General features: G+C 61.8%; 7 protein-coding genes, 1 long non-coding RNA gene, 1 other non-coding gene and 1 pseudogene across 9 annotated transcripts; 8 read left to right on the forward strand and 2 right to left on the reverse strand.

Annotated features, from left to right (window-relative positions):
* The first annotated feature begins 271 nt into the window (after positions 1-271).
* On the forward strand, positions 272-2,028 carry LOC141978867 (solute carrier family 35 member G3-like). The gene has a single exon (XM_074941202.1). It carries the CDS (start codon positions 287-289, stop codon positions 1,217-1,219), a length of 933 nt encoding a protein of 310 aa, XP_074797303.1. The 5' UTR covers positions 272-286; the 3' UTR covers positions 1,220-2,028.
* A 3,763-nt stretch (positions 2,029-5,791) lies between these two features.
* LOC141979005 (DNA-directed RNA polymerase II subunit RPB1-like) lies at positions 5,792-27,625 on the forward strand. Its single transcript, XM_074941453.1, is given in 32 exon segments — positions 5,792-5,941; positions 9,587-9,719; positions 10,049-10,185; positions 11,032-11,205; positions 12,351-12,632; positions 12,802-12,963; positions 13,403-13,623; positions 13,739-13,871; positions 14,341-14,465; positions 14,724-14,934; positions 15,043-15,252; positions 16,391-16,559; positions 17,135-17,229; positions 18,034-18,237; positions 19,045-19,212; positions 19,214-19,274; positions 19,801-19,984; positions 20,457-20,628; positions 20,942-21,047; positions 21,833-21,856; positions 21,859-22,022; positions 22,024-22,038; positions 22,185-22,409; positions 22,497-22,743; positions 23,114-23,214; positions 23,326-23,430; positions 23,954-24,136; positions 24,590-24,793; positions 25,458-25,644; positions 25,996-26,109; positions 26,236-26,385; positions 26,469-27,625. Coding segments are annotated over 32 exon segments (5,913 nt in total). The 5' UTR covers positions 5,792-5,851.
* Positions 27,626-31,392: 3,767 nt separating this feature from the next.
* TRNAL-UAG (transfer RNA leucine (anticodon UAG)) lies at positions 31,393-31,474 on the forward strand. Its single transcript has one exon. It is a non-coding gene; the product is annotated as a tRNA-Leu (tRNA).
* Positions 31,475-34,677: 3,203 nt separating this feature from the next.
* Positions 34,678-54,670, forward strand: LOC141978780 (uncharacterized). Its single transcript, XM_074941098.1, has 14 exons — positions 34,678-34,803; positions 40,353-40,388; positions 44,064-44,148; positions 44,407-44,460; positions 44,688-44,723; positions 45,363-45,487; positions 46,011-46,253; positions 48,770-48,817; positions 50,333-50,428; positions 51,710-51,827; positions 52,550-52,597; positions 52,918-53,036; positions 53,237-53,378; positions 53,567-54,670. Exons 1-14 carry the CDS (start codon positions 34,678-34,680, stop codon positions 53,674-53,676), a joined length of 1,386 nt encoding a protein of 461 aa, XP_074797199.1. The 3' UTR covers positions 53,677-54,670.
* Positions 54,671-55,712: 1,042 nt separating this feature from the next.
* WRAP53 (WD repeat containing antisense to TP53) lies at positions 55,713-62,238 on the forward strand. Its single transcript, XM_074941140.1, has 11 exons — positions 55,713-55,804; positions 56,482-56,847; positions 57,232-57,330; positions 57,831-57,939; positions 58,572-58,660; positions 58,882-58,972; positions 59,294-59,426; positions 60,374-60,582; positions 60,695-60,798; positions 61,218-61,361; positions 62,031-62,238. The coding sequence occupies exons 2-11, from the start codon at positions 56,600-56,602 to the stop codon at positions 62,221-62,223; spliced, it is 1,419 nt and encodes a 472-aa protein (XP_074797241.1). The 5' UTR covers positions 55,713-55,804; positions 56,482-56,599; the 3' UTR covers positions 62,224-62,238.
* A 4,176-nt stretch (positions 62,239-66,414) lies between these two features.
* On the forward strand, positions 66,415-81,855 carry EFNB3 (ephrin B3). The gene is made up of 5 exons (XM_074941216.1): positions 66,415-67,589; positions 72,206-72,498; positions 77,731-77,823; positions 79,098-79,205; positions 80,554-81,855. The coding sequence occupies exons 1-5, from the start codon at positions 67,471-67,473 to the stop codon at positions 80,949-80,951; spliced, it is 1,011 nt and encodes a 336-aa protein (XP_074797317.1). The 5' UTR covers positions 66,415-67,470; the 3' UTR covers positions 80,952-81,855.
* Positions 81,856-94,604: 12,749 nt separating this feature from the next.
* LOC141978868 (T-complex protein 1 subunit theta pseudogene) lies at positions 94,605-97,128 on the reverse strand (annotated as a pseudogene).
* A 3,659-nt stretch (positions 97,129-100,787) lies between these two features.
* Positions 100,788-210,797, forward strand: DNAH2 (dynein axonemal heavy chain 2). The gene is made up of 88 exons (XM_074941231.1): positions 100,788-100,815; positions 102,824-102,959; positions 110,185-110,276; positions 111,501-111,671; positions 112,323-112,551; positions 113,238-113,348; positions 118,156-118,394; positions 118,826-119,017; positions 119,459-119,616; positions 120,759-120,846; positions 122,557-122,762; positions 123,409-123,538; positions 123,993-124,175; positions 126,311-126,525; positions 126,646-126,792; positions 128,644-128,800; positions 130,008-130,247; positions 131,413-131,601; positions 132,693-132,840; positions 133,490-133,682; positions 137,615-137,815; positions 138,711-138,867; positions 140,155-140,329; positions 141,243-141,406; positions 141,692-141,853; positions 142,282-142,385; positions 144,293-144,449; positions 144,897-144,979; positions 147,363-147,543; positions 147,923-148,061; positions 150,034-150,251; positions 150,748-150,846; positions 151,628-151,753; positions 152,470-152,580; positions 152,946-153,134; positions 157,265-157,368; positions 157,764-157,953; positions 158,218-158,398; positions 158,626-158,753; positions 159,541-159,693; positions 159,887-160,012; positions 160,692-160,910; positions 161,199-161,316; positions 162,851-162,987; positions 163,074-163,211; positions 163,626-163,784; positions 164,635-164,787; positions 165,101-165,192; positions 172,483-172,681; positions 173,339-173,563; positions 174,430-174,534; positions 175,008-175,196; positions 175,769-175,854; positions 176,387-176,517; positions 176,791-176,940; positions 177,448-177,615; positions 177,692-177,852; positions 178,254-178,393; positions 178,721-178,853; positions 179,620-179,759; positions 180,741-180,951; positions 181,168-181,284; positions 181,414-181,555; positions 181,983-182,152; positions 186,675-186,791; positions 186,893-187,057; positions 187,486-187,611; positions 187,841-187,989; positions 189,866-189,932; positions 190,193-190,343; positions 190,643-190,791; positions 190,970-191,103; positions 191,605-191,749; positions 192,022-192,221; positions 193,796-193,922; positions 194,721-194,907; positions 195,451-195,599; positions 196,084-196,267; positions 197,392-197,582; positions 197,698-197,889; positions 199,643-199,827; positions 206,165-206,393; positions 206,727-206,878; positions 207,497-207,611; positions 208,039-208,215; positions 208,835-208,909; positions 209,282-209,432; positions 210,603-210,797. Exons 2-88 carry the CDS (start codon positions 102,839-102,841, stop codon positions 210,755-210,757), a joined length of 13,512 nt encoding a protein of 4,503 aa, XP_074797332.1. The 5' UTR covers positions 100,788-100,815; positions 102,824-102,838; the 3' UTR covers positions 210,758-210,797.
* Positions 201,756-229,828, reverse strand: LOC141978884 (uncharacterized). Its single transcript, XR_012636438.1, has 2 exons — positions 229,431-229,828; positions 201,756-202,376 (listed from the first exon to the last, which is right to left on the reverse strand). It is a non-coding gene; the product is annotated as an uncharacterized LOC141978884 (long non-coding RNA).
* An 8,769-nt stretch (positions 229,829-238,597) lies between these two features.
* Positions 238,598-274,709, forward strand: KDM6B (lysine demethylase 6B). The gene is given in 24 exon segments (XM_074941100.1): positions 238,598-238,647; positions 249,323-249,414; positions 250,782-250,914; positions 251,512-251,638; positions 251,919-252,017; positions 252,583-252,811; positions 254,103-254,160; positions 254,163-254,194; positions 255,194-255,361; positions 255,469-255,602; positions 256,283-256,367; positions 256,994-258,573; positions 259,433-259,559; positions 259,987-260,092; positions 260,788-260,993; positions 261,444-261,508; positions 261,993-262,064; positions 262,319-262,467; positions 262,796-262,910; positions 263,129-263,316; positions 266,771-266,912; positions 267,196-267,322; positions 273,018-273,188; positions 274,144-274,709. Coding segments are annotated over 21 exon segments (3,999 nt in total). The 5' UTR covers positions 238,598-238,647; positions 249,323-249,414; positions 250,782-250,914; positions 251,512-251,516; the 3' UTR covers positions 274,168-274,709.
* Positions 274,710-274,719: the final 10 nt, after the last annotated feature.

The raw sequence follows: 274,719 nt of genomic DNA on the forward strand, positions 1-274,719 counted from the left end.
GGTAGATGGGGACGGACAGACGGGGGTAGGTGGGGGGATGCCGTAGACGGTCACGGGGGCGGGGGGCGTGTCCTGCCGGTGCCCCCTTCACCTGCCCCCCCCTCTCTCCCCTAGGCTGCGGTGTGAGCGCTGCCCCCCGCCTGCCCTGACGCCATGCGGCCCCCCAGCGCCCGCCCACGCCGTCCTGGCCCCTGGCCGCCCTGCTGCGCTCCTCCCGCCCTGCTCCCCGGCCCCGGCCGCCCCGGCCCGCTGGGCCCCCTGGCGCCGGTACCGCGTCTCGGAGAGCATGAAGGGGCTGCTGGTGGCCCTGCTGGGGGGCGGGGTGCCGGCCGGCTTCGTGGCCCCCTTCACCCGCATGGCCCACGAGGCCTCTGCCATCCCCTCGCTGGAGATCCTGCTGGTCCGTTGCCTCTTCCACCTGGCCTTCGCCTGCCGGCTCCGCTGCGGCCGGGCCCCGCTGCTGGGGCCCGCCCCGGGCCGCCACCGCCTGCTCCTGCACGCCGCCGCCAACGTCCTCTCCGTGGCCTGCGCCTACAGCTCCTTTGTGGCCGTGCCCAGCGCCAACGCCGCCACCGTCCGCAAGGGCTCCTCCACCCTGGGCTCGGCCCTGCTGGCACTGTGCGTGGAGAGCCGGCCCCTGACCGGCTACGACTGGTTCGGCCTCCTGGGCAGCACCCTGGGCCTGCTCATCATGGTGGTGCCGGATCTGCTCAGCCTGGACCCCAGCACCCGGCTGGCCGACGCCTTCGGCTACGCCTTGGCCTGCCTGGGTGGCGTGGCCTTGGCCTTGGGCTTGGCCATCTTCCGGGCCTTGGATTTCCCGGCCAAGCTGCCCACGGCCGCCTTCGGGGCGCTGGGGGGCCTGGTGTGCGCCCCGGCCATGTTCCTGCTGCAGGAGCCGGTGCTGCCGGCCGAGCCGCTCACCTGGAGCTGCACCGTGGCCATCGGGGTGCTGGCCGTGGTCTCCTTCCTGTGCGCCAGCCACGCCGTCACCCTGGCGCACCCGGCCCTGGTGTGCGCGGTGCTGCACTCCGAGGTGGTGGTGACGCTGGCCGTGCAGCACTACGTCCTGCGGGAGACCGTGACGCCCTTCGACGTCATGGGGGCGGGCGTCATCCTGGGCAGCATCTCCATCATCGCGGCCCAGAACGTCAGCTGCCACCCGCGGGAGGAGGAGGAGGAAGAGGAGGAGGAGGACGAGAAGGAGGAGGAAGGGTGACAGCCCGGACGGGCAGCTGGCGTAGGGACGCTCTGCTGAGGGACGTCTACACGCCAGGGACTCCTCCACCCCGTGGACACACCTGGAGGAGACCCCCACATACCAGGCTGGGCTAGGACCTCCCGCCTCATGGACACACCCGGAGGAGACCCCCGTGTACCAGGCCCGGCTGGGACCTTCCGCCCCATGATACACCTGGAGGGGACCCCCACGTACCAGGCTGGGCTAGGACCTTCCGCCCCATGGACACACCCGGAGGAGACCCCCATGTACCAGGCCCAGCTGGGACCTTCCGCCCCATGATACACCTGAAGGAGATCCCCATGTACCAGGCCCAGCTGGGACCCACCACCCCGTAGACACACCTGGAGGAGATCCCCATGTAACAGGCCCGGCTGGGACCCGCTGCCCCATGGACACACCTGGAGCAGATCTCCATGTACCAGGCCCAGCTGGGACCTTCCACCCCATGATACACCTGGAGGAAACCCCCATGTACCAGGCCCGGCTGGGACCCTCCGCCCCATAGACACACCTGGAGGAGACCCCCATGTACCAGGCCCTGGAATCTTCTGCCCCATGATACACCTGGAGATCCCCATGTACCAGGCCGAGCTGGGACCCTCTGCCCCATAGACACACCTGGAGGAGACCCCCATGCACCAGGCCCGGCAGGGACTCTCTGGCCTATAGACACACCTGGAGGAGATCCCCATGTACCAGGCCCGGCTGGGATCTTCTACCCCATAGACACACCTGGAGGAGATCCCCATGTACCGGGCTCAGCTGGGACCCTCCACGCCATGGACACACCCGGAGGAGATCCCCATGTACCAGGTCGAGCTGGGACTGGCACAGCACCCACCTCCTGGTGTGGACACGCACGCCAGGTGCAGACCCTTCCCCTGCAGCGCGGACGGGAGGGACCAGCCCCACCCGCCCCGGGGCCCGCTGGACATGCCAGGCTTTGGCTTCCCAGAGCTCTTCCCCGACAGTTTCTTGCCCAGAGTCAGAAATAAAACGTGGATGTCTGAGGATGAGCATGGAGGGCCGCTCGGTTCAGGTGTTCCCCGGGGCGGGTAGGGCTGTCTTGGCCACCCTAAATAGCCCCCCTTGAAGCTGTAAATGCCCCACCGGCGGATAACTGTCCCGCCCCTTGGATCCCTTCCTGACCCTTGGCCGTTGCAGCCCTGAAGCATGAGGTTTAGGTGGGGCATGGGCCAAAAGGGAGCAGGGGACCCCCGCGTGGGCTCGGGTGTTTTCAGCGTGGTACCTTCGAGGCCGCCCCGCCCCTGCGTTTCCAGCCACGGTGATTGGGGGGGGGGAGTGGGAAAACCGGGGGGGAGAATGGGGGGGGTCACACAGAGCCAAGCCCCTCTCTGAGCAGCTGTACTTGGCTGGGGGCAGAAGTTGACGCCTGGCAGCAGAACTGCCCCGTGGGTGTAACATAGCGACTCCCTGAATGGCCCCGATCTCCGTCGGGGGGGGGGGGGGGGGGTCTGGGCAGCACCTGGCGCGAAGGGGACCCGATCTCCGTCAGGAGGGTCTGGGCAGCCCTCCCGCCATGCTCATCATAAACTCTTCTCATTTGGGGCGGGAGGAGGAGCATGTCAGGACTCCTGGGTTCTCTCTCGGGCTCTGGGAGGGGAGTGGGGGCTGGTGGTTAGAGCAGAGGGAGCTGGGAGCCAGGACTCCTGGGTTCTCTCCCCGGCTCTGGGAGGGGAGTTGGGGCTGGTGGTTAGAGCAGGGGGGGCTGGGAGCCAGGACTCCTGGGTTCTCTCCCCAGCTCCGGGAGGGGAGTCAGAGCCAGGGATCTTACCAGAGACGCAGAAAGGCCAGGCGGACGAGGGAGGGGGGGTGATTCCGGCTTTATTTAATCTCCGCTCATCAGGACACTTCCATTCCTTCGTTACCCCAGCTTGGGGGGGGGGGGTTATTAGCAGGCAGGAGGCCTTAGAGCGACCCCCATCCAGACCCGCTGGGGCCCCCCCCTCCGGCCCAGCTCAAGCTCCTCATTCGAATGCTAATAGAGTCACCCAGATACACGCACCCACCAGCCGGGCTTTGTACGGACCCCCTCGGGCCCGTCACTCAAGGGACACAGAGCCGGACTGGCTGGCTCCGGGGGGCAGGGGAATGGGGCACGGGGCCTGTCCCCTCTAGGGGGCGCCGGCTCCCCTCCAGCCCCCGGGGGGGGGGACTGGCTGGCTCGGAGGGGGTGGGGAATGGGGCTGGTCCCCTCTAGGGGGCACCAGCTCCCCTCTGGCCCCAGGGCAGGGACTGGCTGGCGCAGGGGGGCGAGGAATGGGGCACAGGGGTTATGGGCCCAATGGATTTCAACACGCGCTGGTGCCATCTAGTGCCCAACGGCAGGAGCTGAAGGCACAGCCAGGCTCTGAACCGGGGACCCTCCAGCGGAGGGGCTCTGACTTGGGGGTCCTGGATCGTACCCTCCCCCTACTCGAGATGCCCGCTGGGGGGGACCCAGCTGGCACCTGTCCTGGCATCTGCGCCTCCCTGCCGCTCACTGTACTTCCCCCGTGACCGTGCCAAATTCCCCCTGCTGGGGTGCGGAACCGTCTGTCCTCTTTCTCGGAAGCCCCGGCGTGCCTCAGTTTCCCCCGGGGAGGGGACGAGGCTTTCGGGGACGGGCTGAAAGTGACCTGGATCTGCGAGGCGGCCGGAGAGAGACACCCGCGACCCGCAGCTCCACGCTGGGCCCAGGGACGCTGAGCCGGCGCGATCGCCCCCAGATTCCCCGGCCCCTAACCGGGCAGCGCCCCCCCCGCCCCCCAGATCCGCCCCGGCCCCTAACCGGGCAGCGCCCCCCCAGATCCCCCCCAGCCCCTAACCGGGCAGCGCCCCCCCCGGCACCTCCAGATCCCCCCCGGCCCCTAACCGGGCAGCGCCCCCCCCCGCCCCCCAGATCCGCCCCGGCCCCTAACCGGGCAGCGCCCCCCCAGATCCCCCCCAGCCCCTAACCGGGCAGCGCCCCCCCCGGCACCTCCAGATCCCCCCCGGCCCCTAACCGGGCAGCGCCCCCCCCTGCCCCGCAGATCCCCCCCAGCCCCTAACCGGGCAGCGCCCCCCCCGGCACCTCCAGATCCCCCCCAGCCCCTAACCGGGCAGCGCCCCCCCCCGCCCCCCAGATCCGCCCCGGCCCCTAACCGGGCAGCGCCCCCCGCAGATCCCCCCCAGCCCCTAACCGGGCAGCGCCCCCCCCGGCACCTCCAGATCCCCCCCGGCCCCTAACCGGGCAGCGCCCCCCCCGCCCCCCAGATCCGCCCCGGCCCCTAACCGGGCAGCGCCCCCCCCGGCACCTCCAGATCCCCCGGCCCCTAACCGGGGACCGCCCCCCCCGGCTCCTAACCGGGCAGCGCCCCCCCCCCGGCACCCCCAGATCCCCCCCGGCCCCTAACCGGGCAGCGCCCCCCCCCGCCCCCCAGATCCCCCCCCGGCCCCTAACCGGGCAGGGCCCCCTCCGGCGCCCCCAGATCCCCCCCGGCCCCTAACCGGGCAGCGCCCCCCCCGGCGCCCCCAGATCCCCCCCGGCCCCTAACCGGGCAGGGCCCCCTCCGGCGCCCCCAGATCCCCCCCGGCCCCTAACCGGGCAGCGCCCCCCCCGGCGCCCCCAGATCCCCCCCCGGCCCCTAACCGGGCAGCGCCCCCAGATCCCCCCGGGGCCCGCGCTGGGATTTGGCTCCGGGCGCAGGCCCAAGCCGCGGCCTTTCCCAGCCCGCGCGTCCGGGCCACGGGGCGCCTGCCCCGGCCGGCGGCTCACGCGAGGCCCCTGGCTCCGCAGGGCCGCGCACGGAGCGTTCGAACCCCTCCCCCCGCGCCGCCGCCCTCCGAGCCTCGACTTCGCTCCCATGCCGGGCGGGCGGGCTCCCCGGCTGGCGCAGCGCTCGGCCATCTCCGGCCTTTTCCGGCCGGCCCCGCCTTTTGACTCATACATATTCACTTGCCCTCATGAATCATTCATAGAAGCGGTTAATTAGTCATGAGCACGTACCATTACAACCGGAGAGGGGGAGATTTGTTTTGGTTTGTTATTTTAGTTAAAAGACGGGGCTGATGGGTCATTCCGGGACGTACCAAGCCCTTCCTTTACGAGTAAACGGGGGGGAAAAAAATCCCCTCCTCAAAGTTCACATGGAGGGTCTCACACAACAGCGGGCTTTGCCCCCCCTCCCCGCTTTTGCACTTGGTTCAGTCCTCTTTCCTCCCTCCCGCCCGCCACCGCTTCCGTCTCAGGCGTGACCACGCCCCCTCCAGTGCGTGACCACGCCTCCTCCCGTGCGTGCTCACCCCTGCCGCCTGGCCCTGGCCTCCCCGCGGCGGGGGGAGGGAGGGGGCGAGGCTATATAAGGCGGCTCCCGGGCGCTCGCGGCTCAGTCGCGCTGAGGAGCGCGCCGGGGACGGATCGGAGGGAGGGGTCTGGCGGCCGAACGGGGTCGCGCGTGCGGGTCCCGCGGGGGGGCGGGGGTGTGTGTCGAGTGGGAGGGGCCCCCCTACCGGTTAAGCGAGGGGGCAAGCGGTCCGGTCCCGCGAAGCGGAGGGGGCGGCGCGGGGAGACGGTTCCTGCCGCCGGAGGAGGCCGCCGCGGCGCGCGGCCGCGTCACGTGATCCGCCATGCACGGGGGGCCGCCCTCCGGGGACAGCGCGTGCCCGCTGCGCACCATCAAGCGCGTGCAGTTCGGTATCCTCAGCCCCGATGAGATGGTGGGTGCCCGGGGGCAAAGGGGGGGGGGGTGCATGGCACAGCGTGGGTGCATGGGGGGTGCATTGCACTAGGGGGTGCGTTTGACAGTGTTTGTGTCTGGGGGTGTATTGCACAGCTTAGTGCTCTCTGGGGGTGCACTGGGGTTGTGCATTGCACTAGAGAGTGCATTGCACATTAGAGTGCTGTTTGGGGGTGCACTGGGGTTGTGCATTGCACTAGAGAGTGCATTGCACATTAGAGTGCTGTTTGGGGGTGCACTGGGGTTGTGCATTGCACTAGAGAGTGCATTGCACATTGGAGTGTTGTTTGGGGGTGCCTGGGTGGTTGGGGGCTGTGCATTGCATGAGAGAATGCATTTGACAGTGGAGTGTCTGGGGGTGCCTTGGGATTGGGGGCTGTGTGTTGCACTAGAGAGTGTATTGCACAGCTTAGTGCTCTCTGGGGGTGTGCTGGGGTTGTGCATTGCACTAGAGAGTGCATTTCAGTGCTATTTGGGGGTGTATGGGAGGTTGGGGGCATATGACAGTGGAGTATCTGGGGGTGCATTGTGCATTGCACTAGAGAGTGCATTTGAGGGTGCATGGGTTGGGGGCTGTGCATGGTACTGGGGTGCATTGCGCAGCATAGTGATGTCTGGGGGGTCACTGGAGGTTTGGGGGAGCTGTGCACTAGGGGTTCCATTGCGCAGCGTAGTGGTATCTGGGAGCGCATTGGAGTGCGGGAAGCAGTTCATTGCACTGGAGGGTGCGTTGCACAGTGTGAAGGTGTGCAAGGGCTGTGCAAAATGTAATGTTTGGGGGTGCATTGGAGGGGGGATGCTGTGCATTGCACTGAGGGGTGCATTACACAATGTAGTGCTGCTGGGGGACTTGCTGGATTGTGGGAACTGCAGTGCACCTGGGGTACAGAGAGTGAGGGGCTGTGCAGTGAAATAGGGGTACACTGCAGAGCATAGTGTTATTTGGGGGCCTGCATTGCACAGTGATGCTGTTGGGGGGGGTGCATTGGAGTGAGCGACCATGGGGGGGTGCTATGCACAGTGAGGGGGCGTGTGGGGCCCTTGCAGTGTGCAAGGGGGGTGTATGTAACAAGATCACAGAGACCCGAGGCCTCTTTGGTAGTGTCTGCATTATAAATAGGGCATATGCAATACATTTGGGGTGACAAGCTTTAGGGGGGTGTGCCATGCGTGTGGGGGAGTTGGGTTACACGGGGAGCGGATGAATGTGAGTTTGCAGGGAAAGGAGCAGGTTTGGGGAGTGGAAGTGGATTTGATTTAAATTAGTAGTCAGGAAGACTCGATTTAATCACGGTTTTCTGCATAAAAGCGCATTCTTGGTTGTTATAACCTTAATACATATTCTTCACAACGCAGAGATAGATGTGGTTTCATTTTTAGAAGGGTTACACGGTACATTTTTAAACAGTGATTTATTTGGAAAACTTTTCAGAGGAGTTTTACGGCTATATCAGTAAATGAATAATTGGTTATTTCATTTATCAAAGGTAATTGAAGGAGATATTTATGAAGTCACTGGGAGGTGAACTATCTCCAATACAGCAGGTTAATCATTAATATTTGGAGGATTTTCTTGCCAGGCTGTATTAGGAGGAGAACATCACCAGACAGACATTTCAGTTGTTTTAGTTAACTAAAACAACGACCTTAAGTAGTCTGGATTTTTTTCTTCAACAGCAGACAGATAATATTTTAACAAAACAAGCCTATGTCCCTCGCTTCTCACATTGATCTCCAGACTTCTTGTCCAAATCTATTCCGCCCCAAACAACCTTGAACTTTTTAAAACTTTGCACTTTTAGAGAGAGGTAAGGGATTGACTCGGTCTACACAAACTTGCAGAGGGACAGTAGGGTTGAGGTCTGTTATTTCTCACCTTTTATATATTTATTTGTTTAAAACAATTTTTGCTGTTAACAAGCATGTTACCTCTGGAGACACAAATCCACAGTCTGAGAACTTCAAAACTAAGCATCGCTGATGGTATCTTCTAGACTGAGCACTGAGTCCAATTGGGTAGATAGGAAGATTAACGTCAACAATCGGTACAGAAGCCCCTGGAACCCCATAAGATTGGGTCCCTAATCCATGAATTATTGGAAATCATTTACAAAATGTTTCTTAAACATGATTTGAATATATTGTTTCCTACTATAGAATTAGGATTTATAATCCCTATTTCATGATGAGATGTCTTTGAGCTATAATATATCTTAATTCAAACTTTTTATCAAACAAGTTTGATTTAAATTTTAAAAAAATCTGATTTTTTTTTTTACTTTTTATCCACCCTGGCGTGCATACACTGGACTTGGGGTACACAGAACAGCTATGGGGTATGGGAAATTGACAGGGTGCATGACATGACTGGGGTGTGGAGGTGAAGGATACTTGTGGCTAGTAACCTAATTGAGGGTGTGGAAAAGTGGGGCCAAGTTTTGGGGTGTACAAACGGGGATACTTGCGACTGAGATAATGGGGGGGTGCTGTGGAATACAGGCGGGGACAGACAGATGTACGGCGGTCGGGGCGAAATCGGGTGTTTTGTGCAGTTTGTTCCCAGGCTTTGGGAGCAACGTAGATCTTTGTGACACTGTTGTGGTGTTATTTGGGGGCGGGGGGATATTTCACGCAGGTTGCATTGGTGCGCAGAGATTAATACACGGGGGATGGAGCTGAAGGTAGACAGGGAATCATGGTGCTAATATTTCTGGTTCAATTCCTTCGAAACATTTTTGGATGTGGTTTGCACAATGTCGTATTAACGCTCAGTTGAAAGTGATGCTACCAATTGATTTTAAAAATCAATTCCAAGTAATTTTAAGTGCTGTATCTCTCCTCAAATCCTGCCAAATTTTGTCATCTTCCTGCCACATTTCAACATTTTGTACTGGTTTTTCTCGGCGCGGTTGCTAGTGTCATTGGCCATGTGAAAAGCCAACCGGCTCAAAAATCAGAAATGGTTTGATCACCCGTTTTCCCGGTGCAGTAATTTTTAAGCGCGGTTTGCAAGCGAAGGCAAGTCGAAAAATCGTAACCAAAAGAACTAGTCAGAAACCCAGAGTTGAGTTTTTGAAGTTTGTACACAGCTTCATTTTTAGGTTCATTTTTAGGACTTACCAGGAGCCACTAGATTTAGCTTTCTGAAGATCCTGACCTGATTTAGTTTGAAAGCCCTGGCAGGTTTAAAGCCTGGAGTTAATTATAGGTTGGTGCGGGGCGTGGGAGGCTTAACAATGCAAATTAACCTGTGGAACTCCATGCCACATGAAATGGAGGCAGTCTTTACAAACTGCTAGGTGTTGACAGGAATCCTAGCCCGGGTTTCATAAGGATGCAAACCAAAGGGGTAAAATGTCCTGCTCTCGGGCATTGCTGGAGGTTAAGAAATTTAGCCCCAGGGCAAAATCCAGCATTTAGCTCTGGAGACAGGATGTTGGGATAGAGGTCGGACCCATCATGAAACATCCTGGGCTTCTGATAATCCAGAAGCCCCCCACATGCAGCGTCACCCAGGCTGACAGCCCACCCTGCTGCCATTCCGGCACCTGCCTCAGTTTCCCCTGTGTGTGGTGCCACTTCCTGCACAAGCCTGACCCTCCGTTTCCATTTTGCACCCTCCCAGAAACGGATGTCAGTGACGGAGGGGGGGATCAAGTACCCCGAGACGACGGAGGGGGGCCGCCCCAAGCTGGGGGGTTTGATGGATCCCCGGCAAGGAGTGATCGAGAAGACGGGCCGGTGCCAGACGTGTGCGGGTAAGACCGAAAGACCTCTCTCCTGACTGCGGTGTGGGGGAGATGCCAGCCTGGTGTCCCCTGGGGGCTGAGATCCCTGCCCCCCTGAACCAGCCAGTCCCTGCCCTGGGGCCGGATGGGAGCTGGCGACCCCTAGAGGGGGCAGGCCCCATTCCGTGCCCCCCTGAACTGTACACCCCAAAACCCAAACGTTCCCAGGCAGGCACCTGCTGCGTTGGTTGACCAGTGCTGTTGGCTGCCCGCCAGCCCGTGGCGCGGGGGTGCCCCCAGCATCGGTGTTTCTGGGGTGCCATGGCCGCGGCGCTCACCGGGGGCCGCTCTCCCTGCAGGGAACATGACCGAGTGCCCGGGCCACTTTGGCCACATCGAGTTGGCCAAGCCCGTCTTCCACGTGGGCTTCTTGGGGAAGACCATGAAGGTGCTGCGTTGTGTCTGCTTCTTCTGCTCCAAGCTGCTGGTGGACTCGGTGAGCCGATCCGACTCCCCACGGAGGCCAGGCCTCCCCCTTGTAGGCCTCCCTCTGATCTCCAGCCACCCTTGATCCCTGCCCGGCTGGATCGATTTCTTTACACAGACTTTTGGGGCAGAGTGGGGGGGGGGGGGTTCGCTGCGCTCGGGGCCCCAGGACAATTGTCCCCGCTTTGATTGCACCCCCCCAACGGAAATCATCCCCTCCCCACCCTGAAATGAGTCCCTCATCCGTTCCCACTTCCTCTATAAGACCATACACTGGCGGTCCCCAAACGTTTGAGGGTCACGCCCCCCGTTACCTCTGTCCATGCCTGGCAGGGAGCGGTGATGCAGATAGTTAAGGGGGCTGAGGCTGCAGCTGGGACTGGGAGGCTCTGGGGTGGGGTGGGGATGTGCACAGGAGTAAGGGGGCCGAGGCTGAGGGTCGGGCCGGGGCTGGGAGTAGATTTGCCGCTCTGGGTTAGGGTAAGGACTTGGACGGGGTAAGGGGGCTGGGGCGAAGCCTCGCAAGGGGCAGGAATGTGGCTCGGAGATGGGATGGGGGAATGAGGATGAGGTAAGGGGGCTGGAGCTGCAGCTGGGGGTGGGGCTGAGGCCAGGAGCGGGAATGCAGCGGTGGGGTGGGGGACATGGACAGGAGTAAGGGGGCTGGGGCTGCACCAAAGTTGGGGGCAGGGAGGGGCTAGATGGCACTCCCTCCCCGCCATCCCCTGGACGTTTCTCCATGCCCCCCACACTTTGGGGACCTCTGCCATAGACCCATCCCCACCCACCTTGCCACACCCTTCACTGTGCATCTGCGGGTCCCTGGGTCACCCCCCGGTGCGTCTCCCCCATGCAGAACAACCCGAAGATCAAGGACATCCTGGGCAAGTCGAAGGGGCAGCCCAAGAAGCGCCTGACCCACGTCTATGACCTCTGCAAAGGCAAGAACATCTGCGAGGGCGGGGAGGAGATGGACAACAAGTTCGGGGTGGAGCAGACAGATGGCGACGAGGACCTGACCAAGGAGAAGGTAGAGAGGGGGTGACGGGTTGGGTCATAGAAACCCCCTTGGGAACTACCACCTGATGTGCTGGAATTACCTCTGAGCCCGTTTTCCCTGCCAGCTTGGGACTCCAGAACCCTGCCTTGTTCAGCCAGACACACCAGCCTGCTACAAACCCAGACCCAGGTCTGGTCCATGTCCCCCAAAAGCTGCAGGCTTAACTAAAAACAGCTTAAGAAGTGTTCCTGTCTCCAACACCCAGATACCCGGCTCCCTATGGGATCCAAACCCCAAATAATTCCGTTTTACCCTGTATAAAGCTTATACATCTTAAACTCATAGAATCCTAGAATATCAGGGTTGGAAGAGACCTCCGGAGGTGTCTAATCCAACCCCCAGCTCAAAGCAGGACCAATCCCCAACTAAATCGTCATAAATTGTCCACGTTCTATAACGCTGGTAGAGAGAGATGCACAGCTGTTTGCTCCCCCAGGAATTAATTGCTTGCTCTGGGTTAATTAATAAGCAAAAGTGATTTTATGAAGTATAAGAAGTAGGATGTCAGTGGTTCCAAGTAAAAACAGACAGAACAAAGTAAATTACCAATCAAAATAAAACAAAGCCGCGGAAGTGTAAGCCTAATATAGTAGGAAATTGAATACAGGTAAATCTCACTCTCAGAGATGTTTTAATAAGCTTATTTCACAGACTAGACTCCTTCCTAGTCTGGGCCCAGTCCTTCCCCTGGTACTGTCCTTGTTCCAGCTCAGGTGGTAGCTAGGGGATTTCTCATGACTGCAGCCCCCTTGGTTCTGTTCCACCTCCTTATATAGCTTTGGCACGAGGCGGGAATCCTTTGTCCCTCTCTGGGTCCCCACCCCCTCCTTCTAAATGGAAAAGCACCTGGTTAAAGATGGATTCCAGTACCAGGTGATGTGATCACATGTCAGGACGACTTACAAGTAAGCAGCTGTCTACAGTCAATTGCCCTGGTTAATGGGAGCCATCAAGATTCCAAACGGCCATTAATGGCCCCCACTTTGCATAATTACAATAGGACGTCAGAGTTATATTTTATATTCCTAGGTTCAGATACAAGAGTGATACATTCATACAAATAGGATGACCACACTCATCCTGACCGGGACTCCCTCCCTCCCTCCCCCCTGCAGGGTCATGGCGGCTGCGGGCGGTACCAGCCCCGCATCCGGCGCACCGGGCTGGAGCTCTACGCTGAGTGGAAACACGTCAACGAGGACTCGCAGGAGAAGAAAATCTTGCTCAGCCCGGAGCGGGTGCACGAGATCTTCAAGCGCATCTCGGACGAGGAGTGTTTCATCCTGGGCATGGAGCCCAAGTACGCCCGGCCCGAATGGATGATCTGCACCGTCCTGCCCGTGCCCCCGCTCTCCGTCCGGCCTGCTGTGGTCATGCAGGGCTCAGCCAGGAACCAGGTTGGCCCCGGGCGGGAGTCGGGACTCCTGGGTTCTCTCCCTGGCGCTGGGAGGGGAGTGGGGGCTGGTGGGTTAGAGCGGGGGGGGGGGGGGGCTGGGAGCCTGGACTCCGGGGTTCTCTCCCAGTGCTGGGCCGCTCCCTGACTCCCACCGTCTCCCCCGCTCTCAGGACGATCTGACCCACAAGCTGGCGGATGTGGTGAAGATCAACAACCAGCTGCGGCGCAATGAGCAGAATGGGGCGGCCGCCCACGTCATCGCCGAGGACGTCAAGCTGCTGCAGTTCCACGTGGCCACCATGGTGGACAACGAGCTGCCCGGCCTGCCCCGGGTGAGCCCGGCTCTCCTAGCTGTGTTGGGAGCCGTGCAGTGCATGCTGGGACTTTTGTAGTCTGTGCCCCTGCCTGGTGCATGCTGGGGTTTGTCGTCTTCATAGTCCTGCTCCTCTGCTCAGCCAATGAGAAAGCATTGCGTGCTGGGGCTTTTACACCATATGTCTGGGCATCGTTGGCATGGCTTGTAATGAAAAGCTGCCTGCAGAGCGGTGTCCCTGCCGGGCCACTTGGACCAAGGTGCAGGAGTGCATGCTGGGATTCATAGTCTCTGGCTTGGCTTGAGGGCCAGCGTTGCATGCTGGGACTTGTAGTCTTGGTGGGCGGCACCGCCACGTTAATGATGAGGGTGGTCCCTGCATGCCCTGCTTTACCCATTGCTCAAGCCCTTGGGGAGCGTCCGAGCCCAGTTTAACCCCCTCCTTTCTCCCCCGGCAGGCTATGCAGAAATCGGGGCGTCCCCTCAAGTCCCTGAAGCAGCGGCTGAAAGGGAAAGAGGGGCGCGTGCGGGGGAACCTCATGGGGAAGCGGGTGGATTTCTCCGCCCGGACGGTCATCACCCCGGACCCCAACCTCTCCATCGACCAGGTGGGGGTACCCCGCTCCATCGCGGCCAACATGACCTTCGCTGAGATCGTCACGCCCTTCAACATAGACAGGTGGGGCAGCCAGCGAGCCCGGGGGGGTGGCGGGGCTGGGGGAGAGGGGGGACCAGCACCCCCCCCCCCCCCCCGTTAACATCTCTGCCTCTCCTCCTCCCCCCCCTCCCCATAGGCTCCAGGAGCTGGTACGCAGAGGTAACAGCCAGTACCCGGGGGCCAAGTACATCATCCGAGACAACAGCGACCGCATCGACCTGCGCTTCCACCCCAAGCCCAGTGACCTCCACCTGCAGATCGGCTACAAGGTGGGAGCGGCTGGGGCCCAGGGGGTGGCCTGGCCCAGGGGGGACTCGAGTGCCCCCGGATGGGGGCAATGCCTGGCTCTCGGGGCAATCACTTCCCTGGTCTGTCAGAGAACCTGCCCATGACCCTGGTGGGGAGGGGGTCTCAATACCTTAAAATGGGGGCGATGGAGAGGGTTCAGATTGGGGGAGGGGATTTTGGGGGCGGTGGTTGGGGGAAGGGTGTTGGGAGGTGGGTCTCTGGGGCGGGGGGGGGGGGTTGAGGGATGGGGTCTCTGGGGCAGGAGTGTGTTGGGCAGGTGGGATGGGGATGGGGGAGGAGTCTCGGGAGTTTGACTGGGGAAGGGTGTGGGGATGGGATTTCTGGGGACAGGAGGCTGGGGGGGAGGGGCGGCGTCTGCGGGGCGGGGGTCACTTGGCTGCCTGGGGTGACCCGCCCCACTCACACCCTTCCCCCCCGTCCCCCCCCCAGGTGGAGCGGCACATGTGTGACGGAGACATCGTGATCTTCAACCGGCAGCCCACGCTGCACAAGATGTCCATGATGGGGCACCGGGTGCGAATCCTGCCCTGGTCCACTTTCCGCCTCAACCTCAGGTGTGGGGGCCGCGGGCTGTACCCCTCCCCTCCCCGCCTGAGCTTTCAATCCCCCTGATCCGGGTGGCCCTGTGCCCCCCATGTGTGTGGGAGCCCCCCCAAGCTGGTGGGTGCAGGTGCAGTGTTGCGGGTCTGTTAACCCAGCCCTGATGTGACCCCGGCTGCCGTGAGGGGCTGATCTGCCAGGCAGAGCCCCCCACCCCCGTAGCATTCGGTGCCATTCCCCACCCTCATGGGCTCCGTTCCCCTCCCCCACAGCGTGACCACCCCCTACAACGCTGACTTTGACGGGGACGAGATGAACCTGCACCTGCCCCAGTCGCTGGAGACGCGGGCGGAGATCCAGGAGTTGGCCATGGTGCCCCGCATGATCGTCACCCCCCAGTCCAACCGGCCTGTCATGGGCATCGTGCAGGACACCCTCACGGCCGTCCGCAAGTTCACCAAGCGAGACGTCTTCCTGGAGCGGGTGAGCGGGCGGCCGTGCGCGAATCCCGGGGTTGGGGGGTGCTGGGCCAGGGGAGGGCTGGGCCAGCTTCCCCCCCTGACACTCCCCTCCTCCCCCCCGTCTCGCCAGGGCGAGGTGATGAACCTGCTGATGTTCCTGTCCACCTGGGACGGCAAGGTGCCCCAGCCGGCCATCCTCAAACCCCGCCCGCTCTGGACGGGCAAACAGATCTTCTCCCTCATCATCCCGGGCCACATCAACTGCATCCGCACGCACAGCACCCACCCCGATGACGAGGACAGCGGGCCCTACAAGCACATCTCGCCCGGTGACACCAAGGTACCTGCCCGGGACAGGGTGATGGGTTCCCCCCGGGGTGCCACTGAGCCCTCCCTTCACTGTGCCAGGCTCTCAAGCCCCTTCTCAGCAGATCCCCAGCTGTCGAATCACACAGAGTCTCCAATTGGCTCTCTGTGGAAGAACTCAGGTAGGGGATGCGCAGCGCTCCTGTGCGTGTGAACCCCAAATTATATTGGCTTGCGCTGTATAGCCCTATCTGCACTGCGCAAGCTGAGAAAATGCGCCCCCTCCCTCATGTGTCGGCGATGTACACCGCTTTTTATATGAATTGCTGTCATGAAGTGGGAATGTTCTTAATGTTTTCTCTGACTACTGGGGGGGTGCCTCAGTTTCCCCTATGTTTTTCTTACATTTCTAGGTGGTGGGATAAGGGTGTGTGATTGTTGTAGAGCCCTAGAGGGCAGGTGCGATGGTGTCTGCACAGAGAATGGTTGACACCCTGTCTCCTGGTAACTGATAGCCTGGCCCCCTCCTCTGCAGGGTGCCAACTGAAGGGGTTGGAGAACAAAGAGATCAGGTGGACCCCTGGTCCCAGAAAGAGACAAAGGCCAGAGGAGGCACTGGAGGGGGTTTCAGTTTGGAGCTGGCTGGGGAAACGCACTGGGGTCTGGGCTCTCTACCCCCCAAGATGGACCTGACTGAGGGGTCCTGTTTTCTGTATCCACAAGCTCTGTTTTGAACTGGGTTCCTGTCTAATAAACCTTCTGTTTTACTGGCTGTCTGAGAGTCACAGTGAATTGCAGGGAGTGGGGAGTGCACGGCTCTGACTCCCCCACACTCCATGACACCTGTGACCCCAAATTATATTAGCTTGCGCTGTATAAGACCATCTGCATCGCGCAAGTTCAGAAAATGCACCCCCCCTCACGTGGCAGGAGATATACACTGCTTTTGAAACGAACGAAAAATAACTGGATTGAACTACGAGAGGTGGATTTTAAATGATGATCGGAGATAGCGAACAGATCAAAGCAGATTCCCTTAGTAAATCAACAGTTCCCATTGCATAGGGCTGTCTCTTGCGAGGTTTCTATTCCACCCGGTTCCTCGGCCTAGCCAAGCTTCACAACGTCCCATGCGTGGACGAGATCTGACTGTCCCGCTCCGCTCCTGCCAGGTGATCGTGGAGAACGGGGAGCTGATCATGGGCATCCTGTGTAAGAAATCGCTCGGCACCTCGGCAGGCTCCCTGGTGCACATCTCCTATCTGGAGATGGGGCACGACACCACCCGCCTCTTTTATAGCAACATCCAGACTGTCATCAACAACTGGCTGCTCATCGAGGGTGAGTCTGGGGGGAGCCCCCCTGCCTTGTGCCCCAGGAGGCAGCTTTCCACCCCCGAGCAGGTGCCGTGCTCCGGCTCCTTGTCGACAGGGCTCCTGCAGAAAGGAACTGGCCGCTGCCAGGTGCTGCGGGGGTGACCAGGGATCCCCCATTGGGTGGGGGGACTGCACAGACCCCTCCCAGACAGAGATCGGGGCCCCGTCAGGCACAGAGATAGTCCACGCACTGGACGCCTTCCGGTCTCCGAGACAAAGGGGGATCGCTCGATGTCAGGAAGGACCCTGATTTCCAGCCCCCCCGGCTCTAACCACTAATACCCACTCCCCTTCCAGAGCTGGGGGGAGAACCCAGGAGTCCCAGCTCCCAGCCCCCCTGCTCTAACCACCTGTCCCCACTCCCCTCCCAGAGCTGGGGAAAGAACCCAGGTGTCCTGGCTCCCAGCGCTATCCTAACGGCTGCTTCCTGGAGGTGGGTCATGAGCCTTGGGAGACCAGACCCCCCCCACGGGTGGATCCGGGGGGTGGGGGACCGGGTCTGACTCTGTCTCTCTCTCCCCCTTCCCCCCCCGCCCCCAGGTCACACCATCGGCATTGGGGACTCCATCGCTGACGCAAAGACATACCAGGATATTCAGAACACCATCAAGAAAGCCAAGCAGGATGTCATAGAGGTGCCAGGGATGGGGGGGCGGGATTGGGGAAGGGGGAGCCAGCCTGGCCCCTTTGTGCTGGGGTGAGGGGGGGAGCAGTGGGGGTCTGGGGTTGGGGCACGGTGGATGGGTTGTGGGGGGTCTGCGATTTGGGAGGCTGGGTTTTGGGGTGAGGGTTGGGGAGGTGGTGGAGCTGGGTTGTGTGGGGCTGTTTTTTGGGGGGTTGTGGGGGACGGAGGAGGATGGGTGCGGTGGGCTAGGTATGGGGGTTGGCAGAGGGGTTTTGAGGATGGACTGGGGGGGCTGGGTTGGGGGGGCTGGGTTTGGCGGTAGTGGAGGGACGTGGAGACTGGGTTTTGGTGGCTGTGGGGGCTGGGTTTCAGGGGGGCTAGGGTTGGGGGCAGTGGAGGGATGTGGGGACTGGGTTTGGGGGCAGTGGAAGGGTGTGGAGGCTGGGTTTTGGCGGCTGTGGGGGGCTGGGGTTTGGGGGCGGGGGGGCTGGGTTTGGGCATAGTAGAGGGACGCGGAGACAGGGTTCCGGGGCTGTGGGCATCGGGGTTTCCGGGGGGCTGGGTTTGGGGGCAGTGGAGGGGGGTGGAGGATGGGTTTCAGGGGGGCTGGGTTTGGGCATAGTAGAGGGACGCGGAGACTGGGTTTCCGGGGCTGTGGGCATCGGGGTTTCCGGGGGGCTGGGTTTGGGGGCAGTGGAGGGACACGGAGACTGGGTTTCGGGGGCTGGGATCAGCCCACCAGAGGCCCCTGTGGGGAGCAGGGCTGGCGGTGGGTTTTGGGGGCCCCCGCCTCTCACCCCGTGCCGCTCCCCAGGTGATTGAGAAGGCTCACAACAACGAGCTGGAGCCCACGCCGGGCAACACGCTGCGGCAGACCTTCGAGAACCAGGTGAACCGCATCCTGAACGATGCCCGCGACAAGACCGGCTCCTCCGCCCAGAAGTCCCTGTCCGAGTACAACAACTTCAAATCCATGGTGGTGTCGGGGGCCAAGGGCTCCAAGATCAACATTTCGCAGGTGGGTGCTGCCGGCCTGGCTGGGGCTAGAACCCACGGAGTGGGAGGGGCCTTCTCCCAGCCTTGCCCCTGGCTTGGGCCTTCTTCCAGCCCCGCCTCCTGGGTTGGGAAGGTGAGAGTGGGCAGGGTCTTCTCTGAGCCCTGCCCCCTGCGTTGGGATGGTGGGAGGGGCCTTCTCCCAGCCCCGCCCCTGGGTTGGAAAGGTGGGAGGGGTCCTGGCTTGGGAAGGTGGGAGTGGGCAGGGCCTTCTCCTAGCTCTGCCCTTGTTTGAGAAGGTGGGAGGGGCCTTCTCCCAGCCCCACCCCCTGGGTTGAGGGCGGGGCTCTGGGACAGCCCCTCCACCCAGTGGTAGGTTATCACCATGTCCCCAGTCTCTTTTAGGATCTATAGGGCTGGGTGTGCGGGAAAAGCATCATGGAAGCTCCCAGACAGATTTGGGGAACCATGTGTGCAGAACTGGGGGAACCCCTCTGTCCGGACCTGGTGAACCCCAGAATGGGATTTGTTCAGGCCCCTCGGTCCCAGCTGTGGATAAGTCGGCAGGGACCTGTGAAGTCCCCTGGCACAATGGGGGGAGCCTGATCTCGGTGTGCGGGGGATCCATCCCACGGGGCCAATGGGTGAGAGCTGAGACTTGGGGAGGCTGGGTGAAGGGGGGAGACCCAGGCCTGGCTTGGCCAGGGGGTATCACCTCAAGTGAAATGGGGGGGGCCCCAAGAGACAGGCTGGGGAAGCCCCAGCTCTTGGGGGCGCTGGGACCAGGGTTGGCACTGGGGTCACTTTTCCCGCCCCTCCCTTCCCCCCCCAGGTCATTGCCGTGGTGGGCCAGCAGAACGTGGAGGGGAAGCGCATCCCATTCGGGTTCAAGCACCGGACGCTGCCCCACTTCATCAAGGACGACTACGGCCCCGAGAGCCGGGGCTTCGTGGAGAACTCTTACCTGGCCGGCCTGACGCCCACCGAGTTCTTCTTCCACGCCATGCGCCATGGGTGGGCGCGAGGGCCTCATCGACACAGCTGTCAAGACAGCAGAGACTGGTGAGCGGCTGCCGCCGCGGGGGGGGGGGGGGGGGAGTGCTCTCCCCTGGCAGGCAGGGCTGGCCCCCGGGTGGCCCCTCTCTCACTGAGATACTGCGACAAGCTGCAAAACCCCTCCAGGTCCTGCGCTCACACAAATGTTCACACCCGGCTGAGTTTACACTAGGGCTTTTCACCAGCCACTCGATGGTGAGGCTCCAGCCAATTCCCGCCCTGCCCAGCCAAGGACCCCGTCCTGTCCCGGTCAGAGGCCCGACCCAGAAATCCCTCCGGCTGGGACCCACCTCCCCGGTTCAGTCTTTGTTCCCCAGACGGGTGTCGAGTTGTGGGGGGAGCTTCCCCGTTTTTTTACAGCTTCTTCCCGCTTACTGGGAAGACCCTTTGCCGGAGTCAGTGTTCCTTGTGTATTGAGAACTTGTGGCTGGTGAAGATGGGGGTGCCAGGGTGCCGCTTGCGGGTATCTAGCTGGCAGTGCCCGTGCCGTTGGGCGCCCCCCCACGCTGATGCCCACTTTCCCCGTCCCCAGGGTACATCCAGCGGCGGCTGATCAAATCCATGGAGTCGGTGATGGTGAAATACGATGCCACCGTACGCAACTCCATCAACCAGGTGGTGCAGCTGCGGTACGGGGAGGACGGGCTGGCCGGGGAGAGCGTCGAGTTCCAGAACCTGGCCACCCTCAAGCCCTCCAACAAGGCCTTCGAGAAGAAGTGAGCGAACCTCGCCGTGTGTGTGGGGTGCCATTCCCCGCCTCCCCTCTGCCCCAGAGGTGGCTGCATCTTAGTGTCAGGCGAGGGGTCCCGTGTCACCAGCCGCTCCGCCCCAGAGGTGGCTGCGTCTTGGTGCGGGGTGAGGGGTCCCCGTGTCACCAACCGCGCCCCCCCCCCCCAGAGGTGGCTGCCTCTCTGCCAGGCGAGGGGTCCCTGTGTCACCAGCCGCTGCGCCCCAGAGGTGGCTGCATCTTAGTGCCAGGCGAGGGGTCCCTGTGTCACCAGCCACCCCACCCCAGAGGTGGCCGCATTATGGTGCAGAAGTGTACATTTGGGAGTACGGGTGGGGAAAGGTTACAGAGGGAGGGTGTGGGGGTGCAGGGAGCAGCTCCGATGGGTGGGTGGCAGTGTGGGGCAGAGGACCCCCCTCCCCCGCAGCTCTCACTCCTGGCCCTTCTCCCCCCTCCCTCAGGTTCAAGTTTGATTACACCAACGAGCGGGCGCTGCGGCGCACCCTGCAGGAGGAGATGGTGAAGGACATCCTGAGCAATGCGCACATCCAGAACGAGCTGGAGAGGGAGTTCGAGAAGATGCGCGAGGACCGCGAGGTGCTACGGGTCATCTTCCCCACCGGCGACAGCAAGGTGAGTGGGTCAGCGCGGGACCCAGGAGTCCCAGCCCCCCTCCTCTGACCCACCAGCCCCCATCCCGCTCCCAGAGCCGGGGAGAGAACCCAGGAGTCCTGGCTCCCAGCCCCCGCTCTAACCACTAGCCCCCACTCCCCTCCCAGAGCGGGGGAGAGAACCCAGGTGTCCGGGCTCCCAGCCCCCCTGCTCTTAACCCGGCAGTGTGGGGCTAGGCTCTGGATTGTACCATGTGCTGAGCCCCCAGCAGTGGGGTACGGGGGGGCTGGATCTGGACTGGACCATGTGCTGAGCTGCTGTCCCGTCCCCCCAGGTGGTCTTGCCCTGCAACTTGCTTCGCATGATCTGGAACGCCCAGAAGATCTTCCACATCAACGCGCGCCTGCCCTCCGACCTGCACCCCATCAAGGTGGTGGAAGGTGGGTCCTCCCCCTGGCCCCGTCGAGGGGCCAGCCGGACCCATGGCATACTGGGACAGCCTGGGGAGTGGGGGGGTTCCTCTGTGGGGACCCTGAAACTGACCTGGGGGGTGTTGCAGGACCAATGGGTCTGACCTTTGGGGGTGTAGGAATACCCACCTGGAGGGGGCCTCTTCCAGGTGGGGGGAGGATAGAGGCATCGGGGGCCCGTGGTCTGATCTGGTGCTGGGGGGGGAGAGTCTGCCAGCCCTGGAGGAGCCTCTGGTCCAATCCAGTGCCAGGGCTGGGGGCCTACCGGACTGGGAGGGGCCAGTGGTCTGGTCTGATCTGTGGGTGGGAGAGGATACCAGCCTCGGGGACTTGTGGGCTGATGTGGGGCTCCGGGGGAGTGCCAGCCTGGAGGGACCCAGGCTTCAATCCGGGGGTGCTGGCCTAGGGGGCCCAAGGTCCAGTCCAGGGGGTCTGCTGGCTTGGGGAGGGCCTGGGGTCTGGTCCAATCGGGGGGAGGAAGGGTATCTGGTCTGCTCTGATCTTATCCGGGTGAGGGGAGTATGCAGGCTGGGGGGCCCATGGGCGGATTCCGGGGATGGGGGAAGGGTACCGGCCTGGGGGGCCCTTGGGCGGATCCGGGGGGCAGGGGAGAGTGTACTGGCCCGGGGCGGATACAGGGGGCAGTGTATCAGCTGTGGGTGGAGCTGGAGGGCAGGGGGGAGTGTACCGGCCTGGGGCGGTTCCGGGGGTGTTGGGGCGACCCTGGGGTGTGTCTGAATGCTGCCCCCCCCCAGGCGTGAAGGAGCTGAGCAAGAAGCTGGGATCGTGAACGGGGACGACCCGCTGAGCCGGCAGGCCCAGGAAAACGCCACCCTCCTCTTCAACATCCACCTGCGCTCCACCCTCTGCAGCCGGCGCATGGTGGAGGAGTTCCGGCTCAGCGGGGAGGCCTTCGACTGGCTGCTGGGCGAGATCGAGTCCAAGTTTCAACCAGGCCATCGTAAGCGCCGGGGGCGGGCGGGGGAGGCGGGGCCGGGTGGGCAGACATGGGGGGCGGGACGCCCGAGGGAACGGGGGACGATGACGGCGGGGCCAGGGCCGGTTCCTCCCTCTCTCCGGTTCTGACGCTGTCTCCCCCTCCCGCAGGCTCACCCGGGCGAGATGGTGGGCGCCCTGGCGGCCCAGTCGCTGGGCGAGCCCGCCACCCAGATGACCCTGAACACCTTCCACTACGCCGGCGTCTCGGCCAAAAACGTCACGCTGGGCGTGCCCCGCCTCAAGGAGCTCATCAACATCTCCAAGAAACCCAAGACGCCCTCCCTCACCGTCTTCCTGCTGGGGCAGTCCGCCCGGGACGCCGAGCGGGCCAAGGTAACGCCGCGGGGCTCTGGCGTTGCTCGGGGGGCCATCGGGGGGAGGCTGTGTGGGGTCCCCCTCACCCGTCTCCCTCCCCCGCAGGATATCCTGTGCCGGCTGGAGCACACGACACTGCGCAAGGTGACGGCCAACACGGCCATCTACTACGACCCCAACCCGCAGAGCACGGTGGTGGCGGAAGACCAGGAGTGGGTCAACGTCTACTACGAGATGCCCGACTTCGACGTGAGCCGCATCTCGCCCTGGCTGCTGCGCGTCGAGCTCGACCGCAAGCACATGACCGACCGCAAGCTCACCATGGAGCAGATCGCCGAGAAGATCAACGCCGGTGAGGGGGCCGGGGGGCGATGTGCGGGGCCCATCTTCCCCCACACACACACACACACCTCTGAGGTGGCAGGAGCCTTCATGCTATCCCAGCCAGGGGGGCAGAGATGTGTTCCTCACTCCCCAAGCTCGGATTTGAGGCAGACTCCAGTCCACTCTTATGCTTCAAGGCTGCAACCTACAGGGGTCAGGAAGCATTTATGGGAAATCAGGCAACCGTGTGGGGTTTCTTTCCCCCACCTACCTCTGAAGAATCGGCGCTCACCCCACAGTGGTAGATGGGTTATGGGGTGGGGAGGCTCTCTGGGGAAAGGGGGTCTGACCCACGGCGGGAAGCGGGCTGCGGCTGACGGCTCCCCTCTCCGCCGCAGGCTTCGGGGATGACTTGAACTGCATCTTCAATGACGACAACGCGGAGAAGCTGGTGCTGCGGATCCGCATCATGAACAGCGACGAGAACAAGATGCAGGAGGTGGGTGCCCGGGGCGGGGGGGCATCCAGCCTCTCCCGGCTGCGAGGGGGGAGCACCGGGGGGGGGGCCGCTGGCTGAAGCTAACCCGGCCCCTCTCCCCGTGTGGCGCAGGAGGAGGAGGTGGTGGACAAGATGGACGACGACGTTTTCCTTCGCTGCATCGAGTCCAACATGCTGACGGACATGACGCTGCAGGGCATCGAGCAGATCAGCAAGGTGAGGGGCCTCCGCCGGCCCCGGGGCACCCTGGGTAACTGGGCCACAGCCGGGGAGTTACAGAGCCGGGCTAGGCCGGCCCCGGTGCACTCTGCGGCAGGAGCCGGGCAAAGGGCTCGGTAGGCGGCGCTCTCACGGTTCCCACCACCACGGATGTGAAACCAGGGTCAGCATCAGTGAACCCCACTGGACCCCCCCCCAGGGCCTGTCACATCAATCCCGGTGTCCTGGCCCCCCCCCCCCCCCCCCGGTCTCGGGGGAATCCCGTTGGGTCACTCCCTGTCCTCCCCTGCAGCTTCAGTCGCACCATGTCCTTCACTTCCTGTCCTAAATTACTGGTACCATGTCTGTGCGGCTGTTCAACCCACGCCCCACCCCAGAAGCAGCTTCATTTCAACAAAGGGATCCCCGGATTAACAGCCCCGGCACCCCAGAGGTGGCCGCATCTCGGCGCCGGGCGAGGGGTCCCTGCCTGGCCCCCGGGGGCGCACCGTTGACCTCCCCTGCGCCCCCACCCCCCCAGGTGTACATGCACCTGCCCCAGACGGACAACAAGAAGAAGATCATTATCACGGAGGACGGGGAGTTCAAGGCCCTGCAGGAGTGGATCCTGGAGACGGACGGGGTCAGCCTCATGAGGGTGCTGAGCGAGAAGGATGTGGACCCCGTGCGCACCACGTCCAATGACATCGTCGAGATCTTCACCGTGAGTCCGGACGCCTGGGTTCTCTCCCTGGCGCTGGCAGGGGAGTGGGGGCTGGTGGGTTAGACGGGGGGGGGGGCTGGGAGCCAGAACTCCTGGGTTCCATCTCCAGCAGAGGAGTGGGATCTAATGGTTACAGCAAGGGGGTCTGGGAGCCAGGACTCCTGGGTTCCATCTCTAGCAGGGGAGTGGGATCTAATGGTTACAGCAAGGGGGGCTGGGAGCCAGGACTCCTGGGTTCTCTCCCTGGCTCTGGCAGGGGAGTGGGGGCGAGCAGGGGGGGGCTGGGAGCTGGGACTCCTGGGTTCTCCCCCCAGCTCTGGAACGGGAGTGGGGGCTGGTGGGTTACAGCAGGGAGGGCTGGGGGGAGATCCTGCAGTATCTGGGCCCGTTGCCCGCCCCTGCAGAGGGGGCACGACGCTCGGCGGGCTCTGGTGACCCTCACCCCCCCCCCAGGTGCTGGGCATCGAGGCGGTGCGCAAGGCCCTGGAGCGGGAGCTTTACCACGTCATCTCCTTCGACGGCTCCTACGTCAACTACCGCCACCTGGCGCTGCTGTGCGACACCATGACCTGCCGCGGGCACCTCATGGCCATCACCCGGCACGGGGTCAACCGCCAGGACACCGGCCCCCTCATGAAGTGCTCCTTCGAGGAGACGGTGAGCCGGGGCCCTCCCGCAGGGGGCGCTGTGCGGGGGGAGCGCCTGGCTCTTCCAGCCCCGGCCTCTCCCGGCAGGGGGGCTGGCTATGGGGAGGTCTCCTGGCTACCCCAGTCCCAGCCCCTTTCAGCAGGGGGCCCTGTGGGGCAGGAGGGCTGGTTGTGGGGGAGGTCCTGGCTATTCCAGCCCCAGCCTCTCCTGGCAGGGGGTGCTGTGGGGCAGGAGGCTGGCTATGGGGGGGGGGCTCCTGGCTACCCCAGTCCCAGCCCCTTTCGGCAGGGGCACTGTGGGGCAGGAGGGCTGGCTGTGCGGGAGCTCCTGGCTATTCCAGCCTTGGGCTGTCCCAGCAGGGGGTGCTGTGGGGGGAGCTTGCGGCTCCTCCAGTCCCGGCCTCTCCCAGCAGGGGACGCTGTGGGGCAGGAGCTCTGGCTGTGGGGGATGCTCCCAGCTTCTCCAGTCCCAACCCCTCCCAGCAGGGGGTGCTGTGGGGAGTGGGGCAGGATGCTGGCTGGGGTGGGGGGGCTCCCGGCTACCCCAGTCCCAGCCGGGGGTGCTGTGGGGGGAGCTTCTGGCTGTTCCAGCCCTGGCCTCTCCCAGCAGGGGGCGCTGTGGGGGGCGCTCCTGGCTCCACCCCTGACCCCCGGCTCCCTGCCACCCCCTGCAGGTGGACGTGCTGATGGAGGCGGCGGCCCATGGGGAGAGCGACCCCATGAAGGGGGTGTCGGAGAACATCATGCTGGGGCAGCTGGCGCCCGCCGGCACCGGCTGCTTCGACCTGCTGCTGGACGCCGAGAAGTGCAAATACGGCATGGAGATCCCCACCAACATCCCCGGGCTGGGCGTGGGCGTCCGTGAGTACCCGCCGGGGGCCGGGGGCCTGGGTTCTCTCCCCGGTGCTGGGAGCGGGCTGGGGGCTGGTGGGATAGAGAAGGGGGGCTGGGAGGCAGGACGCCTGGGTTCTCTCCCCGGCTCTGGGGGCTGGTGGGATAGAGAAGGGGGGCTGGGAGGCAGGACGCCTGGGTTCTCTCCCCGGCTCTGGGAGGGGAGTGGGGGCTGGTGGTTAGAGGAGGGGGGCTGGGAGCCAGGATGGCTTTTGGGGGGCAGTGGGGGGGGGTCACTTCCTGCCCAGCTGGGGGGCTGGCCTCTCTCCCTCCGTTACCCTGCTCCTGTCGGCTCTAACATTTTGCTCTCTTTCCCCACAGCCACCGGCATGTTCTTCGGCTCGGCCCCCAGCCCCATGGGGGGGATGTCGCCTGCCATGACCCCCTGGAACCTGGGGGCCACCCCGGCCTATGGAGCCTGGTCCCCGAGTGTCGGTGCGTGGAGGGGGGGTGGAGTTATCCCTTTGTGGGCAGTGGATCGGTTCTGCTGTCCCCCCCCTTACTCCCAGTCGGGGGTGCAATTGACTCTGGTAACCCGCCCCTCTTTGTCGCCCCCCACAGGCAGCGGCATGACCCCCGGCGCTGCCGGTTTCTCCCCCAGCGCCGCCTCCGATGCCAGTGGTTTCAGCCCGGGCTATTCCCCGGCATGGTCCCCCACCCCTGGCTCGCCCGGCTCCCCGGGGCCCTCCAGCCCCTACGTCCCATCGCCAGGTGAGTGTCGGGGCTTGGCCCGTGTTCCCCGCCCCCCGGCGTGCTCCCCCGCCTCTAACGGCGCCTCTTCCTCTGCCCCACAGGTGGGGCCATGTCTCCCAGCTACTCCCCGACGTCGCCGGCCTACGAGCCCCGCTCGCCCGGAGGGTACACGCCCCAGAGCCCCAGCTACAGCCCCACGTCCCCCTCGTACAGCCCCACGTCCCCCTCCTACTCTCCCACCAGCCCCAACTACAGCCCGACCAGCCCCAGCTACAGCCCCACGTCACCCAGCTACAGCCCGACCAGCCCTAGCTACAGCCCCACGTCGCCCAGCTACAGTCCAACCAGCCCCAGTTACAGCCCCACTAGCCCTAGCTACAGCCCGACCAGCCCCAGCTACAGCCCCACGTCCCCTAGCTACAGCCCAACAAGCCCCAGTTACAGCCCGACGTCGCCTAGCTACAGCCCCACTAGCCCTAGCTACAGCCCGACGTCGCCTAGCTACAGCCCCACTAGTCCAAGCTACAGCCCGACGTCCCCCAGCTACAGTCCCACCTCGCCCAGCTACAGTCCGACCAGCCCCAATTACAGCCCGACGTCCCCCAACTACACCCCCACCAGCCCCAGCTACAGCCCGACGTCGCCCAGCTACAGCCCCACCAGCCCCAACTATACCCCCACCTCGCCAAACTACAGCCCCACCTCTCCCAGCTACAGCCCGACGAGTCCCAGCTACAGCCCGACATCACCGAGCTACTCGCCCTCCAGTCCCCGCTACACCCCGCAATCGCCAACCTACACCCCCAGTTCGCCCAGCTACAGCCCCAGCAGCCCCAGCTACAGCCCGACCAGCCCCAAGTACACCCCGACCAGCCCCTCCTACAGCCCCAGCTCGCCTGAGTACACCCCGACTTCTCCCAAGTACAGCCCCACCTCCCCCAAGTACAGCCCCACCTCCCCCAAGTACAGCCCCACGTCGCCGACCTACAGCCCAACAACCCCCAAGTACAGCCCCACCTCGCCAACTTACTCCCCGACCTCCCCCGTCTACACCCCAACCTCCCCCAAGTACTCCCCGACCTCGCCCACCTACAGCCCCACCTCGCCCAAGTACAGCCCCACCTCCCCCACCTACAGCCCCACCTCGCCCAAGGGCTCGACCTACTCCCCGACTTCGCCCGGCTACAGCCCCACCTCGCCGACCTACAGCCTCACCAGCCCGGCCATCAGCCCCGACGACAGCGACGAAGACAACTGAGGGGGCGGCGTGCCTGCGTCCTTGCAGCGCGGGGGCGCGTGAGCCAATTAAATGGGGGGGGGGTGGGCGGGCAGGGAGGAGACCTGTTGCAATCAGGAGTGTCTGATCTTTTTTGGGGGGGTGGTCACCCCGGGAAATACGAGGGGCCAGGAGTGTCTGATCTCCATTGGGGTAGACTGGGGGGATGACCCCCCCCTTAAATTCCTTACTGGGCAATCCAAGGGGGGCAGGAATATGGGGGGGCATGGATTCATGACCCCCCAAAAAACAGGGCAAGATTGTGCTTCCTGTTTTAATTCTCTTTGTAGATGCATTTAGACTACCTAGCCAGCGGGGTGGCGTGATACAGCCAGGGCTGCGAGCGGCGTTTCGTTACCTTAGTTTAAGCCTTTTCTCCCGGCGCTCGGAGCTGTTTGTTTTGTTAGGTGTCGGTTCATATCCCCCCCACCCCCGCCCCGGCGACGTGAGAGCCGATTTTAACCAGCGTAGAAAGTCTCGGGGGACGGTTACGGGGGACGCCTGATTGCTCTGGACTTTTAATCAAACTTCCCTCTAGCGCTGTTTGTGTGTGTGTGGCGGGGGTGTCTCGGTTGCTCCCCCCTTCCACCCACCCATGCCGGGGGGTGAATAACCGATTGTAAATGACCCCCCCGCAGCTTCTATGATTTTTTTTTGTCTTAAGTTTGACTTCCCTGTGTGGAGGGAGAAATAACTGTACCTTTGTGAGGGAAATAAACGTTTTAGTAATTTTGATCAAGGTGCGTTTGTGTCTGTAAGCAGGGGGTGGGGTGGGCAAACCGAGCGGGTGCTAGAACCCAGGAGTCCTGGCCCACTAGACACCCCCCTGTGCTCTAACCACTAGCCCCCATGCCCGTCCCAGAGCTGGGGAGAGAACCCAGGAGTCCTGGCTCCCAGCCCCACCCCTAGCCCCCCAGACCCTACTCCCTTCCCAGATCTGAGCAGAGAACCCAGGAGTCCTGGTTCCCAGACTCCCCCTGCTCTAACCCACCAGCCCCCACTCCCCTCCCAGAGCTGGCGAGAGAACCCAGGTGTCCTGGCTCTCAGCGACCCCCCTGTGTGTCAGGAATGAGTTCTGTGCTTATAGCGCCTCGTGCCTGCTCTTACTGCCTCAGTTTCCCCAGGGGTAACAGCAGGAGCCTCCCCCTCCAGCCTTCTGCAGCAGGGCTGAAAGGGGCCTTGGACTGGAGCTGTCTCAGGCGGGCTGGGAATCGAACCCAGGACAACTGCTCGGAAGGCAGCTGCGCTCCCCACTATCCCGTGCCCATGGGCTGGCAGGCGGTGGGCACCGGCCTGGCCTGGCACCAGTGAGGCTGGGCACCGTGCAAGGAGCCGTTCCCCTCACCTGGCTGCGGGCAAAGGCTGAATCCCCAGGGGCAGGGGGGCAAGCCGGCTCCTGGCAGGGGTTGGATTTGAACCCCTGTCCCTGGAGGGACCAGGGCTGCGCCTTAAACTGCTCGGCCTTGCTCCCATAGGGGGCTGGCTTCATAGAAGGGGGATGTGTGGGGCGGAGAGATTGTGCAGAGTGGGGGGCAGGGGAAAAGGGGGGGGTCGTTCCAGACACCAAAAAATCTCAGGACTCCTGGGTTCTGTCCCTGGTTCTGGGAGGAGAGTGGGGGCTGGGTTAGAGGAGGGGTGCTGGGAGTCAGGACTCCTGGGTTCTCTTCCCAGCTCAGGGAGGGGAGTGAGGTTCAGTGGTTTGGGGGGGGGGGGGAGTGGTGAGCCAGGACAGAACCCAGGAGTCCTGGCTCTGGGAGGGGAGTGAGATTAGAGCCAGGGGGCTGGGAGCCAGGACTCTTGGGTTCTCTCCTCAGCTCTGGGAGGGGAGTGGGGTCCAGCGGTTAGAGTGGGGGGGCAGGACTCCTGGGTTCTGCCCCTAGTGCACGGTGGGGAGTGGGTTGGAACTCAGACTCCTGGGTTTTGTGCCTACCTTGGAGGCTTTGGGGGAAGTGCTGGGCTCATTGTGCCTCAGTTTCCCCATCTGGAAACTGAAACGGTGCTGGAGGCAGAGTTCGGGCACGGCGCGGTTCCGGTCGAACCCTCTGGGATCCCCCATGTCCTTGACCGATCTTGGGGGGCAGGAAGAGACGATTCCCCGCGGATTTCACCCCAACACACAGCCTGTTCGTCACCCAGCTCTGGGAGGGGAGTGGGGGCTGGTGGGTGAGAGCAGCGGGGGCTGGGCGCCAGGACTCCTGGGTTCTCTCTCTGGCTCTGGGAGTGGAGTGGGGGCTGGGTTCGGGCTAATCCTCTTCATTAGCGTTGCTGCCTCCCACCCCCCCCAGCCCCCGGCTGTTTCACGGTCGTGTGGAAGGGGTTTGCCCCTTGTCTCTGGCTCAACCACTTGGCCGCGGGCCTGGGGCCGAGCGAGACTTCGGTGCCTGGATGGGAGCTTCTGCAGACCCCCTGTCTGTGCTTAAAGTGTAGCTGCGCCCCGCCCCAGAGGTGGCCGCATCACAGCGCTGGGCAAGGGGTCCCCGGGTCACCAGCTGCCCCGCCCCAGAAGTGGCTGCATCTCGGGGCTGGGCAAGGGGTCCATAGGTCACCATAGCCGCCCTGCCCCAGAGGTGGCCATATCTCAGCAAGGAGTCCCTGTGTCACCAGTTATGCCCCCCCAGATGTGGTTGCATCTCAGGGGAGGGGTCCTTGTCACCAGCCGCCCTGCCCCTGAGGTGGCCGCATCTCAGGTCTGGGCGAGGGGTCCCCGCGTTACAACCAGCTGCCCCGCCCCAGAGGTGGCCGCATCTTGGGGCTGGGCGAGGGGTCCTTGGGTCACAACCAGCTGCCCCGCATCAGAGGTGGCCGCATCTCGGGTGAGGGGTCCCCGGGTCACAACCAGCCGCCCCACCCTAGACGTGGCTGCATCTCAGGGGAGGGGTCCTTGTGTCACCAGCTGCCCTGCCCCAGAGGTGGCTGCATCTCAGCGAGGGGTCCCCGGGTCACCAGCCACCCCGCCCCAGAGGTGGCTGCATCTCGGGGCTGGGCGAGGGGTCCCTGGGTCACAACCAGCTGCCCCACCCCAGACATGGCTGCATCTCAGGGGAGGGGTCCTTGTGTCACCAGCCGCCCTGCCCCAGAGGTGGCTGCATCTCAGCAAGGGGTCCCTGTGTCACCAGCTGCCCCGCCCCAGAGGTGGCCGCATCTCGGGGCTGGGCAAGGGGTCCCCGGGTCACAACCAGCTGCTCTGCCCCAGAGGTGGCTGCATTTTGGGGGAGGGGTCCCCGGGTCACCAGCCGCCCCGCCCCAGAGGTGGCCGCAGATTAGCTTTGCCCTGCCTTAGCAGGAAGCGGAGGCGAGATGGGTTTGTACCAGTGGGGGGTACCTGCGCCCTGGGGGTACGCCGAGGTCTTCCGTGGTGGGGGGGGCGACATCCTTTCGAGATACTTGCCTCGATTTCCAACAGGTGGGCGAAGCCAGGCCAAGTTCAAATTTCGGACCGTGCTCTGTTTACACTGCTCCGGATCCTCCCCACTGCCGGGTCCGGCCCAGGTTTACTGGGGACCGAATTGGTCACGCCTGGGTGGTTGTCTGGTTTGGGGTGTAATTTGGGGGGCGGGGCCGGAAGCCCAATCAGCCCCCCGCCAGGGGGACAGGCCGATCGTGGCTGGTTTACACGGCAGGCAGGAAACCGGGCAGAAGCGGACGCGGCTCTGGATCCGGTGGCTTCGCACCTTCTAATCTGGTTTCAGGCTTTTTTGAGCCTCTTCCCGCCCCATTGCCAGCCCCCGACAGGGGAGGCAGCCGCCGGTGGTAGCGTGGCCGAGCGGTCTAAGGCGCTGGATTTAGGCTCCAGTCTCTCCGGGGGCGTGGGTTCGAATCCCACCGCTGCCAGAAGAAGTTTTTTTTGCGGGGGGTGCGTTTATAGCGCCACCCCCAACAGGAAGCGCCCGCTTGGTTTGGGGAGGGGGGGGGGAGCCAGTCGTTCCTTCCAGGGAAGGGATTTTAGCTCCGCTCCGTTGGTGGGGTAGCGGGGAGCGGAGCCGGCTTCCAACCCGTGGGACCTGGTTCGATTCCCAGCCAAGACAAGTTGGCTTTTACCCTCTGATTATTTTAACCCCTTCACCACCATAAAATCCTTCCCCCCCCATGGCTCAATCCCGGCCCCTTGCTAGCCCAGCTCTGTCCCCCCCCCACAGCTTTGCCGGTGCCCCTCACTCCCGACCTGCAGCCCCCTGGGCTCCCCCACCAGCTCTGCCGGTGCCCCTCACTCCCGACCCGCAGCCCCCCGGATGTGGCAGACTGAGGCCCTGTGGGGCGATTGTTCCTGGCAGGAGCCAAATTCCAGGAGGTCTCCGGCCGGAGGCATCCGGAGCGGACCCGGCCGAGGAGCCTCCCCCAGTCCCCCGGGGGACGCCTGGCCAGAGGCCCTGGGCCGCCAGATGTTGCGGGGGAGAGAAGTGGGGCGGGCGCTCGGTGCAGATGCAGGAGTCTCCGGGGGACTTGGCATGTGGGGGGCAGGGAGGGGGCGGGGAGGTGGGGGGGTCAAGCAGCTGCCGAGCTGGGGCCGGATCTGGGTCCTGGAGCTGTTCCACGCACCGGCCACCAGGGGGCAACAGAGACCAGCTGGTGGGCTAGTGCAGTGGGGGCTGGGAGCCAGGACTCCTGGGTTCTCTCCCCAGCTCGGGGAGGGGAGTGGGGGCTGGTGGGTTAGAGCAGTGGGGGTTGGGAGCCAGGACTCCTGGGTTCTCTTCCCAGCTCGGGGAGGGGAGTGGGGGCTGGTGGGTTAGAGCAGGGCAGGCTGGGAGCCAGGACTCCTGGGTTCTCTCCCCGGTTCTGGGAGGGGAGTGGGGGGCTGGGTTAGGGGAATTGCCAGCCCCCTGCCACTCGCAGGATTTCGTTGTCGGGGCCAGGCCTGCGCGGGAGCCGCCGGAGTCACCCGGCTGCTGTGTGTGTCGGGGGCAGAGCGACCCACCTGGGCCGGCTCCTCCGTCCGCTTGTTACACACACACTGACGCCTTGCTCGCACACCCAGCGAGACACTCACAGTGGCGCACTACTGACTCCCACATGCACACAGTGCAACAGACGCTGACACGCAGCCAGTCACAGAGACACCCTGTGTGATGCTCTCAGCGTTGCCCACCCTGACCCACAGAACGTGAGACACAAACGGCCCTACACCCACACACTCCCACACTGACACTCCCACAGACACTGACACGGTCACACACAGAGAGTGCTACACTGACCGACACACTCCCACACACTGACACCCACCCACACTGACACTGAGACACACTCACACACACAGACACACCCCAACACACTCTCTCACGCACACACACACTGAGTGACACACTCTCTCTCTCCACGCACAGGAATACACACACTGACACACAGAAACACACACACACTCACTCTCACACACGCATTGGCACTGACACACTCACACACTGAAACACATTCACACACACTGAGTGACACACACACACTGACTGACTCTCACACACAGACACACCCCAACACACTGACACACACACAGAGAAACACATTCACACACACCCACTGATTGATACACACACACACACACAGAAACACACACAGACACACACTTTCTCACACACACACTGACTGACACATACACACTCACACACTGACATATACATTCTCACACACACTGACACACACTGACACACACACACTGACTGACACACACACTGACTTGCACACAGTGACACAGACACAAACTGACACACACTCAGACACCTACACACACACTGACACACACACACAGACACAGACACACACTGACTGACACACTCACACTGACACACTCCCACTCCCACACACTCTCACACACACTGACTCACGCACACTGACTGACACACACACTGACTGACACACACACACACTGACTGACATACACACACTGACACATACACCTACACACACTGACACCTACACACACACTGACACACTCACACACACTGACTCGCACACACAGTGACACAGACACAAACTGACACACACTCAGACACCTACACACACACTAACACACACACACTGACTCACACACTGACAGACTGACAGACACACACACTGACTGACACACACAGACTGACTCGCACACAGACACTGACTGACACACACTCACACTCACACACACTGACTCACACACACTGAGTGACACACACTCACACTGACTGACACACACACACACACTGACTCGCACACAGACACTGACTGACACACACACACACAGTGACTGACTGACACACACTCACACACACTGACTCACACACACTGAGTGACCCACTCACACACACACTGACTAGCACACAGACACTGACTGACACACACACACAGTGACTGACTGACACACACTCACACTCACACACACTGACTCACACACACTGAGTGACACACACTCACACTGACTGACACACACACTCTCTCACACTGACTGACACACTCACACACACACACTGACTCGCACACAGACACTGACTGACACACACTCACACACACACAGTGACTGACACACACTCACACTCACACACACTGACTCACACACACTGAGTGATACACACTCACACTGACTGACACACACACACACACTGACTCGCACACAGACACTGACTGACACACACACACACACAGTGACTGACTGACACACACTCACACACACTGACTCACACACACTGAGTGACACACACTCACACTGACTGACACACTCACACACACACACTGACTAGCACACAGACACTGACTGACACACACACACACAGTGACTGACTGACACACACTGACTCACACACACTGAGTGACACACACTCACACTGACTGACACACACACACACTCACACTGACTGACACACTCACACACACACACTGACTCGCACACAGACACTGACTGACACACACTCACACACACACAGTGACTGACTGACACACACTCACACTCTCTCTCTCGGGCTCCCCACCCGGCCTGTTTCCTGTCACTCGCGCTCCGCGCTCCCGGCCCCCGCCCGGCCCCGCACGGACCCGCCCCGATGCCCCGGCCCGGCCCGGGCGGAGCGAGGGGCGGCGGGTCCATGGGGCGCAGGCGGCGGCGGGCGCGGGCCGGGCGGGCGCTGGGGCTGGCGGCGGGGGCCGCGCTCGGGCTGGCCGGGCTGGGGCTGGTGCTGGCGGCCTGGGCCTGGGCCCGGAGCACCCCGAGGGTGAGTGACCGGGACCCCCCCCGCGCCCCCCGCCGGGGACCCCCCCAGGGCCCCCCGCGCCCCCAGCCTGGGACCCCCCCAGCCAGGAACCCCCCAAGCGGCCCCCCGCGCCCCCAGCCTCGGATCCCCCCAGCCAGGAACCCCCCCAGCGGCCCCCCAGCGCCCCTAGCCGGGGACCCCGCCAGCGGCCCCCCGCGCCCCCAGCCTGGGACCCCCCAGCCAGGAACCCCCCAAGCGGCCCCCCGCGCCCCCAGGCGGGGACCCCCCCCAGAGGCCCCCCAGCGCCCCCAGCCAGGGACCCCCCAGCGCCCCCTCCCCGCGCCCCCAGCCTGGGACCCCCCAGCCGGGGACCCCGCCAGCGGCCCCCCGCGCCCGCAGCCGGGGACCCCCCCAGCCAGGAACCCCGCCAGCGGCCCCCCGCACCCCCAGCCGGGGACCCCGCCAGCGGCCCCCCAGCGCCCCCAGCCGGGGACCCCGCCAGCAGTCCCCCGCGCCCCCAGCCTGGGACCCCCCCAGCCACGAACCCCCCCCAGCGGCCCCCCGCGCCCCCAGCCGGGGAGCCCCCCAGCGGCCCCCCAGCGCCCCCTGACTGGGACCCCCCCAGCGGCGCCCCGCGGCCCCAGAGGCTCCCCCAGCGCCCCCCAGCCTGGGACCCCCCCAGCGGCCCCCGCGCCCCCATCCGGGGATCCCCCCAGCCAGGAACCCCCCAAGCGGCCCCCCGCGCCCCCAGCCTGGGACCCCCCAGCCAGGAACCCCCCCAGCAGCCCCCCGCGCCCCCAGGCGGGGACCCCCCCAGAGGCCCCCCAGCGCCCCCAGCCAGGGACCCCCCAGCGGCCCCCCAGCGCCCCCTGACTGGGACCCCCCCAGCGGCGCCCCGCGGCCCCAGAGGCTCCCCCAGCGCCCCCCAGCCTGGGACCCCCCCAGCGGCCCCCGCGCCCCCAGCCGGGGATCCCCCCAGCCAGGAACCCCCCAAGCGGCCCCCCGCGCCCCCTGACTGGGACCCCCCCAGCGGCGCCCCGCGGCCCCAGAGGCTCCCCCAGCGCCCCCCAGCCTGGGACCCCCCCAGCGGCCCCCGCGCCCCCAGCCGGGGATCCCCCCAGCCAGGAACCCCCCAAGCGGCCCCCCGCGCCCCCAGCCTGGGACCCCCCAGCCAGGAACCCCCCCAGCAGCCCCCCGCGCCCCCAGGCGGGGACCCCCCCAGAGGCCCCCCAGCGCCCCCAGCCAGGGACCCCCCAGCGCCCCCTCCCCGCGCCCCCAGCCTGGGACCCCCCAGCCGGGGACCCCTCCAGCGGCCCCCCGCACCCCCAGCCGGGGACCCCGCCAGCGGCCCCCCAGCGCCCCCAGCCGGGGACCCCGCCAGCGGCCCCCCGCGCCCCCAGCCTGGGACCCCCCAGCCGGGGACCCCCCCAGTCAGGAACCCCCCCCAGCGGCCCCCCAGCGCCCCCAGCCGGGGAGCCCCGCAGCGGCCCCCCAGCGCCCCCTGACTGGGACCCCCCCCCAGCGGCCCCCCGCGGCCCCAGAGGCTCCCCCAGCGCCCCCCAGCCTGGGACCCCCTAGCGGCCCCTTCCCGCGCCCCCAACCTGGGACCCCCGCCCCACCTGGCACCCCCAGCCTGGGACCCCCTAGCGGCCCCCCAGACGCTCCCCCCCGCGCCTCCTCCTTGCGCCCCCAGCCAGAGAACGCCCCTAGTAGCCCCCCCAGAGCTCCTCTCCTCCACCCCCCCGCGCCCTTCCAGCGCCCTCCACGCCTCGAGCCCCCCCCCAGCACCCCCCGGGTTCCCCGCCCCCACGGGTTGAGTGACCAGGACCCCCACGTTCCCCCCCCCCCCCGCCCCGCAGGCGCAGGGGGGAGGGGCTGGGCCCCAGGCTACGGGAGAGGGCGCCGGGAGGACGTGGTGGGGGAGGGGAAACCCACAGGGCTACCCCCCCACACACACACACCACAAAACAACCGCCCCCTGCTACACACACACACACCACACCACTACACAACCCCCCACACACCACAAAACAACCGCCCCCCCGCTACACACACACACACCACACCACTACACAACCCCCAACACACACAGCCAAACAACCACCCCCCGCTACACACACACACAGCACACAGCTACACAACCCCCACACACACCACAAAACAACCGCCCCCGCTACACACACACACACCACACCACTACACAACCCCCAACACACACAGCCAAACAACCACCCCCCGCTACACACACACACAACACACAGCTACACAACCCCCACACACACCACAAAACAACCACCCCCCGCTACACACACACACAGCACACAGCTACACAACCCCCACACACACCACAAAACAACCGCCCCCGCTACACACACACACACCACACCACTACACAACCCCCAACACACACAGCCAAACAACCACCCCCCGCTACACACACACACAGCACACAGCTACACAACCCCCACACACACCACAAAACAACCGCCCCCGCTACACACACACACACCACACCACTACACAACCCCCCACACACCACAAAACAACCGCCCCCCCGCTACACACACACACACCACACCACTACACAACCCCAACACAGACAGCCAAACAACCGCCCCCCGCTACACACACACACAGCACACAGCTACACAACCCCCACACACACCACAAAACAACCGCCCCCGCTACACACACACACACCACACCACTACACAACCCCCAACACACACAGCCAAACAACCGCCCCCCGCTACACACACGCACACCACACCACTACACAACCCCCAACACACACAGCCAAACAGCCGCCCCCCCGCTACACACACACACACCACACAGCTACACAACCCCCGCAACACAAACAGTCAAGCAACCGCCCCCCACTACGCACACCACACGGCTACACAACCCCCCCAACACACGCAGCCAAACAACCGCCCCCCCACCGCTACACACACACTCACCACACCACTATACAACCCCCCCCACATGGCTACACAAATTCCCCATGGCTACACACCGCCAAACAGCCACCACAGCGCTACACACACGACACAACCCCCACACACACTACCAATCACCCCCCACTGCTACACACACACACTCACACACACACCACTACACAACCCCCTCGGCTACACAACCTCCCCACGGCTACACATCGCCAAACAGCCACCACACTGCTACACACCACACAACCCCCCCCACACTGCCAAAGAACCACCCCCCACTGCTACACAACCCCCCCCCACAGCTACACACACAGCTACATAACCCCCCCGCTACACACACCGTGCCGTTACACAACCCCCCCACTACCTCCCCCTCAACTGCCAAAGAACTGCCCCCCCCCAGCCACACACACACACCCCGCTACAAAAACACAGCCCCCTCCATGGCTACACAACCCCCCCCCCACACTGCCAAACAACAGTACACACACACAGCCTCCCCCCGCGGCTACACAATCCCCCCCCCACTGCCAAAGTACTGCCCCCGCCAAACCGCTACACACAGCCCCCCTCTTCCACAGCTACACACCCTGCTTTGCAAACACACCCTGCTACACACACACAGTCCCCCACATGACTACACAGCCCCCGCACACCCACACACACAGCCCCACCCCCCCACTGCTACACACACACACACCCCGCACCACTACACACATGCTGCCAAACTTCTACCCCCCCGCTGCACACACCCTCCCACACTGCTACACACACACACCCCCTGCTAAAGACAAGCCCCACACCACTACACACACCCCCGCTGCACACACACACACGCACACTGCTCTGCAAACACACACCCACTGTGCACACACACACACTGCTCTGCAAAAAATCACCTGCTACACACACACACAGAGCTCTGCAAACACACACCCGCTATGCACCCACACACACTGCTGTGCAAACATACACCCCACTACACACACACAGACACACACTGCTCTGCAAACACACACCTCGCTCCACAAACACACAGGGTGCAACACACACACACGTTCACATACACACACACAGCTCTGCACACACCTGCTACACACACACACACACACACACAGAGCTCTGCACACACCCAGCTACAAACACACACACAGCTCTGCAAACACACTCCTGCTACACATAGACACACGGCTACAGAATCCCCGCACACCGCCAAACAACAGGCCCCCCCCCACAGCTACACACACACACTGCTACACACACAACCCCCCCAGACTGCCGAACAACCGCTGCCCCCACACCACTACACAGCCCCACACCACACTGCTACACACACACACAGCCCCACACCACTACACATAAAGCCCCCCCCACTGCTACACACACACACACACACACAGTGTCCTGCAAGCACCCCCCAGCCACACATACACCCCGCTACAAACACACACCCCCACTCTGCAAACACACACCCAGCTACACTCTCACACTGCTCTGCAGACACCAAGCACGCACGCACACACACACACACACACAGCCTGCAACACACACACACACACACAGCCTGCAACACACACACACGCTGCTCCTCAAACACACACCTCGCTAAACTCTCACACTGCTCTGCATACACCTGCTACACGCACACACACACACACAGGTCTGCGAACGCACCCCCCTCAACACACACTCCTCTGCAAACACACATCCAGCTACACACACCCTACTGCACACACACCCTGCTACACACACAGAGCTGTGCAAACACACACCCTGCTACACACACACACTGCTCTACAAACAACCCCCCCGCTATACACACACTGCTCTGCACACACACACTCCACTACACACACTCACTGCTATACAAACACACACCCTGCCCCCCCCACAGTTTTGCCAACACATCCCCCTACACACACACACTTATTCTGCAAACACATAACACTCTAACATACAACACTGTCCAAACACACCCACACAAACCCACATACACACACACAACCTTCCGTGCCTTGATCTGATCTGTGATCCCCCCCCGCACCCACTGGCTGCAGCCGTGGGGGCTCCCAACTCCAGATGTCCCCCCAACCCCACCCTGTGCCTCAGTTTCCCCATGTGTTGGGTAGGGGGAGGCTGTTGCCTTTCTGACATGGGGACAGGGTGGGGTGGCAGCGGGTACAGACACTGAGATCCCCAGGGGACACTGCTCTGAATCTGGGCTGGGTTATAGGGCAATGGGGCCAGCCCCGCCTGCCAGGGGAGAGCGCCCCCTGCCGAGCCCCCCGCCTCGCTCCTTGCCCCCTAGCTCCACCCTGGGGCCAGCCCTGCCTGCCAGGGGAGAGCGCCCCCTGCCGAGCCCCTGCCTCGCTCCCTGCCCCCTAGCTCCACCCTGGGGCCAGCCCTGCCTGCCAGGGGAGAGCGCCTCCTGCTGAGCCCCCTGCCCCCGCTCCCTGCAGCAGAGGGGCTGTGGGTCTGGAGTGAGGGGCACCGGCAGAGCTGGGGGGAGCCCAGGGCCGGGCGGGCGGGGGGCTGCGGGTTGGGATTCGGGGTCTCAGGGGCTGAGCGCCCCCTCCTGGTGCTGTTGGTCCGACTCCATCTGTGTCTTTCTGTCGCCAGGAGCTGCCGGAGGAGATGCCGGGCGCGCTGGAGCTGGTATGTCTGGGGCGCCAGTTCCCCCCCCCCCACACATCCCGCCTGCCCCCCGCCACCCGCCCCACACCGGCTCCCTTCCCTCTGGGGTGGTTGTCTCCTTTCACGGACACTCTCAGTCCTTTTCTTTCCCTTTTGCTTTTTCCTTCAGTCTTTCGGCTCCTTCTCTCTCTTCATTTCTCCCGCTCTTTTCCTTTCATCCTTGAGTTATTCGCTCCTCCTTTCCTTCCCATCTTCCTCTCTCCATCCTTCCTTCCGCTCATCCCTTTGCTCTCTGGTTTTCTCTCCCGTCTTCAGTTCCTCTTTGCCCTCAGCCCGGGTGGCGTTCCTTCTCCTCTCCCTGGACTTTCCTTCCTCCTTCTCCACTTTCTGCCTTTCTCTCGTTCATCCCTTCAGCCGCTTTCCTCTCCTTCACTCCTTTGTCTGTTCAGTTCACATTCATCCCTTTCTCCCTCCTTCTCTTTCAGGATCCATTCCCTTGCTTCTCTTTTCTTCTTTGTTTTTCTGTTTCTTCCTTCACCCTTTTCATTCTGCTTTTTATGCCTCCTCTCGTCTCTTTTCGTTCATCTTTCCACCGATTCTGTGGTTTGCTTTCCTCCATCATAGACTTTTTCGTTCTTCCTTTCTCTTCCGTCTTTCTTCTCTCGGTTTTCTCCGTTCCGCCTACATTCCTTCGCTCTTCCTTGCACTCACTCTTTGTGCGTTCGCTCGTTTTGCTGTTTGCGCCTTTCTCGTTCATTCTTCTGCTTTTCTCCTTCCCGTCTTTCACTCATTCCTCCATTCGTCCCGCATTCAGCCTTTCCCCCTCTCTCTTCACTTGGCCTTTTCTTTCCCATTCTCTTCTTCTTCCATTTCTTCGCTTTCTCTTAGTTTTGGTCTTTCTTCCTTCCTCCATCTTTTCCTGCCATTTCTTTCTTTCTTTTTCTCATTCATCCCCTTTACTTTTTTCTTTCCTTCTTTCTTTCTTTCTTTCTTTCTCATTCATCCCATTTTCTTTCTTTCTTTCTTTCTTTCTTTCTCATTCATCCCATTTTCTTTCTTTCTTTCTTTCTTTCATCCCTTTTTCTTTCTTTCTTTCTTTCTTTCTTTCTTTCTTTCTTTCTTTCTCATTCATCCCCTTTTCTTTCTTTCTTTCTTTCTTTCTTTCTTTCTTTTTCTTTCTCATTCATCCCCTTTTCTTTCTTTCTTTCTTTCTTTCTCATTCATCCCCTTTTCTTTCTCTGTTTATTCTTTCTCATTCATCCCCTTTTCTTTTTCTTTCTTTCTTTCTCTCTCATTCATCCCCTTTTCTTTCTCTCCTTCTCTCTTTCTTTCTTTCTTTCTTTCTTTCTTTCTTTCTCATTCATCCCTTTTCTTTCTTTCTTTCTTTCTTTCTTTCTTTCTTTCTTTCTCATTCATCCCCTTTTCTCTCTTTCTCTCTTTCTTTCTTTCTCATTCATCCCCTTTTCTCTCTTTCTCTCTTTCTTTCTTTCTTTCTCATTCATTCCCTTTTCTTTCTCTTTTTCTTTCTTTCTCATTCATCCCCTTTCCTTTTCTTTCTTTCTTTCTTTCTTTCTCATTCATCCCCTTTTCTTTCTCTCTTTATTCTTTCTCATTCATCCCCTTTTCTTTCTCTCTTTCTCTTTCTTTCTTTCTTTCTCATTCATCCCCTTTTCTTTCTTTCTTTCTTTCTTTCTTTCTTTCTTTCTCATTCATCCCCTTTTCTTTCTTTCTTTCTTTCTTTCTTTCTTTCTTTCTTTCTTTCTCATTCATCCCCTTTTCTTTCTTTCTTTCTTTCTTTCTCATTCATCCCCTTTTCTTTCTCTCTTTCTCTTTCTTTCTTTCTTTCTCATTCATCCCCTTTTCTCTCTTTCTTTCTTTTTTTCTTTCTCATTCATCCCCTTTTCTCTCTTTCTCTCTTTCTTTCTTTCTTTCTTTCTTTCTCATTCATCCCCTTTTCTTTCTTTCTTTCTTTCTTTCTTTCTTTCTTTCTTTCTTTCTTTCTCATTCATCCCCTTTTCTCTCTTTCTCTCTTTCTTTCTTTCTCATTCATCCCCTTTTCTCTCTTTCTTTCTTTCTTTCTTTCTTTCTTTCTTTCTTTCTCATTCATCCCCTTTTCTTTCTCTCTTTATTCTTTCTCATTCATCCCCTTTTCTTTCTTTCTTTCTTTCTCTCTCATTCATCCCCTTTTCTTTCTCTCTTTCTCTCTCATTCATCCCCTTTTCTTTCTCTCTTTCTTTCTTTCTCATTCATCCCCCTTTCTTTCTCTTTCTCTTTCTCTTTCTTTCTTTCTCATTCATCCCCCTTTCTTTCTCTTTTTCTTTCTTTCTCATTCATCCCCCTTTCTTTCTCTTTCTCTTTCTTTCTTTCTCATTCATCCCCCTTTCTTTCTCTTTCTCTTTCTCTTTCTCTTTCTTTCTTTCCTTCTTTCTTTCTTTCTTTCTTTCTTTCTCATTCATCCCCTTTTCTTTCTTTCTTTCTTTCTTTCTTTCTCATTCATCCCCTTTTCTTTCTCTCTTTCTCTTTCTTTCTTTCTTTCTCATTCATCCCCTTTTCTCTCTTTCTTTCTTTTTTTCTTTCTCATTCATCCCCTTTTCTCTCTTTCTCTCTTTCTTTCTTTCTTTCTCATTCATCCCCTTTTCTTTCTTTCTTTCTTTCTTTCTTTCTTTCTTTCTCATTCATCCCCTTTTCTCTCTTTCTCTCTTTCTTTCTTTCTCATTCATCCCCTTTTCTCTCTTTCTTTCTTTCTTTCTTTCTTTCTTTCTTTCTTTCTCATTCATCCCCTTTTCTTTCTCTCTTTATTCTTTCTCATTCATCCCCTTTTCTTTCTTTCTTTCTTTCTCTCTCATTCATCCCCTTTTCTTTCTCTCTTTCTCTCTCATTCATCCCCTTTTCTTTCTCTCTTTCTTTCTTTCTCATTCATCCCCCTTTCTTTCTCTTTCTCTTTCTCTTTCTTTCTTTCTCATTCATCCCCCTTTCTTTCTCTTTCTCTTTCTTTCTTTCTCATTCATCCCCCTTTCTTTCTCTTTCTCTTTCTCTTTCTTTCTTTCCTTCTTTCTTTCTTTCTTTCTTTCTCATTCATCCCTCTTTCTTTCTTTCTTTCTTTCTCATTCATCCCCTTTTCTGTCTCTCTTTCTCTCTTTCTCATTCATCCCCTTTTCTGTCTCTCTTTCTCTCTTTTTTCTTTCTCATTCATCCCCTTTTCTGTCTCTCTTTCTCTCTTTCTCATTCATCCCCTTTTCTTTCTTTCTTTCTTTCTTTCTTTCTTTCTTTCTTTCTTTCTTTCTTTCTTTCTCTTTCATCCCCTTTTCTGTCTGTCTGTCTTTCTCTTTCATCCCCTTTTCTGTCTGTCTTTCTTTCTTTCTTTCTTTCTTTCTTTCTTCATGGACTTTCTCATTCTTTCCTTCTCTCTTTCACTCATTCTCTGGAGGGGCCCAGGACCCGGGAGGGAGGTGGGGGAGACTGGCTCATCCCCCCCCCCGAAGGATCAGGGCCATGAACAGAGATGGGATAACTTCCTAACCCCTGCTACTCCCCACTCAGAACTGGCTCCCATCCCCCAAGACGGTGTATTATTTAGGAGGGGTGGGGTCCTGTGGTACAGAGATGGGAGGGTGCAGGGGGGGGCTGCATGTGTGTGTGTGTCACTTAGACCCCCCCCCATTAACCCCTTTCCTCACTGCACTGTCCCCCACCCAGCTGGCGCCCCCTGTTGGCCGCAACTCCCGGGGCTGGTTCCTGCAGCACCTGGACCAAGGGGACGTGCCACGGGAGAGGAGATCAGGTGAGTGAACCCCCAGTCACATCCCCAGCCCAGCACAGGGTGGGCTGGGAGCCCGGACTCCTGGGTTCTCTCCCCGGCTCTGGGAGGAGGGTGGGGGTGAGTGGGTCAGAGCAAGGGTGGGTGGATTCTGCGGTTGTCTGCGTATGCATCTCCATGTAATGCTGCCCCCTAGCGGCAGCTCACCGTATGGCGCCCATGTGTGTCATGAGACCCGTACGGCCAAAGCTGAGTGCGAATCTCCCTGCTTGTATTTGGCAGTGTCAAAGGGGAAGAAGCCTCGGGCCCGGAAACCGGCTGCTGCACACTATAAAGGTGAGAGAGACTTGGGACATATCCGGTCGGGTCGGGATGGGGAGGTGGTGGATTTAAAAATAGATACATATTTGGAGGTTGCTTGTTGCTGGTTAAATCATCGTGGTTCCAAGCCTCCATCCTGCTCTAACCACCAGCCCCTCCTCTCAGAGCCGGGGAGAGAACCCAGGAGTCCTGCCTCCCAGCCCCCCCAGTGTAATAATGGCTCATGTCGGTCTCTGTTTCAGTGAGATTTCCAGAGAACCCAGCTGGGATCTACTCAGGTAATTCCAGGAGGGGCTGTGTGAAGGGGAGTTGGGGACTGGTGGGTTAGAGCAGGGGGGGCTGGGAGCCAGGACTCCTGGGTTCCCTCCCCAGCTCTGGGAGGCGAGGGGGGGGCTGGTGGGTTAGAGCAGGTGGGGCTGGGAGCCAGGACGCCTGGGTTCTCTTTCTGGCTCTGGGAGGGGAGTGGGGACTGGTGGTTAGAGCGGGGGGGCTGGGAGCCAGGACTCCTGGGTTCTCTCCCCAGCTCTGGGAGGGGAGTGGGCTATGGTGGTTAGAGTGGGGAAGGGTGGGGGTGCTGGGAGCTTTCGGTCTAGCTTGGCTTCCCCCACACTCTCTCTCCCGGCCGCCCTTTTAGGAGCGGGAGGCCTGGTACCCAGACAAACGTTCCCTCCCCGCTCTTGGGTGCCCTGCAGTTCCGAGGGGAGCCAGCAGGGGGCAGCCCTGGGCCCTGAGGATAATACATTTGGGGCAGCTTATGATAAACTAGGGGTGTGGGCAGAGAAGGTGGGAGTGGGGCTTGGGGGAGCCGAGCAGAGGGGTGGGCCAGGGCAGCTCTCGGTCTTGAGGGTGGCGGGGGGGAATCTAATGTGTAATACACCTGCCCTCCCCCTCCCCCTCCCCCTCCCCCACCACGCCAGGGCCTGACGGGACCATCGGGGGCTGGGAGGAGACGCCGCTCAATGCCACGAGCCCCTTGCGCTACAGTTTGGCCAGAGGGGAATTCGCCGTCCTCCGGAGGGGCTTGTACTACCTGTACTGCCAGGTGAGTGGCGGCCGGACACCTGGGTTCTCTGGGGGTGGGGGCTGGGAGCCGGGACTCCTGGGTTCTCTGCCCAGCTCTGGGAGGGGAGTGGGGGCTGGTGGGTTAGAGCAGAGGGGGCTGGGAGCCAGGACTCCTGGGTTCTCTTCCCGGCTCTGGGAGGGGAGTGGGGGCTGGTGGGTTAGAGCAGAGGGGACTGGGAGCCAGGACTCCTGGGTTCTCTTCCCGGCTCTGGGAGGGGAGTGGGGGCTGGTGGGTTAGAGCAGAGGGGGCTGGGAGCCAGGACTCCTGGGTTCTCTCCCCGGCTCTGGGAGGGGAGTGGGGGCTGGTGGGTTAGAGCAGAGGGGGCTGGGAGCCAGGACTCCTGGGTTCTCTTCCCGGCTCTGGGAGGGGAGTGGGGGCTAGTGGGTTAGAGCAGAGGGGGCTGGGAGCCAGGATTCCTGGGTTCTCTTCCTGGCTCTGGGAGGGGAGTGGGGGCAGGGGCCCGAACTCCTGGGTTCTACTGCCCCCCCTCTGCCCCCGGCAGGTGCATTTCAATGAGGGCCGGACGGTGTACATGAAGCTAGATGTGGTGGTGGACGGGGTGCTGGCCCTGCGGTGCCTGGAGCAGTTCCCCCCCACCAGCGCCGGCCCCCAGGACCCCGAACTGCGTGTCTGCCAGGTCTCCGGGCTCCTGCTCCTCCAGCCGCCCTCCGCCCTGCGCATCCGCACCATCCCCGGCGTGAGGCTCAAGGCTGAGCACTACCTCACCTTCTTCGGGCTCTTCCAGGTGCACTGAGCCCGGGAGTGGTGGGGCAGGACTCCTGGGTTCCCCAGGAGAGCAGTGGTGTTGAGTGGCCAGAGCAGAGGGGCCTGGGAGCCAGGACTCCTGGGTTCTATCCCCGGCTCCGGAAGGGGAGTGGGGCTGGTGGGATAGAGCAGGAGGGGCTGGGAGCCAGGACTCCTGGGTTCTCTCCCCAGCTCTGGGAAGGAAGCAGGGTCCCGTGTTCTTGATCACACCAGTGGGCCCAGTTTGGCTCCCGGTTGCTTCATATCGGATCCCAGTGGACCGCGCCCTCCTGCCCACCCCGTCCCCTCAGCTTCTCCTAGACCCCGGCGTCTTGTGGGGCGGGGGGGCCGGTGCACACAACCCACGCAGCATTGTGTGGGCGTGGTTCTGATCCATGCCACTCCCCGCTTCTGGATGATGGCCAGTGCCTCCCCCTGAACGCTGGCGAGATCCCTGCCCATCCAGCCGGAGACCCCCCCAAATTCTTTTACTGCAGCTCCACTGTGGGGGTGGGGGTGCATTTAAAGTCTGGGTAGCCCCCCACCCCACAAGGTGAGGAGCCAGGACTCCTGGGTTCTCTCTCTGGCTCTGAGAGGGGAGTGGGGGCTGGTGGTTAGAGCAGCAGGGGGCTGGGAGCCAGGACTCCTGGGTTCTCTCCCCGGCTCTTCCTGTCCCCAACGCTCAGGGCGGGGATAAAACACCCACTCCAGCCAAAGCCCTTCCCCCCGCAGCAGGGGAAAGTGGCACTGGGGGGGCGCAGTGCCCCTTGCAGCCACCAGGGGGTGCACGGACATATCCTCCCCCTGGCTGGGGGCACAGGGCCCCTGGCTGCCACCAGGGGGCGCACGGACACATCCTCCCACTGGCTGGGGGCGCAGTGCCCTGGCTGCCACCAGGGGGCGCACGGATGCCCTCAGCTGGCCGGCCTGCCCACCTCGCCTGCCACCCGACTGCCCGGGCGGCCAATAGCACACCAGGACCACCGCTGCCTGACAGGCTGTGCTGTGGGTGGGCGGGGCCTTGCGGCGGGCCAATGAACTTGTCCCAGTGGCGGTGACGCCCGCCCATGGAGGGGACACACACCCACACACACCCCGGTGGGGGGGCGGGGGGGTTTGGGACACAGAGTATTTTATAGCAGAAATGGTTATTAAAGATAATTAAAATACCGTGGCCTCGTCTGTGGTGAATCACTGGACTTGGGTTCTCTGGGAGGGAAGCAGGGGCTAGTGGTTAGAGCAGGGCAGGGGGCCTGGGAGCCAGGACTCCTGGGTTCTCTCCCCAGGTCTATATCGGGGCAGGGGTGTTTCGTGTAGAAGAAATGGATGATCTGACTCAGGTTTGTTCTTCGGTACCAACCCATTTATTTTACCACAAACGGCCAACACCGGCCCACCTCCCTGGCCATAGTGGAGACCGACGGCCACAGCTAGCTTCCTGGCTCAGAAATCCCCAGGCCCACTTCTCTGGCTGGTCCTGTGCCCCAAGGATCTCTGCCTCTTGACTTCCTCTCCGGGTGACTCTCCCCGCCTGCCTCCCTCGCTTTCTGTCTCTCACATGCGCGCAGACAGTGGCGACCTGTCGTCCCTGAGCCCATGCCCTTAGCCATCACTCCCAGGGAAATGCCTCCATCTGCAGGGCTTAGCACCTTGGGCGGTGGCTTTCCACAGTTTCAGCTCTCACTGCACTCGCTGTGCACTTAGTTGCTCCTTCTGTTGAGCTGGATCAGTTAGCACAGCCGGGGCCGTCGGTCAAGCAAAACAGCTGAAAACAGCCATGAACCGGTTTGTCACAGGGTGCGAGAAGGGAGGCCGAGCCCTGGGCAGCTAGACTCATTACCAGCTGCCCAAATGGGCGGCTTATAAAGGCGGAGACGGGTGCCAGCAGACGGTGCCCAGAGGAAGCCAGGAGCCATGGGAAGAGGCCACTGGGCCCAGAGAACCAGGTATGAGTTTTCTTTCAAAAGGCTTCGTGCAGAGCTTAATAGGCCAGAAGGAGAGGGAGGGGGGCTTTGTTTTGGGGAAACTGAGGCAGGCCTCAATAGCATCCCGCTGAGCCAGCAGTAGGTGCTATGGGGCAGGTGCCTGAGCGAACGCTGCTCATACATTGGCTCACATGATATCATGAGGAGAAAGGGGGGTTACATCTTATCCGTCTACCTCCACCCCCCAACCTTGAGCCGGCCAGCCCTCCTCAAGGACCCCTCCATCCATCCACCCAGGGACATACACCTCCGAGCTCCCCAGGCCTCAGCTCCGCACCCCCTCTCTGTCCTGACCCGCAGGCCCCCCACCAGCCCAGCCCCACCAGGGCCCCTCGATCCTGACCCGTGGGGTGAAGGCCGCTAAGCCCCGGATCGATGGCTTTCCCAGACCTGGCACCTACGTGGGTGGCTGGGTCAGGTCTGCGGTAGCTTATCTTGTGTTCTCACTCACCAGAACAAACTGATTATCACACACTTCCATTCCTGAGAAAGCCCGAACGTGGGTGATCACAACCACCACCCCGCCCCAGAGGTGGCCGCATCTCAGCGCCGGGCGAGGGGTCCCTGTGTACCCAACCTGGTGAGTGCTTTAGGCTCAAAAGGCCCAGGGGAATATTGGTTGGGAGGGGGCTGCAGACAGATGTGGAGTAGGCAGCAGCCCAGTGCGGGCACAGCATGGGGGGGCTGGGAGCCAGGACTCCTGGGTTCTGGCTCGGGGAGGGGAGTGGGGGCTGGTGGTTAGAGCAGGGTGGCTGGGAGCCAGGACTCCTGGGTTCTCGCCCCGGATCTGGGAGGGGAGTGGGGGCTGGTGGTTAGAGCAGGGTGGCTGGGAGCCAGGACTCCTGGGTTCTAATCTCTTCGGAGGGGGCGGGGAGGTTTCCCAGCTGTTGCCAATACCCTGGGACCTCAGCGCATTCATCCTTCCTATGCAAATATGAATAATTTGGGGGGGGGGTCATAGAAATCAGGGGGTGACTTTGAGTTCTGGAGGCCTGTGGCAAGAGGGGGGCCTGGATATTTGGGGATGGATTTGGGGGGTCCCTGGAAAATTCAGGGTGAGCTCAGAGGGGGCAGAGACTTGGGGGTGACCGCCACAGAGGGGTAAAGGTTGCGGGGAGAGATTTCAGGGGGCAGAGACTTGCGGGTGACCTCCCCACGGGAGGAAGGTTTTGGGGGCAGAGATTTGGGGGCACCTCAATTGAGGGATTTAAGGGGGGATTTCACAGGGTGGAGTAAAGATTCAGAGGGGGACCTCAGGGGAACCCACAGGGATCTGAAGTGGGGGCATCCCCCCACCCATTGGCCGTTGGGGGGTCTAACGGTCCCTGCCAGCTGGCAGACGGATACAGCTGGCAAGGCCCCGGGCACCCGTCGGTTTCCTGCCCCACGCCCTCTTCCCCACGTCCCCTTACGCAAGAACCAGACGCCAGCACCCGCCACTAGCCGGCCACAGCCCGGGGCTCACCGGCTGCTCACCGGCCACCCCCTGGACCCTGCAAAGCACCCCCAGATCCCAGCTGCACCCCCCTTGGCCATCCCAGGCCTTGCTGACCCTGCCAGGGAGGGGCAGGTTTGGGGCAGGGCTCCGGAGAGGTTGGGGGGCGGGTGGGCAAGGGGATTTGGGGGGGGTGGCTTTGAGAACAGGCAGGGGGAGATTTTGGAGGTGTCCAGGCAGGATTTTGGGGGAGCAGCTAGCAAGGGGGAGGGGGGCTCCGGGAATGGGAGTTTTGGGGGTTTTCGAGGAGGGATTTGAACAGGATTTGGGGGAGCAGCTAGGGAGGGGGAAGGGGGCTCTGGGAGTGAGATTTTTGGGGGTGTAGAGGAGTGATTTGTGGATGTGGCTAAGGAGGGAGTGAGGGGCTGTGGAAGGGGGATTTGGGGCCATCTGGGTAAGGATTTGGGGGAGCAGCTAGCAAGGGGGGGGCTCTGGGAGTGGGCTTGGGGGGATCAGGTGAGGGGGCAAAGTGCGGGGAGGTGACTCTCCCCAGCCCTCATGGCCGGGGCCCCGGGGCACCAGGCACTGGGGGCGCTGTGGCTAGGGGGGGGTGCAGCCCTGGGGGTGCTAGCCTGTCTTATAACCCTCATGGCCCAGCAGGCCCACCTGGGAGCCCTGCGCCGGGAACTGGTCCAGCTCCGGGGGGAGCTGGTGGCCGCCAGGACGGGAGAGACCAGGCCCCCTGGAGAGACGCAGGTGAGACCCCTCAACACTGATCCAAATGAGAGGGCAGTGAGGGCTAGTGGTTAGAGCAGGGGGGCTGGGAGCCAGGACTCCTGGGTTCTCTCCTTGGCTCTGGGAGGGGAGTAGGGTCTGGTGGTTGGGGGGGAGCCAGGACTCCTGGGTTCTCTTCCCGGCTCTGGGAGGGGAGGTCGGGGGTGAAACTTACCGGGGCTCTGCTCTGCTCTCGCTTCCCCCTTCTCCTCCATGGGGCAGCAGCCGGGGGAGACCCCTAAAGGGTTAAAGATTAAGCTGCCCCCTCCCCCCCATCGGCGCGGCGGGGGGTAGGAGCGGGGCTGGGGGGAGCCGCAAACACAAACCCGGCACCGACCTTTAGCGCTCGGCGGGGAGGCGGAAACAACCCGCCTCCCTGGGAAAGCCCCGCATGGCGGAAAGGAATGGAGAGAATCCCACCCCCCCCCCAACCCACCAGCCCCTACTCCCCTCCCAGGGCCCTGGAGAGAACCCAGGAGTCCTGGCTCCCAGCCCCCCTTGTTTTAACCCACCAGCCCCCACTCCCCTCCCAGGGCCCCCGAGAGAACCCAGGAGTCCCGGCTCCCAGCCCCCCTTGTTCTAACCCACCAGCCCCCACTCCCCTCGCAGAGCCGGGGAGAGAACCCAGGAGTCCGGGCTCCCGGCCCCACCCCCGGTCACTTCCCTGTAACTCCGCAGGGAAGTCTGGATGATCTTTGAATGAACTTCACTTCCTGGGCGCCATGAAGCAACCCAATTAATCCTGCCTCCGGGAGGGGAGCGGGGGCTGGTGGTTAGAGCAGGGGGGGCTGGGAGCCAGGACTCCTGGGTTCTCTTCCCGATTTTGGGAGGGCAGTGGGGGCTGCGGGAGGGGGGACTGGGAGCCAGGACTCCTGGGTTCTCTCCCCAGCTCTGGGAGGGGAGTGGGGGCTGGTGGTTAGAGCAGGGGGGCTGGGAGCCAGGACTCCTGGGTTCTCTCCCCGGCTCTGGGAGGGGAGTGGGGTCTAGCGGTTAGAGCAGGGGTGCTGGGAGTCCGGACTCCTGGGTTCTCTCCCAGCTCTGGGAGGGGAGTGGGGGCTGGTGGGTTAGAGCAGAGGGGTCTGGGAGCCAGGACTCCTGGGTTCTCTCCCGGGCTCTGGGAGGGGTGTGGGGGCTGGTGGGTTAGAGCAGGGGTGGCTGAGAGCCAGGACTCCTGGGTTCTCTCCCGGCTCTGGGAGGGGAGTGGGGTTTGGTGCCAAGGGAATTTTTGCAGGGTTAACCCTCTCCTGTCTGCTCCCGGTTCAGGCGCCCGGGGAGCTGGAGCCCCCTCAGGCTGCGGGGGTCCAAGCCCCCCCGGTTTGGCGAAGAGGGAAAAGAGGGTCCGAGGGGAGCTCCAGGGAACAGGACCAGCGACAGCAACACAGTGAGTGGCTGGGGATGAAGCGAGAGTGAGAAGTGGCTGCAGCTGTTAACGGGTGTCCCCCCGGGGCGGGGCGGGGGGTGAGGAATGGGGCCTGTCCCCTCTGTGTGTGTGTGCGTGTGGTGCGTGTGTGTGTGCACACACGTGTGTGTGTGTGCGTGCGATGTGGGGAACGGGACATTGGGAAGTGAAAGTAGAAAGTGACAAACTCAGCAGGGGAAAGGCCAGATGCAAATCTCAGCTCCCTCCCTGGGTCAATCCAGAGTCACTCCTGCTTACAATGCAGTCAGGCCTAGATTCTGTTCCCAATTTTTACCCCCAGGTCAGTTTCTGGTACGAGCTGTTGCCCCCGCGCCCCTCCCCCACAGTGGATCACCAAATTGAGCTGGTGTCAGCGGTGGGATCGAACGCTGATTATCTCCATTAACCCACATGTCTTTTGCTGTGTGGCGTGAGATGCTCTGGGGTTGGCACCTGGGGTAGAGACTTCAGGCTTTGACCCATGGTGCAGGCAGCGGATCTGGGGCGATCAGACACGCCCTTAGGGTCACACCGCTTGGTGTGAGGGGTGGGATCCCAGTGCCACTTGGTAGGGCTGTTTAAGTTCCCAGTGGATCCGGGCTCCAGCAGCCGTGGGGCAAAGGGGTGCAGGGGTGAGAGGAGGGGCAGGTTGTGGGGAGGGGAGCTGGCAAGTCACCATCTCTGTCTCTCCACCTCACTCCTAGGGAAACGCTCGGTTCTCCACCTGGCCCCGAGCCATCGCTCCACCAACAGTGAGTTGTCGTCCCCCCCCCACACCCCACCCCAACATCCCCCTTCCCTGGGTGACCCATGCTGACCATCAGGACTCCTGGGTTCTCTCCCCGGCTCTGGGAAGTGAGTGGGGGCTGGTGGGTCAGAGCAGGGGGACTGGGAGCCAGGACTCCTGGGTTCTCTCCCCGGCTCTGGGAGGGGAGTGGAGGCTGGTGGGTTAGAGCAGGGGGACTGGGAGCCAGGACTCCTGAGTTCTCTCCCCCGCTCTGGGAGGGCAGTGGGGGCTGGTGGTTAGAGCAGGGGGGCTGGGAGCGCTAACAGCCCCCCATCTCCCCCACAGACGAGGGGGACATGACTGAGATCTGGTGGCAGCCTTTCCTGCAGCAGGGCCGGGCGCTGGACGTGACTGGCCCAGACGTCACCGTGAAGCAGACGGGATTGTACCTCGTCTACAGCCAGGTAAGGGCCAGTCCCCGCCCTGGGGTGGGGGTGGGGAGCCAGCACCCCCTAGAGGGGACAGGCCCCTGCCCCATTCCCCGCCCCCCCGAGCCAGGCAGTCCCCGGCCTGGGGCTGGAGGGGAGCCAGCGCCCCCTAGGCCTGCCCCATTCCCTGCAACACCCGGCCCAATCCTCACCCCCTCTTCCCTGCTGCCCCCCAGGTGCTGTTCCATGACCCCACGTTCACCATGGGGCAGGTGCTGTGGCGGGCGTCGGCCGGGGGGCCGGGGCAGATCCTCCTGCGGTGTGTTCAGAGCATGCCCCGCGAGCCGGAGCAGGCCTACAACAGCTGCTACAGCGGAGGTGAAGGGGGGGATCCAGGCATGGGGGGGGGATGTTGCAGCTAGTGGGGGTGCCGGGGGGGGAGACCACCCAGGGAGGAGGGATTTGCAGCCACTGGGGGGGCAGATAGAGGGAACGGGGGGGGCTGTCCGGCAGAAGGAGGGGGATGGGCTCGCCGGGGCTCCCCCCAATGATGACCCCCCCCCCAGGTGTTTTCCAGCTGCAGCGCGGGGACCAGCTGAGTCTCCGTGTGCCCCGGGCCAACGCGTCCCTCGACCTCAGCCCGCACGGGACCTTCCTGGGCCTGGTCCGCCTCTAGCAGAGCCGGCCACCCCCACTCCCCCAGGCGAGGACGGAACCCAGGCGTCCGGGGAGCTGCAGAGGGACCAGATCAGAAGGGACCCAGGCATCCGGGGAGCTGCACAGAGACCAGGCTGGAAGGGACCCAGGCATCTGGCCAGACGGGACTCAGGCATCCGGGGAGCTGCACAGGGACCAGGCCGGAAGGGACCCAAGCGTCCGGGGAGCTGCAAAGGAGGGACCAGGCCGGAAGGGACCCAGGCGTCCGGAAAGTCTGGAGCAATCCCAGGGCTGTGATTTTGGGGTACATCCTGGAAGGGTCTCATCACTGGGGAGAATGTAGGACTCTGCCCCAGCCACCAGGGGGCGCCCCCCGAGGACAGCCTGAAACAAACCAACCCCCGCAAAAAAACCGAAGGAAATTCCAGCCAAAAAAGTTTGTGAAGGTCGTGAATGGGGCCCTCTGAACAAACATGCCCAGGAGCACGGTGGCTGGGAGCCCGGATGCCTGGGTTCTCTCTTCAGCTCTGAGTGGGATCTAGTGGCTTGGAGCAGGGGCGGGGGAGGAGTGGGGCTCGGAGCCAGGACTCCTGGGTTCTTGTTTGACTTTGTAAGAAGTCCGAGGCTAGGCAGACGCCACACGGACACAGAGCAAACGGCCCCAGCCCAGACAACTCTGCCGGTCTGGAAGGAAGGGACCCAGGCATCCAGGGAGTTGCCGAGGAACTCAGCTGGCCTGGGAGAAAGGGACCCAGGAGTCCAGAAAGCTGCAGAGGGCTTCAGCCAGCATGGAAGGAAGGGACCCAGGCATCCGAGGAGCCGCAGAGGGCCTCGGCTGGGCTGGGAGAAAGGGACCCTGGCGTCCGGGGAGCCGCAGTGGGGCGTTAGAGGACACCCCCTGTTTGTTACGACACCCCCTGTTTGTTACAGTCCCGGGTCGGAGCAGGGGGGTGGCGGGGTTCTCCCGGGTGCTCTGCTGTGGGTTTCTTACCTGCTAATAAAGTATTCCACGAGCCAAAGTATTCCCGGACCCCCCTCTTCTCGGGAGCTCAGCGACGTGGGGGGGTGGGTGAGCCATGCAGGGAACCCCCTGGGTGCACAGGGCTCCCCCCACACCAGCAGGTCCCTCATAGATACCGTCCGGCTTTGTCCTGCCGTAGACCGGGCTGGGCCCCCCCCAGCCCCTGTGTCCCATTCCTGCCCCCCCCGGCCAGGATCCCCGCCCCGCTGGGCCCCCTTAACCCCCCCGCAGCTCCCCCCTTCAGCCCCCCGCAGCTCCCCCATCGCCTCACCCACCAGCCTCCCCTCCTCCCCAGCTCCCCCCTCCAGCCTCCACTCCCTGCCAGGCCCCCCCCCCAGCTCCCCCCTCCAGCCTCCACTCCCCGCTGGGCCCCTTCAGCCCCCTGCGGCTCCCCCATCGCCTCACCCACCAGCCTCCCCTCCTCCCCAGCTCCCCCCTCCAGCCTCCACTCCCCGCTGGGCCCCCTCACCCCCCAGCTCCCCCCTCCAACCCCCAGAACCCACCTCACGAGACTCGCCCCCCACCCTGCCCCCCCGACTCCTGCCAGCCCCCCCAGACAGGTTCCCATCATCCCTGGGGGGGGGTTGATGCACCCAGAGGTTCCAACCCCCCCCATGGCCTCCCTGGGGGGGGGCACCTGGGTGCTGTCACCGGGGGGGGGGCGGGGGGGCGAGCGGGTCACAGAATCCTAGAAGATCAGGGTTGGAAGGGGCCTCAGGAGGTGTCTAGTCCAACCCCCTGCTCAAAGCAGGACCAATCCCCAATTTTTGCCCCAGATCCCTAAATGGCCCCCTCAAGGATTGAACTCGCAACCCTGGGTTTAGCAGGCCAGTGCTCAAACCACTGAGCTATCCCTCCCCGCCCAACATCTCGCGAGATGCGCGGAGGAGAGCGGCCAGGGGCTGAGATCTCGCGGGATTTGCGGAGGAGTGTGGCGAGGGGCTGAGATCTCGCGGGATGGGGGGGAAGCTGGGGTGGGCGGGGGCGAAGTGAGAGCGAGGGTTTCTGATCTCGCGGAGTTTCCAGCCACGTCTCGCGAGATCTCGCCGAGTGGGCGGAGCCTGGTGCTGTCATGGCCGCCTCCAGCCCTTGAGCGGCTTGTGCTGTCGGAGCGAGAACCCGGGAGGTAACGGGGCCCGTCCATATAACACCTTCCCCGGGAGAGAGTGGGCCCGTTCCTCTGTTCCCCCCCCCCCGGGAGAGAGTGGGCTCGTCCATCCTCCTCCAGAGGAGAGAGTGGGCCCGTCCATCTATTCCCCCCCCCCGGGAGAGAATGGGCCTGTCCATATAACACCCCCCCCTCGGCAGAGAGTGGGCCCGTCCTATTCCCCCCCGGGAGAGAATGGGCTCGTCCATCCCCCTTCTCCAGGGGAGAGAGTGGGCTCGTCCATATACCACCCCCCAGGAGAGAGTGGGTCCGTCCATCCACACCCCAACACCCTTCTCTCCACCTGCCCTGGGTAAGAGCCCGGATTGCAGCTGGGAAGAGAGGACACGTGGTCTGGGGGGGCGGGTCTTGGAGCCAGGACTCTTGGGTTCTCTCCCCAGCTCTGGGAGGGGAGCAGGGGCTGGTGGTTAGAGCAGGGGGGGCTGGGAGGCAGGACTCCTGGGTTCTCTCCCCAGCTCTGGGAGGGGAGCAGGGGCTGGTGGGTTAGAGCAGGGGGGGCTGGGAGGCAGGACTCCTGGGTTCTCTCCCCAGCTCTGGGAGGGGAGCAGGGGCTGGTGGGTTAGAGCAGGGGGGGCTGGGAGGCAGGACTCCTGGGTTCTCTCGTGCCGTTAACCCTTTGTCTCCTGCCTCGGCAGGCGCCCGCGCTCTGGGGATGCCCGACTCACCGGGGCTCGTCGGCCGCTGCAGCACCCGCAGGAGCAGAGTCGGCCCCCCCCGCGCTCCCCGCCACCCGCCCAGCTGAGCCCCCGGGCAATGGAGCCAGGGACGCTCGCTGACGGTACCTGGGCGGAAGATCCAGCCGGGGGAGACCCCGGGTCCCCGGAGCCCCCCGCCAAGCTGGCCCGGCAGAACGGCTCCCCCGGGGGCCAGGCGCCGGGGGCGGGATCCAGGCCGGAGGAGGACCCCGGCGGGGAGCCGGCTGGGGGACAGGAGCTGGCGGAAGCAGGGAGCGAAGTGGCGGAGGACGGAGGACAGGAACCGGAGTGGGAAGAGGAGTACTAGTAAGGGACGGGGTGACGAGCCGGGTCTCCCCTTGTGCCGGGCGTTGGCTTGGGCCCCACACATGGAGCCTCCGATCTCCGGGGCGCGGGGAGCGCCCGTTTTGATCGCTGGCGCCAAGCAGGGGCTGGGTCGGGGTGTCCCGATCCACCGGGGTGGTTAGAGGCCGGGGCCTAATGGTTAGAATGGCTGGCAGGGGTGGGGAGCCAGGACTCCTGGGTTCCGGGAGGGAAGTGGGGGCTGGTGGGTCAGAGCGGGGGGGGGCTGGGAGCCAGGACTCCTGGGTTCTCTCCCCAGCTCTGGGAGGGGAGTGGGGTCCAGTGGTTAGAGCCGGGGGGCTGGGTGACCTCTGTACCAATGTCTCCCCTCCTCTCTCTCTCCCCTAGCCTGCCGGGCTACGAGTTCCTGGGGCCCCCCAAATTGCTGACAGGGGCCTGGGGCGAATACAGCAGCATGGTGGAGAACTTCCTCAAGGGCTGCAAGTGGTAGGATGCTGGGCCGGGCCCTGGTGTCAGGGGCTGGGGGGGGGGGGGGAGGGGTGGATATTTAGGGTCACATCTCGGGGCTCTGATCAGGGATCTGCTCCCCCCCCCGCTCCCCCCCGGGGAGCTGAGTGTCACACACAGCCCCCTTGAGGAGATCGGGGACCCCCTGGTGGTGCACAGAGCCCCAGGAGCAGGTCCCAGACACACCAGATCTGGGGACTCCTTGAGAGTGGGGGCTGCTGGGATTGATGGGACCCCGAATTGGGATCGGGGGGGGTCCCCCGTAATGGGCTGGGTGCTCAGGGCAGTTGTTTCCCCACAGGGCCTTTAGCCTAAATACACACGGATGGGAGGGGAAACTGAGGCTCTGGGAGGGCAGTGGAGTCTAGTGGTTAAAAGGGGGGGGGCGTGGGCTGGGAGCAGGACACCTGGGTTCTCTCCCCCGTTCTGGGCAGGGATGGGGGCGCCCTGACGGCCTGGCTGTGCCCCCCTCTCCGCAGGGCCCCCGACGGCTCCTGTCTCCTGACCAACAGCGCCGACAACACCTTGCGCATTTACAACCTGCCCCCCGAGCTCTACGGCCAGGAGTGGGGGGCCGTGGCCGAGATGGTAGGGGGGAGGGGTGGTGGGGAGGGGCTCTTAAAGGGACAGTCTCTCACACACACACACACCCCCCCATGTGGTGTGGAACTGTGCTGGTGCAAATGGGTGGGTGGGGGGCCGGTTTTCCCCAATAGCCCCCACTCCCCTCCCAGAGCCAGGGAGAGAACCCAGGAGTTCTGGCTCCCAGTCCCCCCTGCCCTGGCTCCCAGTCCCCCCTGCTCTAACCACCAGCCCCCACTCCCCTTCCGGAGCCAGCAAGAGAACCCAGGAGTCCTGGCTCCCAGCCCCCCCTGCTCTAACCCACCAGCCCCCACTCCCCTCCTGGAGCTGGGGAGAGAACCCAGGAGTCCTGGCTCCCAGTCCCTCTGCTCTAACTCAGTAGCCCCCACTCTCCTCCCAGAGCCGGGGAGAGAACCCAGGAGTCCTGGCTCCTAGCCCCTGCTGCTCTAACCACCAGCCACCACTCCCCTCCCAGAGCTGGGGAGAGAACCCAGGAGTCCTGGCTCCCAGCCCGCTCTGCTTTAACCACTAGGCACCACTCCCCTCCTGGAGCGAGGGAAAGAACCCAGGAGTCCTGCCCCCGCCCTGTGGCTCCGGGGGGCGGCGGCCTGACTGTCCGTGGGTCTGTCTCCCCACAGAGCCCCGTGCTGCGAATGGCCGAGGGAGACACTGTCTACGACTACTGCTGGTTCCCGCTGATGAGCTCCGCGGACCCGCCCACCTGCTTGTAAATGCTGCGGCCACGAGGGCGCCCCCTGCTGCCCCACGGGGAAGGGGGTGGAGCCCTTTCCCATCCGGCCCAGGGACTGGCTGGCTCCGGGGGGCAGGGAATGGGGCAGGGGCCTGTCCCCTCTAGGGGTGCTTGTTCCCCCCCCCCCGTCATACACTCCCCAGTTGTTGTCCTCTGACCCCCCCACTCACGTTTCTGCCTCTCTTGTGGTCCCGCAGCTTTGCCAGCAGCAGCCGTGACAACCCCGTCCACGTGTGGGACGCTTTTCACGGGGACCTGCGGGCCACTTTCCGCAGCTACAATCACCTGGTGGGTACAGAGCCTGGCGCCCAGCCCCCCTGCGCCCACCCCTGGGGAGAGAACCCAGGAGTCCGGGCTCCCAGACCCCCCTGCTCTAACCCCACCCGCCCCCACTCCCCTCCCAGAGCCAGGGAGAGAACCCAGGCGTCCTGGCTCCCAGCCCCACCCTGCTGTAACCCACCAGGCCCCATTCCCCTCCCAGAGCTGGGAGAGAACCCAGGCGTCCTGGCTCCCAGCCCCCACTGCTCTAACCCGCCAGATCCCACTCCCCTCCCAGAGTCGGGAAGGGAACCCAGGAGTCCTGACGCTCCTCTCTGTGTCTGTCCCCAGGATGAGCTGACGGCCGCTCACTCCCTTTGCTTCACCCCCGACGGCTCCCAGCTGTTCTGCGGATTCGATAAGACCGTGCGGGTGTTCGACACGGAGCGCCCGGGCCGGGTGTGCGAGAGCCGTCCCACGTTTGGTGAGAGCGCCCCCTGGCACCACCGTGGCGGATGGCACCACGACGCTGGCTTTGTAAAATGCCATTAGGTTTCAGAGTTAACGCTTCCACGGCAGGGAAAGGAAGGGGGTCAGGGAAGGCGGATTTGGGGTGACGCTTGGGCTTCTGGAGAAAAATAGGGAATTATTCTTTGTCACCATTGTTCTTTGTTGCCGCAACAATCCGGATGTTTACATAGGGGGAGTGCGGATGGTGGATCTAATTGAGCTGTCTGCTGTAGTGAACGAAATCAGGTCGTTTGCCATCATTAGGTTCCAGTGTTAACGACCCACTCGGGTTTGCGTGGGGGGTGAAATGTGTGTGTCAGCCCCAGCTGCTCGCCTTCTGCCAGTGAAATAGGCACTAGGCATCTCACTGCCATCATTAGACTCCACGGTTAATATGCCCCCAAGATTTGAAGTTGCCGTTTGTGACGCAGTGGGGGTCCAGAGCAAGTGGACTCCCTGAGGGGGCCCATGGCGAGAGATTCAGAGAGGTGCGATTCCAGTTGACCCCCCCGGAAGAGAGTGGACCCCTGAGAAGGGCTGTCACTGAAGGGGGTTGCCCCCCAGGGACCGTATGGGGCCAAGAGTGGGGACGACCTGTGAGCCCATGACAACGTTCAGCTCAGGGGAGGCTGTGGGGGGTGGAGGAACGACCCCTCCTCCTCTTTGCGGTGAAATGGAGCCGGCAGTTTACTGCCATCATTAGGGTCCAGAGTTAATACCCCGCCCAGGTTTGGAGGGGTGGGGGGGGCAGGCAGGGTCAAACCTAAACCAGGTGATTAGGTTTCGGTGGTGTCACTTTTTTCCACCCTGCCACCATTAGGTTCCAGAGTTAACGGAATGGCGCTGAGTGGAGTGGGTGGGAGGGCTGTTCCGGGGGGATTGGTTGGGGGTTTTTTAACCTGTCCCCCTGCCCCGACGCAGTGAAGAAACAGGGGCAGAGCGGCATCATCTCCTGCATCGCCTTCAGCCCGCTCCAGCCCCTCTACGCCTGCGCCTCCTACTCCCGGACGGTGGGGCTGTACTCGCGGGCCGAGGGGGCGCCCCTGGCCATGCTGCAGGGCCACCAGGGCGGCGTCACCCACGCCCTCTTCGCCCCCGACGGCACCCGGCTCTACACCGGCGGGCGCAAGGTAGGCGGAGCTTACAGAGGGGCAGGGCCTGAGACGCGGCTGCTGTCGGCGGTGGAGTCCGGGGGGGTCTAGCGGGATCTGCTGGGCTCACTCCCTTCCCCCCCCTCCCCAGGACCCCGAGATCCTGTGCTGGGACCTGCGGCGGCCGGGCCAGGTTCTGTTCTCCATGCGCCGCACCGTGGCCACCAACCAACGCCTTTACTTCGACCTCGAGCCGTGAGTGACCTTTCCCTCCTTCCTCAGCACCCCCGGGGGCCAGGACTCCTGGGTTCTCTTCCCCAGCTCCGGCACCCGCTCTCGGTACGAGCCAAGGCACGTCGCTTTGTGGCTGCCTGCCTCAGTTTCCCCACCTGCCTCAGTTTCCCCACATGTAGAAGAGGAGTAAGGCGCCTTCCTTCGCCTGGGGGGCGGGAAGGGGTGCTCGCGGTGGGGCTGAGTGGGGCAACGCTGCTACCGTAACGCCCCTAATGAGGCCCCTTCAGATAATTATCGGGGTCTGGGGATGGAACCCAGGCGTCCTGACACCCAGCCGCTGTCGGCGAGGAGCCCAAGGAACCTTGTGAGCCATAAACCCCCCCAGCTGCAGCCTCTAAGTGCCGGATTGGGTATGTGTCGTTCCCCCCCCACCCCCCCAGGAGCGGCCGGTTCCTGCTGAGCGGTACCACGGAGGGGCTGGTCTCGGTGTGGGACACGGATCAGCCCCCGACCGGAGACACAGAGCCGGTGCTGGAACCCGCGCTGCAGTTCCAGGCCCTGCGGGACTGCGTTAACGGGATCAGGTACCGTGGGGTGGGGGGCCCGGACGCCTGGGTTCTCTCCCCGGCTCTGGGAGGGGAGTGGGGGCCTGTGGTTAGAGCAGTGGGGGTTGGGAGCCAGGACTCCTGGGTTCGCTCCCCAGATCCGTGAGGGGAGTGGTGTCTACTAGTTAGGGCATGTGGGGCTGGGACCCAGGACTCCTGGGTTCGCTCCCCAGATCTGGGAGGGGAGTGGGGTCTGAAGAGTTAAAACAGGGGGGCTTTGAGCCAGGACTCCCCGGGAGAGGACCCAGGTCTGGGAGGGGAGTGGAGGCTGGTGGGTGAGTGGGGGGCTGGGAGCCAGGACTCCTGGGTTCGCTCCCCAGATCCGTGAGGGGAGTGGTGTCTACTAGTTAGGGCATGTGGGGCTGGGACCCAGGACTCCTGGGTTCGCTCCCCAGATCTGGGAGGGGAGTGGGGTCTGAAGAGTTAAAACAGGGGGGCTTTGAGCCAGGACTCCCCGGGAGAGGACCCAGGTCTGGGAGGGGAGTGGAGGCTGGTGGGTGAGTGGGGGGCTGGGAGCCAGGACTCCTGGGTTCTTTCCCTGGCTGTGGGAGGGGAGTGGGGCTTCACGTTAGAGCCAGGGTGGGGGGGGGCTGTGGGTCGGGGGGAGGAGCCGGTGGCCCCTCTTGACCCTGTCTCCCCTCTGTCCAGCTTGCACCCCAGCCTGCCCCTGCTGGCCAGCGCGTCCGGCCAGCGCGAATTCCCGGAGCCGTGGGACAGCGGCGAGGAGGACGTGGAAGGGGGGCCCGGGCCCCCCCAGCGCCCGGCCCGTGGCCAGAACTGCCTGCAGCTCTGGTGGTGTGGGGAGAGCCGGGGGCACGACCCGGCCCCTCCTGCCCCGTGATGCGGCCTCCGGATGGGTCGGGGAAAGTGGGGGGCTGAGCTGTGGGGAGCGATGGGGGGGGCCACTGTTTGGCGCAGGGGATTTGTACATAACACACTCAGCTTTGTCTCTATTCGCTGGCTCGTTTGGAGCCATAAAACTTTTTTTATCATCCCCCCCCGTATGTTTTTGGGGAGCGGGTGACGGTGGGGAGCTGGGGCCGACACCCCGACCTGGGGCTCTTCGACCCCGGCCTGCTCGAACCACGTGGAAAAAGAAAAGAAGGAAGACGGAGGAGGGGACACGATCTGCCCGCCCCCCCTGCCTGCTCTACATCCCTCCCCAGTCGTCCCAGTACCGGGGGGCAAGCAGGTCTGACCCCCCCCCTTCCCTCGCCCCCAGGCGTGTGAAACCCACCCCAGAGACGCTGTCTGGGGCCAGGTGGCCCAGCGGAGGGTTGGTTTGTCTTGGCAGCGGCTGTCCAAACACAGCTGGAGATGGGTAAATAGCTCTGCCCCACGGGAGGGAAGGGTGCCAGCCGGCCAGCAGTTGGCATGAGTGTCCGTTGAAAGGTTGCGGGCGGGGGTGGGGGGAGCGTGAGTCAGGACTCCTGGGTTCGGCCGCAGGGAGGGGAGTGGCAGGGGAGGAGGGATCCTTGTATAGACAGCTGACCCCGCCCCAGAAGTTGCTGCATCGCCAGGCCAGGGGTCCCCGGGTCACCAGCCGCCCCGCCCCAGAGCTGGCCGCATCTCGGCGCCGGGCCGGGGTCCCCGGGTCACCAGCCGCCCCGCCCCAGAGCTGGCTGCATCTCGGCACTGGGCCAGGGGTCCCTGGATAACCAGCTGCCCCGCCCCAGAGCTGGCCGCATCTCGGCACCAGGTGAGGGGTCCCTGTGTCACCGGCCCCCCCCCGCCTGGCCCTTCTGCGGGTCAGGGTCCCTTTAAGAGCTCACCTTCCGGCCTCCTTCCCTCCCCACCTGAGTCTCCTGTTTCCAGCAGCATCCCGTTGCCACAGCAACCTCTTGTGATGTCACAAAAATGGGATTAGGCGCAACCAAGCGGGACCAGGAGCCCCCCCTTAAACGGACCCGGACTCCTGGGTTCCCTTCCCAGCCTGGGAGCCAGGACTCCTGGGCTCTGTCCCAGCTCTGGGAGGGGGCCCCCTGGTCTAACCACCAGCCCCCACTCCCCTCCCGGAGCCGGGGAGAGAACCCAGGAGTCCTGGCTCCCAGCCCCCCCTGCTCTAACCCACCAGCCCCCACTCCCTTCCCAGAGGCGGGGAGAGAACCCAGGAGTCCTGGCTCCCAGTCCCCCCTGCTCTAACCCACCAGCCCCCGCTCCCCTCCCAGAGCGGGGGAGAGAACCCAGGAGTCCTGGCTCCCAGCCCCCCGCTGCTCTAACCCACCAGCCCCCGCTCCCCTCCCAGAGGCATTGAGGGCAGGGGTGAGAGACCTGGCCAGCGGGGCCCCTCAGCCTGATCTGGGCCAGCGGGGAGGGGGCAGGTACTGGCCTAGATCGGCTGCTGGGTCTGATCCTGGCAGGGGGCAAGATGCTGCGGTAGATGGGCCCGTGGGGCTGCTGCTATGGGGGGACAGGGGTGGCCCCCTGTGCTCCCGGGAGACCCTACAATAACAAAGTGACACTCGGGCCCAGTGTTCCCAGAAGCCCCGACAATAACCAAGTGACCGCTGCCACCCGTGCTCCAAAGACCCTACAATAACAAAGAGAGGCAAGTATGCAGGGTGCTCAAAACATCTTAATGATTTATTATTGTAGGGTCTTCCTCAGCCAACAGGTTCTGGTTTTTGTGCTAAACTAATTACCCTTGTGGGGGGCAGATCTCAGCATGGGTTGTGTGTGGATCGGACTTGAGGAATCTCCCGGGTCTCTTAGCACTATAGGGGCTATGACACGCACTAGTCTGGGCTCTTCCCATCCATAATGGGATTTAATTCCCCCTTTGTCTCTGTCATGTTCGCTCCCGGTGCCTGTCCCTGCTTGTCTCGATATCCCACCTTCCCCTGCCGGATCCATCCGGCACTGGACCTGCCCGGCTCTCCTGGCGGGGGGGGGGGGTGTGGATGTGGGGTTCGGGGGCAAAGCAGCCTCTTCCCTGGCTAGCGGGCGATAAGATCGGGGTGGGAGCCATGTCCCCAGTTGGTGTGGGGCGGAGGTGGGGAGGGGGAGCTCCTGGCTACTCCTGCCCTGGGCCCTGCCAGCAGGGGGTGCTGTGGGGGGGATGGGGGGCAGCTCCTGGCTACCCCAGTCCCTGCTGCTGGTGCAGACTCGCTGCACTAACACATTGAGCCACCAGATGGCGCCAGCAGCCTCTGTTTGCATTGGGCAAATATTTCCCCCCTACCCCCCTTGTGGGCTCCAGCCCCCCCCACCCTGCCAGGGGAGAGCGCCCCCTACTGAGCCCCCCGCTCGCTGTCCCACAGCGCCCCCTGGGGCCAGCCCTGCCTGCCGGGGGAGAGCGCCCCCTGCTGAGCCCCCGCCCCTTTCGCTGCCCCACAGCACCCCCTGGGGCCAGCCCTGCCTGCCGGGGGAGAGCGCCCCCTGCTGAGCCCCCCGCTCGCTGACCCAGAGCGCCCCCTGGGGCCAGCCCCACCTGCCGGGGGAGAGCGCTCCCTGCCCCACAGCGCCCCCTGGGGCCAGCCCTGCCTGCCAGGGGAGAGCGCCCCCTGCTGAGCCCCCCACCCTGCTCCCCAATCTCCCCTCCAAATCCTGTACTGGCCCAGCCCTGCTTAGCAAGACATCAGTGGGGCCAGGGACTCTGTTACACATGAAGTGCCACCAGCCGCTCCTGGCCCGTGGGGGGTGCTGGACAGCACAATGGGGGGGCAGGCGGCTTCACGCTGTGAATATTTGCCTCCAAATTACAGGATCCTTCCCAAAGCAAATTCAGGTATACGTGGCTACGGCCTAGCCTGTGGGGCGCCAGGACTCCTGGGTTCTCTCCCCGGCTCTGGGAGGGGAGTGGAGGCTGGTGGGTTAGAGCAGGGGGGGCTGGGAGCCAGGACTCCTGGGTTCCCTCCCCGGCTCTGGGAGGGGAGTGGGGGCTGGTGGGTTAGAGCAGGGGGGGCTGGGAGCCAGGACTCCTGGGTTCCCTCCCCGGCTCTGGGAGGGGAGTGGGGGCTGGTGGGTTAGAGCAGGGAGGGCTGGGAGCCAGGACTCCTGGGTTCTCTCCCCAGCTCTGCCCCTCGCTCCTTGGGCGACTCTAACCACTAGACCCCTCTCTCCTCCCCCATGCCGGGGGCCGAACCAGGCTCGCCTCTGCCCGTCCTCCCGTGATCGCTCCTTTCCCTCTGTCAGTGGCACCTGCCCAGCTCCCCAAACTCCGTCTCAAGCGCTGGGGTTCGGGGGGGGGGGGCATTGGTCCAATCCTTCACAGCCTTGTTTGGTTTCGTTTCGGGGTGTCACTGGGTTTCAACTTCCCTCAAGTCAAAAATCCCCCTCCCCGCTCCTGAGGCTAAAATCACACCCCACTTTGCCCCAGGCCCATCTGGGAACCTCCAACAACGCCTGCCGCTCCCGCTTCGCTTCCCGCTTCGGCCTCCGGTTCCCGCCTGGCCCATTCGACCCCCGACCCCGAACATCAAAACCCTGGAAGCCCGACGGGCCAAGAAATCCCAGCGGGCCGCGGTCAAAGATCCCAGTCCGGGCAAGTCCTGTCTCGGGGAAGACCCACAGCCAGGAGGATCCGCCACTGCCCTTAAAACGAGCGGATCCCGGGATGAATTTTTCACGAAAGGGTTTCCCGGCCGGTTTAGCATCTGCAAGTTGTTCTCGGAGAAGACGAAACGCTCCGGCCGGCGTTCAATGGGACCAGTGGGTTGGAAACGGCCTTCAAATCCACGCAGGGTTTCGCAAGCTGCTGGATTCCTCTCCAGCCAGATTTGGCCAGCGAGTGGGGTTATTGTTTGTTTAATCGATCCCCCACCCCGCCACCCCCCGATTCTTACAGAGAAATCCCACTTCCCAGGCCCCAAACGCTGCCGGACTGCCCGGCCTCGGGGCCTCGAGGAAAACCCAGCCGGCCTGGTCCGAGGGGCGAAATCGCCAGCGTTGGGGCTCAAGTCCCTTTCCCACCCCAAACCGATTTCCAATGCATCGGATGAAGTGAGCCGTAGCTCACGAAAGCTTACGCTCAAATAAACTGGTTAGTCTCTAAGGTGCCACAAGTCCTCTCCTGTTCTTTTTGCGGATACAGACTAACATCTCTGAAACATTTCTAACCCAAATCCACCTTGCCCTACACGCAGGCACACAAGGAACCCGGCTGGGCATTTGACAAATCAATCGCAGCTTGGAGACATTGCTCGCTTTCCTCGCGGCGCAAAGCGGCTCGGGAAAAGGACCCTGATTTCTCTCTCTTTTTTTTTTTTCCCCTCGAGAAGCGAACTGTGTCTCTGATCAGTCCTGACAGGGAAGCGGAGAGGCCTGCAAAATATTCCTGTCTTCAAGCAACCCTTGCCGGCTGGCTCTGCGGATTTATTTGTGTGCACGCTACTCATTGGGGAAGATTTTAGACCTGAATCCTGACTCCACATCTTCTTTAAAGTCCAGGCTCCAGATCCTAGCCTGTGTGTGTGTGTCTGTGTGTGTCTGTGTGTGTGCGCGCCCCTGTCTCTCTTTCTCTTCTCCAGTATTTCCCATTCACCACTTCTCTTCTCCTGCTCCTCCTCCTTTCCGCTTACTCCCATTCTCTGTCCTCATCTCTGGAGTTACTCAATGCTGAACCTTCAAAAAAAAAGAGAAAGAAAAGAAGAAGAAGAAAAAAAATCTCACCAAAGACCAGGAGTCCAGGGGGGGCTTTCAAATGAATTCCTTCCCCCTCCCTCCTTTCCTTGTGTCTTACAACAGTGTGTCCTCCCGGCTCAGGAGATCAGACCAGAAAGACACACACAAGAGACGGGGAGGCAATCTCTCTGTGTGTGTGTGTGTGTCTAGATGTATTTTTCGCCAAGGCTGCAGATGGCATTAGGATCTTGAAGGAAAAACAACACACACACACACACACACACACAAAACCGCCCCCCTCCCCAAACTTTCCAGTTCTGGCATGAAAAATCCAGGCGGGTGGGGGAAAAAAAAATCCATAAAACTTTACCCAGCCTACGGCTTGCAGAGGGGGGCAAAGTCTAAGAGTTTGGGAGCCTCTTGATTTGTGTGTGTGTGTGTGTGTGTGTGTGTGTGTGTGAAAGAGAGACTCTCAAGAAGAAAACACAGAGGAGGGGTAAAAAAAAATTCCCTTTCCTTTGCAATCATGGCATTGAGGACTTCATTGCTTGGAATCTATGTAGGGTTACTGTTTTCCTTGCTGGAACTGTGGATTATTTCGGGAGTTAGCTTGGAGCCTATATACTGGAATACAGCAAACAAAAAGTAAGTGGGGAAAGGGGTGAAATCCCTCAGGTTTTTGCTGCTTTGTCTGTTATAAAGCGGGGATGGGTTTGGGGCGGGGGGCAGAGAGAAAGAACCCCCAAGTTTTAAATCGCTGGATGTGGTTTGGGATTCATTTTGGGGCTGCAAATCCCAGAGGGAAGGGTGTGTGTTGGGGGGAGAAATTGCAAGTTCTTTTGTTTTCCCCTAATCTAGTCAATTTCAAGTGTAACTGACTCGGGTTTTATAAGGACCTGGGTCAATTTCATCCTCAAAAGTCTGCCATTTAATCCTCTTGTCAAACTTTTCTTTCTTTCCCTTTCGCCCTCTTCAGTCAACCCATGTTTTGGAAAGTGTGTTGGGGGTGGGACTTGGTAATCCTCCCCTCCCCCCCCCCCCCCCCAAATCAAGGACAATGTTTTATTTAACAAAATCAGCCTCTAAAAGTGCCGGGGGATTGTCGGTTTTGCTCTTTATAACAATTCTATATTTTTTTAAAGTCTGGAAAAATCGGTGTTTTCAGTGTAAAGGTGAGATGTGTTTGTTTCGGGGGGGCGGAATTTTGGTGGCTTTTTGACGCTGGACAGCGCGCAAAAGCAAGTGTGTATGTGAGAGAGATTGTGGTGTTTTGGTGAAGTTTGTGCAGGCGAGCCAGAGATGGGTGTGAATTTGGGGTAGGCCTCTTGAAGGTCGTATTTTGGGTTGTGGTTGGCTTTTTTTTGGAAAAGAGCGGTGCTCTCCACGGGTGCGGTATATAAATGTGTGTCTCTTCCCAGTTGTGGGTGTTGGTTTTGGTGCCTTCAGTGTGTAGATCAAGTGTGTGTGTGTGTATCGAAAGGGGAAGAGGGATTCCCTTGAAATTATTCTGTGTGTGTGTGTGTGTGTGTGTGTTTATTTAGCTTTATATTGGCAGCTTCTTAAAGTTGTGTGTAGTTTGATGTCCCCTTGAAATGACTGACTGGGTGTGTGTATATCATAGGGTTGGAAGGGACCTCAGAAGGTATCTAGTCCAATCCCCGGCTCAAAGCAGAATATATGGATTGATCCCGCTCGAGACTGATGGCTTCTTGAGACTGATCTTTGGGTCTTGGGTTGTGTTGTGAGCCTCTGTGGATCCTTTTCATTTTTGATCACCGCACACGGGGGCCTCTGTTTGCTGATCTATGCTTTATGGGGGCCAAGCGAGTTTCCAGACCATGGTGTTAATAGGTCAACGCAGGCATTTCTCTCTGCCCCTATATATCGGTAAGTTACATTTTCCTCCCTGCTGGCTATATTATTCCAGACACAAGATCCATCTAAACCACCCAAGTGTGGGATCTGCTCCGGGCTCAATCAAAACCCCCTTTCTCCATCCGGTGACAACGACAAAGTTTTAGGGGGTTCAATGGGCTGGCGAGCCTGGCCAGGGACAGAGCCTGGCTGCCAGAAAGATGAAGCATAACCGTGATTCACAGATTCTACAATTACTCCCATCGTCGTGTGTCAGCGCTTCCTAGCAACAAATACAGATTCTAGCGAATGGAGCTATTTGTCTAAATCATTTCCACCCCCACCCCCACGCCTGAAAAGGGGGTTCGCCATCTCCCTTGCAGATCTAGGGAGAAGGGTGGTTTTCGGCGTCTTTCCGGGTGGTTTTTCCCTCCCCCCCCATCCCCAAAGGATCTTAAAACGCGGGGGGACGCTGCTTAAAGAGGGGAAAAAAGCAAAGCCACTTTCTTTATAAAACATATTTCTTTTATGGCGCAAAATATCAGACCAGATCAGCCTCTGGCTACATTTACGTGCGGGGACCAATTTCGCTGTCTCTTGGGGGGCTGGCAGTGTGTGTCTGGGAAGAAATCTTGCCATTTTTTGAAGCCATCTTCTTTTTAAAGCAAACCGTTGGATTGCTTAGGCGTTGATTTTGGACACACGCACGAGCTTAGATCGCTCACACACGCGCGTGCGTGTGCAGATCGCCCGGCCGGCCTAGGGCGAGCAAATTGTTGAAAGGCTTTAAAAATCTGCCCCGAACGCCAAGTCCCATTGTCAAAGGTCACTTGGGCCCAGCACTTCATTTGGGACAGGGCTTGGCAGGACAGGGCCCCGGCACCTCTGGGCTCGCTGCGTCAGTCATGAATGTAAATAAATTACTTCCGCCTCTTTCGTGACAAATTAAGCACCGCTTAGGCCATTTGGATAAATCAATGGGGACGAGGTGCCTAAACCCCTTTGGGGGAACTGGAACCTAGCAGCTTGAGACTCAGTAGAAGGCTTCTAAATCTCCTAGGCCCATTTCGGCCATGCTCTGCACTGAGCTGTTTCTGTCTGTGTGTGTGTGGTAGGGGACTGGGACACTCGAGATCTGGCCGTTCCTGAGATTGGAGGGACCGGGCTCCTGGCAAACCGGTTTCTCCCTTGCATTTCCCCGGGCACCGGTTTCTTCCTCTCTTGCACGCAGGCCTGTGAGTGTCTGCAGCCCAGCCAAACCCTTGATCTGTTATCTCTCACGGGACGTTCAAAGTGTCCCATTTTCGGGGGCGTTCAATGAAGTTTTTCGGCGTCAAATCCGTCGACCGATTTTTGGAATGATCTTCAAACCGGACGGTTTCCAAAGCGGAAAAATCTGGGAGTCCCTTTCGCGGCCAGAGCTCAGATTGATCCCGCAAACTCCTGCCCCTGAATCCTGGTTTTGAAGCTGCTCGGACAATTTCTAGCTGCCCGGGCAGGAAGGAACAGGAAATATTCCTGCGGCTATTCTTGGTCATCGCTGTCGGTTTTTATGAAGCCGTCCAGAAGTTTGTAACAGTCCTTCCAACGCAGGTGGAGTTATTCCTCATGAATGCTTAAAATTAGGAAGGCACGTGTACTGCCCGACGGATGCGCCAGGCCGCTGAAAATGAGTGTCTCTTATTAAATAGAGGGGTGCCCCATCCGTTTGATCTGCTCTGATCGCAATGATATGTGGTGAATATTTTAACGTCCAGGAACTACACGGATCAGAGTTTTGCGGCCAGGAATTGACGCCGATCCGTGTGACTTCCGATAAAAGCTTTAACGCTCCCCCCGTCCCCCCAGCGGGCTCACCCAGGGCTCAGATGCAGCTGGCTCTGAGGTGGGGAGAAGCGACTGGGTAATTTTCAAAGCGACCTCCGCTTGCGTTCGATAGGGCGGCCTTGTTTTTAAGCACGTCGGCCTCAGAAATGCATAGTAAAGCACTGAAAAATCAAGCCCTCTGACCAAATCCCTAAGCCACAAACCGTCCACCCCCTCTGCGCGATACAGCCGTGGATCGTCTTAAACAGCAAATATTTTCATGGCCAGCATCCTTGCAACGCCGTGCGTCAGTATCCTTTCAAATCACTTGCCCGTATTCAAGATGGACGTGCCAGTGGGAAATCAGTGCGTCTCGTGTGAAAATACGATTCACCAGGATTTGCCCCAAGAGTCGAGAGAGATCCTTGGGCCTCTGCGGGGCTCGCAGATCGGTGCCTCTGGACACCGGCTGCGTGCCAGACAGGGCCGGCACCGAGAGATCAGAGGCCGCCGGCTGCGTCGGGATATTTTCGGCTCTTGCTTTTCGGTGGCAGGGTGTGGGGGGGAGGGCGTGAGGGGTGGTGTTGCGGGGCCTCCGGAGCCCGGGGTGGCCGAGGAAACGCAGGGGGAATTCTCTGGAACCGCAAAATCAGGCCACCAGTTCTAGAGAGAGAAAACGCACTGGGTTGGCTCTTGGGCTGAAGGCCTGTGGCCGTCAGGACTCCTGGGTTCTAGCCCTGACTCTGGCATGGATAAGGAAGAGAACCCAGGAGTCCTGGCTCCCACCCCCGGCTCTAACCACTCGACCCCACTCCCCTCCCAGAGCCGGGAGAGAACCCAGGAGTCCTGGCTCTCAGCCCCCCGCCCCGCACTCTAACCACTAGACCCCAGTCCCCTCCCAGAGCTGGGGAGAGAACCCAGGAGTCCTGGCTCCCAGCCTGCCCTGCTCTCACCCCCCAGCCCCCACTCCGCACCCAGAGCCGGGGAGAGAACCCAGGAGTCCTGGCTCCCAGCCCCCCAACCTACTAGAGTAGGAGCTGTGCCCCGCCCCAGAGGTGGCCACATCTCCGCGCCAGGCAAGGGGTCCCCTGATAGCCAGCCACCCCACCCCAGAGGTGATTGCATCTCAGCACTGCGCAAGAGGTCCCTCGGGGACCAGGGGCAGCTGATGGGGGTCTTTCCCCCAAGTCTGGGCGGGGGTGGGGCTGGGTGGCTCCCCTGGGTGCGGGGCTGCGGGGGGGCCCAGCAGAGAGGTGAGGGTGTTTCACACGGACGAGGGCCGGGAGGGGCCCTGCTCCCAGGTGGGAGGCTGTTTTGTCTCGACCTGTTCCCCAAAATCGGCAGCCTTGGCTGGGGTGGGGGTGGGGGGAACGACTGTGTCTCTCTGTCAGGGTCTCCTTAGTCAGAGGATCTGGGGGGGATCACAAAGCAAGCGGGGGCCGTCCCGGGGGGGGGGCACCAAGCTGCGCCTGTCCTGGGCGGGCTGGGTGGGAATCAGGGGCCTGTCCCCTCTAGCGGGCGCTGGCCCCCAGGGCGGGGACTGGCTGGCTCAGGGCGGGGCGCGGGTTGGGGTCCCCTCTCTGACGCCCCGTCTCCGGCAGGTTCCAGGCGGCGGGCGGCTACGTCCTGTACCCGCAGATCGGCGACCGGCTGGACCTGATCTGCCCCCGCTCCCGCCCGCCGGGCCCCTTCTCGGCGGAGGAGTACGAGTATTATAAGCTGTACCTGGTGCCGGGCGAGCAGGCCCGGGCGTGCGAGGTCCTGCGGGCCCCCAACCTGCTGCTGACGTGCGACCGGCCCGAGCACGACGTGCGGTTCACCATCAAGTTCCAGGAGTTCAGCCCCAACCTGTGGGGCCACGAATTCAAGAGCAACCAGGACTACTACATCATCAGTGAGTGCCCGGACTCCGGGGTTCTCGCCCGGCTCGGGAGGGGGGCCAGCGTTAGAGCAGGAGGGGCTGGGAGCCAGGACTCCTGGGTTTGGGTTGATCAATTTTTCTCCTGCATCTCGGCGCCGGGCGAGGGGTCCCCGTGTCACCCGCCGCCCCGCCCCAGAGGTGGCCGCATCTCAGCACCGGGCGAGGGGTCCCTGGGTAACCGGCCGCCCCGCCCCAGAGGTGGCCGCATCTCAGCGCCGGGCGAGGGGTCCCTGGGTAACCAGCCGCCCTGCCCCAGAGGTGGCCGCATCTCAGCGCCGGGCAAGGGGTCCCTGGGTAACCAGCCGTCCCGCCCCAGAGGTGGCCGCATCTCAGCGCCGGGCAAGGGGTCCCTGGGTAACCAGCCGTCCCGCCCCAGAGGTGGCCGCATCTCAGCGCCGGGCGAGGGGTCCCTGTGTAACCAGCCGTCCCGCCCCAGAGGTGGCCGCATCTCAGCACCAGGCAAGGGGTCCCTGGGGAACCAGCCGCCCCGCCCCAGAGGTGGCCGTGTCTCGGTGCTTGGCAAGGGGTCCCTGAGTCACCAGCCACCCCGCCCCAGAGGTGGCCGTGTCTCGGTGCTTGGCAAGGGGTCCCTGGGTCACCGGCCACCCCGCCCCAGAGGTGGCCGCGTCTCGGCGCCGGGCGACAGACCGCAATGTCAGGGCCCGTCCTGTCCCCGGTGGGGGTCGGTCTGCTGGGATTTGGAGGGGCGGCTCCTGTCTCTTAGGCTCTGTGTTGTGAAATCCAGCTCCCCGCCCCCCCTGAACACAATCTGTCCGTGATGCTGTCTGTCTGTCTGTCTCCTGCCCTCCCACGCTGTTCATTGCTGAGTCAATCGCTCGCCACCCACGACCCGCTTCTCCAGCCCCCCCAGCCTCACCTCTGCCGGTGCCCCTCACTCCCGACCCGCAGCCTCCTGACCCCCCCAGCTCTGCCCCCCCAGCTCTGCTGGTGCCCCTCACTCCCGACCCACAGCCCCTGCTTGACCCCCCCAGGCTCCCCCCTGACTCCCGAGGCCATGCCTGGGGTGACAGTGGCAGGCTCCCAGCCAGGATCATAGGGTCTGAGAAGTTGGGGGTCAGAGCTGGAGCCGTGGGGTGACCCCCCCGAGTCCAGTGTCCGAGGGGTGGGGGGTTGTTTGCATGGGACGGGGGGCTCTCAACAGGAGGTGTTTCAGGGTGTCTGCCAGTGAGGGGGTGAGCGTGCAAAAGACCAAGGCACCTTGCAGGGGGGGAACGCGTGCAAGGGGGTGTGCACGCAGACTGGTGCGTGTGTGGAACAGGTGTGTGTGTCTGTGCAAGGGGTTTAGTTCGCTGGCTTGCCCGCTTGCACTGTCCCCTCCCCAAAACGCTCCTTGCCCACTCAGTCCCTCGCCTGCATTTGCACACCCTCCGTCACTTGCACACCCGTCATTATTTGCACACTCGCTTGCCTGCACACACCCGGGTTGCCTTTCACCTTTGCGTGCCAACCCTCTGTCGCACACTCATAGGCAAGTTTGGTCCCTGGCCCACTTGGCCCTTTGCACACCCGCTTGCACACTCTCTTGCACACACACCCCAGACCAGGGCCTGCACCCACCTCCTGGCACGCTCGCTCACGCTGGTGCACACACCCCGGCATGGATGTTTGTCTCTCGCACACTTGTGTGACCCATTGCATACTCATGCACACTCAAACCTCTTGCACACACAGTAGAGACGTTCAGCCCCTTGCATGCTCGACTGGTCCCTTGCAGGCACACGGGACGAACATTTGCTCCCTCACACCTGCCCCTGGCCCGTTGCACTTTCACACCCATGCACACTCACTCAGTCTCTTGCACACACATGTAGGATGGACATTCAACCTCTTGCACGCTCCCCTGGTCCCTTTAACGCACACTCACATGCCCAGGCCCCCCCCTCCTCTGCTGCCCATAGCCTCTCGCACGCGCTCTCTCCTGTGCACACTGCCTCCCTTGCACACTCACCCAGCCCCCTCCCTACAGATGGCACAAGGCCTCTTACAGGGCTTGTCCCCGGCTGCTCCTGCACTTGCGTGTGCATACGCGTGCGACACAGTGCGTGTGTGTGTGTGCGTCCCTGCGCACATGGGTGTCTGGGGGTGGTCCGGGCTGAGCAGGCCCCCACCCCCACCCCCACCCGGAGCCTGTCGGCTGCTCCGGGATATTTTCCCTTTTGAAATCCAGGCGCTGAGGCTTCCTGACATCTGGGTCACGGGGCGGGGGGAGCAGCAAGGAGGGGATAGGATGGGGGAGGGGCAGGACAAGGGGGAGGGGAGCAGGGGGGAGGGGCCAGTTTGAATCATCAGGGCCCCATGGGGGGGCAATTGTTGCCCCTGAGGGGGTGGAGAGATGCGGGGGGGGCGCACATCCACCCCCCCCCCCGCAGTTTTCCATCACAGACCCCGCTGGTTTTTCCCCCATCGCTATGGCAACTGTCTCCTGACAAACCAGTGACTTCCTGGCACCCTGGCAACCGTGCCACGGCAACCGCCCCACCCCAGAGAGCCTGCACCCCCCCACTTGGGGAAGGGGGGGCCTCATGGGGGGCTGGGTGTCACCTGTGGAAGGGAAGCTCAAGACCTCAGGCCCCCCCAAACCCCATTCCCAGCCCTCTCCCTCCCTCCCTGCCCCTCCCCAACCCCCATTCCCAGCCCTCCCCCTCCCTCCCTGCCCCTCCCCACCCCTCCCCTACCTCCTCCCTGCCCCTCCCCTCCCCCCATTCCCACGCCGCCCCCACCTCCTCCCCCTCTCCCTTTGCTATCACCCACCTGCCCCAGCGTCTCCTGGGGGGTCTTGGGGATTTCACTGGGGTTGGAGGGGGGAGCGAAGGGGCCAAGAGGGGATCCCGGGGGGGCGCTGGGGGGAAGAGCGAGAGGCCAGCAGAAGCAGGGAGGGGAGATGGCAGGGTGCGGGGGTGGAGCTGCGGGGGGGGGGAAGGGGGCAGGAGAGTCGGGGGGGGGAAGGGGCTGGTGGGGGTGGGGGAGGGGGAACCAAAGGCGCTGGCATCGCTGACCCAGTTACTGGTCAGATGATTGTTCTGCCCAACAAGACACGAGCGAGGGAAGCTGGGGGGGCAGGGGGGGTCAGGTGCCAAGTAGGGCAGGAAGTGACAGAACCGGAAACAAGCCCCCCCCCCGGCAAAAAATCCCTGAGTAACCAGCCGCCCCGCCCCAGAGGTGGCCGTATCTCGGCGCCGGGCAAGGGGTCCCCGGGTCACCGGCCGCCCCGCCCCAGAGGTGGCCGCATCTCGGCACTGGGTGAGGGGTACTGGTGTAACCAGCCGCCCCGCCCCAGAGGTGGCTGCATCCAATACACAAATGTTTATTACAGATCTTTAAACTCGCCAGGACTCCTGGGTCCTGTGGGGGGTGGACAGAACAGACCAGCGGCTGGGGGCTGGGGGTTTTGAAACGGGGGGGGGGCCTGGAGCTGCGCGTGGGGTGGGGTCGCTGGGCTGTGTGAGGAGCTGACTAGGTGGGGGCTGAATGTGTGTGGGTGTCTGCGGGGGTGGGGCAGGCAATTGGGGTGCGTGTGGGGGGCTGTCTCTGCCCTGGGGGGAGCTGTACAGGAGGGGTCTGGGGGTGGGATGCTGGGAGGGCTCTTGGGGAGACAGGGGGCCTAGTGGGGATGGAGGGGACCGTGGGGAAGGCTGGCTGCAAGGGGGGCTGGCCCGGGTAGCCGGCATCTTTGAGCACAGACCCCCCCAGGTTTAGCGGTGAAAGGGCCTGGCCACGCGCGGCTAACGCGATGTGATGGCCTGGCCTGCCGGCGCCCCCGGCACCTGCTGCCACCGCACGCACGCAACCCCCCCACCGCTCCCTGGGGACCCCGGCGTCCGGGCCACCACCCCCGCTCGGCTTCAGCACCGACCTCCCAATGGGCTTCCCCTGCTGCCACCACTAGCCCCCACTCCCGTCCCAGAGCCAGGGAGAGAACCCAGGAGTCCTGGCTCCCAGCCCCCCGCTCTAACCCACCAGCCCCCACTCCCCTCCCAGAGCCGGGGGGAGAACCCAGGAGTCCTGGCTCCCAGCCCCCCGCTGCTCTAATCCACCAGGCCCCACTCCCCTCCCAGAGCCAGGGAGAGAACCCAGGAGTCCTGGCTCCCAGCCCCCTGCTGCTCTAACCCACCAGCCCCAACTCCCCTCCCAGAGCCCAGGAGAGAACCCAGGAGTCCTGGCTCTCAGCCCCCCGCCTCGCACTCTAACCACTAGACCCCAGTCCCCTCCCAGAGCCCCCACTCCCGTCCCAGAGCCAGGGAGAGAACCCAGGAGTCCTGGCTCCCAGCCCCCTGCTGCTCTAACCCACCAGCCCCAACTCCCCTCCCAGAGCCCAGGAGAGAACCCAGGAGTCCTGGCTCTCAGCCCCCCGCCCCGCACTCTAACCACTAGACCCCAGTCCCCTCCCAGAGCCGGGGAGAGAACCCAGGAGTCCTGGCTCCCAGCCCCCCCCGGCTCTAACCCACCAGCCCCCACTCCCCTCCAAGTGCTGGGGAGAGAATGAGGGTGGGGGCTGGGAGCCCGGACTCCTGGGTCCACTGGGCTGCGCTCTCCCCACGAATTGCTGAGAGCAGCACAACGACGATCTAGTAACGCCCGGGGTGTGTGTGTGATCCAGGCCTGTGTGTGTGAGAGAGAGAGAGGGAGGGAGGGAGGGAGAGAGATCGAGGCCTCTGTGTGTGTGTGAGATCGAGGCCTCTGTGTGCGTGTGTGTGAGTGTCACCCAGCCATCACCGGGGTCTAATTTCACCTTCCACAGAGCGACAAAGAGCTCACACACAATCACCCCACACGCACACAACACACCACAATCCGTGGCCAGAGACACGCGCACGGCCCGCGTGACAAGGCCATCTCACACACGCGCCGCGAGTATCTGCTCGCAGGCCAAGCCCCGGCCCCCCACTCCCCGAACCAACCCTGCCCCACCGGTAATGGCTCCCCCCGCCTGCCCCCTACCACCACCCTGGGGCCAGCCCTGCCTGCCCGGGGAGAGCGCCCCCTGCTGAGCCCCCCGCCCCACTCCCTGCCCCACAGCACCCCCTGGGGCCAGCCCTGCCTGCCCGGGGAGAGCGCCCCCTGCTGAGCCCCCCGCCCCACTCCCTGTCCCCTAGCACCGACCTGGGGCCAGCCCTGCCTGCCCGGGGAGAGCGTCCCCTGCTGAGCCCCCCCACCCCACTGTAATGTCCCTCTCTTTCCCCACAGCCACGTCAGACGGCACCAAGGAGGGGCTGGAGAACCTGAAGGGCGGCGCCTGCCTCTCTAAGGGGATGAAAGTCGTCCTGAAAGTGGGGCAGCGTAAGTCACAACATTGGTGGGCAGGGGGCGCTCTCCCCAGGCAGGCGGGGCTGGCTCCAGGGTGGCGCTAGGGGGTGCTGGGGGGCAGGAGCTCAGTAGGGGGCGCTCTCCCTGGGCAGGCAGGGCTGGCCCCAGGGCGGTGCAAGGGGGCGCTGTGGGGCAGGGAGCATGAATTGGAGGACTGGCAGTCAGGACTCCTGGGTTCTCTCCCCAGCTCTGGGAGGGGAGCGGGGGCTGGTGGGTCAGAGCAGGGGGCTGGGAGCCAGGACTCCTGGGTCCTCTCCCCAGCTCTGGGAGGGGAGTGGGGGCTGGTGGGTCAGAGCAGGGGGCTGGGAGCCAGGATTCCTGGGTCCTCTCCCCGGCTCTGGGAGGGGAGTGGGGGCTGGTGGGTCAGAGCAGGGGGGCTGGGAGCCAGGACTCCTGGGTTCTCTCCCCGGCTCTGGGAGGGGAGTGGGGGCTAGTGGGTCAGAGCAGGGGCTGGGAGCCAGGACTCCTGGGTTCTCTCCCCGGCTCTGGGAGGGGAGTGGGGGCTGGTGGGTTAGAGCAGGGGGGGCTGGGAGCCAGGACTCCTGGGTTCTCTCCCCGGCTCTGGGAGGGGAGTGGGGGCTGGTGGGTCAGAGTAGGGGGGCTGGGAGCCAGGACTCCTGGGTTCTCTCCCTGGCGCTGCGACAGCAGATCCGAAATCCCTGGTTTTCTCCCAGCTGGGGTTGATTTGGCGGAGTCCCGCTGAGCCCCTCCAACGAGCTAATTAGCGCTGCGTGATTGCAGCGGGCCAGAGGAGGAGCGACTGGGGCGGGAGGGGGGAGGGGAAAGGGGGAGGAGCTTGCTGTATGATTGACAGGACCTAAAGCCAGCTCTAGCTGGCCTGCGCTTTTCCTCTGGGCCCCGAGCTGCGGTGAAGGACCCACAGCCTCCGGGGCAGCCTCTGCTCAACCCTCTCCCACCCCCCACCGGCAGGGCTGGGGGTGGGGTGGGGCTGGGCTAGCCAGGGGCTGCGGGTCGGGAGTGAGGGGCCCCGGCAGGGTTGGTCCTGCGTCCCATAGACTCCAATGGGGAGTGGCGCCCCCTCCTGGCCGGGCCTGGTTTTGCAACACACAGAGGGGAAGGTGGCTGGGAGAAGTGGGGGGGCTTTGCTGGGGTACAGGGGGCTCTGCACCCTCCCAGGGGGCAGAGTGCGCTGGGGACCCCGCTCTGTGTGCACCTGTCACTCCCCACCCCGGCCCCATCCCCATCCCCTTCCCCCCACCCACGCATCTCTCTCTCTGCCCCCCCAGATCCCGGCACGGCCTCCAAGTCCCAGAAATCGGGGTCAGAAACGCCGCCCGAGAAGGAGCGGGGGACGGAGCTGGGCGGAGCGGAGCCCAGCAAGGCAAGTGGCGCAGGTATGGAGCTGCCCACCCCCCGCCAGGTTCCCCACCCAGTACTGGGGGTCCCTGCCCCACACCCAGCGCCCCCCGTCTGCCCCGTCGGCACCAGATCGCTCCCCCAGACCACGCGTGTTCAGAGATGGAAACTGAGCCTCCCCTGCTCCAACCCACCAGCCCCCTCCCCCCTCCCAGAGCCAGGGAGAGAACCCAGGAGTCCTGGCTCCCAGCCCCCCCTGCTCCAACCCACCAGCCCCCTCCCCCCTCCCAGAGCCAGGGAGAGGACCCAGGAGTCCTGACTCCCAGCCCCCCCTGCTCCAACCCACCAGCCCCCTCCCCCCTCCCAGAGCCAGGGAGAGAACCCAGGAGTCCTGGCTCCCAGCCCCCCCTGCTCCAACCCACCAGCCCCCACTCTCCTCCCAGAGCCAGGGAGAGGACCCAGGAGTCCTGGCTCCCAGCCGTGTTCATGGTGGCAGCTCGCTGACTGGCTGGGCCCAGGGGGTTTCTGAGCCCCTCCTGTCCGTCAAAGCCAGTTAAGGCAGCTAATTGTCTCTGTGACTCCTCCCCCTGCCCAGGACACCTGGGTCCTTTACAGCCAGCAGCATCCCTCAGACTCAGCCCCCTCCTCTCCCTCCCGGGACAGAGAGCAACAGGCCATTAACCCCTTCACACCCACCGAGGGGGGGGCCTGCCTTGATTCCCCCATCCCCCTGACTCCAGACCAGCAGCCCCTGCTAGCCCAGCCATGGGCTCCCCCCCAGCCCTGCCGGTGCCCCTCACTCCTGCCCCACAGCCCCCTGCCAGCCCAGCCCTGCCCCCCCCGCCCTGCCAGTGCCCCTCACTCCCGACCCGCAGCCCCTGCCAGCCCAGCCCAGCCCAGCCCTGCCCCCCCCCCAGCTCTGCCGGTGCCCCTCACTCCCGACCCGCAGCCCCTGCTAGCCCAGCCCTGGGCTTCTGGGCGGGGAGTGGGGTCAAGTGGTTGGAGCAGGGGGGACTGGGAGCCAGGACTCCTGGGTTCTCTTCTCAGCTCTGGGAGGGGAGTGGGGGCTGGTGGGTTAGAGCAGGTGAGGCTGGAAGCCAGGACTCCTGGGTTCTCTCCCTGGCTCTAGGAGGGGAGTGGGGGCTGGTGGGTTAGAGCGGGGGGGGCTGGGAGCCAGGACTCCTGGGTTCTCTTCCCAGCTCTGGGCGAGGAGTGGGGGCTGGTGGGTTAGAGCGGGGGGGGGCTGGAAGCCAGGACTCCTGGGTTCTCTCCCCGGCTCTGGGAGGGGAGTGGGGTCTGCTGGTTAGAGCAGGGGGGCTGGGAGCCAGGACTCCTGGGTTCTCTCCCCTTAGCCCTTTCTCTCTCTCTCTCTCTCTCCCCCTGCAGGTGCTGGGAACGCGACGGGCCCGGCGGGGGGCGCTGACGGGCCCTTGCCCCAGTCCAAGGTGCCCGTGGTGGCCGGGGCGGCGGGGGGCGCCGCCTTCGTGGCCCTGGTGGCGGCGGGCGTGACGGGGGCCGTTTGCTGGCGCCGGCGGCGGGCCAAGCAGAGCGACACCCACCTCCCGCCTCTCTCGCTCAGCGGCCTGACCAGCCCCAAGCGGGGGGCCGGCCCGGGGGGGAACAACAACGGGTCGGAGCCCAGCGACATCATCATCCCGCTACGGACGTCGGACGGGGCCTTCTGCCCCCACTACGAGAAAGTGAGCGGGGACTACGGGCACCCCGTCTACATCGTCCAGGAGATGCCCCCCCAGAGCCCCGCCAACATCTACTACAAAGTGTGAGGGGGAAGGGGGACCCGGGCCCACCCTGGCGCTGGCTATGGACTTACGCCTCACCCCCCCAAATACGGACAGCCCCCCGCCCCGACGCTGACGGAGATGGGTGCCCCCCACCCCCGATTCTTCCTCGTGTAAAGAGCCCCCGGCACTGACAGGGTTAAAGCAGAGGGGGACCCTGTACTCTGGCGCTGACAGGGTTAATGGGGGCCAAGGGGGTCCCTGCGCCATTCTCCTCTCTGGCACAGATGTTGCGGGGGGCTTGGAGCTGGTCCCTTCCCCCAGCTCCGCTCCCCACATCCCTACAATCCTGTCCAGGCCAGGTCCTGGCTCCCCCCACCTCAGCTCCACCAGGAGTGCGGGGGGGGGGGGGCCTGTGGGGTCAGAGGGGAAGGTCAGGAGCAGCTGTGTTACGTCTCGGGGTGGGGTGGGGGGAGATCGGCCCTCTTCAGGAGATTCCCCCCTGTCCTAAGGGCTGGTGGGGGCAGTTTTATCTCCCGCCCTCCCTTCCAGTCCCTGTTCACATGTAGTGGGGGAGGGGATTCGAGGGAGGGGCAAAAAGTTTGGTTATTTCAACCATTGGAGCCCCCCGGGACCTTTTCTACGTTGCCATTTGAAAATGTGACTCAACAAAATGGCCGCGCCCCCCCCGATCAGAGAGACATTTTTGCCTGTTGGGGGACCAGGTACGGAGGTTTGGAGGTGGACTCGTCATTTTACAAAAAAACCTCCACCCCCCATTCAGCAAAAAGTGAACTTGAAGCCACAAGAAGTGACCTATAGCCCACCAGGAAATGAGGCGGAGGAAGAGACTCCAGCGAGGGTGGGACTTCCTGTTTTTGGATGGGGACTTCCTCTTTCGGGTGGGACTTCCTGTTTCGGGCCCAGAAATGACTCCAAGGTGAACAAGAAGGGGAGGGGTGGGATCTTTGCGGGCTTTAATGACGTTTTTTGACCTGGGAATTTCTTAGCTTTTGTTGGTGGAATTTACTGTCCGATCACGTGCATTATAGAAGTTCTTGTGCATCCATCTGGCCCCCGTTCGTTATTTCGTACCCGTCTCTCCCCCGCCTCCTTTTCCTTCGTGAGTTCACGAGGGGGCCCCTGTCGGGGGCTGGGTTACACTTCTCCTGTGTAGAGGCCTCGTCTCCTGGGAAAACGTTTTCTTCTACAAGGTGTTTTCCCGCTCCAAATAATAGGGAAAAACGATGCCCGGGAAAGGCATCATGCACGTTTATACCAGTTTAAGCCGCTTCACTTCACGATAAACAGGAGTAAAGAGGTGATTTGGTGCGGGGGGGGCCCTGCGCTCCTGGGTCCGGTTCTGGCGCTACTTTGCATCACGCCGGGCGGTTGCCCTGACAGATCTACTGCCGTCCAGCCGGGGTTAGACGGGGTAGTTACACGGGGCCCGACTGGCCTCGTAACGTGTTAATCTATTTTTTTAATAGTTCAGGGCCGATGCCCCGCACGGGATCTGGGATCTCCCAGCGGGCTGTGGGAACTTTCTGGGGTTGGGCGGGTCTATGTGTCGCCAGGCACAGCTCGTGGGGATCGTGGGATACAGTGGGTCTGAAAGGTGGCCAGGTCCTTCCAAAGCCGAGCCCGAGAAAGCCGCCTTCGGGCGAGCGTCATTTCACTTCCGCCGCGGGGCGGGCGTGGCAAAGCGGCTTGGCCCAGAAGCCGAAAGTGATGGGGACAAGTCATTCCCGCGCCTTGGAGAGGGGATGGTGGAGAGGGGTCCGGCCGAGCGCCGCGATCCTGGCCGAGCTCCGGCTGGAAACTGAAGCTAGACACATTCACACTAGAAATTAGGCACAAAGTTTCAACGGTGAAGCAATTAAACAATAGCTGGGCTGGCTCGAGGGGACGCTGGATCATGGGGGGCCACAGGGGATGAACTGGCCTAGCCTGGAGCCGGTCCCCGGAGTGAGGTAACGGCTCCTGCTGGGCTCTCCAGAGGTGCAGGCTCAGCCCAGCGGGGAATCGAAATGCGCTTGCTGCAGAGAGCAGCCACCAGACAGCGCAGGGCACTTGGGTGGGGGGCGTCGTGGGGGGCAAAGACGTGTTCTATCGATCGACCTGCACATACCTCGCCTGGGACCTGCTGAGGCTGGAATTTCACACCTGGAAAATATATAAAAATACATCCCTCCTTCTAAATGATCTGTGTCAGTCTGTCTGTCTGTTCCCGTTCGCACCCTCTGCCTGTCTGTCTGTCCGTCTATTCCGCTTCGCACCCTCTGCCTGTCTGTCCATCCGTCTATTCCCATTCTCACCCTCTGCCTGTCTGTCGGTCTATTCCCGTTCACACCCTCTGCCTGTCTCTGTCTGTCTATTCCCATTCATATCCTGTCTCTCTGCCTCTCTCTGTCTATTCCCACACGCACTCTCTGTCTGTCTATTCCCGTTCGCACCCTCTGCCTGTCTGTCTGTCGGTCTATTCCCATTCGCACCCTCTGTCTGTCTATTCCCGTTCCCACCCTCTGCCTGTCTGTCTGTCCGTCTATTCCCGTTCTCACCGTCCGCCTGTCTGTCTGTCTATTTCTGTTCACACCCTCTGCCTGTCTGTCTGTCTATTTCTGTTTGCACCCTCTGCCTGTCTTGTCCGTGTGTCTATCCCCATTCACACCCTCTGCCTGTCTGTCTGTCTATTCCCACACGCACCCTCTGTCTGTCTATTCCTGTTTGCACCCTCTGCCTGTCTGTCTGTCTCTGTCTATCTATTCCCATTCATATCCCGTCTCTCTGTCAGTTCATTCCTGTTTGCATCCTCTGTCTGTCTGTCTCTGTCTATCTGTCTATTCCCTTTCATATCCCGTCTCTCTGCCTGTCTCTCTGTCTATTCCCACACGCACTCTCTGTCTGTCCATTCCCGTTCGCACCCTCTGCCTGTCTGTCTGTCCGTCTATTCCCGTTCGCACCCTCTGCCTATCTTGTCTGTCTGTCTATTCCTGTTTGCACCCTCTGCCTGTCTGTCTCTGTCTATCTGTCTATTCCCATTCATATCCCGTCTCTCTGTCAGTTCATTCCTGTTTGCCTCCTCTGTCTGTCTGTCTCTGTCTATCTATTCCCTTTCATATCCCGTCTCTCTGCCGTCTCTCTGTCTATTCCCGCACGCACTCTCTGTCTGTCTATTCCCATTCGCACCCTCTGCCTGTCTGTCTGTCTGTCGGTCTATTCCCGTTCGCACCCTCTGTCTGTCTCCCTATCTATTCCCATTGCCCCATCTCTCTATCACTCTATTTCCATACGCTCCCCCCTTTCTCTCAGCGAGGGGGGAATATTCACTGGAGGGTTCATATTGCTAGTCTGGGGGACACCTGGGGCTGGATCACTGCTGGTGCCCCCAAGAGAGGAAAGTTCCCATATCCCGTTCCCCACCCCCCTGAGCCAGCTAGTCCCCACCCTGGAGCAGGATGGGAGCTGGCTCCCCCCAGAGGGGACAGGCCGCCTGCCCCATTCCCTGCCACCCACCCCCCGCTCTGCCTTTCTCGGTGCGTTTTTGCCTGGTGTCTCTCTCCCCCCAAGTCCCTGTCACTGCTTCACCCTGCCAAGGGCCCTGGATGTGACGGGGTGGGGGGGGGGAGCTGGATGTGAGGGTGGGGGGGCTGCCTCTGTTCCCAGCTGATCTAAGCCAGCCCAAGCTGCAGCCGAAATCCAGGCGTTTGCCACCCCCCTCCCCCAGCACCAGAGGGGCTGCATGTGGAGTGGGGGGGCTCTGAAGCCTCATTATATCCATAGTGCCGGGGACAGACTCTGCCCTGGGGGGAGGGGGTGGGGGGGCCGCGCCGCCTGCTGTCAGATCCGTTCACTTAACGGCCTCACACAACATGGCTAGTGGCAGAAGTAGCTGCAGAAGCTGCGGTGGGGTGAGGGCCCGTGGATGGGCAGCTCGTGGGGGTGGGATGGGGGGGATTCCCCTCGAGGGGGTGCTGGTTAGGATCAGGCCCCAGGTTGGGGATGGGGGGGAGTGACTTGGACCAGAACCCAGGTGTCCTGGCTCCTGCCCCAAACCACCAGCCCCCACTCCCCTCCAAGAGCCGCGGACAGAACCCAGGAGTCCTGGCTCCCAGCCCCCGCTGCTCTAACCCACCAGCCCCACTCCCCTCCCAGAGCCGGGGAGAGAACCCAGGAGTCCTGGCACTTAGCTCTCCCTGTTCTAAACCACACGTTTCCCACCCGGGGGGTGCTGAGCGGGGGGTGGGGTGCAGCTAACGAGGGATGGGACGGGCTATTAGCTCAGCGAGCACCAGATCTGCACTGCCAGCCGGGGGTCGCCTGGGGTCAGTCCCCAATTAGGTCATGTTTTTCTCCTGCCGAGGAAAGCGGCCTGTAGGCACCGTCCCCGTCCCCCCCCACATCGCCCTGCCAGAGAGCCAGAACTCCTGGGTTCTCTCCCCGGCTCTCGGAGGGGAGTGGGGGCCGGTGGGTTAGAGCAGGGGGGGCTGAGAGCCAGGACTCCTGGGTTCTCTCCATGGCTCTAGGCAGGGAGTGGGGTCTAGTGGTTGCGTGCGGGGGCAAGTCCCATCTCTTTGTGCCTCAGTTTCCCATCTAATTGTCTATCCGGCCTGTGACTGCATGGTGGGCAAGGACGGTCTCTCTCAGGGGCCTCTGGGGCAGGCCCTGCCTGTGGAGGCCCCTGGACATGGGGAGGGGCCTGGGTGGAAGTTCAGATGACCACATCCGCTCCTGTCTCTTTAAATCTCTCCCCTCCCCTCCCCCAGGCCTGGTGGGGGCTGGGAAAGGACATGGGGGTCAGAGAGCAGCCAGCCGCTCAGCCAGGGCTCAGAGCTAGGCGTGGGGCGGGGGGCCTGGGAACCAGGACGCCTGGGTTCTCTCCCAGCTCTGGGCAGGCGGCTGGGAGCCAGGACACCTGGGTTCCAGCCCCAGCTTTGGGAGGGCTGCCGTGGGGCCAGGCGAGAGGACCCATGTGCGGGGTGAGAAGTAGCCAGCCCCATAGACACCAATCTAAGGGGGTGCACCCCATCTAGCTATCGATCCTCCACATCCACCCCTGTGTGTGTATAGCAGTCGCCCCTCCACCTAGCCCCATCCACCCCATCTGTCCCCAGACACCCCATATCTATCTATCCCTCCCCGTACTCCCCCCATCTACCCCCAGACTCCCCCATCTACCCCCAGACACCCCGTATCTATCTATCTATCTACCTATCTATCTATCTAGGCTTTCCTCCCATCCCCCCACTCTGTTCCCCTCCCCCCCACTGCAGGGCCCCCCTGACTGACGGGGTCTCTTCACTGTGACGGGAGGCAGCTGCTGTGGGGCCGAGCGGGCTCAAAGGCCCCCCATCAATCACAGCCCCCTTCCCCTCCCCCCCACTCTCAGCAGCTGGGCTGGGCCAGGCCGGCTATTCTTCCAGGGGAGCAGAGCCTGGCTCCCCCCGCCCCCACCGAGCCCAGGAGAGTCTGGGGCAGGTGCACCCTGCATGTCCCCCCCACCACAGCCCCCCCAGCAGGGGCCCGGCCCAGCCTCACCCACGGCCCCTTTGCACAAGAGCGTGGGGAGGGCCGGAGTCCTAGGGAAACGCTGCCCCCTAGTGGGACACCTGGAAGCTGCATGTGAAGCCACGGCTCAGCTGTAGGGGTCACAGTGACCTGCCCTGATGGGGGGGCTGGGAGCCAGGACTCCTGGGTTCTGTCCCCGGCTCTGGGAGGGGAGTCGGGGTTGGTGGTCAGAGCGGGGGGGCTGGGAGCCAGGACTCCTGGGTTCCTCCCACCCCAGGGAGCATGGCAGGGGAATTGGGGTATAGCTGTGGGGTACAGAGCAAGTGGCAGGGTGGGGGCTCAGGGAATGTGGGAAGCAGAGCACGGGAGGGGGTGTTTGGGGGCAGGGTCCAGACAGACCCAGGCCAGGGAGTGACTGGGCCATGGGGAGCCCAGACTGTCCCCAGCCTAGGGCAGCCCCAGACCCCCCACCCCAGAGGGGCTGGTGATGAGGCCAGCTGACTTGGCAACAGTAACCGTGGCAACCCGGCGACGGGCAACACACGAAAATGCTGAGGAAGGTGCCCTGGACCCTGGGGTTGGGGGTCAGCAACTTCCCTTCCCCATGGCCCCACGGGAGCCAGGACTCCTGGGTTTTCTCCCCGGCTCTGGGAGGGCAGTGGGGGCTGGTGGGTTAGAGCAGGGGGGGCTGGGAGCCAGGACTCCTCGGTTCTCTCCCCGGTTCTGGGAGGGGAGCAGGGTCTGGTGGGTCAGAGCAGGACTCTCCCCACCTCGGGGAAGGGTGTGGGGGGCAGGTCTGGGGCTTCCCTGGGGCTGCCGGGGGACAGCGCCCCCCCACTGGAGCTCCCTAGTGATTGGCTGGACGCTGGGCAAGGGTCTGGGCGTCTGTCTGGGGACAGTTATGCCTCAGGGCTAAGTGGGGTGCAGCGGGGGGCGGGAGCGAGCTGTGATCTCCCAGGGGCCCTGGGGGGGGCACCCAGGTGGGGAGCAGCAGCCGATCCCCTCGGTGTGGCCTGGGGGGACTTGAACTCATGGAGTCGGAGGTGGGGCCTTGGCTGCTCCAGGCCGGGGCTGGGGGACAAGGGACTCACACTGGGGTTGGGGGGAAGCAGGGGGTCCAGGCCGGGGTCAGGGGGTTCGGGGTATGGTTGGGGTTAGGGGGAGGGGCTAGAGATCAGGGTTAGAGGTGATGGGTTAGGGGGCAGGGGACAGGCTTAGCGGTTAGAGGTTAGGGGTTGTGGGTCAGAGATTATGGTCAGGGTTAGAGACTGGGGGTCAGGTTATGGCCGAGGTTAAAGATTAGAGGTCGGGATCAGATGTTAGGGTTAGAGGTTGGGGTTAGAGGTTAGGGGTCACAGGTTATGGCTGGGGTCAGAGGTTCAGTGTTAGAGGTCAGGGTTAGAGATTGGGGGTTGCGTTATGGCCGGGGTTAAAGATTCGGGGTTAGGGTCAGAGGTTATGGTCAGAGGTTAAGGGTTGGGGTTAGGGATAGGGGTCAGAGGTTAGGGGTCAGAGTCAGAGGTTATGGTTAAAGGTTAGGGGTCAGAGGTTAGGGTTCGGGGTCCGAGGTTAAGGACCGGGGTCAGAGGTTGGGGTCGGGTTCTGAGGTTAGGGTTAGACATTGGGGTTGGGGGTTAGGGGTCGGGGTCAGAGGTTAAAGTTTGGGGTTGGGGATCAGGGTCAGAGGTTAGGGGTTGGAGTCAGAAATTATGGTTAGAGGTTAGGGGTCAGGGTCAGAGGTTAAAGTTTGGCTTTAGGGGTCGGGTCAGAGGTTAGGGGTTGGGTCAGAGGTTAAAGTTTGGGGTTAGGGATCGGGGTCAGAGGTTATGGTTAGAGGTTAGGGGTCGGAGTCAGAGGTTAGGGACTGGGGATCAGAGGTTAGGGGTTGGGTTCTGAGGTTAGGGTTAGGGGTCGGAGTCAGAGGTTAGGGGTCGGACGCAGGGGTTGTGGTTAGAGGTTAAAGTTTGGGGCTAGGGGTCGGGCCCAGAGGTTAGGGGTCGGGTTATGGGCCGGGCAGCGTTGCGGGAGGGAGGCCGGAGGCCTTGGCAGAGGCTCTGGGGCCGGTTAGCGCTAAGAGGCGCAGGGAGACTCAGGGGGTCTCAGGGTTTGGGGGGCCAACACCAGGGTTGGGGTGGGGGGCTCGGCTCGCGGCGGGGGAGGGGGTCGGGTCCCGGCTCGCGGCTGCCCTGTCCCTCGGAGGCAGGTGCGTCTCTGGGCGTTGGTGCCTCTCGCTCCCACCTGGCATCAGGACCCCGGGGGGGCACCTCCCTGCGCCCGGCCCCCCCCGCAGCCATGAGCGCCCCACACCCCTCCCCCACCCCTGCAGCGAGCTCCCCCTCTGCCCCCCCATAACCTACTGCCCCCCGACCTCGGCAATCTCCTACCCCCAATGCCCCCCAAACCCTGCAAGCAGCTCACTTTTGGGGATAGGATCCGGCGCCCCCTAGAGGGGACAGGCCCCTGCCCCATTCCCCCCCCAGCAGCCAGTCCTGGGGCCAGGTGGGAGCTGGCGCCCCCTAGAGGGGATGGGCCCCATGTGGTCTCTGTCGGTCCCAGCTGCAGCCGGGCCGGAGCGTGCAGGGAGGCGGCTCCCCCCGGCTGAGAGCTGGGGGGGGCAGGGGGGCACTAGCCCCAGCTGTGTGCTCAGCACACAGGGCGAGAGAAGCCAGGCCCGGCACTGTCAGGCTGGGAGAGGGGGGGGAGTGCGGGGCGGCGCGGGGGGGCGGATTCCCTAGAAACAGACATTTAATAGAGGAGAGAAAATATCGAGTTTTAATTTAAAATCCCCATCAATCACACGCCGGGGGGGGGGGTGTCTGCAAATGTCCCCGGATTCCCACACTCCTGGGCCAGCCCGGCTCCAGGGCGGGGGGCTGGGAGAGACGGGGATGAGGATAGGAGGGGCCTGCAGGTCAGGAGTGAGGGGCACCAGCAGCGCTGAGGGGGGGCAGGGCTGGGCTAGAAGGGGGCTGCGGGTTGGGAGTGAGGGGCACCAGCAGGGCTGGGGGGCAGGTCTGGGCTAGCAGGGGCTGTGGGGCGGGAGTGAGGGGCACCAGCAGGGCTGGGGGGGCAGGGCTGGGCTAGCAGGGGGCTGCGGGGCAGGAGTGAGGGGCACCGGCAGAGCTGCGGGGCCCAGGGCTGGGCTGGCAGGGGGCTGCGGGGCAGGAGTGAGGGGCACCGGCAGGGCTGGGGGGCCCAGGGCTGGGCTAGCAGGGGCTGCGGGGCGGGAGGGAGGGGCACCGGCAGGGCGGGGAGCCCAGGGCTGGGCTGGCAGGGGGCTGCGGGGCAGGAATGAGGGGCACCGGCAGGGCTGGGGGGCCCAGGGCTGGGCTGGCAGGGGGCTGCGGGGCAGGAGTGAGGGGCACCGGCAGAGCTGGGGGGCCCAGGGCTGGGCTGGCACGGGGCTGTGGGGCAGGAGTGAGGGGCACCAGCAGGGCTGGGGGGGCAGGGCTGGGCTGGCAGGGGCTGCGGGGCGGGAGCGAGGGGCACCGGCAGGGCTGGGGGGCCCAGGGCTGGGCTGGCACGGGGCTGTGGGGCAGGAGTGAGGGGCACCGGCAGGGCTGGGGGGCCCAGGGCTGGGCTGGCAGGGGGCTGCGGGGCAGGAGTGAGGGGCACCGGCAGAGCTGGGGGGCCCAGGGCTGGGCTGGCACGGGGCTGTGGGGCAGGAGTGAGGGGCACCGGCAGGGCTGGGGGGGCAGGGCTGGGCTGGCAGGGGCTGCGGGGCGGGAGTGAGGGGCACCGGCAGGGAGGGGGGCCCAGGGCTGGGCTGGCAGGGGGCTGCGGGGCAGGAATGAGGGGCACCGGCAGGGCTGGGGGGCCCAGGGCTGGGCTGGCAGGGGGCTGCGGGGCAGGAGTGAGGGGCACCGGCAGAGCTGGGGGGCCCAGGGCTGGGCTGGCACGGGGCTGTGGGGCAGGAGTGAGGGGCACCAGCAGGGCTGGGGGGGCAGGGCTGGGCTGGCAGGGGCTGCGGGGCGGGAGCGAGGGGCACCGGCAGGGCTGGGGGGCCCAGGGCTGGGCTGGCACGGGGCTGTGGGGCAGGAGTGAGGGGCACCGGCAGGGCTGGGGGGCCCAGGGCTGGGCTGGCAGGGGGCTGCGGGGCAGGAGTGAGGGGCACCGGCAGAGCTGGGGGGCCCAGGGCTGGGCTGGCACGGGGCTGTGGGGCAGGAGTGAGGGGCACCGGCAGGGCTGGGGGGGCAGGGCTGGGCTGGCAGGGGCTGCGGGGCGGGAGTGAGGGGCACCGGCAGGGAGGGGGGCCCAGGGCTGGGCTGGCAGGGGGCTGCGGGGCAGGAGTGAGGGGCACCGGCAGGGCTGGGGGGGCAGGGCTGGGCTGGCAGGGGCTGCGGGGCGGGAGTGAGGGGCACCGGCAGAGCTGGGGGGCCCAGGGCTGGGCTGGCAGGGGGCTGCGGGGCAGGAATGAGGGGCACCGGCAGAGCTGGGGGGGGCAGGGCTGGGCTGGCAGGGGCTGCGGGGTGGGAGTGAGGGGCACCGGCAGGCTGGGGGGATCCCAGAGCATAATGGGGGGGTGACGGCGCGGGGAGGGGGACAGTGGGAAGGGGGCTGCTGAAAAGGCAAGGCGTGGGGGGCATGGGGGGAGCAGGGGGTGGGGGGAGGGAGCAGGTGGAGGTGGGGGGACCGGGGGGGGGTGTCTCTGAAGGTGTCAGGAGAGGTGTCACAAAGCGATGCAGAACCCAGCGAGTGTGAACAAGATGCAGCCGGAGGGGCCTGGGGGGCTGGCGGAGGAGGGGGAGGTTGGAGGGGGTTGTGGGGGAAGGGGGGGTCTCTCCTTGACAGCCCCCCCCCCATCGTGGTGAGATCCCAGGCGACAGCCGCGTGCGGTTGGAATCCAGCTTCATTAAAACAGGGATAAATCAAATGGAAACCAGAGACCGGCCCAACCCGCCCCCGCCACTGGCAGCCAGGACTCCTGGGTTCCCTCCCTGCCACTGGGAAGGGAGTGGGACCGGCGCCCCCCCCAAACAGCCCTGCAGACAGGCCCCCTCCTGTGAGCCAGCCGGTTCCAGCCACCCCCACAGGTCCCGGCCGATCCTGAGCTGAACAGTGGGGGACAGACAGAGCCATTCGGGGACCCCAGGGGTCGGCTAGCAGGGGCTGGGGGGCGGGAGGAAGGGGCACCGGCAGGGCTGGGGGGCAGGTCTGGGCTAGCAGGGGCTGGGGGGCGGGAGTGAGGGGTAACGGTAGAGCTGGGGGGCAGGTCTGGGCTAGCAGGGGCTGCGGGGCGGGAGGGAGGGGCACCGGCAGGGCTGGGGGGCAGGTCTGGGCTAGCAGGGGCTGCGGGGCGGGAGGGAGGGGCACCGGCAGGGCTGGGGGGCAGGTCTGGGCTAGCAGGGGCTGCGGGGCGGGAGGGAGGGACACCGGCAGGGCTGGGGGGCAGGGCTGGGCTAGCAGGGGCTGCGGGGCGGGAGGGAGGGGCACCGGCAGGGCTGGGGGGCAGGGCTGGGCTAGCAGGGGCTGGGGGGCGGGAGGGAGGGGCACCGGCAGGGCTGGGGGGCAGGTCTGGGCTAGCAGGGGCTGCGGGGCGGGAGGGAGGGGCACCGGCAGGGCTGGGGGGCAGGTCTGGGCTAGCAGGGGCTGCGGGGCGGGAGAGAGGGGCACCGGTAGAGCTGGGGGGCAGGTCTGGGCTAGCAGGGGCTGCAGGTCGGGAGTGGGGGGCACCGGCAGGGCTGGGGGGCAGGTCTGGGCTAGCAGGGGCTGGGGGGCGGGAGGGAGGGGCACCGGCAGACATTGGCACTGACCCCAGTGTTCAGTCTAACAAAAGATGTGGGGATTCATGTCTTTGCCCGAGCCCCCCGCGGCCTGGCACATCCCCCCCACACACCCCGAGGAGGCGGGGGGCTGGGGAGAGCCCGGCACAGTAGTTAAACATTGACGGCTGGCAGAGGCCAGGTCCCTGCGGGCGCGGCTCCCAGTGCCGCCCCATGGCGCGGAGCTGGGGGGGCGGAGGGGGGCGGCTCGTAGCTGGGCAGGGCGGCCCTGGCATCTGCCCCCCCAGAAACCTGACCTTTCCCAGGCGTCAATGTTTAACTTCTGCGCCGGGCCCTTCCCAGCTCCCCCCCTCGGTGAGATCTATCCTCGCCTCCCCCCCCCACGGCAGCCCCCCACCAGTCCGGGTTGTCATAGTTATGGTGTCGCAGTAGAGGGGGGTGTGGGGCTGGGGAAGGGGAAACCCCAAAGATTTCTGGCAGGCTTTGCGTGGGAAGGAGGGGGGCAGGGGGGAGAGAGGGAAGGCATGGGTGGGGGATGGGGGTGTGTGGGGAGAGGTGGGGGACGGGCTGGTCTGGGTGGGGGGGCAGCAAATGGGATCTGGAGCCTTTCTCACTTCCAGTCTAAATACCAGGCGCCCCCATGGGGCCAGCCCTGCCTGCCAAGGGAGAGCGCCCCCTGCTGAGCCCCCCGCCCCGCTCCCTGCCCGACAGCGCCCCCTAGCTCCACCCTGGGGCCAGCCCTGCGGAGGCCGGGAGAGATTCATGGGGGCTCGGGGCGCCATCTGGATCCCCGCCCCCCCATACGCACCTTCCCCAAGACAGGGGTGTCACCTGCCCCCCACACTTAGCTGCCCCACGCGCTGGCAGCCAGCTCGGGGCTGGGGGGCGGGGCTGGGCCTAGGTACAGGGAAGGGAAGTGTCATTAGCGCTGTTTTAAATGGAAATGCAATCAAGGGCACTTCTGCCTGGGCTTAATTACAGCCCCTGGAGATTCCGCTCAGCCCCCCCGCCCCCGCCCCCTCAACACCCCAGGGGTAAATGCAGGTCAAGGGGGAAGTGCCCCCTCCCAATCTGGGTAGAATGTGGTGGGGGCTGGGAGCCAGGACTCCTGGGTTCTCTCCCTGGCTCGGGAAGGGGAGTGGGGGCTAGTGGTTAGAGCAGGGGGGGCTGGGAGCCAGGACTCCTGGGTTCTCTCCCCGGCTCTGGGAGGGCAGTGGGGTCTGGTGGGTTAGAGATGTGGGGGCTGGGAGCCAGGACTCCTGGGTTCTCTCCCTGGCTCGGGGAGGGGAATGGGGGCTAGTGGTTAGAGCAGGGAGTGCTGGGAGCCAGGACTCCTGGGTTCTCTCCCTGGCTCGGGGAGGGGAGTGGGGGCCAGTGGTTAGAGATGTGGGGGCTGGGAGCCAGGACTCCTGGGTTATATACCTGGCCCTGTCTAGTACCCTTGCTATGCCTCAGTTTCCCCATCTCTAACATGGAGCTGATTCTGCCCTCTGTGCAGGGGTGGGGCGGACAAGCCGTGCTGGCAGACGCGACGGGGGAGGGGGCTGGCTCGCTAGCTTGGGAGTCGCCGGCCACCGCTTTGGATGGCGAAGCTCGGGCCCAGGCCGCTGGGCCTGCGGGGGATGCCCGCGGGGGATCCTGGCCCAGCGGCACGGCCGGGGTCGGTGGCGTCCTGCGCTGCCGGCAGGCGATTGGAGCAGGACCAGCCCGGCGGGTGGGGGCTGCGGGGAGGCCGAGTGGAGTCATTGGGTCTGGAAATTGGAGTGAGAACCAGGTACCTGCACTGACAGTGAGGGGAGGGATTCCCCTGCACCCAATGCAGCACTCGGGGGCGCTGTGCTCAGGGGCGCTCTCCCCTGGCAGGCAGGGCTGGCCCCAGGGGGCGCTGTGGGGCAGGGAGCAGGGCGGGGGACTCAGCAGGGGGCGCTCTCCCCTGGCAGGTAGGGCTGGCCCCAGGGCGGGGCATTGGGGCTCTGCAGACCGCCTGTCTCACAAATAACGGGGTTCGGGGCCCCAGGTTCCAGACAGCGCTTTGGTCAGGCTTGTCTGGGCAGCGCCTGGTGCAACAGGGCCCCCGGTCGGTGGGGTCTGGGCAGCGCCTGGCGCAATGGGGCCCCGATCTTGGTCAGGGGGGTCTGGGCAGCACCCAGCACAATGGGGCCCCTGGTCGGTGGAGTCTGGGCAGCGCCTGCCACAACGGGGCCCCGATCTTGGTCAGGGAGTTCTGGGCAGTGCCCGGCGCAACGGGGCCCAATCTTGGTCAGGGGGTTCTGGGCAGTGCCCCGCGCGACAGGGCCCCGATCTCGGTCAGGGGAGTCTGGGCAGTGCCCGGCGCGACGGGGCCCCAATCTTGGTTGGGGGGGGTCTGGGCAGCGCCCGGCGCGACGCGGGTGCAAAAACTGATGGCGGAGTCTGTGTAACGGGGTGAGAAGCTGTTTATTGGGGTGCCAACAGGCAGATCGGGGCAGGGGCTGGAGGGCCGGTAGGGACCCGTTTCCATGTGGCCGCGGGGCAGCGCCCTGTCCCTCGACAGCGGCTCACTCCAGGGCGTCGGGTTCCAAGTCCCAGTTGGGGTTCTCCGCCCGGACCTTGGGCCCCCCGCTCTTCTTGGCTACCAGGATGTGGCTGACGCCCAGCAGGGTGGTGGCCGTGTGGACGGCCAGGCGGATGGCCCTCTCCTTGACCAGCAAGGAGTCCAGCACCCCCTCCCGGGCCGCGTCCATGGTGGGAGCCCCCCCCTCGCCCAGCTGGACGCCGGCCGTGGCCGTGCCCAGCTGGTGCAGGGCCTCCAGCGCCGCCATGGTCTCGTTGACCGGCAGCCCAGCGTTCTCGGCCAGCGCCGCCGGCAGGGTCTTCAAGGCCTGGGCGAACTCCAGGATGGCGTACTGCTCCGGGCTGGGGATGTAGGTGCCCAGCGTGGCCAGCCGCACGGCCAGGGCCATCTCCACGGCCCCTGCCCCGGGCAGCAGCCGGCGGTCGCCCACCAGGGCCTTGTAGGTGTTCAGCCCGTCCGTCACCGCCTCCTCCAGGCTGCAGAGCAGCTCGGTGGTGGCACCCCGCAGCAGGACAGTGGCCACGGGGCAGGATCCGCCGTCCTGGCGGAAAACCACCACGGCCGTGCTCCCGATCTCGGTCAGGTAGACGTGCCGGCAGTGCCCCAGGGCGCCGGGCGGCGGGGGCACCAGGCTGGCCAGTGGGACGGCACCCACGGCCCGGCAGAGGCGTTGCAGCTCCAGCCGGGAGTTGAGCCGCACCACCATCAGCCCCAGCTGGTCAGCGTACTGCAGGGCCAGCGGGTCCACCCGCCCGCCCACCACCACCACGCCGGCCCCCTCCTCGGCAATGGCCCGGACGCGCCGCCCAAGCAGCTCCTCCTCGCTGTACGCCCGCATCTCTGCTGGCCCCTGGAACAGCATCGTGCCCTTGGTCTCGGTGTGGGCCAGGCCGAAGGGGCAGCAGTAGACGGCGATCCGGGCCTGGTGTGCCTGGTGCGCCCGGCTCTCGGCCTCGGTGCAGAAGACCATGCCCTCCAACAGGCAGGAGTCAGTGACGCTGCCCCCCGGCACCTGGCAGAGGCGCACGTTATCGGGCTCGAAGGTGCCTTCCGGGCTCAGCGCGGCCACGCAGCACCGGGCCACCAGCCCGGTGAGGAAATCCTGGTAGCCGAAGAGCTTGCTGCCCACGGCGGTGCGCAGGGCCCAGGCCACGCTGTCCGGGTCCCGGAGATCTGCCAGCGTGTGGCAGGCCAGGCCGGGCAGCAGCCTCACAGCCTCCTTGCAGGCCACCTCGTAGCCGTCCCGCACGGCGGCCACGGGCAGCCCGGCACGCACCAGCTTCTCGGCGTTGTCCAGCAGTGCCCCGGCCAGCAGCACCACGGCATTGGCTCCGTCGCCCGTCTCCTCCTCCTGGGCCTGGCTGGCCGCGCCCAGCATCCGGGCCACTGGGTTCTCCAGCTCCAGCTCCCGCAGGATGGTGCCGGCGTGGGCCGTGAACAGGGGCTTGCCCAGGTGGGTGATCACCAGTTTGCTGCGGCCCAGCGGCCCATAGGAGGTGCGGAGGCACAGGGCCAGGGCCCGGCAGGCCGTGATGTGGCTGAAGAGCGACTCCTGCAGGCCGGAGAAGTACCTGGTGCCGGCTTTGAGCAGCTGGGGCAGGCCAGGGGGCAGGGGCACGTGGGCAGCCATGGCCTGAGGGGAGAGAGACAACCAATAGCCACGTTACGACTGGCTGGGGCGGGGAATGGGGCACGGGGCCTGTCCCCTCTAGGGGGCGCTGGCTCCCCTCCAGGCCCAGGCCGGGGACTGGCTGGCTCAGGGGGGGCAGGGAATGGGGCACGGGGCCTGTCCCCTCTAGGGGGCGCTGGCTCCCCTCCAGGCCCAGGCCGGGGACTGGCTGGCTCGGGGGGGCAGGGAATGGGGCACGGGGCCTGTCCCCTCTAGGGGGCGCTGGCTCCCCTCCAGGCCCAGGCCGGGGACTGGCTGGCTCAGGGGGGGCAGGGAATGGGGCACGGGGCCTGTCCCCTCTAGGGGGCGCTGGCTCCCCTCCAGGCCCAGGCCGGGGACTGGCTGGCTCGGGGGGGCAGGGAATGGGGCACGGGGCCTGTCCCCTCTAGGGGGCGCTGGCTCCCCTCCAGGCCCAGGCCGGGGACTGGCTGGCTCGGGGGGGCAGGGAATGGGGCACGGGGCCTGTCCCCTCTAGGGGGCGCTGGCTCCTCTCCAGGCCCAGGCCGGGGACTGGCTGGCTCAGGGGGGGCAGGGAATGAGGCACGAGGCCTGTCCCCTCTAGGGGGCGCTGGATCTGGGGTGGTTTCCCCGCCCGACAGCCCCTATCGCCAGGGTTACCCACCGCCAGGGGCGACCCCGTCCCCGGACACGCCGCCCGGCTCTGCTCACGGTGCGAGCGAGAGGCAGGGACTCGGATGCCGGGGTCCTCTCGCCGGCACCGGGGGGCCGGTAACCGACTGCTGCAAACCGTAAGTAAACGGTCGATGTCACAGTGGCGCCTTCCGCGCGGGCGCTGTCCTGCCACCCCATTGGCTGGAATGGCAGCGAGGTCAGCACTGGGTGGGGCAGCGGGGGTGGGACGACAAGGGTGGAAGCAGAATCACAGGAGTTGGGAGGGGGAAGGAGCCAGGAGAGTCCAGGATTCCCCCCCTCTCCCCCACCGCAGGGCTGCCTCCTCCAGCAACCTGAAACCCGCCTGTCCATCATCTCAGGACTCCGCCTCCCTTGGGGTGCCAGTTCCATCCCAGAGCTGGCTGCATTTCCACAGCACTGGGCAGAGCTACCCTGCACCTGCCCATCCATCCACCCCCAGACCTGAGACTCTGCCTCCCCGCTGGTGCTGGGTGCCAGTTAGCTTCTGCCCATACCTTGGATAGATAGATAGAGGGGGTGGATGGGGATAGATAGATCGATAGATAGATAGAGGGGGTGGATGGGGATAGATAGATAGATAGCGGGGGTGGATGGGGATAGGTAGATAGATGGAGGGGGTGGATGGAGATAGATAGATAGATAGCGGGGGTGGATGGGGATAGGTAGATAGATGGAGGGGGTGGATGGAGATAGATAGATAGCATGTACAAGGATGGATGGATAGATAGCTGTGTATGGGGATGGAGGGGTGGATAGCTGGCGTGTGTGGGGATGGATGGACGGATGGATGAATGGATGGATAGATGGCGTGTACGGGGATGGATGGATGGATGAATGGATGGATGGCTAGATGGTGTGTATGGGGATGGATGGATGGATGAATGGATGGATGGCTAGATGGTGTGTACGGGGTTGGATGGGGGATAGATGGCGTATATGGGGATGGATGGATGGCTAGATGGCGTGTACGGGGTTGGATGGGTGGATAGATGGCGTATATGGGGATGGATGGATGGATGGATGGCTAGATGGCATGTACGGGGATGGATGGGTGGATAGATGGCGTGTGTGGGGATGGATTTATGGCTGGCTGGCTGGCTGGCTGGCGTATACGGGGATGGAAGGGCGGATAGATGGCGTGTATGGGGATGGATGGGGGATGGAAGGGGGGATAGATGGCATGTATGGGGATGGATGGGGGGACGGAAGGGGGGATAGATGGCATGTATGGGGATGGATGGGGGGATGGAAGGGAGGATAGATGGCATGTATGGGGATGGATGGGGGGACGGAAGCGGGGATAGATGGCGGGTATGGGGATGGATGGATGGATAAATCCATGTGTAGAGCAGCTGGCAATGGATGGAATAGATCCTCGCGGGCAGCATGTTGTTGGGGAAGACGGAGCAATCACACACATGCTGCATTCCCAATCCCTAGCTGTGTCTGGTCCCTAATCGTCTGAGTAAGACGCTCTTTGTGCCAGGAGCTAGCTGGGTGACTGGGGTGGCTGCTGCCTTCCATGCTGCAGCGGGACAGCCGGCTTGCTTTGCTCTCCCCACCCCCCGCCCGGACGGATGGCGAACCATTCTAAGGGGATGGTGCTTGGTGGAGGCTGATGGGCTCCCCTAAGTAACACTAGCTGGCACTGGCTTGGCCTATGAGAAGTCACCTTCTTCAGCCTTGGAGCAGAGGCCAGTTGGCGACACCCCTGGCGGCCAAGGTGCGCAGCGGCCGATGGCACCTTTCCCCGCACGCTGATCATCTGCTGCTCTCTGGTCAGCCTGGGGAGCCCTCGGCGGTCCCAGATGATCGGCCTGTTCCCGACAAGCCTTGGTATGAAACCCCAGCCTCTCCCCTGGCTGCCGACGGCACCTGCTCGTGCTGCAGGTGCCTGATTGATGGGAGTGGGCGAGGAAAAGTCCCTCGATAGCAAAGAGCCAGGAGGATGGGGGAATAAGGGGCCTTTGCCCTCTGTGGGGGGGCTAGGTCCAATCAGGGGAACTGGCTGGCTCCAGGTTCTCGACAAAGAGTACATAAAGCGTTCCCATTCCTTGGGCCTGTGGCTCATAGTGTGGGTAGCAATGCATTCTGGGACCTCCACCCCAAGGCCTGCAGCTCGTAGTGTGGGTAGCAATGCATTCTGGGACCTCCGCCCCGGGCCTGTGGCTCATAGTGTGGGTAGCAATGCATTCTGGGACCTCCACCCCAAGGCCTGCAGCTCGTAGTGTGGGTAGCAATGCATTCTGGGACCTCCGCCCCGGGCCTGTGGCTCATAGTGTGTGTAGCAATGCATTCTGGGACCTCCGCCCCGCGCCTGTGGCTCGTAGTGTGTGTAGCAATGCATTCTGGGACCTCCGCCCCGGGCCTGCGGCTCATAGTGTGTGTAGCAATGCATTCTGGGACCTCCGCCCTGCGCCTGTGGCTCGTAGTGTGTGTAGCAATGCATTCTGGGACCTCCACCCCGAGGCCTGCAGCTTGTAGTGTGTGTAGCAATGCATTCTGGGACCTCCACCCCGAGGCCTGCGGCTCATAGTGTGTGTAGCAATGCATTCTGGAACCTCCGCCCCGGGCCTGCGGCTCGTAGTGTGTGTAGCAATGCATTCTGGGACCTCCGCCCCGGGCCTGCGGCTCGTAGTGTGTGTAGCAATGCATTCTGGGACCTCCGCCCCGTGCCTGTGGCTCATAGTGTGTGTAGCAATGCATTCTGGAACCTCCGCCCCGGGCCTGCGGCTCATAGTGTGGGTAGCAATGCATTCTGGGACCTCCGCCCCGGGCCTGCGGCTCATAGTGTGTGTAGCAATGCATTCTGGGACCTCCGCCCCGGGCCTGCGGCTCGTAGTGTGTGTAGCAATGCATTCTGGGACCTCCGCCCCGGGCCTGCGGCTCGTAGTGTGTGTAGCAATGCATTCTGGAACCTCCACCCCGGGCCTGCGGCTCATAGTGTGTGTAGCAATGCATTCTGGAACCTCCGCCCCGGGCCTGCGGCTCATAGTGTGTGTAGCAATGCATTCTGGGAGCTCTGCTCCAGGCCTGCGGCTCGTAGTGTGGGTAGCAATGCATTCTGGGAGCTCTGCTCCAGGCCTGCGGCTCATAGTGTGTGTAGCAATGCATTCTGGAACCTCCGCCCCGGGCCTGCGGCTCGTAGTGTGGGTAGCAATGCATTCTGGGAGCTCTGCTCCAGGCCTGCGGCTCCTAGTGTGGGTAGCAATGCACTCTGGGAGGTCCGCTCACATTGGGGTACAGCAATGCACTGGGGGAGCTCTACTCCTGTTCGGTTGGTGCAATGCATTCTGGGACTGATGCTAAGCTCTGATAAGCAACCCCTTCTGCTGCATAATGGGAGCTATTATCCAGACCTTGCGGGGCGGGGGGGGGGGGGATTGAATTCCTCCCTCAGGGAATTTGAGGAGACCCTCTCCTTCTTCCCACCCATTTCCCCCCAGCTCTCCAATCAGCTGCCTCTCTGGCCAAGATTGACAGTTTTTCCTAGGCCCACCCTTCCCTTCTGCTCCCACCGCCCTCCTCCTGATTCTCCAATCAGGCGCCTCTCTTGGTAGGATTGACAGACCCATCCCAGTCGCTCCTCCTCACCAACTGTCACTCAAGCGGCGCGCGCTCTTCTCCCCTCCCACCAACCGCCACTCAAGCGGCGCGCGCTCCTCCCCCCGGCCCTCTCGTGATTGGTTCCCTCCCAGGCTCGCGCTCCTCCCCGCAGCTTCCGTTGCTCGGTTGCCCGGGGAAACGCTGGGGGTGGGCGGGGCTCGAGGGGTGAGTTGGAGCGGAGCGTGCGGGACAGGGGTGAGGTGGGGTAGGAATGAGGTGTGGGGGAGGGGGCAGGTTGAAGGAGGGAGGGGCACATATGAAGGGGAGGGGGCAGGTGGGAAGTGGGAGGGGCAGGTTGAAGGAGGGGGCAGGTGGGAGGGGTAGCTGTGGGGGAGGGGGCAGGTGGGAAGTGGGAGGGGCAGGTGGAAGGAGGGGGTAGTTGTGGGGGGAGAGGACAGGTGCGGGGAAGGGCAGGTGGGAGGGGTAGCTGTGGGGGAGGGGACAGGTGGGAAGTGGGAGGGGCAGGTTGAAGGAGGGGGTAGCTGTGGGGGGAGGGGGCAGGTGTGGGGAAGAGCAGGTGGGAGGGGTAGCTGTGGGGGGAGGGGCAGTTGGGAAGGGGAGGGGCAGGTTGAAGGAGGGGGTAACTGTGGGGGAGGGGGCAGGTGGGAAGTGGGAGGGGCAGGTGGGAAGGGGAAGGGGCAGGTGGAAGGAGGGGGTAGCTGTGGGGGGAGAGGACAGGTGCGGGGAAGGGCAGGTGGGAGGGGTAGCTGTGGGGGAGGGGACAGGTGGGAAGGGGGAGGGGCAGGTTGAAGGAAGGGGTAGCTGTAGGGGGAGGGGGCAGGTGCGGGGAAGGGCACGTGGGAGGGGTAGCTGTGGGAGCAGGGGTAGGTGAGGAGTGGGGCAGGTGGGAGGGGTAGCTGGGGGGAGGGGGAAGGTGGGAAGTGGGAGGGGTAGGTATGGGGGAGAGGGGAGGGAAGGGGCAGGTTGAAGGAGGGGGTAGCTGGGGGGAGTGGGCAGGTGAGGGGAGGGGCAGATGTGAAGGGGAGGGGGCAGGTTGAAGGAGGGGGTAGCTGGAGGGGAGGGAGCAGGTAAGGGGAGGGGCAGGTGGGAGGGGTAGCTGTGGGAGCAGGGGCAGGTGGGAAGTGGGAGGGGTGGGTGTGGAGTGGAGGTGAGGTGAGGGGCATGTTGCAGAGGGAGGGGTAGGTGTGGGGGAGGGGGCAAGTGAGGGTAGGGGGTAGGTTGCAGAGGGAGGGAGTAGATGAGGGAAGGGGCAGGTGGAAAGGGTAGCTGTGGGGGAGGTGGGCAGGTGAGGGGAGGGGCCAGATGTGAAGGGGAAGGGGAAGTGTCTGAGGGGAGGGGCAGGTTGAAGGAGGGGGCAGGTGGGAAGGGTAGCTGTGGGGGGGCAGTTGTGAAGTGGAGGAGAAGGGACGGGAGGGGAGCTGCTGGGGGAGAGGGCAAATGAGAAGAGGGAAGGGGTGTGTGGGGGATGGGGACAGTTGTGAGTGGAAGGGGACGGGTGTGAGGGGAGGGGAGAGGGTGAGTGGGGGAGAGGAAGGAGGGAGGGGAGGGGGTGTCAGGTGCAGGAGAGAGGGGGAGGCAGGAGTTAGGTGGCAAGTAAACGAGTGTGGGACCCACGTGTGGTAGGGGAGGGGGCAGGTGGGAGTTGGAGGACGGGTTGGAAAGGGGGCAAGTGAGTGGCTGGGGTGGGGAGGAAGGGGGCAAGTGTGAGGTGGGGAAGGTGGGTGGGGGGGCAGGTGGGTTCGGGAGGGGGCAGGTGAAAACAGGTAACAGCCGTTAATGGGAGGGAACATTTTCCCGGGAAGAGGCCAATGGCTTTGAGGAGGAGGAGGAAGAGGGACCGAATCTAGGCGCAGATGGGTGGCCCAGAGACAGGAAGTGACGTCCCCAAAGGCACGGCTCCTTCGTGGCGGGGCAGGAACAGAACTCCTGTTCTCCATGGCTCTGGGCCGGGTGCCATCATTTACCCCAGAGCAAGTGGTGTAAAAGCCACCCGAAGAGCATGGTAGCAGGGGAACAGAGTCTCCTGCTCTAACCCCCTAGACCCCACTCCCCTCCTAGAATCAGGGATAGAACCCAGGAGTCCTGACTCCCAGCCCCCACCCCCGCTCTAACCCCTTCGATCCCACTCCCCTCCCAGAGCTGGGAATAGGACCTTGACCCTCTGTCCCGCCTGCTCTGTTTGACTGTTTTTCCTTCCAGTGATGCCGTCGGTTTCCTAAATACAGGTTTGGTTTTTTCACAGAGCCTTTGGTGAACAATGAGTGCTCGCCGCCGCGGCACGCCTGGCGACAAAAAGCAGCGCAAAAGTGCTGTGCGGAGACCCACCTTGGTATCGGATAGTGAATTGGGTCTGCCGGCACCCCCCCCGGAGGAGACTGGTATTTCCCCAAACCCTTTACTAGCGCTGCCTGCTGCGCAGATGATCCAACTCTCTGAGTGCCCCGTAGCTCCCTGGGCTTCCTGGGAGTCACAAGTGCTCAGCACCTCTGCAAATCCTGCCACTAGCTCTATATACCCTAATTTGTACCAAACCTGGCTGCAAAGGTCATATCAAATAACTAGTGATTTCACCAGACTGCAGCACCTTGGGCCTTGTCTACACTACTCTCTTAGGGCCTGGTTTTCAAGTGCTGAGCTGAAGTCAGTGAGAGCTGCAGGCCCTTAAATTCCCCGCCATTGTTTTGACGATTGCAGCTCCACCACTGGACATAGGAGTGACAAGGTTCTCCTGGGTCATGGAGTCTGGTCCCCTGCTGTCCCAGGTCACCCTGTCATATCCCGTTTAAACTTATCACACTCCAGTTTCAAACTAGTTAGGTTGTTTGCCCCCACGATTCCTACTGGGGGGCTGTTCCAGAACCTCTCTCTAAACCTTCCAGCACCGTGAGAACCTCAGACGTGGGTTGTATAAGCCCAGGCACCAAGACCCACTAGGAGATAGATCTTTCAAAATCCGGCCCACTCCAGATGAGTAAACCACAGGAGGAAGGCCGGAAGGTCGGGTTAGAGTTAGAAACCTTCTTCTCATTTCCAGCCTAGATTTATTCCTGGCCAGTTTATCCCCTTTTATTCCTGTGTCAACATTGTCCTGGACAGGGTTTGGGCATTTTAGTCACCATAAAATTCACCTAACCCGGTGGTTTTCAACCTGTGGTCCTCAGACCCCTGGGGGTCTGCAGACTATGTCTAAGGGGTCTGCGAAAGGTTGTCGTTCCCATAGAATAATGGTTTTCAACCTGTGGTTCATGGGGGGTCCGCAGACGGTCTATCATTTCCAAAGGGGGCTGCAGCTCCATTCCAAAATTTTCAGAGGCCCGCAAATGAGAAAAGGTTGCAGACCGCTGGTCTAACTTGCTCTCAGCAAGTCTGTTATGATGACAGTAGCACTGGAGTGCTGCATCGTACAAACACCCGCTGAGGGATAGTCCCTGTCGCAGAGCTAACAATCTCGCTAGACAAAGGGTGAGAATGAAACAGAGGCCCGGGAACTTGCCCACGGCTATACAGCAGATCTCGGGCAGAGCCAGGAATAGAAGCCAAGTCTGTTTGGTCCTAGTGCAGTGGTGTAACTACAGGTCCACATGAGATGCTGGTTAAAATCCAGGCAGCAATCTGGGTCCTTTCTGCACACTGCTGGAACTGTGAGGGTGGGAAGTTATACCAGACATAAAAATGTCCAGTGTCGGCCTCACCTTGTGAAATCAAACCCAGTGTTACCGTCGTGGCCTCCTGGTATAGGGAGTGAAGTGCAGCCCAAGCCTTCACCCTATTAAAGATACAGGCAAGTTGAAGACATCTGCTAGTCTTTGTGGCACCTTAGAGGCTAACAAATTTATTAGAGCATAAGCTTTCGTGGGCTACAGCTCACTTCTTCGGATGCATAGAATGGAACATATAGTAAGATATATATATATATATATATACACACACACACACACAGATACAGATAAGTTGGAAGTTACCATACAAACTGTGAGAGGCTAATTAGTTAAGATGAGCTATTATCAGCAGGAGAAAAAAACTTTTGTAGTGATAATCAAGATGGCCCATTTAGACAGTTGGCAAGAAGGTGTGAGGATACTTAACTTAAGGAAATAGATTCAGTATGTGTAATAACCCAGCCACTCCCAGTCTACTCTGAAATCTGCTAGTCTTGTTCATTATAGGCACCCTCGAGCCCCAGCTGCTGTTACAATAGTTTTAATATATGGGTTTTTTTTTTGTAAAAAAGCCATCCACCTGGAGCTGGATTAGAACTGCCGTTGTAGCTGAGGCTCTTCATCCCACTCCCTAAACTAACTAGTCATCTCTGACATGGTGCCAGATGCAGCCACTGCTCTAGAGGTGAAAGTTCCTGTGTCCCATTCCCTGCCTCCCAAGAGCCAGCCAGTGCTCCCCATGTGGGGTGGGTCAAAACCAGTGTCCTAGAGGTGAAAGGCCCTATATCCTATCCCTTGCCCCCCATAAGCCAACTGGTCCCCCATGTGAGAGACAATACTGGAAAGCTTATGCTCAAATAAATTGGTTAGTCTCTAAGGTGCCACAAGTACTCCTTTTCTTTTTGCGAATACTGGAACTGATGCGCTAGAAGGGAAAAGCTCTGTCTCTCCGTCTCGGACCCCCGATCTATGCTGTCTTTTCAATCATTCCTTTCTTCAGACTTATCACTTAAAACTCCTAGCTGTAGATGTTTATCTTAATCAGGTCTGTGAGCCCCCCTCCCCCTCAAATTGTTTCCCTTCAGTGTGTTACCACAGTAACCCACCCTGATTTCCAGCAGCAGCTCTTCAGAGCTACACTAGCTCTTCCGTTCCAGTGATCATCGCTGCCTAATGTAACGTGCACGAAGCCAGCTCCGCTCAGAGCTTCTGCTCCAATCCAGACTGCTGCGACAGTCAGCGAAATGACATCCCCTGTCAGGCAGCTGAACGCTGGCTGAATTGGGAAGCACTTCCATGGGCGTGCTCCCTGGGAGATGAAGCCGCAGGAGGGTTTTATTCAGCAAGTGCAGAGGGTTTGATTCAGGACAAGGGAGCATGAAACAAGACAAAATGAAAGGGAGCAAAGATTAGGTCTGTAATACCAGCACCCAGGCCTGGCCTGACCGCCTGCTGGTCCCCCTTGACATACGCTGAGTCATCAGGGCCAGATGTAGACCTCCCCTGTTGGCAGCTGTCTCCCCTGGCCCGTCTGTCTCTCTGGCCGTTGTTGTGTGCAGAGTTGTTATAGCCATGTCTGTCCCAGGTTGCTCCCACCATCAGAAGTTGATCAAATATTGCCTCACCCACCTTGTCTGGCTAGCCATTCACGGTAACAAATCCCTTTAGAGCCAGCCACTCTGTTTTTTGGGTTCTTATATTGGGACAGCCTGGGCCTGATTTTCTGAGCTTCAGAGAACCCACGACTCCCGCTGGCGCCATTAGGAGCTGGGGATGCTCGGCACCTCTGAAGATCAGGGTCCAAATTTCTGAAATGGGGCCACGAGTATTAGAGGCGCCTGCGTTTGAACATGTGATGGCTAGTGACAGCCAGGAGGTCCTGCGCTGTGCACGGTGGTGGCTCAGAGCCGCACAGCAGAGGCAGATCTAGAACTCGGGATGTGTGCGCACAGCAGTCAGGAGGGGCGATGGCGGCATGTGTCGGCATATCCAAGCTAGCTTTAGTTGAGTTGGCTTGCTAAGAGTAGCAATGTAGTTGCGGCAGCGTGGGCTCGCTGGCTGAGGACAATCCCGCCCTGGCCCCTAGGTACAGATGCAGGCAGCTAGCCCCATGCTGCTGGCCTGCAGTTACACTGCTATTTGTAACAAGCTAGTTCGATCCAAGCTAGCTTGGGTATGCCTATGTGTGTTGTCCCAATTGCAGGGAAGATGTACGCAGAGTTTCTCCTGCTGCAGAAGCTCAGGCCCCTAGCACTTGGGCGAAAGGAGACTCTGCCTCAGCTCCTAGCAGCGCAGGGGCTAAGAAGCATGTGTGAATCGTTCGAGTCCATCCAGTGGCACACTCAGCAGTTCATTATAGAATCCAGGGCGGCCTGTCCTTCTGCAAGCCCTGCCCCATTGCATGTGCTGACTCCGTCCCTTCATTATCCACTAATAAGCTGTGCTGTTTCTAAAGCAGCAGCAGCAGGAGAAGAGGTGAGGGGGAGAGAAGTGGGGAGCTGCTGGTCAGGTGGCATTGCCACCACTCAGCAATGAGCTGGCCATTGGGTGGCAGCGGAGCAGGGGGAAGAGAGATGCTGGGCAGAGGGTAGATCACCAAACTGTGCTTTTTTCAATTCAGTAGGGCTTTATTGGCATGACAAGCTATATACAGAGTATTGCCAAAGTGTAAAAGGGAATGAATGGCTGTCAAGTCTGTCTCCGAGGCAGATACCAGCTACCCAGGAGGGGGACTCACACCGGGTTAGGGCTTTTATCCTGTGTCCATTTGCCGCTGCAGTTCAGTCCTGGGCTAGTGGAAAGCTGCTCTAGCTTTGGGATGAAAAGTCTTGTGTGATTCCTGATAGTTTGAGGAAATTTCTCTGGTACAGACACTGCAGTAGGAAGTCTTTCTCTCTCAGTCTCTCCTTCTGTGTCACGTTGGCTGCACTGTCACTTCTCTCTAGCTTTGAAGCGTGTCTCCCGGTTTCCATATCTGGTTTATGGTCACTGATTCTGAATTTGTTGAAATCAGACTCAGCTTTGCACATGTTGCTCTAGTGAAGTATCTGCTAGTGTGATAGTCCTGTAGCAGCCTAACTCATTGTTTTGGATCTCTCCAGTGGTGTTCAAATTGAGAGAAATTCCAAAGCAACTTTTAAACATGATTGCAAAATGCGAAAGCGTGGGGACTGGCTGGCTCATGGTGGGGGCGGGATGGAGATTGGACTCTTCCACCTCTGGGTCATGGGTGTAGAACTGGCGTGGGTCAATGGCTGGAATTCATACCTACCTGATGCCATTCAGTTGCCCACTTGTGAAATGAATTCAGGCCAGTTCCACATTAAGATTATCACCACCGTCTGCTCTGGTGCTGGCAGCCTTGGCAGAGGCCAAATGGGCTATATGCACTGACTTTAAATCAATGTGAGTTAGGCGCCCAAATACCTTTAAAATCTAGCCCGTGTAGACTAAACTCTTGTCGTCCCCTACAAGGAATTCCCCTAACTGAGGCACACTGACGTTTACAGTGTACGAACGGGGGGGGGGGGGGGGGAAGTTTACTCCGCTGCTGCCCAGTGATAAATGAAGGACTCCATGTCTGGGGAACGCCAAGCTGGCATCTTTCACCAACCCATAAATTCGCTTGTTAACAGTTGCACATTAAAGAAAAGTATTCATGGCCAATCAGAAGGCGACTCTTCTTCATTCCCTCGCTATGAGCAGAGGGTGCCTCACTCTGGATGCTGGTGTAATTGAAACACAAATGATGACTTGCTATGGGCATTGGCATGTCCCACTGCGTTTGATTTGAGGAGCAGGGGGTGGGGGGGGGACAGTTAATTTAAAATGTTGATATTAGAGAGTTTCTGTTTCAGCTGGATGGTTAATTTGTCATGCTTCATGACAACATTGTAAGTGTCCCCAAGGTTCCTCTCTGCTGGGTGTCGCATTCGTAGTGCCGACGTTCAGGAACAGAAACATTTAGCTGTATGTCACGCTTCCGTAACCGAATGTGTTAGAAAGTCCCTTGTCACTCGGATCGAGGGAGGCTCACGGTGCTTTAGGAACCCTCATTACAAAGTGCTCCAAAATCCATGAGCCTTCATCTCTTCTTACAGCCCGGTTTCCTTTTCCTCATCTCCCTTTCCATGTGCAGCGACAATGGAATAGTCTGTTACTAATGAAGCTGTTTTGTTGTGCTCAGGGTTTACTGTTAGCTCAAAGGTCTGGGGAATGGGATAACGGGGACTTTCATATCTAGGGTACCAGTGCCAGTTTGGCTTCAGGTCGGTGGGGACTGGCTGGCTGGCTCAGGGAATGGAACACTGGGCCTTTCGTATCTAGAGCACTGGTTCCAATTTGGCCTGAGGTCAGGGTGGATGGGTTGCTTTACAAGGTCGGGGAATAGGATACAGAGGCTTTCAGCTCGAAGGCACCACTTCCAAGGTGGCTCAGTAGTGACAGATTGCTCCCATCTGGCAGCCATTCTGGGGCCCCTGTGTGAAATTATGTAGGAGTCTGAGTCCAGTTCCTAGTGCCGGCCACACGGGTAAAACCTCATCGCAACTAGCACTATTAGACATCCTCATTGGCACCTTCACAGGGAGGGCAGGGTAAAGCTCTTTGGAGAGGGGACATAAGCTTTCTTTGCCTCCAGCTCTGGGGATACACAGAGAGAATATCCTTCTTGGACTGGGTAAAAAGCCTTGTGGATGGGAGTGGCGGGAGCAATAGATGTGATACATCTCGGCCTTCGTAAGATTTTTGATTCTCATGCCTTTGTCATAAGCAAACTAGGGAAATATAGCCTAGCTGAACCTACTGCAAGGTGGGAAAACCGTACTCAGAGAGTAGTTATCAATGGTTCACAGTCAAGCTGGCCGGGGAAATCAAGTGGGATGGATCTGTCCTCTGTCTTCTGTTCAATATCTTTATAAGTGATTTGGGAATGGCACAGAGTACACTTATAAGGTTTGTAGATGATACCCAGCTGGGAGGGGTTGCAAACACTTTGGAGGACAGAATTAGAATTCAAAATGATCTTGACAAGCTAGAGAAATGGTCTGAAATAAATAGGAAGAAATTCAGTAAGGACAAATGCAAGTACTGTACTTAGGAAGGAATAATCAATTGCACAAATACAAAATGGTAAATGACTGCCTAGGAAGGAGTACTACGGAAAAGGATCTACGGTTATAGGGGATCACAAGCTAAATATAAGTTAGCAAGGTAACACTGTTGCAAAAAAAAAAAAAAAGCAAACCTCACTCTGGGATGTATTAGCAGGAGTATTGTAAGCAAGGTGTGAGAAGTAATTCTTCCGCTATAGTCAGCACCGATAAGGCCTCAGCTGCAGTTCTGGGCACCAAACTTCGGGAAAGATGTGGACAAACTGGAGAGCGTTCAGAGGAGAGCAACAAAAATGATGAAAGGTCTAGAAAACATACCTCTGAGGGGAAATTGAAAAAAAAACAGGTTTGTTTAGTCTGGAGCAGAGAAGACTGAGAGGGGGCGTCATCTACATCAAGGGTGGTTATAAAGAGGAGGGTGATAAATGGTTCTCCTTATCCACTGAGGACAGGAGAAGAAGCAATGGGCTTAAACTGTAGCAAGGGAGATTACCCTTCCAGTTAGGAAATTTTTCCTAGTTAAGCACTGAAGCAAATTACCGAGGGAATTTGTGGAATCTCTGTCATTGGAGGTTTTTAAGAACAGATTAGACAACCACCTAGAATAGGTGTTCTGGAATAATACTTAGTCCTGCCTCAATGCAGAGGACTGGACTTAGATGACCTGCTGAGGTCTCTTCCAGTCCTACATTTCTATGATTCATTCTCCAAGGGCTGTCTAGCTGACACCTTCCACTCGTGCTAAACTCACTAGTCATTAAAGGAGGGGGAAAGTGTTAAGGCTCAGAGAGGAGCCCCTTATTTTTGTGTCTTTACATTTTGTCTTCTCCAAGGAGTCAGTGCTCTCGGATCTTGTGATGGCGGGGGAGAAGGTGAGGCAGACGTGGGTGCAGTCATCATCCCAGAGGAAAAAGAGGTGGATCTGGTAGGTCAGAGGGCCCCAATGTCCTTTGTGGGCCATTGTGTCACCCATGCTGTGTTTGGGTAGCTGTGCGAGTTTGACATTCCCTTTCCGTAATATCACAAAGGATGATGCAGCCTCCATGATGGGGCTGGGGTGAGAAAGGAAGGCCGTCAAATACAAGACTTTCCTATACATGGAACTACTCATATGTTATCTTGATGTCCTGGCCAGCTTCCAGCTCAGGTGATCCCATTTTACCTCTCAAAATTCCCTGCTGCCATTGCAGTTGGATGTGGAATCCACCTTAATTTTCTGTCTTAAACTCCCTGTGGAACGGTGAAATGGCTGCCTCGTCCCCCTTCTGAGTGTTGCATTTCACGCTGCAAAGCTCTTACAGATTCGATGGCACCATAAGTGATTCTGATGATGATTACTGGCAAGGAACATTAATCCATCCTCCCCTCTCAGATCAGTCACACAGAGGGGAGGGGATGCCTTTTCTGAACTGTGTTCCAGTTTTTACCTGCCATCCGGCACCTCCCAGCCCTGATGGCTCTTCACTCAGAGCCCAGAAACAGAAAGGACAGAAGGGAGGAGGGTGCCTGCATGGCACTGAATAGAGTTTTGTCACATTAATGCAGGTAACATCTGGCTCTAAACTTTCATGCCAGATGTTACCTTAATTTGATCCTAATTTCCAAGTTTTCTTTAGATGCTCCTGGGAATGAGAAATGGAGACAAGGCTTAATGCTTGTTCTAAAAAAACCCTTCCAAACCCAAACAGCTGCTCTGCCCAGCTCCAAATTTGCTTCTTTCATTCCTTACATTTCGGCTCTTTATTGTTTCTTACCTTCTCCTCCTCAACGGGGATCAGGTTGCCTAACAGCCTAGCCCAGAAAGCTATGGAAGCTTTGTTTGTCTTTCAACTACATTGACAAATTAGCCTCTCCTATACATTCCTGAGGGGCCTCAGGGGACAGCGATTGGCTAACGAGGATTTGTAATGAGATCAGGAGGCTTTCACTTTCTGGTATCCAATCCCAGTTCAGTGCAGGTTGGTGCGGAGGAGAATCCACTCCCATCTGATGGCTATTCTCAGGCCCCCTGTGTGAAATGGGTTGGGAAGGCAGTGTCTGTATGTTTCAGTCCCGTTCCGAGAGAAGCAGGTGTTCACCTCACAGAAACCACTGTCCCATCTCTCCTCAGCTTTGCTAAAGCTGTTGCTGTCCTGTCCTCTTTCCCCAGAAACCCTGCATCCGAAGCCGGGTGGTCCTGAGTGGCCTAAGGGATGACATGTGGACAGAGGAGCATGCTGCAACCCTGGATCTCTTTCTGAAGGATGTCAGTAAGCAATTGCTCGTCGTCTACATAGATGAGTTTGCTGGACTGAAGGTTGAGCAGACCATGCCATATCAGGTTTGTTTGGCACTGTGCTGCCTAGATCCTACAAGAGTTCCCGTGGAGGGGCTGCAGTCATATCAGTTTGTGCTGTCATCCTATTGGCCTCATGAGCTAACCAGGTTTGGGACTAGTTGGTGCTTGGGGACATTCTCCCCTATGAGTTATTGCTGATCCTAATGCCCCAGCACTAGGGGGCGCTGTGCTGCAGGGGATGTTGAGGGGGAAGGGACCCTGGTGTTTCAGCATGGTGCCTTCAATGGCATGCTCATCACATTCATAAAATTAAGCGCACGCATAAATGTTTGCAGGCTCCGGGCTTTAGTTTCCTTAAAAGCCTTTTGGGAAGGATTTTGCCTGAAGCTTTTTGAAATACTAAATAAATGATGTCAGCCAATTCTCCTTTATTCACTCTTTGGCTGAAATGCTCAGGGAATTCTAACAGGTAAGAGAGGTGCACTTTTCCTTTACAGAAGCCAGGCCAGCTTATCCCTGTCATATCTTGTTCATGACTGTAATTTCCTTGCTTTGATTATGCTTCAAACCTGCGGCCCATTGCTTTAACTCCGCGTGTTGGGTGTGGGAACAACACACATTGCCCATAGATACAGTGAGGGGGCAAAGCCTGCTGCTAATTAACCTCACCCTGTCATTGGCTGCCCCTTGCAGGAGCAGAAACAACTTACCTATTTCATCCGCCATGAGAATGCAGAGATCACCGCAGAGAATTTCCAGAAGACAGTGCAATTTGGCACCGTCCGGAGACCCTACATTGATTCCCTCATGCGAATTCTCAATAGTGTCTTCCTCCCCCGCCTCTTCCGCAACACCAATTGGCCCGAGAGCATCAAGAACGAATTCTTCTCGGAAATATACCACTTCATGACCTCTCTCACAGGTAGAGTGAATAACACCTCTCCCCCTGAGCTGCCTCGCAGTGCTGCCCTCTGGTCCTCTCCACCAGGACGTCGGTACCTGGCCGGTTTCTTGTTACACAAGTTCTTGTTGGGTTGCTCTGTGCTCTCCTATTCCGGAGACGCTGATGACGTCCACAATACAAAATGGGGTGCTCGGGTGGATTTTGCACAGCGCTATTAATGATTTCCGGCCTTCAGAGGAGAATGACTTTGGCACCACTGTTGTTTGCAGTGTTGTAGCTGTATTGGTCCCGGCATATGAGAGACGCAAGGTGGGTGAAGTAATGTCTTTTGTTGGACCAAACAACAGGTCTTTCTGATGGGGAAAGAGACAAGCTTTTGAGCTCCCCAGAGCCAAAGGTACTACCTTACCCGCTTTATCTTTGTCACCACTGACCGAGGGGCAGGGTGGAATTGGTCCTTAGTGGTGAAAGGCTTCGTATCCCATTCACTGACCCTCCTTGAGCCAGCCAGTGTTCCCTGACCTGGGCTCTGATTGGAGCTGGTCCCGAGAGGTGAAAGGCCCCATGTGCCATTCTCCGACTCCTCTGAGGAAATAAAATCAGAGAAAAAGACTTCTCTTCCCCCCGCCTCCAGCCCCAAACCTAGTGCAGGAGAGAGGATTTGATTGTGTACTAGCAGCTCCATCTGTCTCTCCCTTCTCCAGATACACGTTCAAAAATGAAGGGCCGCACGGTTCTCTACATCCCTATTGAAGCCCTGACCATGAAGCCTGAAGTGGTCGTGAAGGACAAAGCACTCGTTCAGAGACTGGAAAGTGAGTAACTCCCCAGCCTGGCTCTTTGGGGGCCGTAATGCCACGTGGCCTGGGAGAGGGGAGCAATAACCAGATCAGTGTAATGGGAAAGTGGCTGGTTGGGGGGATAAACTTGACAGAGGAGCTGGGGAGAATCGCAGTGCGCGGAGTCTAAGTGAATTAACCTCCAGCAGCATATGAGCTGCATCCATCATTCCCAATCTCTGAGAGGCTTGTTGGGGCCTGAGGAGCACGGAGAATCCTTTTGCAGGGTTATTGCTTTCACTTCAGATATTCTTCAAGGAGCTGGCAACCACCAGGCAGTAAAAACTTTAAGCAGAGGCAAGACCAGCCGGGGCGGCTCAGTGGTGGGACTCTGCATCCCCCAGAAACTGGGGACACACTCGCTACACTGTCCTCAGGTACCTCTCTGGGGAATCAGGGCATAAAGAGGGCCTTGATTTCATGACCTTGGAGGATGTGAGGCTGATTGGGGTCAGTCCAGGCCCTGCCATGTGGGAGAAACTGGGAGGGGAAAGTGCTGTGTTTATTCATGACCTGTGCTGTTAAAATATCTTTTCTGGGTTTGACTTGTGGCAAAGGGATGCCTGACTGGTCCCCAGCCAGAACGGTGGGGGGGGAAGGGTTGGTAAAGCTAGAAAAATTGGGGAGCGCTGGAAAAAGATCACCCAAAGAGAGCAGGAGATCAAATGCCTTTGATCTCCATCAGCGGTCCACCTTCCGGGCCCCCATAGGCCTCGCTCTCTCCACACAGGTTAGCCGTAGGCGCACGCCAACTGTCCGGTCCTCTGAGCATCCCTCTGGAGTGCCCAGCATCTGTTCACTGAACGCTTACAGAGCTCTCAGGTTTGCTACTCCTAAAGGAATTGCTCACACCAGCCTGGAATAGTCAACGCGGGATCTCCAGTCTGCTTCACACACACCACTTAGATATGTTTATCGTGAAATCAAGAATAAGTTTATGATCAAAGAACAGAGATGCAAATGAGAGAAAGTAAGAATACTGGAAATGAATGGTTACATATATAAAACCATAACACAGCTTTCGGTGCATACATTTAACTTCTGAGATATTCCCCTCTTTCTTGGAGGGTAGTTTACCCCAAGCCCTCTTCCTAGAATTTTTAGCCAAGCCTCCAACCCAAGTAAACTCCAACTTTACTTCTTCAGTTGGGGTTTAACTGCACCCCATTTGTACTAAACCAGACCTTTTGGTCTTCACTTGAAGAACAGGGTGTCTCCCCCACACTGTTTTTCTTCTCAAGTCTCCACTGGCTCGTCATTAGCATTTGACCCAGTATGCTAATCGACTTCACTTGTTGGTTTCATACACAATGCTCCCTGCCCCACTAGGAGATAAGTGTCTCCTACCTGCTGGGGGAAATGTGTCTCCAGGCAGGCTACCTTTGGGTGACCTGCCTTTAACTCACAAGACCTAGAGAACATAATTTTCAAGCATATGTACATAACTCCTCACAGATTTGCCATGCATACCTCTCCCAGTGGTGACGCTAGCCAGTGCAACACAGGCTTTCATTAGAGACCTTCCCTGACATTCTGTGGTGAAGCCAGGGGATCTCTGTACCCCTATGGACCCCTCTGCCAGTTGGCATCAAGAGATCCCTGGGTCATGATGGTTATTTATTAAGCACCAGCACTGCACTTGCAATTGGATCAGCTTACCATTATGCCTAGAGTGACCAGATGTCCCGTTTTTAAAGGGACAGTCCCGTTTTTGGGGACTTTTTCTTATATAGGCGCCTATTACCCCCCCGTCCCATTTTTTCACAGTTGCTATTTGTCACCCTAATTATGCCTGTGTGGCGTCCCAGTGAAATGAATCGGGCTCCACCCGAGCGCAGAGGTCTCTCTGCACGGATCAGATTGCTGGCTCAGGGCCCTAGAGGAAAGCCAGGAAATGACAGTCTAAGCCCCCAGTCCATGTGTGTTCAGTTTTACACGCGTCACTTCATTCACACGAGTAGTCCATTTATTTAGTTAGGATATTTACTCACACGTGAAGATTTGCTGGCTCAAGTGCTACCCCCGACACACAGAAAAATACAGCAGCTAGAACAATGGAACCGTGATCCCCGGTGGGGGCCTGTAGGCACTACTCTGATTGAAATAATAATAATTAATAACGTCCAGTTAATTATAATGTTGCAGCTGCTATATAAAGAGAGCACGTACACCCTCTATCCCCCACAAAAACCGTTCTCTTCCAGCACTGGCTGTTAGACTGCGTATCCCCCCAGTCTAAACTGTAAAAAGCAAGAAAAAAGCAGTTAAGTGATTCCGCTCCCCATCTGCATGGCTCTCGTCAGCTCCCCTTCTCGCCCTGATCTCCCTCCCTCCCACAGCCCATGTACCTCCACCCTTATCCCGAGCAACCCGCAGGCAGCCGTAACGCCAGCCAGGCTCATTTATTATATATCTCCATGGGTTTTGATGATCAGTCTAGGGTGGGCGTAGCTTTCCTCACGTACATTGTATGTAGTGCTTTACCTGGCTCTGTATTAGGGCCTGTCTACAGTATCTGTAGTGTCACGGCAACGACACAGCAGTTGCGCTGTTGTAGTGCAGACGCTACCTATGCTGAGGGAAGAGACCTCCAGTGAAACTGAGCAGTAACCTATTGGGCACTGTATGTACACAACGTGTAATTCAACTGTGGAACTCACTGCCACAGTAGCTCATTGGGTCCATTATGTTTTGCTGAATTTAAAAAGGATTTGACATTTCTGTGGCTAACGAGAACCTCTACAGTTACATTAAAAAGCATAAAAAATATATGAGAGCTACACAATCTCAGGTTTCAGGACACAGAAACTTCCTCTATGGGGAGATTTTTGCATCTTCCTCTGTAGCATCCGATATTGGCCTGTCAGAGACAGGATACTGAGCTTGAGGGGCTTGTTTTGAGTCTTCTGTTACTGTATACGCAAATTCAATGGAATGGATCACTCAGGATGAGTAAAAAGCTGTAGATTGAATTATTTATGCAACAGTTCTTGATTATAAGTAATAAAGCGAAAACTATGCTAGGACTTGGCTCGTCCGTGGCTAAATTCTGCTATTGTTCCTAATGCAAGTGGTGCCAGGGAAGTGAACAGGACTTCTTGTCTGGTCAAGGTGGGCCCCATTTGCAGATATGTGCGTCCCGAGATACCCTGCATCTTTCTTTTAGTCAAAAGAATTGAGTTCGGGTAGAGGGGGCTGATTTCTCATTGATTCCATCTCAATGCTAATGTTATAAAAATCAAGAAAACGTTTAATCTGAGGTTTCACAGAACCTTTTTTCCTTTTACAAAAGTTAAATATGTCCCTGAAAAGTGTCCCCTTCCCAGGTTTCTTTTGAACCATGAACAACCTCCCATTGCTCAGGAGTGGACATGAATGGCCCATAATGAACAGGCTGTGTGTTCCACAAAACCCAGCACTGTCCCCACTAAAATCCTAGCAGGACCAGCTATTATGCATGACAGTATGTGTCTGGGTGAAACATCCAATCGGACACCTTGGGGTAGTCTCCATTAAGGCTACTTCTCAGCTGTTATCAAGTCCTTAGCTATTCTAATGGCTGGGCTGCATGATCATCTTACACCTATAATTTGGTGCCGAGATTGCTGCTCTCATGCTGTGCTCCTAACTCTTAGATTGGTGCACTGTGACTATTAGCATCTTCCATTCTGTGGAGCAGGGGGGAAGCCACAAGCTTAGTTAATTGAGTTCAGATCAACTTTTTCCTTCTGCTGCCATCCGGTCAGTTACTTGGGTTACTTCCTAGTTCAGTGCACTAATGTATCTGGCAACTTTCGGATCTCTGCCTGGGGTGCAGAGAATCTCCTCTGGGGTTCACCCATGTAGGTCCCCCCATCTTTGCGATATCCCAGAACACTCTTTGATGTGATGTACTCAGGAACTAACAGACACAGGTAACAACATTGTTAAAGGTTTCAGAGGGGTAGCCCTGTTAGTCTGTATCAGCAAAAAGAATGAGGAGGACTTGTGGCACCTAGAGACTAACAAATTTATTTGGGCATAAGCTTTTGTGGGCTGGAAACAGCAGCCAAAGTCTCCTCTTAAAGAGCAGGGATGGCAAGTCATTCGGGAAGCCAACAGAGCAGCACCTTACAGAGGGGAGCTTTGGGACCAACATGGGCCACAGGAATTCAAACCACCCTGCTCAGCTTTCCGCAGCTGCACCTGGGGTGTAGAGGAGCTGGTTAAGGCAGTTTCTGTCTGTTTTACAGTCTGGTTTTGATCACAACAGTGATACTAGAATATCACTCCCCCCCAGCTTTGCTCCCTGGGCATTTATGAATCACATTGGATCTACATTCTTGACACTAATGAAAAATTTAGCTTCACAACCTGCCTCTGAATTAGGGAAATATCATTGCCTGCAATTCGCAGAGAGGGAAACAGAAGGCCAGAGAGCTAACATGGATTAGAACGCAGGAGTCCTGAATTTTAGTCCCTGTTTCTAATCACCGGGTTGCGTTCCCCTCCCAGAGCTGCAAACAGAACCCCGGAGTCCAGACTCCCCGTTCCTTTGCTCTAACCACGTTCCACCGGGGGCCGTTATTCAGCACCACATGCTCTGCAGTGGAATGTACCCATCATGCCGGTGCGGAGAAACTGAGAGAGGAAAATCCTCAACCAGTAACCTTGACTGCTTCTCACGCCCTGTCAGGCAGGACTGGACACTAAAGCCCAGAGCCTGAAAGCTATTTGGCACCCATTAAAATCAGCGGTGTCTAAACCCCTAACTCCTTTGGCCTTGTCTGACTTTTTGTTCCAGCTTCCATGATCCACTGGACTCGCCAGATCAAGGAGGTGCTGAGAGCGCAGGAGGCGGTGGAGAGCAGGGAGAGCACGGGGCCGCTGGAGGAGATTGAGTTCTGGAGGAACCGCTGCACCGACCTGTCCGAGATCAGCAAACAGCTCTGCAGGCAGGGAGTGACGCACATCGAGTCCATCCTGGTGCTCTCCAAGTCCTCCTATGTGGCACCCTTCCAAAGGCTTGCCAGACAGATACAGGTAGGGGTGGAGACAGGGCAAGGCTGAGCAGGGAGCCCTGGGAGAAGTGGGTCCCCCTTTGGCCTCCCTGTTGTAAAAACTTGTGCCGAATGTTGGCTTCCAGGGCTCATGAAAGGGAGGGGATCCCTACAGTAACCCCAATCTGTACATGCACTGCTACTGTTCCAGTCTGGGGCTCTGCCGATGCCCCTCGAGCCCCGGTGAGGGAATGCAGTTTTACTTTGGTGCAGGAACCAAAAAGGCCTTAAGAGTCTAACCTGGGCCTTGGAGCCCTGCAGCCGAGCGTCCTGCTTTCACAGGGAGCCTAATAGACTCTGAGTCACCTTGTTCCTCAGGATTAGACTGCCTGCTAGAAACCCGGATGAGATGAGCCCTTGGATTTTCACTTTGGGGTCTGAGTTTCTTCTCTCCCCCTGGTGATTGCTTTGCAGGACGGGTCTGAGCAAGCGCAATCGAACCTCCGATTCCTTTCCATCCTGAAAGAGCCGTTCCAGGAGCTGTCCACACTGCGGCCCAAAGACATCCCTGACAAGCTTCCCCACCTCATCAGCCTGGTCCGCATCATATGGGTCAACTCCCCATACTACAATACCAGAGAGAGAATCACAGCCCTCTTCCGAAAGGTGGGGGGCTAGTGGGTTAGAGCAAGGGGGGGCTGGGAGCCAGGACTCCTGGGTTCTCTCCCCGGCTCTGGGAGGGGAGTTGGGTTTAGTGGTTAGATCAGTGGACTGGGAGTCAGGACTCCTGGGTTCTATTTCCAGCGCTGGGAGGAGAGTGGGGTCTACTTGGTTAGAGCTGGGATGCGATAAAGCCCACTGAGGGACTCTTCTGGCCTTGAACTTTACCAAGCTCTCTGCCTCAGTTATGTCTGGTGGCAGCGAGTTCCTCAGGTTAATTATCCTCTGCCCAAAATAATTTCTTCCTATCACTCTGATGTGTGTTGCCATTGAACTTCATGGAGAGCTAGACTCTATTGCTAAGAAAATTGTTGCCCAGGAACAGTCTTTGTTTACTTTAAGAGGCCAAGGCAGAGCTGTGCTGACCCTTGAGTCTTTTCTCCTTAGATGAGCAGTAAAATTATCCAGATGTGTTGCCAAGACATTTCCCTGGACCGGATTTTTGAGGGTTACGTGGTATCCAGCAGACAGTCTCTCCACGACTGTATCTCGTGTATGAACGCATGGAAGGATTGTTACCTGTATGCAGCTCAGATGCACAACAGGTGGGCAGTGGGGCAGCTCAGCGTCTGTGCCCTGCAGAACAAGCGGGAGGATGTAAAGGGAATGCAGCAGCTGGTGAAAGAGCCCAGATTAGCTACTCCTCTGTATAGCCCCAAAATGGGGATGACCTGGGTATTGGCAGGATGGTCTTCCCCCTCCCTGCTTCAGCCCTGCTGTCAGACCCCTCTGGGGAGGAGGAAGGAGTTCGGTCTGTGTGCCCTGTTCAGTTCTTGGTACCTTTGCCCAGACTGCCAAACGGTGGGCCAGAGACATCCAGCCCACTAGGGACAAACTGGAACATGCTCGGTGGCTGGGAGACGGGAATGAGTGGAACCAGTGAGCCGGATGGGAAAGGCCCTGTGTCCCAGTCCCCTAAACCAGCCAGTCCCTTCTGCCTGGCTCCAGCCTGATTCCCTTCCCTGATTCTCCTGAGCTGTAAAAACCATAATCTATCATTATGATTAGGGATGTCAGGTTTAAGTGGGTGCCTGGTCCTTGACAATTAAATCTAAGTGTTACTTGTCTGCTTCAGATTCAGATTTGTAGAGCTGGATCAATATTTTATAAGACAAAGACATTAACGGGCTAGCCAGGCAAATACAGCTGAGTGGGGATTATGTACTTGAGCTTTGCTCTCAGGGTCTGTGATCTCCCCAGAGCTCCTGGATAGGATAATCCCCCCCGTGTCTTCCTACAGCCCTGTCTCCCTGTCAGTGGGAAGAGATTCTGGGGCATCTCAAAGGCTGTGAGCTCTTCCAGTCTTTCCTGGGGCTCTCTTGGGAGGGGGAGCAGAGAGAGGGTCTGCAGGCTTGATGTGCCCTTTGGGGGCTGATCATCAATTCAAATAACGTGCATTTGTGAAATCCTGCCCTGGGATTCATGTCCGAGACCCCAGAACCTGAGGTCTGTGAGCAAGGAAACTCTGGGTGATGTTCCTATCCCTTGTGCCAGCAGGGCACTGCCTTCTGTCCCCAGAGCTGTGCTCTACCTTTTCTGCAAGGCCTGGACGATAAACATGCGGCTGACTCTGCGAAGCAACGGAGCTAACATGCCCACCTAGGAGAGTCTACTCCCCATCTCGGTGCCTGCCTCTGAGGCGGCCGTTGGGCACGACAAACATTTTCTCCTTCCGCACTTCTAACAGGCTCTCCGGGAAAGGCTGGGTCCTGGACCAGACTAGCATCTTTGCCCAAGTGGATGCCTTTGTTCAGCGCTGCAAAGACCTCCTGGAGGTACGTGGAAGTGGCACGTGATTCCCCCTTCGCAGTGACAGGACTAGGACATGGCCTGGCATTGCCCTGCGGGATGATACTCTCACTGCGGCATTGGCACCCTGGCATCGTTGTGAGAGAAGGCTGCATCTCAGCCTCACAATTATTGGTGTCCATTTACTTCGAGCCAACGGCTGCTCTCAGGTGCACCAGGACAAATCCATCTGTTTCCGTGACAGAGCAGTTTGGTGCTCAGCGTTTTGTACCGTGCCTGAGACAAGCAGCAGGTGCTCTGTAGTGATCGTTAACAGCTCAGTGCCTGGCATCAAACACTCCCCACACCGAAAGCACAATAGCGTTCAGCCCAATGTGCTGTGGGGAGCTGCGCGGGCGGTACACAGCCCTATGTGACAGTGGGGAGCCCCACCAAGGAGGTAGACAGCCCTGGGTGGTGGGAACGCAGCCTTCTGCATCAGCTGGAGTTTTCAGAGTGTCTGATCGTCCCTGCCGCTCCAGGTAGATTTCGTTACAGTGCCCATTCTGGTGGCGATGTGTGGAGAACTGGCAGATGCTCCTTCCCCGCAACGCATGCAACGTCGTCACATCATGCCATGCTGCCCTGCGTGCAGTCAGGGCTCCGGCACTGTTCTGCAGACCCAGGCTGCTGGGGTGCAGGCAGCCCCAGGTCAGCTGTGCGCTTGTCTACACGTCAAACTCTGCAGCAGTGCTACCTACGCTGATGGGAGGGGTTCTCCAGTGGGTGCAGGCACGCCCCCTCACGGAGAGCTGGTAGCTAGGTGGAAGGGAGAATTCTGTCTACACTGGGCTTAGGTTGGTTTAATTCCGGTGCTCAGAGGTGTGGTTTTTCACACCTCTGAGTGACCTATGGACCTAATTTCCTAGTGAAGACCAGGCCTGTGACTTTACACTGTAAGATCTTTGGGACAGGGACTGTCTTTTTTTGTTCTGTGGCTGCACAGCACCTAAGCACAATGGGGTCCTAGGACGTGCTCGGGGCTCCTAGGTGCTAGGACAGGACCAGTAAATGAGTAGCTAAAAGCCCGTGCTGTCACATGGGTGTGGCAGTTGGGCCAAGTAATCCACCATGTGTCTCATACAGCCAGTTAAATTGTTTCATACAAATCAGCTGTAAAGTAAGGATGGTGGTTGAATCATAGAATCGTAGGACTGGAAGGGACCTGGAGAGGTCCTCTAGTCCGGTCCCCTGCACTCAAGACGGGAGTATGTAATAACTAGACCTTCCCTGACAGATGTTTGGTTGAGTTACCTCTGATACCATGGACTCTTGGCATGGCGTAGATACATGCCTTGCTTTGTGTGGGTGTAATTCGTAAAGTCAGAATAGCTGGGACTTTAAAAATTGGGCGGTAACAGATGGCAAAACCCAGTGATGACTGAACCTGGCGATATTCTGACCAGAAAGAGCCCCCAGGCATGCTTGTAGGTGTTTGCATCACTCCTCACTGACTCAACACACAGACGGGTGACAGCCCTGGGGTCTTATTATACAGATAACAATATCAACCTCAGGGTGGGTGGCTGCCCTGCCAAGATGGGGCGGGGTTGAACTACATCTCCCAGCGGCCACTAAGTGCTCCCACAGCCTAGAAATGTGTCCGCTGAGGCAGCCGGTCAGTGAGGGTGAAGGTGGGATTCAGGCAGAGCAATGGGAAGACAAACCCAATAACGCTGCGGTGCACTGGCCAATAGGTTTGCGACTGCCAGCAGCACTTTGCCCGCTGGGAGGATGGGAAGCAGACCCCACTGCCCTGTTTCTTTGGGCACCGGGGTCCCCAGATGACCCGGAACCTGCTGGAGATAGAGGAGACCTTTCAGAAGCACCTGCACACCCTGCGGAACATGAAGGGTGGGATCCTGGACGTGAAGAACACATTCTGGCATGAGGATTTTAACCGGTGAGAAGGGCCCTCTGTTCGCAGGGCCTGGTGGCAGAGTCTTCCCCCGCTGACAGCTGGGCATGGGTGTCAGCCCAGTGTGCTCCCTTCCTCTGCTGAGACTGCTAAGGATGGTGCCAGCTGCATGGGTCAGGCCTGGACTATGAGCATTGGCAGGGACCTGAGCTGGCAGTGATGGATTGGCCCCGTTTCCTACCTCCGGGGCCAGCAGTGGAAGAAAGGGGCTGTGCAATCAGCTCTGTGTCACAGAGGCACTCCCTCCGTATTGTCAGGTAGAGAGGGCAGGAGGTTACAGATGGATCTGCTGTCACAGAGCAAGGGATGGTGAATGAGAGTGGAGAGAGTCAACTCCTGGGTGGGGGTGGTATGTTGCAGGGGGTGACTGTCCCTCTTGTTCCCTGCTGTCAGCTTCCGGGAAGAGGGGAGACTGTGAGTGGTAGGCATGGTTGGAAACGTGGAGACATTGCCTGTTGAGGGGTGTGTGGGGGGGATACAAGAGCTGTCACTAAGTCCTGGCCAATTGGGGCTCCCTGCTCCTAGCCAGTAGTGTTGTCCCAGCAAGGTGGTGGCGAGTTTGTGCCTCTGTTTGCTGTCCTACAACACCTCTTCCCTTCTTGTTGCAAACCCCCCCCGCCCTGTGACACAGTTTCCGCTCTGGTGTCAAAGACCTGGAGGTGATGACCCAAAACCTGATCACCTCAGCCTTCGAGACTGTAAGGGATGTGGAGCGTGGCGTGGAGATCCAGGACATTTTCCATCACCTGTCCACACGAGAGGTATGGGGCTGGTGCCAGGGCAGCGGGGCAGGACCCTGTCAGAGCAGCGTGTCCCGAAGACCATTAACCTTTCCAGACACAGATGCCAAACTCCTAGCCAGCTATTGACTGGATAGCTGGGAAGTTTGGAAGCTCCTGGAATGGGGGAGCAAGGGGCAGCTCCAAGATTGGGGTGTCAGTGGGGAACAGCCTCTGGACCAGGTGGTTCTGAGTGGGGGCAGTTCTCAGACATGGCAGTCAGGGGGTACACGCTCCTAGACTGGCTTGTTGTGAGGTGTGGGAGGGCTGTTCCCAGACTGGTTAGCTGGGCAGTACGGGGGTGTTGACAGCCCCCAGGTTATGTCAACGAGTGCATCCCCCAGATGAAGTGGGGAGACCAGCCCCTGGATGGGCAGTGGGTTGCTGGTGCAGCTGCTGCATTGCATGGGCTCAGCTGGCCTCTTTCCTCCCCTAGGCCATCAAGCGCACCTTTGACAAGAAAGCCGTGGATGTCTACATGCTGTTCAACAGAGAGCTCGCCCTGGTCAACAGAGAGCTGAGCAAGAAGCTGCCATTCCTGCCGGCACACATGTGCCATTATGCGGGCCTGGCGCACTGGCTGCGGGCTCTGCGCCGGCGCATCGACAGACCCCTAAAGGTGAGTATCCCACATCCATGGCAAGACCCCGTTCCAGCGTCCATCTCTCCCTGTCTCATGCCGCCATGTCAGGGGCCCTTTCTATCTCTGTCGAATGGGACAGAGCTCTCCTTGGGGGCCTGTTAGCACTGCCCCATAGTCAGCTGCAGAGGTGGCTCTTGGAGAGACATAAGAAAGCTCCTTCACCCCAAAGTCTGCCTGTCAGAGAGAGAGGGCAGGACTGACAACCCAGCCGACTCCTGGGCACTAGTTAGACCAATGTACCCGTCTCGCCCAGTAGCCCTGCCTTCCTGATGCATCGGGTCAGATCACTGGTCCGTGTAGTGTGCTATCCCTGCCCTCACACAGCACCGACCCAGACAAATGGTTCATCTCGTCGGATATCCCTGCCTCCGACAGGGGCCAACACCTACTGCTTCCAGGAGTAACATGCCACTCCCTTTCAGGCCAGCACTATCCTGTGTTGCTTGGGGGAGTGCATGTGTGCGTGCAGACACATGTATGTTTGAAGCCATCCTGACGCTCAGCCAGGGACCCCCTTCCTCCCGGTATCTTGAAGACTTGGAATTTCTGCCCAAGCAATTGTCGTGGCAGATGTTGTTTTTGTTCATCTAACTACCTCATCTGTTTTTGACTCTTTGCCTCAATAACATTCTCTGTCAGTGAGTTCCTTTGACAGGTTTAATTCTACGTTGGGTAACAACAAAACAGCATTTCCAGCATCAATCACAAAACTTCCAGTATGTGCAGGCTTGCAACTGCCAAATCTAGGTCTGAAAATCACCTCTGCCTTTCCTACCTGCCCAGCCCAGGGCTTGGCATTCTGGGGCTCACCTCTCTTCTGTCTGGCAAACACCTCATGGCTCATGTTTCTCTGCCCTGCATTAGGGGTTAGTCATACAATCACGGGCTGCGCCAGCCCCAGCACATCGCTCTTGTGGGTACGCAGGAACTGATTGTAGGAATACCTCCTGCTCCTATTTCTCATCTTGAAGGATCTCAAAGCACTTTACAAGCTATAGACTTGCAATGATCGCTTAACACACCATGGAGAGGCAGTTCCCTTGGGGTGGAGCATTGCAGGAGTTTGCCAGCCACACACCAGTGTTGCACAGGGGTAGCTAACCCAGCATTGACATGCAGCTGCCCCTGGCGTGGGACACACCCGCTGTTCAACAGTATTGCTGCACAGCAGTTTAAAACAGGACGCAAAGGACAAGCCCTTGGCCGGCTGAAATTACAGGAGGAGTCACCCAGGATGGCGTTTGGCCAGGACATCACTTTTCTATCCAGGGCCCTCTACATATTCCCGCTTCTGTGCTGGGCTCTGCACAGCGTTGGAACTCCCTAGCGAGTAGAGACGGCTGGGGCCTCAAGAACACTTTCTTGGGGCATCCCAACTGGGGCTGTAGTTATATAGGGGTCATGCAGCCTCCACCTTCCTCAGTTTCTTCTGTTACCCCTTGAGAGTCCAGTGAGGAAGAGGGGAACAAGCAGGGCGAGAGGGGGTCGGCGGGAGCTTGAGTAGGGAGAACTCCAGGGTCACAACTCTCATTTTGCATCTCCTCTGAAAGAGGGCACCTCCAGCGCAGCTCTGACTCAGCCCTGCCGCTCACTCGTCAATTGCTTTTGGTTGCCCTAACGCCGTTTTTTTATTGGATGAATGAGCGGCTCCATGTGTGCACGCGTTGGTTTCTTTATCGCGCTGGTCTGAAAGAGCTGAATGTCCAGTGAGAATTTTATCTTCAGATTTCACTTGTTTCACCAAGCAGTCAGCTAATGGCCATGTTTGGGGAGTGCAGGGCTGGGACAGCAAGGGGCTGTGAGGGGGGACTGAGGGGCATCAGCAGAGGTAGGTGTTTGTGTCTGTGTGTGTTGTCCAGAGTTGCAATAGCAGGGGGGTGGGGGCAGTGAGTGTCAGGAATGAGGGACATCAGCGGAGCTGAGTGGATTGCAGGACTGGAATAGCAGTGGGGAGGAGTAAGGCTGCTAGTCAGGATTGCGGTGCAGTATCTGCCCCCATTAACCCTCTTCCTAGCTAATGTCCTCTGTCCCTCCTATGCAAAATGTGCTCCCCCCAGTTCCTCCCCAGTGCAAGTAAAAACACTGGCTGGAGTTCTCCGTCTGCCTTGCAGTGTCTTTCCAATGCCCACTTCATGCCCCACATTGGGACCGGGGAAGAGAGCTTTCAGGCCTATCAGCTGCTTGTCCAGGCCATGGACGAGATTGAGAGGAAGACCTTCCAGGAGTGGACGCAGACCCTGGACAAAGACAGCCTGAAATGCCTGGACACCCCCCTCCTGATCCTCAGCACTGAGAAGAGTGGCATGCTGGACATTAATTTTGACAAGTAAGCGGGACCAGCCTGCCACTCTCTTCTGCGCAGGGCAGCCTCCGCGGCTGCTGCAGGCTGGTGCTGGGTGAGACAGGCCTTTCACAACAGCTGGCTTTCCTGTGCTTCCTTTTGCAGGGACTTGCTGAAATTATTTGTGGAAATCCATTACTGGGAGAGGCTGCTCTTTGAGATACCCCACTACGTGGTGGAAGTTTACGACAGGAAGGAGGATCTGCGAAACCTCCGTGAGAATCTGCTCCTGGTTGCCCGGGACTATAACAGGTTTGCCATCCGTGCCCCTCCACTCCTGGTTCTCAGCAGGCTCCAGGTCGGATCCTTCTCAGCTTTCCTAGACAGGGCCTAAGCTCTGTATGGCATCATGTATGTATCCGCAGACGATTGGGAGTGGGACACAGAGCCTGTCACCTACCTGTTGTTCTAGGCTTTGGTGAGCAGGACCCCATTGATTTGGGGGAAAATCAGATTTCAGTCAAATCCCCATTTGGTTACTCAGGATACAAGGATGAGGCGGTGACCTCACAGAGGCCAGGGGAGGGGAGCAGAGTCATTCTGGAAACAGGAGTGAGGCAGGGACCTCAGGGTGAGGGTTAGTGGGCTGTTCACTCCACTCTGGCTAGCCCTTCCTCAGCCAGGCCTCTTGCCCCTCCGTGCTGGCCAGCCTTCTCATCCCCACAGCTCCAGCCAGCCCCCAACTCTGTTCAGAATTTCGCTGGTTTTGGTGAGAATTGGAAAACCAGAGAAGCCTGTTTTCCTCTAATATCTGTTCAAAGAGCCCAGCCACAGTGGGGACCAGGGCTCAGCTAGGTGGATAGCTCGGCCCACTTAAGCAGTCAAGTGTATAACCCTCTAGTCTCTATATTTCAGCAGTGACTGAAAGTCATTTCCATGTGTGGCCCATTTGGGGGTTCCCGTGTAAATGAATTGTAGGGGGATGGGATCTGAATCCAGTTCTTAGCAGAACAGATGTCCCCATCACAAAACCTACTCGGATAATTGACGCTGATTGGCCCCCGTGTTGGCAGCTGGAACTCCCTCTCCCTGCGAGAGCAGGTCCCTCCAGAGAAGAGCCGAGGCCCATCGGTTGGGGGAGTGTGTGTGTTTTGGGGGGAGGTTGCGTGGGGGACGCACAGTGAGTCAGTCTTCACTACTACCGGTCTGGTACCACCATCAGCTGAAGAAATGCTAGGGAACGAGTGAGCTGTCTCATGACTAAACTGGTGGGGGTGGGGGAGGGTTTCTCTTTGCTTTGCTCCGGTATTTTTAAAAGTGTGACGTGGGGGTGTTTTTCTGCAGAGAAAGTGTTGCTTGAAACAGGTTCGTTTTGGCAAGTGTATTTTTAACATGACCGAAGAGGGAGAGTGTTTGTGTCATGCTGGCTTGTGGCACTCAGGACTCAGCTGGGTTGGAACAGATGTAACTGGGTGATCTGCATCTTCCCGGGCTGGGACAGGGGCAGAATTCCACCCCCCCAAAACCATCCTGGTCAGACTAGGGTCTGGTCTCAGCCTGGCCCAATCTGTCTTTCCAAGCACCTCCCAGACCGTGCCAGCTGCATCTTTGAGCTTGTAACTTCTTGGCCTGTCCCTAGTGACTGAGGAGAGTGGCGGCCTCCTTTGGAACATCCTTTCAGCTGATCTGTAATAATATTAATCCCTAGCTCTTTTCATCAGTACCTCTCAAAGTGCTTTACAAAGGAGGTCAGTCCCATTTTACAGATGGGGAAACAGAGGCCCGGGGAGGGGAAGTGACTTGCCCAAGGTCACCCAGCAGCCAGCAGTAGGGCTGGAAATATAACCCAGGTCTCCTGAATCCAAGTCCAGTGGTCGGTCCCTGAGGACGCGCTGCTGCACGTACCTATCAAGGGCCCGATCCATGGAGCCAGACTGATCGCACCAGCATGTGCCACAGCCATCCCTTTTACAGACCGAGCCACGCCTCTGCGCCTTGCTTTGTCGACCTGTTTTCCCAGCCTCGTAGCCTTTTTGGGGACTCACCGTTGACCTGTCTGGAGACAGGCCCGTTCTGTGGGTTGGTGGAAGGAATGCACTGCATAGATCTGAATTGCTGACGGGGCTGGAAGCCTGACTCGTCTCGCCCTCCGCGCCCCCTTAGGATCATTGCTATGCTGTCCCCAGAGGAGAGGGCCTTGTTCAAGGAGCGGATCCGATACCTGGACAGGAAGATCCAGCCCGGCTTGAAGAAGCTGCACTGGTCACTGAAAGGGGCCAGTGCTGCCTTCATCAGTGAGTGCCGACTGCACGCCAGCAAGGTGAGCTTTCCTCTGACCTCCGTGGCCCGCACGCCCGACTAGCCGGCCCCAAGGCTCCATCCTTCCTCCACAGAGATCTCAATTAGCAGATGGTTAAGGGGTCTCCAGCTACCGGCATCCCATTGATCTGTACTCTGCTCAGTCTGCCTAGGCTTAGGTGTAGTGGGAGAAACTCCGAACATGGGTGTTCTCTGCTTAATACGCATCTCTGGAGGTAGGGAGCAGAGAACCCAGCCTGGCAGACAACACCCCTGTCACGGAGTCCCTGGGCGATGCTCTGGAACTGCTCCCCATGAAGCCAGTCAGGACTCTGGGGCAGTCGCCTTTCTGTGAGCAGCCTGTCTTTGGGACACACAGCTCACACTGCTTCCACCTTCCTGGATCTGACCTCGGAGCATTCAGCATCCTCTGCCCCTCCGTGTGCTTCCCACAGCGAGTCCGCCCAGGCGGGCTCCTGGGGAAGCCAGAGGGTCCTGCACCCCAACTTCGCAGTCAGACGTGACTCTCAGCCAGCCAGTAAAACCGAGGTTTATTAGATGACAGGAACATGGTCTAAAACAGAGCTTGCAGGTGCAGAGAACAGGACCCCTCAGCTGGGTCCATTTTGGCAGGGGGCAGTGAGCCAGACAACCACGTCTGCCCTTCACTCCATGTCCCAGCCAGCCCCAAACTGAAACTCTCTCCAGCCCCTCCTCCTCTGGGCTTTGTCCCTTTCCCGGGCCAGGAGGTCACCTGATTCCTTTGTTCTCCAACCCTTTAGCTCTCACCTTGCAGGGGGGAAGGGCCCAGGCCATCAGTTGCCAGGAAACAGGGTGTCGGCCATTCTCTGCGTCCAGACTCCTGCACACACATGCCCTCTAGGGCTCTGCAGTGATTATAGACCCTTACCCCACCACCTAGATACTTAAGAACTGCATAGGGGAAACTGAGGCACCCCCACAATATTCGGAGGAAACATTAAGAACAGTCCCACTTCGTCACAACCCCCCGTTAGGCAGTGAGGAAGAAGTAGAGACAGGGAACCCTCTCTGCCCCCAGGATCCAGGTGGGGAGCAAAGGGAGAGCCTCCCACCCCTCAGCCTCATGCCTGCCTCGCCCAGGTGGAGCCGTAGCTGGTCAGTTTCACCTCGGTCAAACCGTGGGGCCCTAAGGTGCCTGATCAGAGTGCTCCCTGCCCTGAGCCTGCCTTGCGGCCACTGGCCCTCAGGTGCAGACCATTGTGAACGAATACAAGGCAGCCACCCTGGCCATCGCTCGCAGTGCCCAGCAGATCAGCGAGGCACTGCTGGTGCGGATCACCAGCAAGCGGGTCTACAATGACTTGGAGTTTGAGGAGGACCAGAAGGAGCACCGTGCCTGGGTGCAGCAGAAGCTGATGGATATCCACGAGGAGGTCACCAGCATCATGCGGCAAACCTATGAAGTCTTCAAACACGATAGCGCCGAGGTAAGGCCAGGCCCAGGCCAGGCAGCTCCCAGCAGGCCGTGCTCTGTCTGCCTCCTGGCGCAGGTCCCAGCATGCAGTGCTTGGTTTTGATTCTGTCAGGAGACCTGTGTGTAAGGACCTGTGTTCTCAGAGACCTTCTTCTGCCATCTGCAACTTCTCCCTCTTCTCCAACAGCTGTCCCTGCCCACCCACCTATCTACCTGACTCCATTCACTTGCCTCCCTCCCGCACCACCGCCTCCCCAGCAGCACTGAAGGGTCAGGGCCCAGGTCATAGAGGTATTCTGGGTTCTTTTTCTGCCTTTGAAGCGTCAGAGCTCGGCCGCAGCCAGAGATGGGACACAGGGCCAATGCTTTCTGGTGGTCCAGAGAATCTTCTCTCTAGCTGCCTGGCTGGTGGGTTTAACTCACTGCTCAGTGCCCCACCAATCACCAGATTTGGGGTCGGGAAGGAATTTCCCCCCCAGGTCAGATTGGCAAGGACCTTGGCATTTTTAGCATCCTCGGCAGGATGGGGCATGGATTGCCTGCTGAGATCATCTGGGCATGCCTCACCTAGTCAGTTCCCGGTCGTTGCAGGGGCTTTGGACATGGCTGGCTCGTCGGTCTTGCCCGTTTTCTCCCTGTAGGGCCCAACAGTTTAGTCTTACGAAGACTGAGGTACTTTAGTCTAACTCGGATTAAGGGCAGTGGGTGAAATGTAATGATCTGTGATATACAGCAGGCCCTTAGGGCTTAAATTCTGTGGCCCTCAGTTTCTTTCTGCAGCAAGTTGTGGGCATACGGCCCCTCTGGGCATGGCATGAGGTGACATTAGATTAGGGAGGAGGAGGTTGAGTTGCCCCCAGCAAATCATGCCAGCATCCCGCTGCTCTATTTTACCCTGGCCCAGTGCCCCAGCATCTGGCACTACTTCCGACAACAGAGTAGGACATTCCCTGGTTGCTTCTACCCAAATGAGTGGCAGTGAAACAGTTAAATCTGGACAGACCGAGGAGCTACTTGGGTCACGTAGCAAAGGTCACCTTTGCAGCCAGAAGGGCCAGTGGCCAGAGCCAGGAGCACAGTTCTGCAGCATTCACTGTCTTTTACCCTGGCTGCCCCTCGCTCTGGTGGCTCCTCCTTGTCTACGCTGCCTTTCTCAGCTGGCTTGTCTCTCCCCTCAGGTGCAGCAGTACTGGATGGCCTACACCATCAAGATGAACAGAATGATGGAAGAGGCCTTCAGGCTCAATGTCAAATGGTCCCTACTGGAACTTTCCAAGGCCATCAATGGAGATGGCAAGACTACACCTAACCCCCTGTTCAGGGTCAAGGTGATCCTGCAGGACAACTACCCGGCGCCATCTGCACAGGTGAGCCCTTCCACTACAGCTTCCAATCCACTGCAGCCCTCAGACACCCAGCTGAGCCCTGCCCCAAGGTCCCAGCCAGGAATTAGCAGCATGTCGGGGAGGGGTTAAGGCAGGAATTGAAAATGGTTCTAGGTCTGGGGCTTGCTGTGTTCAGTCCTGAATTTGTGTCCCCGCCAAAGCACAGCTCGACCCAGGGCCGGGGAGAGAGTTCAGAGCCAATATTACGCATGCCGTCAGGGTCAGAAATGAATGCTGGGAGGCTGGGATTCCCAGCTGCTCAGTCGTGCCAGGATAAATTATTCACTTCAAGCCTTGTCCAGGACAAGATATTTGACCTTAAAATCACGGCTGTCTGATTACCTTCTTGCTTTTCTTTCTCCCTCAACGGGCAGCTACCTGGGCTAATCCCACCCCCCCAGGACCCTGGGTAAATCCACAGGTGACAGCTGCCTGCGCTGTCATAGCTTCCCTGCTGTTGTTACCTGAGCTAGCTGGAGCGATCAAAGCTAGCTCGGGTCTGTCTACACGTGCTGCAGTCAGACCTCTCCACTGCAATGTAGACAGACCCTCAGAGCCAGGCAAGCTGACCTTAGTGCCAGAGCAGCACCAAGCAGCTGCAGAAGGGCTTCTGCAGCATGGGGGGTGGCCAGGGGAGAAGGGAGCATGGCCCGATCATTCCTGTGGCCTGTCCTAGCTCTTCCTGGCTGGCAGCACGGGCCCGTGGTGCCTTTGACCGCTACTGTGGCTTTGTTGAGTCTTGTGTTGGAAATACGAGCCAGTGCAGATCAGCCCCAGGAACGAGAGGCCCATAAAGGTGGCTTTAAGCCACCTTTGCCTTCGTCTTGCCCCAAGCAGAGCTGTTGGACTGGGGGATTTGGCCTGTAACCTCTAGCTGCTGTGTGTGGGAGCGAGGTGAGGAAGGGGGTAGCAAGATGGAAATCGGAGTGGTGGGATTTTCAGGTCCAGATGTGGGAATGGAATAGATTTTCCAGTGCTCACCCCGTGGATCAGTTTGGGTTCGCTGAGCAGTTGTTGCCTCTCTTCTGGGTTGGGTTCCTCTCTCTACTGGACCCGCTGTTTTGTGTTTCCAGGTGGAGTTTTCCCCAACTCTGGCCCAGCTCGCGAATATGGTCAATGACATCAGCAGCCACCTCATCACCAGCATCTCTGTCTTCCGCCACCTGCCGGAGATCCTGACCAAATGCAGATTCCTCCGCGATCCCATCTCGGTTCTCGTGGGTAAGGAGACCTCCCCTGCACTCACATGCTCCCTGTGGGGGACCTGCAGCTCAGTCTAAAGGAGTCTGCAGCTGCCTTGCCGAGTTGTGCATCCACACTGTCTTGTTCCCTGCAGCCCCATGTTCAGGCACTTCCTGGGTAGACCTGGGCTCTGAGTCTCGCCGCTGTGGGTTTGAAAACCCAGTGTAGTGATACCCTCTGTGTTCAGACCACAATGAGTCGGCTGAGGTAACTTGGCTGGATCCTTTCTCCCACCCTATCCCTGGAAGAGACGATTCCCCAGCCTGGTATTCAGCTGTCATTCCCCCTTAGCTCAGTTTCCTTGCCACTAACACTGTGGCACTTGGTAGCTGGCTTAGCAGCTACTGCGAGTCACATGTTGAGTCTAGACAGACATTGCCTGAATATAGCCTGCATCTGTCATGGAACGAGTTCCTGCCTGTGTACACCCAACCCCCTAGAAGTCATTTCCCCTTTCTGTGCCTCAGTTTCCTCCCCTTCTAACATAGGGACAATATTTCCCAGGAGACTGTTGAGGCTTTGCAAAACCAGCATGGAAGAGAAGCAAGGGGTTCTGATTGACTAGGACTGGCTGTTTGGGCATCGAAACAGCTGATCACCATTCTCTTTGTCCTCCTTCCGCACTCAGAGCGTGATGAAGATATCAAGAAAATCCAGGCACTGATCAGTGGTGGCATGCAAGCAAACGCCATGCACCTCCAGGCATACCTGAAGACCTGGGATGTGTACCGTGAGATCTGGGAGGTCAACAAGGACTCCTTCATTAACCGCTACCGGCACCTCAACCCACTCGTGTCTTCCTTCGATGCGGACACTGCTCGGTAAGGGAGGACCTGTGTCCATGGATGCTCGAATCCTGCAATGCCCTTCATTGAACAGACGGGTCTCTTGTACCAGTAACGATGAGGGCCAAGACCCTTCAGATTCAGGGAAGTCTGCCCTCTTACCCTTCTGAAATGGACAGAGTTCACAAGCTAAGCTAAGTTAAACAGCCCGGCCTGTTTAATATTAAATGTGAGTCCCCAAGGAAAATCAGAGTCCTGCCGAGCAGGGTGGGTGGGCCGGTAGGGGCCCCCTTGAGGTGCCAGGGAGCAGGGTGGGTGGGTTGGTAGGGGGTGCTCTCCCCACAGCAGTACTGGTCCCAGTGAGGTGCCAGGGAGCAGTGTGGGTGGGTCGGTAGGGGGCGCTCTCCCCACAGAGCACTGATCCCAGTGAGGTGCCAGGGAGCAATGTGGGTGGGTGGGTAGGTAGGGGGCGCTCTCCCCATAGACAGCACTGATCCCTGTGAGGTGCCAGGGGTGCGGTGTTGCAGGGAGCAGTGTGGGCCTTTCCCCTACAAATCAGCACTGACCCCAATCCCCCCCCAGCATAGTGCTAGGGACACGCCGTGCGGGAGGCGAGATTTCAGCTCCAATATAAAGCTAAAGCTCTGACGGCTTGTGGTCATTAAAGATTTCCTGGTACCTTTCCCAAGAGTTAGGGCATTAACCTCAGTGTGCTGGCCCTTTCCCAACTCCAGCGGTTCCATTCTGCCTCCCTAAATCTCCCCTGCTGTTTCAACCGCAGAGGTATTGCCTGCACTTCCTGTTGGAAAGTGTTATGGCACACCGCTGTGTGTGCTGGTAAACCGGTGCCGTGCCCCTCCCTGGAGGTGGCTAGCTTTCAGCTCTGTGTGAACGGGAGAGGAAGCAGCAGGAGCAGCTGAATTCTTAAGAAAGCAAAATTCTGTTTACATGCAAATGTCGCAAGCAATTTTATTTTTTTTTAAGAGTCAGAGAAACACAGACAATCAGATCCTTTTTATAGCTTCCCTGCAGGCATCGCGTTGAGGGCTCTGTAAGCTACAAGTGGCTGGCTTAGGGGATTTGGTAAATGGGCTCGGAAGCCTTTCTTCTGTGGTGCATGGGGCACCGGATTGGGACTCACAAGACCTGGGTTCTTTTCCCAGCTCTGTTACTAGCCTTCTGGGTGCCCTCAGGCAAGACAGAGCACCTCTCTGCCTCGGTTTCCCCATCTGGAAAATGGGGATAAAGATGCTGCCCTCCTTTGTAAAGCGCTTTGGGATGGAGGAAAAGCTCTAAAGGCATGAGGGTGGATAGAGGTTCCAGCCGTGAGATCGGGCACTCACGCAGTTAAGGCCTGTATGTGGGTTGGCAGTTCTGGTTTGCTTTCCTCAGTCTCCGAAGGAAGATAACAAATGACTAGCAATGGAATCGTGCTGTAAGCAGGTCAGGAGAGAGCCGTGCTGTGAGCAGGGCCCTGGAGTCGGCTGTTATTACAGTATAACCGCTCCCTAAACCAATTGCATTTTTGCCTGTGGAATACTTTAGTTTACAAGGCAGCTTATGGGCTTTCTACTCTCCACTTCCTCATATGTGTTTCAACAGTGCATAGAAAAATTCACCATTAAAGCCCCGAAAGCCTTTTGAGGGCCGTTTATAGCAGCACCAGGAAGAGAGATTCCACAGCGTGATCTGTGCCCCCCACCTTGGCACGGCCCAGTTGTGAGCCAGAAGGTGGAACAAAGACCCAGAACGAGGCACACTTGAAAACCAGCTGCTCAAAGGAGTGATGCAGGATTAATTTCTTTAGCACAAGCTGCATTTTCCTGTCCTGTGTGCTATGCTGACTCAGCATTTGACACACAATTTTCAGGCTCAGTGCAGGACGGAGGTAAATTTGGATCCAAAACTAGAGAACGGTGGGAGGGATGCTGCCTCCCCATCCATCTCTGCCTGTTCTCTGGAGCCGGGTGCCCCTCTCTGCCTCTGCCCCTCATCTGTCTCTTCTGGGGCCATTTTTGGTTTCCTTGTTCAATAAAGTTTGGCCTCGTGTTTCCAGTGACCTGTAGACAGGGAATTAATTAATGGAACAGTCGGGAAGATTTAGTAAGATCCCTCGGGGCTGGAACTGTCCTCCACCTGCTGGCCTCGCTTGGATGAGTCAGGAGCAAAGAAATAAAAACGTTTCAATTAACAAATCGTTTGGAGGGAGCGAATTTCTCCTTCCTAATAGCGGCTGCTCCTCTTGCATCGCCATGAAACATTCCCTGCTCCTTTATTGAATGCTTCTTTTGCCTGAGGCAACTTCAGTATCCCACACTGAGTCCCAGGGGGCCGCTCTTGGTTACAATTAGGCTTTCTTTATCCAAGTGTTTTGTCTACCACATTGGATCGAATCCGGATGCTGGATGAGATTATATTCCACGAATCTCTGATCAAATCTAAAATCTAATCTCGTTGATAAAATGTACTAAATCTCTTTCCTCTAGATTCAGTTGTGTCCCTTTTGGAATCTAGCCCTGGTTGATAGGTTAATCTAGAGCCTAACTGAACTCAATAGATTACACCACGTAGATTACACGACGGCACCTGTGAGTTAGGGATAACACCAATGGAAGAAATTTAAGGAATGACACTAGTGATCAGTTTTGATCAGGGCATCAACTGGTCACTGCAGGGTTCAGGAAGGATTGGGATAGCATTGCACAATTGGTCAGATGCATTATGGGTCATCACCTTCCCCGGGAATCATCAGGTTGCTAGGACACCAGACTGGCATGAGGGTTAAAGCACAAAAGGCTAGGGATGGCTTGGAAGTAGTAAATGCTGCCATCTAGGCATATTGACCAACATTTTCAGAGTCATTTCAAGGAGATTTGAGATGGCAGCCAGGACAAATTTGAGTGAATGGTCTTGTGACCTGGCACAGGGCCGCAGCTCCACTCGGGTTTGGCCTGGCCATAAAGTGGTCAGGCCACGGTCAGGTGCCCATAGCTCTGCGGCCTATGCTGGTGCACATGTGTGGCTGACGCATGCAATCCTGGGTAATGTAGTTAAATTTTGAATTTGGCATCAATGGATGCTGTTTCATGCGGGAGATGACATTAATTCATGAGTCGGGAGGTTTTTGGTTGTAAACAGGAGGCCCCTTGACATAGCAGGAGACTTGGACAGTTTGCAGCTGGGCATGGAGCTGTGCTGGTGAACCCCCACATGGCAGCCGTAAACCTCACTATGGTCTCCCCGCCCCCAAACCTGTGCCCTGGCTCCAGCCTGCTCACTTGGGAGCTACAAATGCTGTTGATTTCCCAATAAGCCCAGGTTGTCTTTAATGAGCATGAGGGTGCACGGCCTCTGTATCATGGCTCATACAACAAACGGCACCTCCAGCAGCATGTCATCTCCTAGCACCCCCCAGGCAGGAGTTTGGGGGGCCGTACTGGGTGAAAACGGAGAACTCGGCTACTGGGTTAACTCCACTGCGCCCTGCAGCACAGTGCCCCCTAGTGCCATGCTGGGGCACTGGTGTCAGCCCTGACTGCAAGGAGAGCTCCTGCAGCACAGCGCCCCCTGGTGCCATGCTGGGGCACTGGTGTCAGCAGTGCCTCTGAGGGAACAGCACCCCCTAGGGACCCATTCAACCTGCTTCCTCCAGCACAGCGCCCCCTAGTGTTATGCTGGGGCACTGGCATCAGCACTGACTGCGAGGAGAGAGCGAGCTCCCTGCAGCACAGCGCCCCCTAGTGCCATACTGGTTTTCCACAAGGCACCTCCAGCTCTGGTGAGAAAGATCTGACGAGGAGCTCTCTCCTCTGATCCATTCTGTGTGAATTCAAGTGTCTCCAGTGAAGGAACTAATCCCAGCTAGTCATCTCCACGCAGAGAATCCCCCTGGGGTTCTTCTCCGTTGCGCCGGAGAGCTCAGCCCTCCTGCTCTGCACTGAGCAGTTGTCTGTGTATGTGCATGGCAGGTACATGGAGGTGGCCAACAATGTGCAGAAGGAGGAGACGGTGCTGAGCATCCAGTTTGTGTTGCTCGACTGCTCCCACCTCAAGTTCTCCGTAGTCCAGCACTGCAACGAGTGGCAGAACAAGCTCACCAACCTGCTGAACGAGATGGCCAGTTCCCGGCTGCAGGAGCTGTACACCTACCTCCAGGAGAACGCTGAGAAGTGAGGCCTTCCCTGGACAGGCAGAGATCATGTTGCCCCCTCCTTCCTGCCCCATTACCTGTACCGCACGCCCCAGCTGGTTGGGGCAGAGACAGCCCAGGGCCATGCCCTTCTCCCTGGGCAGGTTCCCTTCTGGCCTTCCCTTCTCCCCACCGATGCGAGTTCTCCTGTTACAAACTGGCCCAGTTACCCACTATACAGTCACCATCTCTGGGTCCCATGTGCTTCCTGCCAGCTGGGTCTGGGTAGAGTCTAGTCACTGTTTCTAGCTCTGGGATTCTCGGGCCCTGTCTGATGCTCTTCCTTGGGACATGGGATGCCGTTGTCAAGCCAAGACCTCCCAAGCCCTCCCGTCCTGCAAAGTCCCATCTAGGGGGCATTCTGGGCTTCTAGTTTAACCCCTTCAGAGAGAAACGTGGCAGGAAAACGAGGAACACGGGCTCAGCAGAGGAACTTCTTAACCACAGTGATTTTACTCTTAAAGCACTTGAGAGTAATAGAGCTGGGAAAATAGCAAAACCCCAGAGACATCCCCTCTCCGGGCCTGATCTCACCCCTTCTGTGGTTCCGAGGTTCGTCAGCTTACGTGTGGAGTGGTCAGCTGGCCCCTGCCCAGAGCAGAACCTTGCTGTTAAAGGGCCCCCATCGTGGCTTGGACTGGACCCCTTGCTGGCGCCCATGGAGAGGACCAGTGTTCCACAGGGTTAGGTCCTGGCCTCAATGGCTCGCAGTGTCAGTCCTGCCACGGGGTGTCAAACATCTTTCCCCGAGCAGAGCAGCTGTGGAGAGCGTGGCATAACAGGCTGCGCTGGGTCTTCCAGCGCAGGCACAAGAGAGCCCTTGTCATTTGACCCAGTCCTGTCTCACTCGGTCTCTTCCCTGCTCTGGCCCACAGAGTCAGCCGGCCTCCGCAGATGCTGGAGGAACTGGGCCAAAGCCTGCAGCTCCTGGACACCCTGCAGCACGAGCTGCCGAAGCTAGAGGGGCAGATCCCGCCCATCCACGAGCAATTTGCCATCCTGGAGAAATATGAAGTGGCCGTGGACGAGGGGGTAAGTATGGACGCAGACCCTGAGTGGCCCCTGCCATGCTGGCCCAGACCCCAAAGGGTTTTAGGCACCTAACTTCCGTGGGAATTAGGAGCATATATCCCCTTGAGGATCTGAGCCCTTCTCTCCATCCAGGCAAAGGGGGTCATGTAGCCTCCATCCCTGCAGATCCCTGCTGTGAATTCCCAGATGTCCAGCTCTACTTTCTCCTCTCCCCCATCACCTCCCACCTGCTCCCTCCGGGATCTCATCCCCATTCCCTTCCTCTGCTCAGCCTCTTTGGCCCGTCTACCCCTGTGATCTCCCTCCCTCCAACCCCCTGCTCCATTTGCCCGCCCCTCCCTTTTCTCTGCCCATTCTGTGCCCCAGCTCATGCCCCACCCCCAGCATCACTGGCTCCCTACCCCTTCTCCAAAGACAGCTCCAGCCACCCCCTCTTCTTTGCTGCCTGTCCCCAGGGAGTTTGTGGCCAGTGTGCCACCGCTGTGCTGCACCGGCTGTGTGGTTAATAATCTTTAATCCCCTCCTGGTCAAATCTTCATAGAAAGTCCGCTTTATAATCTGGTTGGTGCGGGGTCTGCAGGCTCCCTACCTGGCTCTCCGCAAGTGACGACCTGTCCCGGCTGCTCCTAGGCGGAGGTGCGGCAGACGGCTCGGTACTGCCCCCATCCTACCCTGAACGCTGGCTCCACAGCTCCCATTGGCCAGGAACTGCGGCCAAGAGGAGCTGCGGGGGCAGTGCCTTTGGGTGGAGACGGCACGCAGAGCCGCCTGCCGCGCCGCTGCCTAGGAGCAGCTGAGACAGGTCATTGCTTGCGGGGAGCTGCCCGAGGTGAGCGCCCCCTGGATTTGGCACCCCAAAACACCTCCTGCACCCAATTCCCTGTCCCAAGCCCCCTCCTGATCCAAACTCCTTCCCTGAGCCCCCTCTCGCACTCAAACTCCCTCCCAGAGCCTGTGCCCTGCACCCCCTCCCACACCCAAACTCCCTCCCACTTAGTTAACCGGAATTTTTCACTTACCGGCACCCCTCGTTCCCCCAACATGCTGGATAAAAAAGCTTTTACCGTAACTGGCAGAGATTTCGATGAATGAGGACTTGTAGAAATTACCTGAGTCCTGCCCAGCTCCAGGGAAATTGATGAGATCCCTGTGCCGTAGGAGGGGAGGAGGTTCCTATTTATCCTAGCCACATTTCTGGACCCCACCATGCCCAGCCTTCTCCTTGAAGCCGTGATAATCTTGGAGGGATAACACAACTTTCATCTTTCTCCCTCTCCCTTGTCCCAGGTGCTGCAGACGCTGGCAGTTCTCAACTCTGAGTGGCTGTCCTTCCAGCAGTGCATTCAGGAGAGCGATGTCATGCTAAAGAAACACAAGGAGAAATTCAAGACGGGCCTGATCCACTCTGCGGATGACTTCAAGAAAAAGGCCCAGGTCCTTCTGCAGGATTTTGGCACCAAAGGTGCGTGGTGGTGCCACGCACAGAATAGAGGCCTCAGTCAACTTGAAAATTGCTCGTGCTAGAAGCACCATATTTGACTTGTTTTCTAGATCTCAGTGAGACCTAGAGAACAAGCCAGGTTTAAAGAAACTGGTTCGGTACATTGAGCTATTTACAGTTAGTGAGTTTGAATCTAATGTCCCTCCCTTCTAGTAAGTCCCTTAATTTTTCTAGTTCTCTTGTAAATCATGGTCCTGTACCTCCTCACCCCACCTCACTGAACAACCCTTCAGGAACCTGAGCACTGCTGGACTTTCATCATGCTCTGTAGGGTTCCAGAAATTCTGACTCCCAGCCCCATCTGTTCAAACCCTCTAGACCCCACTTTTGTTCCAGACCGGGAAATAGAACCCAGGAGTCCTGCCCCCTAGTCCTATCTGTTCTAACCACCAGACTGCCCTCCCCACCCACAGATGGGGATAGAACCCAGGACTCTTTACCCCCACCCCCGCCCCCATTGCAACCCACTAGACGCTACTACCTTCCCAGAGCTGGGAATAGAAACCAGGCATCCTGCCTTCCAGCTCCATCTGCTCTAACCACTGAACCCCACTCCTCTCTCAGACCCAGGATTAGAATCCATCAGTCCTGACTCACAGCCCCCCCTGCTCTAACCCACCAGACCCCACTCCCCTCCCAGAGCCACTGACAGAACCCAGGAGTCCTGGCTCCCAACCCTCCCCCACCCCCCCACTCTAACCACTAGACCCCACTTCCCTCCCAGAGCCAGGCTCCCACTTCCATGCTCTAATCGCTTCATCGTTCAGCCGCCCTTGACGTCTCCCAAGCGCAGGAAAAGGGTCCCTGGCCGATGGCCCAGCCAGCCAGAAGTGGTGCAGCATGGGCAGAAGCCGCTGAGCTCTTTGTTGCGCAGGTCCATTCACCAGCGCTGTGAACTGCGAGACGGCCCTGGAGCAGATCGCGGCGATGCGGCAGCTGCTGGCCGCCATGAAGGATGAGGAGAGCACCTTGCGCTCCAACCTGGGCATCTTCAAAATCGAACAGCCTGCTTCCAAAGACCTGCAGAAGCTCGAGAAGGTGGGAACCCCTCCACAGCACGGCAGCCTCCAAGGCCCGAGCTCCCCTCTCCTCCCTGGGGGGCAGTGATGAAGCTCAGTCCGGGGGTAGGTTGGAGGGATCATGCTTGCACTGCTGCTGCCTGAGAGCAAATCCACATCCAGCCCCCAGAGTCGGCGCACTACCCCGCGCTTGGGAAGTGGGGGGCGTAGCCAGCTGAAGGGGGTCCCCTGCTGGACTGGCAGGAAAGTGGGTCCGAGTGTCTCTCCAGCTGTGGCTAAACTCTCTCTGTGCGGTGCCCTGCAGGAGCTGGACTACCTGCAGCAGGTGTGGGAGATCACCAAAGAGTGGGAAGACCACTGGAACGAGTGGAAGACAGGAAGCTTCAAGACCCTGCAAACGGAGGTGATGGAGACCACGGCTTATGGGCTCTTCCGGAAGCTCAACAAGCTGAGCCGGGAGCTCAAGGTAAGAGAGAGGCTCCCCTGGCCCGGCACTGCCCGCCGGTCCCCTTGTGGTATATGGGAAGGGCTCTTTGGAGGGCGATGGCTGGGGAACCGGGGCACTTGGGGGACAGCAGAGAAGGGGGCCTTTCCTAGTGCTCTGCACCCTGCTCCTGCAGACCTTAGCTGGAGGTCATTGGAGGGGCACTGTGGGATTGTGCTGGGAGGACCAATAGGACCGGTGCAGCTGCAGGGCCCCCACTTCCTGTCCTCATTAGACGTGGTGCAGAGGCTCACCCAGAGCAGCCCATTGGGGTTGTGATCACTTGTGCAAGAAGTTCTGGGGGGTGAGTGTGATGCACGGCAAAGGTGTGTCAAGGGGCCGTCGAAATAGTATTCCCTCATCCCTGCTGAGCCCCCCCAAACCTGGCGTTGCTTCCTTTCCAACCAAAGGATCGGGACTGGGAAATTATCGAGACTTCCAAGGTGAAGGTCGAGCAGTTTAAGAGGACGATGCCCCTGATCTCAGACCTCAGGAACCCGGCCTTGCGGGAGAGGTAGGTACGGCTCATCCGAGGGAATCTTCTGCACGCGCTGTGCTGGCCCAAGCTTCTGGGCCATTGGAGAAGCTCTGCTCTGGAGAGTGGCTGAAAGCTGCTCCTCCGTGGAGTAATATACGGGATACTGCGCCCCTGTCTGTCTGTGATGCAGCAGGATCCCACTGCGGGAATTAATCGTCCTCTGCCTTTCCTTAGCTCCTGTCATCTGAGGAGCTCGCACACCTTAGTACGCATTTAAGAAAGGAGTTCCCAACCCCTCTGTGACATGGGAAATTTGCTGTTCCCTTGCGGCACAGAGAAGAGAATGGATGTACCCAAGATCACAGAGAGTGAGTGGTAGGGTTGGGAATTGAACCCCGGAGTCCTGAGAGCATCCTCCCCCCCAAGACTACACTTCCCTTCCCATTAGGAAAGAGAACCCAGGAGTCCTAACGTCCTGCTTTAACCACCAGACCCCACTCATCTCCCACAGCTGGGGAATAGAATCCTGGAGTCCTGGCTCCCAGCCTCCCCTCCCAGAGCCGGGGAGAGAACCCAGGCGTCCTGACTCCCAGCCCCCTGATCTAACCACCAGACCCCACTCCCCTCCCCGAGTGGGATTAGAACCCTGGAGCTCTAGCTGCTAGATTGCGATTGACTGTTCCTGGTGTCCTAGCCATGTGCTCAGCTCTGGGTGTTGTGTGGCTCATACATGAAGTCTGTTTCCTTGGAGGACTGAGCCAGCACAGCTGGTTTGTTACCACGTGGTTATTGCACCTCCTTGGGGACTTAAAAGCAAAGGGGCTGGACTCTGACCTCGTTCGTCAGCCCCACACGAACATATGCTCATTAGTGAGCTGGCGAGGGAGAATTCCTCTCCTGCCTAACACAGGTGATTCACTGCACGACACCACGCTTGCACCCGGTGGGAGGTTTGTGTACGTGGGGCGGTGGGAAAGAGGCCGCAATTGGTTGGGAAGGAGGAAGAGCTTATTTCTCCAGTGTCCTGCCGTGCCCACACAAGCCCACACATGAGCGCTGGTTAATAACCCATTGGCCGCTAAGGCTGCAGTACCGCCTTCATCCCAGCTCTCGGAGCTGTGCTCCAAACAGTCCTTAGATGCCTGCAAGCAGTCCAGCCTGCTGCATTCTCTTTTGGTCCACAGAGATAGCCCCGTCCCTCCCAGCCTCACTCCCCAGGACTGGTTCCGTTGCTCCGCTTTGAATTTCCTCTCACTGTCTTTATCTTTGTGCTGCTGAAGTACCTAGAAATGTATGCAGCCTCCCTAGAGCCGCTTAGTGAGGATCTGTCCCCTCTATCTCCTCACTTGGCTTGTGCGAGTGCATGGGCCAGAGCTGGGCCCTGGGTACCGGGCGGGGTGGGGGCTGTTCCCTGCATGCTCTGGGAACAGAGATCTCGGGGGTTGAAGGGCATAGAACTCTTCTCCTTCCTTCTTGCCACTTCCCTGTTCAGGGTTGGCAACATTTATAGCCTTCTTCCAAAGCTGGTGATCCCACATCAGTGCAGACTGATCTTTTGAGGTCTGCTGATATCTGGGCCATGCACCGAGGCTTCACTCTTCCCCTTGGTTTTCTTCCATCCACAGTCACTGAAGTCGTCCAAGTGATATAACTCCCTGGTCTCCGCTGAATATGCCCATATCAGCGTAGCCTCGACTCCCTCAACTTCTCTCCAGTTGGAGCAATCCACATTAGGCCCCTTCCAACTCATCTCATTTCCTATCCCGGAGCGTCCAACCATTTGACCATGTCAACATCTCCATTTCCGTGGTGGAGAGCGATCTGATTTCCTTTCTTGGGGCTGGCCAAGTCTCTGTATTGAAGGGGATAGAACTGATCCTGGTGTATCAGCAGAGAGGGCTTGTCCATTCCCTGGTTTAATGCTGTTGGTGGCTTCCCTGCAGGCATTGGGATCAGGTGAAGGACTTGGTCCTCAGGACGTTTGACCAGGATGCTGAAGATTTCAGGCTGGAGAATATTGTGGAGCTCGGCCTGGATCAACACGTGGAGAAAATCAGTGAGATCTCTGCGTCGGCCTCCAAAGAGCTGTCTATCGAACTGGTAGAGTCTGTCTGTCCATCCCTCTTTCCTCATTCATTTCCCCGGCTCTTTTTCAGCAGTTGTTGAATGTCTCTGCCCAGATCTTAGCAGGACAGGAGTCCACACCGCCATCCCACTGTCATATTTGGTCCTGATTGCCAACGATCATCTAGCCAGGAGACGTGACTCCCACTCACTATTCTATATGTTCCTGCTCGGAGCTTGGAGTAGAACCCAGGGGTCTCAGCTCCCCTCCTCCTCTCTAGCCTCCCATCTCAGATCTGGGAATGGAACCTGGGAATCATGACCCCCCTCCGCACCCGGAACCAGGAATAGATCCCAGGCCCCCTGACTCCCAGCTCAGTTCTGACACTAGATACATGGCTTCTGCTTTCTGGCCTTAGCCCCAGCCACTGTGTTAAGATTTCCCTGTGTATTTCATGCTGCCCATCCCTGTCTTTCGCCCAGGCCCTACAAGCCATCGCCAAGACCTGGGATGTCGTGCTGCTAGATATCGTGCCGTACAAGGACAAAGGACACCACCGACTCAGGTAGGGCTTCCAAAGGTCTGCCGTGCAGCACTGGCCGCAGAGATGTGGTGGGCAGGGTTCCTGGATAGACAAGCAGCTGAGCATGGCAGGGTGACTTCTGCTCGTTAACAAGGCGCCATGGTTAGCCAGGGGTTTATTTAATTGTTTCTCTTTCTGTCTGAGTACAGCTAGATAGACCCTCCCTTGAACACCTTCTTCCCTTCCCAAAGCTGAGACTAGGACCCAGCTCCCATTCTAACCACCAGACCACGCTCCCCTGGTCCTCATAGAGCCTGAGTGTCCTCCTCCCAGTCCTCTTGCTCTGACTGCTAGTCTCCACTCCCCTTCCACAGCCAGGAATAGAACCTAGGAGTCCTGGCTCCCAGCCACCTTGCTCTGACTGCTAGACGTCAGTCCTCTTCCACAGCCAGAACCCAGCAGTCCTGAATCCCAGCATTATCCATTAAGCATGGTTTCCTTTCATTCCAGAAGATCAGAACAGCAGGGCAGGCCGTGGCCTTTAGATTTCCCATCCGTCTTTCTCACTAACCCAGTTTTATTAGCAGGGAGCGAGTTTGCTGAGGACGTCCTGACCTCTGAAGTTGCTGGCTGCAGCAGGGGTGTCCCTCAGTGATTCAGTTCATACCTGGGAGCTGCAGGGCTTGCACATGGCTGTCTGTAGTGCGGAAGCAAAGAGCTTGCTCAGCTCTGTGATGAAAATGTGTTTATGCCTGAAGGGAGAGAGAGAGAAACTGGTGTTAGTCTAGGGGGACTAGGAACAAGGGACAGCCAGGGAGTGATCTGGATTATTGGCAGACAGTGAGTGTTTTAACACAGTCAAATGTCAACTCGTACATCTAGGAGAAAAGAACGCAGGCCAGACTTCCAGGCTGGGGGACTCTCCTGGGAAGCAGGGACTCTGTAAAGAGATGCGGGTCGTGGTGCGTAAGCTCCCAGTGTGACTGTGGGGCCAAAAGGGCTAATGTATAAACAGAGGAATCTCGTGTAGGAGTCGGGAGGTTCTGGTCCATCTGGATATGGCACTGGTGAGACCACTGCTGGGATACTGAGTCCTCCCGCTCTGGTGTCCACAGCTCCGAAGGATGTTGATGAGTTGTAGAGGGGTCAGCGAAGAGTCAGGAGAAGGATTAAGGGATTGGAAAACATGCCCTAGTGAGAGACTCAAGGAGTGCGATCTGCTTAGCTTCACACAGAGAAGTGAAGGGGTGACTTGGTCCCAGCCCCTCAGTAATTACGTGGGGAAATAATACTTGCTAGAGGGGTCCTCAGTCTCCTCGATAAAGGTCTAACATGATCCAGTGGCTGGAAGCTGAAGCTAGACAAACTGGGACTGGAAATAAGGTGGACGTTCTGAACAGCCTGGGGAACTAACCATTGGTGTTGTGGATTCTACATCGCCTGGCAGTTTTTCCATGAGATGGGCAGGATCTGCTCTGGGTCACACAGGAGTTGTTTCGGGGAAGTCCTGTGGCCCGTGCAATACAGGAGGGCAGACGGGGTCACAATGGGCCCTTCTGACCTGGGAATATGTGACTCTGAGTCTGCGTGGCTCGAGGACATACTGATCCCTGACTTATTACCAGTTCGAGATGGCAGCAGGTTGCCCCGCCCAACAATCCATGCCGGGGCCTCAGCGTTGTACAGTGCCCCTCCCTTGGCATTCACACGCTTCTCAAGGCTTGTCTTCAGGAGGCTACCTGGCAGCCGAGTGGAGGGGTGAAACCTAACCCCCACCTCCCCAAGGGGATGGATTTAGGTGACCCCAAAGTGGGGTCTGTCCAGCTGTCATCAGCCAGGGATGTGGGGCAGGAGGTAGCTTAAGAGGTCAGGGAATGAGATATGGGGCCTTTCACATCTATGGGTCACCAATTCCAATCCCGTCTCAGGGGACTGGCTGGCTCAAGGAATGGGATATGGGGGCTTTCCTGTCTAGGGGCCCCAACTCTGATCCAGCCCCAAGGTGGGGGCTCAGAAGGTCAGGAAATGAAATGCATGTCCTTTCCTCTCTGGAGGGTGCTGGCTTCCATCCAGCCCCAGGGCAGGGACTGGCTGGCTCATGGGGGCAGGGAATGGGACACATGGCCTGTCCCCTCTAGGGAACTAACTTCAATCCAGCCCCAGCTCACTGGTGAGTGAAAGGTATTCCTCTCTGTGGTGTCTTTTGTGGCCCTGACATGAGATGAGTTTGGGGCGTCATTTGAGGACAGGTGCCCATAGCACAGAACTGCCATCCTAATGGGCCCCATTGTGGGGAGCCTTTGCAGAGAGGCCTTGGGCAGAATGGGCCACGGGCGGTGTGCCCCCAAAGGCACATTGTAGCCGCTCTGCTTGTTGTATGCCCAGGCCTTTCAGCCTCCCACTGACCTCTGCCTGGCTCCTGCAGGGGGACGGATGAGGTGTTCCAGGCACTGGAGGATAACCAGGTCTCCCTCTCCACCATGAAGGCCTCGCGCTTCGTCAAACCCTTTGAGAAGGAGGTGGACCGCTGGGAGCGCTGCCTCTCGCTCATCCTGGAGGTTATCGAGATGGTGCTGACCGTGCAGAGGCAATGGTTGTACCTGGAGGTGAGGAGCCCCCCGCTCAGCGTCCCTCTGCTTCGCTGACGGGCCCACATGCAGGGCCAGGCTTCCCCGCTGGTGATGGGCAGGGCCTGGGCGCAGCGTGGATGTGCTGCCTTCACTCCCCTTCTCTCTCCCTCCTGGCCATGACCCAGCCCTGCCCACCAGTCAGCTTTGCAGAGTTTTCACAGGAGGGCCAGCGCCTGGTTCTTTGTCCCCTGGACCTGGCGGGGGTCAGATCAGAGCGTTGGTCAGGGATCGGGCTCTTCTGGCAGTAGGTTGCTGGGCTGCAGTGGCCCGTGGTGGTCTCTGGGCTGGGGAGCAGCCTGCCTGGCAGAATGCTCCTGGGCCATTCTCTCTCTCTCTGCTGCCAATCCTCCCACAGAACATCTTCCTGGGAGAAGACATCCGGAAGCAGCTGCCCCGGGAGTCGGCCTCCTTTGATCAGATCAACGCCAGCTGGAAGACCATCATGGACAGACTGAACAAGGATAACAACGCGCTGCGTGGGACGCATTACCCAGGTAGCTGCTGCTTCCACTCCCTCCGGACCCCAGCCACAAGCCAGCTGCCTCTTCCCGCTCTACACTCCGGACCCAGCCTAGGCCCTGTTTCCTGCCACTGGGCCGCCTCCGAGAGCTGTGATCTCCTCTCGTCTCTGGTTCCTGAGGGGAGTCTGCTCCATAGGAGTAGGACTAAAGGTGGATAGAAGGCTGGGTAGATCGTCGGGCTTAACAGGTAATAATCAATGGCTCGATGCCTAGGTGGCAGCCGGTGTCAAGCGGAGTGCCCCAAGGGTCAGTCCTGGGGCCGGTTTTGTTCACTATCTTCATTAATGATCTGGATGATGGTGTGGATTGCACCCTCAGCAAGTTCGCAGATGACACTAAGCTGTGGGGAAAGGTAGATTCGCTGGAGGGTAGGGATATGGTCCAGAGTGACCTAGACAAATTAGATGATTGGGCCAAAAGAAATCAGATGAGGTTCAGCAAGGACAAGTGCAGAGTCCTGCTCTTAGGATGGAAGAATCCATGGCACCGCTACAGGCTGGGGACCGACTGGCTCGGCAGCAGTTCTGCAGAAAAGGACCTGGGGTTACAGTGGAGGAGAAGCTGGCTAGGAGTCAGCAGTGTGCCCTTGTTGCCAAGAAGGCCAATGGCATATTGGGCTGTATTAGTAGGAGCATGGCCAGCAGATGGAGGGAAGTGATTATTCCCCTCTACTCATCACTGGTTAGGCCACAGCTGGAGTATTGCTTCCAGTTTTGGGCCCCCCACTACAGAAGGGATGCGGACAAATTGGAGAGAGTCCAGCGGAGGGCAACGAAAATGATCAGGGGTTGGGGCACATGACTTACGAGGAGAGGCTGAGGGAACTGGGATTGTTTAGTCTTCAGAAGAGAAGAGTGAGGGAGGATTTGATCGCAGCCTTCAACTACCTGAAGGGGGTTCCAAAGAGGAGGGAGCTCGGCTGGTCTCAGCGGTGGCAGATGACAGAACAAGGAGCAATGGTCTGAAGTTGCAGTGGGGGAGGTCTAAGTTGGATATTAGGAAACACTATTTCACTAGGAGGGTGGTGAAGCACTGGAATGGGTTCCCCAGGGAGGTGGTGGAATCTCCTTCCTTAGAAGTTTTTAAGGTCAGGCTTGACAAAGCCCTGGCTGGGATGATTCATTTGGGGTTGGTCCTTCTTTGAGCAGGGAGTTGGACTAGATACCTCCTGAGGTCCCTTCCAACCCAAATCTTCCATGAGTCTGTGAGTAACTGGCTTGGAGGCCCCCAAAGGAGATTCAGTGCTGCATGGTGATGGCTCAGTAGGGGGCGCTCCCCTCTCAGTCAGCGCTGACCTCAGCGCAGTGCTAGGGCTCTAAGCCCTGGGGAGAGAGACTGGAGGTTCAGTCTGGGGCGCGTGCGCTAGGGGCCTCTGCTGCAGGGAGCGGGGTGGGAGCTGAGGGGGGTCATTCTCCTCTGAGTCAGTGCTGAGCCCAGGTCCCTAGCATGTGCTGCAGGGAGCAGGGTGCGGGGCTCAAGAGGGGCCGTTGCTGGTTAAACAGACGAGCACTTGGTGCAAGCAGCGCCCTTTAAAAGGCTCGATCTTGCTCCTGGCCCCTTTCTCGTTAAAATGGAAAGCGAGGCCATTGTTTGCAAGATGAAAGATTGCAGCACCTTGAGGTCTGGGGCTGAGACTGATCAAACTCATTGCACCTAGGGCTGATGCCAGGAGACAACAGGGCTCCTACCCTGAAGATCTGCCAGGGTGACTCAGAGCCGCATGGGGGTGGGGAGCGGTGATCAGGAATGGAAGGGAGTGGGTTCAGGGGAGCGGGAGGCTGTTCCATGCTTGGGGTGGGAAGCAAACCAGGGCAGCATTCGGCAGGCTTGGAGAGGGAGGGCCAGGCCTTGACCTTGCTGCTGAAGGCCAGGGAGGGAAGACCATGTGACCTGGCTGGGGTGGGGCCAGCAGGAGTCAGAGGGCCCGTGGCGCTTTCCTCCCCAGGCCTCCTGGACAAGCTGGTGGAGATGAACGGTGCCCTGGAGGAGATCCAGAAATCCCTGGACATGTACCTGGAGACCAAGCGCCACATCTTCCCCCGCTTCTACTTCCTGTCCAACGACGATCTGCTGGAGATCTTGGGCCAGTCGCGCAACCCCGAGGCCGTCCAGCCCCACCTCAAGAAGTGCTTTGACAACATCAAGTCCCTCAAAATCCAGAAGGTCTGGAGCCAGCCCCAGGCCCAGCCTCCTCCTGCTTTGTGCAGAGCCCCTGGTCCTTCTCCCCATTCAACCCCGCGGTCTTGGCTAAATCCCAACCTGGGTGGTGCCATTTGGCTCCCGCAAAGCCCCTGGACCTTTCATCCAGAGAGGGGATTCTCCTTCGCTTCTGTTTAACAATGCTGGGGATCCCTATATAAACAGCTGATGCATCCCAGTCCAGAGGTGGCTGCATCTCAGTGCCGGATGAGGGAACCCATCTAAATAGATTTTGGATGGGGAGCGTGATCGTGTGGTTACAGCAGAAGGGGACAGCTTCTGCCCTGGTACAGCCAGCTGTCAGCCCCTCTGAGTTTGAGCCCCCAAGTCCCTTCCCCCCCTTTGGCCCGCCCTCGGGCCCTGATCTTGATGCCCACCTCACCCGGAGCATGGGAATCCATGAGGCACCCGGAGATGGTCTGGGGATGGGCGGAGCATCAGTATTCTCTTCATTTCTCAGGTGGGAATGAGCAACAAGTCTGAAGCCGTGGGCATGTACTCCTTGGATGGGGAGTACGTGGAGTTCGTCCACTCGGTGCTGCTGGAAGGGCCCGTGGAGGTGAGGGCTCTTTGGGCCAGCTCTGGGCGGTGGGAGCTGGGGCTTTGGGTAGCCCGTCCTGGGCCCAATCCTGGTTCCTCTTACTCAGCAGCGGGTGCGCTACAGCCGTGGGGCGCTGTTTCAGGCTCATGGGGGCATGGTGAGAGAGGGGGAGACAAGGGAGGGGAAATGGGGGTTGAGGTGCAGCGGGAAGCGGGGTGGGGCAGGTGGGAAAGGCACCGTGGGGGAGCATCGGCCGGCTTCTACGGTGCCTCTCCCAGCGGAGTGTCTTCCCTTTATGCCCCGCATGCACCAGCCCATCCTCGGGCACCTCCGCTGGCTTCCAGCCCCGGTACGATCCAATTCAAAATCACTCCCACTCCGGGGTCTGCGGCAGCCTTCCCGCTGCAGGTGCCAGCCCCTCTCCCCTTCCAGCCCTGCGCTGTGAAATCCCCTCTGCCCCCAGGCTCCAGGCCCTGGGTCAGCGTCTTCCGCTTTGAGAGGGAGATGACGTTGGCACGAAGGAATCGGGCTGCCTTGTCCCGCAGAGGGTGCTGCCGGGGAACCCCCCTATTCTCCTTCCAGCTCCATCACTCCCCTCAGAGCAAAGAGCCTGGGATAGCTCCCAGCCCCGTCCCAAACCCTGTCGACACGGCAGTCAGAGGGCTGACTAGCTAGCTGGATTGACACCCAAGCAGCTAGCCTGTGCCAGAGCCCTGCTGCTGGGGCTACGCTGGGGCTGTTACTGAAGCTAGCGTGCAGTGTAGACGTCCCCTCAGCCCCTCGTCTGCCTGCCTCCCAGGAGTGGCTGTGTGACGTGGAGCGGGCCATGCGCTGGACCCTGAAGGAGCTGCTGAGAAACTGCCGCCTGGCCCTGAAGAAGATGCTGACGAAAAGGGACAAGTGGGTGAAGGAGTGGGCCGGACAGGTAACAGATGGGGCAGTGGCTCGGGGTGGCCTCTGGGCCACAGGGCCTGGCCTTACAGGGTGATCCAGCTCCACTGAAGTCAGCGGGAGTCTTTCTATTGACATGGGTTGGATCAGGCCTTTGGTACACTGCACGGGCGCAGGTCATCCGTGAAATGAATTTGGTGAGCCTCTGCCCAGCCACTCAGTTGAACACAGGGAGGAGGGTTCAGAATTTTAGAGCAGAGGATTGAGTGTCAGGACTCCTGGGTTCTCCTGGCTCTGGGAGGGGAGTGGAGCTAGTGGTTAGAGGAGGGGGTGCTGGGAGCCAGGACTCCTGGGTTCTATCCCCAGCTCTGGGGAGGGGTTAGAGCAGGCACTAGGGAATTAGAACTGCTGGGCTCCATGCCCTGGATTTCATTCTGCCAGAGCTGGGAAAATCACTTTCCCTGCGTGGACCTCAGTGTTCCCCTGCGTAAAAGGGATCCAGTGACCCTGACCCCCCTGGGTAAAGTGCTCAGAGCCCCTAGGCTGCGGGGAAGGCACACTAAGTGCAGAAGTGATCAGGCTGAGCGGAGGAGGAGGGACGTGGGGCCCAGGATGAATGGTCATCCTAGGTTTAGGGTGTTGGAGGACTGTGGGCAGGCGGCTCCTCAGAACTGACAGCTTGGGGGGGCTGGGGAAGAGGGGATTTGCCAGTGCCCCTCCCTCCACCACCAGACCCCTTGTCTCTTGCAGATGGTGATCACTGCCAGCCAGATCCGGTGGACGACGGACGTCACCAAGTGCCTGGCCAACTGCAAGGAGCGAGGGGACAAGAAATTCCTCAAGGTCATGAAGAAGAAGCAGGTGAAGGGGAGAGCGTGGCACAGCCATGCACGCATTCGCACGCAGTCACTGGCCCTCCAGGGCACGCTCGCGTACTCGCATGCTGCTCACTACTACACGCCCTCACGTACATTGGCTCATGCTTGCAGAGGACCTTGTCATGCTCCTGTGCATATACACCTGTGTCACACCTGTTTACAGTCATGCCCAGTTCATACAGTCACTCAAACGCTTTCTCCCTCTCCCCGATCGGTGTGTTCAGATGGGGACTCTTCCCCCTGCCCTGTCGCCTGCAGCAGGGCTTCCCCATGGCGCTCTTCTCACCCCCTTGGTGCGCACTGGGCGGGTACAGCGGGCTCCCCGACCACTGGCCGTTTCCTCGCTAGGTGTCGCTGCTGAATAAATACTCGGAGGCCATCCGGGGCAACCTGACCAAGATCATGCGCCTGAAGATCGTTGCTCTGGTGACGGTGGAAATCCATGCGCGGGACGTCATAGAGAAGCTCTACAAGACCAGCTTGATGGACGTGACATCCTTCGAGTGGCTGAGCCAGCTTCGCCTGTACTGGGACAAGGTGAGGCCCACACTGCACCCTGCTGGCTGGATTTCCGCCTGCTGGGGAGAGTGTGTATGTGGGGCTAGTTCTGCCGCCCCCTGCGTTTGCATCACTGCCCCCTGCTGTTCAGCCTCAGCAGCTGTGCTGAGGAGAAGAGAAGATGTTACCTCCAACGTACCTGTAATTCCCTGTGGTTTGCCGTCCGGCTTGGGCCATTAGCCTCCTCGTTCTTGCCAGCTGCCTCAGCCACCCGGCTCTGCTTCACTCCCTCCCTTCCCCTTTGGGCTGCCCCCCGGGGTCCATTGCCAGGGACAGGATCCAATATAGAATCATAGAAGATCAGGGTCAGAAGGAACCTCAGGAGGTAGCTAGTCCAACCCCCTGCTCAAAGCAGGACCAACCCCAACTAAATCATCCCAGCCAGGGCTTTGTCAAGCCGGGCCTTGAAAACCTCTAAGGATGGAGATTCCACCACCTTCCTGGGGAACCCATTTCAGTGCTTCCCCACCCTCCTCGTGAAAAAGTTTTTCCTGATATCCAACCTAGACCTCCCCCACTGCAATGTGAGACCATTACTCCTTGTTCTGTCATCTGCCACCACTGAGACCAGCCGAGCTCCATCCTCTTTGGGACCCCCCTTCAGGTAGTTGAAGGCTGCAATCAAATCCCCCCTCACTCTTCTCTTCTGCAGACTAAACAACCCCAGTTCCCTCAGCTTCTCCTCGTAAGTCATGTGCCCTAAGCCCCCTAATCATTTTCGTTGCCCTCTGCTGGACTCTCCAATTTGTCCACATCCCTTCTGGCCAGATGTGGCCTCACCAGTGCCGAGTAGAGGGGAATAATCACTTCCCTTGATCTGCTGACCATGCTCCAACTAATACAGCCCAATATGCCATTAGTCTTCTTGGCAACAAGGGCACACTGCTGACTCGTATCCAGCTACTCATCCACTGTAACCCCTAGGTCCTTTTCTGCAGAACTGCCGCTTAGCCAGTCGGTCCCCAGCCTGTAGCAGTGCCGTGGATTCTTCCATCCTAAGTGCAGGACTCTGCACTTGTCTTTGTTGAACCTCGTCAGATTTCTTTTGGCCCAATCCTCCAATTTGTCTAGGTCACTCTGGACCCTATCCCTACCCTCCAACTTATCTACCTCTCCCCCCAGCTTAGTGTCATCTGCAGACTTGCTGAGGGTGCAATCCACACCATCCTCCAGATCATTAATGAAGATGTTGAACAAAAATGGCCCGAGGACCGACCGCTGGGGCACTCCGCTTGATACCGGCTGCCAACTAGACATTGAGCCGTTGATCACTACCCTTTGAGCCCGACGATCTAGCCAGCTTTCTATCCACCTTGTAGTCCATTCATCCAGGCCAGACTTCTTTAACTTGCTGGCAAGAATACTGTGGGAGACCGTATCAGAAGCTTTGCTAAAGTCAAGATATATCACATCCATCGCTTTCCCCATATCCACAGAGCCAGTTATCTCATCATAGAAGGCAATCCGGTTGGTCAGACATGACTTGCCCTTGGTGAATCCATGTTGACTGTTCCTGATCACTTTCCTCTCCTCCAAGTGCTTCAAAATGGATTCCTTGAGGTCCTGCTCCATGATTTTTCCAGGGACTGAAGTGAGGCTGACTGGTCTGTAGTTCCCCGGATTCTCTTTCTTCCCTTTTTTAAAGATGGTCACTATATTTGCCTTTTTCCAATCAATTTTTTTCCACCTTTTTTGCCTTTTTCCACCCAATTGCCATGAGTTTTCAAAGATAATGGCCAATGGCTTTGCAATCACATCAGCCAACTCCCTCAGCACCCTCGGATGCAGCGCATCCGGCCCCATTGACTTGTGCACTTCCAGCTTTTCTAAATAGTCCTTAACCTGTTCTTTTGCCACTTGAGGGCTGCTCACCCCCTCCCCATACTGTGCTGCCCAGTGCAGCAGTCTGGGAGCTGACCTTGTCTGTGAAGACCAAGGCAAAAAAAAGCATTGAGTACATTAGCTTTTTCCACATCCTCTGTCACTAGGTTGCCTCCCCCATTCAGTAAGGGTCCCACACTTTCCTGACCTTCTTCCTGTTGCTAACATACCTGTAGAAACCTTTCTTGTTACTCTTAACGTCCCTTGCTAGCTGCAACTCCAGTTGCGCTTTGGCCTTCCTGATCACACCCCTGCATGCTCGAGCAATATTTTTATACTGCTCCCGAGTCAGCTGTCCAAGTTTCCACTTCTTGTAAGCTTCCTTTTTGCGTTTAAGCTCACCAAAGATTTCTCTGTTAAGTCAAGCTGGTCGCCTGCCATATTTGCTATTTTTTCTGCACATCGGGATGGTTTGTTCCTGTGCCCTCAATAAGGCTTCTTTAAAATACAGCCAGCTCTCCTGGACTCCTTTCCCCCTCATATTAGCCTACCAGGGGAGCCTGCCCATCAGTTCCTGGAGGGAGTCCAAGTCTGCTTTCTAAAGTCCAGGGTCCGTATTTTGCTATTCTCCTTCCTTCCTTTTGTGAGGATCCTGAACTCGACCATCTCATGGTCACTGTTCCCTAGGTTGCAGAGTAGCAGCCGTGTTAATCTGTGTTCGCAAAAAGAAAAGGAGGACTTGTGGCACCTTAGAGACTAACAAATTTATTTGAGCATGAGCTTTCGTGAGCTACAGCTCACTTCATCGGATGCATTCCCTAGGTTGCCACCCACTTCTACTTCCCCCACCAATTCTTCCCTGTTTGTGAGCAGCCCGTCAAGAGGAGCAGGGCCCCTAGTTGGTTCCTCCAGCACTTGCCCCAGGAAGTTGTCCCCAACACTCCCCAAAAACTTCCTGGATTGTCCGTGCACCGCTGTATTGCTCTCCCAGCAGATGTCAGGGGGATTGAAGTCCCCCATGAGAACCAGGGCCTGTGATCTGGAAACTACTGTTAGTTGTCCAAAGAAAGCCTCGTCCACCTCATCCTCCTGGTCCGGTGGTCTATAGCAGTTGCCCACCACGACATCACTCTGGTTGCTCTCGCCTCTAAACTTAACCCAAAGACTCTCAACGGGCTTTTCTCCAGTTTCATACTGGAGCTCTGAGCAATCCTACAGTGCAACTCCTCCACCTTTCCTCCCCTGCCTGTCCTTCCTGAACAGTTTCTACCCATCCATGACAGTGCTCCAGTCATGTGAGCACCCCACCAAGTCTGTTATTCCAATCACATCAGAGTTCCTTGACTGTGCCAGGACTTCCAATTCTTCCCGCTTGTTTCCCAGGCTCCTTGCGTTTGTGTACAGGCACCTAAGATAACTATCCGATTGCCCTGCTTTCTCAGTATGAATCAGGAGGCCTCCCTTGTTGCACCCTCCTCCTTGTGTTTCCTCCCAGTATCCCACTTCCCCACTTACCCTCCGGGCTTAGGTCACCATCCCCCAGTGAACCTAGTTTAGAGCCCTCCTCACTAGGTTAACAAGCCTGCCTGCGAAGATGCTCTTCCCTCTCTTTGTTAGGTGGATCCCATCTCTTCCTAGCAATCCTTCTTCCTGGAACAACATCCCATGGTCAAAGAATCCAAACCCTCTCTCCAACACCATCACGAATTTACCTCCACAATTCAGTGGTCCCTACCTGGGCCTTTTTCTTCACCAGGGAGTAACTGTTGGGAGCCCCATCGCTTGAGACAGCACCCCTGGGACTAGACTGTAGGGGACAATACTGCCCTGGGGGGCTGAAGGAGCCAGGCCTGCTCTGGGTCTCAATGCCTGGGGTCCCTGCGGAGCTCTCCATCATGTCCTGTGCTCCCCAAACCCTGCTCCCTGCTGGGAACTCTGCAGCTCCACCTCCACTCGCTGCATGGCCTTGGCCAAGCCCCTTTCCCATCTGTGCCTCCTTTTCTCCGCAGCGATATGACCCACCTCCCCTGGTGGGGGTGGTGAGGGGGATGGGTTTGTGTCTGCAGAGTGCCTGGGTACTGTGGGCAGTGCTCGGTAAACGGCAGGAGAGGGCATGAACCTGACCTCATGGGCTGCCAGATGGATTCCCCGGGACCTGCACAGCCGTCCTCTCTGCAGTCTGAGGAGTCTCTCCCCTGGTGCCTACTTGCCCTCTGTCACAGGAGCCCCATGAGCAGGTGGGGGAGTCCAAAGGCCTGACTGTATTTCCCCCACATTTCCCTCGGCAGGATCTGGACGACTGTGTCATCAGGCAAACCAACACTCAGTTCCCCTACGGCTATGAGTACCTGGGGAACTCCGGACGCTTGGTCATCACGCCGCTCACCGACAGGTACAGGCACGGTGTGCCCAGCCCCTGCCGCTCCAGGTGCGGTCGGCAGCCCCCCGGGGCGTGCTGGGAGTTCAGGGGGATCACGAGAGGCACTTCGAGCTCGTTGGCTCAGTTAAGGTGGTCGCTTGATCCCTGACAGTGAAACTGACGAGGCCGCATGCTTTGAGATCGCCTGAGGAAAGTGCCACAGGAGAGCTAGGGACTAACTGCTGAGCTACCGACAGTGCACGTAGATGGCTCCAGCTTAGGTCTGTTTCCAGAGGGGCTGGATGGGCAGGAGAAGAGCAGGGTGGACATCAGTGGGGTGGAGAGAGGAGATCCCAGTGGTGGCTGGCCTGGGGGCAGGGTGGGGAAAGCAGGGAGATTGATGCGTGGTCTCCCCTCTCTCTTTCCAGGTGCTACATAACTCTGACCACAGCCCTTCACCTCCACCGGGGAGGATCTCCCAAAGGCCCTGCCGGCACAGGGAAAACGGAGACTGTGAAAGACCTGGGCAAGGCCCTGGGCATGTATGTGATTGTCGTGAACTGCTCCGAAGGCCTGGATTATAAATCCATGGGGCGCATGTACTCGGGCCTGGCCCAGGTAAGGGGTCGGAGATGCAGGACAGGCCACTGCACTGGCTCCAGAGCACATGGGCACTTCCCAGGGCTGGGACTCCCAGACCCACTCCCCTCCTCGAGTTGGGGACAGAACCCAGGAGCCCTGGCTGCTGGCCCCCCTGCTCTAACCACTAGATCCCACTCCCTCTCCGGAGCAGGGTGAGATGGATGGGCACTGGACAGCGTGTGAATGGGAGGAATCGGTCTGTTCCAGCCCCCCACCCACCTTTCTGCTCTCGTCCTGCAGACAGGAGCCTGGGGCTGCTTTGACGAGTTCAACCGCATCAACATCGAGGTGCTGTCTGTGGTGGCCCAGCAGATCCTCTCCATTCTCTCTGCCTTGGCCGCCAACATGACCTCCTTCATCTTTGAGGGCCATAAGATCAAGCTGGTGTGGTCCTGTGGCATCTTCATCACCATGAACCCAGGTGGGAGACAAGGCCGTGCCCTCTGGCTGGCGGAGTCGCTGGCTCGGGCGTGGCAGGCCCCTCCCCGTTCAGAGTTCTGATGGGCCCCTCTAGGGAAGAACCCAAATCTGGCCCGTCCCTATGCAGGGGCCTCGGCTCAGCCTCCTGGGCCTGGGGTTGGGGTAAAGGGAGCGGGGTGGAGATGGCAGGTGGCCAGGGCTAATGTGCTACTGGGTGCCACGGGGCAGGTTACGCCGGACGGACAGAGCTGCCCGACAACCTCAAGTCCATGTTCCGCCCCATCTCCATGGTGGTGCCGGACTCCACGCTCATCGCAGAGATCATCCTCTTCGGAGAAGGGTTCAGCAACTGTAAGGTACTCGCAGGCCTGGGGCCGCGGGGGCTCAGAGAGTCGCCCTTGCTGGGAACGCTCATGGCCTGGTCAGTGGGTCGGGCTCAGAGAATGGGACACGGGGCCTTTCCTGTCCAGGAGCGTGGGCTCCCGTCCGGCCCCAGACTGGGGGGACCGGCTGGCTCAGAGAATGGGACATGGGGCTTTTCCCGTCTGGGTGGCATTGGCTCCCATCCGGCCCCAGAATGGGGGCACTGGCTGGCTCAGAGAATGGGACATGGGGCCTTTCCCGTCCAGGGGCACGGGCTCCCATCCGGCCCCAGACTGGGGGGACCAGCCGGCTCAGAGAATGGGACACGGGGCCTTTCCCGTCCAGGAGCGTGGGTTCCCATCCGGCCCCAGACTGGGGGGACCGGCTGGCTCAGAGAATGGGCCACTGGGTCTTTCCCATCTGGGTGGCATGGGCTCCCATCCGGCCCCAAGATGGGGGGACTGGCTGGCTCAGGGGGTGGAGAATGGGACATGGAGCCTTTCCTGTCTGGGTGGCATGGGCTCCCATCCGGCCGGGGTGAGGGGGTTTCTGCTCTTGGGGGTGCTGGCTCTGGTATGGCCCCAGGTTGGAGCAATGGGGGTCAGGGGACAGGAGGCGGGGCCTTTCCCGCCTGGCGCACGGCAGCCTGGGGTGAGCTGGGGGTTCCCAGGGCTCGTAGTGAGATGCCCCCTCCGAAGCCTGGTTCCCTGGCCCCCTGAAATGGAGCCAGTTTGCCCCTGGCTGCCTCGCCCCCCGCTGATGGGCTCCGCTCCGTCCCAGCTCCTGGCGAAGAAGGTCTACACCCTGTATTCGCTGGCAGTGCAGCAGCTGTCCAAGCAGGACCACTACGACTTCGGCCTGCGGGCGCTGACGTCGCTGCTCCGCTACGCTGGGAAGAAGCGCAGGGTGCACCTTGACATCACCGACGAAGAGGTGAGGTGCCCCCGGCATCCTGCGCTTGGGGAGGGCCAGGGGCTGTGCCAGGCGGTTTCGGGCTGGCACGGGCAGCGCTGGGGGGGGAGTTCTGCCGGCTGTTCGGCCGTGTGGAGCGGTGCAGTCAGTGTGCCAGCTGGATCCCCGGCACCCGAGGGTGCCCGGCTCACCTGGCTCTCCTGGTGGCTTTCAGATCCTCCTGATGGCCATGAAGGACATGAACATCGCCAAGCTCGCCTCAGTCGACGTGCCCCTCTTCAACGGCATCATCCAGGACCTCTTCCCGGGCATCGAGTTGCCTGTCATTGACTACGGGAAGGTCAGTTAGCTGGCCGGGGCCTCTCAGCTGGGCTCCTTCCCACAGGGCTGGAGCCAAGTGAGACGGAGTCCAGTGCCCCCTAGTGCCGAGAGGCTGCACTTTGAGGCAATTCCTTCCAGAGAGCTGGGGCCATGGAGCCGGGATTCCTTGGTTTTGCTCCCAGCTCACGGAGGGGAGTGAGGTGCAGTGGTTAGAGCAGGGGGGGCCTGGGGCCAGGACTCCTGGGTTCTCTCCTGGTTCTGGGTGGGGAGCGGTGTCTAGGGGTTAGAGCAGGGGGGCTGGGAGCCAGGACTCCTGGGTTCTCTCCTGGTTTTGGGCGGGGAGCAGGGTCTAGGGGTTAGAGCAGGGTTGTGTTTTCTCTCTCTCTCTCTCTCACTTGCTATCTGACCTCTCTGTACCTCAGTTTCTCCCATGTGTGGAGTGGGGATAGTTCTACTTGGCTGCAGGTGGTGGGGCCTCATTACTGAATGTGTGTAACGTGGCGGGAGGGCCAGGGAAGGCCGTGCTTTGTAGCCTGCCCCCTTGGGTGCATGAGCTCAGTCCAGGCGTGCCTGTTGCTGCTGGAGGGGGCTGCTCCAGGCTCTGGCCCTTCCAGGGTTGCCTTGGGCCATGCGCCGTCCCTGGGCTCCCCGCTCTGTGGCTGGGGCCAGTCACCCCAGGACAGGCCCTGTCTCTGCAGCTGAAGGAAGCCATCGAGCAGGAGCTGAAGGGGATGGGGCTGCAGGTGACGCCCTTCACCATCACCAAGGTTATCCAGCTCTACGAGACCAAGAACTCCCGCCACTCCACCATGATCGTGGGCAAGACGGGCAGCGGCAAGACAGTCACCTGGCGCACGCTGCAGGCCACCATGTCCGCCCTGTGCCGGAGCGGGGACACCGCCTACAACCTCGTCAGGGTCAGTGGGCGCTGCCCGTTGCCAGGGCTGGGGACTGGTCACGTGTGAACCCCGAGGCTGCACCGTCCGTGGGTGGGGGGCTGGGCCATCTCCAGTGGGCATAGACTTGGGGGGCCGTCCTGCCCTGGCACCGGGGTGGCGGCAGGGGGCTTTTCCTGTCTCCACTGTCTGGGATTCCTGGCTGGGGCTGGGCAGGGGTCTCTGGCTTCCCGCCCCCTTCTGACTGTGCCCTGCCCCTGTGGTGTCCATGTGCTTCTCTCCCCTCCGGCTGGCGGCTGGGAACGGCAGGACTTCCCCCTGAACCCGAAGGCCGTGTCTCTGGGCGAGCTGTATGGAGAGTATGACCTCAGCACCAACGAGTGGACAGATGGCATTCTGTCCAGCGTCATGCGGACGGCCTGCGCAGGTACCCGCAGCCGGCCAAGGGGGGCCAGGGCCAGGCGTGCGCGGCAGCCAAGAGAGGGGGGCAGGGCACGGCCGATAGGAGTGGGCAGACAGGGGGGCCAGGCCCGGGGACAGGGTACAGCCGATAGGAGTGGGCAGAGAGGGGGGCCGGGCCCGGGGACAGGGTACGGCCAATAGGAGTGGGCAGAGAGGGGGGCCGGGCCCGGGCCCGGGGGCAGGGCACGGCCGATAGGAGTGGGCAGAGAGGGGGGCCGGGCCCGGGGACAGGGTACGGCCAATAGGAGTGGGCAGAGAGGGGGGCCGGGCCCGGGCCCGGGGGCAGGGCACGGCCGATAGGAGTGGGCAGAGAGGGGGGCCGGGCCCGGGGGCAGGGCACGGCCGATAGGAGTGGGCAGAGAGGGGGGCCGGGCCCGGGGACAGGGTACGGCCAATAGGAGTGGGCAGAGAGGGGGGCCGGGCCCGGGCCCGGGGGCAGGGCACGGCCGATAGGAGTGGGCAGAGAGGGGGGCCGGGCCCGGGGGCAGGGCACGGCCGATAGGAGTGGGCAGAGAGGGGTGGGTTGGTGGCTTTTCCAAATCCCTGTGTGCTGCTTTCTGCTCCTCACTCTGGCTGGTCTGTGCCAGTCTCTCAGCTGGCCTGCCCCTCTCTGGGAGACTGGCGTGTGTCCAGGCGCCAGGTGCTGGGGTGCCCCTGGAGCGTGCTGTCCGGTGCAGCCGGTTGGCACCTGCACCCGGGCCCGGCATGCCATGCTGCATGGGCGCTGGATGCCAGGCTGTACCCACCGGCGCCGCATAGGGGTGCCCCTGCCATGTGCCGCAGCTCGGCGACCCACGGTCTTGTGGCTGGCTCTCCCCATGGGGGCCCGGGAGATTTGGTTTGCACGCCGGAGGGGGGGTCAGGGGTGGCATGTGCGTGCCAGGCTGCGGTGGCATGTGAGAGTTCTGCCGTTACTAGGAGACGGGGGAGGGGGCGGGCCTCGGCCTGACCCCAATATCGCTGGTAATTAAGGATGACAGAGAGGTGACAGGCGGCTGGAGTGCAGCCAGGGCAACTGGCTGGTTCAGCGCCGGGGAAGGGGGATGGGGCCGGTGCCCACCAGAGCCCTGGTTCCAGTTCACACCTGATGCCTGGGCAAGGTGCCATTGAGTCTCGCTTCGTGTGGCAGTGTTAGCGTGTGTGTGTGCGAGCTGCTGCCCCTTACTCCCGACCTGCAGCCCCTGCTAGCCCAGCCCTGGCCTGCCCCCAGCTCTGCCAGTGCCCCTCACTCCCGACCCGCAGCCCCCGTTCCATCCCTGGATGGCACATGCCCATCTCCATTTCATCTCATGTCCCAGCACCACCAGCTCAGCTCTGATCCCAGCCTCTTTTCGTGGCGCTGCTGTCGGAGGCCCGAGGGCACCTTGAGGGCAGTGGGAGTGGATCGGGGGGAGCAGCGTGGGCTGGAAGGCAGAGCTTTGGGGCAAGGGTGAGGAGCTCCCCGGGCTGCTCCTCCCTGAGCGCTAAGGGGGCTTCCCCTGCTCTCCCGGCCCCGCTAGACGAGAAGCCCGATGAGAAGTGGATCCTGTTTGACGGGCCGGTGGACACCCTGTGGATCGAGAGCATGAACTCGGTCATGGACGACAACAAAGTCTTGACCCTGATCAACGGGGAGCGGATCTCCATGCCCGAGCAGGCAAGTCCCCCCGGGGCTGCTCTGACCACCTGGGCCGGGGCCAGGAAGGCAGCGGGCCGCCCAGACTGATCCTGTCCCTTCTCTAGGTCTCGCTGCTCTTCGAGGTGGAGAACCTAGCGGTGGCCTCGCCCGCCACCGTCTCCCGCTGCGGGATGGTTTACACGGACTACAGCGACCTGGGCTGGAAACCCTACGTCCACTCCTGGATCGAGAAGCGCCCCAAGGTGCTCGGGAGTGCGGGGAGAATGAGGCAGGGACTCAGCAGGGGGCGCTCTCTTGGTTGTCAGTGCCCAATGCAGCGCTAGGGGGCGCTGTGCTGCAGGGAGCGGGGCTGGGGGCTTTTCCAGGGCAGTCGGTGCTGCAAGGAGGAGGGGCGGTGGATTTGGGCTGAGGGGCACTGGCAGAGCCGGGCGTGTGAGCCCAGTGCTGGAGCTGCGGGTTGGGAGTGAGGGGCACTGGCAGAGCTGGGGGGAGCCCAGGGCTTGAACTGGGGGAGGGGCTGCAGGTCGGGAGTGAGGGGCACCAGCTGAGCCGTGGTGGGGAGCCCAGGAGTGGAATAGCCCAAACCAGCCTGCAAGCCTCCATGGATGTGATGGGAGCCCGTGCGGGAGCTTTGCTGTGGGTCCCTCCCTCCTCAGGGGGAGGCGGAAGCTCTGCAGCGAATGTTTGACAAGTTCATCAACAAGACGCTGACCTTCAAGAAGGAGAACTGCGAGGAGCTGGTCCCCATCCCCGAGTACAGCGGGATCGTGTCGCTCTGCAAGCTCTTCTCTGCTCTGGCCACCCCAGAGAACGGGGTAAGTAGCAGACTGGAACCCACCCTCACACTCCCAGTGGCTGCCTTTCCGCCTGTCACTACCATCGCTCGGAGCAGGGGGCTTTCGTACGCTGGCTGGGCTCCTTTGCACCCATGGTACCCATGTGTCTGGGCATGGTAATCAGCACGAGCGCTATTCCTTGACTGTGATCCCACTGTTGTAAACCAAGAGTGACTCGACTCCACTTAAGTCAGCAGAGGGACCCTGCTGTGGGGAACTGGGAAGCTGACCCTTCAGAATCCAGAGCAGGAGTTTCTGTAGCAGAATTTGGTTTAAGAATCATCCCTAGTAGCTAGCGCTCTGGCACCCCCTTGTTTCTCAGCCTCTCCGTGTTCTCGTCACCCCTTACGGCCACGGCACCATTGGCCAGCAAAGCCTCCTGACCTTGGAGGATACACCAGTACCAAGTAGGGAGAGAAGAAATAAAGACTGATTCACTGGGTCCTGGTCATTTGAACTCAGAGTTTAAAGGTTCTGGGTGTGTCAACCTACAGCTCACCCATCATGGCTCCTGATGTACAGGGTATGCCAACCTAGAACCCTCCCATTTTGCAGCCTGATGTTCTGGGTACGTCAGCCTAGAATGCTCCCATGGTGCAGCCTGATGTTCTAAGTACATCAACATGGAATACTTAGAAGATTAGGGTTGGAAGAGACCTCAGGAGGTCATCTAGTCCACCTCCTGCTCAAAGCAGGACCAACACCAAATTCTTGCCGTGTCACCCTATGTTCCATGTGTGTCAGTGCGTGTTTATAGGGAATGCTCTGGTAGCCTGCGGTAAGGTTAGAAAGCCAGCTCAGTGCCGGGTTCCCGTCTCTTGCTCTCCAGGTGAACCCAGCAGATGGAGACAACTACACCACGGTAGTGGAAATGTACTTCGTCTTCAGCATGATCTGGTCCGTGTGCGCGGCGGTGGACGAGGAGGGCAGGAAGAAGATTGACAGCTACCTGCGAGAGATGGAAGGCTCCTTCCCTAACAAGGTCCCTGGGCATGAGGGAGCCCAGAGGAACGGTGGTGCTGTGACCAGAGCAGAGCCAAGAGAGTGATGGGGGGAGGTGTGGAATGGCCAATAGGGGAAGGGAAGAGGGACAGCGCTTGCCGGGGTGAGCAGCTCCAGTCATTTCCTATCTTTCCTGCCCCGCTTCCATCTCTCTTACCGGCATTGACACCTCAAGCCCCCCCGTAGTCCCCAGCTCTAAGGCGCTGCTGAGCCCAGAGCCTGATCCCCTTGGTGGCTGTGAGCTGGGCACTCCCAGGGCCAGGCCCCTCACGTGCTCTCCCTGCTCTCTGCAGGACACCGTTTACGAGTATTTTGTCGACCCCAAGAGGAAGAACTGGGCCTCGTTTGAGGACAAGCTGCCCAAAATGTGGAGGTACCCAGCCAAGTGAGTAACTGGTCGCTGGGGGCCGAGACGGGGGGCTGGGCTGGGCTCTCATCCTACGTCCCAGGGCCTCAGCTGGAGTATGAGCGGGAGAAGTGGGGGTCCTAACCTTGTGGGGAGAAGTGCACACTCTGGGGATCTCCTACAAAAGATCGATTTTAAGTGATTCTAAGGGATAGCAGACAGATCAAGGCAGATTACCTACCAAACTAAGCTTAATATACTACATAGATCGGATCTGAATAGCAGATCCTCACCCTCAGTGGTGATACAAGCTGGCTGCAGATCCTTAAGGGACAAGCCACACTTGCTTCCTGCTTGGAATCCCCAGGTGTTCCATTCACAGGCTAAAAATCCCTTTAGCCTGGGTCCAGCACTTCCCTCCAGTCAGTCTTTGCTCCGCAGGTGTTTCCAGGAGTCTTGGGTGGCGTGCGAAGAACCCCGGTTGATGTTACTCCCTCCCTTATGTAGCTTTTGCCTAGGGCAGGAGCCCTTTGTTTCAAAGCTTGGTTCCCAGACTGGTCTGTGGAAAATTACTGACATCCCAAGATGGAGTCTAGAGACATGTGGTCACATCACATGTCTTTGTAGAGTCATACCAGCCATCATAGAATCGTAGGGCTGGAAGGGACCTCGAGAGGTCCTCTAGTTCAGTCCCCTGCCCTCATGGCAGGACTAAGTATTATCTAGACCATCCCTGACGGGTTTGTCCAACCTGCTTTTAAAAACCTCCAACGATGGAGATCCCACAACTTCCCTGGGCAATTTATTCCTGTGCTTAACCATCCTGACAGGACGTTTTTCCCAATGTCCAACCTAAACCGCCCTGGCTGCAATTTAAGCCCATTGCTTCTTGTCCTAGCCTCAGAGGTTAACGAGAACAATTTTTCTCCCTCCTCCTTGTAACAACCTTTTATGTACTCGAAAACTGTTATAATGTCCCCTCTCAGTCTTCTCTTCTCCAGACTAAACAAATCCAAGTTTTTCAGTCTTCCCTCAGAGGTCGTGTTTTCTAGAGCTTTCATAATTTTTGTTGCTTTTCTCTGGACTTTCCAATTTGTCCACCTCTGTCCTGGAATGTGGCACCCAGAACTGGACGCGTTACTCCAGCTGAGGCCATATCAGTGCGGAAGAGAGCGGAAGAATTACTTCTCGTGTCTGGCTTACGATGCTCCTGCTAATACAGCCCAGAATGATGTTAGTTTTTTTTTGCAACAGGGTTACTCTGTTGACTCATATTTAGCTTGTGGTCCACTCTGACCCCTAGATCCCTTTCCACAGTTCTCCTTCCTAGGCAGTCATTTTGCATTGTGTGTGTGTGTACCTGATTGTTCCTTCCTAAGTGGAGTATTTTGCGTTTATCCTTATTGAATTTCATCCAGCTGACTTCAGTCCATTTCTCCAGTTTGTCGAAATCATTTTGAATTTTAATCCTACCCTCCAAAGCACTTGCAACCCCTCTCATCTTGATATCGTCCGCAAACTTTATAAGTGTACTCTCTATGCCATTATCTAAATCATTGATGAAGATATTGAACAGAACCGGACCCAGAACCGATCCCTGCGGGACCCCACTCGTTATGCCCTTCCAGGACAACTGTGAACCGCTGATAACTACTCTCTGGGAACAAAAAGAAAAGGAGTACTTGTGGCACCTTAGAGACTAACAAATTTATTTGAGCATAAGCTTCCAACCAGTTATGCACCCATCTTGTAGTAGCTCCGTCTAGGTTGCATTTCCCTAGTTTGTTTATGAGATAGTCATGTGAGACAGTATCAAAAGTCTTTCTAAAGTCAAGATATACCACGTCTACTGCTTCTCCCCTGTCCACAGGCTGTTTGGAGCGTTCATAGAATCATAGAAGATTAGGGTTGGAAGAGACCTCAGGAGGTGTCTAGTCCAACCCCTTGCTCAAAGCAGGACCAAACCCAACTAAATCATCCCAGCCAGGGCTTTGTCTAAGGATGGAGATTCCACCACCTCCCTAGGGAACCCATTCCAGTGCTTCACCACTCTCTTAGTGAAATAGTGTTTCCTAATATCCAACCTAGACCTCCCCCACTGCAATGTGAGATCATTGCTCCTTGTTCTGTCATCTGCCACTGCTGAGAACAGCCGAGCTCCATCCTCTTTGGGACCCCCCTTCAGGTAGTTGAAGGCTGCTATCAAATCCCCCCTCCCTCTTCTCTTCCGTAGACTAAACATCCCAGTTCCCTCAGCCGCTTCTCGTCTAAGTCATGTGCCCCAGCCCCCTGATCACTTCAATTGCCCTCCGCTGGACTCTCTTCAATTTATCCACATCCCTTCTGTAGTGGGGGCCCCAAAACTGAACACAATACTCCAGATGTATACTCCAGATGGGGGGAGGGATAGCTCAGTGGTTTGAGCATTAGCCTGCTAAACCCAGGGTTGTGAGTTCAATCCTCAAGGGGGCCATTTAGGGTTCTGGGGCAAAATTGGGAATTGGTCCTGCTTTGAGTAGGGGATTGGACTAGAAGACCTCCTGAGGTCCCTTCCAACTCTGATATTCTATGAATCCATTGATTTGGGTCTGTGTTCATTTGCGGGGAGGGATAGCTCAGTGGTTTGAGCATTGGCCTGCTAAACCCAGGGTTGTGAGTTCAATCCTTCATAGAATCATAGAATATCAGGGTTGGAAGGGACCTCAGGAGGTCATCTAGTCCAACCCCCTGCTCAAAGCAGGACCAATCCCCAATTAAATCATCCCAGCCAGGGCTTTGTCAAGCCTGACCTTAAAAACTTCTAAGGAAGGAGATTCTACCACCACCCTAGGTAACGCATTCCAGTGTTTCACCACCCTCTTAGTGAAAAAGATTTTCCTAATATCCAACCTAAACCTCCCCCACTGCAACTTGAGACCATTACTCCTTGTCCTGTCCTTTTCTACCACTGAGAATAGTCTAGAACCATCCTCTTTGGAACCACCTCTCAGGTAGCTGAAAGCAGCTATCAAATCCCCCCTCATTCTTCTCTTCTGCAGACTAAACAATCCCAGTTCTCTCAGCCTCTCCTCATAAGTCATGTGTTCCAGACCCCTAATCATTTTTGTTGCCCTTCGCTGGACTCTCTCCAATTTATCCACATCCTTCTTGTAGTGCGGGGCCCAAAACTGGACACAGTACTCCAGATGAGGCCTCACCAATGTCGAATAGAGGGGAACGATCACGTCCCTCGATCTGCTCGCTATGCCCTTACTTATACATCCCAAAATGCCATTGGCCTTCTTGGCAACAAGGGCACACGGTTGACTCATATCCAGCTTCTCGTCCACTGTCACCCCTAGGTCCTTTTCCGCAGAACTGCTGCCTAGCCATTCGGTCCCTAGTCTGTAGCGGTGCATTGGGTTCTTCCGTCCTAAGTGCAGGACCCTGCACTTATCCTTGTTGAACCTCATCAGATTTCTTTTGGCCCAATCCTCCAATTTGTCTAGGTCCCTCTGTATCCTATCCCTGCCCTCCAGCTTATCTACCACTCCTCCTAGTTTAGTATCATCCGCAAATTTGCTGAGAGTGCAATCCACACCATCCTCCAGATCATTTATGAAGATATTGAACAAAACCGGCCCCAGGACCGACCCTTGGGGCACTCCACTTGATACCGGCTGCCAACTAGACATTGAGCCATTGATCACTACATGTTGAGCCCGACAATCTAGCCAACTTTCTACCCACCTTATAGTGCATTCATCCAGCCCAGACTTCTTTAACTTGCTGACAAGAATACTGTGGGAGACCGTGTCAAAAGCTTTGCTAAAGTCAAGAAACAATACATCCACTGCTTTCCCTTCATCCACAGAATCAGTAATCTCATCATAGAAGGCGATTAGATTAGTCAGGCATGACCTTCCCTTGGTGAATCCATGCTGACTATTCCTGATCACTTTCCTCTCGTGTAAGTGCTTCAGGATTGATTCCTTGAGGACCTGCTCCATGATTTTTCCAGGGACTGAGGTGAGACTGACTGGCCTGTAGTTCCCAGGATCCTCCTTCTTCCCTTTTTTAAAGATTGGCACTACATTAGCCTTTTTCCAGTCATCTGGGACTTTCCCCGTTCGCCACGAGATTTCAAAGATAATGGCCAATGGCTCTGTAATCACATCCGCCAATTCCTTTAGCACTCTCGGATGCAACGCGTCCGGCCCCATGGACTTGTGCACGTCCAGCTTTTCTAAATAGTCCCTAACCACCTCTTTCTCCACTGAGGGCTGGCCACCTACTCCCCATGCTGTGATGCCCAGCGCAACAGTCTGGGAGCTGACCTTGTTCGTGAAGACAGAGGCAAAAAAAGCATTGAGTACATTAGCTTTTTCCACATCCTCTGTCACTAGGTTGCCTCCCTCATTCAGTCAGGGGCCCACACTTTCCTTGGCTTTCTTCTTGTTGCCAACATACCTGAAGAAACCCTTCTTGTTACTCTTGACATCTCTTGCTAGCTGCAGCTCCAGGTGTGATTTGGCCCTCTTGATTTCACTCCTGCTGGCCCGAGCAATATATTTATACTCTTCCCTGGTCATTTGTCCAATCTTCCACTTCTTGTAAGCTTCTTTTTTATGTTTAAGATCCGCAAGGATTTCACCGTTAAGCCAAGCTGGTCGCCTGCAATATTTACTATTCTTTCGACACATCGGGATGGTTTGTCCCTGTAACCTCAATAGGGATTCCTTGAAATACAGCCAGCTGTCTTGGACTCCTTTCCCCTTCATGTTAGTCCCCCAGGGGATCCTACTCATCCGTTCCCTGAGGGAGTCGAAGTCTGCTTTCCTGAAGTCTAGGGTCTGTATTCTGCTGCTCACCTTTCTTCCCTGTGTCAGGATCCTGAACTCAACCAACTCATCAACTGCCTCCCAGAGTCCCATCCACTTTTGCTTCCCCTACTAATTCTTCCCGGTTTGTGAGCAGCGGGTCAAGAAAAGCTCCCCCCCCTAGTTGGCTCCTCTAGCACTTGCACCAGGAAATTGTCCCCTACGCTTTCCAAAAACTTCCTGGATTGTCTATGCACCGCTGTATTGCTCACCCAGCAGATATCAGGAAGATTAAAGTCGCCCATGAGAACCAGGGCATACGATCTAGTAGCTTCTGCGAGTTGCCGGAAGAAAGTCTCATCCACCTCATCCCCCTGGTCCGGTGGTCTATAGCAGACTCCCACCACTACATCACCCTTGTTGCTCACACTTCTAAACTTAATCCAGAGACTCTCAGGTTTTTCTGCAGTTTCGTACCGGAGCTCTGAGCAGTCATACTGCTCCCTTACATACAGTGCTACTCCCCCACCTTTTCTGCCCTGCCTGTCCTTCCTGAACAGTTTATAACCATCCATGACAGTACTCCAGTCATGTGAGTTATCCCACCAAGTCTCTGTTATTCCAATTACGTCATAATTCCTTGACATCACCAGGACCTCCAGTTCTCCCTGCTTGTTTCCAAGGCTTTGTGCATTTGTATATAGGCACTTGAGATAACCTGCTGATCGCCCTCCATTCTCAGTATGAGGGGGCCATTTAGGGATCTGGGGCAAAAATTGGGGATTGGTCCTGCTTTGAGCAGGGGGTTGGACTAGATGACCTCCTGAGGTCCCTTCCAACCCTGATATTCTATGATTCTATGGCACCACCCACCGGCCTGCCCTCAGCCTGGCACTCCTCTCCTGCCACCTCCCCAGCTCCCTCCCCCTGCCCATGGCTGGTGCTTGCCCACCCAGCCCCCTCCCTTCCACGGCTCCCTACCCCTGCCCATGGCTGGTACCTGGCCTCTCCCTTCCCCAGATCATAGACTCATCGAAGATCAGGGTTGGAAGGGACCTCAGGAGGTATCTAGTCCAACCCCCTGCTCAAAGCAGGACCAACCCCAACTAAATCATCCCAGCCAGGGCTTTGTCAAGCCGGGCCTTAAAAGCCTCTAAGGACAGAGATTCCACCACCTCCCTAGGGAACCCATTCCAGCGCTTCACCACCCTCCTCGTGAAATAGTGTTTCCGAATATCCAACCTAGACCTCCCCCACTGCAACTTCAGACCATTGCTCCTTGTTCTGTCATCTGCCACCACTGAGAACAGCCGAGCTCCATCCTCTTTGGAACCCCCCTTCAGGCAGTTGAAGGCTGCGATCAAATCCCCCCTCACTCTTCTCTTCCGCAGACTAAACAAGCCCAGTTCCCTCAGCCTCTCCTCGTAAGTCATGTGCCCCAGACCCCTAATCATTTTCGTTGCCCTCCGCTGGACTCTCTCCAATTTGCCACATCCCTTCTGTAGTGGGGGGCCCAAAACTGGACGCAATACTCCAGGTGTAGCCTCACCAGTGCCGAATAGAGGGGAATAATCACTTCCCTCCATCTGCTGGCCATGCTCCTACTAATCCAGCCCAATATGCCGTTGGCCTTCTTGGCAACAAGGGCACACTGCTGACTCGTATCCAGCTTCTCCTCCACTGTAATCCCCACGTCCTTTTCTGCAGAACTGCTGCCGAGCCAGTCGGTCCCCAGCCTGTAGCGGTGCCTGGGATTCTTCTGTCCTAAGTGCAGGACTCTGCACTTGTCCTTGTTGAACCTCATCAGATTTCTTTTGGCCCAATCCTCCGATTTGTCTAGGGCCCTCTGTATCCTATCCCTACCCTCCAGCATATCTACCTCTCCCCCCAGCTTAGTGTCATCTGTGAACTTGCTGAGGGTGCAATTAATCCCATCATCCAGATCATTTATGAAGATATTGAACAAAACCGGCCCCAGGACTGACCCCTGGGGCACTCCACTTGATACCAGCTGCCAACTAGACATGGAGCTGTTGATCATTACCCGTTGAGCCCGATGATCTAGCCAGCTTTCTGTCCACTTTATAGTGCTCACAGGAAGAGAGTTAAGCGTCTCCTAAGGCCTATTGTTTTCCTAATGGCCCTTTCCCCACCCACTGTCTAGAGTGAAAGCGTCTTGGCTAGTGGGCATTCCCCAGGTGTACCTACCCTAGAAATGCAGAGACATTGACAATATTCATAACTTCAGATGCGAAAATGCTACATGCCTGCAAATGGGATAATCCTATTCAGCAAATCATCACCTTTCCAGTGACACCTCACATGACTTATTTTGCATGAAATACATCATAACTATGTAATCATATCACAGTGAAGAATACGGGCTGCAGTGTCACCGGGGTGGGATACAGGGCTGGATGGGCCCATTGGCCTGATCCAGGGGACGGGATATGGGGCTGGATGGGCCCGTTGCTCTGATCCAGCACCATGGTCCTCTCGGGCTGACCCCCATCTGTCCCCATCTTCCCAGCGCCCCCTTCTATAAGATCATCGTCCCCACGGTGGACACGGTGCGCTACAGCTACCTGGTGAACGCTCTGGTATCCAGTCAGAACCCGGTGCTGCTCGTGGGCCCGGTCGGCACCGGGAAGACCTCCATTGCCCAGAGCGTCCTGCAGTCCCTGGACAACACCAAGTGGGCCGTGCTGACCATCAACATGTCGGCGCAGGTAACGGGCCACGGAGATCCCCGGTGCCCCGGGCCAAGGTGATGGAGCCATGCAGTGGCACTGCCCCCTTGCAGGAGGGAAGTATCCTCATCCCTTTATACGTAGGGGAATCAGTGGCAAATGTGCGGGGGAAGGGACTTAGCTCTGGTCAAAGGTCAAAGCTAGAGCAAAGCCAGGGAGAGAATCTGGGAGTCCGGGCTCCCATCCATAACCCACCAGTCCCCACTCCCCTCCCAGAGCTGGGGAGAGAACCCAGGAGTCCTGGCTCCCAGCCCCCCCCGCTCTAACCGTAAACCGCACTCCCCTGCGAGAGCGGATGGGTGCCAGGCAGTTGCTGGTGGGTGGGTGGGTGGGTGGGTGCCGGGCAGTCACTGGCTGGCAGGGGGAGGCTGGGCGGGTGCGGGGCAGTCGTTGGCAGCTGGGTGGGTGCTGGGTAGTCACTGGCTGGCAGGGGGAGGCTGGGCGGGTGGGGGGGCGGTCGTTGGCGGCTGGGCGGGCACCAGGCAGTCACTAGCTGGCAGGTACCTCCGAGCTCTCAGTCCAGCGACGCGCCCATGCCCATGGCAGAGGGCTGATCCTTGGGTGGAGCCGCAAGCCCCCTGCCATCCCTGGACTCAGGTCCCTGCCCAACCTCACCCTGCCCCCCACCATCCCCAGACCACATCCAACAACGTGCAGAACATCATCGAGAGCCGGGTGGAGAAGAGAACCAAGGGTGTCTACGTGCCCATGGGTGGCAAGAGCATGATCACCTTCATGGATGACCTCAACATGCCGGCCAAGGACACCTTCGGCTCCCAGCCCCCACTGGAGCTGCTGCGCCTCTGGATCGACTACGGCTTCTGGTACGACCGCGAGAAGCAAACCATCAAATACATCAAGGTGCGGAGCTGGCTTTCCCGGTCCCCCCCACCCCACCCGGTCTCCATCGCTCCCTGCCTGGCTCCCACCGGAGCTTGGGCTCGGAGCCCCGTGGCTTGCACCTGCTGTGTCTCGGGGGCTCTGGCTCGGGGACGGCCGGCGGGACGGGCGAGCGCTCCCAGGGGCTGTTCTCCTGCCGCCAGGAGGCGCCATGCGCTGCCCAGCTCCCAGAGGCGGGTGGCTGGCTCAGCCCATGGAAACACTTCTCCGAGGGGTTTCTGCACAGTCTCATGGGGGGGGGGGTGCCCCCGCTGCCGCCGGCACTGGAAAAGCCTTCTGGAAAAGGAGTCCCATGGGGCACTTGAGCCGTGCCCCCTCTCTGCCGGGAGCTGCGTGGCTCGCTGCCCGGGGAGGGGCACAGCTACCCTGCCAGCTGTTCCAGGCTGTCAGGGGAGCTTGGCGGAGGCGGGGTCCTGGCAGGACTGGGGGAGCTGGCAGAGCCGGGGCCCAGGGCAGCGCTTTGCTCTTGTCTGGTTACTAGATGGGTGGATTCCAAAGCCAGCCGGGCATTTTACAGCCCTCCCATCTCGGCGGAAAAAGCTGGCAGGGATGGCGGCCGCGCCGCGGCCCCGGGGAGGCCGTTCCAACAGTTCGTGCGGACAGGGCACCTGCAGCATCACCAGCAGAGGCAGGTGTCTGTGCCTGAAATCTGGTTGGCACGTGCCACAGCAGACATTAGTACCTGGCGCTGCCACTGGGGCGCCATTAGTATGCGGCAGCAGCCACCCCTCCCGCGCCACGGGTCCCTCTGGATCCTTCAAGCGCTTCTGGGGGGAGAAGATAGGCCTCGGTCGCCTTTGGTGTGAGCAGCATCTGTCTCCCTGCAGGACATGTTCCTGATGGCAGCCATGGGCCCCCCGGGAGGAGGCCGAACCATGATATCCGGCCGGCTTCAGAGCAGATTCAATCTCATCAACATGACCTTCCCCACGGTAAGGGCGGCTTAGACATGCGCCACGCGGCTGCTTCCCCGGCTGGGCCTGGCAGAATCAGAGCTGGCCACGCCAGCCAGCCCCTCCTCCTGGGGTCGATCCCTCCGCGAGGTGTCCCGGGCGCTGTCGGCCACGTTCCAGACGGCACACGGGGGCTCGCGCCGCAGGTTAAACCCGGCTGCGTGGCTGTGCGATCTGCCCGGCCCGTCGAGAGCAGCTGTGCGTAACTGCTGGGACTCGGGACCCCCTGGTGCCTGCTGCCACGGCACGCCGGATTCTAGAGCACCATTCGCCCCCGGGCACCCATCGGCCGGCCCCTGGGATGCCCACAGCCCAGTCAGCAGCCGCAGGAGAGGGGCCGTGGAGGCTGCGTCCCCTCCCTCCTGCACCGGGACGGGGTGCCCGCAGGTAGGCGGGGTGGGCCCGCGAGGGGAGAGCGGCTGGCGCTAGGTGCTGCTCCGGCCTCCCCGCAGGAGCCGCAGATCCGGCGCATCTTCGGCACCATGCTCAACCAGAAGCTACAGAACTTTGAGGAGGCAGTGAAGCCGCTCGGGAACATCGCCACTGAGGCCACGGTCGAGCTGTACCACGGCGTGGTGCAGAAATTCCTGCCCACGCCCGCCAAGATCCACTACCTTTTCAACCTGCGCGACATCTCCAAGGTACCCTGCTGGTGCCCCGCCCACCCCCGGGTCAGAGCCGAGCCCGGTGCCCAGCGTGGAGCCATGGGGCCCCGTACGCAGTATCTGCTGTGCCCACACGCGGGGGCTGGGGGCGCAGAAGGTCCCTGGCATGAGCGGGGCTGGCGCAGGAAGGAATCCAGCAGAGGCTTGGTGTTGGTGCCCGGTGCCCTGCACATTGGGTCTCCTTCCCTGCCAGTCACAGTAGCAGCCACACGCAGCCGTGTATCAAGGGTTGGGATCCTGCCCGGGGGTTTGCAGGACCGGCTGGCTCAGGGAGGTGGGGAATGGGGCACGGGGCCTGTCCCCTGTAGGGGGCGCCGGCTCCCACCCGGCCCCAGGGCGGGGCCTGGCTGGCTCAGGGGGGTGGGGAATGGGGCACGGGGCCTGTCTCCTCGAGGGGCCTGTTTCCGTTTGGGACCCCTTGGGCCAGGCGAGCAGCTGGGGGAGGGGTCGTCAGTTTCTCACCAAGACACACAAGCCCCACCCCCCGTCAGTCACTGTCCTGTGGCGGGGTCCTGCAGCCGGTGGCTCAGGCTCTGCCCCTCGCACAGGTGTTCCAGGGCATGCTGCGGGCGCACAAGGACTTCCACGATACCAAGCCCAGCCTCACCCGCCTGTGGATTCACGAGTGCTTCAGGTACAGCTGCAGGGCTAGCGCAGGCCCCTGGGCACTGCCAGCCCGGTGCCCCGGGCGTCTTCCCTCCCCCCACGGCCGGCCACGCTGCTCCTGACCTCCACCCCCTGGGGACTGCCAGCCCGGTGCCATGGGCATCTTCCCTCCCCCCACGGCCGGCCACGCTGTGCCCCACCTCCAGCCCCCTGGGCACTGCCAGCCCGGTGCCATGGGCGTCTTCCCTCCCCCCACGGCCGGCCACGCTGCTCCTGACCTCCACCCCCTGGGCACTGCCAGCCCGGTGCCACGGGCATCTTCCCTCCCCCCACGGCCGGCCACACTGCGCCCCACCTCCAGCCCCCTGGGCACTGCCAGCCCGGTGCCATGGGCGTCTTCCCTCCCCCCATGGCCAGCCACGCTGCGCCCCACCTCCAGCCCCTGTCAACTCAAGACACGACACACCCCCCCTTTCCTCCCATGTGGAGCCCGGCCCCTCCCTGCTCCTGGGGGTGCGGGGTGACCCCCGGCGTGTGAGTCCAGCCGCCTCCCTCGGCAGGGTCTTCTCCGACCGCCTGGTGGACTTGGCCGACAAGGATGCCTTCATTGCCATCCTGAGTGAGAAGCTGGGCTCCTTCTTTGACCTGACCTTCCACAACATCTGTCCCAGCAAGTCCCAACCTATCTTCGGTGAGTGCCACGGGGTGCTGGGCCTGACGGGCAGGGGCCGGGCGCCACATGCTCTGACTGTCACTGCCGAGCCCCGCTCCTGGGTGGGGAGTGGGGGCTAGTGGTTAGAGCAGGGGGCCTGGGCGCCAGGACTCCTGGGTTCTCTCCCTGGCTCGGGGAGGGCAGTGGGTGTAGTCGTTAGAGTGGGACTCAGGCCTGGCAGCCAGGACTCCCGCGGGCTAGGCTGGCCAGTGACCCAGGGGACACCGAGCCTTCCTCTTGCCCGCTGGCCAGGGGACTTCATGCGGGAGCCGCGGGTCTACGAGGACTTGGTGGACCTGTCGGCCCTGAAGCTGGAGATGGAGCGGGTGCTGGATGAGTACAACCAGACGCCTGGCGTGGTGCAGATGCATCTCGTGCTCTTCAGAGACGCCATCGAACACAGTGAGTGATGCGGGCCAGGGCGGGCAGCACCTCCCACACCGTGCCCCTGCCAGGCGCCTCCATGGCTCCCCCCCAAGCCCTGCCAGTGCCCCTCACTCCCGACCCGCAGCCCCTGCCAGCCCAGCTCTGGCACCTGGCTCCAGATCAGAACCGACCCTGAGCCCCACAATATCAAGCAGGCCGCCAACGCTTCCCCTCCCTGGGGGGAGTTGCATCTTTCCCACTTCCCAAACTGGGGAAACGGAGGCACGCTGCTCAGGGCAGTGGTGGAACGGCGGATGGGACCCAGGAGTCCTGGCCCCTTGATCTTTGAGATCTCTCTGAGTTAAATCTTTATCCCTCCTTGGGTGCCATTGAGGGAGCTGATGGCAGCCTCCACTTTTGGTGGAGGAAAAATCCCAGCATGCAATGCAAGCCTTTTGGTCTCCATGGGACTACTGGGGTGGCCAGTCGGCTGCCCACTCCGGCCCCGGGGTGCCCCCTTCTGACCAGTGGCTCCCCCCGCAGTTACCCGGATCGTGCGGGTGATCGGCCAGCCACGCGGGAACATGCTGCTGGTGGGCATAGGGGGCAGTGGGCGCCAGAGCCTGGCACGCCTGGCCTCCTTCATCTGCGAGGACCAGACCTTCCAAATCGAGGTGACCAAGCACTACCGCAAGCAGGAGTTCAGAGATGGTGAGTGCCCCCTTCACTCAGCCCCCCACGGGGCCAGCCCCCCGGGAGCTGACGCTCTCCTGGCCTCTCCCCCCAGACATCAAGAAGCTGTACCGGCAGGCGGGGGTGGACCTGAAACCCACCACCTTCCTCTTCGTGGACACGCAGATCATGGACGACTCCTTCCTGGAGGACATCAACAACATCCTGAGCTCTGGGGAGGTGCCCAACCTCTACAAGGCCGACGAGTTCGAGGAGGTGCATGCGTGCGCCAGCTCCGGGCTGGGGGGCACCACGGGCAAGGGGCTGGCAGGGCCGAGGGGAGCAGCAGGGGTCCCCCTGCGACAGCTGTCCTGAAGGACCACTCTGCTGGTGCCCCTCACTTCCAACCCGCAGCCCCCTGCTAGCCCAGCCCTGCCCCACGCGCTGTGCAGGTGCCCCTCACTCCCGACCCGCAGCCCCCTGCTAGCCCAGCCCTGGGCTTCGCCCCTTTTTCCCCAGAGGATCTGTCCCAATCCACCCCCGGCAGTGCGGAGCTGCGTGGCCGGCACGTGGGTGCTGATCACGGTGGCTGGAGGGGGTGGGTGGGCCCGGGCCCGTTGTAGGGGGCAGGGCCCGGGACTCTGTGCCCAGCTGGAGACACTTCCCTTGTATCTCAGATCCAGTCCATGATCCTGGACGCGGCCCGAGCCGAGGGCATCCCCGAGACAGCCGACAGCCTCTTTGGCTACCTGATCGAGAGGGTGCGGAACAACCTGCACGTGGTGCTGTGCCTTAGCCCCATCGGGGACCCCTTCAGGTGAGGGGCCAGGAGCCACAGCGCCCTCTGGTGGGAAACTCCGGAGTCGCCAGCAGCCGGGACTGAAAGGACGGGAGCGGGGAGCACAGCGAGGAGCCCACAACTGTTTGAGGGCAGGAGCTGGGGAGAGAGAAGGGGGCTGGGGTGACGGTGGGGTGGGAGCGAGGTAGAGATGGGAGAGGGAGTGGGGCAGAGATGGGGGGTGGGGTGGGAGCGGGGCAGGGATGGGGACAGGATGGGAGCAGGGAAAAGATGGGGGGGCCCGATGAGAGGGGGAAGAGGTGAGGGACGTGCTTAGCTCGGCACCCCCGGTCCCCGTCCCCTCAGGAACTGGATCCGTCAGTACCCGGCGCTGGTGAACTGCACCATGATCGACTGGTTCTCGGAGTGGCCGCGCCAGGCGCTGCTGGAGGTGGCAGAGAAGTACCTCGAGGGCGTGGACCTGGGGGGCCTGCCGGAGGTGAGAGCCGCAGCCTGGCCCCCCGGCCCCTGCCGGCCCAGCCAGAGCTGCCTGGCTGCACGCTGGGTGTGCTGGGGGGCAGGCCGGGGCGGGAGATCTGCCGGGGACCATGCTGGGGGAGCCGGTGCTCAGAGTCAGTGCTGGGCACTACCTGGGGGAGACCCCCTGAGCTGTCGGCCTGGCGTGGAGTCAGGGTCCCGGCCGCATCCCAGCCCCGGGGTTCCCATTCTGCCTCCCAAACTCCCCAGGGCTTGGAACCAGATCCAGGATTCTCCGGCTGTGCGCCGGTTGCCGTGCCCCTCCCCGGAGCCAGCCGGCCGCCGCACCCCTCCCCAGAGCCAGCTGCTGTGCCCCTCCGCGGAGCCACCATCACTGGCCACACCCCTCTGCAGAGTCAGCCGGCCACCCTCGCTGGAGCCGGATGACTGGACACACCCCTCCCCGGAGCTGCCTGCACCCCTCCCCGGAGCTGCCTGCACCCCTCCCCGGAACTGGCCGTGCCCCTCCCCAGAGCTGGCCGCCCATCCACGCCCCTCCATGGAGCTGGCTGCCTGTCTGCGCCCCTCCCCGGAGCCACCCATGCCTCTCCCCAGAGGTGGCTGCATCTCTGCCCCGTGCAGACACATTGGTTACTGCAAAGCTGGTCCCTTCCCATCTTCTCTCCTCAAGTGGGGGAGCAGGGCTCCTGTTGGCACCCCCTCCGCCGACCTGTCCCCATCTGGGCGCCCCCTCCCCACTGCTGACCCGGCCCCGTCTGCTCCCCCAGATCCACAAGAAAGTGGCCAGGATCTTTGTGACCATGCACTGGTCCGTGGCCTCCTACTCGCAGAAGATGCTCCTGGAGCTCAGACGCCATAACTATGTCACCCCCACCAACTACCTGGAGCTGGTCTCAGGCTACAAGAAGTGAGTCCCTGCCTCACGGTCCTGCGGGCCGGCCACCGGCAGACGGGCTGGGGAGCCGAGGAGATCTGCCCAGACGTGGAGGGGTTTCCCCGGGGGGTGGGGCAGGGGGAGCCGAGGGGATCTGGCTGGACACGGAGGGGTCTCCCTGGGGGGCAGGATGGGAGGAGCCGAGGAGATCTGCCCAGACATGGAGGGGTCTCCCTGGGGGGCGGGGTGGGAGGAGCCGAGGGGATCTGCCCAGACGCGGAGGGGTCTCCCTGGGGGCAGGGCGGGGGGAGCCGAGGGGATCTGGCTGGATGTGGAGGGGTCTCCAGGGGGGCAGGATGGGAGGAGCCGAGGGGATCTACCCAGATGCGGAGGGGTCTCCCCAGGGGGCGGGGCGGGAGGAGCCGAGGGGATCTGCCCAGACGCGGAGGGGTTTCCCTGGGTGCGGTGCAGTGGGAGCCGAGGGGACCTGGCTGGACGTGGAGGGGTCTCCCCGGGGGGCAGGATGGGAGGAGCCAAGGGGATCTAGCCGGACGCGGAGGGGTTTCCCCGGGGGGCGGGGCAGGGAGAGCCGAGGGGATCTGGCTGGATGTGGAGGGGTCTCCCGGGGGGCGGGGCAGGAGGAGCCGAGGGGATTTGGCCAGACGTGGAGGGGTTCCTCCATGCTGGGGCCCAGAACTGGTGGGAAAAGGGGGGGCGGGTTTCCCATGGCAAATGTCATTTCAGCCCCAGATTGAAATATTTCCTCGCTGGGCACTGCGGTGGCTCATGGGAGTTGTAGTTCGGGAGCCTCGTGCTCCCATCCTCCTCTCTAGGCCAGGCACCCCGGCTAGACCACATCTCCCATGAAGCATTGCTTTGTCCCCTCTTGGAGGGAGGAGGGGATGCATCAGAGGAGTCCCAGGTGCATCGTGGGGGCTGTAGTCCGGCAGAGAGCCCTGCCCGGTGCTGCAGGGGTGGCTCAGGCGGGAGGGCCCCGGGGCCGTCTCCCCGCAGGCTCCTGACGGAGAAGCGCAAGGAGCTCTCGGACCAGGCCAACAAGCTGCGCAGCGGGCTCTCCAAGATCGACGAGACGCGCCACAAGGTGGAGGTCATGTCGCTGGAGCTGGAGGACGCCAAGAAGAAGGTGGCGGAGTTCCAGAAGCAGTGCGAGGAGTACCTGGTCATCATCCTGCAGCAGAAGAGAGAGGCCGACGAGCAGCAGAAGGTGAGGGGGGGCTGGCTTGGATCCGGGCGCGGGCTGAGGGGCGCGGGGGGCCTGGATCCTGACGGACGGGAGGGGGTGAGACCCAGATCCGGACTCAGACTGACGGGCGCGTGGCGCCCAGGGCCGGATCCGGATGCAGGGTGAGGGCGCGGGGCAGGAGGGGAGAATCGGCAAAGCCCCCACCCCATGGCTGCTCTGCCTGGCCCCTCTCCCCAGATGGTGGGCGCGAACAGCGAGAAGATCGCAGTGGAGGAGATCAAGTGCAAGACGCTGGCTGACAACGCCCAGAAGGACCTGGAGGAGGCGCTGCCTGCACTGGAGGAGGCCATGAAGGTAACGGGCAGAGGGGCTGGGACCCCACTGCTCCGGCTCCGTGGCGTGTCCTGCGGGTGGTGCCCCAGAGCCCCTGGCGGGGGGCCCCTTCCCCTCGGGCGCCTCCCCCACCTGCCTCCCTCCCCCCAGGCCCTGGAGTCGCTCAACAAGAAGGACATGACGGAGATCAAGTCCTATGGGCGCCCGCCCACGCTGGTAGAGACGGTGATGCAGGCCGTCATGATCCTGCGCGGCAACGAGCCAACCTGGGCCGAAGCCAAGAGGCAGCTGGGTGAGGAGTGGGGAGGGGCTGGGGCAGACGGGGGTTTGCGGGGGAGGGGGCAGAACTAAGGGGTGGAGGCTGTGAGCAAGAGGGCAGTGGGTGGTGGGGAACTGCCAGCCGGGCGCTGGCTGGGGGCGGAGGCAGGGGCTGGTGAGGAGGTGGGCAGTGGCTGGGGGTGGAGGAGGTGGCACAGGGGGCGCTGCGGGGCCGAGGAGGTGGGCAGTGGGCAAGGTAGGCAGTGGATAGGGTGGGCACCGTGGGCACCCTCCCCTGCTTCTCTGTCTGCAATGGCATCCCAGCAGCAGCCCGAAGGAGCGGGCAGGGTCCTGCCCTGGAACCCAGAGGGGCTGGCCCTCGCAGATCAGTGCCAGGCAGGACGGGCCCAGGGTGTGCCAGTCCTTGGGCCTCGCCCCCCTGATCCTGGTGCCCACCCCAGGCGAGGCCACCTTCATCAAACAGCTGATCAACTTCGACAAGGACAACATCTCGGACAAGGTGCTGAAGAAGATCAGCGGGTACTGCTCCCAGCCCGACTTCCAGCCCGACATCATCGGGCGCGTCTCGCTCGCCGCCAAGTCCCTCTGCATGTGGGTGCGAGCCATGGAGGTGAGGGGGCGAGCGCCAGCCACAGGTGGGGGAGAGATCTGGGGAGGGGAGGGGCCGAGCACCAGCCACAGGTGGGGGAGAGATCTGGGGAGGGGAGGGGCCAGGCGCCAGTCACAGGTGGGGGAGAGATCTGGGGAGGGGAGGGGCCAGGCGCCAGCCACAGGTGGGGGAGAGATCTGGGGAGGGGAGGGGCCAGGCACCAGCCACAGGCAGGGGAAAGATCTGGGGAGGGAAGGGGAGGGGCCAGGCACCAGCCACAGGTGGGGGAGAGATCTGGGGAGGGGAGGGGCCAGGCACCAGCCACAGGCAGGGGAAAGATCTGGGGAGGGAAGGGGAGGGGCCAGGCACCAGCCACGGGCAGGGGAGGGATCCGGGGAGGGGAGGGGAGGAGCCGGGTACCAGCCACGGGCATGGGGAGGAAGCTGGGGAGGGGAGAGGAGGGGAGGGGCTGGGTGCTGGCCAGGGGGAGGGGAGGGGCTGGGCACTGGCCACGGGCAGGGGGAGAGAGCCGTGGAGGGGAGGGGCCGGCCACGGGCAGGGGCAGGGGGAGGGGGCCGGTGAGGGGAGGGGCCAGGCCAGGCCTGGGGAAGGATCTCAGTATTCTTGTCAGCAAGTTAAAGAAGTCTGGGCTGGATGAATGGACTATAAGGTGGATAGAAAGCTGGCTAGATCGTCGGGCTCAGCGGGGAGTGATCAACGGCTCCATGTCTCGTTGGCAGCTGGTATCAAGCGGAGAGCTGCAAGGGTCGGTCCTGGGGCCGGTTTTGTTCTATATCGTAGAATCCTAGAAGATCAGGGTTGGAAGGGACCTCAGGAGGTGTCTAGTCCAACCTCCTGCTCAAAGCAGGACTAATCCCCAACTAAATCATCCCAGCCAGGGCTTTGTCAAGCCTGACCCTAAAAACTTCTACGGAAGGAGATTCCACCACCTCCCTGGGGAACCCATTCCAGTGCTTCCCCACCCTCCTAGTGAAATAGTGTTTCCGAATATCCAACCTAGACCTCCCCCACTGCAACTTGAGACCACTCGGTCCCTAGTCTGTAGCTGTGCTTATCTTCATTAATGATCTGGAGGATGGTGTGGATTGCACCCTCAGTAAGTTCACAGATGACACTAAGCTGCGGGGAGAGGTAGATACGCCGGAGGGTAGGGTTAGGATACAGAGTGACTGAGACAAATTGGAGGATTGGGCCAAAACAAATCTGATGAGCTTCAACAAGGACAAGTGCAGAGTCCTGCACTTAGGATGGAAGAATCCCAGGCACCGCTACAGACTAGGGACCGAATGGCTCGGCAGCAGTTCTGCACAAAAGGACCAGGGGGTTACAGTGGAGGAGAAGCTGGCTAGGAGTCAGCAGTGTGCCCTTGTTGCCAAGAAGGCCAACGGCATATTGGGCTGTATTAGTAGGAGCATGGCCAGCAGATGGAGGGAAGTGATTATTCCCCTCTATTCGGCACTGGTGAGGCCACACCTGGAGTATTGCGTCCAGTTTTGGTCCCCCCACTACAGAAGGGATGTGGCAAATTAGAGAGAGTCCAGCGGAGGGCAACGAAAATGATTAGGGGGCTGGGGCACATGACTTATGAAGAGAGGCTGAGGGAACTGGGCTTGTTTAGTCTGCGGAAGAGAAGAGTGAGGGGGGATTTGATAGCTGCTTTCAACTACCTGAAGCAGGGTCCCAAAGAGGATGGAGCTCGGCTGTTCTCAGTGGTGGCAGATGACAGAACAAGGAGCTATGGTCTGAAGTTGCAGTGGGGGAGGTCTAGGTTGGATATTCGGAAACACTATTTCACGAGGAGGATGGGGAAGCACTGGAATGCGTTACCTAGGGAGGTGGTGGAATCTTCATCCTTAGAGGCTTTTAAGGCCCGGCTTGACAAAGCCCTGGCTGGGATGATTTAGTTGGGGTTGGTCCTGCTTTGAGCAGGGGGTTGGACTAGATACCTCCTGAGGTCCCTTCCAACCCTGATCTTCGATGAGTCTATGATCTGGGGAAGGGAGGGGCCAGGTACCAGCCACGGGCAGGGGTAGGGAGCCATGGAAGGGAAGGGGCTGGGTGGGCAAGCACCAGCCATGGGCAGGGGGAGGGAGCTGGGGAGGTGGCAGGAGAGGAGTGCCAGGCTGAGGGCAGGCCGGTGGGTGGTGCCGTGCTCGGGGAGAGGAGTGCCAGGCTGAGGGCAGGCCGGTGGGTGGTGCCATGCTCGGGGAGAGGAGTGCCAGACTGAGGGCAGGCCGGTGGGTGGTGCCATGCTGGAGGAGAGGAGTGCCAAGCTGTGGGCAGGCCGGTGAGTGGTGTTATGCTCGGGGAGAGGAGTGCCAGGCTGAGGGCAGGCCGGTGAGTGGTGTTATGCTCGGGGAGAGGATTGCCAGGCTGAGGGCAGGCCGGTGGGTGGTGCCACAGAATCATAGAATCATCGAAGATCAGGGCTGGAAGGGACCTCAGGAGGTATCTAGTCCAACCCCCTGCTCAAAGCAGGACCAACCCCAACTAAATCATCCCAGCCAGGGCTTTGTCAAGCCGGGCCTTAAAAATATCTAAGGAAGGAGATTCCACCACCTCCCTAGGTAACCCATTCCAGTGTTTCACCACCCTCCTCGTGAAACAGTGTTTCCGAATATCCAACCTAAACCTCCCACACTGCAACTTGAGACCATTACTCCTCATTCTGTCATCTGCTGTCACTGAGAACAGTCTAGATCCATCCTCTTTGGAACCCCCTTTCAGGTAGTTGAAAGCAGCTATCAAATCCCCCCTCATTCTTCTCTTCCGCAGACTAAACAATCCCAGGTCCCTCAGCCTCTCCTCATAAGTCATGTGTTCCAGTCCCCTAATCATTTTTGTTGCCCTTCGCTGGACTCTTTCCAATTTTTCCACATCCTTCTTGTAGTGTGGGGCCCAAAACTGGACACAGTACTCCAGATGAGGCCTCACCAATGTTGAATAGAGGGGAACGATCACGTCCCTCGATCTGCTGGCAATGCCCCTACATCCCAAAATGCCATTGGCCTTCTTGGTCGGGGGAGAGGAGTGCCAGGCTGGCAAGGGGTTGGCAGGATGATGGGTGTGAGTGAAAACTGTGAAGACAAGAAGGAGAAAGAGAAACAAACATCAGGTTCTATCCCAGCTCTGGGAGGGGAGTGGGGGGGGTGGTTAGAGCTGGGGGGTGTAACGATGCTGGTTCTGGCGGGACCCAACTGAGAGTACCAACTCAGGACAAATAGCTTAAAGCAGGGCAGTTACAGCCCAAGGCTGGGTTCTCTGTGCACACCAAGGCAAGGCAAACCAAACCAGCCAGACGGAGAAGACTTTGGTTTCACCCCACTGGCTTAACCACAAGTCACACAAGCAATTCCCTTAGACACTCCGGTTTCCCAGTATCACCACCAGTGCCACTCGTTATGGGGACAGATGGTTATGAAAACCAATACCCCAGTAAAAGAAAAAAGGTTCTCTCAATCCCAAAGGACCAAGCCCCAGACCCAGGTCAATATACAAATCGGATCTTACCCACAAATCACGCCGTTGCCAACCCTTTAGAATCTAAAGGTTTATTCATAAAAGGAAAAGAGAGAGATGAGAGCTAGAGCTGGTTACATGGAATCAGTTCCATAGAGCAATGGCCGAGTTCTTGGTTCCGGCTTGTAGCAGGGAGGGAAGAAGCTGCAGGTTCAAATCCCGGCTCTGGAGAACATCCCCAGCTGGGATGGGGCTTTCAGGCCTTGGCTCGGAGCTCCGGTTTGTAGCCAAGTCCCTCCAGAGGTAGGAAGCAGGATTGAAGACAAGATGGAGGAGCTGCAGCCGTTTTTTATGCTCTCTTGCCGTGTGGTCTTTCTTTCTTTGTCCCAAGGACAAGCTGTCCAGCCCATGGCCTGGAAAACCCTCAGCGTTCGGTCCACAGGCAGGTCCCTGCACACCTGGCTGAGTCCCCAGGTGTGTCTGCCTTCTCTCAGTGGGTCAGTCGTGTCGCTGATGGTCCTTCGTGGACCATCCAGCAGGCTGGGCAGAGCTGACCCCAGCTTGTCGGGGGCGTCCCCCAGAAGCAGAGCACAAGTTTGAAATGCAGACAGTGCAGAGCCAACACTTGTATCTGTAAATACAAAACTGACACATGCAAACAGACAGCATCGTCATAACCAGCAAACCATCACCTCGCCTTAGTCGCCTTATTTGACCCCCTTTATACATGATTTGGTGCCACTACAGGACCTTGGTTGCAACAATGATCTATACGGTCCCAGATTATGTCAATAACGTCACGGGGGGCAGGACTGCGGGGTTCTCTCTCCGGGGAGGGGAGTGGGGTCTGGAGGTTAGAGTGGGGGGGGCAGGACTCCTGGGTTCTCTCTCCGGGGAGGGGAGTGGGGTCTGGTGGTTAGAGCAGGGGGGGCAGGACTCCTGGGTTCTCTCTCCAGGGAAGGGAATGGGGTCTGGAGGTTAGAGAGGGGGGGCAGGACTTCGGGGTTCTCCTCTCCCGGGGCAGTGCTGTGCAGAGGGCTCACCGTTCGCTGTCCCCCCACAGATGTATGGCCGGATTTACCGGGTGGTGGAGCCCAAGCGCGCCCGCATGAACGCCGCCATGGCCCAGCTGGCCGAGAAGCAGGCGTCCCAGGCCGAGGCACAGGAGAAGCTGCGTGAGGTCTGTCTGCTCGGGGGGAGGTCGGGGGGAGACGCTGGGCTTGCCACGGCTCGGTCCTGCCCCGGCGCAGCGCTGGGGGGCTCACGGCTCTGCCCCCCCAGGTGGCGGAGAAGCTGGAGCGGCTGAAGCAGGAGTACGAGGAGAAGCTGGCGCAGAAGGAGGATCTGCGCAAGCGCTCCGAGGAGATGGAGATCAAGCTGGACCGCGCCGACAAGCTGGTGTCGGGGCTGGCGGGGGAGAAGGTGCGCTGGGAGGAGACGGTGCAGGTGGGTGAGCCGCAGGAGGCTGGGGGGGTGGCCAGGGATCCCAGTGGGGGGGATCTGGGGACGGGGACGGCGATGCCATAGCCAAGCTGGGGTGGGGGCAGGGATCCCAGCGGGGGTGGGGGGATCTGGAGGTAGGGGCTATGGCAGGGAGCAGCCAGGCCAGGGGGTGGGGATCTGGGAGGCGGGGATCCCAGGGTGGGGGGGGGAGTTTACAGGAATCTCACCAGGGGGATCTGGAAGGCGGGGATCCCAGTGCGGGGGGGCTGCAGGGATCATCCCAGCGGGTGGGATCTGGGAGGCGAGGATCCTGGGGTGGGAGTAGAGGCAGGGATCCCAGTGGGCAGGATCTGGGAGGTGGGGATCCCATGAGGGGCAGTGGGGACAGGGATCCCGGTGGCTCAGGGGTCTGAGCCTGGCTCTCTCGGCAGGGGCTGGAGGAGGACCTGGGCTACGTGGTGGGCGACTGCCTGCTGGCCGCCGCCTTCCTGTCCTACATGGGGCCCTTCCTGTCCGGCTACCGCGACGAGATCGTCTCGGACATCTGGATGAAGCAGGTGTCTGGCACCCACGGGCCCTGGGCATGGCACCCCTGAGCGCTCGGCCCTCGGAGCCCTGGCTGCCACCGGCCCCGCCCGGCGCTCTCCTTGGGGGCGGCCCCACACGGCCCGAGGCTCCAGGGGGCAGGCAGGGTCACTGGCTCCATACACTTGCTCCTGTTAGCCCAGCGCCAGGGGGTAGCCGGGGGGCGGGCAGCCCTGGTGACCCTTTGCTCTGTGCCCGCAGATCCGGGAGCTGCAGGTGCCCTGCTCGCCCCGGTTCACCTTCGACAGCTTCCTCTGCAACCCCACCATCGTGCGCACCTGGAACCTGCAGGGGCTGCCCTCCGACGCCTTCTCCACCGAGAACGGGCTCATCGTCACCCGCGGCAACCGGTGGGGGGCCGGGCCGGAGAGCGCCCCGCGGGCATGGGCTGCCTGGCCTGCGCCCCTCCAACCCGCCCGCCCTGCCTCCTGTGCCCCACGGGCCTGCCCCCTGTGCCCCTCCAACCCGACCCTCCCACCCTGCCTCCTGCATCCTGCGGGCCTGCCCCCCTCCCACCCGGCCTGCCTCCTGCATCCCGCGGGCCTGCCCCCGTCCCACCCAGCCTTCCCCCCTCCAACCCGGCCTGCCTCCCGCATCCCGCAGGCCTGCCCCCCTCCAACCCGGCCTGCCTCCCGCATCCCGCAGGCCTGCCCCCCTCCAACCCGGCCTGCCCCCCGCATCCCGCAGGCCTGCCCCCCTCCCACCTGGCCTGCCTCCTGCATCCCGCGGGCCTGCCCCCCTCCAACCCGGCCTGCCCCCCACATCCCGCAGGCCTGCCCCCGTCCCACCCGGCCTGCCCCCCTCCAACCCGGCCTGCCTCCCGCATCCTGCAGGCCTGCCCCCCTCCCACCTGGCCTGCCTCCTGCATCCCGTGGGCCTGCCCCCGTCCCACCCGGCCTGCCTCCCTCCAACCCGGCCTGCCCCCCGCGCCCCACGAGCCTGCCCCCCGCGCCCCACGGGCCTGCCCCCGTCCCACCCGGCCTGCCTCCCGCATCCCGCAGGCCTGCCCCCGTCCCACCCGGCCTGCCTCCCGCATCCCGCAGGCCTGCCCCCCTCCCACCCGGCCTGCCTCCCGCGTCCCGCAGGCCTGCCCCCGTCCCACCCGGCCTGCCTCCCGCATCCCGCAGGCCTGCCCCCCTCCCACCTGGCCTGCCTCCTGCATCCCGCGGGCCTGCCCCCCTCCAACCCGGCCTGCCCCCCACATCCCGCAGGCCTGCCCCCGTCCCACCCGGCCTGCCCCCCTCCAACCCGGCCTGCCTCCCGCATCCTGCAGGCCTGCCCCCCTCCCACCTGGCCTGCCTCCTGCATCCCGTGGGCCTGCCCCCGTCCCACCCGGCCTGCCTCCCTCCAACCCGGCCTGCCCCCCGCGCCCCACGAGCCTGCCCCCCGCGCCCCACGGGCCTGCCCCCGTCCCACCCGGCCTGCCCCCCGCATCCCGCAGGCCTGCCCCCCTCCCACCCGGCCTGCCTCCCGCGTCCCGCAGGCCTGCCCCCGTCCCACCCGGCCTGCCTCCTGCATCCCGTGGGCCTGCCCTCCTCCAACCCATCCTCCCTGCCTCCTGCATCCCGTGGGCCTGCCCTCCTCCAACCCATCCACCCGGCCTCCTGCATCCCGTGGGCCTGCCCTCCTCCAACCCATCCACCCGGCCTCCTGCATCCCGTGGGCCTGCCCCCTGCCCCCCTCCAACCCGATCTGCCTCCTGCCACCCTGCGCCCCTCCAGCCTGGCCCTGCCTGACGCACTGCCCCCAGCAGGCACCCCTCGCCTGGTGCAGAGATGCAGCCACCTCTGGGGCGGGGCGGCTGGTTACACAGGGACTCCTCACCCAGTGCTGAGATGCGGCCACCTCTGGGGCGGGGCGGCTGGTTACCCAGGGACCCCTTGCCCGGCGCCAAGATGCGGCCACCTCTGGGGTGGGACAGTTGGTTACCCAGGGACCCCTTGCCCGGCGCTGAGATGCGGCCACCTCTGGGGCAGGGCGGCTGGTTACCGAGGGACCCCTCGCCCAGCGCTGAGATGCGGCCACCTCTGGGGCGGGGCGGCTGGTTACACAGGGACCCCTCGCCTCGGGTGGGGCATGGCATCCGTTTCCCAGGCACGCTGGCGGGCAGTGGGGCAGGTGAGGCCGGGAAAGGGGGCGAACACTGGGTGCTGGCTGGCGCTGAGATCCCGGCAGGAGGCGGGCCGGCTCCAAGCCCCATTGATCCGCCCCTGTCTTTGTTGCCAGGTGGCCGCTGATGATCGACCCACAGTGCCAGGCCTCCAAGTGGATCAAGAACATGGAGGCGGCCAAGGTGAGCTGCGGAGCCCGGGGGGCTGGGGTCCCCTCACCCCAAGGGGTGGAGCTGATTGGAGCCATGCCCCCTACTAGGCCCCACCCATTTACAGCTGGTTCCCTGCTATGTATCCTCTGTGCTCTCCCCTGTGTCCGGCTGCCTTCCCGGCTCTTTCTCTCCATCCCGTGCCCCCGGGGGATGGCAGCTGGTGAGGGTTGGGGGGAGAGGCTCCGGGAGGGGGGGCTGGCTGCTCACCCCGGCCTTGGCGCCCCCCGCAGGGCCTGAAGATCATTGACCTGCAGATGGGCGACTACCTGCGGGTGCTGGAGCGCGCCGTGCAGTTCGGCTCGCCCGTGCTGCTGCAGAACGTGCAGGAGGAGCTGGACCCCTCGCTCGCCCCCATCCTCAACAAGTCCGTCACCAGAGTGGGTGAGCCAGGACTCCTGGGTTCTCTCCCCGGCTCCGGGAGGGGACTGGGGGCTGGTGGGTTAGAGCAGGGGGGGCTGGGAGCCAGGACTCCTGGCTTCTCTCCCCGGCTCCGGGAGGGGACTGGGGGCTGGTGGGTTAGAGCGGGGGGGCTGGGAGCCAGGACTCCTGGCTTCTCTCCCTGGCTCCGGGAGGGGAGTGGGGGCTGGTGGGTGCAGGGGCTGGCCCGGGGCCCCTGCTCACATCCCCAGGCAGGGCCCGGCTGCGTTGGGGGGGCCCTGACTGCCCTGTGTGCGTGGCAGGCGGGCGTCTGCTGCTGCGGCTGGCGGACAAGGAGGTGGAGTACAGCCCCGAGTTCCGCTTCTACCTCACCACCAAGCTGTCGAACCCCCACTACACCCCGGAGACCTCCTCCCAGACCACCATCGTCAACTTCGCCGTCAAGGAGCAGGTGGGGCTGGGCCGGTTCCTGGGGGCATGGGCGCTGATCCCTCCAGGGCTGGGGGGGTCACTGGGGACTGGAGATGGGGGGCACGTGGGGGCTGGCTTGCTCCAGAGGGGTGGGGGATGGGTTGGGGCACCCAGTCTGCAGCAGCCCGGGCAGGCCCTGACGCCCCTCGTCTCGGCAGGGCTTGGAGGCCCAGCTGCTGGGCACCGTCGTGCGGAAGGAGCGGCCTGAGCTGGAGGAGCAGAAGGACTCGCTCGTGCTCAACATCGCGGCCGGCAAGCGCAAGCTGAAGGAGCTGGAGGACGAGATTCTGAGGTGGGGCTGGGGCGGGGCGGCTGGTTACCCAGGGACCCCTCGCCCGGCGCCGAGATGCGGCCACCTCTGGGGCGGGGCGGCTGGTTATTCAGGGACCCCTCACCCGGCGCTGAGTTACGGCCACCTCTGGGGCGGGGCGGCTGGTTACCCAGGGACCCCTCGCCCGGCGCCAAGATGTGGCCATCTCTGGGGCGGGGCGGCTGGTTATTCAGAGACCCCTCGCCCGGCGCCGAGATGTGGCCACCTCTGGGGCGGGGCGGCTGGTTACCCAGGGACCCCTCGCCCGGCGCTGAGATGTGGCCACCTCTGGGGCAGGGTGGCTGGTTATCTAGGGACCCCTCGCCCACTGCTGAGATTCGGCCCCGTGCCGCATTCCCTGGTGAACAGAAGGGCGGTGTGTCTTACGGGGCACAGGGCAGGATTGGGGGTGTGGCTGCCCTGGCAGGGGGACACTCCCTCGGCGGGAGCCTGCCAACCCTGGGCCGCCGCTCGTCCCCGCAGGCTGCTGAACGAAGCCACCGGCTCGCTGCTGGACGACGTGCAGCTGGTGAACACCCTGCAGACCTCCAAGGTGACAGCCAGCGAGGTGACGGAGCAGCTGGAGACCAGCGAGACCACGGAGATCAAGATCGACACCGCCCGCGAGGTGAGGGGGGCCGGGGCAGCCTGGGCGCACCCCACGGGCTTCAGCCTGGCTCCCTGGCAACGCCAACCGTGCCCAGGGAATGGGGGCCTGGTCCAGGCCCAGCCCTGAATGGGGGCTGGCTCTGCAGGAGGGTCCGTCCGCACTGCGGTTAGACGCCCGCGGCTGGCCCCTGCCGGTGGAGACGTGCCGAGCCCTGGCAGGGCGTGTGGGTAAGGTGTGGGCGCCCCCTGGGAGGCCCGCCCGGGGCTGACGGGCGCCATGCTGCCCCCCAGGCCTACAGGCCCTGCGCCCAGAGAGCCTCCATCCTCTTCTTCGTGCTCAACGACATGGGCCGCATCGACCCCATGTACCAGTTCTCCCTGGACGCCTACATCGACCTCTTCAACATGAGCATCCACAAGAGCCACCGCAGCTCCAAGCTGGAGGAGCGGATCCGCTACCTGAATGAGTACCACACCTACGCCGTGTACAGGTACGGGGCCCCCCCGCGCCGGGAACGGGTACCACACCTACGCCGTGTACAGGTACGGGGGCCCCCCCGCGCCGGGAACGGGTACCACGCCTACGCCGTGTACAGGTACGGGGCCCCCCCGCGCCGGGAACGGGTACCACGCCTACGCCGTGTACGGTACGGGGCCCCCCGCACCGGGAACGGGTACCACGCCTACGCCGTGTACAGGTACGGGGCGCCCCCGCGCCGGGAACGGGTACCACGCCTACGCCGTGTACAGGTACGGGGCCCCCCCGCGCCGGGAACGGGTACCACCCCTACGCCGTGTACAGGTACGGGGGCCCCCCGCGCCGGGAACGGGTACCACGCCTACGCCGTGTACAGGTACGGGCCCCCCCCGCGCCGGGAACGGGTACCACGCCTACGCCGTGTACGGTACGGGGCCCCCCGCGCCGGGAACGGGTACCACGCCTACGCCGTGTACAGGTATGGGGCGCCCCCGCGCCGGGAACGGGTACCACGCCTACGCCGTGTACAGGTACGGGGCCCCCCCGCGCCGGGAACGGGTACCACCCCTACGCCGTGTACAGGTACGGGGGCCCCCCGCGCCGGGAACGGGTACCACGCCTACGCCGTGTACAGGTACGGGGCCCCCCCCGCGCCGGGAACGGGTACCACCCCTACGCCGTGTACAGGTACGGGGGCCCCCCCGCGCCGGGAACAGGTACCACCCCTACGCCGTGTACAGGTACGGGGCCCCCCCCGCGCCGGGCACGGGTACCACGCCTACGCCGTGTACAGGTACGGGGGCCCCCCCGCACCAGGAACGGGCACCACCCCTACGCCGTGTACAGGTACGGGGGCCCCCCGCGCCGGGAACGGGTACGGACCCACCCGCGCGCCGGGTATGAGTACCCCGCACACCAGGTACAGGTACGGGGCCCCCCCATGCCGGGTACAGAGATCTCCTCCTACGCCGTGTACAGGTATGGCCCCCCCGCACCGGGGACAGGTACGGGAACCCCCCACGCCGAGTACGGCTACAGGGAACCCCCACACGCTGTGTACAGTTACAGGACCCCGCGCCGGGGACAGGGACCTCCCACACCGGGGACAGGTACAGGGAACCTCCCCACGCCATGTACAGGTTCAGCTCCCCCCACCGCACCGGGTACAGGTACGGGGACCCCCCCACGCCGTGTAGAGATACGGGACCCCCCCGCCCCTGGCCAGGTACAGCTATGGGGACGCCATCCTACGCCAGGGATGGGGACCAGCCCACAGCGGGTTCAGGTACGGGGACCCCCCCGCGCCGGGGACAGGGATCCCGCCGCCCTACACGAGGTAGAAGTACGGGAACCGCCCCTACGCTGCGTACAGGTACCAGGGCACGGGGATCTGCATCCCCATGCCCCCCCGGCACACGGGGGAGGGGAGAACGGACCCCGGCCTGGCAGGCTGTGCGGGGGCCCTGCAGCGTGTGCCCGCGGGGCATGGGGGAGGAGAGACAGCCCCCAGCTCTGGGGCACGTGCCCGGCGGGACCCCCAGGGATCCTGTCCCACTCCGTGGCTAGCGCCACCTGCCGTCTCCGCAGGTTCACCTGCCGCGGCCTGTTCGAGCGCCACAAGCTGCTCTTCAGCTTCCAGACGTGCGCCAAGATCCTGGAGACCTCGGGCAGCCTCAAGACGGACGAGTACAACTTCTTCCTGCGGGGGGGCGTGGTGAGTGCAGGCAGCGGGCTGCCTCCCCACCGGGGCACCCTTCTCCCTGAAACGCAGCTGTTAGGGCCACCAGCGAAGGGAGGGCTGACCCCAACGCCCCCGGGCAGCGCTAGGGGGCGCTGTGGGGCAGGGAGCGGGGCGGGGGGCTCAGCAGGGGGCGCTCTCCCCTGGCAGGCAGGGCTGGCCCCAGGGCAGCGCTAGGGGGCGCTGTGGGGCAGGGAGCGGAGCAGGGGGCTCAGCAGGGGGCGCCTCCCCTGGGCAGTGCTAGGGGGCGCTGTGGGGCAGGGAGTGGAGCAGGGGGCTCAGTAGGGGGCGCTCTCCCCTGGCAGGCAGGGCTGGCCCCAGGGCGGCACTAGGGGGCGCTGTGGGGCAGGGAGCGGGGCAGGGGGCTCAGCAGGGGGTGCTCTCCCCTGGCAGGCAGGGCTGGCCCCAGGGCGGCACTAGGGGGCGCTGTGGGGCAGGGGGCTCAGCAGGGGGCGCTCTCCCCTGGCAGGCAGGGCTGGCCCCAGGGCGGGGCTAGGGGGCGCTGTGCTGCCGGAGGTGCCATTTTACAGTGCGCTCTAGCCCAGCGGTGCTGCCCCCCTTGTTGTCAGTCCCTTCACCAGGTGGGGCGGCAACCCTGGCGTCCTGGCCGTATTTGCCTCCTAACCCCCTGGGGGCTGGGGCGCGGCCCTGGCAGATGTTGCCTGGCCTCTGGCCCCCGTCACTCTGCTGGGGCCCCCGGCACCCCTCTGGGCGCGTTGGACGGGTGTGGGGGGTCTCACTCCGCCTGGTGCCCGACTCAGTTTCCCCCCACAGGTGCTGGACCGAGAGGGGCAGATGGACAACCCCTGCAGCGGCTGGCTGGCCGACACCTACTGGGACAACATCACCGAGCTGGACAAGCTCACCAACTTCCACGGCATCATGAACTCCTTCGAGCAGTACCCACGGGACTGGCACCTCTGGTACACCAGCGCAAAGCCCGAGAAGGCCCTGCTGCCAGGTCAGCCGCGGGCACAGGCGCCGGGACTCCTGGGTTCTCTCCCCGGCGCTGGGAGGGGAATGGGGGCTGGTGGGTTAGAGCAGGGGGGGCTGGGAGCCAGGACTCCTGGGTTCTCTCCCCGGCGCTGGGAGGGGAATGGGGGCTGGTGGGTTAGAGCAGGGGGGCTGGGAGCCAGGACTCCTGGGTTCTCTCCCCAGCTCTGGGAGGGGAATGGGGGCTGGTGGGTTAGAGCAGGGGGGGCTGGGAGCCAGGACTCCTGGGTTCTCTCCCCGGCACTGGCCAGGTAAGTCCAGAACAACGATAAGGAAACCAGGTGGTTTCCTCTCTGCCTCCTGCTGACGCTCTGCATGGTGCCGCGTGCCCAGTGGTGATGCCAGGCGGGGGCAGTGGGGGGGGCCATGGCTATCTCCCCACTGCCTCCTGGCTCCCTCAGACTCCTCGGCGACCCCCCAACAGCGCGATGCCCTGGGCAGACCCCTGGGCACGGGGCTGCCCCGCCAGCGACCCGCCATCAGCCTCCCCTCCCCATGTCGCCCCCTGCAGGCGAGTGGGAGAACTCCTGCAACCAGATGCAGAGGATGCTGGTGGTGCGGTCCCTGCGGCCGGACCGCGTGGCCTTCTGCGTCACCTACTTCATCGTCTCCAACCTGGGCTCCCAGTTCATCGAGCCGCCCGTGCTGAACATGAAGTCGGTGAGTGGGCGGGGGGGGCGCTCTGCTCCCCCTCCCTGGGTGAAGGGATCGGCCAGCGGCAGACAGATGTGGGAGCCTGTGGAACTCCCTGCCACTGGTTGCCTTTACACGGGACCCCAGGGTCCCCTTTCAGACGGGTGGCGGGATCAGGGCAGTGAAACCATTGTCCTGGGCCCCCCGGCTCCCCAAGAGGACCCCTCCCCGACCCACACCATGGCACAACAGGCCCCGGCTGTTCCTCAGGGATATCTGGTGCAGGCAACAACTGGAGGCAGGATCCCAGTCTGCACGGACCCAAGGGTCTGATCCAGGGGGGCAGGGAGGAGGCGGGACGCCGGGGTAGATGGGCCTCTGTGGCCACACAAACTGGCCTTCCACCCTGCCACCGCCCCCACTTTCCCTGCCTTCCCCCGCCCCAGCACACGGGGCAGCCAGGATCACTGCCCCCCCTACGGAGCATACAGCTTCCCTCCCCCGGCTGCAGGTGGTGGAGGACTCCACGCCCCGGACCCCCCTGATCTTCGTGCTGTCCCCCGGCGTGGACCCCACCTCCTCGCTGCTGCAGCTGGCCGAGCAGTCGGGCATGGCCCAGCGCTTCCATGCTCTGTCGCTGGGGCAGGGCCAGGCCCCCATCGCCACCCACATGATCCAGGAGGGGGTCCGGGACGGTGAGTGTGCCATAGCCCCTCTACTGCCAGCAGCTCCAGGGGATCCTGGTGTTACAGGACGGCAGCGCCTCTCTGGGTGAATGGGGTGCCAGGCCACAGGAGCCTCTGCTGTCATCTGACACACAGACCCACACACACACAGTGCCCACCCCAGGACTGACACAGTCCCAGCCTGACACACACACACGCCCCCCACTGCCTCACACGCACAAATCCCCCGTCGCACGTGCTCCCCGCCACCCCCAGAGCCTCCCATGGCAGAGCTGGGGCTGGGGGCCCGGCCCGATGCCAGGGGTCGCTGCCGAAGGTGACGGACCAGGGGACCCCCTGCCCGAGGCTCGGTCAGGGCCTGATGGTCTGTCGCGTTTGCTGGCCCCTAATGCCACGTGGCACCCTGTGCCCGCAGGGCTGGGGCCGAGGGGCAGCGGGCACAGAGATGGGGGCCCAGCCAGTGCATCCAAGCCAGAGCCCAGAGCAAGATCAACCCGCTAGGGTCTGTTCCAGACCCAGGAGGACCCTGCTGGACGGGAGGCCGTGACTCCAGTACAGCTGGAGGTGGGATCCGGCAAGGCTCTGGGCCCAGCCAGCCGGGGGACCCGTGGGTGGGATCCGGGGAGGCTCTGGGCCCAGCCAGCCAGGGAACTCGTGGGTGGGATCTGGGGAGGCTCTGGGCCTGGCTGGCTGGGGGACCCAGGAGTGGGATCCGGGGAGGCTCTGGGCCCTGCTGGCCGGGGGACCCAGAGGTGGGATCCGGGGAGGCTCTGGGCCCTGCTGGCCGGGGGACCCATGGGTGGGATCTGGGGAGGCTCTGGGCCCTGCCGGCTGGGGGACCCAGGAGTGGGATCCGGGGAGGCTCTGGGCCCTGCTGGCCGGGGGACCCATGGGTGGGATCTGGGGAGGCTCTGGGCCCTGCCGGCTGGGGGACCCAGGAGTGGGATCCGGGGAGGCTCTGGGCCCGGCCAGCCAGGGGACTCGTGGGTGGGATCTGGGGGTGGGATCCAGGGAGGCACTGGGCCCTGCCGGCTGGGGGACCCAGGGGTGGGATCCGGGGAGGCTCTGGCCCAGCCGGTGGGAACCCTGGCGTCCGGGAGGCCCATTCGCCTCTCCCCTGTGCTCGCTGACAGGGAACTGGGTGTTCCTGGCCAACTGCCACCTCTCGCTCTCCTGGATGCCGCAGCTGGACAAGCTGGTGGAGCAGCTGCAGGTGGAGGAGCCGCACCCGGCCTTCCGCCTCTGGCTCAGCTCCAGCCCCCACCCCGACTTCCCCATCTCCATCCTGCAGGCCGGCATCAAGATGACCACGGAGCCCCCCACGGTGAGAGGGGCACCCGCCCTGCCCTGTGCCAGCCGTGCCCGTGCTGAGCCGCGTGCTCCGGCAGGGCAGGGGCAGCCAGGTGACCGCGCTGAGCCCCTCCCCCTCTCCCTGGCAGGGTCTCAAGGCCAACATGAAGCGCCTGTACCAGCTGGTCACGGAGCCGCAGTTCGGGCGCTGCACCAAGCCGGCCAAGTACAAGAAGCTGCTGTTCGCCCTCTGCTTCTTCCACAGCGTCCTGCTGGAGCGCAAGAAATTCCTGCAGCTCGGCTGGAACGTGGTGTACGGCTTCAACGACTCCGACTTCGAGGTGGGGGGGCCGTGGCCAGACCCTACGGTAACAACCCCCCGCCATAGCCAGAGCCAAAGATAACCACCCCCCGGCACTCCCCGAGCCAACGGTAACAACCCCCAGTCACCACCGCCAGAGCCAACGGTAACAACCCCCCGGCACTCCCCGAGCCAACGGTAACAACCCCCCGGCACTCCCCAAGCTAACGGTAACAACCCCCCGTCACTACCGCCAGAGCCAACGGTAACAACCCCCAGTCACCACCACCAGAGCCAACGATAACAACCCCCCGGCACTCCCCGAGCCAACGGTAACAACCCCCCGTCACCACCGCCAGAGCCAACAGTAACAACCCCCCGGCACCGCCGCCCGAGCCAACGGTAACAACCCCCAGTCACCACCGCCAGAGCCAACGGTAACAACCCCCCTGTCACCACCGCCAGAGCCAACAGTAACAACCCCCCGGCACCGCCAGAGCCAAAGATAACCACCCCCCGGCACTCCCCGAGCCAACGGTAACAACCCCCCGTCACTACCGCCAGAGCCAACGGTAACAACCCCCAGTCACCACCACCAGAGCCAACGATAACAACGTCCCGCCACCGCCAGAGCCAACGATAACAACGTCCCGCCACTGCCAGAGCCAAAGATAACCACCCCCCGGCATCCCCCGAGCCAACGGTAACAACCCCCCATCACCACCGCCAGAGCCAACAGTAACAACCCCCCGGCACCGCCAGAGCCAACGGTAACAACCCCCCGGCACCACCGCCAGAGCCAACAATAATAACGCCCCGCCACCGCCAGAGCCAACGATAACAACCCCCCGGCACTCCCCGAGCTAACGGTAACAACCCCCCGGCACTACCGCCAGAGCCAACGGTAACAACTCCCAGTCACCACCACCAGAGCCAACGGTAACAACCCCCCGGCACTCCCCGAGCCAACGGTAACAACCCCCCGTCACCACCGCCAGAGCCAACAGTAACAACCCCCCGGCACCGCCGCCAGAGCCAACGGTAACAACCCCCAGTCACCACCGCCAGAGCCAACGGTAACAACCCCCCCGTCACCACCACCAGAGCCAACAGTAACAACCCCCCGGCACCGCCGCCCGAGCCAACGGTAACAACCCCCAGTCACCACCGCCAGAGCCAACGGTAACAACCTCCCCGTCACCACCAGAGCCAACGATAACAACCCCCCGGCACTCCCCGAGCTAACGGTAACAACCCCCCGTCACTACCGCCAGAGCCAACGGTAACAACCCCCAGTCACCACCACCAGAGCCAACGATAACAACCCCCCGGCACTCCCCGAGCCAACGGTAACAACCCCCCGTCACTACCGCCAGAGCCAACAGTAACAACCCCCCGGCACCGCCAGAGCCAAAGATAACCACCCCCCAGCATCCCCCAAGCCAACGGTAACAACCCCCCGTCACCACCGCCAGAGCCAACAGTAACAACCCCCCGGCACCGCCAGAGCCAACGATAACCACCCCCCGGCACCGCCACCACCACTGCCAGAGCCAATGATAACAAACCTGCCACCACCAGAGCCAACGATAACCACCCCCCGTCACTCCCCCATGCCAGTGATAACCACCCCCCCGTCACCCCCAGAGCCAGCGATAACAATCCTCCGCCACTACCACCCATGGACCCTACAACAACAAACCCCTGAACCTGGTAATAGTGGCCCCTGAAGCCCACCCGAGTGGACACTGCGGACCCTGTACCATTGGCATGGTGCCGGCTGTGCCCCCCAGGTGTCGGAGAACCTGCTGAGCCTGTACCTGGACGAGTATGAGGAGACGCCTTGGGACGCCCTCAAGTACCTGATCGCAGGCGTCAACTACGGGGGCCACGTGACGGACAGCTGGGACCGGCGCCTGCTCACCACCTACATCAACGACTACTTCTGCGAGCAGAGCCTGGTCACGCCCTTCTACAAGTATGGGGGCGGGGCCAAGGGGGAGGCGGGGCCTTCTCAGCGTCTACCTCCACCCCTCCTCTTGCGAGTAGTGTTGGTTCCTGTTCAGCCCACCCATGGGCCCCCGATCCACCCTTGGTTCCTTCTCCACCACCTTTGGCCTGGCGTCCCCACTTCCATCTGCCCCGAGACTCGTTTACATGGGTGGTTCGGTGTAGCTTCAGTTGATACTGGTTTTCCCCTTTGTTTGTTCTGTCCCCATCTGAGGGTTGTTCTGGGCTTTTCGTGATCCGGATCCCCCTTCTCCTTCCCGACTACCTCTGGATCCTGGTTGTGATGGGTTTGGTCACAGAGACCCCCTTGGGACTGTCACCTGACGTACTGGAATTACCTCTGAGCCCGTTTTCCCTGCCAGACTGGGACTCCAGAACCCTGCCTTGTTGAGCCAGACACGCCAGCCTGCTGCAACCCAGACCCAGGTCTGGTCCATGCCCCCAGAGCTGCAGACTTTACCTAAAAACAGCTCAGCAGGTCTCCTATCACCAGCACCCAGACACCCAGTTCCCAATGGGATCCAAACCCCAAATAAATCCATTTTACGCTGTATGAGGCTTATACAGGGTAAACTCATCAATTGTCCGCCCTCTACAGCACTGATAGAGAGAGGTGCACAGCTGTCCATCCCCCCCGGTATTAATACTTGCTCTGGGTTTATTAATAAACAAAAGTGATTGTATTAAGTATAAAAAGTAGGATTTCAGTGGTTTCAACTACTAACAGACAGAGCAAAGTAAGTCACCAAGCAAAAACACGTAAATCTAAGCCCAATACATTAAGAAACTGAATACAGGTAAAATCTCACCCTCAGAGATGGTCCAATAAGCTTCTTTCACAAACTAGACTCCTTCCTAGTCCGGGCCCAATCCTTCCCCCGGTACTGTCCTTGTTAGTTTCAGCAGACAGCTCCGGTGGAAACTAGTTGTTTCCCCTTTGTTCTGTTCCACCCCCTTTTATAGCTTTGGCACAAGGCGGGAATCTTTTGTCTCGCTGGGTCCCCACCCTTCCTTCTAAATGGAAAAGCACCAGGTTTCAGATGGATTCCAGTATCAGGTGACATGTTCACATGTCCTGTTAGACCCCAGCCTCCATTCTTCCTGGGCTGGCTCACTTGGACACAGGAAGGCTTGCAGGTAGATAAACCATTTACAACCAATTGTCCTAGTCAATGGGAGCCATCAAGATTCTAAACCACCATTAATGGCCCACACTTTGCATAATTCCGATAGGACCTTAGAGTTAGACTTTTGTAGCTTCAGATACAAGAACGATACATGCATACAAATAGGAGGAACATATTCAGTAGATTATAAGCTTTATAATGATACGTTCCAAGAGACCTTTTGCACAAAGCATATTCCAGTTACATCATATTCACACTTATAAGCATATTTCCATAAAACATATGGAGTGTAACGTCACACTGGTCACCAGATGCGCCCCTCAGACATCCGCTGGTACCGACAAGAGGAGCAGGCACATTAGCTCTCATAAGAGGTCTCCATCACCGACCCCAAAGGCAGCTCCCGAAGCGTCAAGTGTCCGTAGTGCTGACATGCTCCAGACGGGTACCTGCCTCAGTTCTGAAGCCCTCTGCCTATGCACCGTTGGTACCGTGGGCGTCTAGGTATTTGATAGAACTTGTTGTGGCAAAGGAGACAGAGTCTCCATTGCTCACTGGTCCCGGACAGCTCTCCGTGCTGAGATCTTCTGTGTCACCAACTCTGCATTTTCATGGAGATCTTCGTCAACCATTCAGGGGGAACAGTTATCAACCTCCTGATGAGCCTTCTGATCGGCAGATTTCAGTTCCGGGTTCTCCCGTCTGTTCATTTCCTGCCTGTTCTGAGAACGGAAGCTAGATGACCTCATCTCCCCTCTACATGGTATGACTGATGGTGGATGCCTTCTCCTTTGCCATCTGCCCCCCCCCCCGTGACCTACTGGGAGCTCTAAGCCGTGAACTGCCAGCGATGTAGAAGGGTTCCGGGTCGTTCTCACAAGGAGCGGGAGAAATACTATTTTCCGGCAAGGACGCAGAGTTTTGATTTTTCACACCCGACACTGAACTCCTGGTTGTGGAGGCACTTAAGCGCGGTTGACAACATGATACCAAGTCTACCCCTACTGCAAGGAGCAGAAATACCTCAATCTCTTCGGTCTCAAGTTACTTCTCTGCAAGGTTGCAATTCAGAAGAGCAAACTGCCCGGCGCTTATGGCAAAATCCGACCATCTGAAGTCCAATAAATTCAACACCTTGATTGAGCACGTCCCAGAGGAGCACCGGGTACAATGTAAAGCCATTGGAAGGGTAACTCTTAGCGAGAACATCATTACAGACCTCCTTAGATGCAGCTGATACTGGGTCTACGGATGACTCTCTTCACACCGTTTGGGTCCCTCGTGATCTGGGGAGCCCATTCCAGTACAGATTGTCCACTCCACAAGAATCTACAGCTACACTGTCCCATCCTCCTTCCGCCCTATGGATATCGTCTTTCCCATTTCCGACCTGCGCGGGAGAGAGTAACGTCTGACAAGTGGGTTTTGGAGGTCAGAACAGCCGTTTCACCTCCCCTTCCCCGTCTCTTTTCTCTACAATCTGCTGGGCTTCTGCCATCGCCGGGCAATGATCTATTGGTGATGGCACCTGTTGGCACTCACGACACTGGATCGCGCGCAGGCTGGAGATGCCTTCAGAGAACTTGGGCACGTGCCAAAGAAGAACAGCCATGTGATGTAATGTAGTGCCAATCTTTAAAAAAGGGAAGAAGGAGGATTCTGGGAACTACAGGCCAGTCAGCCTCACCTCAGTTCCCGGAAAAATCATGGAGCAGGTCCTCAAGGAATCAATCCTGAAGCACTTACATGAGAGGAAAGTGATCAGGAACAGTCAGCATGGATTCACCAAGGGTAGGTCATGCCTGATTAATCTAATCGCCTTCTATGATGAGATTACTGATTCTGTGGATGAAGGGAAAGCAGTGGATGTATTGTTTCTTGACTTTAGCAAAGCTTTTGACACGGTCTCCCACAGTATTCTTGTCAGCAAGTTAAAGAAGTCTGGGCTGGATGAATGCACTATAAGGTGGGTAGAAAGTTGGCTAGATTGTCGGGCTCAATGGGTAGTGATCAATGGCTCCATGTCTAGTTGGCAGTCGGTGTCAAGTGGAGTGCCCCAAGGGTCGGTCCTGGGGCCGGTTTTGTTCAATATCTTCATAAATGATCTGGATGATGGTGTGGATTGCACTCTCAGCAAATTTGCGGATGATACTAAACTGGGAGGAGTGGTAGATACGCTGGAGGGCAGGGATAGGATACAGAGGGACCTAGACAAATTGGAGGATTGGGCCAAAAGAAACCTGATGAGATTCAATAAGGATAAGTGCAGGGTCCTGCACTTAGGACGGAAGAACCCAATGCACCGCTACAGACTAGGGACCGAATGGCTAGGCAGCAGTTCTGCGGAAAAGGACCTAGGGGTGACAGTGGACGAGAAGCTGGATATGAGTCAGCAGTGTGCCCTTGTTGCCAAGAAGGCCAATGGCATTTTGGGATGTATAATAGGGGCATAGCGAGCAGATCGAGGGACGTGATCGTTCCCCTCTATTCGACATTGGTGAGGCCTCATCTGGAGTACTGTGTCCAGTTTTGGGCCCCACGCTACAAGAAGGATGTGGATAAATTGGAGAGAGTCCAGCGAAGGGCAACAAAAATGATTAGGGATCTGGAACACATGACTTATGAGGAGAGGCTGAGGGAACTGGGATTGTTTAGTCTGCAGAAGAGAAGAATGAGGGGAGATTTGATAGCTGCTTTCAACTACCTGAGAGGTGGTTCCAGAGAGGATGGTTCTAGACTATTCTCAGTGGTAGAGGAGGACAGGACAAGGAGTAATGGTCTCAAGTTGCAGTGGGGGAGGTTTAGGTTGGATATTAGGAAAAACTTTTTCACTAGGAGGGTGGTGAAACACTGGAATGCGTTACCTAGGGAGGTGGTGGAATCTCCTTCCTTAGAAGTTTTTAAGGTCAGGCTTGACAAAGCCCTGGCTCGGATGATTTGTTTGGGGATTGGTCCTGCTTTGAGCAGGGGGTTGGACTAGATGACCTCCTGAGGTCCCTTCCAACCTTGATATTCTATGATTCTATGATCTTCTCGGAGCTCCTTCCTGTCTCATGAGCGAAGGAAGCGAGACGGCAGAAGGTTCTGGGAATGATCCGCCGGCGAGCCAAAGTGCTGTCGGGTTCTGATTGTGTGGAACGTTGGTCCACAGGCTGTGAGGCCAGGGCTGTATGGCAGAGGGGGGCGAGTCTCCTCGGGGACAGGCGGCAGGAGTGAGTGTGCAAGTGAGACGTGTAAGTGAGATGGTGAGAACAAAATGAATCAAGGAATCAAAGGAGATGAAGAGATTCCTGAATTGCCTGGAGCCTGGGTGACAGGAGGAATTGGACTTGCTCATTCTTGAGCATTGATTCAAGCTAGCTGGTGTTACTGGAACCTGGCAGGATGATTCCCGTGCCTGAAATGTTAAATCGGTGGCATCGCCCTATTTGGGAAGGCTCGAGGGGGCAAAAATGGCATTGCCTGTTGCCGAGTCACAGACTCGAAAATGCTCTCGAATGCTTATGGATCAATGTCCTACCAGATGAAGCACAAGATGGGGAGAGTCATTAGCTGGTGTCTGCTCCAGCCCACCAAACCACACTAGGGAACAGGTTGGCCACCTCCTTGTGCATCTATCTATAATGTGTAGGGAGAAAAATCCCCAGCGAAAGTCCAGAGCAGTAATATATATATTGGGTGCTTTAATAGGCCAATTTCACAAAGCTGAAAACAATTATGAGCCACATCAGCTGGGAGGAAGAATTTCATCTGAAGAATGTGAATGATAATTGGGAATCGTTGCAGAAGAGACCCCAAAAGCTGACCTTGTTTAGAGGGGCAGTGAAGGCAGCTATATATATAACAAATGGAAGAAAGGGGAAATTGATATTCATGAGTATAAATCAAAAGTTGGGAATTGTAGAAAATTGATCAGGGAAACCGAGGAACACAAGGAGAAATCTATGGCTAGCAGAGTTAAAGACAATAAAATGGAGTTTTTTAAATATAGTAGGAACAAAAAGAAGCCTGACAATGGTATTGGTCCATTACTAGTTGGAAATGATAGACTTATAAAGAATAATGCAGAAAAGGCCGAAACGTTCAAGAAATATTTCTGTTCTGTATTTGGAGAAAAAACACGATATAGTCTCATCATATGGTGATAACACTCATTCAGTTCCACTAGTGTCTCTGGAGGATGTTAAACAGAAGCTACTAAAGTCAGACATTTTAAAATTGGCAGGTCCAGATAACGTGCATGCAAGAGTTTTAAAAGAGCTGGCCAAGGAGCTCTCTGGGTGGTTAATGTTGATATTCAATCAGTCTTGGAGCACTGAGGAAGTTCTGGAAGAAAGCTAATGTGCCAATTTTAAGAAAGGGTAAACAGAATGACACAGGTAATTATAGGCCTGTCAGCCTGACATCAATGATGGAGCAACTGATAAGGGACTGGATTAAAAAAGAATTAAAGGAGAGTAACATAATTAATGCAAATCAAGATGGAAAACAGATCCTGTCAAACGAACTTGATATTTTTTGAGGAGATGACAGGTTTGGTCAATAGATGTAATAACGCTGACTAATCAAATGAACAGGGCACCCATTCAATGGGTTAAAAACTGGCTGGCAGGGCTCAAAATGGAATAGTAAACGGGGAATTGTCACCCAGCGAGTGTTTCCCGTGGGGTCCCGCAGGGGTCGCCTCTTGGCCATACACTGATGAACATCCTTATCAGTGACGGAAGGAAACAGCAACTCTTCCCTGCTCGAGTCTGCAGAGGAGACGCAAATTGGGGGAGTGGGACGGGACAAGGCCGGGGCCTCTGCCCTGGGAAGCAGGGATGCTGAAGTTGCCGGGGGGGTCGTGGTGCACCACTGCAGAGGGGCACCCAAGTGACCCAGCTCAAAGGAGACGGAGGGCAGTAACTGTGGCACTTTGAGCTGTGCCCCCTTCATGGGTGCTCCCCTGCCTGCCCCTCTCCCTCTCTCCTCGGGGTCTCCTGTGAGGATTGCTTGCCCCATGCAGGCAAAAATAGCCTCAGTGGGGGATGGCAAAGGGTGGGAGGGGAGTGAATGGAGACAGCTGGGGCAGAGGACGGGGTGCTGGGGGGCTGTAGTGGAGGGCACATAGAAGAGGGGGCTGGGGACTCTTGGGGGCTGAGCAGTTGCGAGCCCTGACTCTCCCCGTGCCACCAGGCTGTCGGTGCTCGACACCTACTACATCCCCAAGGATGGGATCCTGGCCTCCTACCGGGAGTACATCAGCATGCTGCCCAGCATGGACCTGCCCGAGGCCTTCGGCCAGCACCCCAACGCCGACGTGGCCTCCCAGATCACCGAGGCCAGGACCCTCTTTGAGACCCTGCTGTCCCTGCAGCCCCAGATCACGCCCAGCGGGGCCGCCGGGCAGAGCCGCGAGGACAAGGTACCCGGCGGCAGGGAGACCCGGGCTCCAGTGCCACGTGCACTTCAGAGGGGAGGGTCCTGGGTGCTGCCAGCTGGGCCCAGGGGTCTGCTCCCTAGATCCAGGGCAGCCGGTGAGGAGGGGCACCGGGGCAATCAGGTACCGCCACCAACTCTCCAGGCTGCCTGCAGACTCAAGAGAGCCGCCCGCAGTTCTGGGGCAGGGGGTCTCCATCCCATGGGGACACCCCCACAGCCGCTGCACACCTGTGGTTCTGGGGCAGGGGGGCTCCATCCCGTGGGGACCTCCCCCAGGCTCCGCCCGCCAGTGGCTCACACGCCCCTCGCCCGGCAGGTCCTGGAGCTGTCAGCCGACGTGCTGAGCAAGATCCCGCAGGAGCTGGACTACAGGGGCACCCAGAAGGTGCTGGCTGACGACCCATCACCTCTCAACGTGGTGCTGCTGCAGGAGATCCAGCGCTACAATGCCCTGCTGCAGGTCATCAGGTCAGCGCCACGGCCTGGGGGGCATGAGCCCCGGTCCAGCTTAGCTGTTATCCCCACCCAAGGGACTGCCTTTCCGTGGGGCTGTGCAGTGCGGCAGGGTGGGGCCCCGATCTCGGTCAGGGGGGTCTGGGCAGCACCCGGCGCGACGGGGCCCCAATCTCAGTTGGGGGTCTGGACAGCACCCGGCGCGACGGGGCCCCAATCTCAGTTGGGGGTCTGGGCAGCACCCGGCGCGATGGGGCCCCAATCTCAGTTGGGGGTCTGGGCAGTACCCGGTGCGACAGGGCCTGATCTCGGTCAGGGGGTGAGGGGGTCTGGGCAGCGCATAGCATGACGGGGCCCCAGTCTCGGTGGGAGGGGGGAATCTGGGCAGCACCCAGCACGACAGGGCCCCAATCTCGGCCGGGGGGTCTGGGCAGCAACCGGACTTCAGCAAACCCCTGCCCAGCCCTCCTGCAGGTCAGAGAGCCGGGATACTCCAGCCCAGGGGGCCTGGAGCCAAACGTGGGATCCCAGTGGGGAGCTCCTCTGGGCCCAGGAGAGACCGGGGGCAGCGCTGGAGCCTGGGTGTGGGGCTCGCCAAGGGGGACCCCGCATGACCTGTGTCCTCCCCCCTAGATCCTCGCTGGTGGAGCTGGAGAAGGGCATCCAGGGGCTGGTGGTCATGTCCACCACCTTGGAAGAGATCTTCAACTGCATCTTCGACGCCCGTGTGCCCCCCATGTGGGAGAGGGTAAGGGCACCCCCGGCTGGGGGGAGCGCTGGAGTCGCTGCCCCATGGGAGAGCCCCCTACCCTTCCTGGGGGCCCAGGGACTCCCCAGTGCTGCCCTCCCGTGCGCTCCCAATGGAGCAGGCTGGGGGTGCCAGGGGTGTCTGGCTTTGGGGCTACCGGTGGGTCGATTGGGAAGGTTCCTGCCCCTCCCCGATCAAACCTTCAACTGCTGTGGGCGGGGCTTGCAGGAGAACCACCCCCTTTATCCCCTCCCATGCCCACCTCCCAGGAGTGGAGGGTGAGGAGCCCCTGTGGAGAGGGCGGGGCAGCAAAGCTAGGAATGGGGCTCCTGGGTGATCTGTGCCTCAGTTTCCCTGTGTGTGAAAGGCTCCAAGTGCTGGGGGGCAAGCGATGCTGAGCTGTGCCGCGTGCCTGCCCCCCCTCCAGGCTTACCCCTCGCAGAAGCCGCTGGCCGCCTGGACCCGGGACCTGGGCCAGCGGGTGGAGCAGTTTGCCCGCTGGGCCGAGACGGCGCATCCCCCCGTGCTCTTCTGGCTCTCGGGCTTCACCTTCCCCACCGGGTTCCTGACAGCCGTGCTGCAGGCAGCCGCCCGCCAGAACAACGTGGGTACTGCTGGGGGGCAGGGAGCCAGGACGCCTGGGTTCTCTCCCGGCTCTGGGAGGGGAGCGGGGGCTGGTGGGTCAGAGGAGGGGGGGCTGGAAGCCAGGACGCCTGGGTTCTCTCCCCAGCTCTGGGAGGGGAGTGGGGGCTGATGGGTTAGAGCAGGGGGGCAGGGAGCCAGGACGCCTGGGTTCTCTCCCAGCTCTGGGAGGGGAGTGGGGTCGGGTGGGTTAGAGCAGGGGGGCTGGGAGCCAGAACTCCTGGGTTCTCTCCCTGACGCTGGGAGGAGAGTGGGGTCGGATGGGTTAGAGCAGGGGGGCTGGGAGCCAGCACTCCTGGGTTCTCTCCCTGACGCTGGGAGGGGAGTGGGGTCGGGTGGGTTAGAGAAGGGGGGCTGAGAGCCAGGACTCCTGGGTTCTCTCCCTGGTGCTGGGAGGGGAGTGGGGGCTAGTGGTTACAGTGGGGGGAGCAAGAGCTAAAAGAGCTATGGAGCCGGAGCCCCCCTCTGCCCTGGGGGCACGTGCGGGCACCTGGGGCAGTTCCCAGCCCTGCTGGAAAGGGGAACTCCTAGGATGGGGGGGCCAGGTCCATCCCACCCCCTCTCCCTGCCCCCCCTTCCAGATCTCAGTGGACACCCTGTCATGGGAATTCATCGTCTCCACGGTGGATGACAATAACCTGGTGTATCCGCCCAAGGTGCGTGTCTGGGGCCAGAGCCCAAGGGGGTCGGTGGGGTCACCCCTAACCCTCCCTGCCCCCCGGGACGGCGTGTGGCGGGGGCTGTAGCTGGGGTGACACTCCCTGCTCCCCAGGACGGTGTGTGAGTGTGGGGGGGTGTACCAGGGGTGACGCTCCCATCCCCCCAGGATGGTGTGTGTGGGGGGGTGCTGTACCCGGGGTGATGCTCCCTGCCCCCTGGGACGGTGTGTGGGTCCGGGGGCCGCGCCCGGGGTGACGCTCCCTGCCCCCCGGGACGGCGTGGGGGGCCCGCGCCCGGGGTGACGCTCCCTGCCCCCCGGGATGGCGTGGGGGGGGCCCGCGCCCGGGGTGACACTCCCTGCCCCCCAGGACGGCGTGTGGGTCCGGGGGCTGTACCTGGAGGGCGCGGGCTGGGACAAGAAGAACTCGTGTCTGGTGGAAGCGGAGCCGATGCAGCTCGTTTGCCCCCTGCCCACGGTGCACTTCAAACCCGGCGAGAGCAAGAAGAAGAGCAGCAAAGGTCTGGGGGGTCGGGGGGCACCGCCCGTGGGGGGGAGGGGTTAGGGGCGTGGGGCTGACAGGGGAGGGGGTCTCAGGGTGGGGGTGCTGATAGGGGAAGGGTCTGGGGTTGTGCTGACCACATCGGGGGGTGCTGCCCGTTTGGAGGAGGGGTTGGGGGGGTACTGGGCTGACAGGGGAGGGGTGTGGGGGGTGCTGAGGGGGTGGGGGCACGGGGCCGATGGGGAGGGTCTGGGGGTGGGGGCACTGACGGGTGATAGGTCTGGGGGGCATGGGGCTGATGGGGCAGTGGGTGGGGGTGCTGTTCTGATGGGGGTGGGGTCTGGGGGTTCACTGGGCTGACAGGGGAGAGTCTGGGTGTGGGGGCGCTGATGGGTGACAGGTGGGGGGTGCTGGGCTGATGGGGGAGGGTCTGGGGTGGGGACGCTGATGGGCGATAGGTGGGGGGTGCTGGGTTGATGGGGCAGGGTCGGGGGTGGCGCTGTTCTGACGGGGGCAGGTCTGGGGGGGGCGCTGGGCTGATGGGGGAGGGGTGTGGGGGGTGCTGAGGGGGTGGGGGCACGGGGCCGATGGGGAGGGTCTGGGGGTGGGAGCACTGACGGGTGATAGGTCTGGGGGGCATGGGGCTGATGGGGCAGTGGGTGGGGGTGCTGTTCTGATGGGGGTGGGGTCTGGGGGTTCACTGGGCTGACAGGGGAGAGTCTGGGGTGGGGGCGCTGATGGGCGGAAGGTGGGGGGGTGCTGTTCTGATGGGGGAGGGTCTGGGTGTGGGGGCGCTGATGAGCGACAGGTGGGGGGTGCTGGGCTGATGGGTCAGGGTCTGGGGGGGCACTGGGCTGATGGGGGAGGGTCTGGGGTGGGGACGCTGATGGGCGATAGGTGGGGGGTGCTGGGTTGATGGGGCAGGGTCTGGGGTGGTGCTGTTCTGACGGGGGCAGGTCTGGGGTGGGGGCGCTGATGTGGGTGGGTCTGGGGGGGGCGCTGGGCTGATGGGGGAGGGTCTGGGGTGGGGGCGCTGACGGGTGAGAGGGGGAGGGTCTGGGGGGTGCTGGGCTGACGGAGTCTCTGGGCTCAACCCGGGGGCCCATTGTCTCCCAGGTGTGGGGCAGGGGGGTCTCCGGATGCTCTGGGGGGCAGCCTGGCCCCACCCCTGACCCGCTCTCTCTCGCAGGGACCTATGCCTGCCCCTGTTATTACTACCCGAACCGGGCCGGCTCCGCCGGGCGCCCCTCCTTCGTCATTGGGGTGGAGCTGCGGACCGGCACCGCCCCCCCCGACCACTGGATCAAACGGGGGACCGCCCTGCTCATGAGCCTGGACAGCTGAGCCCCCACACACCCCCGGGACCCCCCATGGCTGCAATAAACCCACCTTTTCGCAGAGCGCCGTGGGGCCTGTGTGTCACCCCCCCCCATCGGGGGGCTGGGGCGGGGCTGCCCTCAGGGGGTGTGCATGCTGGGGGTGGGCACCAGGCAGTGGGGGCATTGGTTTGCTCTGGGGCGAGAGGTTTCAATTTGAGTCTGCTCCCTGTGCCTCAGTTTCCCAGCCCCATTTCCCTGCAGCCTCCCTTTCTCCCGGGTCCCCACGTCATGCTGTTGAGGCCAGACGTGAACCCAGCTCTGCCCCCGAGGCCCCGGTGTTCCCCACTAGCCAGAATGGCTGCTCGTCATGTGGGGAAACCGAGGCACGGAGCACTCCCACGACTTGCCGCCAGGGGGTCTGGGGGAGCATCTGCCCCATGGGGCCCTGGGCTAGCAGCTGTGGTACCGACTGGGCCCCTCTGGATCCAGGGGCAGAGCCAGGCTGGAGTGGGGCAAGAGGGATGTAACCATGGGGGGCTCTGCCATGCTGGGGAGGGGGAGATCCCCCCAGGCACTGAAACATCCCCCCACAACCCTGAACCCCCATCAGCGCCCTGCCCCCTCCCCAGCCGCAGCCCGGGCGCTTCCCCACCAGGCGTCCGGCTGGGGTATGCGGGGGGGTCCCAGCCCACGGTGCTTGGGGGGGAACAGGTGAGATGAGTCTCCCCAGCAGGAGGCGCTGTGGGCCACACACACGGGGCAGCGGGGTTAGAGGTGCAATGACAGACACACACACACACACACACGGGGTTAGAGGTGCAATGACAGACACACCCACACACACACGGGGCAGCGGGGTTAGAGGTGCAATGACAGACACACACACACACACACACGGGGCGGCGGGGTTAGAGGTGCAATGACAGACACACACACACACACACACACGGGGCGGCGGGGTTAGAGGTGCAATGACAGACACACCCACACACACGGGGCGGTGGGGTTGGAGGTGCAATGACAGACACACACACACACGGGGTTAGAGGTGCAATGACAGACACACACACACACACACACACGGGGCGGCGGGGTTGGAGGTGCAATGACACACCCACACACACACGGGGCGGCGGGGTTAGAGGTGCAATGACAGACACACACACACACCCACACACGGGGCGGTGGGGTTGGAGGTGCAATGACAGACACACATGGGGGTGTAGCGACGTTGTGACCCCCTCACTCACAGGTGGGGGGGGTAGAGGCACTATGACCCTCCACACACGCGGGGGGGGGTAGAGACGTTGTCACACCCCCACACGGGGGGAGTAGAGAAAATGTGATACCCCCCACTGGGGGGGGTAGAGGCACTGTGACCCCCACACACGGGGGGGTAGAGATGCTGTGACACCCCCACATTCACCCCCCCACACACGGGGAGGTAGCGCCGCTGTGACACCCCCTCTACACACACGGATAGGGACGCTGTGACTCCCCATCCGGCGGGGGAGGGGGTGCAGGGGGCGGGGCGGTTTGACTCCGGTTTGGCTCCGGAGGAAGAACCAGCCTGAGCCGCAAGGCGAAGCCCGGAGCCGGGGCCTGAACTGCGCCACGGCCCGGCCCCGCCCCGCCACCCGGAGATGGGGGGGCGCGGGTTGCGGGGCGGCCCGGCTGTCAATCACGGGGCGTCGGAGGGAGATGGGGGGCGCCCCCCCCGGCCGGCTGCCGGTGGAGGGACCCGCGCACAGGTAAAAGGGGGGGGGCGGATGCAACTTTCGATGCGTCACATCGGGTGGGTGGTGGGGCAGAGTGTGGGGGGCGGGCACGGGGGTAACCATACGGGGGGTCAGGCAGAGCCGGCGGGGGTGGGGTGCTGGGGGCCCAGCTCCCCCTCCCAGTTCCCCCATTGGTCCAGCCCGGATCCCAGATTCCCCCCACAGGCTTCCCCTCCCTGGGCTCCGGATCCCCCACACCTGGCACCCGCCCCCCTCCCCCTGTGCCCCACATCCATCCCGCCCCCCTCCCCCCAAATCTGGTCCTTCCCACAGGAGCACCTGGAAACCCCCCCCCCCCCGGCGATACAGATGTGTGAGTTTTCCAGCAATTTCTGATTGGACAGCAAGCTCTCAATCTCCCCAGCGCTCAGCCAACCGCGCGGCAGGGAGCTTTGGGGGGGCGGGGGCCGCTCACTCCCCATCCTGATTGGTTAGAAATCCAGTGCTGCCTGAGCCACGACCATGGGGCCAGCGCCCCCTAGAGGGGACAGGCCCCGGCCCCCATTCCCCGCCCCCTGAGCCAGCTAGGCCCCGCCCCCTGAGCCAGCCAGGCCCCGCCCTGGGAGCTGTTCTGACATTTGCCCACTGGGGGGCGACAGGCGACCACACGAGAAGTGCCGGGAGCCCTGACCCGGCCAGTCCCTGTCCTGACACATGGGGGTCAATCCCCCCCCCCCCGTCCTGACCCGGCCAGTCCCTGCCCTGACACATGGGGGTCAATCCTCCCCCCCCGGCCTGATCCAGCCAGTCCCTGCCCTGACACATGGGGGTCAATCCCCGCCCCCCCGTCCTGACCCAGCCAGTCCCTGCCCTGACACATGGGGGTCAATCACCCCCCTATCCTGACCCAGCCAGTCCCTGCCCTGACACATGGGGGTCAACCCCCCCCTTTCCTGTCATTCTGGGTGATTTTCTCGGCCCCCCAGCCTCAGCCTGCTAAACTGTGAGATCCAGTGACGGGGAGTTCCCTGGGCTAATTGCCCAGTGCCTCCGTCAATACCTTTAATTCCCTTTCCTTTCGTGGCTAGTGGGACACCTGGCTCTGGGAGGGGCGTGGGGGCTGGTGGATTAGAGTGGGGGCAGGGCTGGGAGCCAGGACTCCTGGGTTCTCTCCCCAGTTCTGGGAGGGGAGTGGGGGCTAGTGGTTAGAGCCCGGGGGGTGGGGGGGAGCTGGGAGTCAACCTCCTGGCTTGCCCAGGCCAGAGAATCTCCCCCTGGATGGGGGCCGGTAACTTGGGTTTGGCTAAAGCGCCTTGGAGACAGTCTTCCCGACCGGATCCGAGCCCCCAGCGCCGCCACCCCCCCCCCGGCTGCTTGTTCCAAGGGCCCCTCGCTTCCCACCGTCGGGTTGGGCCCTACCTTTCTCCGCTGGGCTGGAGCCCTTTGGGGCCTGGGATTTCCTCCCTGCGCAACCGCGGCCCCTCTGAGCCCCCCTCTCCCGCACCCCGCTAGAGCCAGGGTGATGGGTATGCGAAAGGACGGGGGGCAGGCGTTAGCCAGTGGCTGGGGGGCAGATTTTCCACCCCAGCCTTCCTGTGGCCTTGCCCCGTTTCCCCTCCGGCTAGGGGATCTCCCTGTGCCCAGGTCACGCAGAGCCCAGAAAAACAGCCGAGGCTGGCCGATTACTGCTAGCTTCATCTGCGTCATGCCACCTGTTCCCCGTCCTGCCAGGTGCTGCCCAGACCCCCCCAGCCAGGATCAGGGCCCCTGTCATGCCGGGCACTGCCCCAAACCCTTTCCAGTCCAATTCGACAAAGGCAGGAGGGGAAACTGAGTCACAGAGCTGGGCCGTAACTCTCCCACGCTCCCAGCACTGGGAATGGAACCAGGCATCCTGCATCCCTCCCTTCCCCGTCTTGGGCCCTTCTGCGAATTCTGTTTGGCCCCTGCATGTGATCCCACGGATCCCCATCTGGGGGGGGGCGGGGGGGCGGTGCCTTGTAGCCACACCCACTGTTGTGGCCCCACCCCCATTCAGATGGGTGGCACAAGGGGCTCCATGGGGCCTGGTGTCTCTCTTCCCCCCACCTTGGGGGCAGCCCCCTGGGGTGATCCAGAGCTCTGAGGCCTGGAGTTAACACCCCATTGAAAGGCACAGGGCAGCTCCCCCCTCCCACAGTGACCGGCTCAGGCTCTCTGCAGACTCAGGCAATGTTAGTGCGTGGGGCACAAGCGCCCATTCTCCCAGCCAGGGGGCCTGGCAGGTGAGTCCAGGAGCCGGTGCCCTGGGGGCAGGCTGACGGTGCCAACGCCCTAAGTCGCCCCTGCGTGGTGGCGCTGAAGTCTCAGGCCAACCAGTTTCCCGGCTGCAGAAGCCAGGTTGGCTGGGACCACCGGGCCCGTTCTCCGAGAGCGGCTGCCCTCACACACTGCGCAGTGGGGCTCCGTCTCGGCTGCCCCGGCTTCCTCCCTGGTGGGGCTCGGCGCCCACAGCTGGACTGGTCTCATAGAGGCCTTGGTTTTATTGTGTTAAAAGCCTCGGGTGTAATGTGCCAGGCGCCTCCCAGACCCCCCCCGGACCGAGATCGGGGTCCCGTCACGCTGGCTGCCGCCCAGACCCCCCTGGATCAAGATCGGGGCCCGGGCGCCACAAAGATTCACACACTACTTGTGCCAAAGAGCTTGAAATCTATATAAACAGAGGCTGGCGGGTGGGGGGAAACTGAGGCACAGAGAGAGGAAGGAACATAGTCATGGGGAAGGACCCCAGGCATCTTGGCTCCCAACCCCACACCGCTCTCCCCTGCTCTAACCCACCAGTCCCCGCGCCCACCTCCCAGAGCCTGGGATAGAACCCAGGCGTCCTGCTCCTCAGCCTGGTTCCCGCAGCCTCGTCCATCCCCTTTGGGCCCTGGGTAGCCAGACACCGGAGCCGCCCCCCACCTGTCCGGCCCCACCCACCCTGCACCCCCCCGGCTGTGGCTGGAACCGGATCACCCCGAGGGAGGGCCCACTTGCTGGTGGGCTGCGGGGACAGGTGCGGCCCAGCTGGGGTGGGGGTGGGGAGCGGTAACCTGATCAGGGCAGGGGGGAGTAGGCGCATCCCTGCCCCCCCACGTTGGGGGCAGAAATGAGATGCTGCTTGAAAAGGCAGAACGGGCTGGGGGGTGTAGGTAGGGGGTCTTCCTGCTTTGGGCAGTTCTGTGCTAGGGTAGCAAATACAGACCCCTCCAGCCAGGATCAGGGCCCCCGTTGTGCACCACTCCCCTCCCAGAGCCGGCGAGAGAACCCAGGAGTTCTGGCTCCCAGCCCCCCCTGCTCTAACCCACCAGCCCCCACTCCTCTCCCAGAGCCGGCGAGAGAACCCAGGAGTCCTGGCTCCCAGCCCCCCCGCTCTAACCCACTAGCCCCCACTCCCCTCCCACAGCCAGCGAGAGAACCCAGGAGTCCTGGCTCCCAGCCCCCCCGCTGTAACCCACTAACCCCCACTCCCCTCCCAGAGCCGGCGAGAGAACCCAGGAGTCCTGGCTCCCAGCCCCTCCTGCTCTAACCCACCTGCCTTGGCACAGAGGTGGGGGTGGGTACGAGACAGGGAGTGGAGTCTGGGGGTTAGATGAGGGTGAGTCCCTGTGCCTTTGCCTCAGTTTCCCTTCTCTGGACCATGGCCGGAAAGATGCTGATTGGCCGGCAGGGCGTGCGGGGAAGGGTTGTTATTGTAGGGTTGGTCACAGGCCCCTGCCCCTCCCCCACAGCTCCGTGAGCCCTGGGCAGGAGTTAATCAGTAACCCGGACTCTGGGCCCCGCTGACCTCTGCCCCCACCCGCCCCCGCAGAGACAGACAGGAGCCAGCCTGCCATAGGCCTGGGGTCCCCCCCACACCCCCTGCCAGCCCAGCCCTGGGCCCCCCGAGCCCTGCCGGTGCCCCTCACTCCTGCCCCGCAGCCCCTGCCAGCCCAGCCCCCCCAGCCCTGCCGGTGCCCCTCACTCCCGACCTGCAGCCCCTGCCAGCCCAGCCCTGGGCCCCCCGAGCCCTGCCGGTGCCCCTCACTCCCGCCCCACAGCCCCTGCCAGCCCAGCCCTGCCCCCGCAGCCCTGCCGGTGCCCCTCACTCCTGCCCCGCAGCCCCTGCCAGCCCAGCCCTGGGCCCCCCGAGCCCTGCCAGTGCCCCTCACTCCCGACCTGCAGCCCCTGCCAGCCCAGCCCTGCCCCCCCAGCCCTGCCGGTGCCCCTCACTCCCCCCCCCACCCCCTGCCAGCCCAGCCCTGGGGCCCCCCGAGCCCTGCCGGTGCCCCTCACTCCCGACCCGCAGCCCCCTGCCAGCCCAGCCCTGGGCCCCCCGAGGCCTGCCGGTGCCCCTCACTCCTGCCCCGCAGCCCCTGCCAGCCCAGCCCTGGGCCCCCCGAGGCCTGCCGGTGCCCCTCACTCCCGCCCCACAGCCCCTGCCAGCCCAGCCCTGCCCCCGCAGCCCTGCCGGTGCCCCTCACTCCTGCCCCGCAGCCCCTGCCAGCCCAGCCCCCCCAGCCCTGCCGGTGCCCCTCACTCCCGACCTGCAGCCCCTGCCAGCCCAGCCCTGGGCCCCCCGACCCCTGCCGGTGCCCCTCACTCCCGCCCCACAGCCCCTGCCAGCCCAGCCCTGCCCCCGCAGCCCTGCCGGTGCCCCTCACTCCTGCCCCGCAGCCCCTGCCAGCCCAGCCCTGGGCCCCCCGAGCCCTGCCGGTGCCCCTCACTCCCACCCCACAGCCCCTGCCAGCCCAGCCCTGGGCCCCCCGAGCCCTGCCAGTGCCCCTCACTCCCGACCCGCAGGCCCCTGCCAGCCCAGCCCTGGGCCCCCCGAGCCCTGCCAGTGCCCCTCACTCCCGACCCGCAGCCCCTGCCAGCCCAGCCCTGGGCCCCCCGAGGCCTGCCGGTGCCCCTCACTCCTGCCCCGCAGCCCCTGCCAGCCCAGCCCCCCCAGCCCTGCCGGTGCCCCTCACTCCCGACCCGCAGCCCCCTGCCAGCCCAGCCCTGGGCCCCCCGAGCCCTGCCAGTGCCCCTCACTCCCGACCTGCAGCCCCTGCCAGCCCAGCCCTGCCCCCCCAGCCCTGCCGGTGCCCCTCACTCCCCCCCCACACCCCCTGCCAGCCCAGCCCTGGGCCCCCCGAGCCCTGCCGGTGCCCCTCACTCCCGACCCGCAGCCCCCTGCCAGCCCAGCCCTGGGCCCCCCGAGGCCTGCCGGTGCCCCTCACTCCTGCCCCGCAGCCCCTGCCAGCCCAGCCCTGGGCCCCCCGAGGCCTGCCGGTGCCCCTCACTCCTGCCCCGCAGCCCCTGCCAGCCCAGCCCCCCCAGCCCTGCCGGTGCCCCTCACTCCCGCCCCACAGCCCCTGCCAGCCCAGCCCTGAGCCCCCCGAGCCCTGCCAGTGCCCCTCACTCCCGACCCGCAGCCCCTGCCAGCCCAGCCCTGCCCCCCCAGCCCTGCCGGTGCCCCCCACTCCCGACCTGCAGCCCCTGCCAGCCCAGACCTGCCCCCCAGCCCTGCCGGTGCCCCTCACTCCCGACCCGCAGCCCCTGCCAGCCCAGCCCTGCCCCCCCAGCCCTGCCGGTGCCCCTCACTCCTGCCCCGCAGCCCCTGCCAGCCCAGCCCTGGGCCCCCCGAGCCCTGCCGGTGCCCCTCACTCCCGCCCCACAGCCCCTGCCAGCCCAGCCCTGGGCCCCCCGAGCCCTGCCAGTGCCCCTCACTCCCGACCCGCAGGCCCCTGCCAGCCCAGCCCTGGGCCCCCCGAGCCCTGCCAGTGCCCCTCACTCCCGACCCGCAGCCCCCGGCCAGCCCAGCCCTGGGCCCCCCGAGCCCTGCCAGTGCCCCTCACTCCCGACCCGCAGCCCCTGCCAGCCCAGCCCTGCCCCCCCAGCCCTGCCGGTGCCCCTCACTCCCCCCCCACGCCCCCTGCCAGCCCAGCCCTGGGCCCCCACAGCCCTGCCGGTGCCCCTCACTCCCGACCCGCAGCCCCTGCCAGCCCAGCCCTGGGCCCCCCGAGCCCTGCCAGTGCCCCTCACTCCCGACCCGCAGCCCCCTGCCAGCCCAGCCCTGGGCCCCCCGAGCCCTGCCAGTGCCCCTCACTCCCGACCCGCAACCCCTGCCAGCCCAGCCCTGCCCCCCCAGCCCTGCCGGTGCCCCTCACTCCCCCCCCACACCCCCTGCCAGCCCAGCCCTGGGCCCCCCAGCTCTGCCGGTGCCCCTCACTCCCGACCCGCAGCCCCTGCCAGCCCAGCTCTGCCCCCCAGCCCTGCCGGTGCCCCTCACTCCCGACCCGCAGCCCCTGCCAGCCCAGCCCTGGGCCCCCCGAGCCCTGCCGGTGCCCCTCACTCCCGCCCCACAGCCCCTGCCAGCCCAGCCCTGGGCCCCCCGAGCCCTGCCAGTGCCCCTCACTCCCGACCCGCAGGCCCCTGCCAGCCCAGCCCTGGGCCCCCCGAGCCCTGCCAGTGCCCCTCACTCCCAACCCGCAGCCCCCGGCCAGCCCAGCCCTGGGCCCCCCGAGCCCTGCCAGTGCCCCTCACTCCCGACCCGCAGCCCCTGCCAGCCCAGCCCTGCCCCCCCAGCCCTGCCGGTGCCCCTCACTCCCCCCCCACGCCCCCTGCCAGCCCAGCCCTGGGCCCCCACAGCCCTGCCGGTGCCCCTCACTCCCGACCCGCAGCCCCTGCCAGCCCAGCCCTGGGCCCCCCGAGCCCTGCCAGTGCCCCCCACTCCCGACCCGCAGCCCCCTGCCAGCCCAGCCCTGGGCCCCCCGAGCCCTGCCAGTGCCCCTCACTCCCGACCCGCAACCCCTGCCAGCCCAGCCCTGCCCCCCCAGCCCTGCCGGTGCCCCTCACTCCCCCCCCACACCCCCTGCCAGCCCAGCCCTGGGCCCCCCAGCTCTGCCGGTGCCCCTCACTCCCGACCCGCAGCCCCTGCCAGCCCAGCCCTGCCCCCCCAGCCCTGCCGGTGCCCCTCACTCCCCCCCACACACCCCCTGCCAGCCCAGCCCTGGGCCCCCCAGCTCTGCCGGTGCCCCTCACTCCCGACCCGCAGCCCCTGCCAGCCCAGCCCTGGGCGCCACGAGCCCTGCCAGTGCCCCTCACTCCCGACCCACAGCCCCTGCCAGCCCAGCTCTGCCCCCCAGCCCTGCCGGTGCCCCTCACTCCCGACCCGCAGCCCCTGCCAGCCCAGCCCTGGGCCCCCCGAGCCCTGCCAGTGCCCCTCACTCCCGACCCGCAGCCCCCTGCCAGCCCAGCCCTGGGCCCCCCGAGCCCTGCCAGTGCCCCTCACTCCCGACCCGCAGCCCCTGCCAGCCCAGCCCTGCCCCCCCAGCCCTGCCGGTGCCCCCCACTCCCGACCTGCAGCCCCTGCCAGCCCAGACCTGCCCCCCAGCCCTGCCGGTGCCCCTCACTCCCGACCCGCAGCCCCTGCCAGCCCAGACCTGCCCCCCCAGCCCTGCCGGTGCCCCTCACTCCCCCCCACACACCCCCTGCCAGCCCAGCCCTGGGCCCCCCAGCTCTGCCGGTGCCCCTCACTCCCGACCCGCAGCCCCTGCCAGCCCAGCCCTGGGCCCCCCGAGCCCTGCCAGTGCCCCTCACTCCCGACCCGCAGCCCCCTGCCAGCCCAGCCCTGGGCCCCCCGAGCCCTGCCAGTGCCCCTCACTCCCGACCCGCAGCCCCTGCCAGCCCAGCCCTGCCCCCCCAGCCCTGCCGGTGCCCCTCACTCCCCCCCACACCCCTTGCCAGCCCAGCCCTGGGCCCCCCAGCTCTGCCGGTGCCCCTCACTCCCGACCCGCAGCCCCTGCCAGCCCAGCCCTGCCCCCCCAGCCCTGCCGGTGCCCCTCACTCCCCCCCACACACCCCCTGCCAGCCCAGCCCTGGGCCCCCCAGCTCTGCCGGTGCCCCTCACTCCCGACCCGCAGCCCCTGCCAGCCCAGCCCTGCCCCCCCAGCCCTGCCGGTGCCCCTCACTCCCCCCCCACACCCCCTGCCAGCCCAGCCCTGGGCCCCCCAGCTCTGCCGGTGCCCCTCACTCCCGACCCGCAGCCCCTGCCAGCCCAGCCCTGGGCCCCCCCAGCCCTGCCGGTGCCCCTCACTCCCGACCTGCAGCCCCTGCCAGCCCAGACCTGCCCCCCAGCCCTGCCGGTGCCCCTCACTCCCAACCCGCAGCCCCTGCCAGCCCAGACCTGCCCCCCCAGCCCTACCGGTGCCCCTCACTCCCGACCCGCAGCCCCCTGCCAGCCCAGCCCTGGGCCCCCCGAGCCCTGCCAGTGCCCCTCACTCCCGACCCGCAGCCCCTGCCAGCCCAGCCCTGCCCCCCCAGCCCTGCCGGTGCCCCTCACTCCCCCCCCACACCCCTTGCCAGCCCAGCCCTGGGCCCCCCAGCTCTGCCGGTGCCCCTCACTCCCGACCCGCAGCCCCTGCCAGCCCAGCCCTGCCCCCCCAGCCCTGCCGGTGCCCCTCACTCCCCCCCACACACCCCCTGCCAGCCCAGCCCTGGGCCCCCCAGCTCTGCCGGTGCCCCTCACTCCCGACCCGCAGCCCCTGCCAGCCCAGCCCTGGGCCCCCCGAGCCCTGCCAGTGCCCCTCACTCCCGACCCACAGCCCCTGCCAGCCCAGCTCTGCCCCCCCAGCAATGCCGGTGCCCCTCACTCCCGACCCGCAGCCCCCTGCCAGCCCAGCCCTGGGCCCCCCAGCCCTGCCAATGCCCCTCACTCCTGACCCGCAGCCCCCTGCCAGCCCAGCCCTGGGCCCCCTGAGCCCTGCCAGTGCCCCTCACTCCTGACCCTCAGCCCCCTGCCAGCCCAGCCCTGGGCCCCCCGAGCCCTGCCAATGCCCCTCACTCCTGACCCGCAGCCCCCTGCCAGCCCAGCCCTGCCCCCCCAGCCCTGCCGGTGCCCCTCACTCCCCCCCCACACCCCCTGCCAGCCCAGCCCTGGGCCCCCCCAGCCCTGCCGGTGCCCCTCACTCCCCCCCCACACCGCCTGCCAGCCCAGACCTGCCCCCCCAGCTCTGCCGGTGCCCCTCACTCCCGACCCGCAGCCCCCTGCCAGCCCAGACCTGGGCTCCCCCCACTCCCGACCCACAGCCCCCTGCCAGCCCAGCCCTGGGCCCCCCCAGCTCTGCCGGTGCCCCTCACTCCCGACCCGCAGCCCCCTGCCAGCCCAGACCTGGGCTCCCCCCACTCCTGACCCGCAGCCCCTGCCAGCCCAGCCCTGGGCCCCCCAGCCCTGCCAATGCCCCTCACTCCTGACCCGCAGCCCCTGCCAGCCCAGCCCTGCCCCCCCAGCCCTGCCGGTGCCCCTCACTCCCCCCCCACACCCCCTGCCAGCCCAGCCCTGGGCCCCCCAGCTCTGCCGGTGCCCCTCACTCCCGACCCGCAGCCCCTGCCAGCCCAGCCCTGGGCCCCCCCAGCCCTGCCGGTGCCCCTCACTCCCGACCTGCAGCCCCTGCCAGCCCAGACCTGCCCCCCAGCCCTGCCGGTGCCCCTCACTCCCAACCCGCAGCCCCTGCCAGCCCAGACCTGCCCCCCCAGCCCTACCGGTGCCCCTCACTCCCTACCCGCAGCCCCCTGCCAGCCCAGCCCTGGGCCCCCCGAGCCCTGCCAGTGCCCCTCACTCCCGACCCGCAGCCCCCTGCCAGCCCAGCCATGGGCCCCCCGAGCCCTGCCAGTGCCCCTCACTCCCGACCCGCAGCCCCTGCCAGCCCAGCCCTGCCCCCCCAGCCCTGCCGGTGCCCCTCACTCCCCCCCCACACCCCCTGCCAGCCCAGCCCTGGGCCCCCCGAGCCCTGCCCGTGCCCCTCACTCCCGACCCGCAGCCCCTGCCAGCCCAGCCCTGCCCCCCCAGCCCTGCCGGTGCCCCTCACTCCTCCCCCACACCCCCTGCCAGCCCAGCCCTGGGCCCCCCAGCTCTGCCGGTGCCCCTCACTCCCGACCCGCAGCCCCTGCCAGCCCAGCCCTGGGCCCCCCCAGCCCTGCCGGTGCCCCTCACTCCCAACCCGCAGCCCCTGCCAGCCCAGCCCTGGGCCCCCCCAGCCCTGCCGGTGCCCCTCACTCCCGACCCGCAGCCCCTGCCAGCCCAGACCTGCCCCCCAGCCCTGCCAGTGCCCCTCACTCCCAACCCGCAGCCCCTGCCAGCCCAGACCTGCCCCCCCAGCCCTGCCGGTGCCCCTCACTCCCAACCCGCAGCCCCTGCCAGCCCAGACCTGGCCCCCCAGCCCTGCCGGTGCCCCTCAATCCCATCCCACAGCCCCCTCCTAGCCCAGCCCTGCCCCCCCAGCCCTGCCGGTGCCCCTCACTCCATACCCGCAGCCCCTGCCAGCCCAGACCTGGCCCCCCAGCCCTGCCGGTGCCCCTCAATCCCATCCCACAGCCCCCTGCTAGCCCAGCCTTGCCCCCCCAGCCCTGCCGGTGCCCCTCACTCCCGACCCGCAGCCCCTGCTAGCCCAGCCCTGCCCCCCCCAGCTCTGCCGGTGCCCCTCACTCCCGACCCGCAGCCCCTGCTAGCCCAGCCCTGCCCCCCCCCAGAAATGGGTGGCTCGGGGGGGGGCAAGGGAGAGGGGAGCCTGTGGTCGGGGGTGGGGGGGATGGAGCCCATCGCTTTCTCTGTTGCTATGGTAACAGAGGCAGGCACACTGACCCAGCTCCCCCCGCCCTATTAACTCTGCCTGGCCTGCTGATGTCATCGCCCCATCAGCCAATGGGGGCCTGGCTCGGCCTTGTTGCCCAGCGATGGGAGGGGAGCTGGGAAACAGCTGCTTGGAGACACACGGGGGGGGGGGGGGTCGGGATGTGGGGGGGGCACATACACAGTAAACACGCCTGGACACGCCACGACATACACCAGACACGCTAACAATGTACCGCCAGCCACCCGCCTGGACACGCCACGACATACACCGGACACGCTAACATGGTACCGCCAGCCACCCGCCTGGACACGTCACGACATACACCGGACACGCTAACATGGCACCGCCAGCCACCCGCCTGGACACGCCACGACATACACCGGACACGCTAACACGGCACCGCCAGCCACCCGCCTGGACACGCCACGACATACACCGGACACGCTAACACGGCACCGCCAGCCACCCGCCTGGACACGCCACGACATACACCGGACACGCTAACACGGCACCGCCAGCCACCCGCCTGGACACGCCACGACATACACCGGACACGCTAACACGGCACCGCCAGCCACCCGCCTGGACACGCCACGACATACACCGGATACGCTAACACGGCACCGCCAGCCACCCGCCTGGACACGCCACGACATACACCGGACACGCTAACACGGCACCGCCAGCCACCCGCCTGGACACGCCACGACATACACCGGACACACTAACACGGCACCGACAGCCACTCGCCTGGACACGCCAAGCCACGGCCCGGCCATGTCAACACACACACCGGACATGCTAACCCAGCATGTACAGACCCACCCAGATCACTGCATACACCGGACACGCTAACACATACCTTACCACGCAGGACACGCTTGCATTGACCAAACATGCCTCGACATGCCAAGACACAATGCAGACACGCTAAGACACATGCCGGCTACAGTGACACATACATGGGCCACGTTGGTACACGCGAGGGCAGCCACACAGTAATATTCTCTCAGGCACGAATCCGGATCCCAAACACGCCTGAACACGCTACTCCATGCACTGGTCTGCACGCCGGGGTCATGCCTGCAAGGACCCTCCCAGAGCCAGAGAGCGGGCGGGGACACACACACACACGCCTGCACACGCTAACGCCCCAAACACGCACACACGTGTCTCCCCCACCCCCAGCTCTGCAGACGCGGGGGGCCCAGCCCCCCGCCCCTCCCCCCACCCCGCGGCTGCCAGCGCAGGGGCACATGGGGACAGGATATAAATAGCCACCCGGGCTGGGCACCTGGCCAAGCGCTGGGCAGGAAGGAACCAGAACATGCCGGCGCCCCCCGCCCCTCCCCCTTCTGCACCCCTGCCCCTCCCCCCACTGCCTTTGCACCCCTCCCCCTCTGCACCCCCATGCCCTCCCGCCACTCCACCCCTCCCCCACTTCCTTTGCACCTCTCCCCCCTGCATCCCTCCCCCACCAGGCTGACACCGAGACTCCCCCACCCCTGGCACCTGCCTGGCAGTTGCAGCAGTCACAGCTGCATCCTGTGTGGCAGGCCCCCCCGCCCCGCCCCCCGCCCGCAGAGACCCCTGGCCCAGAGCAGTGAGCGGGGGCGGCTCGGCGGGGGGGGGAGCAGGGTGCGCTGTGCTGTGGGCCGGGGATCTGGGCAGGGGGCGGGGGGTTCATTGGAGGACTAAAGCCCCCCCCCCCTCCGGGGCACGGCGGGTGCAGGTGGCAGCCACGGGCTGGGCGGTTGGTTCCCCAGGTGACAAACCCCAAACAGGGGCCGGGGGGGGGCAGCTACCGGGGAACATGATCCTGACAGCAGCTGGGCCCCAGGAACTGAACCTGCCTCTGGGGAGGGCACAGGGCTGCGGGTCGGGAGTGGGGGGCACCGGCAGGGCTGGGGGGGCAGGGGGCTGTGGGTCAGGAGTGAGGGGCACCAGCCGGGCTGGGGGGGCAGGGGGCTGCGGGGCGGGAGTGAGGGGCACCGGCAGAGCTGGGGGGGCAGGGGGCTGTGGGTCAGGAGTGAGGGGCACCAGCCGGGCTGGGGGGGGCAGGGGGCTGCGGGGCGGGAGTGAGGGGCACCAGCCGGGCTGGGGGGGCAGGGGGCTGTGGGTCAGGAGTGAGGGGCACCAGCCGGGCTGGGGGGGGCAGGGGGCTGCGGGGCGGGAGTGAGGGGCACCGGCAGGGCTGGGGGGGGGCAGGGGGCTGCGGGGCAGGAGTAGGGGGCACCGGCAGGGCTGGGGGGGGGCAGGGGGCTGCGGGTCGGGAGTGAGGGGCACCGGCTGGGCTGGGGGGGCAGGGGGCTGTGGGTCAGGAGTGAGGGGCACCGGCAGAGCTGGGGGGGCAGGGGGCTGTGGGTCAGGAGTGAGGGGCACCGGCTGGGCTGGGGGGGGCAGGGGGCTGTGGGTCAGGAGTGAGGGGCACCGGCTGGGCTGGGGGGGGCAGGGGGCTGTGGGTCAGGAGTGAGGGGCACCGGCAGAGCGGGGGGGGGCAGGGGGCTGCGGGGCGGGAGTGAGGGGCACCCTGGTGTGGAGCCCCCCCCCCGCCTGCACGTGCAGGGAAGGGGAGGGGCGGCTCTGAGGGGGGCAGGGTCACTCTCAGGCCCTCCCAGCCCAGCTGCTGTTATTGCTCCTCCCCCATTGGCTGTCCGTGGCCGTGTGCGTTGCCATTGGCTGGCGAGGTGGGGGGGAGGGACATCAGCCATTGCGGACGTGCCTGCAGCCAGGGGCTGATGGGGTTTGGAAGCCCCCCCCCCCTCCACACACACACAGGGCAGGCAGCTGTGGGGGAAGGGTTAATAGAACCCAAGAGTCCTGGCTCCCAGCCCCACACTCTAACCACTAGCCCCCACTCCCCTCCCAGAGCCAGGGAGAGAACCCAGGAGTCCTGGCTCCCAGCCCCCCCCCCGCCCCCCCCCGCTGTAACCGACCTGCCCCCACTCCCCTCCTTTCTGCCAAAAGGGCGAAATCTCCTTCTCTTCCCCCCTTTCCTTGGGCCTGGGCCCAGGGTTTGGGTGGGGCTGGAGTGATCCCAGCTGGGGATGGGGGTGGGGATTGTCCTTCTGAGTCTGGGGGGGAAAGGGAGCTGCCTCCCCCCTCTCTCTCACACACACCCCCGCTGTGCTCACACACACATTAAGCTGTTTACAGAGACAGAACAACCAAGCCGGGTGCACACCCGGAGAACACACACACCCTGCTGCCCGGTGCACACCTGGAGAATAAACACCCTGCCATCGGGCGCACACCCGGAGAACAGGCAGACCCTGCTGCCGGGCACACACCCAGAGAATACACACCCTGCCGCTGGGCACACACCCAGAGAACGCGCACACCCTGCTGCCCGGTGCACACCCGAAGAACACACCCACCCTGCCGCCGGGCGCACACCCTGCTGCCGGGCGCACACCCAGAGAGGACACACCCTGCTGCCAGGTGTACACCGGGAGCACAAACCCTGCTGCTGGGCGCACACCCGGAGAACACACACACCCACCCTGCCACTGGGCGCACACCCGGAGAAGACACACACCCTGCTGCCAGGCGTACACCAGGAGAACACGCGCACACACACCCTGCCACTGGGCGCACACCCGGAGAAGACACACCCTGCCGCCGGGCACACACCTGGAGAACATGCACGCCCTGCCACCCAAGTCCCCTTTACACACGCACACATCTCTTGCTGCGTTCACACGCACAGAATACACAAGCTGCATACACACTCCTGCTCCACCCTTCCCATTCACCACAAACCCTGCTTCACACCCACCCACAGTTACACACAGAAGAGTCCCCCTTCTGCCCACACACCTATACCTGTACACAATACACCCCTATCCACTGCACATCCCCTACAACACCTTCCACCCTCCCCACATGCCCCCCAAATCACCCGCACCCCAGCCACACATGGGCTACACGATACACAACCTGAGCTTGGACTTCTGTCAAATGCACACGTCTCCTGCACAACCCAACACAAACCCAAGGCACACACAACGTGAGACGCGGAGCTCACCACACACCTTACTGAATACCCCCCCATGCAGACTCGCTGCCACCGTACCCTGAAACGCACTCAGCTCATGACACGACCCTTGCACACGCACCCCCCAAAAAGATACACACAGCCTGACACAGCCGCACGACGCACACACCAGCCTCTGCACAAAGTGTTCATCACACCACTGTCCCGTTCTTTGCACCTCCATGTAACTCCCCTGCCTTGGTCAGCACAGCGCCCCCTAGCGCTGCCTTGGGGCCGGCCCCGCCTGCCAAGTCAGAGCGCCCCCTCCTGAGCCCCCCGCCCCACCCCCTGCCCTACAGCACCCGTCCCCTCCCGTCCAACCATCGACCCACTCACCAATCCCCTTCCCCACCCGTCCAACCATCGATACACCCACCCATCCCTGTCCCCTCCCATCCAATCATTGATCCACCACCCATCTCCCTTCCCCTCCAACCACCGATCCACCCGCCCATCCCCCTTCCCCACCCGTCCAACCACCGATCCACCCGCCCATCCCCCTTCCCTACCCATCCAACCATCGCTCCCCCTGCCCATCCTCCCTCCCCACCCCTCCAACCATCGATCATAGACTCATCGAAGATCAGGGTTGGAAGGGACCTCAGGAGGTGTCTAGTCCAACCCCCTGCTCAAAGCAGGACCAACCCCAACTAAATCATCCCAGCCAGGGCTTTGTCTAAGGATGGAGATTCCACCACCTCCCTAGGGAACCCATTCCAGTGCTTCACCACCCTCCCCATGAAAATGTTTTTCCTAATATCCAACCTAAACGTCCCCCACTGCAACGTGAGACCATTACTCCTCGTTCTGTCATCTTCTACCACTGAGAACAGTCTAGATCCATCCTCTTTGGAACCCCCCTTCAGGTAGTTGAAAGCAGCTATCAAATCCCCCCTCATTCTTCTCTTCCGCAGACTAAACAATCCCAGTTCCCTCAGCCTCTCCTCATAAGTCATGTGTTCCAGTCCCCTAATCATTTTTGTTGCCCTCCGCTGGACTCTTTCCAATTTTTCCACATCCTTCTTGTCATGTGGGGCCCAAAACTGGACACAGTACTCCAGATGAGGCCTCACCAATGTCGAATAGAGGGGAACGATCACGTCCCTCGATCTGCTGGCAATGCCCCTACTTATACATCCCAAAATGCCATTGGCCTTCTTGGCAACAAGGGCACACTGCTGACTCATATCCAGCTTCTCGTCCACCGTCACCCCTAAGTCCTTCTCTGCAGAACTGCTGCCGAGCCATTCGGTCCCTAGTCTGTAGCGGTGCATGGGGTTCTTCCGTCCTAAGGGCAGGATTCTGCACTTGTCCTTGTTGAACCTCATCAGATTTCTTTTGGCCCAATCCTCCAATTTGTCTAGGTCCCTCTGTATCCTATCCCTACCCTCCAGCGTATCTACCTCTCCTCCCAGTTTAGTGTCGTCTGCAAACTTGCTGAGGGTGCAATCCACACCATCCTCCAGATCATTTATGAAGATATTGAACAAAACCAGCCCCAGGACCGACCCTTGGGGCACTCCACTTGATACCGGCTGCCAACTAGACATGGAGCCGTTGATCACTACCTGTTGAGCCCGACAGTCTAGCCAACTTTCTATCCACCTTATAGTCCATTCATCCAGCCCAGACTTCTTTAACTTGCTGACAAGAATACTGTGGGAGACCGCGTCAAAAGCTTTGCTAAAGTCAAGGAACAACACGTCCACTGCTTTCCCCTCATCCACAGAACCAGTTATCTCGTCATAGAAGGCAATTAGATTAGTCAGGCATGACTTGCCCTTGGTGAATCCATGCTGACTGTTCCTGATCACTTTCCTCTCCTCTAAGTGCTTCAGGATTGATTCCTTGAGGACCTACTCCATGATTTTTCCGGGGACTGAGGTGAGGCTGACTGGCCTGTAGTTCCCCGGATCCTCCTTCTTCCCCTTTTTAAAGATGGGCACTACATTAGCCTGTTTCCAGTCATCCGGGACTTCCCCCGATCGCCACGAGTTTTCAAAGATAATGGCCAATGGCTCTGCAATCACATCCGCCAACTCCTTTAGCACTCTCGGATGCAACGCGTCCGGTCCCATGGACTTGTGCTCGTCCAGCTTTTCTAAATAGTCCTGAACCACTTCTTTCTCCACAGAGGGCTGGTCACCTCCTCCCCATGCTGTGCTGCCCAGCGCAGCAGTCTGGGAGCTGACCTTGTTCGTGAAGACAGAGGTGAAAAAAGCATTGAGTACATTAGCTTTTTCCACATCCTCTGTCACTAGGTTGCCTCCCTCATTCAGTCAGGGGCCCACACTTTCCTTGGCTTTCTTCTTGTTGCCAACATACCTGTAGAAACCCTTCTTGTTACTCTTGACATCTCTTGCTAGCTGCAGCTCCAGGTGCGATTTGGCCTTCCTGATTTCACTCCTGCAGGCCTGAGCAATATTTTTATACTCGTCCCTGGTCATATGTCCAACCTTCCACTTCTTGTAAGCCTCTTTTTTGTGTTTAAGATCAGCAAGGATTTCACTGTTAAGCCAAGTTGGTCGCCTGCCATATTTACTATTCTTTCTACACATCGGGATGGTTTGTCCCTGTAACCTCAACAGGGATTCCTTGAAATACAGCCAGCTCTCCTGGACTCCTTTCCCCCTCATATTAGCCTCCCAGGGGATCCTGCCCATCAGTTCCCTGAGGGAGTCAAAGTCTGCTTTTCTGAAGTCCACGGTCCGTATTCACCCACCTATCCCCCTTCCCCACCTGTCCAACCATCGATCCACCCACCAAACCCCTTCCCCACCCGTCCAACCATCCATCCACCCGCCCATCCCCCCACCCATCCCCCTTCCCCACCCGTCCAACCATCGATCCCCCCACCCATCCTCCTTCCCCACCTGTCCATCCATTCACCCACCCAGCCCCTTCCCCACCCGTCCAACCATCGATCCACCCACCCATCCGCGTCCCCACCCGTCCAACCATCGATCCCCTCACCCATCCCCCTTCCCCACCCGTCCAACCATCGATCCCCTCACCCATCCCCCTTCCCCACCCGTCCAACCGTCCATCCCCCCACCCATCCCCCTTCCCCACCGGTCCAACCATCCAACCACCCACCCAGCCCCTTCCCCACCCGTCCAACCATCGATCCCCTCACCCATCCCCCTTCCCCACCCATCGAACCATCGATCCCCTCACCCATCCTCCTTCCCCATCCGTCCAACCATCGATCCCCTCACCCATCCTCCTTCCCCACCCGTCCAACCATCGATCCACCCACCCATCCGCGTCCCCACCCGTCCAACCATCGATCCCCTCACCCATCCCCCTTCCCCCCCGTCCAACCATCGATCCCCTCACCCATCCCCCTTCCCCACCCGTCCAACCATCCATCCCCCCACCCATCCCCCTTCCCCACCCGTCCAACCATCCATCCCCCTTCCCCACCCGTCCAACCATCCACCCAGCCCCTTCCCCACCCGTCCAACCATCCAACCACCCACCCAGCCCCTTCCCCACCCGTCCAACCATCGATCCCCTCACCCATCCCCCTTCCCCACCCGTCCAACCATCGATCCCCTCACCCATCCCCCTTCCCCACCCGTCCAACCATCCAACCACCCACCCAGCCCCTTCCCCACCCGTCCAACCATCGATCCCCTCACCCATCCCCCTTCCCCACCCATCCAACCATCGATCCCCTCACCCATCCTCCTTCCCCATCCGTCCAACCATCCATCCACCCACTCATCCTCCTTCCCCACCCGTCCAACCACCCACCCAGCCCCTTCCCCACCCGTCCAACCATCCAACCACCCACCCAGCCCCTTCCCCACCCGTCCAACCATCGATCCCCTCACCCATCCCCCTTCCCCACCCGTCCAACCATCGATCCCCTCACCCATCCTCCTTCCCCATCCGTCCAACCATCGATCCCCTCACCCATCCTCCTTCCCCACCCGTCCAACCATCCATCCCCCCACCCATCCCCCTTCCCCACCCGTCCAACCATCCATCCCCCCACCCATCCCCCTTCCCCACCCGTCCAACCATCCATCCCCCCACCCATCCCCCTTCCCCACCCGTCCAACCATCCATCCACCCACTCATCCTCCTTCCCCACCCGTCCAACCATCCATCCACCCACCCATCCTCCTTCCCCACCCGTCCATCCATCCCCCCACCCATCCCCCTTCCCCACCCGTCCAACCATCCATCCCCCCACCCATCCCCCTTCCCCACCCGTCCAACCATCCATCCCCCCACCCATCCCCTTTCCCCACCCGTCCATCCATCCACCCACTCATCCTCCTTCCCCACCCGTCCAACCATCCACCCACCCATCCTCCTTCCCCACCCGTCCATCCATCCACCCACCCAGCCCCTTCCCCACCCGTCCAACCATCGATCCACCCACCCAGCCCCTTCCCCACCCGTCCAACCATCGATCCCCTCACCCATCCTCCTTCCCCATCCGTCCAACCATCGATCCCCTCACCCATCCTCCTTCCCCACCCGTCCAACCATCGATCCACCCACTGATGCCCATCCAACCATCAATCTATACCCATGTCCATGTCCCCCATCCCTCCACCCATCCCCACATATCCACTCACATGCATCCGAACATCGTCCAGATTTCAGACATACCTGCCGACCCCAGTCATGGATCTGTGTTTATGCCACCATCCATCCTTCCCTTTCTCCAGTCGTCCATCCGTCCCCCCAGGCCATGCCTCCCCCCATGCTTCCCCACACTCACCCCTCTAGCCACCTGTCCATTAGCCGGCGTACCACTGTCTCTACAAATCCACGCACATGCCTACCACTCTACTCACCCCTCCCTCCACCCTCACTCTGTGCCCCTCCATGCACCCCCCTCCATGCACCCCTCCCTCCACCCCCACGCCTGCCCCTCCATACACCCCCCTCCACCCTCACTCTGTGCTCCTCCATGCACCCCCCCTTCATGCACCCCCTTCCTTCACTCCTACGCTTGTGCCCCTCCATGCACCCACCCATCCCTCCACCCCTATGCCTGACCCTCCATGCACCCACCCCTCCCTCGACCCTCACTCTGTGCCCCTCTGTGCACTCCCCCTTCATGTACCCACCCCTCCCTCCACCCCCACGCCTGCCCCTCCATGCACCCACCCCTCCCTCCACCCCATGCCTGACACTCCATGCACCCCCCTCCACCCTCACTCTGTGCCCCTCTGTGCACCCCCCCTCATGCACCCACCCCTCCCTCCACCCCCACGCCTGTCCCTCCATGCACCCACCCCTCCACCCCCACGCCTGCCCCTCCATACACCCCCCTCCACCCTCACTCTGTGCCCCTCATGCACCCCCCCCATGCACCCACCCCCGCAGTTGGGTCTCCGCGCGTGGGGTGCTCCCGGCTGGTCCCGGCGGGCGGGGGGGCGGGGTGCCGGGAAGATGGAAGTGAGGCTGGCTGGGCCGGAAAGGGGGGGGCGGGGAGGGGGAGGGGGAGGGGCAGGGCTGTCTCGGCCGGGGGGTGGGGGCTGGGCTCCCAACACAACCCGCCTCGGCTCTTTGTTTGAGTGGCGAGAGGCTGGGGGGGAAGGCGGCGGAGGCGAGGCAGGAGCGGCGCTCGCTGGCCGGGGAGTGGGGCCGGGCCGTGGGGCAGGGCCGGGCCGGGCCGGATTCCCCCCCCCCCAGCCGGGACCCCCGGGAGCCGCAGGTAGGGGGGGGGGCTTTGTTCGGGGCCGGGATCGGGGCCGCCGCTTTGTTGGGGCGGCCGGCGGGCGGAGGCCTGGCCCGGCTTGGCTCGGCTCGGCTCGGCCCGGCCCGGCCCGCGGGACCTTTAAAGGGAGGGTCGGGCCGGGCGGCGGAGCCGGAGCCGGGTGGAAATCGGGAGTCGCTCCGCCGGAGTCACCGGGCCCGTTCCCCCCCGGCCTCCCGGTGTAAATCAGGAGTCGCTGCGCCGGAGTCACCGGGCCCGTTCCCCCCTCCCCTCCCGGTGTAAATCAGGAGTCACTCCGCCGGAGTTACCGGGCCCGTTCCCCCCACTCCCCGGTGTAAACCGGCAGTCACTCCGCCGGAGTCACCGGGCCCGTTTCCCCCACTCCCTGGTGTAAACCGGCAGTCACTCCGCCGGAGTCACCTGGTCCGTTCCCCGCAGGTGTAAATCGGGAGTCACCGGTCCCGTTTCTTTCCGTTCCCGGTGTAAATCTGGAATCACGCCCTGGAATCAGGGGTAGAATCCCTTCTGTTCCTGGTGTAAATTGGGAGTCACTCCATTGGAGATGGGCCAAATCCCCCGGTGTAAATCAGGAATCACTCGGCTGAGGTCATGGGGGGTCTGCTCCTGGTAAATCAGGAGTCACCCCGCTGAAGTCACTGGGCTCTGATCCCAGTGTAAATCAGGAGTCACTCTGCCAGAGTCACTGGGCACTGTCCCGGTGTAAATCAGGAGTCACTCCGCTGGAGTCACTGGGCTCTGATCCCGGCGTAAATCAGGAGTCACTCCGCTGGAGTCACTGGGCTCTGCTCCTGGTGTAAATCAGGAGTCACTCCACTGAAGTCACTGGGCTGTGATCCCAGTGTAAATCAGGAGTCACTCTGTCGGAGTCACTGGGCTCTGATCCTGGCGTAAATCAGGAGTCACTCCGCTGAAGTCATGGGGCTCTGATCCCGGTGTAAATCAGGAGTCACTGTGCCAGAGTCACTGGGCTCTGCTTCCGGTGTAAATCAGGAGTCACTCCACTGAAGTCACGGGGCTGATTCAGACCTTGGCCCCAGTGCACATCGGGAGTACCCCCAGGGATCCCTGAGCCCGGTGTGATCCAAATCCAACCCAGCAGATAGTTTTGTCAAGGTGTGGGGGGGTCTGCAGTATGTGGGAGTCGCTGTGGGGGGGTAATTCGCGGGAGGGGGTCACAGTGTGTGGGTCTAGAAGGGGCCGGTCTCTGTGCATTGGGAGGGGGGCTGATTTATCACCACTGTTTGGGGGCACACAAAAGGCTTTGGCAGGGGGGATGTGTGGGGGGCCGCCAGGAGTGGCTGGCTAGGAGTTGGGGGTCCTGAGGGGGGCCCCCACCCAGCAGGCAGCTGCCCCATAACGCCCCAGATGGGGGTCTGCACTCAGCCCCACTGAAAGCCCTAAATACAGAGAGACTGTGTGTGTGTGGGGGTTCTGCTTTAAGGAGGAGCTGTGAAGGGGGGGCACTGGGACCCCCCCCAGTGGCTGGCAGGGGTCGGGTGGGAACAGGTGCTGGCCCTTTAACAGCCCAGGTGGGTTGCCTGGTGCAGAGTGGGGCAGGCGGGCCCTGCTGGGTTCTGCGGTTCTGGGTCCACCTCTGGCACGGGAGGGCGCAGACGGGGTGCCCTGCCCTCCCCCCCCGTGGGACGCCCCAGAGGTCCCAGCGTCATGGGGAGGCCCCGGGGCAAGGGGCTGTCCGTTCCAGGGGGCGCCGGCTCCCATCCGGCCCCAGGGACGCACACTAGAGGCGTGGGGCTGTGTGGGGAGGTCCGTTGGCCGGAGCCCCACTCCCGGGGGCCCAAGGAATTGACCACCCCAAGATTAACCTCCCCCCCCCCCGCACACACACACCCTGGAGCTGGAGGATTCCTGCTTAGGATTCCCTGGGCTTTCCCTGTAGGAAACTGGGGGCATGGGCGGGGGGGGGGGGGGAGGAGCCACTGTGGTGCACATAAGGTCACCCCCTGGGATCTCTCCCCGGCTCTGGGAAGGGGGTGGGGGTTGGTGGGCTAGAGCAAGGGAGGCTGGCAGCCAGGACTCCTGGGTTCTCTCCTCGGCACTAGGGGCCGAGTCGGGGCTGGTGGGTTAAAGGTGGGGTGGGGGGGGCGGGATTAGATTTCCTGGCCTGGAGCAGGCAGCTGTTGCCCTCAGTCCCTAAGCTGCTGGGCCTGGAACAGAACTGGCTGCAAGCCCCTCACCCTGGCCTCGGGCCCCCCAGGGTTAGGTCCCTGGTCTCTGGCAACCTCACCCGGCACCGTCCAAACACCCGCACCCAGGTACCCCTGTGTGAGGGGGGACAGCTGGGAATGGAGCCCCCCCAAGCCCTGGGCCCCCCAGCTCTGCCGGTGCCCCTCACTCCCACCCCGCAGCCCCTGCTAGCCCAGCCTTGGGCCCCCCCAGCCCTGCCGGTGCCCCTCACTCCCGCCCCGCAGCCCCTGCTAGCCCAGCCCTGGGCCCCATGCAACCCAGCAGATGGCCCCAGGTGTGAACTTTCTCTTTCCTGGGCCGGGTCTGTGTGGGGCGTAGAAGGTGGAGCAGGGTGTGGGGCTGGGGTGGGAGCAGTTCCCCTACGCATTAACCCCCCCTCACCTCAGCCCAGCTAATTGGGAGTGGGGTTATGCTGCCCTGGGCACGGGGGGGGGGTGGGGGGGGGAGGAGGACATGGTCTGGCCCCTCTGAGCCCCCCACCCCCCATCCTGGGGGGCTGGTTAAACACCAGCTGACTTCCTTCCTGCCCACCAGATTGCTGAGGGATTGGGGGGGGTGCGGCACAGACCAATCAGGTGTCTCGTCTCCCCCCCCCTCCGGAAACAGCCAGCAGACCCTGCCCAAGGGCCCCTGGAGAGAACACGCCTAAGTCTGTTCCCTCGCGCCCCCCCCATCCCTACCCAGGCAGAGCTGGGGGCCCAGGGCTGGGGGGGCTGCAGGTCGGGAGTGAGGGGCACCAGCAGAGCTGGGGAGGCAGGGAGAAGCCTGGGGAGGGGGGAGATACTAACACCCCCCCCCATGGCAGCAAAGCCGGCAGCCCCAGGGCCTGACACCCACAGATTTCCCCATCTCCGTACGCAGGGCCCCCCCGGACCCCAGCTGAGGCCTGGGGAGCTTCTCTCACGGCGTGGGGGGGCACCAAACTGGCGCCCCCTAGTGAGGACGGGGCCCCCGGCTCCCTCTGCCCTGACCCCGCCCGGAGCTGGCTGGGCCTGTCTCTCCGGCTCACCCCACTCAGCCTCCCTGGGCAAAGGGCAGGGGGCCGCCCCTCCCCCACGACCTTCGCACCCCCACCTGGGGGTGGGGCTGGCCCCGCCCGGGCGGGGGATGGGGCCACCCCGTGGGAATCAGAGGCCAGGCCTGGCGTGGGGCCGGGGAAATCTCCCCACAGCCACATGGGGCGGGGCCGGTAAATACCCCCCCCGTTCCCCCCCGCCCCCGATCCTGTCCGGACCCAGGGTTTTCCCAGAGATCCCCAGGGTTTGGCAGCCTGCCAGCTCCCAGCTGGTTCCAGCCCTTTAACTGCCCCCCCCCAGCTCTTTACAGGCGCGTTCCCCTCCCCTGGCCTGCCGGTACCCCTCACTCCCGACCCACAGCCCCTGCCCCCCCAGCCCTGCCAGTGCCCCTCACTCCCGACCCGCAGCCCCTGCCCCCCCAGCCCTGCCGGTGCCCCTCACTCCCGACCCGCAGCCCCTGCCCCCCCAGCCCTGCCAGTGCCCCTCACTCCCGACCTGCAGCCCCTGCCCCCCCAGCCCTGCCGGTGCCCCTCACTCCCGACCCGCAGCCCCCTGCCAGCCCAGCCCTGCCCCCCCAGCTCTGCCGGTGCCCCTCACTCCCGACCCGCAGCCCCTGCCCCCCCCCAGCCTTGCCAGTGCCCCTCACTCCCAACCCGCAGCCCCCTGCTAGCCCAGCTCTGCCCCCCAGCTCTGTCAGTGCCCCTCACTCCCGACCTGCAGCCCCTGCCCCCCCAGCCCGGCCGGTGCCCCTCACTCCCAACCCGTAGCCCTGCGTCTGCTCCGCTCCCTCGGCCCGCGTCAGGCCTGGGCTCCGGGGTGGATTCAGGTTCACTCAGAAATAGTTCTGGGGTCCCAGGGCTCCGGGCCCAGCTGCCCCTCCAGCCCCCACCCCACCCCCAGAGCTGTTACATCATCACCTGCCCCAGGTTACTGGGTCTTGCATCATCAGACAGCGCAGCAGCTGGTGGGGAGGCGGAGCCTCGGGCTAGAACTGCAGGTACAGGGAGGGGAGTGGGGGCTGGTGGTTAGAGCCAGGCAGGCTGGGAGCCAGGACTCCTGGGTTCCCTCCCCGGCTCTGGGAGGGGAGTGGGGGCTGGTGGTTAGAGCCAGGCAGGCTGGGAGCCAGGACTCCTGGGTTCCCTCCCCGGCTCTGGGAGGGGAGTGGGGGCTGGTGGTTAGAGCCAGGCGGGCTGGGAGCCAGGACTCCTGGGTTCCCTCCCCGGCTCTGGGAGGGGAGTGGGGGCTGGTGGTTAGAGCTGGGCGGGCTGGGAGCCAGGACTCCTGGGTTCTCTCCCCGGGTCTGGGAGGGGAGTGGGAGTTGGTGGGTTAGAGCAGGGGGGACTGGGAGCCAGGACTCCTGGGTTCTCTCTCTGACTCTGGGAGGGGAGTGGGGGCTGGTGGTTAGAGCAGGGTGGGCTGGGAGCCAGGACTCCTGGGTTCTCTCCCCGGCTCGGGGAGGCGAGTGGGGTCTAGTTGGACTCTGGGCCCTTGGGCACTTTGTCAGCCCCGCACGCCCCCCCCAGGGCCATGGCTGTTCAGGGTGCTGACCCCCAGTGCAGGAGACGCATGGGGTGGGGGGACTGGCACCTGCCCCATCTCCTCTGCCAGCTGCAGCGGTGGGAGCTCACCCCCCGCCCCGGCCCTTGGCTCTGAAGGGCCCCTTGTCCCAGCTGGAGGGGCGCGGCTCCCCTCCCCCTCCGCATTGTCCGTGCACACTGGTTCATTATCCCCCGGGGCGGCCGGGGGGGGGGGTGTTGGGACTCCCCCCACCCCCCCGTACACACGCCACACACAGGGGCTCTGTGCTGGCAGCTGGCAAGGGCCAGGCGGGACGCCCACCCCGAGCGGGGCAGGGGATGAATGCTGGCACTCGGGGGGGAGGGGATGCTGGCACTCGGGGTGGGGGGTCCCGCGGCGGGGTGAATGCTGGCCGTTAAGCCCCAAGGCGCGGGGGGGCGTCTCTCTCGGCTGCGGCCCACCCGGCCCAGCCCCTATCTGGCTCCTGCCCGCTCGGTGTGCCGCCCGGAGCAGGCCCCCGCCCCGGCTAGCTGCCCCGAGAAGCTGGACCTCTGGGGCACGGGCGCGGGGGGTCCGTGGGGGGGCTGATCTCTGCCGGGTCTGGGAGTGAGCCGAGGTACCAGCCATGGCAGCAAAACACAACATGGGGCTGCGGGTTGGGAATGGGGGGCACCGGCCGGGACGTGGGGGGCAGGGCTGGTTTTCCAGGGACCCCTCGCCCGGGGCGGAGATGCGGCCACCTCTGGGGAAGAGCGCTGGGGGCCGGTGTGAACGGGGATCCCTGGCACTCCACCCTGTGCCAGTCTGACAGGACGTGGAGGGGATCCCGGCTCTGTCCCGGACTCCTGGGTTCCCACCATGCCCCTGCGGATGGGGGTTGCCCCGGGGTGGGGGCGGGGTAACTCGCAGGCTTTCGCCACGGCCCCCTCTCTAACCGTCTGTCTCCCCCCCCCCGCAGGACCAGTGCGCCCCCCCCCCCGCAGTATGGCTGGGGCCTAGCCCCCCCCTCCCTAGCCCCACCTACTGGTCTGAGTCATATGCACCCGGAGCGGGGCCCAGCCAATGAGAGAGTGGAGACGAGGCTCCTCCCACTGCGGTGAGTGATTGACGCCCCATATTGCCCGGCTTCCCCATAGACCTTCCCCCGCCGCCCTTGGGATGGGATGTTGCTGGGGGGGGCACTCAATGGGGGGTGCTGTGCTGCGGGGGGGGCCCTGGGGGGGACCCTGTGCTGTAGGGGGGGCTCAGGGGGGGACCTGGGCTGGGGGCTCCGTGTTGTTGGGGGGCATCACGTTTTGTCTCTTGTCCATTTGAATCATTACAAGGCCCAGGGCGCGTGGCCATGGGTCGGAGCCTGCCCCGGGGCACCCTCCTGACCCCCAGCTGGGCTGCCCCAGCCTGGCCCCCCAGCCTCTCACCCCGTCCCGCTGTGCCCTCCCTTCCTGTCCCGTGCCCGGTCCTGCCCACTCTGCGCAAGCTCCGGCCCGTTGCATCAGCCCGTCCTGCCTTGGGCAACCCCTGGGCGTAGCCGTGGGGCGGGGGGCCGCTTCCACCCCGAACCCTCCTGTCGTCGCAAGCTCGGCCCCTGTGGGGGGGAGACGCAAAGGTAGGAGCGTGGGGACCACCCCACAAGAAAGCCCCAGCCCCCAACTCGTCCCCCAGCTGCAAGTGTGCGGCTGTTCACTACCCCCACGTCACGCCCCAGAGGTGGCCGCATCTCGGCGCCAGGCGAGGGGTCCCTGGGTAACCGGCTGCCCCAGAGGTGGCCGCATCTCGGCGCTGGCTGAGGGGTCCCTGGGTCACCCGCCGCCCCGCCCCAGAGGTGTCCGCATCTCGGCGCTGGCTGAGGGGTCCCTGGGTCACCCGCCGCCCCGCCCCAGAGGTGGCCGCATCTCAGCGCCGGGCGAGGGGTCCCTTGGTCACCCGCCGCCCCGCCCCAGAGGTGGCCGCATCTCAGCGCCGGGCGAGGGGTCCCTGGGTCACCCGCCGCCCTGCCCCAGAGGTGGCCGCATCTCGGCGCCGGGCGAGGGGTCCCTGGGTCGCCGGCCGCCCCGCCCCAGAGGTGGCCGCATCTTGGCGCCGGGCGAGGAATCCCTGGGTCACCTGCCGCCCCGCCCCAGAGGTGGCTGCATCTCAGCGCCGGGTGAGGGGTCCCTGGGTCGCCGGCCGCCCCGCCCCAGAGGTGGCCGCATCTCGGCGCCGGGTGAGGGGTCCCTGGGTAACCGGCTACCCCACCCCAGAGGTGGGTGCATCTCGGCACCAGGCGAGGGGTCCCTGGGTCACCCGCCACCCTGCCCCAGAGGTGGCCGCATCTCGGCACCAGGCGAGGGGTCCCTGGGTCGCCGGCCGCCCCACCCCAGAGGTGGCCGCATCTCAGCGCCGGGCGAGGGGTCCCTGGGTCACCCGCCGCCCCGCCCCAGAGGTGGCCGCATCTCGGCGCCGGGCGAGGGGTCCCTGGGTCACCCGCCGCCCCGCCCCATAGGTGGCCGTATCTCGGCGCCGGGCGAGGGGTCCCTGGGTCGCCAGCCGCCCCGCCCCAGAGGTGGCCGCATCTCAGTGCCGGGCGAGGAGTCCCTGGGTCACCCGCCACCCCGCCCCAGAGATGTCCCCATCTCGGCGCCGGCTGAGGAGTCCCTGGGTCACCCGCCGCCCCGCCCCAGAGGTGACCGCATCTCAGCGCCGGCCGAGGTGTCCCTGGGTCACCCGCCGCCCCGCCCCAGAGGTGGCCGCATCTCGGCGCCGGCTGAGGGGTCCCTAGGTCATCCGCCGCCCCGCCCCAGAGGTGGCCGCATCTCGGCGCCAGGCGAGGGATCCCTTGGTCACCCGCCGCCCCGCCCCAGAGGTGGCCGCATCTTGGTGCCGGGCGAGGGGTCCCGGGGTCGCCGGCTGCCCCGCCACAGAGGTGGCTGCATCTCGGCGCCGGGTGAGGCGTCCCTGGGTCGCCGGCTGCCCCGCCCCAGAAGTGTCCGCATATCGGCGCCGGGCGAGGGGTCCCTGGGTCGCCGGCCGCCCCGCCCCAGAGATGTCCCCATCTCGGCGCCGGCTGAGGAGTCCCTGGGTCACCCGCCGCCCCGCCCCAGAGGTGACCGCATCTCAGCGCCGGCCGAGGTGTCCCTGGGTCACCCGCCGCCCCGCCCCAGAGGTGGCCGCATCTCGGCGCCGGCTGAGGGGTCCCTAGGTCACCCGCCGCCCCGCCCCAGAGGTGGCCGCATCTCGGCGCCAGGCGAGGGATCCCTTGGTCACCCGCCGCCCCGCCCCAGAGGTGGCCGCATCTTGGTGCCGGGCGAGGGGTCCCGGGGTCGCCGGCTGCCCCACCACAGAGGTGGCTGCATCTCGGCGCCGGGTGAGGCGTCCCTGGGTCGCCAGCTGCCCCGCCCCAGAAGTGTCCGCATATCGGCGCCGGGCGAGGGGTCCCTGGGTCGCCGGCCGCCCCGCCCCAGAGGTGGCCGCATCTCAGCGCTGGCTGAGGAGTCCCTGGGTCACCCGCCGCCCCGCCCCAGAGGTGGCCGCATCTCGGCGCCGGGCGAGGGGTCCCTGGGTCACCCGCCACCCCGCCCCAGAGGTGGCCACATCTCGGTGCCGGGCGAGGGGTCCCTGGGTCGCCGGCCGCCCCACCCCAGAGGTGGCTGCATCTCAGTGCCGGGCGAGGGGTCCCTGGGTCACCCGCCGCCCCACCCCAGAGGTGGCCGCATCTCAGTGCCGGGCGAGGGGTCCCTGGGTCACCCTCCCCGCCGGGCCCTGCCTCCAGCACCTCAGCTGCCCCGTGGCAGGACACGCCCCACGTCCCCCGCGCCGCCTGCCACCACCTCTCCCGGCATGGTGGCCACTGACAGGCAGCATGGCCCACACCCGGAGGTGCCCTCCCAGCACGGGCAGACTCGCACGGACATGCTCGTGCAAGTGCTGGCATGGACGCTCAGGCCCCCGCGCGCTCAGGGGTGGAGGTTCGGGCACATGCCCAGGGGCAGCCGTGGTGCCCATGCCGCCGGGTCGCTGCCAAGATCACACGTGTTACAGGGACCCTGCCCGGCCCCGTGCCCCCTGCCGCCCCTTTGCATGGGCGCCCGCACTCGTGAACTGTCTCTGTCTCTCGCACGCCCCCGTGTCTCTCGCACACGGGTGGGTACTTGTGGGCACGGCTCGGGACACACGCTAGTAACCCTGCTGCCCTTGCGCACGTCTCTCGTGTGTGGTCGCACACCGGGCACCGACGTGACACACAATCCCTGGCACTCTCGCTTTCCCTGTCCCCCACCCCCGGCCCCGCCCCCCCAGCAGCCGCCTGGCGCGGGGCCTGGCAGCTGGAAAGGCGTGGGGCCGGCGGGGGGGCGGGAGGTTCCTCTGCGTAATCGTTAACGGGGAGAACAAATGAATCACGCTCCCACGCCCACCCCCCTCCGCCCCCAAAGACCGCAGGCCCCCCCCCCGCCCCGGCCACCATGACCTTAAAAGGCTCCACGCCGGAGTTAACCCCACGCTCCATCCAGCCACGCGCTCGGCCGGTGCCCCTCACTCCCGACCCACAGCCCCCCCCACAGCTCGGCCGGTGCCCCTCACTCCCGACCCACAGCCCCCCCCACAGCTCAGCCGGTGCCCCTCACTCCCGACCCGCAGCCTCCCACCCCTTCCCCCTTCCCCCCCCCCATACCCCTCAGTCCAGAACCACAATCGAGCAATATTAACCCATCATTTGCCAGCATTTGAGTGAGTAGCTCAGTGCAGTTGTTCAGTGTCCCATGGGGCGCTAGGGGGCACTGTGGGGCAGGGAGCAGGGCAGGGGGCTCAGGGGGCGCTCTTCCCCGGCAGGCCAGGCTGTCCCCAGGGCGGCGCTAGGGGGCACTGGGGGGCAGGGAATGGGGCAGGGGGCTCAGCAGGGGGCGCTCTCCCCTGGCAGGCAATGGGTTAAAGGGACGGTGGAGGTGCTGATTTCCCACACTGCCCTGTGGGGCTGAGGGAGGGGCTATGGGGCTTTGACTCAGCCGCTCCCCCGCCAGCGCCCCCCAAAACCAGCCCTGCCCCAAGCAGAGCCTGGACCGTGAGAAGGCCAGAATTGGGGTGGAGTGGCAGGGGGGTTACGCCCTGATTTCCCTGTGATGCTTGATGGGATGCGGGCGGTGCCCAGATACCGTGGTGATGGTCCCGGGGTGAAACCCTCACACCGCTGTTCAGTGATTCCCATTTGTGTGTGGTGTTGTTTGTGTTAGTGTGTTGCCCCTGTGTGTGTGCTTGTGCATGCAGTTGTGTGTCCTGTGTATGATATTCTCTCTGGGGTCGTGTCTCGTGTGTGGGGCTGTGACTCAGTGTGAGTGTGTGTGTGTTCGTGTTTCCTGTGTGAGTGATTGTGCAGGTGTGGGATTGTGTTTTTTGTATGTGTTGTTTGTGACATTGGGTGTGTCATTGTGTCTCACTGTGTGTGGGTCTCCCTAGTGTGTGCGTTGGTGATAATGTGTGTGTGGCTGTGGCTCTGTGTGTGGGTCTCCTGGCATGTGTGTCTGTGAAATTGTGGGTGTGTGGTTGTGTCTCTTGTGTGAGTGATGTTGCATTTGTATGGTTGTGTCTCTTGTGTCTGTGATACTGTGGGGGAGGGTTGTGTCTCACTTTGTGGTTCTGGAGGTGTTTGGGTGTGGCTGTTCCTCTGGCATATGTGTGGTTGTGTCTCAGTGTGTGGCTCTGAGTGTGTGAGTCTCCCAGCATGTGTGTGTCTGTGATATTGGGTGTGTGGTTGTGTCTCCTGTGTGAGTGATTTTGTGTGTGGTTATGTCTATTGTGGCTGTGCTATTGTGCGTGGGGCTGTGACTCAGTGTGTGTGTGTTTGTGTTTCCTGTGTGAGTGATTGTGCATGTGTGGGATTGTGTTTCTTGTGTGAGTTGTCTGTGATATTGGGCGTGTGGTTGTGTCTCTCTGTGTGCGGCTCTCTCTGTGTGTGGGTCTCCCTAGTGTGTGTGTGTGTGTGTGTGATGTCTTCCCGGTGTGTATGTGATATTGTGTGTATGTGTGGTTGTGTCTCAAAGCGTGGCTCTGTGTCTGTGCAGCTCTCCCAGTGTATGTGCCCGCCTCTTTCTCTAGGGCAAGAAGCAGGGAAGCGAGGGTGGGGGGCGGGATTCCCGGGGGGCGGGCTGGATTGGGTGGGAGCTGTGTGGGGCAGGGCCCCAGGATTCCCAGGGGGCGGGCTGGATCAGGTGGGAGCCATGGGGGGCAGGCTGGGGGGGCTGGGAGCCTTGTGGGGCAAGGCCGGGAGGAAGAGGGGGGCGGGGAAGGGGGGATGATGTCACCCCGGCTCTTTAAACGGGACGGGGCGGGGGCAGCTGAGTCACGGTGTGTCCGTGGGGCTGGGCCCCCCCACAGCGGCGGGCGGGGGGGGGCCCCGGGCTGGGGGGGGCGGGAGGAGGAGCCGGGCGGGCGCCGGAGCCAGTTGGGAGCCGGCAGCCGGCGAGTGTGGCACACGGAGCGTCTGCCCGTCCGTCCATCCGCAGCGACCCCCCCCAGGAGGGGCCTGGGACCCACACGCGCCCCCCTGTCCCCCCCCCAGCCGGCTGGAAGGGGCACCGGGCGCCTGCCCCACGGAGGCCAGGAGGTAAGGCCGGGCCGGGAACCCTCCCCACGCGCCGCCACGGCCGTGTGCGACTGTGTCTCCCTCGTGGGGGCACCGGGTGTGAGTCGAGTGCAGGTGACGGGACCCCCCCAGGCCTCCGGGGTCTGTGACTTTGCGGGGTGTGATTGTGTGGAGGGAGTGAGGGAGTGTGTGTGTGTGTGTTTCAAAGGATGGTGTGTGTGTGTGTGGGGGTGATTGTGTGTGTCTCAAAGGCCAGTGTGTGTGTGTGTCTTGACAGTGTGTGTGTGGGGGGTGATTGTGTGTGTCTCAAGGCCTGTGTGTGTGTGATTGTGTGTCTCAAAGGCCAGTGTGTGTGTGTGTGTGTGTCTTGACAGTGTGTGTGTGGGGGGGTGATTGTGTGTGTCTCAAACGCCTGTGTGTGTGTGTCTTGACTGTGTGTGTGTGTGATTGTGTGTCTCAAAGGCCAGTGTGTGTGTGTGTCTTGACAGTGTGTGTGTGTTTGTGGGTGATTGTGTGTGTCTCGAAGGCCAGTGTGTGTGTGTGTGTGTGTGTGTGTTTTCACAATGTGAGTGTGTGTGTGTGACTCAAAGGACAGTGTGTGTGTCGACAGTGTATCTGTGTAAGTACAGTGTGATTGTGTGTGTGTGTGTGTGTGTGTTTTGTGTTTGGGGGAGAGAGATGGTGTGCGCGTCTGTGACTGTGTGGCCTCCCACTGCCAGGCTGTGATTTTTGTCTCTCTCCAGTGTGTTGTGTGTGGTTGTGTTTCTCTTCGACTCGCATGTGACTCCTGTGTGTTGTGAGTTTGTCCGTCTCTAGTGTGTGATTTTTGTGTCCAGTGAGACAGTACTGGGAAGGTGCGTGTGTGACTTTCTCTTGCCGGTGTCTCTGGTGTGTGGTTGTGCAGTTGTGCGTCCCAAATGTGTGCGTCTCTCTCTGCCGTGTCCTTGTGTGTCCCCCAGCGTGTGCGTAGGGCGCAGAGTGGAGTGTTTTGTTGTGGGTAGCCGTTACAAGACGGTTGTACCCAGCATGTTAGCATGGTGTTTGTGTGTGTGTGCGCGGGTTGGGGGGGCTGGAAATTTGCCATGTCCCCGCCCCCCCACACACACGTGAAGGAGGGAATCCCAGAGCTATTAACCCTTGGGGGGCCAAGGACTTCCTGACTGCTGCCCCCCCCCAGCCCCCTGCTTCCCAGTCCGGGCATGTGTGTCACTGTGTCATGGAGGGGTCTGCCCGTGTGTGTCACTGTGTGTGTGTGTCATGGTGGGGGGGGTCTGCCTGTGTGTGTGTGTCCCTGTGTGGGTCTGCCGCTGTGTGTGGGTCTGCCCGTGTTTGTGACAGTGATTGTGTGTCACCGTGTTTGTGTCACTGTGTAGGTCTGCCGATGTGTGCAGGTCAGCCCTTGTGTATGACAGTGATTGTGTGTGTATGTCACTGTGTGTGTGTGACTGTGGGAGGGGTCTGCCCGTGTGTCACTTTGCCCCGTGTGTATGGCTCTGCCTATATATGGCTCACTCTGTGTGTGTGAAACAAAGTTTGTGTGTGTGGGTCACGGGGCGTGTGAGTCTGCCAGTGTGTGTGTGTGTGTGTGTGTGTGTGTGTGAAATGCTGTGTCTGTGCCTGTCTGTGTCACTGTGTCTGTGTGTCACCGTGTCGGGGGCCTGTCCTTGTGTGTGTGTAACAGTGATTCTGCGGGGGGGTGTCTGTGTGTGTGACCCTGTGTGTGTCTAGGTCACCGTGTGACACCTTGCGGTATTGTGTGCGGTGCTGTGTGTGTGTCTCTCTCTCATGGTGCCGGGTTGCCGTGGGATGCTGCCTGTGTGTGATGCCGGGTGTGTCTCTCTCTGTGGCCGGTTGTGTGACGCCGGGGGGTGGGGGGTGCGGGTCTGGGGCGGTTTTGCTCCCTGCGCACGTGGGTTTCCAGGCGGCTGACTCAGCGCGGACGTGACTCTGACCCCCGAGGGGGTGGGGGTTCCCCGCTGCCTGTCGTCAGTGAATCTTCCCCCGTTCCCCGGGGGGGTTCTCAGGCCCAGGCGGGCTGGATCCCCCCACCCCCGGGGGGCCAGGCTCGGCTTTCACTATTAAAGCCACGCAGCCGGATTCACGGCAGCCGTGCGAGGGGATGCACGGGGGAGGGGGGCTGGGTGGCCGGAGTGCAGGGGGGACAGCTCGGAGCATGCGGGGGGGGGGCAGGTTTGGATTGTGGGGCCCCCCATGGGGATGCATGGGGAGGGGCTGGTCGGGGAGGGGGGGTGTACTCCCAGCTGTGTGCGTTCACATGGGCGTTCCTTTCGGTGCACGCATGCGTGTCTGGCTCCATGCGTGCGAAGGTCTCCGTGCGGGGAGGGAACCCCCCACCCCAGCACTCCCCCACCTCTGACACATAGAAGGAGGCGGAGCCAATACAGGCCCCTCCCCCTAGTGCTGCCAGGCCCCACTCCCCCGCCCCATGCGCGCACACGCGGATCAGCCCCTTGGGGTCCCCCTCCTCCTAGTGCCCCGTTTCCCCTTGCACGGCACTGCGGCCACACGCGCACCTTTGCCCACGTTCACTCCCCCTTCACTCACACTCGGCTGCGTGCACTCTCGCCGACACACGCAAGGCTCAGCACGTTTGCACACCCACACCCGGACAGATGTGCGGCCTCGCTGGCTTGTGCATGGCTCTGCTCACGCCCAGGTGCACTGGCCACACACGCGCTTGGTCACTCACACCTACCGGTGCCCCTCATGTGCACAAGTGTGCACACGCGCCCTGACAGCTGCATCGGCCCACACATTCTTATGTGCACCTGCCCACCCAATAACTGACGTCTGCACCCATCACCTGGTCTCGCACACTTGGCAAGACCCACTGCCACGCACAGTCAGTTGTGCACGCACATTTGCACATGCGTGCTTTCAGCTGCACCGACATACCCGTGCCACTCTCCTCCCATGCAGGGTCACTTTTGCACAGGGGTGCACTCTTTTGCACAGGGGTGCACGGTCACTGTGGCACACTCATTTGCACGGCCCGTGCTGTCGGCAGCCGGTTTGCATGCATGTTTCGCTTTGGCACGCTCACGCTCGCGTGCACGGCCTCAACTGCCCATTTGCACATTCCCCTCTCACAACCATCTGCCCTTGCACACTCACTTGTGCATGCTCTCGCACGCCAGTGTATCACTACCCCCCCTGCCCCCCCCCCCCGGCCCGCGTGAGTCAGGGCGGCTGCTTCCCTTTTCTAGTAAAGGCAGAACTGAGACAGGAACCCGGGGCTGCTTCGGAGAATGTAGCCGTGAAGGGGAAGGAAGAGGGTCATTTCCCAGCCCCACCCCCGGGAACTCCCCCGGCAACTGGCAACGGGGCAGGGTGGGCACTGTCATCTCTAGGGGGCGCCCATCCGGCCCCATGGCTCGGGGGGGCAGGCAGTGGGGCACGGGGAGGTGCCCTCGTCCTTCCTGGCAGCCGCCGGCAGGCACGGCTCGGCTTCCCGGCCGGCGTGGGCGGGACGGAGATTCCCTCCGTCAGGCGCGGCGGGGTGGGGGCGGGGCGGCCCGGCTGACTCCGCCCACGCCCGGAGCCGCCGCCGCCGCCAGGGCTCACAGGGAGCCCGGCCGGTCACTAGTGCCACGCCCCAGAGCGAGAGGGTGGGAGGGCCTGCTGCCACCTACTGGGGTGTGTGTGTGTGTGTGTGTGTGTGCGCGCGCGTTCACACAGCGCTGCCCCCGGCTGGTGTGTGTGTGTGTGTGCGTGTTCATGCAGCGCTGACCCCTGCTGGTGTGTGTGTGTGTCCAGCTGTTTGCACAGAAAGTGGTTTCCTGTGGGCCCATCTCCCCCCCCCCCTTCGCCGCCGCCTTGGCTCCCCCGTTCAAGCCCTCACCCCCCTGTCGTGCCCCCCAGGTGTGGCAGCCCACGGCCAGTGGGACGGGATGTGAATAAACCGTCACGGGGGGGAGCGAGAGCGTCTGACACGGGCATCGTGCCGCACAATCCCCCTGCACACTTCCTCTCACACACGCGTCATGGGCCAGCCCCGAAATTCCCACAGCACAGGATGGGCCATGACGACAACGGGCCGGGGGGGGGGGGAGGTGGGAGTGCGTGTGCCCAGCTGGGCTCGGAGCGATCACATGTGTAAACGGGCAGCTCACAAGCGTGCCGCCGTGCACAAGGAGCTCATGCGCGCGCGTGTGAAAGTGAGAGGCAGAGTCGGGGGGCCTCGAGTGCATGGCGTGGCCCCGGCACACGTGTCACCGGCGGGTCTGTGTTGTTGGCGTGTCCACGTGTGACAGGCAGGGCCGTGCATCATTGATACACGTGGTTGGCGTGCTGGAGCGTCCGTGTGCCATGGGTGTCGCATGTCACTGGTGTGTGCCGGGTGCCAGCTGGCGCCCCAGGGTCTCCCCTGGGAGCGTACGTTGCCCCCCCCGCTTCCTGCCCCCCCCAGCCGTGTGCGTCACCCGCCGCCAACGTGCCCCACGTCTGTCACCCAACGCCCCCCTGCCCCGCTCCGGTGGAACCAGACGGGGCCGGGTGGCGGGAGGGGGTCGTCTGGGCGGCATCTGTCTGGTGGGACAGGGCCGGGGTGAGTCACGGAGCCAGGGGAGGGGCAGAGCCGGAGCCCCGGCCTCCCCCCCCCACCTCCCACCTGCTGCACGGGGGTGGGGCTAGGGGTGGCGCCCATGTATGGGTCGTTCGCTGCACTTGTCGCCTGTGACGTCTCGTCCACCCCGTGTGCCTGCCCCACGGCCCCCTGCTGCCCCTAGATCCTGCCCACGGCCCTCCCCCCACTGCTCCTCAGTCCTGCCCCATGGCTCCCGCTGCCCCTCAGCCCTACCCATGGCCCCCCCACCGCTCCTCAGCCTGACCCCACGGCCCCCCCACTGCCCCTCAGTCCCGCCCCACAGCCCCCCCACTGCCCCTCAGCCCTGTCCCATGGCCCCCCCCCACTGCTCCTCAGTCCCGCCCCATGGCTCCCGCTGCCCCTCAGCCCTACCCATGGCCCCCCCACCGCTCCTCAGCCTGACCCCACGGCCCCCCCACTGCTCCTCAGTCCCGCCCCACGGCTCTCCCCAGCTGCTCCTCCTGGTTTGCCCCCCTGAAGCGCCCCCACCTTGGCATCTCAGCAGACTCACCTCATTGGTTGCGTCTTGCTCCGCCCCCGATTCCCATTGGCTCTCCCAGTCCTCGACCCCGCCCCACAGTGACCGTCTGGCGTCCCATTGGTCTCTTGCAGGCTGTGTTAGGGGACGGATGGGGACGATGATTGGCGGCCAGAGGAGGGGCGCCGCGTGATTGGCCGGATTCCTGGAGAGAGTCGCGCAAGAGGTGGGCGGTGGGGGGAGCGGTGGGGTGGAAGGGGTTAACCCCGGCCCTGGGGGCGGAGCCAGGAGCAAAACTGCCCCTCCCCCACAGACATTGGGTCTCAGTTGGGCTGCCCTGACCCCCATGAACCCCATCCTGGCCTGGACCCCCCCCATTAACTCTCTCCTGGCCTGGACCCCCCCCATTAACCCTCTCCTGGACCCACTCCCCCCCATTAACCCCATCCCGGCCTGGACCCCCCCCATTAACTCTCTCCTGGACCCACTCCCCCCCATTAACCCCATCCCGGCCTGGACGCCCCCCATTAACCCTCTCCTGGACCCACTCCCCCCCATTAACCCCATCCCGGCCTGGACCCCCCCCCATTAACCCTCTCCTGGACCCACTCCCCCCATGAACCCCATCCCAGCCTGGTCCCCCCATTAACCCTCTCCTGGACCCACTCCCCCCATTAACCCCATCCTGGCCTGGACCCCCCCATTAACCCTCTCCTGGACCCACTCCCCCCCATTAACCCCATCCCAGCCTGGTCCCCCCATTAACCCTCTCCTGGACCCACTCCCCCCATTAACCCCATCCTGGCCTGGACCCCCCCATTAACCCTCTCCTGGACCCACTCCCCCCCATTAACCCCATCCCAGCCTGGACTCCCCCCCATTAACCCTCTCCTGGACCCACTCCCCCCCATAAACCCCATCCCGCTCTGGACCCCCCCATTAACCCTCTCCTGGCCTGGACCCACTCCCTCCCTCCACACATTAACCCCAGCCTGGCCTGGACCCACGCCCTTCCCCCCAAGAGCAGTTTTGGGGAGGGGACCCAAACCTTTAGCTCTGTAGTTGGGAGAGGAGTTGGGGCAGCAGGGAAGGGGTCTGTACAGGGGAGTCCTCTGCAGGCAGCCCTCCCGCACCCCACCCCCCAAACACAGCCCCCCCCAAGCCATTTCTGCCCCCACCCCTTTCCCCCCAAGCTCATCCAACTCGCTCCCCTCCTGCTGAGGTGATTCTACCCCCTCCCCTCCCCCCTTCCCCCCTTCCCCCTTCCCCCCTCCCCTGAGGTGATTCTACCCCCTCCCCTCCCCCTTCCCCCCTCCTCCATGAGGTGATTCGACCCCCTTCCCCTCCCTTCCCCCCTCCCCCCTGAGGTGATTCTCCCCCCTCCCACCTTCCCCCTTCCCCCTGAGGTGATTCTACCCCTCCCCTCCCCCTCCTCTCCCCCTGAGGTGATTTTACCCCCTCCCCTCCCCCTTCCCCCTCCCCCCTGAGGTGATTCTACCCCCCTCCCCCTTCCCTCCCCTCCCCCCTGAGGTGATTCTACCCCCTCCCCCGAGCTGGCTCTGCCCCCATGGCTGACCCCCGCTCTCCCCACAGTGGTGTATGAGGCTGTGAGGACTCCCCACGGCACCGGGGGAGTCTCAGCCAGGAGGAGCCGCGGGGGGCGCCCGTCGCTCGCACCCCCGGGGGGGCGGAGGGGGGGACAGAGGCATCCAGCACAGCAGAAGTGGTGAGGCCCGGGGAGGGGGAGGCAGGTGGGGGAGGGGATGTCGGGGCCGGAGGGAGGAGGGACGGGGAGGATGTCGGGGGAGGGGATGTTGGGGCCGGAGGGAGGAGGGACGGGGAGGATGTCGGGGGAGGGGGAGGGGATGTCGGGCGGGAGGGAGGAGGGCCGGGGGGGGGAGGTCGGGGGAGGGGATGTCAGGGCTGGAGGGAGGAGGGACGGGGAGGGGAAGTTGGGACAAGAGGGAGGAGGGCCGGGGGGGAGGTCGGGGGAGGGGAAGTCGGGGCCGGAGGGAGGAGGGACGGGGAGGGGAAGTTGGGACAAGAGGGAGGAGGGATGGGGGGGACGTCGGGGGAGGGGATGTCGGGGCCGGAGGGAGGAGGGACGGGGAGGGGATGTCAGGGGATGCGAGTGGGGCAGGTGGCAGGAGGCTTTGGGGAAGGGATATCAGGGATGGGGGAGGGACGGGGGGGGATGGCGGCGTTGGGGAGTCAGGGGGCACCGGACAGGTGCCCTGCCCCGTATGCCCCGCCCCTGCCCCCCGTCGGGGGGGGTGGGCGGACCCTGGGGGGCACCATCTAACCCGCCCCCCGTCTCCGGCAGGCTGGATGCATCGCACCGTGGAACAGCTGGGGGGCCGGGCCGGACGGGATCCCTTCGCTCTCAGCAGCCTGACCTGCAGCGGGGCCTGGAACCCCTGCCACCCCCGCCCATGGCTCCCGGGCGGCAGGTGAGTCCGCGGGACCCCGCCCGTCCTGGGGGGTGCCCCGACTGCCAGCGGGGCAGAGACCCAGCAAACTCATGGCATGGGGGGGTCACTGAAGTGGCTGGAACTGGCGCCCCCTAGCGGGGACAGGCCCCTGCCCCGTTCCCCGCCCCCCTGGGCCGGCCAGTCCCCGCCCTGGGGCCGGGTGGGAGCCGGCACCCCCGAGAGGGGGCAGGCCCCGGGCCCCAAACCTCCGCCCTCCCCCTCGCTCTGTCTCACCGTGTCCTCCTTCCATGTCCCCCAGGTGCTCTGCCAGCATCGGACAGTCCCAGCTGCCCCCACATCTCCCGTCACCTCATGGCACTAACATCGGGCACCCCAACAAACCCTATTTCCCCTCTGGGTAAGTGTTGCTGCTCTGGATCTCCGGACGTAGGGCGGGGGAAGCCCCGCCCGGAGCCGGGGAGAGAACCCAGGCGTCCTGGCTCCCCGCCCGCCCCCGCTCTAACCACCAGCCCCCGCTCCCCTCCCAGAGCTGGGGAGAGAACCCAGGCGTCCTGGCTCCCAGCCCCCTCCTGCTCTAACCGCTAGACCCCAGGGAGAGAACCCAGGCGTCCTGGCTCCCAGCCCCCTCCTGCTCTAACCGCTAGACCCCGCTCCCCTCCCAGAGCTGGGGAGAGAACCCAGGCGTCCTGGCTCCCAGCCCCCTCCTGCTCTAACCGCTAGACCCCGCTCCCCTCCCAGAGCTGGGGAGAGAACCCAGGCGTCCTGGCTCCCAGCCCCCTCCTGCTCTAACTGCTAGACCCCACTCCCCTCCCAGAGCTGGGGAGAGAACCCAGGCGTCCTGGCTCCCAGCCCCCCCCCCCGCTCTAACCAGCAGCCCCCGCTCCCCTCCCAGAGCCGGGGAGAGAACCCAGGTGTCCTGCCCCGCCCCCGCGCGCCTGACAGGGTCCCTGCCGCCCCGGCAGGAGCTCCGCCCCGCGGCCCCTGCATGGGAAGCTGGAGGCCATCCACGGCTGCGTCCAGGCCCTGCTGCGGGACCCGGTGCAGCCGCAGCTGTGGGAGCAGCTGGGGCAGATCTACGAGTCGGAGCAGGAGTGGGAGGAGGCCGTGCGGTGCTACCAGAATGCGGCTCGCTACCAGCGTGACTATGGCGACTACAGCGAGATCAGCGCCCGCATCGGGCGGCTGCAGCAGGTGGGGCCAGCCCCGGGGGCCCCTCGCACGGGGCGCAGGGGGGTCCATTGCACTGACGGGGGGGCGGGGCCCATTGCCCGGGTCGGCCGTGGCGGTTCTGGGCTGCCCACCCTGGCGCGACTTTGTCCCCAGATTTCGGGCGGCTTCGGGTTCCCGCGTGAGAACAGGAGCGGGCCAGGGACGCCGTGCGAAACCCGGCCGCTTTCACCAGGGCAGCGAGAGAAAATCCCCATCCGTGTTCACCGACGCGTTCACCCGCGCTTCCGTCGCACGCCCAGCCTCGGCGGCGCGTGTCCTCGGAAGGCACCGCGTTCCCCGGGGCCGCGGGGCGGGGGCTGAGATCCCCGGAATCGGCCGGCGAGGGAAAGACGTTTGGGGGCGAGCGGCCCGTCGGCGCTTTCTCTCCCCTCCGTAGGAGGAAGCGGAGGCCAGCCCGCCGGGGCGCCCCACGGATGGGCGGCGGGGGGTGGGACGAGGCAGGGCCCGGTGCCCCAATGGGGCGGGGGGCACCGGGCCGCCAGGGAGGCAGCCCTCGCTCCGGGATCAGAAGTGGAGCTCACCCGATTTCGGCTCCCCTTTACTCTGACCCCGGGCTCGGCGGCTTTCAGAAATCACGCCCGGGAAGCTGCGGGGGGGGGATTGGGAAGGGGTCCGGCTAGCGGATCTTTTTGGTTTTGAAATCTCCTGCAGTGCCGAGCTCAGGTCAGGCGTGCGCCCCGGCTCCGGGGCTCTGCCTTTTCCACCCCCAAAGCCAGGCTGGCGAGCAAGGGGGGCTGGGCTGAAATTAACCGACCAGAAGAGCGCGGGCTGGATTTGATGAACACGCCGGAGCTGCTGGCGAAGGACCGGGGGGGGGGGGGGGGGCTGGAGGGTCGGGGGGGGCTTGGGGGGGTCATTCTCTCTGGAAATGCCGTCCAGTGACACTGTTGGCTTCTTTGGGGCGCTGGTTTGCAGGGTTTGTCGGGTGCTTGCCTGCTGTGTGGAGTTTGGCAGCACCCGGGTGGGTCCGCTGGCCTGATCGGGGGTGGGGGGCTCTGGGCCGGGCTGGCCCATTGGACGGATGGGGGAGGGGGGTTCTGGGCCGGGCTGGCCCGTTGGACGGATGGGGGAGGGGGGTTCTGGGCCGGGCTGGCCCATTGGACGGATGGGGGAGGGGGGTTCTGGGCCAGGCAGGCCCATTGGACGGATGGGGGGGTACCGGATATCGCTTGTTCTGGTGGGGTTGTGGGTGGGGGTGAGTCTGTCGGGCTCCCCCCCCCCCCGACCCACGTCTCTCCCGCCCCCCTGCCAGGCTCAGCTGTGGAATTTCCACTCGGGCTCGTCCCATCACCGGAGCAAGGCCCTGCCCCCCTGCAGCAGGTGTGGAACCTCCTGCACCTCGAGGTGAGCAGCTGGGGGGTGCCCTTGGGGGGGGACCTGCGGGGGGACTGGCGGGGAGGGGAGTCCCCAGGGGCGGGGGGACCTGCGGGGGGGACACTGGTGGGAGAGGGGAGCCCCTGGGGGCGGGGGGACCTGCGGGGGGGACACTGGTGGGAGAGGGGAGCCCCCAGGGGCAGGGGGACCTGTGGGGGGGACACTGGTGGGAGAGGGGAGCCCCCGGGGGCAGGGGGACCTGCGGGGGGGACACTGGTGGGAGAGGGGAGCCCCTGGGGGGGGGACCTGCGGGGGGACACTGGTGGGAGAGGGGAGCCCCTGGGGGCGGGGGGACCTGCGGGGGGGACACTGGTGGGAGAGGGGAGCTCCTGGGGGAAGGGGGACCTGCGGGGGGGACACTGGTGGGAGAGGGGAGCCCCCGGGGGCAGGGGGACCTGCGGGGGGGACACTGGTGGGAGAGGGGAGCCCCTGGGGGGGGACCTGCGGGGGGGACACTGGTGGGAGAGGGGAGCCCCTGGGGGTGGGGGGACCTGCGGGGGGGACACTGGTGGGGAGGGGAGCTCCTGGGGGAAGGGGGACCTGCGGGGGGGGACTGGCGGGGAGGGGAGCCCCCGGGGTGGGGGGACCTGCTGGGGGGGGGACTGGTGGGAGAGGGGAGTCCCCGGGGGCGGGGGGACCTGCGGGGGGGACTGGCGGGGAGGGGAGTCCCCGGGGGCGGGGGGACCTGCGGGGGGGGGCTGGTGGGAGAGGGGAGCCCCCGGGGGCAGGGGGACCTGCGGGGGGGGACTGGTGGGAGAGGGGAGCCCCTGGGGGCGGGGGGACCTGTGGGGGAGGACTGGCAGGGAGGGGAGTCCCCGGTGGGCGGGGGGACCTGTGGGGGGGGGCTGTTGGGAGAGGAACCCCTGAGGGGCCCTGCGGGAGGGGGGTGAGGTGGTGGCTGTTGGGGGGGGCTGGGGTTGGTTCAAGGGTGTCGCTCTCACCCCATATCTTCTCCCCCCTCCACCCCAGAAGCGGAATTTCTCAGCCAAGCGCAGCCCCCAGCTGAAGCGGCCGGCGCCCCACATGGAGCCCCCCGTGGTGCAGTCCATTCCCCCCGCCCCGCACCCGCCCCACCCCGGGCACAGCGAGGAGCTGCCCAGCCCCATGAAGAGGAGGAGGAGCGCCAGCCCCGAGCAGGTAGGTGGGGGGCAGGGTGGGAGAGGGGATCCCCGAGGTGCGGGGGTCTCCGCTGAGCTGCCCAGGGCAGAGCCCGTCCCCGCTCACCTCCCCTCTTCCCCCCCAAGCAGAGCGGGAACGGGGCCGGACAGCACCCCCCGGGGGCCCCCCACTACCAGCTGCCCAAGGCCGGGCTGTGGAACCCCCTCCACGGCGACACGTGGGGCCCGAGCGCAAGAACGTGGCCGCGCCGGAGAGACAGGTGACCCCCCGCACCCCCACCTCCTGCAGCCTCCCCCCAGCCAGCTTGCCTTCCCGGGCCCCCTAAGCCAGAGGGGGCAGCCTCCGGGGGAGGGGGGCCTCAGACTCACTGCCCTTTTCAACCCTGGGTCTCTGCTGGGGCTGCCCCCAGCCAGCCGGTCCCCCCCCACAGCCAGCTGGTCCCCGCCCCTGCCCTCCCCCAGCGAGCCAGTCCCCTCCCCCCCCAAGCCAGCCGGTCCTTCTCCCTTCCACCTGGTCCCCTTCCCGCCCCCAGCCAGCCAGTCCCTTCCCCCTCTCCCCCCCTCCCCGAGCCAGCCAGTCCCCCGCCACCCTCCCCCCCAGCTAGCCGGTCCCTCCCCGCCCTCCACCTGGTCCCCTGCCCCCAGCCAGCCCGTCTCCTGCCCCCTCCCCCTTTCCCCCCCTCCCGCCAGTCCCCTCCCCCTCTCCTCCCCTCCCCGAGCCAGCCAGTCCCGTCCCCCTCCGCCCTCCCCCCCCAAGCCAGCTGGTGCCTCCCCCCACCCCCCGCAGCCACCTGGTCCCCTGCCCCATTCCCGCCCCCCTGAGCCGGCCAGTCCCTGCCATGGGGCCGGAGGGGAGCCGGCGCCCCCCAGAGGGGACAGGCCCCGTGCCCCATCCGGAGCCAGCCCCGTCTCTCTCTAACTTTCTCTCTCCCTCCCACAGGAGCCGAGGAATTCGGTCGCTCACCCCTTCCCTTACCCGTCTCCCGCCTACGGCTCGCACCCGCCCCCCCACCGCCTGCCCCCCGGCCCCCGCCCCTCCGGACAGAGCCATGGCTGCCAGGCCCGCCCCACTGGAAGTGACCTTAAAGCCAGCCGAGTTCCCCGGGGGCGGCCGGACCCCAGCACCTCACCAGCCAGCGTCACCTGCGTGCCTTACGCCCCGCGGCCCCCCCCGGCCGGCCCCCCCACCAGCAAGACCCCGCGGGGGGAGCCGGGCCCCAGCTTGGTGAGTGGATGCTGGGGGGGGGACCGGGCTGGGGCAGAGGGGACTAGTCTGGCCTGGGGTGGGGGGCGGGATTCTGGCTAGGGACCTGGTGTCTGGCGGGGCGGGGGGAGCTGCTGCAGCTTGGGGGGTCTGGAGGGTGGTCCTGGTGTCTGGGGGTGGGGGCTGCTTTGCCCCAGCCCAGGCTGCACCCTGATTGGCTGCCGTCTCTCTGTCCATCCCCCCCCCCCCCCCCCCCCGCAGGCTCCTGACCGTTACCAAACCCCGGCACCGGCACCGTCCAGCCCGGCCCCGGAGAGCGTGGAGCGCCCACCCCCTGGCCCCGCCCCCCACCCCTCCTCCAGCCGGCCCTGCGCTCCCCCGCCCCCCTCCTCCGCCAGCCGGGGGCCCCCCGAGCCGGGCCCTCCCCCGCCCCTGCCCTGGCTGAAGGGCCCAGGCGTCCGGGACCAGGGGGAGGGCGCGGCCGGCGGGGACCCCCTGGACGAGATCCTGTTTGGGTGCGGGGGGGAGCCCCAGCTGGGTCCCTGCGACTCGGCCGGGCCCCGGGGGGGCTTCCAGGATTCCACCACCAGCAGCCAGGGGAGTAGGGGGGCCGGGGCACCCCGGGGGGAGGGCGAGCCCAGCCCCCCGCCACCTCCCACCCCCTCCCCGCCCCCTCCCACCTACCGCTGCGCCTTTGCCAAGCAGGAGCCCCCCGGCCCCCCCGAGTTCTGGCTGGAGACGCCCCCCCGCGAAGCCCGGCCGCCAGAGGGCGGGGAGGGGGTCCCCAAGGCCTCCCCCGGCCCTCCAAATACCTCAGGAAACTTCAGGCCCCAGCCGAGCCCTCCGCCCCCACCGCCCAGGGCCTCCTACCCAAAGACACTGCCTCCAGAGCCGGGCCCCCCCCCGGAGACCCCCACCGGGGCGGCCCGGCGCCTCTTCGACTTCCCCGGGCCCCCCCTGGAGGACCAGTTTGAGGAGCCCCCCGAATTCTCCAAGATCCTGCCCGACGGGTTGGCCAACATCATGAAGATGCTGGACGAGTCGATCCGGCGGGAGGAGGAGGAGCGGGAGGCCGGGGCCCCCCCCAGCTTCCCGCCCCCGCCTGCCCCGCTCCTGCCCGGCCCGCCCCCCCTGGCCAGACCAAAGCCGCCGCCGGCCCCCGCGTTCGAGTACCCCAAGCCGGAGCCGCCCCGGCTGTACCCCTTCGGCAAGCGGGAGGAGGCCGGGAAGTGCCCGCCGCCCAGCACGGCCAGTTTGCTGCGGTCGCTGGCCAGCGTGCTGGAGGGGCAGAAGCACGCCTACCGGGCCAAGCCCCCCGCCGGGGCGAAGAAGCCCCCCGCCCCGCCGGTGCCAGCGCCGCCCCTGGCTCCTTCCTCGCCGTTTTCTACCTCAAGCCAGGCCTGGGCTGGGCCCGGCCGGGGTGAGGAGCCGGCGGGGGCCTCGCCGGAGCCCCGGCCCCCCAAGACGGAGTCGGAGGTGCTGGAAGAGATCAGCCGGGCCTGCGAGACGTTGGTGGAACGGGCGGGGCGGGAGCCCAGCCCGGCCCCCCGGCCGCCCACCCCGCCGGCCACGCCGCCCCGGCGGCCGGAGAAGGAGCACCGCCGGCACCGGCGGGCGGGCAAGGACGGGCGGCGGCACCGGCGGGAGGGCAAAGCCCCCAAGGAGAAGAACCGGCAGGTGCTGGGCAACCTGGACCCCCAGCGCACCGACTGCCAGGCGCGGGAGAACGGCGCCCAGGGCGAGGCCGGCAAAGCCGGCAAGCCGCCCCCGCCGGCCGCCCCCCAGCCCGAGCGCCGCCCGCCCGCCCGGAGGGAGGAGGGCCCCGGCCCCGCCGGCGTGTGCCCGGCCGACCTGCTCAAGCTGCGCTCCTTCACCGAGGGGCCCCCCAAGGAGCTCAAGATCCGGCTCATCAAGGTGGAGAGCGGGGACAAGGAGACCTTCATCGCCTCCGAGGTGGAGGAGCGGCGCCTCCCGCTGGCCGAGGTCACCATCAGCCACAGCGCCGCCGAGGTGGTGCGGGCCAGCAAGTGAGTGCCCCCCGCCCGTGCGGCCCCCCGTCGCCCTGCCAGCACCCCCCCGCTCCACCCGGCTCGTACGGCCCCCCCATCGCCCCGCCAGGGCCCCCGTATCCGCCCCCCGGCTCCCCCCCGCCTCTGCGGCCCCTCAATACTCCCTACTGGCACCCCTGCTCTTCCTGCCTGGTCACCCCAAATTCCCCCCTGCCAGAGCACCCAATTCCCCCCCAGCCACACCTCCTCCAGCACCCCCAGATCCCTCCCGGTGGTGCCCCGTCTACCTCCTGCCCCCCCCGAACTCCAGCCCCCCCCAGCGCTCTCATGTACCCCCTCTTGGCACCCCCAGACCCCCACTCAAACCCACCCCCCCCATGGACCCGACACCTCCACATGTCTCCCGGGCCCCCTGGTGCCAGCCGTGTGCCGTAATGGGCGGGGGCGCCCTGGGCCCTGCACCCCAACGGCCTGGGGACAGAGTGGGGTTCAGTGATGGGCAAGGGAGACTCCTAGTGGCCAGTGGGGCTCACTACACCCCCTTCACTGCGGTGATCCTCAGACCCCGGCCCGGGACTCCCACTGCCCCGTAACCCCACACCCCAGCTCCTGGGACGCCCCCTGCCCCATAGCCCACCCACCCCAGCTCCTGGGACGCCCCCTGCCCCATAACTCCCCCACCCCAGCTCCTGGGACGCTCTCTGCCCCATAACCCTGCACCCCAGCCCCTGGGATGCCTTCTGTCCCATAGCCCTCCCTCCTCAGCCCCTGGGACGCCCCCTGCCCCATAACCCCCAGCCCCTGGGACGCCCCCTTTCCCATAACCCCCCAGCCCCAGGACGTGCCCCGCCCCCAACGGGCTCCGTTGTCCCCCCAGGCATGCCAAGGTGAAGGGGAAGTTCAAGGAGTCGTATCTGTCGGCCGCCCAGTCCGTCAAGCCCCTCATCAACACCGAGGAGAAGCTGCCGCAGGACAAAGTCAACCCCCCCACGCCCAGCATCTACGTGAGTGACGCCGCCGGGGCGCGCCCAGCCTGGGCAGCCCAGGGATCTGATTCGGGGCGGGTGGGGTACCGGCTTGGGGGTCTGGGCTGGGGGCGGATGGGGATACCGGAGAGGCCTGGGGGCTGGGGATACCGGAGGGGGCTGGGAGCAGACCGGGGTACAGCGGGGGGCAGGCACACTGGAGAGGCCCAGGGGTCAGGGACGGGGATACCGGAGGGGTCCGGGGGTCAGGGGATACCAGGGGGGGCTGGGAGCAGACGGGGATATCGAAGGGGTCCGGGGGTCAGGGCCAGGGGGGATGGGGTTACTGGGGGGGATGGGGATACCAGAGGGACCCGGGGGGGCCGGGGGTGGATACCGGAGGGACCTGGGGGGGGGGACGGGGATACCAGACGTTTGCTGTTCTCACTCTCTCTCCCCCCGGCAGCTGGAGAGCAAACGCGATGCCTTCTCGCCCGTCCTGCTGCAGTTCTGCACCGACCCCAAGAACCCCATCACGGTCATCCGGGGGCTGGCCGGCTCCCTGCGCCTCAGTGAGTGCCTGGCTGGGGGGTGCAGGGGGGAGCTATGGGGAGGGGAGTGCAGGGGGACTGGGGGCCCGGCCCGTGACTCTCCCGCGGCCGATGTGGACGGGGGGCTCTGAGGGGCCGGGGGCCTGGCCCGTGACGCTCTTCTGCGGATGGGGGGCTCTGGGGAGAAAGGGCCCGGCCCGTGACTCTCTTCTGCGGATAGGGGGCTCTGGGGGGCCGTGGCCTGGCCCATGACTCTCTCCTGTGGCCGATGCGGGCGGGGGGTTCTGGGGAGCCGGGGTCCCGCAGCTGATGTGGGCGGGGGGCTCTAGGAGGCCGGGGGCCCGGCCCGTGACTCTCCCGCGGCCGATGCGGGTGGGGGGTGCTGGGGAGCCGGGGCCCCGTGGCTGATGCGGGCGGGGGGGTCTAGGGGGCCGGGGGCCCAGCCCGTGACTCTCCCGCGGCCGATGCGGGTGGGGGGCTCTGGGGGGCCGGGGGCCCGGCTTGTGACTCTCTCCTGCGGCTGATGCAGGCGGGGGGCTCTGGGGGGCCGGGGGCCCAGCCCGTGACTCTCCCGCGGCCGATGCGGGCGGGGGGTTCTGGGGAGCTGGGGGGCTGGGGGCACAGCCCATGACTCTCCCGCGGCCGATGCGGGCGGGGGGCTCTGGGGAGACGGGGCCCGGCCCGTGACTCTCTCCCGTGGCTGTGTCCCCCCCCAGACCTGGGCCTGTTTAGCACGAAGACGCTGGTGGAGGCCAGCGGGGAGCACGCCGTGGAGGTCCGCACCCAGGTGCAGCAGCCGTCGGACGAGAACTGGGATCTGTCGGGCACCCGCCAGGTGTGGCCGTGCGAGAGCAGCCGCTCGCACACCACCATCGCCAAGTACGCCCAGTACCAGGCCTCCTCCTTCCAGGAGTCGCTGCAGGTCAGTGCGGGGGCAGGGAATGGGGGGCCCGGACCCCGAGCAGGGACGCTTCGTAGGGGGGTGTATCCCTCCGGGGGCGCTCGGCACATCCGGGGGGGGGCCGTATCCCTCCGGGGATGCATCTGGGGGGCCGTATCCCTCCGGGGGCACTCGGCAGGTCTGGGGGAGCCCCATCTCCAGGGGGGTGCCCATGGCAGAGCCCCTGTTTGTGCTGATGGGGGTCTGCATGGGGAGGGGCCTGGTTTGTGCTGACAGTGGTCTGCGTGGGGAGGGGGGGTCTGGTTTGTGCAGATGTGGGCTGCAGGGGGGTCCGGTTTGTGCTGAAGGGGGGCTGCAGGGGAGGGGGCCCCAGTTTGCGCTGACAGGGGCTGCGTGGGGGGGGTTCGGTTTGTGCCGACGGGGGGGGCTGCGTGGGGGGAACCCCAGTTTAATGCACTCTCTCTGGGGCAGGAGGAGAAGGAAAGCGATGAGGAGGATGCGGACGAACCAGACAGCACCACGGAGACGCCCCCCAGGTACGATGGAAGCATGCGGGGGGGAGGGAACTGGGGTGCTCCCCTGCACGCTCTCCCCTGCCTGCTCCTTTATCCTCTGGCCGGGAGGTGGGCCAGTGTTGTGGGGACTGCGGGGGGCTGCGACCCCAATATTGCGGGGGTTGCGACCCCAGTATTGTCAGGGTGGGGGTGCTGTGACCCCCAATATTTAAGGGGGGCTGCGGTCCTGTGCTTGGGGGAGGCTGTGGGGAGATGTGACCCAACATTTGCCAGGCGTTTGAGGGGATTGCAGCTGAGGGGGCCTCACCCCCAGTTTTGGGGCGCTCCAGGGAAGCTGGGGGCGGCGGGGACACGAGCCATTGTTCGGGGCCAGTTGTGACCTCATTCTGTGTGGGGATCGCTCCATGCTCGTTGCGGGAGGGACACGGGGCTTGGGGGGGCAATCCCTGAGCAGAGGAAGAGAGCTGGGGGACCCCGCACCCCCATAAACCCTCTCTCTCCCCAGCAGCAACGCGGACCAGAAATCTCACCAGATCATCAAATTCGGGACCAACATCGATCTGTCCGACGCCAAGCGGTGAGGGGGCGTGGTGGGGGGCATGGGGCAAACCGGGCGGGGAGGGAGGGGGAAGATCTGACCCCCCCACACGCCTGCCCGACTCCTTTGGGGGCACGGGGTGGGTGGGTTTGCAGCACCCCCCTCTGACGGGTGGCCCCCGAGGAAGAGAGGAGGGCTAGGCCAGGTAGGGGGGGAACCGTGGGGAGAGGGAACTCAGTGCGGGGGCTGAGGACGCCGTCTGACAGTCCCCCCGCCCCCCGACTCGCCGCCAGGTGGAAGCCACAGCTGCAGGAGCTGCTGAAGCTACCAGCCTTCATGCGGGTCACCTCGACGGGCAACATGCTGAGCCACGTGGGTCATACCATCCTGGGCATGAACACGGTGCAGCTGTACATGAAAGTGCCGGGCAGCCGGACGCCGGGTGAGCAGGGGGGCAGGGGGCGGAGGCCGGGCCGTGTCGGAGTGTCCTGGAGGTGGGAGTGGGGGTGGGGTCCGTCACCGCTCCATCCCCTTAACGCCCCCCTCCATCCTCTTAACTCTCCCCTTCCGTCCCCTTAATGCCCCCCTCCATCCCCTTAACTCTCCCCTTCTGTCCTCTTAACTTCCCCCCCATCTCCTTAACGCCCCCCTCCATCCCCTTAACTCTCCCCTTCCATCCCCTTAAGGCCCCTCTCCATCTCCTTAACTCTCCCCGTCCATCCCCTTAACACCCCCTCTTGCCTCACATTGCGCGTTGCTCCCCCCCGCAGGCCACCAGGAGAACAACAACTTCTGCTCCGTGAACATCAACATCGGGCCAGGCGACTGCGAGTGGTTCGCGGTGCACGAGCATTACTGGGAGACCATCAGCGCCTTCTGTGACAGGTCGGGGTGGGGCCAGGGCCTTGAGGGCAGGGTCCCAGCCACAGGGGCGGGGCCACAGCCATGGAGGCGGGGCCTTACTGGGAGACCATCAGCGCCTTCCGCGCTGGGTGCTGGGGCTATGGGGGCGGGGCCACAGCTGTGGGGGCGGGGCCATGGGGCTGTATAGGTGACCCCTCCCCTTATGAGTCTCACCTCCCCCCCATACCCCCCCCCGGCAGGCACGGCGTGGACTACCTGACGGGCTCCTGGTGGCCCATCCTGGAGGACCTGTACAAGTCGAATATCCCCGTGTACCGGTTCATCCAGCGCCCCGGGGACCTGGTGTGGATCAATGCGGGCACCGTGCACTGGGTGCAGGCCACGGGCTGGTGCAACAACATTGCCTGGAATGTCGGGCCCCTCACAGGTGCGGGCAGAGGGGCCGGGGGGGCCCTCGGAGGGCGGGACATCAGTGGCTAGGGGGCTGGGCAGCCCAGGAGGAGGGTAGCAGAGGGGGCTGGGGTTCACACTGAGGGACAGTGGGGCAGGGAATCTGGAGCTTGGGCAGGAACCCCTGTCAAGAGCTCCCTGCCTCAAACCATTGACAGATGCAGAGACATCCCTTAGGGGAGGATCTAGGACGAGAGGATGGGAAATGATCAAATACAGGCTGGTCTGATCGGAAACAGTCAAAGAAAAAAGCGTCCGTTCCATTCCATCGTGTAACGGCAGACAGCTGAAAGGAGACACGTTTTTAAAGCCAATGCTAGGAGGCTAAATAACAAGATGGGTGAAGGAGAGTGCCTTGTGGTCAATGAGGAGATTGAGCTCACAGAAGCCTGGTGGAATGAGGATAATCAATGGGACACAGTAATACCAGGGCACCAAATCTATCAGCAGGACAGAACCGGTCGTGCGGGTGGGGGACTGGCACTAGAGGTGAAAGAAAGCGTAGAGTCCAATGAAGTAAAAATCTTAAGTGGACCAAACTGTACCATAGAATCGCTCTGGATAGTAATTCCATGCTCCAGTAATGAGAATATAGCGATAGGGACATGTCACCGACCACCTGGCCAGGATGGTGCGAGTGATTGAAATGCTCAGGGAGATTAGAGAGGCTATTAAAATAAAAAACTCAATAATAATAATGGGGGATTTCAGTTATCTCCGTATTGACAGGGTACCTGTCACCTCAGGACGGGATGCAGAGATAAAGTTTCTTGACACCTTAAATGACTGCTTCTTGGAGCAGCTGGTCCTGGAACCCACCAGAGGAGAGACAATTCTTGATTTAGTCCTAAGTGGAGCACAGGATCTGGTGCAAGAGGTGAATATAGCTGGACCGCTTGGTAATAGTGACCATAATATAATTAAATTTAATATCCCTGTGGCAGGAAAAACACCGTAGAGGCCCAACACTGTAGCATTTAATTTCAGAAAGGGGGACGACACAAACGAGGAGGTTAGTGAAACAGAAATTAAAGGGTACGGTGCCAAAAGTGAAATCCCTGCAAGCTGCATGGACACTTTTTAAAGACCCCATCATAGAGGCTCAACTTCAACATACACCCCAAATTAAAAAAACATAGTAAAAGAACCAAAAAAGAGCTGCCGTGGCTAAACAACCACGTAAAAGAAGCAGTGAGAGGGAAAAAGTCATCCTTTAAAAAGTAGAAGTGAAATCGTAGTGAGGAAAACAGAAAGGAGCATAAACTCTGGCAAGTGAAGGGTACAAATATAATTAGGAAAGCCAAAAAAGAATTTGAAGAACAGCTAGACAAAGCCTCAAAAAGTAATAGTAAATATTTCTTTAAGTACATCAGAAGCAGGAAGGCTGCTAAACAACCCGTGGGGCCACTGGACGATCAAGGTGCTAAAGGAGCACTCCAGGACGATAAGGCCATTGCGGAGAAACTAAATGAATTCTTTGGATCCGTCTTCACGGCTGAAGATGTGAGGGAGAGTCCCAACCCTGAGCCATTCTTTTTAGGTGACAAATCTGAGGAACTGTCCCAGATTGAGGTGCCATTAAGGGAGGTTTTGGGAACAAATTGATAAACTAAACAGTAAATAAGTCACCAGGACCAGATGGTTTTCACCCAAAAGTTCTGAAGGACTCAAATGTGAAATTGCTACTAACTAGAACTACTAATTGTAGTCTGTGACCTGTCATTTAAATCAGTTTCTGGACCAAATGACTGGAGGGTGGCTAATGTGACCCCAATTTTTAAAAAGGGCTCCAGAGATGATCCCGGCAATTACAGGCCGGTAAGCCTGACATCAGTACCGGGCCAACTGGTTGAAACTCTAGTAAAAGAATAAAATTGTCAGACACAGATGAACATAATTTGTTGGGGAAGAGTCAACATGGTTTTAGTAAAGGGAAATCATGCCTCACCAATCTGCTAGAATTCTTTGAGGGGATCAACGAGCATGTGGACAAGGGGGATCCAGTGGATATAATGTGCTTAGATTATCAGAAAGCCTTTGACAAGTCCCTCACCAAAGGCCCTTACGCAAAGTAAGCTGTCGTGGGATAAGAGGGAAGGTCCTCTCATGGATCGGTAACTGATAAAAAGATACAAAACAAAGGGTAGTATAAAGGGTCAGTTTTCAGAGCGCAGAGAGGTAAGTAGTGGTGTCCCCCAGGGGTCTGTTCTGGGACTGGTCCTATTCAACATATTCATAAATGATCTGGGAAAAGGTGGCCACAGTGAGGTGACAATATTTGCAGATGCTACAAAATTACTCAAGATAGTTAAGTCCCAGGCAGACTGCGAAGAGCTACAAAGGGATCTCTCAAAACTGGGTGACTGGGCAACAAAATGGCAGATGAAATTTAATGTTGATAAATGCAAAGTGATGCACATTGGAAAACATAATCCCAGCTATACAGATAAAATGATGGGGTCTAAATTGGCTGTTCCCACTCAAGAAAGAGACCTTGGAGTCATGGTGGATAGTTCTCTGAAAACATCCCCTCAATGTGCAGCGGCAGTCAAAGAAACCAACCGAATGTTGGGAATCATTAGGAAAGGGATAGATAATAAGACAGAAAATATCCTGTTGCCTCTATATAAATCCATGGGATGCCCACACCTTGAACACTGCGTGCAGATGTGGTCGCCCCACCTCAAGAAAGATCTATTGGAACTGGAAAAGGTTCAGAAAAGGGCAACAAAAATGATTCGGGGTATGGAACAGCTTCTGTATAAGGAGAGATTAATAAGACTGGGACTTTTCAGTTTGGAAAAGAGACAGCTAAGGGGAGATATGATTGAGGTCTATAAAATCATGACTGGTGTGGAGAAAGTGAATAACAAAGTGTTGTTTACTCTTTCTCATAACACAAGAACTAGGGGTCCCCCAATGAAATTAACAGGCAGCAGGTTTAAAACACACAAAAGGAAGTATTTCTTCACACAACGCAAAGTCGATCTGGGGAACTCCTCGCCAGAGGATGTTGTGAAGGCCAAAACTAGAACAGGGCGCAAAAAAGAACTAGATACGTTCATGGAGGACAGGTCCATCAATGGCTATTAGCCAGGATGGGCAGGGATAGTGTCCCTAGCGTCTGTTTGCCAGAAGCTGGGAATGGGCGACAGGGGATGGATCACCTGGCAGTGGCCGCGGTCGGCAGACAGGACACTGGGCTAGATGGACCTTTGGTCTGACCCAGTCTGGCCGAACTTATGTCTTATGTTCATCTCTCTTGGATTTGGCTCCACCAAGTGGCAGAAATGTGTACTGCAGCCTCGGGAGGGCACTGGTGGGTTATGGGGGGCAGGGAATGGGGCACGGGGCCTGTCCCCTCTAGGGCTGCGGCTGTGTCTGGGGTGGGGTTTTGCTGGCTGCTGCCTCACCCTCTCCCCCTCCCGCAGCCTATCAATACCAGCTGGCCCTGGAGCGCTACGAGTGGAACGAGGTGAAGAACGTGAAGTCCATCGTGCCCATGATCCACGTCTCGTGGAACGTCGCCCGGACGGTCAAAATCAGCGACCCCGACCTCTACAAGATGATCAAGTGAGCGACGCCCCTGTGACTCCTCCCCACCCCAGCCCTACCTCCTGCCCTGTGAGCCCGGCTGGTGGGCTTGGCGGGGTCCCCCTAGCAATGGGAGTGGGAGTTACCACCCCATGGAGATGCATGGCGCAGCTCCCCCCCGCTCCGAGCAATGGGCTCAGGCTCTCGGCAGACTCAGGCAGCGTCGGTGACACTTAGGGCAGCTCCCCCACGCCGAGCGCTTGCCCGCGTCTCGCTCCTTCTCCGTCCCATTCACTCGCTCCCCGTCTCCTCTCCCTGCCAGGTATTGCCTCATGCAGTCCATCAAGCACTGCCAGGTGCTGCGGGAGACCTTGGTGCGTTCGGGGAAGAAGATCGCCTACCAGGGCCGGGTGAAGGACGAGCCGGCCTACTATTGCAACGAGTGTGACGTGAGTGCCGGGACTGCGAGTGGGGGTCCCGCTGCAGCCGCTAGGTACCGGCCAGCTACTCTAGCACCCGCAGGGCACTAGAGGTCGCTGTGTTGCCAGATTTCCCGTCCTTCGGCTGAGACAGCCACACCCCTCGGCCTCGAGGGCTGGTGACCCGGCCCAACCCGCACCCGCTTCCAAATCTTCAACCTGCCGCTTCAGTCGGAGGTGGGATCTGCCGTCCCTGAGCAGTTGGGCAGAGTTGCCCTCTGGCTGCGCCTCCCCTCGGAGGTGGCTGCAGCCGAGACCCAACCGAACCACCCTTCTTTGCTTCACAGTCTCCCCGCTTGGATTCCGTTGTGACAGGGTGTATGGTTAATAAAACCCCCGGTTAAGGAAAGACACCTCTGTGGGCAGCAGGGAATACCGCGTCCCAGTTCGAACCCTGTGCATGAGATTTGCTTTACTCTGTAAAATGCCTCCTGTCCCACACCCAGTTTGGGATTCCTTTGCGGCGTCAGCCTCATCCGCACTAAGAGACGGGTCCGTAACGGGCTAAAAGCCAGAAACAGTGAGTATGAAACGCGGTTTGTTTAAAAGAGAGAGAAAAGGGCAGCTCGCGATTTTTGGAAAAGTGGCCAGAAACTTTGAAAAAGGAAGAGACGGATCGTAAGCGTGGGAGAAGACGGAGGAACGGCTCAGACGGATGGGGAGAAGACGGAGAAATGACAAAACACGGCGCAAACCGACGAACGACTCAACGAAATGCAGAGGATGAACATGAAGAGAGGGACTCGGCGAAATGGGGCAAAACCGGATTAGCGACTCGGCTAAAATCGGTGGAAACAGATTAGTGAGCGGGACCTGGAATACTGTGTGTAGTTCTGGTCTCCCATGTTTAAGAAGGATGAATTCAAACTGGAACAGGTACAGAGAAGGGCTACTAGGATGATCCGAGGAATGGAAAACCTGTCCTATGAAAGGAGACTCAAGGAGCTTGGCTTGTTTAGCCTAAATAAAAGGCTGAAAGGAGATACGATTGCTCTCTATAAATATATCAGAGGGATAAATACTGGAGGGGGAGAGGAATTATTTAAGCTCAGTACCAATGTGGACACAAGAACAAATGGATATAAACTGGCTATCGGGAAGTTTAGACTTGAAATTAGATGAAGGTTTCTAACCATCAGAGGAGTGAAGTTCTGGAACAGCCTTCCAAGGGGAGCAGTGGGGACAAAAGACCTACCTGGCTTCAAGGTTAAACTCGATAAGTTTATGGAAGAGATGGTATGATGGGATAACATGATTTTGGCAATTAATTGATCTTTACATATTCATGGTAAATAGGCCCAATGGCCTGTGATGGGATGTTAGATGGGGTGGGATCTGAGTTACTACAGAGAATTCTTTCCTGGGTGTCTGGCTGGTGAATCTTGCCCACATGCTCAGGGTTCAGCTGATCGCCATATTTGGGGTCGGGAAGGAATTTTCCTCCAGGGCAGATTGGCAGAGGCCCTGGGGGGTTTTCACCTTCCTCTGCAGCATGGGGCACGGGTCACTTGCTGGAGGATTCTCTGCACCTTGAAGTCTTTAAACCACGATTTGAGGACTTCAGTAGCTCAGACATAGGTGAGAGGTTTATCGCAGGAGTGGGTGGGTGAGATTCTGTGGCCTGCATTGTGCAGGAGGTCAGACTAGACGATCATAATGGTCCCTTCTGACCTTAATATCTATGAATCTGTGAATCTGTCTAAATGGGAAGAAAATGAATTACTGACTCATCGTAAGGAGGAGAAAATGGAGCAGAGATTTGGCTGGATATGGTGTGAAAGAATTAGCCATCACTGTAAATATGGATAAACAACTCAGCCAAACGGCACAAACTTGATGCAGAGGGATCTGCGCCTCATCGGAATGGAGGGCAGAGTGGTTAGCGACTTGGTTAACGTTGGTGGATTAGCAACGCGGCTAAATGGGCCGAAAACGGATTCGTCCTTCAGCCAAACGGGACCAGCATGGATCGGCCAAGTGCCTACACCCGGCGAATCTGTTCAGCGTGGCGTAAAGTGACGGTGACTCGGCTACCGGGCGCAGGCAGCTTAGCGACAGATTGGTGACCCGGCTGAACGAGGTTTAAATGGAGACTTGGCGAAATGCTATGCAGACCGATTAGCGACCCGGTCAGACATGGCATAAACGGTTTAGCAACTTGGCGAAATGGGCTGCCGGTGGATTAGCCACTCAGGGCAAAGCCTCGCAGGTGGATTCGCGACTTGGCTAAACATGGCAGAAATAGATGCACAGACAATCCAAGAAGTTTTTGGAAAGGGTAGGGGACAATTTCCTGGTGCAAGTGCTGGAAGAACCAACTAGGGGCAGAGCTCTTCTTGACCTGCTGCTCACAAACTGGGAAGAATTAGTAGAGGAAGCAAAAGTGGATGGGAACCTGAGAGGCAGTGACCATGAGATGGTGGAGTTCAGGATCCTGACACAGGGAAGAAAGGAGAGCAGCAGAATACGGACCCTGGACTTCAGAAAAGCAGACTTCGACTTCCTCAGGGAACTGATGGGCAAGATCCCCTGGGAGAATAACATGAGGGGGAAAGGAGTCCAGGAGAGCTGGCTGTATTTTAAAGAATCCTTATTGAGGTTATAGGAACAAACCATCCCGATGTGTAGAAAGAATAGTAAATATGGCCGGCGACCAGCTTGGCTTAACAGTGAAATCGTTGCTGATCTTGAACACAAAAAAGAAGCTTACAAGAAGTGGAAGATTGGACAAATGACCAGGGAAGAGTATAAAAATATTGCTCGGGCCTGCAGGAGTGAAATCAGGAAGGCCAAATCGCACCTGGAGCTGCAGCTAGCAAGAGATGTCAAGAGTAACAAGACGGGTTTCTACAGGTATGTTAGCAACAAGAAGAAAGCCAAGGAAAGTTTGGGCCCCTGACAGAATGAGGGAGGCAACCTAGTGACAGAGGATGTGGAAAAAGCTAATGTACTCAATGCTTTTTTTGCCTCTGTCTTCACGAACAAGGTCAGCGCCCAGACTGCTGCGCTGGGCAGCACAGCATAGGGAGGAGGTGACCAGCCCTCTGTGGAGAAAGAGGTGGTTAGGGACTATTTAGAAAAGCTGGACAAGCACAAGTCCATGGGGCCGGATGCGCTGCATCCGAGAGTGCTGAAGGAATTGGCGGCTGTGATTGCAGAGCCCTTGGCCATTATCTTTGAAAACTCATGGCAATCGGGGGAGGTCCTGGACGACTGGAAAAAGGCTAATATAGCGCCCATCTTTAAAAAAGGGAAGGAGGAGGATCCGGGGAACTACAGGCCAGTCAGCCTCACCTCAGTCCCTGGAAAAATCATGGAGCAGGTCCTCAAGGAATCAATTCTGAAGCACTTAGATGAGAGGAAAGTGATCAGGAACAGTCAGCATGGATTCACCAAGGGCAAGTCATGCCTGACTAATCTAATTGCCTTCTATGACGAGATAACTGGCTCTGTGGTTGAGGGGAAAGCAGTGGACGTGTTGTTCCTTGACTTTAGCAAAGCTTTTGACGCGGTCTCCCACAGTATTCTTGTCAGCAAGTTAAAGAAGTCTGGGCTGGATGAATGGACTATAAGGTGGATAGAAAGCTGGCTAGATTGTCGGGCTCAACGGGTAGTGATCAATGGCTCCATGTCTAGTTGGCAGCCGGTATCAAGTGGAGTGCCCCAAGGGTCGGTCCTGGGGCCGGTTTTGTTCAATATCTTCATAAATGATCTGGAGGATGGTGTGGATTCCACCCTCAGCAAGTTTGCAGATGACACTAAACTGGGAGGAGAGGTAGATATGCTGGAGGGCAGGGATAGGATACAGAGGGACCTAGACAAATTGGAGGATTGGGCCAAAAGAAATCTGATGAGGTTCAACAAGGACAAGTGCAGAGTCCTGCCCTTAGGATGGAAGAATCCCATGCACTGCTGCAGACTAGGGACCGAATGGCTAGGCAGCAGTTCTGTAGAAAAGGACCTAGGGGTGACAGTGGATGAGAAGCTGGATATGAGTCAACAGTGTGCCCTTGTTGCCAAGAAGGCCAATGGCATTTTGGGCTGTATAAGTAGGGGCATTGCCAGCAGATCGAGGGACGTGATCGTTCCCCTCTATTCGACACTGGTGAGGCCTCATCTGGAGTACTGTGTCCAGTTTTGGGCCCCACACGACAAGAAGGATGTGGAAAAATTGGAAAGAGTCCAGTGGAGGGCAACAAAAATGATTAGGGGACTGGAACACGTGACTTATGAGGAGAGGCTGAGGGACCTGGGATTGGTTAGTCTGCGGAAGAGAAGAATGAGGGGGGATTTGATAGCTGCTTTCAACTACCTGAAAGGGGGTCCCAAAGAGGATGGCTCTAGACTGTTCTCAGTGGTAGCAGATGACAGAACAAGGAGCAATGGTCTCAAGTTGCAGTGGGGGAGGTCTAGGTTGGATATTAGGAAAAGCTTTGTCACGAGGAGGGTGGTGAAGCACTGGAATGGGTTCCCCGGGGGGTGGTGGAATCTCCTTCCTTAGAAGTTTTTAAGGTCAGGCTTGACAAAGCCCTGGCTGGGTTGATTTAATTGGGGATCGGTCCTGCTTTGAGCAGGGGGTTGGACTAGACACCTCCTGAGGTCCCTTCCAACCCTGATATTCTGTGATTCTATGAGTGACTGGGAGAAACGTGGTGCAAATGAATTGGCGACTGGTGAAGAGGGATGAACCGAGAGAGCAGGAGGAGGACCAGGCACTTGGTGTCCAGAGAGCGGGATGCCAGAGCCCCGGATGGGATCGGAGACAGCCGTCAGCAGGCAGGGCCGGCCGCAGAGCCAGTCTCAGGGCAACCTAACACGCACTGAGGGCAGATTGGGTGTACCGCCGGATCAGTGGGAAGAAGCGGCCAGCCGGCTCTTAAGCGCAGCCCAGCTTATGTGACGTGGCTTGCCCTGCCGGGGATCCCAGGGGACCCTCCGGGGGGGACGACGTTCGGGGCAGCCAGGGCTCGGCATCGAGGGAGAGCCCCTGGCTCCAGAGACCTGACCCTGGCAGAGCACGGACTAGTGTGCGAACCCTCTGGCACTGTGCGGCCGCAGGGCCTCATGTGCCTCTTAAAGCACCAGGGCGGGAGCCAGGACTCCTGGGTTCTCTCCCCGGCTCTGGAAGGGGCGTGCGGGCTGGTGGGTTAGAGCAGTGGGGGCTGGGAGCCAGGACTCCTGGGTTCAGCTCCTGGCTCAGGGAGGGCCCGTATCTGTAACCGTGGTGGCTGTGAACACGCCTTTGCAAAGTGTGCAAATAAACCTTCCCCCCGACACTGCGCCGGAGGCTTCTCTAGTTGGTGCCCCGATCGCCGCCATGATCCAGGCCACCCAGCCTGGGCCCCACGGCCTCTGATGGGGTCAGGGAGGTGGGGGGCTGCGCACTGGGAGGAGCGGGTTTTGTGGACTGGCTGTAGTACGTTCGTTAACATGGTAAAGGACGTGGGGGGGCTGGGAGTCAGGACTTCTGGGTTCTCTGGGAGGGGAGTGGGGACTGGTGCGTTACAGCAGGGGGCTGGGAGCCAGGACACCTGGGTTCCATTTCTTGCTCTACCCTGCCCCCAGTTTCCTTTAGGGCGGTGGCCTGGTGCCGTGCCACCCTCCTCTCTGGCAGGCGCGGTGTAGCCAGCAGGGGGAGCTCACACCATACGTCCCGCCCCTGCAGGTGGAGGTGTTCAATATCCTGTTTGTGACGAGCGAGAACGGCAGCAAGAACTCGTACCTGGTGCACTGCGAGGACTGCGCCCGCCAGCGCAGCACCGCCCTGCACGGCGTGGTGGTGCTGGAACAGTACAAGACGGAGGAACTGATGCAGATCTATGACAGCTTCACCCTGGTGAGGGCCCGGGGGCGCTGTGGGGCAGGGAGCGGGGCGGGGGGCTTAGAAGGGGCACTCTCCTCTGGCAGGCAGGGCGGCGCTAGGCGGCACTGTCCTGTAGGGAGCACATTCTCCCGCTTGGGGTCCCTTTTTCCCTGGTGACTCACTGGAACGTGTGCTCCCGGGGGGAATTCTGCACCAAAAAATTAAAAATTCTGCGGTCAATGTTTTAAACTTCTGCATATTTTATTTGTGAAAATCACAGAATCTAATCACGCCGGTTTCAATTATTTTAGTCATTTATTTCAAAATACCTGAATGATAGACAACAGAAACAATTCAGGTGTGTCCCTGCATCCCTCCCCCATCCCCAAGTGACTCTGCACCCCCTTCCCTGTCTCCACGTGTACTTGCATCCCCACTCAGACACCCCTCCCCTATCCCCATGTGTCCCTGCTTAGCGATCCCCCTCCCTCCATCCCTATGTATCCCTCCACTTGCCTCCCCCTGTGCCCATGTGTCTCCGCACCCTTACTCCCATTCAGCTCCTGCCCCAGTCCGTCCCCCCATTAGCCCTTCTGAACCCCCGTCTGTGACCCCAGTGCCCTATGTTGTCCATTCCCCCATGTCACCTGTCTCCTGACCTGGCCCAGGGGCAGGGCGCTGTGCAGAAGGCAGCCTCTTTCTCTTCCCTATCCGCAGCTGGGAGCCGCTGCTCTCTGTTCTGGTGACACAGCGACCCCTGGTGGGCAAAAGGAGTAACTGCAGCACCTTTCTGGCAGACATGTATTTTCTGCGGTTGGGTGGTGGCAGGGAGGAATTGAGCGTGACACATGAATTCTGCGTGTGCGCAGTGGTGCAGAATTCCCCCAGGAGTAAACGTAAAGGGAAGGTATTGGGGGGAGGGAGTGCCCTGCTGCCACGCACAGGACTCCTGGGTCCCATTAACCCTTTCTTTCCTTCCCACCCGCAGGCTGGATCCCCCAGCTCCAGATGAGCCAGACCTCGCCCAGGTACTTCCTGGGCAGAGACAGGAATCAGCTCCCCCTTCCCCTATGCCCCCCTGCCCCGCTGGGGGAAGGAGGGGACATCTTGGCACTGCCCGTCCCAGTGGCCAATAGCAAACAAGCTCTTGTTTACTCCGGAACCGCTCCGGCCCAATCAGCTTTGCTGTTGAAACGAGGGGGAGGGGGTGGAGCCCCAGAAGCAGCCAATCTTCTGCGTGATCCCAAGAGCCAATCCGCAAGCAGCCTGTGAATACAGAAACTCACACAAATGAACTTTTTAATTTATTCTTGACAATGACCTTGGGGGGGAGACGGGGAAACTTTTTAAAAGAAATATTTTTTTTTTTTTAATTTTATTTTGGAAAATAATAAAAACCACACCCACCCCCCCGCCCACGAGACGGGAAAAGGAAAAACATGGACGCTGGGCGGCTCGGAGGGGCCGGCGGAGCCCTCCGGGCGGTTCCCTGGCAGACACACGCCAGCCCTCGACCGGGGACAGGAGATCGGCCACACGCAGGAGAACACGGACTCTGGAACTC

The sequence above is a fragment of the Natator depressus genome, chromosome 28, assembly GCF_965152275.1.
Source record: "Natator depressus isolate rNatDep1 chromosome 28, rNatDep2.hap1, whole genome shotgun sequence".
Classification (NCBI taxonomy): domain Eukaryota; kingdom Metazoa; phylum Chordata; order Testudines; family Cheloniidae; genus Natator; species Natator depressus.

Coding starts and splice junctions, on each gene's coding strand:
- EFNB3 (XM_074941216.1), top strand. CDS start 67,471: ATGGCATTGAGGACTTCATTGCTTGGAATCTATGTAGGGTTACTGTTT. Junction 67,590..72,205: donor TGGAATACAGCAAACAAAAA/GTAAGTGGGGAA, acceptor CGTCTCCGGCAG/GTTCCAGGCGGCGGGCGGCT. Junction 72,499..77,730: donor CCAGGACTACTACATCATCA/GTGAGTGCCCGG, acceptor CTTTCCCCACAG/CCACGTCAGACGGCACCAAG.
- DNAH2 (XM_074941231.1), top strand. CDS start 102,839: ATGAGTGCTCGCCGCCGCGGCACGCCTGGCGACAAAAAGCAGCGCAAA. Junction 162,988..163,073: donor GGATCTCCATGCCCGAGCAG/GCAAGTCCCCCC, acceptor TCCCTTCTCTAG/GTCTCGCTGCTCTTCGAGGT. Junction 164,788..165,100: donor AAGGCTCCTTCCCTAACAAG/GTCCCTGGGCAT, acceptor TGCTCTCTGCAG/GACACCGTTTACGAGTATTT.
- LOC141978780 (XM_074941098.1), top strand. CDS start 34,678: ATGGGGCGCAGGCGGCGGCGGGCGCGGGCCGGGCGGGCGCTGGGGCTG. Junction 53,037..53,236: donor TGTACCTCGTCTACAGCCAG/GTAAGGGCCAGT, acceptor GCTGCCCCCCAG/GTGCTGTTCCATGACCCCAC. Junction 53,379..53,566: donor CAACAGCTGCTACAGCGGAG/GTGAAGGGGGGG, acceptor CCCCCCCCCCAG/GTGTTTTCCAGCTGCAGCGC.
- LOC141978867 (XM_074941202.1), top strand. CDS start 287: ATGAAGGGGCTGCTGGTGGCCCTGCTGGGGGGCGGGGTGCCGGCCGGC.
- WRAP53 (XM_074941140.1), top strand. CDS start 56,600: ATGGAGCCAGGGACGCTCGCTGACGGTACCTGGGCGGAAGATCCAGCC. Junction 57,331..57,830: donor TTCCTCAAGGGCTGCAAGTG/GTAGGATGCTGG, acceptor CCCTCTCCGCAG/GGCCCCCGACGGCTCCTGTC. Junction 61,362..62,030: donor GACTGCGTTAACGGGATCAG/GTACCGTGGGGT, acceptor CCCTCTGTCCAG/CTTGCACCCCAGCCTGCCCC.